General features: G+C 42.2%; 1 protein-coding gene across 2 annotated transcripts; it reads right to left on the reverse strand.

The window, feature by feature from the left end:
- Positions 1 to 25,512: 25,512 nt before the first annotated feature.
- On the reverse strand, positions 25,513 to 242,598 carry PHF21B (PHD finger protein 21B). 2 transcript variants are annotated; one of them, XM_067559352.1, is made up of 14 exons: positions 242,470 to 242,598; positions 241,902 to 241,934; positions 241,549 to 241,614; positions 65,502 to 65,594; positions 52,297 to 52,647; positions 50,353 to 50,475; positions 42,787 to 42,838; positions 38,796 to 38,872; positions 35,566 to 35,620; positions 32,755 to 32,777; positions 31,242 to 31,400; positions 30,071 to 30,146; positions 28,862 to 28,965; positions 25,513 to 26,655 (listed from the first exon to the last, which is right to left on the reverse strand). In XM_067559352.1, exons 1-14 carry the CDS (start codon positions 242,521 to 242,523, stop codon positions 26,431 to 26,433), a joined length of 1,491 nt encoding a protein of 496 aa, XP_067415453.1. In that variant the 5' UTR covers positions 242,524 to 242,598; the 3' UTR covers positions 25,513 to 26,430. The 2 variants fall into 2 exon arrangements, with proteins under 2 accessions (XP_067415453.1, XP_067415452.1); XM_067559351.1 differs by lacking the exon at positions 241,902 to 241,934.
- Between the last annotated feature and the right edge of the window lie 45,760 nt (positions 242,599 to 288,358).

Below are 288,358 nucleotides of genomic sequence, written 5' to 3' on the forward strand. Positions count from 1 at the left end.
TTGGGGTTTATCCCTGTATAATGATTGGCAGCCAGAGTGAGCGGGGGCAGTTACCTCTGGACTGGGGGTGCTGCTAATATGGACATTCTTGTTCCTGCAGATACTGTGTTTCCTGCCCACAGACACCTGGAAATGGCAGCTTCCCAAGCTCTATTTGTGCATCTGTTGGTAAGTGGATTATCTGGGGACTTAACAGTGTCTTGAAATTATCTGTGTCGGTACCCTGGGTCTCAGCTAATTGTCTGTCTGAGGCGTTTGGAAGACAACAAACGACCACTGTCTTTTTGAGAAGTTCGAACTGCTGAGCTAAAAAGCAGTTCCGCTACCTTGGCGAGTAGAGGGGACTGCTGTATAGACACATAAAAGGCTTAGCACATTCCTTCCAGAAGGAGGAGGTTGTGTACATGCACATAAGCCAGTAGCACATTTATAACATGTAGGAGATTCACTGTTGGATCAGGTATTGCCAGTGGAGCTGGCAGAATTTTTCTGAAAGAAATCCTATTTCATTGACAACCTTTCTGGGGAAGAAAAAAAATGAGAAATTTCACTAAAAATGTGACTTTTTCTAAATGTTTTTGTTGAATCTTTCTCTGAAAATTTTATCAAAAGCAACATTGAGCTTCAATTACATGGATTTTTGATAAATGAAAAATTTCTGTAACCATTTTGATAGTGGTGGTTTTTTTTTTTTTAAATACTAGAAATGTTCATAATTTGTTTAACAAAAAGGGTACATTTGAAATACTGCAACATGGAAAAGGGTCACTTTTTGTTATTTGTTTTAATCTTCCCCTCCCACTCTAATAGCCAGTTAAGGCTGCTTTCATGACTACCTGCTCCCCATTCATCCCACAAAATTGTCAAATCCCATCTGATTTTTAGCAATCCAGCGGGTCTTGTTGTATGAGGAGCGGAACTGAAGAAAGAGAGGCTCAGGTTTTAGAAGTGACTTTAGTTCAGTTTTCACCGAGGCTGAGGAATGCAAGCTGGGCCTGTGATGCTCGCAGATAAATCTCTAGAGCCTCAGCATATATCACTGGACACTCAGCATAATTAATGAAGATTTCTTTTCTACAGCTCTGCATGACTGACAGATCACTTACTGATAATGAAACAGGGCCCATACCAAGACCCAGACCTGAACCCACCAAAACGTTACTTTAATGGGGGTGAGGAGAGCAGGGAAGAATGGAATTAAAATCCAGTCCTGAGTTTCATGGCTGGCCATTTTACTTAATGGCCAACCCCAGTCCAGATATTCCCCAAATTTTTCTGTGTTCATAATCCAGATTTGAATTTTGTAATTTGAGCTCACTTCTATTTATAAATCTCATCTGCACCAACTCAATCCTTTAATAACCTAAAAGAAAACTTCTAGTGTTTTTTTTTCTGCTTTCTTTCTATTATAAAGACACCTGGATTTTTCTTGATCACATCTGAAAATTACAGGTGTATGCTCTTTATAGAGTTCAGACTCCTGTTTGTAAACATAGCAGAGATGGAAATATTTTGCAGCTCACCAGTGGTATTAAATATTAGACATGGCTACCATACTCTATTGTGTTGTAGCCACAGCAGAACCAGTGTTACTTTTTTACAATGTAGGTCTGCTGTTTTGAAGTGAAATTTGTGGCCTAGATGCAAATCAGAAACTGAGTTGGGACCCCCTACAGGCAAAGGAACATCTGCCTATCTTTGATAAGAATTTGAGTGTGAAAATGAAGTACTTAGAATGAAATTAAAAGCTTTGATCTATTTATTGGTTTCATTATTATTTCATGTTTATGAGGCCTTTACATGTCCCTTTCAATTCTTATTAGGCTGTAGGATTTTCTTTCTGTGGTTTTTTTTTTTTTTTTTTTTTTTTTAGTTATCTCAATCCCACATAATGCATTCAGAGACAAAAAAAATGATATTTAAATAATACTACAGTTCCGAGACAAATTAACAGTAGCCTGGCAATTCAAAATTATAGACTTATGTCACTAACCGGAGCAAAGGTGGGTGAAGAGGAGAAGAGATACAGGAGGCTTGATTGATGAATGAGGTGTTGATCTTACCTTGACTTTCTGAACTGGATGAGTTTGTGCCATAAATTTAATTTTATTTCTACTTTTTTGTCCAATAATTTCAAATTTGTTTAAAAAAAAAAAAAAAAAAAAAAAAAGTTGATGGAAGATTACTGAATACATTTGAACTTCCATCAAGGCACCAACCTTAACTAATAACTAGGCAGTTTTAAAGTGTATTGTTTATCCAGCTAAATACATGTTGATATTGTTTAGTTCTACGTGTTTAAAATCTAGTATTACTATTTTACAGGCATACAATAAAGCTCTGTTCAGCTAAACAGGTGTAAATCCTGGCAAGTTTGTGGAGTTAATCTGGATTTATACCAGTTTTACTGCAGAATTTGGCCCACAGTTTTCATTTCACTTTGTCTTGTGAAGAAGAAGAAGGAAAAAAACTATTGTAATCCTTCTGTATGGCAGTTCTGTTCCAGACTAGATTTTGATCTCAGTTACTTTGGTAACACCATCAAAACCATTACACGAATGCAACTGAAATCAGCATCTTTCCCATACTCCAGGGAAAAGTAGGTCAACACTCTTGGATGAATGAACACTTTTCTCCTTAAGGGCCAGACTGCCTCCTTTACATTGTGCAGTTGCTAACTCAACAGTGTGTCCTACTGATTCCCCAAAATGGCTTTGCCAAACAGAGCAATCTACCTGGCTGACAAGGAATCTGAGTCATGGAAGTGGTAGGCCAAACAGGCACAAGTTAGAGCTCCTAGCTATTTTATACACATGACGAAATCCTGGCCTCATTTTAAGTTAACAGGAGACTTACCAATGACTTCAGCGGGGCCAGGATTTCACTTAAACAGCAATCTGCTCTAAAGAAACGGTGATAGTGCAGGATCTGTGCCTGGACTGTGCAGGTAGGATGACATTTAACATCTGTGTCATGTGTTATTGCTTGTTCTTGTGACTCAAATTCCTCTGCAACTGCTGTGGAGGTCATGAGGTGGCCTCTGATGTAAAGGTGAAGGCTTTGATCTCACTGCTTGCAGCAACTGAATGATCTGTAGTGACTATGGGCAAACTTTGGACCTGAGCTCTCATGGTCACAATGATAGTTCCATCCTTGATATTTACAGAATTGGGCCTTTTGTCAAATATTTGGGTAGGTGGGGATTCACCTGAAAACAAGCTTTTGCCTTGGAGCTACAGTTATTTATCTCTAGAAATGTTTCATCTTCGGCTTCACTAGTGTTGGGCTAGCATGGTGATAAGTTCAACATACAAACGTCAGATTGTTTCTAGCCAGGCGAAAGACTATGTGCCTAGTACAGGGCTGGATTTAGGGGCAGGCAACCCAGGCAACCACCTTGGGTGCCAGTCTTGAGGGGTGCTGGGCTCAGGGTGCTGCTTTTGTTGTTAACGACAAAAGGGAAAATAAGAATGTTTGAAGTGAAATGTTTCAGGTATTCCATATGTGGATTCATTTTTCACTGGCCTCCTAGAATGCTCTGGACCTTTGTAGACTCTCATGGGACCTTCCAGACTTTCTAAGAACTACATTTTCCTTGAACCTCCTAGAATGTTGTCAGCCATGCCAACACAAGGCGCAAAGCCTGGCAAACCAGATCAGTGACTTCAGATTTCTGGTCTCAGTTGTGGTTTGGCACAATATCCTTTTCCAACTAAACTTTGTAAGCAAGGCATTACAAGCTCAGTTGATGGACAGCATGATCGCTACTACTTTGATGAGAAGCTGCCTTGATTTCATTGTGGCCTACAGAGACTACGGATTTGAAGATGCCACCACTGCTGCCAAAGAAATGGTGGAAAATTCAGAAGTTGAGCTTGTCTTCAAGGAAATTCATATTCATCGGAAGAAGAGACAGTTAGGTTAAGAGGGCAGAGATGAAGTGATGGGAAGCTCAGAAGAAAAATTCAAGAGGGAGGCTTTTTGCTCACTCATTGACACTGCTCGAGTGTCCATCAAAGAAAGGTTTGGACAAATGAAACACTCTGAAAAGAACTGGGGTTATTTGAAAGACCTTAGCTGCCGGCAGACAGGAAAATACTCTTGAACAATTGTACAGACCTTCACTGGACGCTGACACATGGGAAATGTTCGGATATCAATGAAAAAGCCCTCTATGTCAAATTGGATGACATCCGTCACATTTTGCCACATGGGAAGCACTCTGCACTCCCAAGTTCTCCAATTCATTCATGATGCAGAGCTGAAGGACACTTTTCCTAATACATGGATACCTTTGAGTATTCTGCTTATGCTGCCAGTCACAGTCGCGAGTGGTGAGCGCAGCTTTTTGAAACTCAGGCTCATTAAAACATACCTTTGAACAATGATGGCCGCTGAGAGACTGACATCGCTTGCTATTATATCGCTTGAAATGCCATGGGCCAGTATTTGGATATCTCTGACATTGTGCTTCAGTTTGCGAGGGCAAAGGTGAGAAAAGTGACCTTTTGAACTAAAGGACTAGGGTTAACATTCTAAGGCTGTCTTCTACTGTATCACTATTTCATACTGGTCCACCAATGTTGGTGCACAGTTCAATTTCTTGATGTTAGTACATTTCAGTTATTCTTAAAATTAAAAAGTTTCTATAAGCTCTTTGGAGGACAAGATTATAATTCAAAATGACCTCACTGAATTGGTCTGAAATCAGGCTGGATTAGATGACCTCTCAAAGTCTCTTCCAGCCCCACATTTCTGATTCTATGGTCATACAGAAAATTATCACTGGGCCACCATGCCGTCCTAAACATGTTTCTACTGTGGATTATTAACTCAATGCACCGTTTGGGTCTGTCAGTGTAGCTCCTACACAGAGGCAATAAGCAAAGAATGTAGATGTACTGTGTGGAATTTTAATGCATCTGTGTGAGCTTAGTGTTGCATTGACATCCCTAAAGCCTGAACCCTTCTCATTATCTGAAGAACGAGTAGCATGCAGCATGGTCAGTGGCAGTACAAGCTTCAAAATGTTCTCCCAGCACTATGGGTCAGCCTGGACCTGGAAAGGCCAATTCTGGTGAGAGAGAAGGATTACATGTCAGTGCTTGTTCAGGCAATGGTCTCTGGCACAGGACGATGTTCCTATCCTGTCTTGTGCTCTTTCCACAGACTGAGACTTTCAGCTGTTAAACACCCCAGTACAGTTTATTTACATGTGTTCTTCCCACTACTGTACTGATCCATACATAATTATTTAGTTTCAGTTTCTCTTCAGTTATCTGCTAAGGAGAGGGAAGATATCTTCTCTACCCTCAGAACATTCTGGGTTCTGGCTCTGCTAGCCTGTCTCTCTCCCCTACACTTCCTTCCTGTGCCGCCTTATACCTCCTGTTTTTATGGGCCAATTTGCTCATTAGTCATCCCCCCCAGCCCACTCTAGTCCTTCCACTTCTGCCCTTTAACCAGTCCCTGAGCCATGAAACCTGCCTTCCTCTTGGTGGATGCAATTTTTGAAGAAGATTACTTAGTGCACAGGAGCAGAAAACAATATTACTACATATCCCAACTCAGTCGCAGTGAATTTGTCTCACACACCCTGATACTTGATGCAGAACATAAACAAAAGGCATTTAGCTTAATGGCCTGCAATATTTCAGTTCTTAAGAGTCCTCCTTGAGATGGGACCAAGGCACCAAATATGGATCCAAATACAGATTCTTCTTCGATTGCTTGCTCATGTCTATTACAATGTAGGTGTGCGCGCGCTGTGTGCACTGTCACCAGAAGTTTTCTCCTAGTGGTATTTGCCGGGTTGGCTCTGGTGCCCTCTGGAGTGGCACCCTCATGACACAATATAATAGGCAGCTGCCAACCTGCCGCCCTCTCAGCTCCTTCTTTCCCTCGGTGATGGTCACTAGAACGCTGTTCGTCTCTTGCCTTGCAAGTGATACGCCTCAGTGGTTTTTCCTGTAAATAGATGTAAATAGCAAATAGAGTGTAAATAATTAATTAGCTTGAGCGTTTAATCAGTAAGAGTACTTAGACTACCCATCCTGCAGAGCTATGTCGCCCAGGTCCCTGGAGCATACCTCATTCCCAGGGCTTCAAACAGTGTGCAATTTGCCCAAAGAACAGACCGGTAAGCGACCCACATGACAGCTGCCTGAAGTGCCTGGGAGAGGGGCATGTCCAGGCAAAGTGCTGGATTTGTAAGAATTTCAGACCCAGAACCAAAAAAGACAGGGACAGTAGACTCAAATTCCTCCTAATGGAGGCCACAAGTTGCTCCTCATTGGCATGACAGCCAGACACGGTACCAAATACCTCCTTAGTTAGGAGCACCCTGGCCTCAGTCAGGGAGCCTCAGTGGGGCCAGGCATCCCCAGCTCCAATGGCCACCCATCACTGAAACTCTTCCCCAGCACCCAGGAAATCGGCACAGCACCGCTTCCCAATGCCGGTGCTAATGAAGAAGACTAAAAAATCTGACCAGGGACATTCCTCAATGAGGAAGACCACAGAGAGAATGAGACTGTTGCCAGACCACTCTCAGATGGCTGTCAGACAGCCAACTCCGGCTCCAGAGGGGGAACTCACGTCCGGTGCGCATGGACTCCCCACTGAGGGTGAGCCATGCAGGAGACTCGACCCTGAAAGCACCATCAATGCCAGATGCGTATGAGCTGCAAGGAGTCCTATGACCCTCCCGGTGCCTCTATCTCCTTCAGGCCACAGCCCACAAGGGACAGCTCTGACACAGCAAGAGGCTACCCCATGGAGACTGGTCCCAGCCTTGGGCAAGCCAGTGATGATGGCTAAGCATCAACCCCCAAGCCCACCCATCATCTCTCATCATCATCTCACCCAACCTCCCGAACCTCAACACCGTGGTAACGATTCCTGGCACTGCTCATGGTCCCGGCACTGCTTGCAGTCCCAACACCACTCCAGATCATGGCACCATTCCTTGCTGCAGAGTCACTTGCCATCATGGCGCCGCTCACCATCGCGGCACTGTTCTGCATCACAACACTGATACACAGTACCAAGGGGCACAGCATTCCTTGGTTGCCCGGGTGTTACTCCTCTGACTCAGAATCCCAAGCAGAATTATATGGTTCATGAAGGAGCAGGCATTGAGCAGATCAGAAATATGTGAACACAACCCAGTGACTTGTATCACCAGCATGGCCCCCCACCTAATGGCAGATGCCACCTAAGTGGCCAATGTGGCACCAAGGGCAACCCAGGCCTTCCAAGGCTCCTCCACAGGTTGCCCACACTCGGCACTCTCTGAGGTGATCGCGTTCCCTCCTTCCCCGTCAGATAGGGGTTCAATTCCAGAGACAGAGGTGACGGAGGCCCATGATACCTCTGTGGGGGGCCTGTCAGCGCCAGAAGAGGTCCAGGGCCTTGGGACAGTCCTGGCCACCTCATCTTTCTCTCCAGACGAAGTAATAGCTGGTACATCTATAGCACCAGGTGCAGGATGATTACAAAGCTCACCAGGAGCTTTTACAGAGGATGACTCAAAACCTCGGCCTTCCTCCACGATCCCTGGTTGTGGCTGCAGCCAATGAGTGGCAATAAGAGGCAAAAAATGAGTGCCAATGAGAGGCAATAAGGTCCATCATCAAAGGCTAAAGAGGCCAGGAAATTGGACCTGTTAGGAAGGAAAGTATTCCACTGGGGGCCTCTAATTGAGAATCTCAAACCACCAGTTTCTCTTAAGTCACTTTAATTCCTGGAGAGGCATATCAAAATTTAAGGGACTCCTACCATTGGAGTCCAGATCAGAGTTCACGGCCTTGGTGGAGGAAGGCAGGACCATAGCTGAGGCATCCCTCCAGGCTGCCATGGATGCTGCAGCTGTGGCAGCCCACACCATGGCCACAGTCCTGGTGATGAGATGCAACTTCTGACTCCAATCATCAGGCCTGCCCCATGAAGCATAGCAAATGGTGCAGGACCTGCCATGGAGGGTAAATCCCTCTTCTCTGATCAAATGGACACGTAGCTTCATAGTTTGAATGTCTCTCACACCACTCTAAAGACTCTGGGCTTTCACACTCTGGCCCCATCCCGAAAGCACTTCAAGCCCCAGCCTTTGGGCTGTTTCTACCCTCCACAGAACCAGCAAAGACAGGACTTTGGGTGGTGGCGAAACAAGGGCTTTAGAAGGAGGCGCTCCCATCATTCCTCGTCGGCCCCTACAGCTGCGTCCATGAGGCAACCTTGGGGCCCTAGGCAGAACTTTTAAAGGTGTGCTCAAGGGCAGTGCCCCAGACCAGAACCTGGATGTTACCCCTATGTTTGGGAATCATTTATCCTGCTTTTTGCAGGCGTGGGTCAATGTCAACTCAGACCACTGGGTGCTCCACACACTAGAAGTGGGATACGCACTTCAGTTTATTTCTTCCCCTCCTTCCAACCTTCCCTCCCCATCCTTCTTTAGGGACCTTTCTCACAAGAGACTTCTAACCCAGGAGATAGTCACTCCAAAGTGTGGGAGCTGTGGAGGAGGCTCCTATGGAACTAAAATGCAAGGGGTTCTACTGACGATACTTCCTGATCCTGAAGTCCAATGCGGGCCTCAGGCCTATACTAGACCTGCAAAACCTCAACAGGTTCATGAAGAAACAGAAGTTTTGCATGGTCTGCCTGCCCTCAATCATCCCTTCCCTAGATCCAGGGGACTGCTACGCTGCCCTCAACTTGAAGTATGCATATTTTCACATAGCTATATTCCAGGGCCACAGGAAGTACCTCCAATTCTTCGTAGGCCACAACCATTATTAGTTCACAGTGCTACCTTTTGGCCTGTCAGTGGCTCTGAGAGTGTTCACAAAGTGCATGACAGTAGTGGTGGCTTCTCTCGGGAAAGAAGGAATGCAGATTTACCCATACCTGGACGATTGGCTGATCAAGGGCTATTCCAGGGAACTGGTGGAAAGAACATAAGGAACATAAGACTCATTCAGTCCACTTTCTCAAATCTGGGGCTCCTAATAAACAAGCAAAAGTCAATGTTCTCACCAGTACAGAGGATAGAGTTTTTAGGGGACAGTCCTTAATTCGATCCAGGCCAGAGCCTCCCTCCCAGTGGTTTGTTTCAGAGCTATCAAAGCCCTCATAAATGGTTTAAGAACCTTTCCCATCACCACAGCAAGGACCTGCCTGAAACTTCTGGGGCATATGGCCTCTTGTACCTACATGGTGCAGCATGCCTGACTCAGACTGAGACCCCTCCAATCTTGGCTGGTGTCAGTATATTTACCAGGCCATGACTCATTAGACAAGATGATCACAATTTCACTAGCAGTGATCTTCACCCTCCAATGGTTGCTGGACCCAGATACGGTATAGGGGGGTATCCACTTTGAGGCCAGTCCCTTCGATGTCGCTAGTAACCGACACCTCAGACATGGGGCCCCTTAAGATTCTGGGCCTATGGTCACCAGATGATCTGACCCTACACATCAACATCAGGGAGTTAAGATCTGTATGTTTAGCTTTCCAGGAGTTTCAATCCCACTTGCAGGGCAAATGCATCTCTGTATTCATGGACAACACAACAGCAATGTTCTATATAAACAAACAGGATGGAGCCCGCTCTAACCCCTTGTGTCAGGAAATGTTGAGTCTGTGGGATTACTACATAGCCCAGTCATTTCACCTGGAGGCATTTTACCTACCAGGCTTGCAGAACAAGCTGGCTGATCACTTGAGCATGTCCTTCGTCAACCATCACGAGTGGTCCATTCACCCGGACTTCTTGAATGTCATTTTCCAGAAGTGGGGGTTTCCCCAAGTAGACTTGTTTGCAACCAGGCTCAACAGAAAACGTCCCCAGTTCTGCTCATACCTGGGTCACAGACTGGGCTTCCTCTCGGATGCCTTTCTCCTCCATAAAGCAAAGGGAGCTGGGCCTCTGCAGTGCCGACACAGCCCAGCCAGCCCCAGCGGCACAACACCACTGCATCAGCCTGTGCCACACCCCAGCACACCCCGCTCCCTGGCTGGCCAGTGGCTGGCCCACCCCCACTGCTGGCCTCCTGCACCCCAGCTCTCACCCACCCGCTTCAGCAGAGAGGGCCTCTGCTGCCAGGCCCATGTGAGCAGGATGCAGCAGGAGGGGGCAGAGCCATGCCTGGCTGTCAGGGAAGGCTAAGTCTTCCCAGGCCTTACACACCCAGTGTCCATGCTGCACACTACCAGAGAAGAGCAGAGGCTCCATTCTCTAGATATCAGGCGTGCCTTGGCATTCTACATAGAAAAGACCAAACCATTTAGAAAGACCACTCAACTCTTTGTAGCAATGGCAGACAGAATGAAAGGGGACCCCGTCTCCACTCAGAGAATCTCTTCATGGATCACATCATGCATACGCAGGTGCTATGATTTGGCAGAGGTATCGCCTCCTCACCTAACAGTGCACTCCATAAGGTCGCAGGCTTCGTCAGCAGCTGTTGTGGCACAGGTCCAGGTTCTGGACAAGCAACAACCTCGTCCTCTATCCACATGTTTACTGCGTACTGTGCCATCACGCAACAGGCCAGAAGTGATGCAGCCTTTGGACAAGCAGTCCTCAAGTCCATGTCAAAATGAAACTCCTATCCCACCTCCTAACTCACGGCTTGGGAATCACCTACATTGGAATGGACGTGAGCAAGCACTCGAAGAAGAAAAAACAGTTACTAACCTTTCCATAACTGTTGTTCTTTGAGATGTGTTGCTCATGTCCATTCCAAAACCCGCCCACCTGCCCTTCTGTCAGAGTAACCAGCAGGAAGGAACTGAGGGGGCAGCGGGGCAGCTGCAGCCTATAAACTACACCATGAGGACACCACTCCAGGGGGAACCAGAGCTGACCCGGCAGATGCCACTAGGAAGAAGCTTCCAGCGACGGTGCCCATGGTATGCACACACCTCCATTGGCATGGATAGAAGCAACACATCTCGAAGAACAACAGTTACAGAAAGATTAGTGACCATTTTTTTCAAAGTCCTCAACATTGAGGTGTGTTTGGATTCATGGAGTTGGTTTGGCCTTTTGTAGAGAAGGGGCTGTTGAGATTCTGAACATGCCAAAATCAGGGGCCGTTCAGAGCTGGGAAGTTTATCATCTAAATCCTACTGAATTTCTCTTTTTAAAAAATAAAGTCTTTACTTTTCTTTCCTCCTTCTCCAACCTCTAGCCCCATACACACTAACTGCTTCTCTTTTCACATTGCCATAACTTGAAAAGGGACCTTTATGCTTCAAGTTTATGAAACAAACTGGCTTCACAGATTGAGAGTCCTCATGTGCCAGGTTAGAACACCCTTTTCCTCTGAGAAAAAGCACCTCTGAGAGCTAATTTGCTGAGGATTCAGGAACCAATTTTATTTTCCCTGTGGAAGGGACAAATTCTGCTCTTAGTTACACTGCTGCAACCCAGTTCATTTCACAGAAGCTGCACATCAGGAGGATTTGGCCTTAAATGTGTCAAATTTGACAATGACTGATTTTGCTTTGTGAAAAAATATATAAAATCAATCACTTTCTGATTTTCCATACCCGTTTCAACGCTGCACAAAGTTAAGCCATCTGACATCAAAACAAATTTCAAACCAATCTAATTAATATAATCTGTCCTTGACCTGTTGCATTTCACTACTCCTAAAACCAATTTAGGCCTCTTGACCTCCAATCCTGTCACCTGATGTCAATTTGTTTTCCTGCCTGTAAGTGCAGTAGGGGTAGGGAGGAGGTAGAGTCCTCATGGCAGCTCTATGCATTAAAAAGTTCTGATCTCTTCACAAGCTTTTTGATGACAGAGATTGAAAATTTTGCTGGGGTTGGGGGGAAAGAATAAACAAAATCCCTTTTTGTGGAAGTCCTCTGTGTCAACTGTCTCCCATCACATCACTGAGCGAGAAGCCCCAAAAGGTAACAGCAGCAATGAGCAAAGTGAACGTCATCTTAATGAGCCCTGTTATTGGATATAATAGCTCAGATTTGCCTCAGATCAGTATAAATCAGGAGCATTCCCAATGTCCATAGAGGTGCATCGGTTTCAGACTGGCATGAGAGAAGAATGGGGACAATTTTTTCTTCATTTTGTTCTGTAATTATGCTATTTTGAAATGTAGGATGATAAACCAATTTTACTCTGGTTTGCTGTTACTGTTAAAAATTTACTCTGCCACAGATGTCCTGTATGACCTTGACCAAGTCACTTAGTCTCTCTCTCTGCCTCAGTTTCTCAACTAGAAGAGGGATAACAATACTTTGTCCCGAGTGTTTAGACTGAAATACAAATGATATTTGTCTGGGGGGTGGTGGGAAAGGGAGGGGAGGAGGTAATATTTAACAAGCAATGAATCATTGCATTCTGATACCAGTAATGCGAACAAAAACAGTGGAGTAAGAAAAAGATAAGAGAAAATGAATACAAAGTGGGACAAATGAATGTGCTTCAAGAATTCCCTCTCTAATAATATTTCAGTACACAAAGCTGTCTTCTCAGGAATATTAAGGGTGACAATTAGATCACCAGATGAGGTTATCATGGAGAATACAATGGGGCGGATTCTAAACTTGAGTAACATGCATAAAGTGGGTCATGTCCAGGTTCTTCCCTCCCCACCCACCCCAAAATTCCCACCCTCAGTGACTTGTTCAGATGGAAAATAACTCCGAGGTGGCAGCTGTAGGAGGTTGTGTCTTTAGCACTTATGAAAAAGATCAGTGCTGCGTTGCTGAAGGTCTTGGATCAGACTTTGCTTATGACCCATAAACACAAAAATGAGGTATTCAGACAAATACAGGCTTCGGAAGCCAGCTTGAAAAGCTTGGCCAGTATGTCATATAGTGATTAAATCCCACCAGTTTCTTTTTATTAGGAAGAAATCCAAAAAGCCTGATACTTTACTTGTGAGACAAGGTGGGTGAGGTAATATCTTTTATTGGACCAACTTATGTTAATGCAGCATATCACCCACACTAGAGACAACTGAGGGCACAGGTAATGTAGGTGAGAGATCAACACAAAAGCAGGATCTGGACAGAGAGAGAGAGATGGTTTTGCTAGGTCCTATGCTAATTAAGTAGCTGACCTGGTGTAGATGACTAACTGCAGGAGAGGGTTTGCGTGTGAGGGTCTTGAGCAGAGGGAGATGCCTGTCACTCGCCAATCAGCCAGGAATACCAGGCACTTAAGCCCTGTCCTCTCTGCTCCCCTTTTGGCATTTCACTCCGGACTAGCTTAGGCAGCTCCCTGCTCAGACGTTTGGCTTCTGAAAATACCTTTCTTTGGCACCATTTAGCTCATGACTGAAAATTCCACTGGGCAATAGGTGGTGCAAAGCCTGAGTACCTTTAAGGATCGGGGTTTAAAGCTTTAAGCAACCTTGGGTTCACCTGGCGTATCCTAGGGCAAAGCATTGTAGGGACAAATAATAACACTACTGCGACCCTTACTTGAATGAAAACCAAAGAGAAAGGACGAGTCTTACTCCCCACTTGCTTTTGTAACATTGCTAGCAGCCCTTTTGAAACATACTCTGATCATCAGCCAGGAATCCATTAAATGTTTTCTTGTCTGCTTAGAAATTTAGGAAAAAATTACTTGAAACTCTGATGGCTGATCCATTTTATTGAAATACAAATCAACTGATGTACACAAAGGCTCTCTTGCTGCAGTGCCTTAAAATGGCTTAGCACCACATGCTGGAATACCATATAACGATTAGCTTATGTGCAGTAGCACAAGATTCATGTTCCTGTGCATCACTTACTTTCAGTGCTTGCACACAAGACAGAAATGAATTCCAACTTTCTGGTGGAGCTATGGCAAGTGCTATAGTAACTGTCATTCATCGGTGATTCAAGCTCATGCAAGCAGCCTCCCTAGTAAATCTAGGCTGGGTACCTAGATTCACCTTGCAATGAAAAATTATATATATGTGTGTATATCATTCTTCTCCACTGTGGCTTCTGAAGAATGGGAGCTGAACAACTAGCCTGGCTGGGAAATGATGCAGTAGCATTCAGTGCTATTCCAAAGTGTCACTGCCTTAAGTGTGGTACTCCCAGTTGAACTCAAAGGGCGCATGTGCTTGCGTGTGTGTTCGCCACTCAGAAAAACAAAACACCAGCATACAATCAATTAGGAGTGTGAGCGTATCTTGATTGTTTAGTCAGTGAGTGAACACATTATATGATGCAATTTCAGAATATGAAAGGACGTTAAGTGAGTTCTGAAGGAACACTTAAAAAAAAAAACTTAAAAATATCCGCTAAAACTAGGCCACTTTCTTGATCTGCTTCTTCTACTCTTTCTTCCTTTTCTAGTTCATCCCACTTTATTTAGTCAAAAAAGGAAAAGTTAAACTGTAGTAATACTTTGTTTTGGCTGTGAAAAATACAATGTAAAACATTCCTTAGTTAATCATCTCAACTCTGAGATAGGCAAATATTATTACCCAAGCTTGTTTAACAGACGGGGACACTGAAGCTGTGCTAAGTGACTTGCACAGGGCACAGAAGTCAGTGTTAGAACTGGTATTATAACTTAGGAGTTCCTAGCTCCCAGTCCTGTGCTCAGGCCATGGGACTGTGACATTAACCAGGGTACAATCTACACTTTTGGACAGTTGTGGCCCTCAGTTTGCCAGTCAGGGGTGCCTTTTACACTGCTTCACTCTGAGTGCAGCCACTCCTGGCCGGCTCACGCAGAGCCTTCAGCATGTAAATTACCCCCAGCTATACTGCAAGAATGCTTCAGCCGGCCGCCAGCCTGTCATCCTTGAATGATACTTCACAGCGACACCAGCAAATTCCCTGTGCCAGACTTGCCCCCAGCAATGTGTGTCTTATACTGCCTAGTAAGTCCTGGACAATACAGGCTCATAAAAAGTCTGTAATTTCATTAATAGAAAATGAGGTGCACAAACTTTATCTCAAATGGAGTTGCCCAAAGACTTCACTCCAAACATTGACTTAGATAAAACAATAAAACAAGTTTATTAACTACAGAAAGATAGATTTTAAGTGATTACAAGTAATGAGGCATAAAAGTCAGAATTGGTTACAGAGAAATAAAAGGTAAAATGCAAACTAATACCCAACTTAACAAGCTAAAGTGAATTCAAAGCAAAGGATCTATCTCATCACATGTTCTAGAAATCTTAGTGGCAGAATGCCTTTCAGACAGGATTTCCACCTGACCCCTCCTCAGTTCAAAGTTGTTTCTTTGTTCCTCAGGTGATGTGGTTGCTGTGGATAGAGAGAAAGGAGGAATATTTTGGGGCCTCTGTTCTCCTTTCTTATAGCTCCCTTATTTGAAAATCATTTCCAGCTGAGATTCAGGCAAAAGCCAGTCTGTTTACATGGGAAACCCTCAGCAGTTCCTTTGCCAAGATGTACATTTCTCGCTCCCTCCCTTCTTCCTGTCAAAGAATGGCCGTCTAGCCAGGTGATAATCCATTTGATTAGCCTAACACCTGTCTGAGGTGCTGACTAGCCTTTTGTCTCTAGCGAACTGGTTTGAAGCTGTTTCCCCAGCCTTGAAACATGTTTTATACAGTAGAATGCTATAACTTTACATACAATGTTGCCTCACATATTTTACCAGGACAACACTGTTCAGCAGATTATGAACTTTCTAATGCTATCTTGCAAGGCATACATTGTACAAAGTTAATCGCAGTCTTGTAAAAAGAGTGAACATAAGGGTACAGACTATCACAAGGACAACACCTCTGGGCTAGATGCACACAGGGGATTTAGGCTTAGCATTGCAATGCCTACCTTACCACCCAGTGGAATCCACATCCCTGAGTTAGGTGCCTAGCTCCCTCTACAATGAATGAGGAAAGCAAGGCACCAAAAAAAAAAAAGGGGGGGGGAGGATTCACAGACGCCAGCAAGGTAAGTGGGGAGCTGTCTGGGCTTCCCAGTAGGCAATGCTGATGGGGGGGGAGAGATGGGACCTAAGCCCTACAAGGGACTTAGGAGCCTAACAGTGAGCTAGATAGAGCTGCCTGTCTGTGCTCAAAATTCACACCCATGACCCCCCACACCTGGAGTTCAGTGCCTAAGCCAAGTCAGCCATTTCTTGCAAAATACCACCATAGCCAAGAGATTCGTGCACTCGTGCAGTAGGTGGGAGATCAGCCTTCAAGCCCCCACCTCTGTCTGATTTGGAACAGGGATGTGAGCACAGCTCTCCAACTTGCCCAGTGATTAGAGTATTCAAGTGAGTATTGAGTACAAGAATAGGGCACTGCTACCACCATTGCCTAGTTAGGTGTGCTCTGAGAAGGCCCTGCAGGTAAGATATCTGTGTATGGGGGTGAACAGGGCGCACAGTTTGAGAAGCCCACAGGGACTTAGGTGCTGAGATGCTCAGCAGCATCAGGATTTACGTGGCTGTTGTGTGTGTGCTCTGGCAAACATTTAGGTACCATGGGGACTTGTGGCAGAAACTTAGGTGCCTAGGGAATTTAGGAACATACAGGATTAAGCAGCAGTTGATCGGGGGTTTTGAAGATCTAAATTTTGGCATTAGGTGCCTCAATGGGCAGCTAGGTGCCTCATTCTCTTTGCGGATCTCGTCCTCTGTCTTGCTGCATCCATTATCAGTTAACAGCTGTCATCTTATTTAGAATTCTATTATGCAATACCTGGAGGGTAGACCACAATGGCTTTTTGATCTCTCTAACTCCAGTGGTTGCTTTATGGTCTCCCTAGACTTATATCTTAAGGGCATTGCCAAAAAGGGTAGCAGCATAGTGGGCTGCATTAGTAGGAGCACTACCAGCAGATCGAGGGAAGTGATTATTCCCCTTTATTCAGCATTGATGAGACCATATCTGGAGTATTGTGTCTGATTTTTGGCCCTCCCCACTATAGGAAGGATGTGGACAGCAGAGGGCAATTAAAATGATTAGGGGGCTGGAATACATGACTTATAAGGAGAGGCTGAGGAAACCAGGCTTGTTTAGTCTGCAGAAGAGAGAAGTCAGGGGGCATTTGATAGAGACCTTAAACTACCTGAAGGGGGGCTCCAGGAAGGATGGCGTTAGCCTGTTCTCAGTGTGGCAGATGACAGAACTAGGAGCAATGGTCTCAAGTTGAAGTGGGGGAGGTCTAGGTTAGATATTAGGAAAAGCTTTTTCACTTGGAGGGTGGTGAAGCACTGGAATGGGTTACCTAGGGAGGTGGTGGAATCTCCATCCTTAGAGATATTTAAGGCCCGAGTTGACAAAGCTCTGGCTGCGATGATTTAGTTGGGGTTGGTCCTACTTTGAGCAGGGGGTTGGACTAGATAACCTTCTGAGGTCCCTTCCAACTCTAGTCTTCTATGATTCTATGATTGGGTTTCCAGGTGGGTTTTTCCAACTGCTTCCAACTCTACAGTTTGGGTTGGCTTCCCCTCCTTCCCCCCAAGGGCAGCTAGGCTTTTTCAATGGGAGTTGGGTGACTGACCTTTGTGCCTCTGAAAATTCCCATCATCCTTTGGACATTTAGGGTGACATTTAGTTATTAGAATTGATTTGTAGCCAGCAGCCTTTATAACTGCAAGTTTGTAGTGAACCCTATAGGTAGATATTAGTGCCTCTGGGTAACAGGGTAACACTTTAGAAATTATTTTAATTAAGCACATAATCAAAATATTGTAGTTTTCTTATGGAAAATACCAACCATAAAGGAATGCAACACTACATTTCACCAAGTTATCAACACTTACCATACGTTATAATGCCGAGGTAACTTATGATAACAGCATTGGGACTGCAATAGTTATTAACTAGTTATCTCCTGTGTGAATGAATGGGGCGGAGGAGGAGAGATGAAAGTCCTATCTAAATCTCACAAATGAAATGGCAAAAATGATTGATCATCAATGTTACTTATTAAGCATTTACAGCTCAAAGTGCCAGTACAGTGTTTCTACTGCTTTTAAACAACAACAAAGTCACCAGCTATCCTCCAATAAAACAACAAATTCAAAGCACAACTCTATCTTTTTCTCCTGCAATTTTTATGTGCCTGCATAGTCTGTGTAGTACTTCCCATCATGACACTTTAATGGTAATAAAAAGCTCTAAACTTTAATGGTATTCACTATGGTTAACTTAAAAGTCACTTACAGAGGCAGAGTCTGGCATTTTCTGTTTATACCAATCAGTCTCCTGTGCTTGATCTCAAATGCCTGGGTTTCATTTTCATTTGTAGTGAGCTACAGTTGGTAAAATCTGATTAAAGTGAATCGGACTATTCTGAAATGAATGTCAACAGCCACATCTGATAAAGTCCCCTTTTGTAACTACAGAGAGCCTGCAGAATACAGAACAAAGTGTGTCGAATAACAGATGCATTGTTTTAAAGTTTTTTCACTGTTGCTAATAGGCCACCAGACTGATGGAAAAACCAAAGTACTCTAGGTATTGCTGCATGTGAAGTAGAATAATGAAATTCATGCCACTGGGGTTGAATTTTGTTTTATTTTTGTCTTGTCACCCTTATGCAGGTCTTTAAACACAAATGATGGTAGCAATGGGATGGGGTTACACTATTGCCAGCCCCAAGTGCTCATAACTCATGAGTTAGGTACATCTTGAGATTGGCCTAAAACTAGAGTTTGTGTGTGATGGATTTTTTTAAACAAAACAACTTGAGTTCTTTTTAGTTGCATCCTGGTTTCTAAGCCTTATCGGGTGCACTCTAGTTTACCTTTTAAAGCTTTTCTTTGTACCCATGAAAGCTAGAAACTTAACTTTTAAAGAACATATTATGGTCACATGACTCCAGGAGCTGGGGCTTTCAGAAAAAACACCTAAGGTCATGAGACTTGCAGTAAAATGGTAAGAGTTGGCAACATTGGGATTCTATGCAGATATCTTACAAACTGCTAGAGGAAAGTTGGGAACCTCACTTTTGGTTGTGGCTTACACACAATAAGGCTGGCCTTAGCTGTGTAGGTCATTCTATAGTACCTGAACCCCTCCTAACATTAATGGAGTTGTCCTCACAATATCCCGGTACTATTGTCCCTCTGGTGAGGGGGTGTGGCTTCCCTCCAAGACTGATGGGGAGGGACTGCCACTCACCCCCTGGAGGGTGGAGCTAGGGAAGCCACACTCACCACACCAGAAGCAGGGGGCGGGGCTAAAACAGGAACAGGAAGTATAAAGGGTGGGCCCAACCGCTCAGTCCAGGGAGGTGAAGGACAGCTCTTCCCCAGTGCTGGGACTTGAGCCCACCCTGGTCCCCGACCTTGCCGAAGTGCCACCAGAGCTGCCTACTGGTTGGAGCCTAGAGGGCCTACCGGAGCTACCTGCCACCTGTGCCTTGTCAAAGCTACCTGCCACCAACGATTTAAAGGAGCTACCGGATGCTAGCAACACTGAGGGTCTGCTGGGGCTGCACCTTGTGATTTACCCCCAGAAGGTGGACAACGACTGGGGATACAGGTACGTGGGCACAGGAAGTAGCCCAGGGGTAGCCGACCTCAGTCCGGCTGTGTTGGAGCCCTAGCACGTGTCAGCGAGTTTCAGCTAGCACCCTGCTGATCCCCACCATTGCTAGGGCCCTGGGCTGGGATGCGGTGGAGTTGCGAGGACCTATGTCCCCCTCCCTCCCTTTGCCACGCCAACCTTGGGGTGACCACCCCCATGGCCTGTGAAGCCTCACGGACTATGGACTCCTCGTTTTCTTCATCCTGCCCAAGGGCCAGGGATAGAGACTGCTTGGCTGCCCCGAGCAATAGAGGATAGAGAGCTAATCCCATTTACAACTCACCCACATAGATGTGGTTGGGGAGGGAGGGGGGCGAGGCCTCCCTTTGAGACTGACATAGAGGGGTAGGCCACCCGCCTACAGTCCTCTTTTGCTGGAGGGGGTGGAGGGACTGAGGTGCACAGGCAGCAGGACCCAGCTCCTCAAATGTAGAGGAGTTGGGCACCTTAATGTCTTTTGAGGATCTGGATGTAAGTGATTTGCCTGAGCGCCCACAGGAAACGTGGTAAGAAGAGAAATTAAAGCCTGAGTATTTAACCACAACTCTGTTTCTTTCCCACTACTATTAGATTTTTATTCTATTTGAAATGTATCTTGGTTAGTTCTTTAGACTCTACCCAGAAGCCCCAAAAAAGCCAGCCAAATTTAGGCTAATGGACAATGGTGGCTAGTGCCCAGAATAAACGGTGGGGTAGCAGTTAGCCCCCTTGTAGCTTGATAGTTCTAATGTGGGTGGGGATGTATGTGACAGAATACACCCCTATAGTCACACATGTTGGGATTATTTTTGTACAAAGTGTGCTTTTTAAGGTATCATTTGAAAGTTCATACTTTGCTGGACAGTATTGTCTCCTGGTAAAATGTGTGTGGCAGCATTGTATGTGAAGTTATGATTCCCCTGTGTGTATTACCATGTTTCAAACCCCACAGCCCTGCACAAACAGATGTTGGCAAAGAGCTCTGTCCTAGACAGAGGAATGCATGCTCTGCTTAACTTGCATTTCAGCAGTAAACAGCATCATCAGGCAGGCAGGGAAACAAATAAATCTCAAATAGATGAGTAAATCCAGCAGGGAGCATTCTTTCACATAGACTTTTTGTCTCCTAGTGCCCTGCTGGAAATATCTTTCAAGAGGGGGACTGAAACTATAAAAAGTTGGGACAAACATCCTAAATGAGATAAAGAAATCATTTGTTGGACTGTGGGGGAGGGGGCCAGAGAGTTTGGTCACTAACCTGTTGGAGCATGTGGTGAGAAACTTTACTTGAATCTAAGCTAGGCATTGGTAAATGTTTTGTCTTTATTATCTTGTAACCATTTCTGACTTTTGTCTCATTACATGTACCCACTTAAAATCTCTTTGTAATTAAAACATTCATTTTACTGTTTTATCTAATCCAATATGCTTAAATTGAAGTGACTAACTCTTAGAGATAATAAAATGGCATATTATTCCTTTAAAATATTTGTACTGTCCAGTGGAGGGCTGGGCAGTACAGGACATACATTTCTGAGGGAAAATCTAAGACTGGGGCTGTGTTGGAGTCACCCTGCTATATATCAGAGGCTGGTGAGAGCAGGAGTGTAACTCAAGCATGTAGCTGGCACACTGCAATCGCACACGGACACTCAGGGTGTGGTTTGCATGGTGGAAAGTTGTTTGTCAGCAACCTAGGTGGGAGTTACTCCAGCAAGGCATTGTAAGTCAGCCAAGGCTGCAGAGCAGGGGTGACGCCCTGGGGTCTAAACTATACAGTGAGAATCTTCTCCGACCCCCCCCCAAGATATAGCACAGTGAAGGTTGGGGATTAAGGGAGGCTGAGAAGAAAAACTGGTTCCCTTTTCATTTCCTACCCCCTTTTTTGCACCACTTCAGGGGAGGGTGAGAGGACATAGTATTTACCCTTATTGTTCTCTCCTACTTTCAGTCTTCACCCCTGCCACAATATGCATATGTAAATCCACACCCCCATTCATTTAACTGATTCTAGTCCCCACGCTACACTCTTACCATGCCCAACCTTTCCCCTCTGCCAAACCATGGAAGATCCTCCAACCCCTACCGGTTCAGACTCCCCCCACTGCCCATCCCATTTAAGATTAGCAGCTCGGAACCACACCTGTGGCTTCCGCATATATCCCTTCAGAATCAATAAACCCAGCCTCTGAGTCAGATTCCCCTGTTGCCAAATAGGCACCTATACGTTGTTGGGGCTGGAACAGCAGGCACAAGTGCGTGGAAGGCTGTGCACCCTGGTCTTCAGGATTTTTTCCTTCTGATCTCTGAGTGCCAGGAAGTCCTAGGGTGGGGGAACCAGGGAAACTACAGCCTTTAGGAGCAGCTCTGGTCCAGCAGGAGTGCCCCAGTGGCTGCAGCTGCTACTGTACCCTGCAGTATGTCTATCCCACAGCACACTTCTGCTATGGGTGTGGCTAAGCACCATTACTCCTTAACAACCAGCCATAACAATAATCTGGTAACATAGGAATGTTTTTCTCTCTAAAGTCTATGTCATTATTCATGGTGTCATAATCAGGACTCTTTTCTGCAGTAGGCATTACTGACCCTGCTTGGGCCAACAATAAGGATTGAACATGGACCATATGAGTTAAAACCATGTGCCCCCTAATACATGACATAGTAGACTAAATACTTTACTTTTAGCAGGAATAGCAGTCTCATGTACACAAGCCACTAGACAGTGACAGGCAAACACTCTCTGAGGCTACAGCTACACTGATGGTGGCAAATTCGCCACCGTCAGATCGATTTCTCTGGATCGACTGAGCAGTTAGTGCAGACCCGCTCAGTTGATCCAGAAATCAACATACTAAATCCAGCTACACAAGTAGCGTAGCGCTGCATCGACGGGAACGGCGCAGCACAGTGAAGACAGAGCGCAGAAGAGAAGCTCAGCGGTCGATGGGAGTTACGCAAGTTTTTTGCATACTTTGCGTAACTCCCGTCGACTGCTGCCGAACCTCACAGGTAAGTGTAGACAGGATCGTAGTGTGGGCTACAGCTGTAGTACTGTACCCATGTTATTTTGGAATCTAAGATAATTGGTTACAAAAAAATGTAACTATAGTGTCTGCTTGGGGACGGAATAAACTGCAAGCTCCACTTCCATAATACTACAGATATGGATAGAAACAGCGTGAAACAAATGTCCAACTGCCCTCTTCACCCTGCTGCATTTACACTAATAGCTAGCTACTGCTACATATAGCCAATGTCTTCCACAATTGATTTTAATTTAATTTAGACTAGTGAGACGTGCCTTTGTATCTTTCAGACAAAGAAGTCAAAATGAGGTTTGGAGTGGTGCAAATGTTCACAACAGGTTGGACACTATTTGCTGGTCAGATACCTCTGTCACATAATTAATGGGCTGTGAAAAGGTTCTGAATATATACAAGAGTCCTGTCCCATTACAATAAAATATTGTAATGTTGTGAACCTGGTCTAGTCGTTTCAAAAAACTCTTAGCAGTGGGGCAGCAGAATCCCAACATTAAGTTTCTACTCCTTTTCAAAGGCCAGTGCTTGGTGCCATGGCCTGGTAGACTGAAGCTACTGTGACGCATCCCTCCAAAACCATCACTTACATTATTACTGAAGAGTAAAGGCTAGCACATCTTGCATCCATGTTAATTATTAAGGCACCATGCAGAGCACTCTAATTGAGCTCCTGCAAGCTATTACAGTGCTGACGTAAAGATTATGGCAGAATTTTGATGGTCATTAAAAAAGATGTCTGGCTTTGTTTTGGGGGAGAGGTTTCTCATAAAACTGGAAGAAATGGTAGGGGAAAAATAAGATGCCCTTTCCTTAACAGGAGAAAATACACAACAGTGGAAACTGGGCAATAGTTCTACATTCTGCAGTGTCACACCAGCCTGAAATTAAACAGACACGGAAGTTGAAGAGCTAGGTAAAAATCAAGCCTGTCCAATCTGCCCCACCTAGAAGTGCCAATAATATGTCCCACTGGGGGAGCAGGCTAGCATTAGTTAGTTTAAGAATATGCCTTTGTGAAGCTTTAGCACAGTTGCTCCTGTCACATACCTCCTTCAATAATAGTTTCTTCAGTCATTTCAGACCGGGATAATCCCCGTACAAAAACCCATCCCACAGTCCTTAATTGTTACATTGACACTGTGACTTGGAAATTTAGTGCCCAAGTCTGGCTCTCTACCCACTTGTAGCATACCTTGCCCCCATTCACCTCAATAAGGTAAGGACATTAAAGGATGGCCAGAAGTTAGAGACAACACGTAGGACAATGTGTCAAGTAAGGCAGAGCCTGGGGACCAACAATAACGAGGACGCAAAGATGATTTAGATGTGGCTTCATAGAAGGGATTTGAAAACAAGCAGGTGCTGTGGCCGAGGACACAAGGGAAATAGGAAGCCAAGCAAGGGATTGATGCAGGCACCACTGGAGGACAATTTTGAAACGATGGAGGAAAAGTCAGAAGCAGAGAGAAGGTTGCAGACCGGTGAAGGAGAACCAAAGGGTGAATGAGGCTCTGTACCACAAAAGACAGTGAAGAAAAGCAGAACCAGGAATGTAGACAGGGGAAGGTGAAAATGCTTACATAGTCTGTAAACTCCCTGGAAGGGGAAGGATAGCTTTCTTTTGGTAAGGCTCTATACAAATGCATAGCACAATGGGGTCCTAATCTGTAAGTGGGTGCAATACATATAATTCATAAGGGGATGAAGGAGTCAAAGATTACATTACAGTTGTAAGCGTCCCTCAGTCTCTGAGGGTGTTGGTTTGAGAAGGGACTGAAGTCTTGAAGGCAGGTTGTATTTCGCAAAGGATGAATATCACACCATCCACACCTCTCTTAAATTGTCAGTCAAGTTTAATGCATCATAAAGAAGTAAAACTACATTGGCATATTTAAGACAAACACTTTTTCTATGCACACTATCCACTGGACAGTCCCCTTTTCAAAATAACTACTTTTAACAGTCCAAGACACGCCTTCAGAAATTCTTCACATGTTCAACCTTCCATATTTTCCTTTTTTTAATTTGGCTGAGAAGAAAAAACAACATTAAACCTAAAAACACTTACATTGCAAGCCACATTAGAATGCATAATTGGCATACAATAACCAATGTATAACAATTGTTTTACTTAGTTCGCTTTGTTCATCAATAAAAGAATATAAAAATCTTGTTCAACCGAGTGTTGTATATTAAAATAGATTTGTATAGTACTGCACAGTTTCTCCCGGAGTTGTGAAAAATGATTGAAGGGACCATGTGCTGCCTAGTGATGGGCAACTGAAAAGGCCAGTCCCTCAATTTAAAAAAAAAAAAAGACATTCGGCACCATGTCATATGTTGATGTGAGAGACTAGCTGTGTGTCATGTTCTGGCGGTTCCTTGCTTTTGTTTTGTTTAACACCTGTTGTGCTCAGTAACTAAAGGATCGGAGAATCAGTGGGTGTGGGAATCACAACCACTAAAGGAATCAGTGGTTGTGGGAAACGCTGCATTATTAAAGAAAAAGGGGTTGCCCATCACTAACTTCCAAGGTAGGCCTCAGGATTACAGGCTAGGCCTCTGGCCTACTAAGGCGCCAGACTGAGCCTTGTAGTATCAGGAAGACTTGCTAGTGAAACAAGCAGGAGCGCTAGGATTTTCTCAGACTAATGCTAAACATTTTCAAATGTGTTACAAATCAACAAAATTTTAAAAAGGAATTAAGTTTCCAAAAACCCAGCAAACCCTTAATTTTCCACAGACCACCCTTCCCCAAAATTCTTGCTATTATCCAATATGAGAAACAACCCCCTTGAGACAGTTTTTGTTCCCCCCTCTACCATTTTAGCAGATACTCCTGCAAACAAACCAAAACAACAAAACAAAAACCCCACCAGCTTTTTCCATGTTACCTATTTTTACAATAAAAACGCAGTACAAAAATGTAAAGGGTTTTTTTGTTTGTTTTTTGGCATATTAACTGTACTGGCAAGAAAAGAAAAAGAAAAACAATCTTTTATTTACTTTTTTTTTTTTTAAATTCAAACATAAATCAAAATTTAAAAAAATTGAACCCAACCTGACATCCACTACATGGTTTATGCTAAATCTTGCACAAAAACTCCATGAGAAAAATACATCAATAGCAAAATAAGCAAAAAGGACCTGCAAAAAAGTAAGGAGTTTTACAGTCATACCTCTTTAAATACTTCAGAACGCATATACAGAAGCATCAGCATGAAAATACTTCAATATTTTACTAGAAATGCTAACTTCATACAGTTTTTTTTTACTTTAAATATCTGCAATTCATCTATAATACTGGGAAAAAAATGATTTTTTGTTTTGAAGGCTCTGTGAGTGTCCATGACTTCATTCTTGTCAACCAGCACATTTCCAGTTCACCTGAATCAATGAGGCAGACCTTGTTCCTTTTGCTAGGAATCCATGTCAAGTCCTAAGTAGTTCCAGTTCTTTTTATATTACTAGTTTCTTCCCTCAAATAGCTTTATCCCCAGCTACCTCCCTACTAGTTTACTAACTCTTTGTATTTAAAATGTTTCCCTTTAAAGCAGCCTTGTAAAACTGTGTGCCCTCCAAAAGGGATACTTCAATTTCTATCGGCCATACTTTTTCTTTTCCTCCTTGTTCATAAATACATTAAGGCCAACATAACCAAAAAAAAAAAAAAAAAAATCTCAAGCACTGAAAGTCTTGGCAAATACAAAACTGCAGCAAAATCTGCTCTGTGGGAAGTTGCTGCCACAGTGACCTACAAACTGGACTGATTGGTTTAAGTTCTACATGTGTACAAAAATGAGATTTTTTTTCTTCATCTCCCTTCGTTTCGGTTTACTCTCTCCTTTGCGCATGTATATAAAGTTGGTTTTTGTTTTCATTTTTCCCAGACAGCTCTGTCAGTTGTTACCCTGTGATTGCTGCAAGGCTTTGTGCATGGCAGCAGAGGCAGATGAGGGTTTGATCCAGGGGACAGTTAGCAGCGAGGAGGTGGTGGTTGTCGTCATGGTAACCTGAATCATCTGCTCATTTTGTATCAGTCTAATGAGAGTTTTGAGACGTTCCAGCGATGACTGAGTCCCTTTCTGCTGGGCCAACAAGCTGTTTTTTAGCTCTAAGCATTTCTGTCACAGAGAGAGATGGGGGAGGGAAGCAGAGCTTGAGAATACATTCAAATTGATGTTAACCATCTCCTCAAACATTCTTTACAGGTCTGGAGAACATGTGCATCTAAAAAAAAACCCAACGTTCTCTTTTGGGGATAGCAGAAACATAAACATAACTAATTGAATAATACCCATTGGTGCATATAGCATACCACTTGTCTTAGCAACTATATTCATCTAGGTTCAAGTATATACTGAGCACACTGTTGACTATATCCTGTTGAAAGACAGGCAAGATACATGATCGCGTGATCTACAGATTTTGTTGGCATGGGTTCACAATGGCCACATTACTCAAAAGTGGCAAAGCCACCACTAAGCTCTATAAATCTTCTCAAATGACTCCAATAAAACCTTCAGGTCAAACTACACTCTGCTGTATTCTGTATGTGGCACCAATTTCACAGTCTATTTTAGGGAGATTAAATAAAGTGGTGTTTGTTTTAAATCCTTTTACCAGGCAACTCAGTAACAAAGATGCCAGTAACAACTTCCAAAAAAAACCTCAAATATTTTTCAGCTATAAAATGTTAGTTTAAGAGCTACTATTTAATGTTGTACCATGGCTAGAAACAAAAGTCTTATCCAGCTGGGAAGGGTATTTCTGGCTTTTCATAGTTGAAGGCTCATGTTTGCCTCTCTCATGAGGCCCAAATCAGTTACTGATCTAGGTCTGCATATTGTTTCACATGGGCCTTGGTCCAGAATAGTTTTGGGAGAGAAAATTCTGCAGTTCTTGGGAAGCAGAAAACACTTATTTGATTTTTTTTTAAATATGGCAGCTGTTCAGAGGTTTGGGATTTTGGAATAAGGCCTATGGGAGATGGATTAGAGGGCAAGTGAAGCAGTCCAAGGTGAGTAATAAATGCATGACTCTGGAATTTATCTGCAATCACCTTCACCAATGATATATATGGGAGTTTTCCACTTAATTCAATTGCTAATTCACTTTTTTAATTAATCTAAATCTCAGGAACCTAATGTCTTTGTTTGGATAAATATTATTTTTGGTCAAAATTGTAATTTAAGAGAAAACGCTTCCCATTCAAAGGGCCTATTCTGCTTCTGCACCACTCCCCTTTATATATACACACAAACACTTGATAGCTGAATCTAGCCCAAAATATTTCTCGTTCTGAAATCCCTAATTCCATTCCACTGTTCTAATTACTAGAGAACACTCCCCCAGAGTCCCCTCTTCATGCACATGTTAGTTTCCATTAGTTAGTTTTCGCTGATGGTGGTTATGCACAGTTAAGGGGAGCATTTCCCACTGTGATATCTTTTAATAAGTTATTACTTTTCCTTCCACTCTGTTTTAAATGTGATAAAATATTTAACATGCCTCTCCTAGATAACTGCAATGGTAGAACAAGTACTGACCAATTACTGGTGCAGCTGCCACTTTCATTTTCTAGGTTAGAGAAGATTAAAATATTTAATTTAGACCATATTACAAACAAACAAGCCAATTCTTCTTATTAGTTCTATAGATTGGGGGTGGGTTTGTGGTCAGATAGCCATACTTCAAGTATGTCCTGATGTTCACAGCTGCTAGGAATTTGAAATTCTGAACTCTCTAGAGTGGCAGAGATTGGAAGTGGCATGGAAGTAGTGTATGTGCAGATCTGGAATCAAGGTATATTTGGGTGACCCCCTCTAACAACACTTGGTTCTCGTTCCTGTACAAGATGCTGAAAAGACTGCTATGATACTAGATCTTTTGAGAATTGTGGAGATGGTCATATCTGCCTAACCTCATTCTTTTGGACTGATACACAGGCTTTTGGCACTGGAGCAGATGGCCATGCACAGATCTTTCATGTGGAAGATGGGAAGTGCTATGCTGCTGTTATACAGCTCTGACTTGTGTATAGAAAGAGACAGAGGATATGTTCAATTTTGTTTTTCTCATTTGAGGGGGAAGTGCTCCAATAGCAGATCTGCCACTGCCTCCTTCTACTTCTCAACCTGTATCTTGCTTGCTTCCACTCCCTCCCCTTCTCCCAAGAGGACCCACATATGTTTCTTTGTATTCACACTTGAACATGCATAATTTGTGAGCATAACTCATTTCCAGCCATAAAAATCTCAGTTTTTCAGGCATGCAGTCTTTATAACCAATTCTGTTGGAGACATTAGGCCCCGCAGACAGGAGTCTTACTTTAACTGTATTGTTGAGAAGTCTCTCTTTTTCTTCTAACTGTCTATGTTCACTCTTCAGCTCACTGCCTTTCTTCAATAATTTTCTCTTCTCTTCTTCTTTGACTGTAGAACAATAAGGTTTAGAATGTAAGCGTTGAAATGGTTTGAGTACTGGACAGACATTATTCCACAACACACCTTTGAGAAAGATATAGAATCTCTATTTTATAGATAGGGAAACTAAGGCAAAGAGATTAAATTACCTGCTCAGGGCTACACAAGTTCATTTAAAGATATTTCCTATCACAAATGTTAGGTATAGTTCAGATAGTTATGTCTTTATTAAATCAAAACCAATACTTTATAAAGCAAAGGCACTAGTTCTTATCAAAGATTATATTCATGCCAAGTTTCATGTTTACACCATAAGCAATTTTTACACCAGCCTTGTACTTTAAAATGTAATTAGAATTAGAGCTTGGTTTAAAATGTTAATGAATAGTAAATTTGCAAAAAAGTGCATTTTGGGGGGCAATGAAACTATTTGTGAATTGGGGTCAAATTTGGTGAACAGTTTTGGCCCAAAAAAAGGAAAATAACCATGTAGATATTGGTTAAAAGGTTTTGTTTTGAAAAAGAATCAAAACTGTTTCAAGACAGTGTTGAATGAAAATGACCAGTTTCTAAATGAAATGTCAAAACAAAACAATTTGACACTTTTGAAGAGACATTCAAAATGTTTTATTTTGACCTGAATACAAGTATTTCATTGTGGCAAGAAAAACTGAAAAAATCCAGTTTAATTTCTAAACAATTTTGGTTGGTTTTTTTTTTGTTTTGTTTTTGTTTTGGGGGGGGGGGGGGAGGAGGGGGGTTGTTTAGCCTTCTACCAAAAAATAAATTGTTCACCCAACTTGAATTAGAATATTTTTCTAATTTGAAAAATGTATGTTTTTGTCTCTTCCAAAGTTTTTTCTTTCAAACTTTTTAGAAAGAGAAATTACAGAAAATTGTGTGTGTAAGGAACAAGGGTCTGGAATGGAAAGTATTTAGTAATCCTGACTGGCAGGCACTACCATTGATCTTATGGATCAATTTAGCTCTTCCAAGCATCTTACTCACATGAATTTATGCCCACAACAGCCCTGTGAGTTAAACAGTTACTCCTATTTTAAAGGTGAAACTAGGAACTAGAGAGCCTCTTATCAGGAATCATGCCATCCTGTACCTGTTTTATGAGTAACATAGGAGTGAACAATAGCCAGAGTTCCAGTCCATGGCACACCTTCATCTTTATTTAATACCTATAAATCCAAGGAACAACAAAAATTAGTAATCCACAAAGACACACACACTTACATAAGTAATGTCTTCCCACCCCTACATAAACAATGTTGTTTAAAAAAATCACTATCATTGGAATTGTTGGTTGGAAACTGAAATGCAGTGGAATAATTCTGGAACTTTCATTTTACTTTACTATAAACAGTGTCACTACATAATTTATAGGATGGGGTTTTCAAATCTTACACTTGACTATCATCACAGGGGGCCAAAAGGAATTCTGATCCAGCCCCTTTTATACAGACTTTCACAACTTCCAGGAGAGTTAGAGGTATTTTGCCTGCCTATTGGGTACAGGCCACCACTGGAGATAAAATACTGGACTTGATGTATCATTGTTCTGATCTAAGATGTCCAGTTGTATTGGGTATCAGAAAGAGAAGAGATGCTGGTTCTACTGAATGTAAATATACATCAGCAGTTCTCTTTGACATTTCCCAAGAAACTAAATAGCAGTTTTCCTAGGGGCTAAAGCAGAGAATTCTAAGTAACAAAAATTAAGCCTACGCATTCTGAAACTTAGAAACATTGTTTTCAGTTCTTACAAACCTGGTGCTAATCATTTGGGTGGTGTGAACACTGTTAGAATTGCATGTCTAAAATGATTATAATCAATAGCTGCATATAATAAATCTTATAAAGAAGATAGTGTACTCTCCTTACAACTTTCAGATCCTCTGGTGCATTGTCTGTGAATGACACTGTTTCCTCCGTCTGCAAGAACTACATTACTTGCTTTGCAACCCTATGTACAGGTGGTTTTATTGTAGAGAAGAAAAATGTAAAGGAAATGAATAGCCACATTTAATCTTTTATCATAAATCTTGAGGGATCCAATATCATGAAATCAAGGGGGTAAAAATGTAAGATATGAGACCAGTACTGTGAACTACCAGGCAACAAAAGCAGCAAATTACTAAAGAAACTTCAATATTACTTTTGATAACCTTGTTCCCTTAGCTATTACTGTAGGCTGAAACAGCCTCTAGAATTATGATGTGCAAACTCATTCTCTCCCCCTTTTCCTTTTCTTGGAGTGGCTGCAATTCACTTACTTTTTGTTGACACTTTGGGCAGGCCCAAACCCCTTTGGGGACAGTTTTCAGAGGAGGGTCCAAGCAGTTGAGGTGATATGCTCTTGGACATGTGCCACATGGTTGCAGGTTAATTCCACGCTTACATGCTGTACAGTGCTCATCATGGTGGATTTCATTCTGAAAGAGAAGAAAAGGGTAGATTTGGTCATCTGTTCATGCAACTTTCTAAGAGCAGCATTTGGAGCCAGTACTTCACCAGACAGACCATTCAAACACTATCTCATTTTCAAAAGCTTTCTGGCTGCTGTAGAAGGAACACAAACAATTTTGTACGCATCAACAACAAAAAAGAAACATTCAATGAGTTGAAACAAATAGAAAAAGTATGAAATAATCAAACAATCACACAAACACAGATATGAGTCAACTACTGTTTCCAGCCTGCAACGTTATAATTATTCCACTCTGTTTCTGGGAATGTGTCCCTGTAACTTCCAACACATATATCACCATGTGCAGTTCTATTTTGATGCGTGGGCCAATGTCAATATGTGGATCACTTGTCCTTCAAATCCAAAGTAAAAGCAAGCAAGCAAGCAAAAGTTTCTGGGGAGAAAAAGCACAGTTCCAAGTCTTATGCACATTGCCTTGAAGAGCAGCTAGGGAAACAAGCTTGAATACAACTTTCTCCCATGTGCCCCTTCTGACAAATTTCCTGTAGAGGGCCCCCACCCCCCTCTCCTCTATTTTATTAATTATTGTTTTCTGATTTAAACCACACAGATCCACTATGACAACCTTTCTCAAACAAGCCTGATTAGTACTTTGTCTGTAGTTCATTTTATATATTGCTAAGTCTCATTAACAAAGTTACAATGTCATGTAGTAAATTGCTATGCTAATCTGGTGGCAATGTTAATTATTCTTTGTATAATTAAGTACATTTTAATAAAGGAGAATCTGATTTTGGAGTGCTCATGGTTTGTGAATCATTATATTAAAAACCTAAATTTTCCTAATAGTTTTCCAGGAGGAAAAAAAAGATTTATTAAAATTTATTCTCTAATCATGTTTCATCTTTCAGAATATTATTTTACAAAGTTTCATGTCAGCTGAACTCAAAATTACTCTTGTCCAAAAATGTCATTAGAAAGCACCATTAAAAAGGTCTAAATTTTAACCCTAGCAGAGAAAGATCTATGCAAGTAGACCAGTAAATATTTTTCTTAGATGTTTATTAAAAATCACAAAGCTAAACCATCAATTTCACGCTCAATGGATTCTACAAAGGTATTAAATTCAAACCTGTGAACATGAAAGCACATGAGTTCAGCTTGTTCTGAAATTCTGCCTTAATGGTGCAAAGAATTAGGTCCTAGATTTAGGACTAGAGAGAGTCCAGAAATGGTAATAAAAAAGGCAATTTTGTATCCGGTCCCTGGCAGAGACTACAATAGTTAACAGCAAGCACTGTATTTATTACATGATGATGAGACAGACACTGGTAATATACAAATCTTGCTAAACATACCTTCCAAAATAGATCCTCATTTGCTAGTACATGAAAGAAGGGCAGAGAACAGATTAGTGGGCAACACATCAGTTCAACAAATTTTAGTCAAGCCATGACACAAGTGATGAAAGAAGGGGATTGTAGCCAAAGTTATTTTAATGTGGACATGAGAAAGTGACACTTGAAATAGCACCTATGAACATTTTAGTATTCAGAGCTGCATGTTATTCAGGTTTCAGGAATCATGCACCTGAAACTCTAAATGCTGAAGATGTTAAAAAATTTCATAGTACTATAAAGCTGATGTCTGTTCTAAATTTCTTATGGATAGGAATGCTTCATGCTTAACCAGATAAGAAAAAAACCCTCTTTAAGGACTTGACTCTTCCAGGGCTGAAAACTCTGGCTCTCAACCAACAGAGCATTTAAGCAAGTGCTTTCCTTTTAAGTAAATGAATAGTCCCAGTGACTTAGTTAAGCATGTGCCTTAAATGCTTTTTAGAATCAAGGCCAGAATGCTTGACATCTTGCAGCATTGGGCTGTATAGTATCATCAACTTGTTGGCATCTAAATTGTCACGTTTTGGCCTACCGCTTAAATGACTCTTTAAAGGTTGTAGCCTAAGCTTGATGGAAGAAGGAATAGTTAGAGTTGATAGGAAAATAAATTGATATTTTCCACAAACTGTGAAAAATTCATTCCTTGATTATTTTTAACCAAAGAAAAGTTTGGAAAATTGCTATCTGCTTTGTGAATACTCTGCACAACAGCAAGTCTGTAATTCCCATTGTTGAGTCTAGAATGTCTCTCCTCTGCTGCTGTCTGTCAGCTGGAGTGGCCTCTCTTTGGGTTAGGGAGATGGAAGAGAGGTAGAAACTTCTGTCTTATGTTTCTTTTCTGATCACATTATCTGGTGTATGTCTACATACATATGGCAGCCAGAATTTGATCCACATGTCCAACAAACCACAGAGAGCATAGTGAAACTATGATTATTCAGATGGAGTGGGGGACAGAGTTATTCAGCTAAACAGAGGCAAAGATAATTAGGGAGTTTTTATATGGTGATTCATAACAGGGGACATAATGTCATTTCAGCAGAGATTTTTTCCAATAAACAACACCTGAATAATTGACATTTCACTGAGAATATCACAAGCACCATTCTCTGACATTTTTTGTGAAGGACAGCTGTTTCTTGAACGTTGCTTCCTCCACATGCTTTTCAAAAACAAATAAATCCTCTTTTGGTTCACTTTTGTTAGTAAAATGTCCACTTTTTCTCTTCTACCTGCTGAAATGATCTAAACTGAGAATTATTTTTAAAAGGCTGACTGTATAAAAAAGCAAGGAGGTGAGCTATGCAGTGAAGACAGACAATTAAATTACTTAGAGTATAAACTCTTTGGGACAGGGCCTGTCTTCTTGTTCTGTGTTTGTACAGTGTCTAGCACAATGGGCTCCACAACTGGGGCACCTAGGTGCTACTGCACTACAAATGTATAATAATGACTAAAGCAGTGAGCTATCGAATGAAGACAGAAAATGAAAAGATTGTTCAGCACAGCAACAGGGATTTTAGATATTAGGAAAAATAGTTATAGGACTTATTAAAATAACTAACAATTAAGGTAAAATAGTGTCATATCCCAAGCAGCTTTGTGACAGTCATGCCACTGAAGTTTTGTCACCTGTCTAAAAACATGGGGACACAGCGGGGAAAAAAGGAAATTTACTGTCAGAGAGTAACCTAGCTAATGTCCTCTCTAGGCATGTGTTTAAATTGATGCCTGTGTTTCACTGTAAAGTTGTATAAGAGTAAGGAAAATACGATTATTAACAACATAAGAAAAAAAGACTAAAGCAGGTCATAACTTTGCATCTGTATTAAAATGGCACTTTTAATTGCACCCTAGTGATTAAAAAAATGAAATTTTATCATAGAAAAAGAATAAAGGACCCTGCCCTCCCCCATCTCTAAAATACCACAGTGTGTTTTTACAGTAGAATCCTAATGGTAGAGGCTGCTTCCGAGGAAAGAAATATTAACATCTCTTTATTATCTTCCTCTCCTCTTCTGCAATGTATTTAAGCCTCTCAGCCTTGGTTTTACATAGTTCCGTCCCCCCTAAAATGCAACTGTTCCCTTTTATGCTCTGCTTAATCCTCTCTCCTCAACTTTCCTTCTTTGTTCCTTTTTCCCCACTCTTGGTTCTGTGCCTTTTCTCACACTGCCCTTTATGCCTGCAACAGGCAGCTTCTTCCCATGAGCCATTACTTCTCTTCTCCAAAGGGTTGCCAACTTGTTTTTATCATGAAATCTTACAACATTTGGTGTTTTCCTTAAAGCCCCAGGCTCCTGGACTCATGCAAGTATGTGAGAAGCTAACTTTTTCTTTGAAAACTAAGTTTCTAGCTCCTGTACTTGCAAAGTACAGCTAGAAAATGTAAACCCTAAAAGCTGAAAACCAGAAGACTATTTTTAAAAAAAAATCTAATCTCATGGTGTTTGAACATTTGGGATTGGCAATAATTCTTCCTCAACATCTACTTTTTCCATATGTCATCCTATTGAGGAGTGACAACAACACTACAGACCTCATCTGTCCATTGATTTCCCAGGGCTTTGGGGATCAGGCTCTATATCTTTCTGACCCTTTAGCTTTATTTTTTGTTTTGCAGTGTAACCATCTATTTTCATTGCACGATCCAAGGGGCAGGTATAGCTATGCAGCCTGTGGTGCTCTAGAAGTAATTAATAACAAATGCTACTAATAAATATTTAAGACCACATCATAACAGCAATGTAGTCATTTAAAAATACTTACCTCTGGCTGAAAGGAACAAGGGGTTATTCAAATAATTTGATGCAAGGCGTTTCCGCTGCAAAGGGAGAGAAAAGAAACCATACTGTCATCTCAAGAGCTCTGGCTCTCTTATGCTTTTCTGCCATCAGTCTCTAAGGAACTTCCTTCATGCATAATCAGTACTCAAAAGCTAATTCTGTGACTCAGAATATAGGCTGCTTAAGGCTCCTGAGATGGTCATCTAAACTATATACAGCGACATTATTCATCTTTTAGCAAGGTTTTTCATAGACCAACTTTATTAGATTTTATTAACAAGCAGTAAATGCAAATTGCAAACATTATTGATTGGGCCTCAGGAGTGATCCCTGGGATCTGTAAACAGTACTAAAAAAACCCTGGCATCCGAACCCCATTTATAATAAACAAATATATACTAAATTGGTGCTGTGAGAGAACTTTTATTAGTGACAACAGAATTGCTGATGATCTTTCCACAGGAGTGGGGAAAGAAGTCACCACCTTGTGAGATAATTATCTGCATTTGATACAAGCAAATATTTTTTTTGCAAGCTGTATACAAAGGCCTTGGGAAACATTCCCCCCTCTCCTCCAAAACATTAATGTATATCACCTTTAGGTGTCAGAGGTAGGGGGACTAGATGTCCTGAATTTATAAGGACAGTCCCAATACTTCGGTCTTTTGCTTATATGGGTGCCTATTACTCCCTACCTCCTATCCTGATTTTTCACCCTTGTCATCTGGTCATCCTAGTCAGAGGTAATATCGGTCTAAAAGAATTTCAAACCTATGAACACCCGTTCACTAGGAACTTCACTGAGACAACCAACTAACATCCCAGCCCATCACCCAGTTACCAGATGGTAACAACTATTGGTCACCAGAAACCTGGGTCAGTAATCTACAGAATTAAGGGCTCCATCCCCTCAATTGCTTCCCTGAGACATCCAGTTCCTGTGCTGTGATATTGCAAAGATATTGCTCCTCCAATATATGTTGTTGAACCGACTTTGAGGAAAATCAGCATTTCCTTTCTAATAAAATGATTTATTCAGTGGTTAGTAAACTGCTCTCTAATGTCCAATGTCCTTCTCTTCAGAATACATGAGTGACTGGCTGGCTAATGAATTTTCAGCTGACATCTGTTCATTCAGAAAACACTCAGCCTGAAACATAGGCCTCCTTCTGTTTTAAAAATGTACTACCCAGGGTGAAAGAATGGAATAATTTCTGAACAGCATAAAAACCCCAAACATGCTTCTGGTCAGAGATTTAGCTGCACAAAAAGAAGTCCAATTTAAAACAGCAACTGCATATTCACAATCAAGGAGGTTAACAGCACAATGAAGCACTTTTTTTTTTTTTGGCTCCTGCAGTTTGGAGGAAAGAACAAATAAGAAGTGTAATTTATATGCAATTTCAATTTAAACAATCATGAATTAAAGATCATCCACTAGATCAGTTGTAAATTAAACTGCACCAAAATGCCAGAAAAATGCCACAAAATACATCAACTCACTGATTAGTAAATCAATCTGAGAAGCTAATGGATTGGAGGAAAACTGTGCGCCTCCACTGTATTTGAATGACTTTCCCTATGGTCAGTCCTTAATGACAGTTCTTAATGGAGGACAGAGCTGGTCAGTCACATGACTCTCTCATTTTAAGATTCTTTCTACACGCAATTATTCACTTTAGGATACCTTTTGGAGAACAAATCTAATGAGAACCAAGAATAGGGTATGATAAATCCATTTACCTCCTCATAAACCCTGTACAAGTTCATTTAGTTTCTCAAAAATATTCAGATTAGGACCAAAAAAAGGTCGTCAAATTTTTAAACAATCCAGTAGTAGTAAACTTCAAGCCAAATGGACCTCATCTGAGACAACGCAAATAAAATACAAATAAGATTGTGATCCCATTGTGCTGAGCACTCTATGTACATATAGCAAGAGACAGTACTGAAGAGCTCACATTTTGAATTGATAAGACAAAGGGAAAAGGTGGGAAAAAGGAAGCATTATTATGCTTCATCTGAAAAATAAGGATAACTGAGGCAAAAAGAGATTAAGTGCCTTGCCCAAGGTTACAAAGGAAATATGTGGGCAAGACTGGGAATAGAATTCAGGTCTCCTGACTCTACTGCTGTAAACCACAAGACCAACCTTCCTTACAAATAAGCAGTCAAGTCACTCAACAACCCATTTACATTCTGCCCACCAGTTCCCTTCCCTCAACATCAACTACCTCCACTCTAGCACATTGGCCAGAATAATTGGAACTCTCAAAAAATTGGTTTAGCTAAGAGTCTGCATTGCTGGTAACTTATTAAACAAAATCAGTGTCCTCTGATTTATAGCATGTAGGAAAAACTGAGAAATGTTGCTTATATGTAGAGCTTGCCAGAAACCAAAATTTCCATTCCAGGGGAGATTTCAATTTTTTTTCGTTTTGATAATGTTGATTCATTTTGTTAATTTTTATTACATTAAAATATTAAAAAAGTATAAAATATTAATTTTCATTATATAAAAGTAAATTCATCTAATTGATGTTTTTAACCTTTTCAAAATATTTTGCCATTATCAGAACAAAATGAGAGTCAAAATTATTTTTTTCTTTTGGTAATAACTCAAGCTTTGAAGCCAATGCTAGACTAGGGCCAAATTTGTTACCCCTCTGAAACCCCATTGGTGTGAATGCGGTAGTACTGGCATAAAAGTCAGCAGAAGTTAGCCATAAAGGTTTCCCTTCAGAGTTCTTTTACTATCAGCAGAATCCATTGGCATATTAGTGAATAAATGCTCATGCAAGGGCTGGATTGACTTCTCTGGAAAATAAAGTTGTCTCTGCTTTTTCATTGACAAGTATTATTTGTGCAGCAGTAGTGCAAATTTCAACATGGTGACCTATGACCATTCTTCAGTGCTGACCTGGAAAAACCCTACTCTATTGGAAAGAGAGTAATTAGGTCCCATGTTTATTTAGCCTTTTTTTGGCCTCTGCCGAGACCATCAGCAAGGGTTCCAGTTAGAGCCAAATGATGTTCTGATGCGAAAACCTGTTGCCTAGAAACTGAGATAAAACATGTTTGTTTCAGACACCTACCCCCCCCCAATCAATCTCTCTTTAAAGCAACAGTCATATGTACTTTTGCAATAAGAAGCACTTAAGCCTCTTATTGGCATAGAACAGAACTGTGGTAAAAAAGTCAATGATATAGTACCTCCGTTTCCAAGAGTCCGCTATAGGCTGGGTTTGCTGTGCTTCTTCTCTTTCTTTCCTGACGCTTGCTCTGGATTTCTGTAACCATGGAAAGAAGCATGCATTGTGTGTTTTTCATTCATCAGGGGAAAATGTAGATCTAACTTGTTAAGCAAGATGCTCTTGCCCACAACGCCTTGGGCATTGTGTTCAGTTTCAGTTTTTACAGTATAATTGGGTTGCATCAGCATTGATATTTGCGGCAGTTCAAGGTCTGACATTACTAAGCTTTTTCTTATAAAATTCAAAAATAGACATTTTTATTTCATTTTCTTCCAAAATAGGATTGCTTTGCCCTAAAAGATTTTATTATGATCCCTTCAGAAACATATTTAGAAAGCACCATCAGATGGCTTTCAAAACACTACCAATAGCTGTTATTTAAAAAAAAAGACAGCACATTAAACATATACCCTTGCAAGTTGTATCAAGTGAAAATATCAGGACTATTTTGAAATTTTACTATAGATTGGTTTTGTTTTCCTCAAGTTAGGAGGTAATGAAAATCAGGGGCATAGTGAGAAGCTAAATTCAATCTTAACTACAGATTGATAATTTGTTTGTCCATAGTATACAACACTATCATGATCTTGTGCATAGAATGCAGTTACAATCAATGCAACTATCTTTGTTCTTTGCAGAGGCAGAAGGAAGGTCTTCTACAGTCATCATCATAATTGGCACTCCAGCTGCACTGAGTCACAGTCCTGTTTAGAAGGGAGGAAACACAGGAAAACAAGACCTACACCAAAAGGGTTATATTGATTTAGGACTAACTTTGGCAGTGAAAAGTAGTGCTGCATACCTCTGTAAATATACGAAGATGTAAGACAGGGTGAAATCCTGACCCCACTGACTTTAATTGGGCCAGGATTTCACACAGTATGTTTTATTTTTTCCTTTGCAAACTGCTTGTGAAAATGGAGGAGAGTGTGCTTATTATGTCAGTATATTTTATAGCCTGCTCTTTTCAAACTGACTAGTAATCTTGGATGTGCCATTTCTGGGAGCTCAGCACTTTCTGAAAATCAGGCCCCAGGCAAGTTGGGTATTGAAAATCATTAGTCACTTTTGGAAAAACTGAGGCTTACATTCCTACATACACTAACTGTTCTCATTTGTTAGTGCTGGGAAAAAATGCTAGAGACTAAAGTCTATGTATTTACAGGCAGCAGTTGTGCAAACTTTTCTCCAATGCCATGATATGCTGACCATAAGGGGCTACCTCTAGTTCATCCCAAGTGCCCATCCAGCCTTTGGCTGTAGCTGAGGTTGCCAACAAGCGTGCCAAGTGTGCTAGAGGGTTTTGGGGATGTGGATACTCATTCACTAGGAACTGGATTGAAACAACCAAGCTCAGGTCATCCACAGGGCATGCCCAGTCACCAAATGGTAACAACTTTTTGTTATTGATGCTGGATCTTGGATGGACTCTGGTGACCCACAAGTGAAACGTTTTACATCTCACCGCCAATGTGACAAGTATGTACATATGTATATTTTTTAAAAATAACAAGGTAAAAAGAAATACTTTAGGCAGGTGTCATACATCAGTAACACATTCACTAGAGATCAGCTTGGTCCCCAGTGAAGCATCATTGCACTACCACCATCACCAACGAACATCCCTTGTAGTTGGTCGATGCAGTGTATACTGACAATATATCCTGAGTGAAATGTATGTCTTACAAAAATCTAGCACAAGGTTTGTGGGTTCCATTTATTATTTAAACCCGCAAAAGGGTAGTGTGCTCTTCCCAAGGATGGGAAAAAAACTTTTCCAGAAGTTAGCTGGAAGGGTTGGCCAGGCTGATGCATATATTCTTGCAGAAAGGGGTCACAGCCCCTAAGTTGTCAAGGGCCCTTGACCACAAAGTAAATCAATGAAAAGAAAGGAAAAGGATATTACATTATAGAGTAATGATATTAAATTAGTTGTGTAATGACCCAGTCTGAATATGCTTTGTTTTTATTTCCAAAAATGTAGAATTGCTAAATACATTAGAAACACTACAAATAAGCTGACTTGTATCAATGACCAATACTGCCTGACAAACAGCAATGTTTGGTAAAGTGACTGAAATAATAAACCTCAGGAGTGTGAAATCCATGAGGTACTTCTCTTTGACAGTTGTAAGATATACAACTTGTTGTAAGATATACCCTTTCCATAGTAAATGGCTTTCACTGAAGCCTTTATTTAGTAGTAGTAGTAGGAATATTTTAAAAAGTGAATTTGTCTGAAGGAAATGATTTTGCAGGATTAAAATAAAATGTAGATTCAAAAATGTAAGTCTTTGCACGTATAGTATAACAAAGAAAATTGGGTGCTACCTGGTATTTTCAACAGTGGCATTGAAACTTTCCAATCATAACATGGCTCTGACTCAGACACCAAAGTACATGCCTGACTTTAAGCAGAAGTAGTCTCATTGATTTTACTAAGAACTTGTCTACACAGTGGCGTAATGCTCTCTCGGGGTGTGATTTTTAAAGCACACTAATGTGCTTTAATTGGTCTGTGCAGACCCTGCCGGTGCGCATTAAAGATTTCCTAGTGTGCTTTCCTAGTGCTGTTTTAAACAATACTACATTAAAGCTCTCTGGAGAGACTTTAGTGCGCACTAGAAGGGTCTACAAGAACCAATTAATGCATAACACATTAATGTGCTTTAGAAATTACACCCAAGTAGAGCGCATTACCCCACTGTGTAGGCAAGCTCTAAGACTACTCAGAAGCTGAAAGTTAGAAAAGCAAGCTTAAGTATCTTCTTGAATGGGAGCCATAGGACAGGAGTTTAGTAATCACGCAAAAATCAAAGACCAGACTCTCAGCTGACATATGCTCCACTGACTATGATGGAACTATACCAATTTACACATGCTGTGGATTTGGGCCCAAGCTTTTATTAAAAAAAAAAGAAAAAACATTGCCTGAAATTTGTAGTCAATGTTTGGATCTCTTCTCCTTGCTGCCAAAAAAAAAAAAAAAAAAAAAAATCTGTTTCACACTTTCAGCAAATGTGCAAATCAGGTCACTTTTCCCAATGTACATTTTCATAAGGAAGTGCCAAGAGAAAAAGAGGCACAAATCTGTTAATTCTTGCAGTTTATTTTTGGATGATTGCAAAAGAAAGGTCAAATGGTAGCTGCCTGCTGCACTGAATTCATGTTTGTTCTATATTGTACACAAGAACCATGGAAACTATGGTGGCAGCTCTTTTCTCTGGAGTCCAACACTGGAAATTAGCTCACTTTTTGCATAAACATTAAAAAAGTTAGCATAAGGGAAATCAATCTGAGTAAAGAGGTTTTTTTTCCAACCAGGACAAAATAAAATCTTAAATTTCATCCAAATGCCCTACACATTGATCTATGGGACTACAGAGGTGACAGAACACATAGGTATTAAACAGAAACTGAAAGATGGACATTGGCCCAGATTATCCACTATGCCAGCTTTCCAGTTGGTGCAACAGGTGGATTGGGGAAAGGGGAGGAAATCTGCCTCCAGAAGGGGTGGGTAAATTGGTTCTCTGACTCACTATCTAGACCTGCACTGGTCACAGCTTTGGTGGAGAGTAGATTCTCTAACCTGTGACAGCTTGTAACAATTCTCAAGGGGCCATTTATCAACTGGGGACTGCTTTAGAGCAGGACATTCTAGTCAGACCCCTCTCCTAACCTATGTAGACAGGTGCCCCAGCTGAGGAGCCAATTTCTGCTCCCTATGAGGCATGCAAAGAGAGGAGCTAAGCAAGAGCCAGAGGCTCTGACCCAGTATTTTTAGGATGAGAGGGACAGTTGAGCACTGGTAAGATACTGCATTACCAAAGCCTTCAGCTTTCTGTAGACAGATTCCTCACTGATTCTTATTGTCTGCAGTGTACTGTGGAGAACAGAAGAGATTACAAAACTGAAGTGTTACTGTAAAACAGTATATGAATACTTACCTTCCAAGTGTTCAGTTGTAACCAGGCCTAATGCTACCATAAAGGCGATTTTCTAGGGAAAAATTAAGAAAGTTTAGTTTCCTATGATAACTACTGTTTAAAAAAAATAAAAAAAGCTTTGCCAGAATAAACTTAATTTGGGGATTTTAGAAATTTCTAAATTTTGAATAAATATATAATAATGTGAACTTAAACTGAAAATCTGATTTAGTTACATGTCAGCAGACATATCCTACATGCATGATTATATGAACCTTGGCAATACGCATAGGCTTATCAAAATCCAATGATATAAAAATAAGAATTTACAGTATAGTCAAAACTCAACATTGGTAATGTTATTTATTATGCTACAAAATTTCCAGAGAAGTGGTTAGTTCATTATTGTTATTGGTTGGACATGCTACAAATTAAAGAAGCCGGTGACACACTCAATAAGTTTTACACCACTGTGTATATTCTAGTAATTAGCAAGAAAGCTGCTACTGACGGTATATTAGGTGCATGTTTTCCTATTACTATTCAGAGTCTGCCCTTCCCAAACCTTGTAGAAAGAATCTCACACGCCTAAATTAGGCCTTACATCTGGAGCCAACATCTTCCAATGGTTAAGAACAAACATCTCCCACTGATGTAAAGGAGAATTTTTATACAATGTGTATGTTCAAATCACGGAACAGACACTAATGAATCTTCTCAACACACTGATGGGTAGGTGGATAAGAAATAAAGATGGTCAAGAATTTTCCACTGAAATTATTTTTTTCAGTGGAAAATACAGTTTCAGCAAAATTCCTTAGGAAAAATTTCATTTTGCTGCAATGTTTCAATTTTCTTGATGGAAAATCAAAATGTGATATTTTGGTTGGGTTGATTCGATATGAACTGAAATATTTTGGTTTGTTGAAGTGTGCCAAAATATTTAGTTCTGACTCAGTTTGACATTAAATCACATCTGCCTACAATGGCTCATACACCTATTTTCCCCTATAGGACAGGCTCTTAATGACATGGGGCATCATGGAGTCACATGACTGCAAATGAATCAAGGGAGCAGTAGTCTGATTAGGGAGGTCAGCCCATGGGGACAAGAGGCACCTTAACTGCAATGCCCATGAAGCACCATGGCACCATAGGTAGATGCAGTTGTGTCAAATTAACTCAAAATGAAATGTTAAGATTCATTTTGTTTTGATCAAAAGCATCAAAACGAAACAGACAGACATTTCCTAAGTGAAAAAATTCAACTCCTCATTCTGTGAAAAATGTTGATATTTTGACTTTTTGTCCCAATGTGGGATGAAAACAAAGCTGAAATACCAGAATTTCCAGTGGGATGAGAATTCCAATTTTCAGCTCTATTAGGCATTAGTATCTTCATTTTACATATGAAGAAATGGCAGTTGAAGGGGTACAAAGGGCAGAGTTGGGTGTCTATATCCTTTTTGTTCCTCAGAAAATCTTCATCAGAAAGGTGAAGTGATATGCCCAAAACCACACAGTGAGTCAATGGCAGAGCTAGGATTGGAACTGGGGAACTCCCAACCCCATACACATTCTGCCTGACCACATAGCCTGCTCAAGTTTCAGTTCTTGCTATAGATTAAAAAATGGGTATGTGGAATCTCAGTACTGATATTCTGGATGTTAGTTAGGACAAAATTTCCTCTTCAGATACTGTGGTGGTGAAAGACATATAACTAAACTGATAGACTTGTATGACAAATCTTAACTCCAATAATCTGCTTTCTCTACATGAACTGGTATCAGTGCGGGGTCCTGCACATGACGGAAAAGAATAATATCTAATCTGAGATCCACTGTGCAGATCTGAGAGGAGAATTTTGTCAATAGATTGGAATTACGAGCAGCACCTGATGAGAGAAGCTGGGAGTTAACTTTACAGCAGGATAAACCTTACTATTAGTGATCCAACAGACTGTTTAATTTCAGGTTTAGAAATTGAGAACAGTCAATATTTGATTAAATTCTCATAGCAGAGTCATAAATGCATATGATATTACCTGAAAATTAAATTGTAAGGAGGGAGAGGGGGAAAGTGTCAATCTCTTGAATCTAAAATTAAATTATTTGAGATTGGAAGCCCTGCTAAATAATTTCCACTTTTTATTACAAAAAATATTTTAATAAAATTTTCTTTCAAAATTAATGATAGCATAGTTATTTAACGTGTACAGTATTCATTAAATGGACTTGACAGTTATCTCACTATTAAGGACAGAGGATTTAGGCCTTTATAGGTATCTGAAAGACAAATTCTTTTTTAAAAGCCCTAGTACAAGCTGTATTTTTTTTAACATGTATTACTATTTTAACTGTATATTTATTTTTATGTGTTTCACTTTTTCATAATGATGTGCTCCACTGAATTTCACTCAAAACACTACCTCCACTGGTATGCATTTTTCCAAAAATCTGAAGAGCTACAGCTAATTTTTACTACACTAATCCAGAAAACTGATAATTCAGTCCATCTAGGTCCTCATTTCACACTCATCTCCATGGTATATCAGCCTCTTAAATGTGTTTAAAACTGAAACAACAATCTCTCTGTTCCTTTCCTCTGTAGCTGGAAGTAAACTGTTTTGACTGTAGTATTTTCTTTTAATTGTGGGAAAAAAATATTGCAAGAAAGCTATGCTGAGGAAATGAGCTTATTAAAAAAACAAGACAATGATTCTGCTAAACATTTCAAAATTATGGTTTTCCCATTTCCAGGATTCACAATGAACCTATTTCACATTTTTGGCAACATTTTCTGTGACTTTTCATTATAATTTTAATTGAAATTATCAACTTTTTTCATTTACCAAAAGCTGTGTATTCAGGAACCCAAATTTTTCATAACAGTATCGATAAAAATTTCAATAATATTTTTTAAATTAAAATGTCACTAAAACCATTATGGAAAACTTCACCAAAAATGGAAAATTTCACTGTCAGCAAGCTTTTTGCAAAAAGAACTGTTTTCTTAAGGAGAACTTTTTCTTTAATGAAAAACTTTTAGTGCAAAAAATGTTGACAAGCTCTAGAAATCAGTTTTATAGTTAGGTCCCAATTCAAAAATGATATTTAACAGCCTGCGTTACTTTAAGCATTTCAGTGGTGTCAATGACCACTCAAGTGGTCCAGGAAATGCCAAAAATCACACCTATGCTTATGTCCTTTGCTGAATCAGGGACCCAGATCTCAATGTATTGTGATCTGTTTTTACAACTTCCATCTCTTTAAACAAACCTATTTTCACCTATTTGTAAGCAAAAACTGAGTAGGTATTTCATTAAAGAGGAAGCATAACTTAGCAGTTAGGGCACAAGCCTTGATTTTGGGAGATCTAGGTTCAGTTCTCTTGGGCAAGTCACTTAGGGCCAGATTTTTAAAGGTACATAGATGCTTAAAAATGAAGGTAAGTTTAAAAATAGATTGAAAATCAATGCAAGTTAGGCACTACGTACTTTTGAAAATCCCACTAGGTGCTTATCTGCACCTTCAAGCACCTCCATACTTTTCAAAGTCTCTGATGCCCATCGGTAGAATGGAAACAATATTATTTCCCTTATTCACAGGGCCGTGGGGAGGCTAAATACATTAAAGAATGTGAGCTGCTCAGATATTACAGTAATGGCAGCTAGCTAAGTAACCTGAGATAGAAGGCTTCATTATTTTTACCAAATGTACTACTGTACATTTAATAGTATGCAATTAAATCTTATAATTAAAACTACATTTATAAAAATCCATTAACAAAGTACAGTATCTTTTTTTTTAATGGCGTGTGTTTACTTATTTGTAACATTTAGCAATCCACAATGGAGTTCCTGACCATTAGCAAGAATTAGCAAGGTTCTGTTGTATTTGCTCTGTTTTTAATTGTGAATTCCAATCTTTAATCACTGACATTTTCTACCAAAGTTCCTATTTATGTTTTGTGCTTTTAAGATAAATAAAGGAGCAAGAAGGAGGTACCTACATTATGCATATAATATATACTTTAAATCATCCTACCCCTTCTGTACTCTGTATCAGTAAATACTGACACATGCTTTTGGAAATGTGCAGTACATCTTTCCACATAGTTTAATTAGGATTTTTACAAAGCCATTTCATGTTGTAATTACATGTTCCATTTATGTCGTTACATGTGTTTACACTAATTATGCAGTTAGTTCTAATTACACTAATCGCATAAATGCATGATAATCAACTAAAGTTTACTTTCAAAGAACAAAAGAAATTAACTCTAAACCTACACTACACTCTGGGCCTTATGCTGTGAGATGTATCTATAAAATAAAGGAAATTCACAGTTAAGCCTCTATTGTCCTACACTGAAAAGTGTGGTTGCAGGTGCTTTCTGGTGGTGATGATATCCCTGGCTAAATAAACAAAGAGGTCAAATAGTGAGATGCTACTGCTCACAGACCATGACAGATAGTTAGTAATTTAACAGGAAGCTCACTAAATTTATTATTGCTATACTAAAATGTGCTGCCTGTCCTGTCTCCCCCCCCTTATGAAGACTCTCTCCTCAAGGTTACAGGGCAAGTGGTGGCAGAACCCCTAACTGGTCTGCGTGATCCCCAAAATGTCACTGTGGTTTTTAGACTTCCTCTCACAACAGCACCTCTGACCAGTGCTTTGCATGACACCTGGCCTCTGATCCTGCTTACTGTATCAGAACAGCAGTAATGACTGGGAGAATTTCAAACACACAAATGGTGTATGAGCTGCTAGTAGGATGATCAGATAATAAGTGTGAAAAATCAGGACTGTGGGTGGAGGATAATAGTCACCTGTATAAGAAAAAGCCCCAAATATCAGGACTGTCCCTATAAAATTGGGACATCTGGTCACCCTAGCTGCTAGAGACTGCTATATTTCATCTGCTTCACACTTCAGATTCTTGCAACTTTTTTTAGAAGCTAATAGCTCCATTGTTTCCAGCAAGCCCTTGAAATCTGGAAGGAGAAAGTCCCGTAGCCAGAAGGCCTTTTCTTTGCTTCATGACATTCTTTTCAGGTTTGGCTGAATTGTAAACTATTCACAAATTCACCACTTCCTTTCTTTTACTTGCTTTCCTCAGATAAATGTTGGTAGCTTGCCAAAATAATAATTGACTATGAACATTCTCAAAAGCCAGACCTGTGCCCATGCAAAAGCACCACTTCGCTTCTAGAATACCTGGGAGTAGCTAGAACAGTGGGGCAGGAAAGAACAAGGCAGCTAGCTGTTCTTGTAGTTGCTGTTCCTCATCCCTTTCCTCCTCTTGCCTTTCCAGGATCTGAGGCTGCACTAACTGACCTGCCTGCACTGGTTTATATTGTCCCTTTGGGAAGGGAGAGCAAAGCATAGAGGGGACCTAAAAACCAGAATCTGACTAACGTAATTTGTGTCTGTTAGAGAGTTGCCAAAAGGCAACAAGACTAATAATTAACTCTAAACTAGCAGACTGTGGAGAGACACAGGAGGATACTACAGGGGTGCTGTCTCAGTGCCACAAGTGATAACAAGGAACTGATTAACCTCTTGGGCCTGCTCCTCCCTTTGTGTCCTTGGGTTGAGGGGCACAAGAACATCTAAGGCACAGGCACAGCTCCAAAGGATGCTGCTAGCCAAAAGAATGCAACCTCATGTGCACTGAGGATGGAATCTATGTGCACTATTACAAGGTTCGGGAGGATTAGATTTTTATCAGTCAACGTCGGCAAACGTCTATTTCATGTACACATTCAAACCCATGAAAAAAATATTGCCATCAATAATAATTGAAATTTACAGACAGGCAAAGTATGAAAAACGCTGCTTGAGAACTTATTAGAATTTGATTTAAGGATATTTACTTGGTATATTTGACACAAGATGTTGACAATTTGTGTTTTAATGGTTATAAAATTTTAACTTTTTAAATCTTAACGTCTACTGTCATGAAATAATTATTGTGTGACCACCACCCCCATAACTTCCCAGAACTGTCAACATTTAAATAAATAAAAATAGGAAAAAGATGCGTAAAAACTAACATTGATATCCATCAATGTTATTAAAAAAAATTTCAATAATTCTGCTTAGGCCAACTATCATTACAAAGAACTTTAATTTTATTACAAAAATGGGGGAGAGCAGTTTTCTCTGGAATAAGACGACAATTGGGGTAGCAGGTCAGAAAGACAGGTTTGAAGGAGCCTTGTTTTTCTAAGCCCCAGTGTAGACAAATCTAGGTCAATAGAGAAATGCTTCTGCTGACCTAGTTACTGTCGCACAGGGAGCTGGTGTTCCTACACCAATGGAAAAACCTCTTTCATCAGTGTAGGCTGTGTCTACACTATGGGGTAACTATGCTAATATAGTTCCAGTATGAGGACAAGCCCTAAGAAACAACTGTATGCTAGTAACTGTAAAGCATCCTCTTACTGGCCGAGACAACTGCATTTTGGCATAGTTTAACATAACCCCACTGTGGGCAGGCACTGTTTTAGAGGTTATGGCCATAATCCAGTTTCGATCATGTAAAATGCATACGACTCCATTGACTTCAATAGCACTTTACATCAGGACTGAATTTAGCTCTCAATCATTAGTTACAAGTGTCCTGTCTTTTTAGAATCACACAATATCAATCCTTTTAATGCTCTTTTTATTATATGAATCTCTTAACATTGTAAAAGGAATATTTTTTTTTAAAAAAACCTCTCACCTAGTAGGACTATAGATTTATTCTACAATAGTCCTTCAAAATTACAGCTCCAAAGTTACTTTGTTGTCAATAATTCATTAGAAGTATGCATTTTAGATTCCACCTGAACTGAACTTCTGCTAACTAAAAAGAGATTCAATTTATATAATTTAAGGGAATCTAGAAAAAATATTCATAATCCAATTTGTGCTTTTAGACTGGATGTACTCAAAAAGCCTGTTAAAAGAGAGAGCCAAGTTATGCTGTATATTTTAGATCTTTAGGTTTATGTTTTAATTACACAGAAAATGTAGTTCATCTAATATATTTAGTCTTTTAACTTTCTAGTTATTCATTTTAAAGAATTTTAATATATTTATGTATATATGGATATACATGTATATATCAAAAGGAAAAACCTGTGTTACATACAGTGAAAAAGTCACACAATTAGTCAATGAGAATCAGAAAATGCAAAAGCTAAGCTTCCAGAATGAATTCAGCTTCACTACAAATCCTAAAACTGATAGATATATGATAACAAACAATAATGTATTAAGATAGTGTAAACATTTCACAAGAAATAGAGTACCATACTTGTGGGTAGATTAACATAATTGTCAGGCCTATAACTCTTGCATTTCCTAACTTCTGGAGATTTGAAAGACAACCAAAACTGCACGTGTACCCAACTGTATTAATTAGTTACCTCATTCAAATGTGCAAACTGGGTAGCTAGGCAAACAAGTAGCTGATTTGTGGGCACAAATGCAGTAATTTTGTATGTATCCAGAAAGCCCTTTAGAAATGGTCCCATATAAATGAACTGCATTATATCTCATTTATGAAGAAACAGACAAATATTTTACCACCTCTGGATTTTCTTCCTTTTTCTTTTTGGTAGCAGGGCGTCCCTGAGGTGACTCTTCAGGAGGTTTCTTTGTTTCCACTTTATTTTCTGTCTGGGTCTGAACTTGAGGCTGAATGATGATAACCTGCAAAACAATGAACAAATAAAGAGAGCAGATTACACAAAACAGATTTCCCTACTGAATACCTGATCTTGATCCTTCATTGAAGGGCGGTGTCAAGCACCTGCTAAAGAGGTAATAAATTAAAATCAGAGACCAAAATTTTCAAACCTGAATGATTAATATTAGGGTCCTAAATCCATATTTGGTTTTCTAAAAAGAAGTAGCTTGGTTTTCTTAGGAGCTCAGGCACTCCATCTCCTCACAGAAGTCAGAGGGAGTTGCAAGTGCCTCCAACTCTGAAAATCAGGCCACTTCTATTTAGGTTTTTGACACTGATTCGGGGACCTAACTTTAGGCATCCAAGTTTGAAAGCACTGGCAATGGCTTTAAGTTTGTTTATTTATTTTATTTTATTCCAGATAAAAGTAAGAAAAATGTAAACACGGTACACTCAGGCCTACATTCTGATTTTAATTACACTGCTGTAAATCTTGAGTAACGCTATTGACATCAACAAAGTTACTCCAGATTTGCATCTCAATAACTGAGATCAGAATCCAGTCCTGTTTCCTTCATCTAAAGAAATATATTTTACAGTAGGAATTTGTCTAGAAATTCAGTAAAATGTACATCTGTTCTGAATTACAACTCATTCTTGTGTAGCACCATCCACAAAGAAAGCATTACACAGCCCTTCAGAGTATTTATGTGCACGTGTGTGTTAACATACTGAACCACAGACATTCTGAGAATCAAAAAAGCAGACATACTTTGCAGATTCAATATCTCAGACTCCATTAAAAACAGTGAGGAACAATTACTGACCACAAATTACAAATGTGACTTTATATCATTAAAAAAAGTTTCCTAAGGACTTTAAGAGACCTTCCCAAGCTCATCTTTCCGATGATGTGTAATGGATTTGAATATTGGGCTTTTTTAATCAGTTCCATTGCTAACTTTTAATCAATATTACTCAATCTTCATACATTTCATCTCTAGTTACTCATTTTAAAAAATTCAAGTACTTAAGTAGGGAAGATTATCTTGGTTACCAATAAAAACAAAGGAATAGGATCACAAAGATGCCTACTTATTTATTTAAAAGCTATCTACCTTCTTTGCTATTTCCTGTAAGTGTATTAAATCATGTCTTGCCAACAAGATCCAAAATAACATGACCCTCGTAACTGAATTACACTGAATGTCTTTTGGATATGCCAGTCTTTGTTCAAACAGAATCTGGTGTTACAGATGCACAATTCTTGCATTTAAAAGCTCAGCAGCTGTGCAGAAAGTAATCAGGCATTTCCTAACTGGAATTTTTTCTAGCAATTCAGCTACTGATCAGTTATGAAATCCTGAACTCTCATCTCTTATAGACTTCCCAGAATTGTAGAAGAAAACACATGGTTACTTTGTATAGTCCGACAAAGTGCTATATATAAAGAGGCTATAGAATCAGGCTCTATAATTAACATTATTCTTCTATAATACAAGGGAAAGTCAATAGAAAATTTGTGTCCGCTGAGAGTTTGAGAGTTTCATTAATTAAGATTGGTTTGAGAGGAAGGATGATCAAATGGTCCCAAAAATGCCAAGCTACATAATGATACACTTACTTTCCCAGATAACCAGACAAAAAATTTAGGTACATTAATATGTATCTACTATCTTTCATATGTCCCCTTAAGACTTTTCTCACTGCTTTCTGATTATTCACTAAGGAACAGTTGACATCACTCTATAAAGGGCTTTCCAAACTACTCGGAATATATTGCCTACATCTGCAGTGTAATTGTTGATCTTGATATAAAGATGCACTGCAGTAGCAAAACCTACCTTGCTGTCGGCACTAATGAGGAGTGGTTGCACTTTAATGCTATCGTTGACCACAGAGACGGTAGCGCTCGTGCTGATAGGAGTTGCATTGTTGGGAGAGGTGGATATTATGGCATAGGCTACACCTGCACTGCTCAGAGGTGATGAGATAGATGTAGACTCGGCAACACTTTGTGATTGGCTGTTAGGCGTCTGCACATGGCTGACAGTATTATTGGCAGTGGGGAGGGCAGGGCTAGGGTTTTTGATGCTGACTACTGTTGCCTTTTGGAAAGTAGGAGGCTGTTTGGAAGGTTGGTTTCTGCATGGGGAAATAGGGAGGCTGTCTGGAATCAGAGTCTTTGGCCTAACCTATAAATAGAGAATTAGAAATTATTAGACATAACCTAACAGAAACAAATAAATCATATACACACACTCTACCAATAGCACTTCACATTGCATTAGCAATGTAACAGGGTGTCTAGAAAATATTGCACAGCAATTTCAAGTAGACAGTGATTCATTTACTTGTAGATGTATTCCCAGCTCTCCCTGGCTGAGTCATTTCCCAGTCCTTAACCCATTGCAACACTGAATAAAAGGACGAAAGTCAATTCCTTACTTTTATTAGCAAATATCCATATAAATGCTACTCAAGTCACACACTGTGGATAGGGCTTTTCAAAGGCGTGGAAATTCCTGAATGACAATTTCTTGTGCTGGAAGAAACAATATTCTTGCTATGAATTAAGGAGAGGGAACTGAATCATAAGGGAGCTCTGGGGATGCATTTATAGGAACAATAAATGAAATCTGTGCATGTCATATAGTGGTAGATTAGTGAATGAACATCTTTACTTATGTTTCAAAAATGCAGTTTCTAACAGCATGAAGATTGCTCGTTTAGGTGCACAAAACAAGAACTGAAGTTAATATTTACAGTTGTGAGTAAAGGGCTAATTTGAGGCTGGAACTGAGGAGGTTCGCAGTGAGTAGAGGCTTGTATACAGGAAGGGGGGAAAGAATCTGCCCCAAGTTTGGGAAGAAGGAAGCAGCCAGACTCTACAAATGAGACCATGAAAGAAGGTCTCAGAAGACTGTGCTCAGCTAATGTAATATGTTGCTTCCATTGGTGTAATTAATGCAATCCTGTCAACATGGCTCTAACTTAACAATGTGTTATGTATGGTTTCAAGATATAAATAATTTAAGCTGCTATGCAGGAAGTTAACTTTACCCCTAGTTCATTCATTAACATGGCCATATAAAACACACAGGGTTCTGTTTATTGTGTCAGTCACTGCTTGCACCTTCCGTACCGTGAAACAAAAATGCTATTTCATAACAGATACACATTGGAAATAGCTGTCTGTGTCACTACACTTTAGCTTACAAGAGGCATTTCAATAATGTTATTATCAGTCTTGAGTTTAAGAGAACAGTTAAATGAAAATGCCCTGATTTCCTGAAACACCCAGCACAATCTTTCAAGGCATCCTTCTGTAGGTTGCAAGCATGAGAACATACCAATGCTCTCTGCAGAAAATATTAGGGGAGAGCACAAGGCCCTATGCAGTCACATCTTGTGCTTGTGCTCATTATTATTTGTATTATGGTAGCGCTTAGATGTTTCAGTTGTGATCAGGACCTCAGGACCTATGCACTGTACATATAGGAGGATATGATAGCTGCTCTGAAGACCTTACAGACCCTGTCTACACTTACTTCCCGGATTTGGCGGCAGTCGACAGTAGTTACGCAAACTACGCAAAAAACTTGCGTAACTCCCGTCGATTTCTGGGCTCCTCTTCTGTGCACCATCTTCACTGCACTGCGCTGACGGGAACCGCGTTCCCGTTGACGCAGCGCTATGACACTTGAGGTGGTTTTAGTATGTTGACTTCTGGATCGACTGAGCGGATCTTTCCTGACCACTCAGTCAATCCAGAGCAATCAATCTGACATGGCGACTTTGCCGCCATCAGTGTAGCCATAGCCAAAGTCTAACTATACAAGACAGACACAAGGTAGGAGGGGAAACAGAGCCATAGAGAGATGAAGTGACTTGCCCAAGGTCACTCAGCAGGTCAGTGGCAGAGCTAGGAACAGACTCCCAGTCCAGTGCCTGATCCTTTAGGTATTCTTGAGCTTAAGATTGATCATACTATTTCTAATGTGTCAAATATGGCATTAAAGAAAACTGTTCAGTAACTGATAATCTTAAAAATTAATTTGGTTATGCAATGGGGCATAACTCGTCCCTGAGCTTTGTCTCTGTCTGATAACTGTTTTCTATGCTTTATATAATTTGACATCTTCAGATGAAAGGTATTAGACAAGTACAAAGGCCAAGATTTGCAAAAATACAAGCCTACAGTTAAAGTCCTAACTCCATGTACAGCCAGAAGTGCTGAGCTGTTGACTGCATAGCAATTTTAAAAGTCAGGTAGTCGCCTACATATATAGATTTAGAAACCTAGCTTTAAACTCCTATTTTAAAACATCTTGGCTTAAATGTTTTGCAAATTGGGCCCACAACAATGACAACAATACTATAAAGTAAATATTATCCCAGTTCTATCAAGGGGGAAGACTGAGGCACAAAGGCTGAAGTGACTTGACATAAGTCTCTAACAGAGGCGGTTATATAACCCAAATCTTCTGGTTATCTTCCTATGTTTTCACCACTAGATTATCCCTTTTTCTTTGCTACGTCCTGTGTAGATCTATGATTGGCTACTCATATGTCACGTCAGAGAAAGTTAAAGAAATATTATAATTATGCAGCAAAAACAAGGAGAGCCCTGTTGCACTTTAAAGACTAACAAATTTAATTTCTGCGGGCATAAGCTTTCATGGGCTGCAATCCACTTCATCAGATGCAAGAAACAGAAATCAGATAGGGGGTATATATATACATCCCAGGGTAAGGAACAACAATGAGGAGGGTAGGTGTTAGCAAAGTCCATTCAGTTAGAGTAGATGAGGCCTATTCACAACCATTGATTAGAAGGTGAGAACGTGTGAACAGTGACAATTACTTCTTGTAATGAGATAACCATTCCAAATTCCTGTTCAGACCCAGTCTGATTGTGTCAAGTTTGCATATGCAAGAAACTAGCATTCATGAAATCTTGCAGTTGAGAAACTGAGCACTCAAAAGTAAAGAATTTAAGTTAGGGCTGAAAAAACTCAACTTTAACTATGACTCCTTGATCTAATGTCTGAGGATTATGACCTCACTTTGAATCATTATAAAATTGTTTTTGTCCATGAATACAATACAAAATAGCTACAATGAGGCATAGTATAAACTTTAGATTTGGCTAGTTTAAATCTTATGGAGATTTATAAAACAAGTCAAGTTGGAAGAAAAACAGCTCAGCAGTTTAATTTACTCAAAACTATTTGTCATTTCATTTATTACTATCTGCAATATCTGTTGTTTCTGAACTTTTGAATTACATTTGATATATCTGTTAATGTACATGATATTTGTTTATTTAATCAGAAACCTATAAAAACTGAAATATAAAAATGGCCATAATATATACATTGGTTATACTATTAAGGGTAATATTTAATGTTATCACAGTTCAATACATGTATTATACACACTGTGTGCAAAGTGTACAAATCTATATCATTTTGCTACATAATAAAATCTCTTTGCACAAATAATTAAAAGGAATGAATTTGCCAAAGAAAAATATTCTCTATATGGTATACCATGTTGAAATATCTCTACTATTCCACAAGACTAAAATTAAGTATACATTGGACATTTTCTGCCACCTTGTGATAAAACAGGGGTATTGCACAGTCTTCATAATCATTGGCATCTGCATAATCCTAGCCAAGATGATTTAATACTGCGAAACTGCATCTATTTTCATTTCTACAATAATAAAAAGGTGGCCTATCCAAAAGCTCTAGGCACCCCTGGCACCTGCTACAAAACCAAAATAAAATTAAACTGCTGCTCAATCCAACAGCCAATAGGACAGAGCCTCCTACAGAACACTACACACAAAACTCCTCTTGCCCTACACTGCTCTAACCCTCATCAACCTCCACCCTATGAAGCTAAACACTAAATAAAAGCTTTAACGCAACAGCTAAAGTAAAGAATTAAAAGATTTCTCTTAAATTTTCTCATAAAACACATTTCTTCTGTATTATTGTAAGATTAACACCATCAATCAGGAAGAAAATGAGTGGAAAATCAGACTAGTGTAAATTCCTTGGCAACTCTGAGAAATTGCCCTTTAAATTTTGGCGATGGAAGTCAGAATAATTAAGTAATCAGAGCAGCAGCATTCTGGAGGGTTTATGGCAGCTCCAGTCAACAAAGTGGGATCTGGAGGAAGACAGAGGTGGGGGATGGGGAATGTGTTGCTAAACACATGCACTGTTTCAAAAAGAAATGTACTGCTGAATATTAACACAGACTAGATGGCACCTGTGCATACTACAGGAAGAATCACAGAGGAGGAGCCAAGAAGTTTAGAAAAAGAGAGAGAAAAAAAGACAAATAGAATGTATGCTGTGAAGAGCTGCAACTGGTGAACACAATGCAATTAGTGTTCTTCCAAGAAAAAAAAATGTTCATTTAATACATGAAAGTTGTCAAAAAAGTGTGTGCGACTACAGTACTGGAGCCATATAGGAGAAGAAATGCACCTTTTTCTTGTATATAATGATTTCAAATACCTACGTTGTTAGTGAATTTGCTTGGTGCCACAATAATGGAAATGCTTTAAGTTAGGTGGTAGTATTCAGGTATCCAAGGTATCTGTCACTCTACCCAGCAGGAGAATGCACTTTCCAAGCGGATGTTCCCAGACATGAGAATTCAGGATGTGGCTGGCTGCTTTTCATGCAATAACAGGAGATCTGATCCTGTGAGATCCCCTGCACCTCCAGTGAATTGCCAAGTACCCTCAACTCCCATTGACCTCAAAGGGAATTGATGGTCTCAGCTTCAGATCAGGACCTTGCACTGGCAGGGCTGCTCTGTGGGAGGGTATATTTTTCAGCTCAACACAGTATCAGGTGGCTTTTGAGGGAAGGGCATTATTCACACTTTATTTTCACTTCACCCTGGCACTCAGAGCTTAAAAACAAAGACTCAGAATGGACTTTGCACCATTCACATGTAACAGAGGCAAAGTGCTGGTAGCAGAGGACAAGAGCTCTTCAATTCCTGAGGAGCTTTGGAGGATCACACTCCCCCAGAAAAAATTAGCAATGGCTGATACAAAATTAATATAATACGGTCTAATCATAACCTTAGCTGGTGAAAAGGGATGTAACTCTATCAACTTCAATGGTGCTTTATTCATTTACGCCAGCTGAGGATCTGGCTCCATTTAAAAAGAATTAGTCAATGGCCCTACACTGAGAAATGTCACACAAGGAAAGTCCTGCATGAATTTATAAGTGCCCGGCATGTAGGGCCCCCACATGGGGGAGGAGAGGGGAGAAGGGTACACTTTACTAGGGTCCACAGGCCCGGCCCAAATCATGAGATTGTATGTTTGGGATAAGGGATTCTGGTATGTGTCTGGGAGGGAGCCGTGTTACAAGCCCATACTGGGCCAGAAAAAATTATGCTTGGGCCCTGCTGGCATGCACTAAAATCAGTGTTTCCCCAAAAGCCCAAAATCTCAATGTCCCTCACCACACTAGTTTCTATACACAAGCATTCCCTTCCCTGAAAGCCTCACTGAGATCTTTAACAAACATATTTTTTCCTTCCTGGTGGGGTTACGGGGAAAGGTGGTTATTCTGAAAGCCCCATAGGACAATGAAAAATCCCTCAGTCTAGTGACTGTTCATTCCCAGTGTAGGGATGACTTATTTTCTTGCTAGAAGGCTGATGGGACTCTCCTTAGAGTCCATCAATGTCACTGATACCTTGGCTGCAGAGGTTACTGCAGAACAATATTAAGTGCCCCACTTTACCTCATACAGGGGCAAGAAAGTTCTCTCTCTCATGCTCCCATTCCCTTCCAATTTGGGGAGTGGTTCAACATATTGCTTAGTATTGTGAATTATATTAGAAATTTTCCAGTGGATTGGATTACCAGCTGGGTTTGATTTCTCATTTTGCTTTTAACTAATAACTTTCTTTTAGTGAAAAGGGATACTGAGATGATACACTGCTAATATCACCTTTGTACAATTTCTAAGGCAGAGCTATTCGATTTAGCTTTCCTTCTCTAGGAGCACCCCTCAGCCTTACTCACTGCTAATGAAATCGAGGTGGTACTGATAACAACTTTCATGCTAGAACTTGCTGTCACTGCTTTTTTAGACTGGGCAGCCAGCTAGTACAATGAAGTCAGGTGGGAGTCCTTTATTTTAAAATGCATGTAAGCGGGCGGCACAGCCCAGCGGGTGCGTCGCAACCGGCCACAGTACCTCTGCTAAGGGGAATTAGCAGTCGGTTAGGAGTCTGTCGCCCCGGCCCACAGGCAGGGCGGGTGAGCAAGTGGTCTATCACCCCGGCCCGCAGGCAGAGCGGGCGAGCAAGCGGTGTCCTCGGGTCCAAAGAGTAGGGTACGGTAGTCATTCCCTGGGTGGCAAGGACAAGGGGGGGAGGAGAGGGGGACGCAGGCCCACCCGACTCCACTGCGTCCCAGCCCAGGGCCCTAGCAGTGGCAAAGGCGTTGCCACTGAGTTGGCGGGGCTCCCGCCGCAACACACCAACGGGGCTTGCCCCATCTCAGCCACGGCTATGGCTGTCCCTGGGCCACTTCCTCCCCGTATCCCCAGGTACCTGTGTCTGCCGGGTCCTCAGGGTCACTGGGGTATACAGCCCGGGGTAGACCCGCCAGTCCCTCCTCGTCCACAGGGGGCAAGGCAAGGAGCTCCTCTGCGAGGGGCCGCTCCTCCAGGTCCCAGGGCTCAGGTGATGGCTTGGCCTCAGGCAGTTCCTCCAGGTCCTGTCCCGTCTCTGGGGGCTCGGCGTCAGGCAGCTCTTCCAGGTCGGGGCCGGCCTCGGGAGGGATCTCCCAGCCCTCAGGCTCAGGAGACTTGGTCCAGTCACTGGGGTCGGTCCAGGGGCCTGGCCCAGTCCTTGGGGCCTGTAGGCTTAGGCCAGTCTAGGGGGCCCAGAGGCCCTATCCAACTATTAGGGGTTGGCCGCTTGGGCCGTCCCCGGGGCCTCTGCTCTGGGGGGTGTTCACTTGGGGCAGCGGCCCGGCCCGGTTCAGGCCTTGGCTGCAGCCGGCAAAACAGCACGTGTGCCTCCGGCAGCAGCTCTCTCTCAACTGAGCTGCTGGACCTGTCTTTTATACTGTCAGCCCTAGGCCTGGTTCCACCTCTCTGCTTCCAGGTGACTGGGCTTGCAGGGGCCGGTTCTGTCCACCGGGCACAGGGCGACCCTTCCACAGCACCTTGTTACATGCACTTATCTGACTTTCGCACGCAAAACTATATTTTCACATGAACTTTCACAGTTTTTTGTTAATGAAGTGTACGTTTTTTATCCAATTGTACTGTCTGTATTATTTGGTGTGGTATTGTCATTTTTTCCTGTTTACTCTGAATTTTGTTGATGTTTTAGGTGGCTGTTTTTCTTTTGTAAAGCAAAAAACTGCTATTACAGCTGAAAACTAAAATCAATGTCATTCCAAGTGTGATTGACTAAGGATTGAAGTTAACAGGGATTTCTGCTATTTTCTTCTGGAGGGACAGATTCTGTCCTTGAATACATAGAAAGGCCCTCACTGAGCCACACATTCGCATCTGAGGGCAAAATTTGATCCTTACTGTTTAGAACCTATAAAGAAGGTATAAAAGCAGGTTCTTTATTTAATGAATGCCCAAATCAATACCCCCTAATTCTACTTTCTTCAGTGTTACAAGTCAGTTCCCTTCTTGCTGAGGCACTCATCTGTAGGGATTTCAATTCTTTTAAAAAGGGTGTATCCAGTCTTCTAGGAGCATTAATATTCATATTTAAGGGCTACATTTTCAGCTGAGCTTCAGCAAAGCTCCCAGCTGCAGGAGCAATTTGTTTCCATGTTTTCCGCATGCACAAAATTAGTGAATATAAAATACTACAGCAAGAACTAAACTTAGTTCTTTCTATGCCATACTAATTAAACTACCTGAAGTTAGATCAGGCATCTCACCCTCCACTAGAATTCCAGCAAGTCTCTCTGGAAGTACAGAGAGGGTAATGTCCCAGAAAGCTGTGTGCGATCCCCTCACGGAATTCTAATCCTTTTCTCCTTTGATGTTCTAATGATGATTTTACCCAGTTCAATTACATCACACTTTGAATCAAACAGTGAAACACTATTATCTCCTTGTTGCACAAGTAAATTTAACATTTTACACAAACATTTCTTTTGGTTTCTTTTCCTGGTTCAAAAGTTTTCTTGAATTCTGATTTGTATTTAAATATTTTTTCACTCTTTTTACAGTTTATGTTCATCCCTCAGACATTATGCTGAGTAATTAATTAGTGAGTTTTCCTTCACACCTCTTGAAGGAGTTCATAATTATGCAAACAAAGAAAGCCCTTTACACAGACTAATTTGTAACATTTTCTCTTCTCTTAGAGACCCACCCTGTAGCTTGGGCCATGACTACACTAGACCTGCTTTCCCTAAGATTTCCCACTGTTGCTACCACTAGTACAACTGCACTGGTGCTAGTACACTGGGAGGATTGAAGCATGTAGAGCTTCTGCAGCTGTGGGCATTTTTACCACTGTGTTGTCTATCTCTGCTCAAAGAAGGTCTAGATGACATGGTGACAAAAAAGTTAGCATTCACTGGAACCTAGTCTATATTAGCTACTACTACAGTGTTAGCAATGTCATATTATTTGTTCTGCAGTAGGGAACCCAATCACAGACCAAGACCACATTGTGCAGGGTACCATATAAACACAACATGACAGTTCCTGCCCCAAGCAGCTTTTAAACAAATGATAGACAAGCCTATACTGAAATATACATATTAAACTCACCATAGTAGTTACAATTCATATCAAATGCCAGGCACCAACAGTTATACATGGCAACGAGAGAAATGCACACATATTTAAAGTATGTGTGTACTTGTTTCTCCACCTACACTAATCTTAATGGTAGGAGTACTGTAGGCCTCTGCTAAGATAAATTTGCTCTGTTCTACCAACCATGTCATGAGCAAAGCACTCCCAATCTCTGCCTTCAACCAGGAAGTGAAAAAAGGGGGCAGTGAAACACCCCTATAATCTCAGAGCCTGATTCTTCTCCCACCCAAATTAATGGGAGCCTTTCCATTTATTTGAATAGAAGCAGATTGGGCCCAAATTTATCTTAATTAAAAAGTAAAACAAAACAATTGGAGGTTTGGTTTAATGTCCCTATCATTATTTAAATGTTTACTTGAGGGAGTATACCATCTTTTAAGACTGCTCACACTTTATTTTAGTTGGATACAGTATTTCTTTAATTCTCACTTAAATGACTGTGAAATTACCACATTCTTATTTGTATTGTGGTGACACACAGGAACACCAGTCAGGGACTCCATTGTGCTAGGCTCTGTAAAGAATGTAAGAATTTTTTTTTTTTTAATTTTGTTTGAAATAAACCCAACCTGAATTTCTAGAATAGACCACAGTGCAGTTTAAGGAAGGAATGCATTTCAATTAACTGGAAATCCCAAACAAGATATAAAATGAGGAATAAGGCAGTGAAGATGATTAAAGTTACTGACATCCTAAATCATAGAAGGAATTTCCACACTTGTCTGTAACAAAAGTAATTTGTTATTCTTTTAAATATATCTTTACCAAAATAAAACGACAGAAAAATGTAATAGCTCTACCACAGAGGCTTGCTTTTAGTGATAGTGAAGGCCTAAGGAAAAAAATATTGTTTGCATTGTACAATGAATTTATAACGTTTGTTTTACTTTTAATTTAATAACAGTTCCGCAGTATGTGATGGCACTTTGTTGTCAGTTGTGACTGCTGATTCTAAATCTCCATTCTCCACCTGGGAGAGCTCCCAAGGAGTAATATTATAAACCCATTTGAATGAACAAAACAAATGACAAATGCCTTTATAAGCATGCAGGTTGACTGCTCAAGAACTATTTTAGGACCCAACCCTGCAAGTTGCTGACCCTCTCTTTTGAGGCGCTAAATTCCCTCAACTCCCGAGTTGAGACAACCCCATTTTTTCCCTCCCTAGGAAAAAAATTATCTTGTGGTGTTATTGGTTTTCTCCCCATTTTTAAAAACTTCTGTGTTATTCTGAAGTATCTACCTTCATGCAAGATATATCTGAAAGTGTTTTTATAATTCAAATTAGAGCCTAATTCAGGGGCAATCAATTATTTTTTGTCAAGGTCCTAATTTCTTGGTTAAGGTATAGTCAAGGTCCAAACTCCAAAGAAAATAATACAAAAATAATAACAGAAATGATAATAAGTAAATAAAAAGATTTTGTGGTCTGTTCAAAAATGTTTAGTGGTCCAGATTTGGCCCACAGTCCGCCTATTGATTACTCTGGCCTAATGTCTCTAACTTGTGGATGAAAAAGGAAGTTTTGAGAATGTCAAGGTTATTTTTGTGACTATTAGGAAACAATAAGAAAGTTATGAAACTGGCTGTAAGCCTAGTGAGGATGGGGAAAGGGCAGAATTGTTTCTGGCTGGAGAGAAGGGCATGGGTTGAAGACAGAGAATTAGAAACTGTTAAAAGATGAGTAGGGCAGCTGCTTATGTGGTTCTATATAGAATTGGCTAACTCATTTTGATTTTTCATTCTTTAGCTTTCACAATGATGAATTGACTATGTGGCTGTTTCTGATTTTACTATAGTAAGTTTGAAAGCTGCTGATCAATACTGCAGAACAGGTGATTGTTGTTCAGTGATTATAAAATATCAGCGTATGAATGTCTGACTCATCATGCCAGAAGTCAAATGCAGTGGTAGAAAACACATAACTGAAGTAATGAAAGTAATGAAGTAATGAAAACTGATAATTCTTCAAAAATAAACTGTTAAAATTGTCAAGAATTGTTATGTAACAAGATATAAAGAATTCATGCTCATCTCAGAAAAGTGCAGAAAATCCGTTTTTCTAATTCTTCAAGATCAAATGTAGCACTGAATGACAGTTTGTCTACTTAAGAAGAACTGAAGATCTTACCAGTGTGACATTTGTGATGCCATCACTGTCACCTTAATAAAAATAATTTCAGTCCGTTACAGGTCTCCCAGCAGCTCTTCAACAACAGCTTCTTTCAGGAGCAATATCTGTTCATCTTTGACACCCCAAAATGGCAAAAATGAATATGTGATTATGCCATAAAACAACTGAAAAGCAAATGTGAACTTGGTAAGGAAACAGCCATTCCTGTATACAGCCTCTGAAGTGAACACAACTCCTTGGGTCTTGTGAATATGGATACATCATAATTCAATACAAAACCAAAAATTAGCTATCTAAGAAATCCTTGCACATTAAACCTTATTGATCTGCAAATCAGGTGTGCCCTGTCTCACTGGTAACTTACACTGATCATAGGCCTTCCATTGCCTTCCACAAAATGAGCAATTTAAAGAAATATTTCAAGTGCTTCATCCTCAGTATACTCCTCCAGACAGATTTAAAGTCACAGATCTACTACTAGATGCAAGTGAAGACGCAGAAGAAAAGAATTAAAAGAAACAACACTGGTGATTGCTCAGACATCAGAAATGACCTGCTAATGGCTACAGAGGGAAAACTGCATTTCCACTTACTGCCGTTAAGTCTGTGTCTGAAAAGAAAACCACTGAATATTGTGAGCAACTTGCTGATGATGACATCCAACGGAGGTCTTTGCCATTTGCTCAGACAAAAAAATACAATTAAAAAGATAAAAGAATTTCTCAGTTGCAATCATTCTAAACTTGTGTGTTCTGTACACTGTTTAAAACCTCACTGAGAACGTAAAGCACACTGTGAAAATAGTTGATTGTCTGAAAATGAGATTTAGTGCAGCAGCTTCATAATGACACTTGAGAATGAGTATCTGCATTTGCTTCCAACTACCATAACTATGCTGAAATTTCCACTGAGCATCAAGAGGAATTTCGGCAAATAAAGCAAGCATCTTACACAATGGGGGATTCTAAAGAGAGGCACTAAACTTAGTAAAAAAACTTAGTAAAATAAAGCAACTGAAGGTTTCACAGGGACATGACTGATCAAAAGGCTGAAGAATACTATCATAGTCTCAATGGAAATCTAGCCTGATATAAGTAAAAACAAACTGAAACCACACAAGAACAACATCAATGAAGAATTCAGGAGCTGCTATAGAACCTTCATACTACTCAGCCAACATGACTGATTCCCAAATTGGTTGGATCTTAGGTTGAACCCAGCACCAAAAGAAGAGGTTGAAATGTGGCTGATTTGATGTAATCCTGTTCCTTTCTTCTGTTGTAGAAGGTTTAAACAAAAGATCCAGATTTCTACTCCAAATCTTTTTTTTGTAAAGGAGATTGATTTGTGGTACACTTCATTAGAATGGCAGAAAGTTGTTGGGGGGGGAAATAAAAGAAGCCTGAACAGTTGAGTTGAGAATTTTGTCAATTTTGAAACAACTTTCATTCTTGTGCAGCCAGTTCAACATCAATGAGGTGTGTTTTCAGCACATTTGGGCTTGTTTGGTTAAAACTCTGTAACTGGCTATGTTCTGATAAAAAGTAAGTAAATTATTTAAAGTGCATGGGTCTCTAAGGCCAAATATAACAAGCCTAACAAGTTCATAGACTGGGAATCTCAATAGTCGTATACTTTGTTTCATTTACAGAGTTGAAAGCTTTTCTTTTAGGACAATGTAGGCACCTTTTCAGGTTTGCGATTCATTTTGTAAAGCATATTTATTTCTCATTTTGCTTTTCCATTTCATAAAACTGTTGGTGGTTTTCTTGGAGTCTTTCACTGTTTTCATCCACTAGTGTTCCTCCTTTCCCCAGCCATCACCACACACTCCTAGAAGAAAACCAGTGTTTTTTTTTTCAGATTGGGAAAATCACAACCATGTTGCTTAACCCGCACTGAAGCCAAAGTGTTCACTAATTTTGAGGTTCAAGCCTTTAATTTTTAATCCAGTCAACTGAGTGCGTTAGCTGTGACAGGGCTGGATACCAAAGAGGCATATAGAAGACATTAAATATCATATTCCACAAAAACATTGAAAAAGTATTGTTACCTGAGGTAGCACTGCTGGTCCTTGTCCTGCCAACCTCTGCAAGGAGCTGACCTGAGGAACTTTAATGGGCACTGCAGTGATAGTTCCCAAAGCCTGTCAGAAGAAAACAATTGAACAGTTTTTGAAACAATGGCACTTTCAAAACTCTCCATAAACAGACTGAAACCTACTCAAATATGCCCTGCCTGTTTGTTATTCTTCTCTGTATTTGACTCTCCATAGTTGGGAGTAACACTTCAGCATTTCAGTCCATTTGGAACTCAATCTCCCTCCCTTCTTCTGAGACAGAGAATTGTTTCCCCTCTTTAATCTTCTCTTAAAAGCATTCTTAATTATGATCTATTGTCTCTGTGGACCATTTTGCAATACTGAGTACGAAGGATTTGTCTTGTAATGCATACCGTCCTAGTTATTTTAAAGGTATTTTAGTGCCCTGCCAAGTTCGAGTTTGTTTGTGCCGTAACTTGTTTTCTAAAGGGATCCAAGGAAAGAAGATATATGCTGCCCTCATTTTTCAAAAAATGGGTTTTTAAGATGTTACATTTCATATTGCCAGGCTACCCTTAAAAGTTCAGCAAGTTTAAAAAGTATATTTTAGTTTTATAATAAAAACAGGATTTGGTATATGCGGATTTGTTACAGTCCCATCAAACTCAAAAGCAGAACGCAAACTATGGATACACTATTGCACCCCCATAATCCAAAACTGTGCTACAGGATACAATCATTTTGAGCCAACATGTCAGCTACCACTACTCAAACTTACTCTGCCTATACATTCTTCTCTTTTTTGCATTACAATTGTTTTCAAAATTTAAAAAGACTTGGCTCTTCATATAACAAATGCTTCATTTTAGCCTATATGAGCTTTACTTCAGACATACTGGGTAACTGAGCTAATACTTGATATCCAGTTATTTTCTTTATGCTTTGAAATTGCAGTTGGCTATCACTAGGCTGGAGAGCAACATAAATTTCTATAAGAGATCAATTAGAAACCCCACTCTGAAATTTGTTTCAATTCATTCCTTTGCTCTTCTCACCCAACTAATCCACCATCCAAATCTACAAAACTGTGTTCCTTTGTATTCAGCAAAGATTAGAACTTGAATTGGGACTGGTTGAGTTTTACAGACCAGCAGAGTTCAACAGTTTGTCTTTACAATCAGTGCTTCTGTAGTTCATTCTCTCTCTCGCTCTCTCTCTCAATATTTCTGTAAACACAAATTCTTTTTGAGTACTAACTGGTGATGCCCCTCTGAGATGGGGCAGGCTACAAATAGTGCCTTGAGAGAAACAGAGTGAGCTGTATTCACAGCTCCTTGCAGCAGTGGGAGTAAATTGTGCAAGTGAAGACCTTTGCAACAGAAAGGGGAAGAGCAGGCAGTGTTTTCACTGCAGTAATCCCACATAGATTGCACACAGCAGCACCATTGGAGGTTTACTAGTAGAGGATGTAATGTGGATTATCTGAATCACCGCCTCCTCCAGCCTCTCTACCCAACCAGTGCCAGGCACTTTTGGTGTGTGGTGTTGGTCTCCTGCAGGCGCTGGGGAAAAGGAAATAAATTGAAGACACCTTCTCCTACTACAGCTTCCATCACAACAGACACCTCATTGCCTGGTATTCAACTCCTTGCTTTATGCCAACATAAACTGGAAATGGGTGAGCCCAGCCCTTCTGCTCTCTAAGGTGAAAGCCAAGAAGAACATACATTTCAAACAACCAACACCGGAGAAGATGACCATTTAAATTAACTACTTGCATACAATTCAGATTCTCCGTCCACTCGTCTTCTTTTGTAGTTAGAATAATGAGGTTATTTCTGTAGTACAGTATGCCTGTAGCAGGGCAGTCATTTACTGAGAGGCCCCCATGTGGCCAGGGGTCACTCTGCATGCACCTGCCCCTTTAAGCCCCTCTTGCAGGGCTCTTAAGAACTTTACACAGGCTTTCATGTAGATAAACCAGCTGGAGGCTAGGCATGTTGTTAATAACACCACAGCTCTTAACAATCCTCAGAGTCCCAAAATAAAATCTATCCCCATTCAACACTCCATTCTCAACTCTGGTGTCTTCTCTAACAGCCAGAGCTCTTCTTCTGACTCAGTCTCTTACAGCCTGTCTTCCGAGCTCTTCCTAGGTGGAACTTAGCCTTCTGGCACTGGCCTCTAGGCCCCCAACTTCTAGGCTCAAACTCTGACCAGGTTTCCCATAGGAGCCTCCTGCTCCCAGGGCTCCTCTCTGTCACAGCTCCCTGCTGGTATATGACACGCTGCAATAAAAGACATGCAGCACAGCTGTGGCTGGCTGGGATCAGCTGACTCAGGCTCACAGGGCTTGGGCTGTTGGGCTATAAAATTGTAGTGGAGACATTCAGGCTCAGGCTGGAGACCTGGCTCTGAAACCCCACAAGGGGGGAGGGCTCCTAAGGCTGGGCTCCAGCCCAAGTGACAACACTTCAATTTTATAGCCCAGCAGCCCAAGCCCCAGGAGCCTGAGTCAGCTGACTTGGACTCTGAGACTCAGTGCTGCAGGTTTTTTATTACAGTGTAGACATACCCTTGGTCTCAGGATCTTCCCTGCAAAAGTCCTTCATGCTTCCTGTGTTTCTCTACACTTCCCTGTGCTTCCTCCCTTCACTGCAGCCTCCTGCTGTTCTTTATAGGGCGATCACCCTGCTGCTCTCTGTCAAGTGTGACACATTGCTGGCCTCCAGCTACGAACCATCCTGTTACAGTGCCCAAATAGTAACCTAGAAACAGCTGAACATTCACAATTTATCTGAGGCCACAGAACGTTTTCTCCTCAAGTCATTGGTCGAAAATCATTAAAATGCTACTCAGCAGCCTGCGGGAAATGAGTTAGTGGTCTCTGCTCAGTTTCTCTTGGTGAAGCATTGCCCTCACAAAAGCTAGTAGTCTCAACAGATGGGTTAAGGACTGAATGGGCAAAAACAGAACTACCTTGCATCTAGTGCATTGGCTACAGTGTAGTACATTGGCAGGCACAGAAAAGCATTAAATACACAAGTTAAAAAGGAACATCTTCCTCAATAACTGGACCTGATTCTTCAGTGGTCCGAACCCTGTGGAGTCATTTACACCAATGCAAAGTGAGTGTTAAACACTACCCTTCTGATTTTACATCCACTTTGCCCTCATGTGAATGACAATAGAAGGTGCAGGGCAGCAGACCTCCAAGCTCTCCACCTAAAAGCTTGCTCGTGACTGTTCTAACATTTACAGTAAAGATGAAGAGATCCCATCAAGTATGTGCACCCTCTACTAGTAGGTTAACATAAAAAGTCTCCCACTTCTCTGAGCTAGAGTCAAAGTAGTTGCACTTTTCATCATCAGCTGATTTTAGACATGCAGTTACATATACTGAAAACACAGTGACACATGAAACAAAAGCGTTTTCAGATTGCACAACAGTGCATCCCAGATTAGAATCAAATGTGCTGCTAATGAATGGATTGGGAATTGTACATAAAACAAAGAGTCCAATTAACCAAAAATTATTTAAGAAATAGCTGTCAATAAGTAAGACGTACAAAATTCCATGTTGAAAAGAATCATAGAAACCTTTTTTTGCACTTCTTCAAAACAAACATAAATCTATACAAAAATTGGAATTTCCCCATCATATTCCTCTGAGGAAGGACCTCATCTTAACCTATGTATGCATTATAGTAGTAGTTCTGATACATTTACAAAGCAGAAAGATTGAGCCAAAGTGGTATGGGGATGGGAGGAGAAAAGGGAAACTCCAAGAAGCTACTCTGTTCTCTATTCTTAGTTCGTTGTGCTGATAACCATGGACAACACATTCTGGCTGTGTTTTCAAATGAAGCTATCATTAGTCCTGTCACCTACACTCTCAAAAATGCTCTAGATTTATTTCCCTGAAGAAGTTCAGTGTACTGCTGCCACATCTCAAGAGAATGAAAACAAATTATGGCATTCTTCAGTTATGAAATTTTCAGTACAAGAGATGCAGCTTAGGGTTTACCAACTTTTTGATATTAAAGAACTGCTGTTTAAATATTTAAAGGGAAATTGGCAGGGTAAATCTCACACGTTGAAGGTGAAAAAAAATCCAAAATGTTCTTACATATATTTCTTATAGCATTAAGGAATATTAATATGGGGACAATTTAAAAAAAATACAATTTATTTTTCACTCTTTTTTGCTGTTTGCTTACTGTTTCTCGCTCTTTGGACAATTAAAATAGTTCAAATCAGTACATTAGCAGTAGTAAATGAATAATAAAGAATACATACTTTCAACTTATCTGTAATGTCTTTCAGCTAAGAATCTCAAACCCCTTTACTAAGGCGGGTTAGTATTACCATCTCAGTTTTGATGATACAGGAACTGAGAGTCAGAGGCCAAGTGATGTATCCAGGGTGAAGGAGTGGCAGAGCTGGGAACAGAATCCAGATCTTCTAATCTCAAAGCCTCATTCACCCCACATGTTACTCCAGTTCCATGTCGAAACCATGTTAAACTGGAGTAGCAGAGCGGTGAATCAGGCTCTAGCTACCAGAAACCATGCCTCCATGATGATTGGGGAGTACAAAAATAAAAGGGGGGGATCTTGGTTACAGTCCTTATGGAAGTACTGAGGTTTAGGAGCTAGATGGGGATGATGTGGTTCATTTTTAGATTATTCCTGCTTCTCAATAATGTAACTTGGTGTAGACCTGGAGTAAGACAGCGGTGAATCAGGTTCCTTGCTCTTAGCTCCAAGTACTCAACCACATTGTCTCCATGAGAACTGTAATCAAGATCCCCCTTTCCCTAAATGTGGATAAAACAAGGTTACTTACCAGTAACTGTTGTTCTTCGAGATGTGTTGCTCATATCCATTCCAATGTAGGTGTGTGCGCACCCAGTGCACAGATTCCCGGAACCTTTTTCCCTAGCAAGCCCCGCAGGGCCAGCTCAGGCTCCCCCTGGAGTGCCGCGCTCATATCGCGGTATAAAGGGCGCTGCTGGCTCCGCGAGTCCCCAGTCCCTTCTTTCTGCCAACTCCGACAGTGGGGATGGGGGGTGGGTTTGGAATGGATATGAGCAACACATCTCGAAGAACAACAGTTACTGGTAAGTAACCTTGTTTTCTATCTTCGAGTGATTGCTCATATGCATTCCAATGTAGGTGATTAAGTAGCCATACCTTGGAGGAGGGTAGGAGTTATTGGTGACCTGCTCTTGACAGCACGGCTCTGCCGAACCCCGCATCTTCCCTCGCCTGTTCCACGATGGCGTAGTGCGACGTGAACGTATGGACTGACGACCAGGTCGCTGCTCTGCAGATGTCCTGCAGGGGAACCCGCTCCAGAAAGGCTGCGGAAGAGGCCTGGGCCCTAGTGGAGTGTGCTCTTACCGCACCTGGGAGGGGTATCCCTGCCTGCTCATAGCATGCTCTAATGCAGGCAGTAATCCAGTTGGAGATTCGCTGGGTGGAGACAGGCGAGCCCTTCATCCTATCCGCCACAGCTACAAATAGCTGTGTCGACTTCCGGAAGGGCTTGGTCCGCTCGATATAGAAGGCCAGGGCTCGCCTGACATCCAGCGAATGTCCCCTCCTCTCCTCCTCCTACCCGTGGGGTTTCGGAAAGAACACAGGAAGGAAAATGTCCTGGTTACAGTGGAACTGAGATACCACCTTAGGCATAAAAGCCGGGTGAGGTCTCAGCCAGACCTTATCCTTATAAAAAACCGTGTAGGGGGGCTCCGAGGTCAACGCCCTCAGTTCGGAGACCCTTCTGGCCGAGGTGATAGCCACCAGGAAGGCTACCTTCCACGATAAAAGGAGAAGGGAGCATGTGGCCAGGGGCTCAAAGGGGTGACCCATTAGTCCGTTGAGGACCAAGTTGAGGTCCCAGGGTGGCACCGGGTCCCGCACCTGAGGGAAAGTCCTCTTCACCACTTTAAGGAACCTCACCGACATGGGGTGAGAGAATAGGGAGCGGCCTTCCATCGGCTGGTGGAAGGCCAAAATGGCTGCTAGGTGTACCTTGAGGGAGGCCAAAGCCAGGCCCTGCAGTTTAAGCTGCAGTAGGTACTCTAAGATAGCCTGTATAGGTGAGAAGCTTGGGTGTAACCCTCTCGATACTGCCCATCCCGAAAACCTCCGCCACTTAGCTTTATATGTTACTTGCGTGGACGGCTTCCTGCTGCCCAGGAGGACCTGTTGAACCTGTATGGAACAGGCCCTCTCTCCCTCCGTCAGCCACAGAGTCTCCAGGCGGTGAGGTGGAGGGAGTCCAGGTCGGGGTGCAACAATCTCCCGTGGTCCTGGGAGATCAGGTCGCATTGTCTGGGTAGCGGAATCGGTTCGGTGATGGAGAGGTCGAGCAGCATGCTGTACCAGTGCTGTCTCGGCCACGCTGGGGCGATCAGGATGATGTTCGCCCTGTCCCTCTTGATTTTGAGAAGGACTTGGGGCAGGAGCGGGATGGGGGGGAACGCATACATCAAGTCCCCTGTCCAGGCTATTAAGAAGGCATTGGACAGTGAGCCCGGCTCGCGACCCCTGAGCGAGCAAAACCTCGGGCATTTCCTGTTCCCGGCTGTAGCGAACAGGTCTAGACGGGGAGTACCCCACCGTTGGAAGATGAAAGCCACTATGTCTCGGTGTAAGGACCATTCGTGGCGGGGAGAAAAGGATCTGCTGAGGCGGTCCGCCTAGCTGTTTCGTACTCCCGGGAGGTGAGAGGCAGATAAATGAAAATCGTGCCTCACCGCAAAGTCCCACAGGCGAATAGCTTCTTGGCAGAGCGCCGAGGAACGTGCCCCCCCCGCCTGTTCACATAGAACATGGCTGCCGTATTGTCTGTGAGGACTTGGACTACCCTGCCCTTCAGGAACTGAAGGAAGGCCTTGCAGGCCAACCAGACCGCTCTGAGCTCGCATACATTGATGTGCAGAGCTCTCTCCTCCGGTGACCAAAGCCCTTGGGTGCCCTGCTTGTGACAAATGTGGGCTCCCCATCCCCGATCGGATGCGTCTGTGATGAGCATCACAGATGGGATAAACTCTCTGAAGGGAACGCCCGTCATCACTTCCCTCGGGTCCCTCCACCAATTGAGGGATGACAGCACCTGTGGGGGAACCAGGACCACTCTAGTTAGAGAATGCTTGTGTGGTACGTACACTGAAGCCAACCACGTCTGGAGAGGTCTAAGCCTCAATCGTGCCAGCCTTACTACGTACGTAGAAGCTGCCATATGTCCCAACAGCTGCAGACAATGCCTGGCTGTCGTCATGGGGGACAGGTGGAGATTAGATATAATGGCCGCCATTGCCTCAAACCTCGTTTGAGGGAGGAAGGCTCTGGCTTGTACCGCATCCAACTTAGCTCCAATAAACTCTATACATTGTACCGGAGTGAGTGTGGACTTTTGCTCATTAATAAGCAACCCCAGTCTGGTGCATAACTCGCGTGTGAGGAGCAGACTATGTCTCACATGAGAATTTGACTTCCCCCTGATCAACCAATCATCTAAGTAAGGGAAGATTTGAACACCGCTGCGGCGCAGGTGGGCTACCACCACAGCCATGCATTTAGTAAAAACCCTGGGTGCTGAGGAGAGCCCAAAGGGTAAGGACCGAAATTGATAATGTCGCCCCGCTACCATAAACCTTAAGAACCGCCTATGGGCAGGCAATATAGAAATGTGAAAGTATGCGTCCTTTAAATCAAGGGCGGCATACCAATCCCCCGGGTCAAGGACCGGAATGATCGTGGCGAGGGAGACCATACGAAACTTAATACGCCTAATATACTTGTTTAGGCGACGTAGGTCCAGAATGGGTCTAAGGCCTCCCTTCGCCTTGGGGATTAAGAAATATCTGGAGTAAAATCCCCGACCCTCTTCGGCCACTGGGACTTCCTCCACCGCCCCCAGCATGAGGAGCGACTCCTGTACTAGGAGTTGAACCAAGGCCGGGTCCCCAATGGGGGACAGACTAGGAGGGGCGTTGGGGGAGAAGGCCGTGAGTTGGAGGGTATACCCCTTGGCAATCACCTCCAGGACCCACCGGTCCGTAGTAATGGCTTCCCACTCTGTAAGAAAGGGGCGAAGCCTATCTGCAAACGGCCGGTCAAGATCCCAGATAGAAGGAAGAGTACTACCCTCCTGCTCTGGGTCAAAAACGTTTATTGGCATTACCCCCTTTAGCTGGCCCCTGTTGGCCCCCGCAGAGGACCCTTGACGGCCTCCTCTGCTTGGACCGCGGTAGCGCTCACGACCTCTCCTCTGCTGGGCAGGTCGAGGAGCCGGCCTGGGCGGGGGTGGTGGTTGCCTCTGGGCCTGTGGTCTGGACTGCTGTCTGGAGGCCTGGGGGGTATATAACCCAAGGGACTTCAGGGTGGCCCGAGAGTCCTTAAGCGCATGCAGTTTGTCATCTGTCTTTTCTGAAAACAGACCCAGACCATCGAAAGGTAAGTCTTGTATGGCCTGTTGAACCTCCTGGGTGAGGCCAGACGCCTGAAGCCACGAACAGCGGCGCATCACGACCGCCGAGGCCATCGCTCTAGTAGCGGTGTCCGCCGCATCGCTAGCAGACTGTAGCGCAGCGGTTGCCACTGCGGCCCCCTCCTGGAGTATCGTGGAGAAGTCTGCCTCCTGGTCAGGGGGTAGCTGGGATGCGAACCTCTGCATTGAGGCCCACAGATTCTTATTATATTTCCCAAAGAGGGCCTGGTGGTTAGCTACTCTAAACTGCAGCGCCGCAGTAGAGTAGATCTTTCTCCCGAATAAGTCCAGCTTACGGCCCTCCTTATCCTTGGGAGTGTTCCCCTGGTTCCCCTGACGGTCCCTCTGGTTGGCCGCATCGACCACTAGGGAGCTTGGCGCGGGGTGGTTATAGAGGAACTCGAAAGGTTCCTTGGGGACGTAATACTTCCTCTCCACCCCCTTGGAGGTGGAAGGCAGAGAGGAAGGGGTCTGCCAGAGCTTTCTTGCAATCTTCATGACATTGTCATGCACCGGCAAGGTCGCCCGTGATGGCCCCACAGAACTCGAGGGCCCAAAGAGGGGGTCCTCCTCCTCAGACATGAGCCTGAACTCCATGCCCAAGTTCTCAGCAGCCCTTTTTAAAAGGTCCTGGTGGGCACGGAAATCAAACAGGGGGCCCCTGCGATCTCTGGCTGCTGCCTCGTCTGGTGACGAGGAGGAAGATAGGGGTAAGGGTCCAGTGGAGGGTCCCTCCCCTGGGTCCGAATCGTCCTCCGAACCCTGCCCTTGAGTCTTAGGGAGAGGGGGCACTGGGGGGGCCACCGCAGATTGTATTGATACGGAACCCTGGGGCACAGGAGCATTCCAGGGTCCCCAATACGGCCACTGCCAAGGCGCCTGGGTCCATCCAGGGGCTTGCAGGGTAGGCGGTTGCAGCCTCACGGCCCTCTTGTCACCGGAGCCTCCCGTACGTCGCTTATTTCGCTGACGTGTGGATCGGTCCGAAGAGGATGACGTGGACCGGTGCCGACATCTGCGGTGCCGGCGATACGAGGAGGTCGGGGACAACGACGATGTAGCGGACCTGCCCTGGCGGCGAGATGACTTGCGGTGCCGCTTGCCCCCTCGGGATCGAGAGCGGTGCCTACGATGCCGACGCTGAGGGGACTCCAGTCACCCAGCCGTCGGTGCCGGGCCCATCGGTGCCGGGCCCATCGGTGCCGCTGGGTGCGAGCCGCTGACTCTCGACACGGCCGACAGTGACCGGGATCGGTGCCGGGACGGGCTCCGCACTGACGATTGCGAGCCCGAATTCCGGTCCCTGCTCAGGTCAGAGCTGGACCTGCGGCTCCGATGATGGACTCGGGACCGCCCACGGTGCCGCGGTGCCGAGTCGCTCGACGACCTAGAGTCGGAGCTCGGAGGGGAGCCGACGCTCTCCACCCTCCGTGACCGTCTGGAAGGAGACTTGGATTGAGAGCGTCTCCAACCACCGGGACCACCCAGCGCGGGTTTGCCCCGAGATGCAGGTCCCTTGTCCCTGGGCCGAGGGGGGGACGGAGGCGTAGGCATGGCCATAAGGGCTCGTGCCGCAGTAAACGCCTCCGGCGTCGACGGCCCTTGCGGGTGCACTCCCCCACCCCCAGGAGTCAGGGGAGGCAACCCGCGTGGAGACCCCGGGGCCGGAGTAGTCTCTACGGCCCGTGGCTGGGGTGTCTCCGTACTCCCTCCGCCCTGCGAGGGCCGGGGGGAGTCCTTAGGTGCGGCCAGGGGCCGTGCCGTCTTCTTTGGCCCCTTTGAGGCCCACTGCGGTGCCGAAAGCGGTGCCGGTGGTGGGGCGCTCCGCACCGACGACACACTCGGTGCCGACGGAGACCGGGACGGCTCGGAAGCTGGTCGGAGCGCCGACTCCATTAGAATTGCCTTTAGTCTCGCGTCCCGTGTTTTTTTTTTTTTTTTTTTTTTTTTTTTTTTGAGTCCGAGGCTTAAAGGATTTGCAAATTCTGCATTTGTCTCGACGGTGTTCTTCGCCAAGGCACCGGAGACAGCGGTCATGTGGGTCACTGATCGGGAAGGCTTTAGCGCACAGATCACAGTTTTTAAAGCCTGTAGAACCCGGCATGACTCCCAGTAGACGAAACCCCGTCCGGGGTTCTGACTTATCACTATAACTAACTAACTTATCTAACACTATAACAACTATTGAACAACAACTCTAAAATTAGTAACAACAACTAGGGAATGAGCTACTTGCACGCAGCAAGAGGCGATAGTTCCAGCAACCCTCACAGGTGGAAAGAAGGAACTGGGGACCCGCGGAGCCAGCAGCGCCCTTTATACCGCGATATGAGCGCGGCACTCCAGGGGGCGCCTGAGCTGGCCCTGCGGGGCTTGCTAGGGAAAAAGGTTCCGGGAATCTGTGCACGGGGCGCGCACACACCTACATTGGAATGCATATGAGCAATCACTCGAAGATAGAACTGTTTTTCCTCCTTCAGCGATACCAGCTATTCTTTCTCAAAAGCTTAGTCTCTTGTCTCTCATTGCTGCCATTCTATCACTTTCTTCCATTTTGGGCTTCTCCCCCTCCCCACCCATTTGTCAAAAGAGCAAGCTGGTGCACATTCTTATAAACCTTTAATTAACAAGCTGAAAAGACATTTTTCTGGCAATGCCTGACCTTTAAGCACTTTGTATGAATTTATCGATACCAGCAGAAACAATAATTGAAAAGGTTATTTTATGAATGCTGAATAGTTTATAGCAGCACTTTTGTCAAGATAAATGAGTTTCTTATTACTACATTTACAGCTCTAAGCATTTTAATAAAAAAGGACCGTAAAAGTCAAAGCTCACTTCAAATCTCTTCTCTATCTGCAGTCTGTGTGGGGTTTCTGGTGACCCCCTGAAACAACTACACTGCTATCCACTGTTAGTATGTGAAGGGAGCCAGCAATGGAGGGAAGGTTAAGAATCCATAGTCAGCTTACCTGAATTCTTCTGATTTGATATTACAGGTTTAAGACAGATTTAGGGTTTTCATTATTGAGAGAAACTTTCAAATATAGACAAACTAATTTACCTTTCACACATATTTCCTGATTTGGCAACCCTTATACTGAGTGGCACTTATCATGGGCTTTTTGCATGGGAATTTATCACCCTAGACTATACACAGGGCAGGCCCCACAATCACTACCTTAGATCCTGGGCTGAAGCAGAACCTTCAAACCTTACATACATTAAAAACTTTACAAACCCCATACACTGATGTTAATGGCTAGAGCAGGGGTTCTCAAACAGAGGGTTGCAGGGTTATTGGGGGTGGTGGGGGTCACAAGATGTCAGCCCCCCCGCATGCCGGACCTCTGATTGTCAGCCATGTGTGGGGCTGACAGCCCAAGCCCTTCAGAGCTGGGTGGCCAGAGAGCAGTGGCTGGGGGCTGGGAGCCAGCTTTGAAAGCAGAACTGACCCCAGCAGCAGTGCAGAAGTAAGGGTGGCATGACGTGTCACTTTTTTGGGTGGATCATCACAGCCTGAAATATTTTCAAAGGGGGGTCCCAGCAAAAAATGTTTGAGAACCCCTGGGCTAGTAGATATGCACGATCACAGACCTTATGGTCACATCTCCAGTCCACTTCCAAACTCCCCCCTGTGGTGACGTACACAGAACAGAGTCCAGTTCTATGGCTTGCAGGGACAGTCTCTTTGCATAATTAGTCCAACTCAGTCACTGAGTTAGTGACTTTCTGCAGCCTCTACATCCTGGGTAAATGACACCCAACAGCAGGCTTTAGAGCAGTGGCGTACTGTGGGTCTCCGGCACCCGGGGTCCAAGCCTACATTTGCGCTCCCCTCCAGGCCTCACTCCCCACCCTCACACAGGGCTGGAGGGGTCCTGGCGCCACCCCCCAGCTGCCCTGGGGAGGAGGGGTCTATACCTGCGGGGGAAGTGGGGAGGGGTGAAGCTTAGGTGAGCACAAATGCAGGCTTGGCTCTGCCGTCCCCCACTCCCCACACTTACCCACCGTGTGACGCTTGCCTCTTCCAGTCCAGCCCCGCAGCCCGGTGTCAGCTTGGCTGGGGCGGCCTCACCCGCCCAGCCTGGGGGGAGATGCTGGGTCAGCCCTTCAAGACACACGGGGGGTGGGGGCCTCAGAGCCTCTTGCACCCTCCACCTCCTGCGTGTCATGAAGGGCCCCCTACAGGACAGCACCCAGGGGCCTGGCCCCCTCGGTATGCTACTGCTTTAGTGAAGTATTAAGGACTGTGAGCAGCCAAAAAGAGCAGTGAAAGAAGTTTATTCATGGGTCCCTAAAGTAGGTAGAGTTCACTCAGTAATAAAATGACAATTTGAAAAAGCCACAGTAGGACACAACTGGATTAAAAACAACAACAATCCAGTTGCTCCTGTGTAACCAAAGAACATGCATAGAAAAGGACTAGGAGAAGTTGCCACGGAAAGTTTGAAAACAATTCATCTCCTTGTTTTTAATCTAATACAACTGAGATAATTTAGCAAACAGCTGCAACAGTCATCTCCACTGCTACTCTTGTGCTAAACCAATGACTTTTTTCAAAGCAATCCAGTCTCAAAAGTTTGGGAGATAGAAGCAGAGGGGAAAGGATGAGTGAAAGAAAAAAAAATTGAAAGGTGAAGTTCCACAAAGTTGGGGAGAAGGAAATCAAAGAGATGAAGAATGAACAAAGAAAGATTAAACAAGAGGACAAGCAGACTGGTGGCAGCCAAGCAGTGCACAGACCTCTGAGGTGTATTATCAGATTAAGGGCCAGGAGCATGCTTTCACTCCAGATGTCCACTGCATATTCTGTTAGGATTCTGCTTTAGTTACTGTGTTGGCTTTTAGTATTGTGCATTAAACACTGCTAGGATTAGCACAAACATCTATATTTCCATGCTGAATGGTACAACTGTTATACTGTAAAGTTTTTAATACATATATTATTGAAAGAGGCTAAAGGTTTTACTCAGTTTGGGTAACACTTATTCATGGAACCATCTCCATCTATGCTTGCTATTAACTGTGACATTTGGATCTATTAGTAAAAACTATGAGTCTGATCCTGCATTTATTGTACAAACAAAACTCTTGTTGATTTTGACGAGAGTTTTGGGTGCAAGAGAAATGCAGGAAGAGGTCCCAAGTTATAATTATTAGTGGGGATGTTTCTCTTCTAAAACCAGAATTATACCATGGTAAATAACACCACTGAAGTCAATTGTTACACTGGTGTGAGAAGAGAATTACACCCATTGTGAGAAAGTTAATGACCATTTACTTTTCAAAGCTCTTTACTATAGGGCATCAATAAAAACATATTTAATTCTAGACCATTTGGATTTGTTACATTTTAGAAAAATTTAATAATTGAGCTCTCCTGACACTGCACTGTTATATTATTTTTAAACTATTTCATACTGAGTTCAATACTGCAGCAAAAATGCTGTGTTCCTACAATATATTATAGTACCACTAATCTTTTTTTTAAAGTACATATTCATCTCCAAGATCTACTCCTTCTTCCTGTCGCAAATAAGACACCTAAAGCTATTTTTTAAAAATGTTTTTGTCTGTTATATGTTCAATATTGGCGACAACAGTTTACAGAATGGATTTTTAATGTGGTAGTGACAGGGGAACAGATTGCTATGGCAACAGCAAAGATGAAAATTCTTAACCTGAATGGATATTCACTGAAGTAATTGCAGGTTTTTTACCCATTCTACATTCATTTTACAACTTGAATGCAGCATTCAACCTTGAGCTTGCTTTATATAAATGCCAAGTACTAAATGCAACCTTTGAGTTCATTTGCCTTAAAACTTGCTACACCTGACCTCAATGATCACCCATTGTTTATAAGCTTGCTACTATTTTTGGTTACCATAAATGTTTAAATAGCAATTTTTTTCATACCCTCCATCAATAAAAGCAACATATTTAAATTCTCTAAATGGCATATACACAAGTATCTTTTTTTTTCCTTCTAGCCACCATAAAGATATTACTTAAAAATAATGTTGGGATAATTTCTAATTTTTCAACACAATGGCTTAATCACTAATTATCCCATTTCCAATAATCTGTGTGAAGATGGGTAGGTTTTTGTCTTATGTTCATAGAACATTCTAAAGATATCATACTGCACATACACATTTAGTGTATGGTCTTTAGTTTCACTAGGACTTTACAGAAATTTAAAAAACTCTGGTCCAATTTTTTTTAGAAGCCTAGAAGTAATTTCTGTTTTCCTCCTTTTGTTTTATCTCACACCGGTATTTTGGTAGGCCTTGCTCTCTCACATATTGAATTCACAATCTTGTACATATGTTTATATTTGTTGTGATATATGTGTTTAATTGAAGGCACAATAAGCCTTACTGCATTATTTTGTAGTTTGAAAAATTAAAAAAAGACAGGAAAAGCTTTTGGGATTTCATGGGTCACATGAACTTGAGCTGCAGAGGGGAGCAAAATGTGTCAGAAAAGTCCTCTAACCTGCAAAGGGGAAGGGAAGGTAGTATTAGTTCTTTTGAATGCTTACACTTCTCTAGACATCCACCCATTATCCCAGTTCAGTGGAATCAGGGTTCCTGAAGCTGTGGGAGGGGATATGGAACCATGTGTGGGAGAGGCCCTTAGTTGCTGTGGGTAGGTAGTGAGATCACCATTAATTGCCTATCTTCACCTACCTACTCAGGCACAGAGTAGGAAATTTAGGGCACAGGCTAAATCCAATTGAGAAGTGGGGCGGGTGCTAGCCAATGGTATCAAAACTCAGAAGGGTGGGAATCAGCAAAGCATCATGGAGGGTCTAGAAAAAAAGTTTGAGAACTCCTGGCCTAGATCATTAGGAGTTACCTGGGATCTGTAAAGTTGTCTTCTGCTTTCCCCATGGATCTTCAGGGTTTGCAGGCCTTATCCTTTACTGCCACTTCCTGCTTCCCCACATATTCCCTTCTAAGGGGAGACTAAGGCAGAAACTCACAGCACTCTCATCAGTTTTAGCCCTCCCTGAGCTTTTTCTTAGGAAAGCAGCAGAAGTACCATTCTGGCAAAGGAGAAATACTGAGAAAGGTCCATAAGCTTTCTGGGCTTCATAAATGATGATATTTACTTCAGGAGTAGATGATTACACCACATCTGTATTAAAACACTGCTTCCCTCTGGCCTATTAATCTCCGACTCTCCATCGAGTCCTTTACTGTTTGGTCCTTCTTCTTTAAGGGATGGGACTAATTTTATTCAAGGGAATGAGTTAACCCTTTGCTCAAAGGCATTAACCAAGACCCTGACCACTAAAGAAAGTCATGTTTGGCTATACTGAACCACATTAGCCTGCACATATTTAATCTGCAATTTGAAGCTTTGCACAGAAATCAAACTTAATTAATTAAGTCTCCACTTCCTGAGCAAATGAATGCAGTCTCACTGAGTTGCAAGTACAACACTCAGCAGCTGTGATCACACCTATGGTCACTTGCTCAGCTGATTCCTAAGAGATTTGCTGTTTAACTACTAAACTGTTCCAGGTTTTTTATAATTGTTGTTTTTAATGAATAATGGATTCAGATTATTTCCTCTTTGTTCACAGGTTTTGTGGCAATTGTTTTGAAAGAAGGAAACACACATATATAGTATATATAGTGAACCTGATTTTGCTCTACAATCTGTCCCTAGATCCATCTTAGCCCTGCACAGAGGAATCTGTGGGCAGAGGAGAAACTCTATAGTGGCTCCTATGCCACCACTTCCCCAGAAGGAGCTATAGTCAAAACTCATTTATGCCCTGTATATCTCCATTCACTGGTAAAGCCCAGGAGGGCTGTTGCCAGCCCTCATAAATAAAAACAGCCTTCAGGTTGCTCTAATTCTGTGGTTTTCCAACTTTTTAAGCTGTGTACTCTTTTCCAATAATGTACTCTATCGTGTACCCCCATCTGAGATATGGTCATAATATCACTATGATTATATTGCCAAGTCTTACTCAATAAAGTGCGTTGTCCACCATTACAGGACTTTTCTCGCATATCTCTTAACGAGAGCTCACGTACCCTTAAGGGTACACATACTCCAGTTTGAAAACCACTGCTCTAATTTATACCATCCAGTAGCCAGACAGCCAAAGGGCAAAGACAAAAGTGGCTTAAAGTTACATTTGCAGCCCCCTGCTCTGGATTTTCATTAGACATTCCTCATCCATGCTTGAGACCGGGAAAATAGGCAGAAGAGTCTTGGGATGGAGCAATGGGAACTAGCCTGAACTATATCCTGTACCTATTGATGTGAAAAACATTAAAATTGCAGCATTAAAATTACCAAAGTTCAGGAAACAGAGAAATTAAATTACTCAAAGCAAAGTTAACTTGGTAATGCAACGTATCCTCTATGTTTCATAGAAAAATCTTCTTTACAAAATATTCAGTAATATACTTAGCTACCCATCTAACAACAACAACAAAATACAGCAACAGGGAGGACTGCTTTGCTGCAACATGGCTGAATTACATTACTGTTTAATCCTTAACTTTTGTATTTCCAATCTCTGATGGCAACTGTCCAACAACACTGAAGTAATAGTTACTTAATGTACTTTCTTTTCTTTTTTTTTAAAAGTGAAATTCATTGCTGCAGAGCAAACAAGCTTTGCAAGCTTACAAGCTCTGCAGAATTTAACTCCAGAGCTAATTAACTGAATGAGAACTCTGCAAAAATGGGGCTGCATGATTGTGAGCTCTGTGCAGGCAGCAAGCATGCTTCAACACACACACACACACACACAAAATCATTTCAGAGTTATAAGCATGTGGAAATGGGCATACTGGAGCCTCAGTTTCCCACACAGAGACAGAAGCAGAAATCCTCTGGCTAATAAGGAAGTTTTTAAAAAACCAACAAACAAGCTCTTACTTCCTAAGATGCTGCATTTATTTTAGGCCATTAGCAGAACAACCCAACAAAACATAAATCCCACTATACGGTCCTCTATATCAGCTCCCACACGCACCATTTAACTGCAGCAGTTATAATAAGAGAAACACAGAAAGTCCACAATACAGCATCATCACTTTTCTCTACTACTTGGGCCAGATCAGCTTTCATGATTCGTAGTTGGCAGATTAGCAACGTCCACCTGAGAAAACAAACATCTACTGGTCCTAGATAAACCCCCTACCGGTATTAGGATACCCTCTCAGGGTTTAGTTTTGGGGTATTCTCAACACAGGATTCCTTCCCTGAATACTGCAGGGTCAATGAATCCTGTCAAAAGGGGATATAATGGAAACCATTTTGCAACCTTAATTATAGCAGTTGCTACTGAGTCACCACTATAGCAAATAATTTTGGTCACACTTTATATTAAGGGTTTTTATTTATAAATAGCGCATAAAGGTTTAATAAATGATTAATAGATGTTTCAATAAATGGTTAATCAATTGGTAGAGTCTAATAGGTCAATAAGTGGCTTAGAACCATACCTTCTTTATATCCACCTACACCACATATTAATGTATGTAACATGCTTATAACATAAGCATTTATAAATTATTTAATTATATTAATTATTATATAATAATTTCTAAACATATCCTTAGTATAATTTGTGTTTTTTGGGGTCAAATTTCAAAATCAACACAAAGGATCTCATGCATCTCTGACTGAAGTCAAACTTCCATTCATTTATTTGGAATTTCATTCCATTCAATGGAAAGTTTTTCTTGAATAATGAGGTCTGGGCTAGACCCTGAAGTGGCTCTGGATTTTACATAAAAAGCTAACCTTATTCCATGTGTCCCTGTCTAGCCCATGCTTTACAGCATATTCAATTGGGTCCTAGTCCTACAAACTCTTGTTCAGGTGAGTAACTTTACACATAAGCAGTCCCATTGACTTCAATGGGACTATTTATATGTGTAAAGTTAAGCAAGAGCTTAAGTGTTTGCAGAATCAAGGGAGCTATATTGGCTATAAATGAAGGAGATTAGGAGAGAATATTTTCTATTTATGTTTTCAGTGTATTTATTTTGTGAGTTAGACAGAAGTAGACATATAGAAATTTTCCTGTGCAGTCAGTCATTCACTTTCCTTTTTTACTCTGCAATATTGCAATGAGCTCCATAAAGGCAGAACCCTGCACCTCCTCAAAGCCACATTGAATTCAATGGGTAAGTCTACACTGCATCTGGGGCAAGCTTCCCAGCTCGGATCCACAGACATATTAGCATGAGCTCCACTAGTATGAGTCTGTGGACCCTGGCTGGGAGGCTTGCTCCCATATGCAGTGTAGACATACCCATTGTGGCTTCTCAGAGATTCATACTGGGGTCCTTCTGCACAGAGCTCATTGCAGGATCTGGGCTTAAATTCTGTGAGTATTTCCAACCGCAAAAAGGGGAGATAAAAGGCTTTTTTATTTTTAATTGGACAATGGGATGGTAAGTCCACAGTAACTGGCAGAGGGATTTAAGAGTAGGTTTAGTACCTGAAACTATTGTTAATTTGTTTATTAAACTGACTACTTTTCAAGCTGATGGTGAAAAACTCATGACAGGACATGGCCTGGGGGTTTTCAATTCAATTTTACCTGCAAAACTGAGAATTCTGTATATTCTAATTTCTTGCAGTTTAAGTTAAAAAAAAAATTCTTGAAAAATGAGAAAGTAAGATTGAGGAAACTTTAAAATTGATTTTTTTAAATGTAACATTTAATAATTACAGCTACAGTCAGATAAACCTGTTTACAGTCATCTGGCAAATGGTAGTAAAAGTTCTAGTGATGTGATTACATAGTCCATGGCCAAATTCTGCTATAAACTACACTGGTGAAAATGTAAAGTAACTCTATTTAACTTCAGTGGAATTACACCGGATGTATACACGTGATACTTAGTGGAATTTGCCCCATCACGTGTAGCTACTGAAAAAATTAGTGACATGAAATTCATTAACGTAAGTGTAAGAGAAGATAGCAAATCAAGAAGCAGGAAGATTCAGGTCAAAGTAATAATTTGTCAAATCAGAGAGAATTCTTGGACTCTGGCCAGATGAGTCAGGATTTGATTTCTATCTCTCAAGCTTAAAGAACAAAGCATAAACATTTTGAGTCATTACATTATCTACTTTGTCTTTAAAGACCACATTTACAATGCAGATAAAGCAAAACGCTAGAGCTTCCCATCTGTTCATGGTTATTTTTGTGGGGGGTTTTTAAAACCATCCAACAAATGTTGTTTCTGACTTCCTGCCAGTGGCTAACATAGAATATTAAAAGTTGTGCAGTTCAATGGAACACAAATTATTTCAACTTTTGATGCTGCTATGTAAGAGGGGTTCAAGAGAAGGTAAATGCAGTAATGTTACAGTATGAATTAGACTCTGTTAAATCACTGGACAGAGGAGTGGGATTCTAATTTGGCAATCTCTAATTGATTATAGCCTACAGCCTTCTAAAATCTCGTCCTCCAGCATCCCTGCCAAACTTCTACAGCCTTCTCATCACTATTATGCTAGAAGAGCTGTCTTTTTTTTATTGTTTCTTTCCTTTTTGTCTAATGAATGTATTGATCCTTGAAAGAGAAATGAAGATCACATTAAATTAAGTGGTTTTTTTACATATCTAAGGGATAAGAAGAGTGCAGGTAAAAAGAATTTAAATCACCACTACCACACTTCAGGAAACTTTAGAAAATAAAACACAGCAAACTTTAGAAAATACAGCACGTTACCTGAACCTTATCAACTGTTATGTAGTCTTTGGCAGCACCTTTACAATCACTGCTAGTTCAGTGATCTTGTGTGTAAATTAAAGCAGTCTCCAGTGCAGCCAATCTCCTCTTGTTGCTCGATTCAATGAACAATGCAACACTCAAGTATTTGTAATATCACAATCCATCACAGTGGATGCAAATTTTCATGAAACAGACACTGGGTTGTGGCTTTAATAAAAGCAAACACAAAAAACAGAGTGAGCAAAAAGAAGTTACAAAAAAAGTTGTTTAATAAGGATCATGATGAGAAAAACAAATTGTTCCTATTAACTTAGTTAATATTAAATAAGTTGTTATGTTTGAATGTCTTATGGTGCATGAATTCTAAGACAAAGGAGGATTCAAAATTTGAATACAGAGCTAGATTCTTGTCTTAATGGGCAAAGCTCTAAAAGCAACATTTGGCCAAAGAATGACAAGGACAGTTTATTATCTATGCACTTCAAGGACATAGGCCTCAGACCTTCAAAGCAATTAAACGTGCTTAACTGTAAGCACCTGAATAGATATATTGACTTCAATGAGACTACTCACATATTTAAAGTTGAGATAATGTATAAAGGGACAAGAGCCATTACCTTTCTCGCTATAAAAGAAAGTAAATAATTTGTTTCAGTGCTCATTTATTGAGGTTGATGTTGTCATTCATCTATGATTAATTAGATATGGTCTTAACAATCAAACAGATAAGCAACCCCAATAATAATAACAATAATTTGATTCTCCCCTCACCAAAAATAAATAGCTCTCATTGGTGTCAATGGCATTTACTCCTTTCCAGTGTGGAAAAGAATTGGGTCCCACATCAGCCCTTTAAGAAAGATTTTCTCATAACTGGCTTTAAACTAAGATAACCTGAGAGACTAAGGTCTCAGCAGGACAAAGCACTTAAGCATTGGTTTAATTTTAAGCACATGATTAATCGCACTGAAAGCAGCAGAACCATTCACAGACACTTAAAAATAAACAGGTGATTAAGTGCTTTACTGGATCACAGCCTATCTTCCTGATGGCTCCCACTGAAGTCAATGGTAAAACTTCCATTGATTTCAATGGGAAATTCTTCAGTCCTTCATCAAGCATAATTTCCATTGACATCAATGGGAGCTGGGAGTTATGCTTAATGAAGGACTGCAGAATTTGGTCTCATTTACTGATAAACCTGATACTAAAGCCTGTTTGTAAGGAGTTAAAAAATAATTGTTATTTGCCTTACATTGCATGGTACCTGACCCATATTTAAAGGGGGAATTTCAATTTTCATAAATACTAATTCAATTAGGATGAAATTCACCTCAGTCCAAAGGGCCAGCATAAGTGTTCACATCTTCAGGGTTTGAGTGCAATTTAAATGGTGCATAGGCTTAAAGTTTGCCCTCTGCACAAGCTTGACTTGAATAGGGAGCAAAATCAAGCCCCAAAGTGATTTAGATGCAAGTAAACCACACCACCACCTGGGGTTAAGTATGAGGAAGAGATCCAAGATAAAAAAATAATTAGTTAGTAGACAGTCCTTCCTTCCCACTCTTCCCCATTGCTGGAATTTTAAAGACAATAGGTATGCAAATATAAGAAAGCACACAGCCACTTACTAACACTCTCTCCTTGTCACAGACACAAAATGAAATACATTTGATTAGTCATTGATTTTTTTTGTAAAGTTGGAAGAATTAGGGTGGTTACATTTGCTATTAGGTCAGACTCTGCAACTCATGTTGGCCAGCAAAGCAGAAATCCTGCGCACATCACAAAAGACACTGAAAGTAAGTAATATATAATCCCTCTTCGTCAAGAGAAGATATACTGCATGTAGGACAGATAGAAACAACAAATAGAAAAATACATTATTAAACATCAGGCAACCCATGAAAATAATCCTTATATAGACACCAATACAATGATTGTGGGTGAATATACGCAGTGGGCTAGATCTTCAGGTAGTGTAAACTGGTGTGTAGCCACTCTACTAAAATCAATGGAATTTTGCAGATTCACACCAGGTGAAGATCTGGTTCTGTTATGTATATATCTAGGTGTGTATATATAGTATGTGTTCACTCACACATCCTGTATCTGTATAGACAGATATTTTCTCATACACACATATTTTTAATTGGTTATTGTGTAGCAATTTAATCTGAGTTTATAAAATGGCTGTGATGTAAAGAAAACAACTAAACTAACATCAATAAGTACTAATAAATATTAATATAACATAACCACCACTTTTACTGCAATGTGAAACCAGTTTATTATACCCTGATGAAAACAAATTGCTGCCTTTTATTACTGTCAGGAATGACTGCTAAGGTATTTCTATAAACTATTTGAGAATTCATCAGCACTGTGTATTTACAACATACTGTCCCTCTCTCTCTCTCTCTGCTATTTTTATATCAAATAATTTAAGAGCAGTATTTTCTGGTAGTTTTCCAATTAATTTAAATATACACTCAGATCTTAGTACTTTACAGCCATACCCATTGTCAGTGCTTTATATAGCATAGCAGTTCTAAGAGCCATAGGAAATTTTATCATGTTTGTGTTTTCAATATGAACATTGGCATCCTGAAAGATGATGAATAAGGAGTCTGCAGTCCAATAATAAATGCCTGGAGTCAAGCACTCAAGTTCACATGAATCATTCAACTGCCCCACAACCTCCACTGATAATAAAAAACCCACCTTTTGACAATAAATAGAAGGAAGACAGTTGGCTGTATTCCAAAGCCTTTCATTTCCTAAAGTGGTGCCTTTATTAAAGTAATAGTGCATGTAGGATAAGTGGATGTTTTTATGTATCCTGTAATTTAGAAAACCTAAGATTATTTTTTCCCTGATCATCTTGCATTATTACAAACTGCACTTCAACGAAGAACCACACAGTTCTCAAATATTCTATCCATCCCCTTCCATTCTTGCGCCACAGTTTTAAATAGAACTAACTTGAAAATTCTGACGTTTTCAAGAATGCTTGCCTGGTAATTTACATTAGGCATAGACAGCCTCCAATTACAATGAAGCAGCTATAGTGTATTATCATTTTTAGAGCATTTTTTGGTTTTCTAAAGTAAATCAAAGCTCTCTGTGGGGGTTATCAAAACAATAATGAGCTATAAACTCAAAGCATCTGAGCAAAAGACTGTGAATTTTGTTTATGTGGATGATCTTTATATATATATCCGTATATGGATTCATTTTTCACTAATGTCCTAGAATGTTCCGGACCTTTGTAGAATCTTGTGGAACCTTCCAGACTTTCTGAGAACTACATTTTCCTCGAACCTCTTAGAATGTTGTCCACCATGCCCTTGCATGTATATAGGCCAGGAGTGTCACCAGTCAGTCAGTGAGATATAAGAACGAAGTGAAGTGAAAGCTCAGCTGAGATATCGTGAACCTTGTTTTATTGTGTAATTGTGAAAGTATACTTGTGTTTTAAGACTTGAAGAGTGTAAATAGCAATTAATAAAGGACATATTTAATGAGATGCCAGAAATATCTATTGAACCTCTATCTATGAACAATATAAAAGAAAATGTTACTTCTTTTGCCATGTTGAACGTGTAATGTGTGATGACTGCGGAACATAGACTTTTGCTCTCCTAAATAATGTTTTCCCCACTGGGTGGAATATGAATGACCAGTCAGAATATTATTGATATCAATATTGCAAAACTACAATAATGTATACAAGATATGCCATGTCAGGTATCAATGGAAAGGTTATAATTCGCTAAGATTGATAAGCACATTTATATGAATGTATCAGTGTTGTACTGAGTTCTAAATATGTATATCTGTATCCAAACACTTGTGCTGTGTTTCTGGGTGACACCCCAGGCAGGATGGCAGCAACACTAAGCCTGCTTAATAGCCCATCAAGAAAACACAGAGAACCCAGGGGCTACACCTTATGAGTCACCAGGACATGTAAGAACATGCCTAGGGACAGGATTAAGGCTTTTCCATGCCATGTGCTGTGTGGTTGTGATTAGGACAAGCCACATGACAAAGGGACATAAAAGGCAGCTGCACCATCCCCATCTTGTCTTCATTCCTGCTTCCTACTTCTGGATCAACTCCTCTACAAATGAAGCTGTGAAAGAAAGGACTGAGATCCATCCAGGTACTGGATGTACAACAGAGGGACTATACAAGCCTGCAAACTTCACAATTCTACAGAGAATCTGATATATATGGACTTTAAAGTCATTTGTTTGTATCCGATTGCTTTCACCATTTAACATTTCTCTTATCGTTTTTTTCTTTCCTTTTATAATAAACCTTTAGTTTTAGTTACTAAAGAATTGGCTGGCAGTGTGATATTTTGGGTAAGATCCAAACTTATATTGATTTGGTAATGGGGCTGACCCTTTGGGACTCAGGAGAACATTTTTATATCTTTACTGGACCTAGTTGCTGACTGGGAGCTAGAGACTGAAATGCAGTAAAGGGGGCTGTGTAATTTTTTTGCTTTAGCTTCTTGATAACCAGTGTGGAGAATCAAAAGCACTGTTTGTAACTGGTTGGAGAATCTAACTGCAGTGTTAGCCACCAGTTCGGCAGAATCTGCTCTCTTTTTGCAGCCTGCCCTGACCTTGGCATTTTAGGTGGGCTACCCTAAGCATGCCTGGGTCAAACCCCAGTAGAAAATAAAATATGCCCCCAAAGAAGCCTTCAAGACCCAGTATAGGAAGTGAAAACTCCCTTGCAATCTAGTTTACAGCAAGGGGCAAATTTGATGCAAAAATATCTGAAACAGAACAACATAGATCGGGCTTTAGGAAGTAGCGATCGACCCATTTTATCACTTGAAAATGCTATTGGCCAGTCTTTGGATCTCTCTGATGTTGTGTTTCCGTTCGCAAGGACAAATGTGAGAAAATCAACCTTTTGAACTAAAGGATTAGGGTTAACATTCTAAGGCTGTCACCTACTGTATCTCTATTTCATACTGATCCACCAGTGTTGGTGCACAGTTCAATTTCTTGATGTTAGTACATTTCAGTTATTCTTAAAATTACAAAGTTTCTATAAGATTAGATGAAACAAATTGTTTGTAATTTGCTTATATATGTCATGAATAAATACAGATTTACAGATCCTAGCGTGCAAATTTATCATCTTATACGATGAGGATAAATCATGCATGCAAATTGTGCATCAAAGTTGTGAAATGGGCTATAAATGCAATGAAAAATAACGTATTAAAAATGTAACAGAGGGAGGGGGTGGGCACTGAAGAAGCTCCTCATCTCAGGTGCCATTTGGTCTAGGGTCACCCCTGACCTCAAGCAAGGCGACTAGTCTCTCTGTGCTGCTGTGAAACAAGGATATAATAGTAATAGAGTTTGGTGATGATTAATCCCTTACTGACTGTGAGGTGCTCAGATACTGTGTTGATGGGTGCCATATAAGTAAGTTATACATCGGCCATATAATTTAGATAAATCTCAGTTGGAGCCTCTAGGTACTTCTGTAATAGAAATAATAAATAATCATAACAATGTAAAGGGCAAGAAGTCTGAACTACTGACTTATGCCAATAGGTGGTTTTCCAATCTCAGTGGAGGTAAATTGAGAGAGAACAGAGTGGGGAAGCTTGTGTGTGTGTGTGTGTGTGTGGCGGTGTGGGGGGGAAGGGGGAATAAAGAAACTGATCTCCAGAGCTCTCAATCCAGCATCTTTCATCAAATTCATTTAAAAAAAAAGATTAAAATTGCTCCCTTCAGACACTGCAAAACCTGATTAACTTCCCCATGTTGATGTTATTACTAATCTGTAATGCAACTGGAATGAAACATTATAGTTTCCTTTACTGTTCAGCTGTCAAAGGAGTAAAACATCACATTCATCTAGGATTATTTTCATTCTGAAGAGTAAGAAAATCACTTATTATCCCTAAACTCTGCCAGACTAAGGAATAAGGGTGTGATCCACAAAGGTACTTAGACGCCTAAATCCCATTTATAAATTCCAATGAAACCCACAAAACTCCTGGTTGGCCACCTATAGGTGCCTAAACTCACTCTTGTGCCTTAAGTTTTTGTAGCAAAAGTTTCCGAGGCATCTAAATTTCTGGCTCTGCCCATGTGTACTGCTGCCTCACTGTAGGCACTTAGACACCTATTTCCCATCTAAGTCACAGAGCAATTCACAAACCAGGGAAGACAGGCATACAGCTTCCAAAATCATATGTGGGGGCCCAATCTGGCAGGTGTGCTCAGAAATCAATTACTGGATTGGGCCCCTCAGGAGAATTCACAGGAGGAGGCTCTGCCAAGTGGCTAGAGTGCTCACCCCTGATTGAAGTGCCCTATCCTCCGCCTTTCCCTAGTTCGAGGATTGCAAACAGACATCTTCCTGCTGCCCAGACTTAGCTGCCAAACTCCAAGAGAGGAGCAGGGCTTAGCACACACCCCTCTGGTCAGCATCTCCCATTGGCTGGCTTAGGCAGCATCCTGCACAGCATGCTGGTTTTGTGGATCACATTCTGAGGTGCCTACTTCTCCCCATTCATTGTATAGTGAGCCTAGGCTTTATGAATCATAGTGTTGTTCCTGTGGTTCTCTAGCTGTGACACTCAGCATCTCAAAGCGTAAGTCAGTCTCTTTGTGGATCTGGATCTAAGTGACCCTAGACAGAAAAGTATATAGCAGCTACTTCTTTTCACCCACATCAGAATTCATCCTAGGACAATAAAAAATTTAACCTCCAACCCTGTGAGTAAATATGCACAAAAAGCAAACCCTGAGCCCATGTGGAGCCCTGTCAGGTCACTGGGGCCTGCCCACATGGAATCCCATGCAGGGTTTGGGGCCCTACTAATAAGTGCATGTCTTCCCTCTCTCCTTTCTTACTTCCTCCAGCTAAGATGTCCACCTACATTTCAAAGAAACAAAGGAGAACTACATGAAGAATATCAAGGGCATAGCATCCAGAGTGTTGTTATTGATCATTAAGAAGTCATTTGTATTATAGTGTACCATCCTTTACATGCTTAGCACATAAACATACTTTCTTAATCTGATCAAATCCTTCTTAGTAGCTTCATATTGGACATTAAGCACCAAACAAGAGATGTTCCTTAAAATACCATCAATTTCACTAGTATGCATCAAACAATATATGACAAATAGTGTTTGACTGGTATTAAAGCAGGTTTAAGAAATAATCATTTTAAAATTACTCCCTATTGTTGAATAAATTATTCTACAAGTTAATCCATACACCACAAATGGCTTGCACATACAGAGTTAAGTTCTTGAAGTTTAGTGGCCAAATGTTCAAATATATGCTATTAAACACACACCTAAAGAGTGTATGAACATCCATCTACACAAACAGAAGCCCCATTTTTCTGAACAAACTAGATAGCTACATATGCCTATCTAAGCCCCAAACAAGAATGCAATATGACCATAACATTGTACCACAAACTAGTGAGAAAAGCATGAAAATCAAAGTTAAGACTAAGTCAGGTGATGCACTGTGTTAGTTTATGAGATTTTCATCTCTGGAAACTGGAGTTCAAATTTGGCCTTTGGAAATATCTGACAGTTTGATGGTCTCATCTAATTCAGCTGTGAACAATGATCCATTCTATATGATTTTAACATGATTGACAGACTCATGTGTGAGTCAGCAACTGTGTTTGTAGGCACTAATATTGTGTGGAGGGATAGGGTCTATTGTCTTGCTGGGATATTCCCCAAGCGTTGCGCAGAATGGTAAGAGCAGAGTCCTGAGCCGCCTTAGGCTGGGACTGCTGTAAAGAGCATGCTCTTTACAGCAGCATATCAACGTTCCCGCAGCCAACTTCTCTAATTCTCTCTGCACTTTGGGAGTCCTTGGGATTGTGGTAAGTGAATGGGGAGCATACAGCATATATTGCCAGGGCAAGAGCTAATTCTGGCAGCAACCTAATGCCAGGGCTACTTAGAAGACCTTTCCCCGCACCTCTCTCAGTGGCTCTTGAGAAATGGCTGGGTGGTCTATGAATTGTATTTTTCCCTCCCTCCACTTGCAGTGCTTGTGACCCCAAGAGCTGTCTGGTCCTCCTGTTCTCCCATCAGCCAAGAGTTTTTATGCTTCTCCCACATTGTGGTCCTTTCTGGTCCCAAGCATGGCTGTTTAGAGGAGGAGGAAGCAGAGGAGGAATTTTCTGTTACTTGATGCAGTGTTCCACCACAGCAGATGGGACACTATCAGCTTTCTATCTGCTTTGCCCCCTCCCTGCCTGATCAGCAAAGGAACCCCAGCCCCTGCTTTCAATCAGAAAGTGGAGGTAAGGCTAGAAAACAGAAAATAAAACTGAACAAGTTCAAATGGAATCATAAATTGGGGCGGGGGGGGTGTTAATCTAAAATCTGTCAATCTATGATACTTATATGGCCCCTCATTACCTAGTATCTGAGCACCTCCCAGTGTTTGTTCTTTGGGATAAATTGTATGCTAAATCTCTAAAGAATCCTTTAAAGATTATTGTGCATGTATTTATTTATACCATTTTTAAACAGATTTAGTTTCCCTGACAATCAATAATGTCTCTAAATCACTTAAAAAACATTGGGAAACCAGGGCCTATGATGGAAATGCTGACACATGGCAAATAGACATGCTTTAATGAAAGTACTTATATTTAATCCTATCTATATTTAAAAGTTGTATGTCTAGGTTCAAAGGGGTCCCCTTATCATTTTATGCCCCATTTTTCTGCTGAGTTTCATTTAGCATTTCATCCTTTTGGCTAGATACCACTCGAGATGACCATGCACACATGCTGATCCTCTTAAATGCTTTCCAGCAGAAACCAATGTTCAGAATCTCATAACATTACATTTCATGCCGTTGCCCTTTCCCGCATTTTGCAGACACAGAGGGAAAAACTGCACTATGGCAGTAATCTCATTTACTGCTATCAGCTTGCCTCCCTAGCCCAGGCAGCAGAAGACGGTCATTATCCCCATCTCAGAAACTTTATACATTTCAAAAGAAAAACTGCTTTTCAGAGCCATTAAAAAAAAAAGAAAAGAAAAGAAAAAAAAGGAAGTAGCCATTGGTTACGCTGCCAATAGTGACATCCTCAAGTAAGGCTCTAACATTGGTAACTAAGGTGTTACTGCTATTGATCTGAAATTCCTGCTCTGGGACAGAGGCAGGCAGAATCAAGGTTTCTGCATGTCAAACAAGAATAGATTTTTTTTGACTGGAGAAAAAAAAGAATTGTAGAACACTTTAATTCTGTTAGCGTGGTAATCAACTTACTATCCAGGCCCTGAGTTTTCCACTAATCAAGATCCAAAGGTAACTTACATTTTTATACATTCCTTTTAATATTTGAAACTGTTCTTATTCATGCCTATCAACTATATTTTATTCAAAGAGATGTAAATACTACAGTACTCAGTGTAGCTCCTGAGTGCTACACAAGCTTGCTATTGTACAGCTTTCTATTGCTGTAAATTTTTGACACGATCAGAAATGCAGAATCATAAAACTAAAGTTGCAAGAAACTTTGTACAGTGAAAGCTACTTAGTGAGAGCTCAAACACAGTGAAACCTATTTATAATTAAATGAATGCAAATCCCAAATGTAGAGCAATGTTCCCATTGCTATTCTGATTACAGCAAACCTCCTCTTAAAATTAAATTGTTCTAGGGAGAAAGATAAATAACTATGGGACAAATACTGCTTCTGGTTTGGAAGGTCATAGAGCAGATGAACTATCCTTGGCAGCACAGAGCTGAGTTACATGGGGCTGCTCTGCACAGTGAAAGACAATAAGATTGGGAAAAGGGCAGGGCCAATCTTCCCTTCGGAGGGGGATGCAGGCAGCATCCTATCAGGAAAGATTCCTCCCTTCTAAGAACCCTATCTTCTGCCAGAGGTGACAAGTTCACAGCCCACTATTCAAAGGCTAAGTCTACACATGTGTAGAATGTTTATACTCTGCTAGTATGGGAATAAATAGTAATGTAGATGGTGAGACCGCTTAGGAAAGTAGAGTGCTCTACATACCTGAAATTGCAGGCTCTCCACACAACCAGACAGTGCCTTCCACATCTACACTGCTACTTTTAGCAGTGCAATGTCCTGCTGATGCCTCACTGCTGGAGCTGGTGCAGAGAAAGTCTCTGGCAGTGGGGAGGCAGCAAGGAAAGGCTCTGGCAGCACGAAGCAGCTGGACCCTTTTTCTGCTGCCAGAGCCTATTAGCTCTTTTAAAGTCAATGATGTTGTACCAGAATAAACAAGGGAAGGATTTAGTTCCCAAGGTGGATTGACGTGCTCTCCTATTTGTTAATCAGTCAGTTAACTAAACAGAGTTTGTTGTTTTTCAATACGGTAAGTGATGAACATTCTCTCCACAGCATTTAGGGTGACACTCCACAGACCATGGACTTCAGAGAGTTTCAGACTTTCCAACATCAAATTTGTTTTACATGTGCTTTCAATTATAGTTTTCCTCTTAAAGGACAGCTTCTCTAGTGCACATTTTGTTCTTCACTGACCCTTGCAAGAGGCTCTAAAAGTAGCCTTTGCTGGGATTGTAATGGGTAAGCAGAGGTCAGGGTACAGGAATAAATGGTCCTTATAAGCTCCTTTGTGCAGAAAGGAAATCTGTAAATGCAGACCCTCTGTTCTCCCACTCTTCACATGGACTTACTGGGCCCCCACCTTAGCCTGGAGTCTGTTGCTTTAGACTTTTGAGTGCTAAGGGTAATAGCTCACATCCTTATCTCACAAGCTTTGGGCACAGACTTTGAATTTAGTATTTTCCTCTTATCTGAGACTTTATTAGTGTCATTTCACCCTGTTTCGACATGGTCTCATTGGAGTGGTTTGTTTGGTTTTTGGACCTGAGGATGCTTCTAGTGAACAGGACAGGTTCCTTGTTCTGCAAACTCTTCCTTAATATCTGTTCAGTGTTTCAATTATATGAGTGCTATGGAAAAACCTCAGACAGACTCCTACCAACTGCCCTGAGAATACAAGAGCATGTCAGCATGTACATATATAGTTTGTTTCTGCTTGTTCCTCACCTGAATCTTGCTAGGTAGAAGAACCACACTGCCATACCAGATAGGTGAAACAATTGTACCATGTGACACAATTACATTTGTTCCTCAGAAGGCTACATCTCCCTATCTCTCTCCCAGTGCAAGCCAATGGTCAAGCTAAACAGGAACGCATGGTAACCGAGCACCACAACAGCCCTTAAATGAATTATTTTAAAAAACCTGTTTCCTTGCACACCAAAAAAGTGCCACGGAGGATCAACAAATTGGAGGAAATATAATTAAAACAGAAACAGCAGCAGTTTAGGGTTTGACCTGCACCTCCGGTTTCCGCTGTCCAGCTCAGCTCACACAGCCCTATCCTCCTCCACCAGAATTCTGTTCCCCAAGTCACCTTAGCCTTCAGGTGTTATTAGGGTGATCTAATAGGCGGCTGTACAAGAAAAAGCTTAGAATACCGGGACTGTCCCTATAAAAACAGGACATTTGATCCGGTTATCCTAGGTGTTATGTTTCCTGCTCCTCATCTCAGACCTCCCTGCAGCATCACCCCATTCTCTCCTGCCCCACTCAGACCCCGCAAGCCTCACCCTCTGCCCTCCTGGCCCTCCCCCATCAGCCCCCCTGCCGGCAGGATACGCGACCGCCCCCTCGTCTCGTCCCCCACTCAGAGCCCCCAGTGTGGCTGCAGCCCCTCCCCTGGCCCCGCGCCCCGCCCCGCGGACGCGCGGCGCGGGCAGCAGCAGGCACCGACTCGTCTCTCCTAGCGGACTCACGTGTCTCTCTTATCTTAACTTCTCTAATTTTATCCTGCAATTTCAGCCTTTCTCCCCCCTTCCCTCGCCGCACGCGCTGCACGCACTGACCAGCGGTGTGCAGCGCTCAGCCTGCGCCGCGCTGCCTGGCCGGACGGAGGACCAGGGAGCGTCGCGGCGGGCGGCCGCGGCAGCGCGGTGGGAGAGCGCTCCTGGATCGGCGGGGGGACAGCGGGAGCACAGGTGAGGGCCGGGGGCGCTCAGAAGGCAGTGGCGAACGGGGGGCAGCATGCCATGCCATGCCATGCCTCCGGGTCCTCCTCCTCGGAGGAGCCGCCCCCCTCTGTAGCAGGCGGCCAAGGGCCCTGCGACCGCGCCGACCCCAACTCAGGCCTGCTGGCGGCCGAGGGCTCCCGCTGCGGGGGAAGCCAGCAAAGGAGCCGCGGGAACCAGCGCCTGTCATGTCCCCCTCCCCCGCCTTCCTCCGCCGCCGAGCGGCCCGGGGGCACGTGCTCCGGTCACTCACGTCCCCACAGCGTGGGAGGGAGAGCGGGCAACGGGCCCGCAGACCCCCCCCCCGCGGGGCGCTGCCGCCGATGGGGGTCGGGGGAGGGAGTGGGGGAGAGCGGGAAACGGGCTCGCAGAGCCCCCCCTGCGGGGCGCTGCCGCCGGGGAGCAGCGGAGATCAGGCAACGGCTCCCAGACCCTTCCCCCGCCGCGGGGCACTCAGTGCTGTCTTTCCTGCGGTGCCACGTCGTGCTCTGGCACTGCCACAGGCTGGGCCCGCTGTGATTCCACGAACTGTGATGGTCACGCTCTCTGCCGGAGTCTGGGGCAGCCACAGCATGCGACTCATGAGCCACTGCCCTCTCTGGCTCCATCAACTGAATCGGGGTCGGTCTGGTTCCTGGATTCCCAGCCGGGCGGCTCTGCTCCATACCGGACTGTCGGGTGCACTGTGCAGCACACTGCAAGGGAGTGTGGCGATGGGTGGGCGATGTGTGTGCAGGCAGGCACAGTGTGCACCAGGCACCGGGCAGCTGCCTGTGACTGGCGTCCATTCCTCCTGCAGTGCACACCCAGTACTGGGCAACAGGTGGTGGGGTGTGCAAGTGAGACCAGACCTCACCAGTGGGGGCTGGACTTCAGGGCTGCTGGGGAGGAGGGGGATATGGGTCGCACATGCGGTCAGTGGAGGCACCACTGGAGTGGGGGACTCAGTGGTGGCAGCCGCAGGGCCAGAGTTGCTTGCGGGGGACTGGCTCACTGCCACTACCAGTGCCCAGACCCGGCTCGCTGGTGTGCTGTGCTTCCGGGGAGTCCAGAGTCCAGGCCCATGGGGCTGGGCCGGGCCACTACCACCTGACCCAGCCTGGCTCAGGTGTTGAGCAGAGGGGATGCTGCTTTCACCAGGTTCAGTTAATTCACAGTATACCTAACTGCTGGAGAGAGGGGGAGGGGGTGCAGCCACTAAGCAGAGACGTGGCCAACAGGTATTGATAATGGTAGTGACTTTTATTAACTTTGTATGTACAAAAATCTTAACGTGATAAAATAATTACACCCTCATTAGCAAAGGAGTGCAGTCCTGTCCAATTTACTATGCTTTATTCAAACCGCATGCTAACTGAGGCAGTGGCCCTGTGGAAATAGTATGTGATCATGCAACTGAAGGCTTATTATGATTTGTATTCCAGTATCACCTAGAGTCTTTAACAAGACTCAAGGACTTATTATGTTAGAGGCGCTGGCTTACACATCTGAAAGGCATTACCTGTTCCCAAATGTTTACAATCCCAGCATGTGATGACACAAAGGTGTGGAGGAGGGTAAAAAAACAAATATTTGGAGCGGGGAAATAAGGAAAGGTGGGCAAATAAACAAAGGTGCCATGTTCATTTTCCTTTTTGGTATCAATGTTGAAACTGTGTGTGTGGAGACAGTTGCTGCAGGCAAATCCCACATGGCCACTCTCTCCTCCCCCGCCCCCCCTCCCCAGCCCCTGAGTCCTTGGAATACTGGGTGGGAGGGTGGGGGGCGTCAAATTTTCTGGGTCTGGACCACCTAACCTACTTGACACATCCCATTTGTATCCTGTTCCATTGTAGCATCACTTGTCTGATATTTCAAGGCTCAGCCAACGAAAGAAGCATGAAGTCTTCCAAATGGGCAAAGTATGGAAAGAAATAGAGAAAGGAGTGGGAAAAAGAAAAGGATCTGAAAGACTGGCTAAGGCTCATGGCTGGCGATGACAGCAAAGCGTCCTGTAAATTCTGCAATACCCTGATTTGTGCCCACCATGCAGACCTTGTACAATGTGCAGGGACTGACAACCATAAAACAAATGTAGCACCATTTTCCTCATGTTCATGATGAAGATGACAGATGTTGGATTCACTGTGTCAAGACCTTCAACCTCAACCTCAGTGCAGTGACTGGAGCTATGCTTGGCCTGCTACATTGCCTGCCATTCAACGGTTAGTTCTGTGGATCAGCTTGGGGAGGTCTCCACATTAGCTTTTGACAGAGATGTAAATCTCCATGGCACAAAATGCACAGTGCTAATAAACAATGTTATTGCTCTCTGCATGTTCTCTGACCTCATCAAAGACATTGGTGAGTCCCAGTATTTACTTGTCATAGATGAGTGTTCAGACATCAGTACAGTAAAGCAGCTTTGTATCGTTGTGTGGTATTTCAGCACCTCCCTGAACAAAATAGTGTCCACATTTTTGGGACTAGTGAGTTTGGAAGGTGGAATAGCAGAAGTAATTACCAAAGCACTGATTGACTTTCTTGGCAGTGTGGGTCTTGATTTCAGCAAGTGTGTGGGCATTGGGACTGATAACTGCAGCGTTGTGGTTGGGAGCAAGAATTCAGTGTACACAGATCTCAAAAGGAATCCGAATCTCATTCTCATCAAATGTGTATGTCACTCAATCCAGCTGTGTGTACCAGTAAAGCAACGGAAATGCCACGTAGTCTACAGCATTTAGTATCACATTCCTACAGCTGGTTCTCACATCTCCCTGAGACAGTATGACTATGCCAAGACATTCCAAGTGATCAATCACGGTAACACACCACTGAAGCTTGTCCTGTTATCAGCAACCAGATGGCTCTCCATTTATGAATGTTGTGTGCGCATACTGGATTTGTGGGATGAGCTAAAGCTGCATTTCCAAATAAGCAATGATGCTATGATACAAAATCTCTGCATCAGATGTATTGTGACCCTGTGAATAAACTGTATTTATAGTTTCTGACACCGATTTCACAGGAATTTGCTAGAATCAATAAAATGTTCCAACTGGAATCTGGAGGTAATGCCTTCAAAATGCTGGACTGCCTCCATGCATTCTTCCGTGGTCTTTTGTCAAGACTGTTGATTTCATGAAGGATCCCTGCATCTTATGCTAAGCTCCTGGAAGTCAACTTGAGTGACTGCCTCTCTCTGCTGTCAATTTTGGAACAGTTTTTACTTCGGCTTTAGAGAAGCAAAGCTATTGAAGATGATTTAAAGAGTAGATTCTGAGACTTTCTTCTCGAAGCTGCAAAACAAGTGCGGTCCTGACTCCCTGCAAATATCGGTCTGTGGAACTCTATGTCAGCATTCAGTCCATCAGTCATTCTTTCTCAGTGTCAGGGCAAAACTGCAACTATCTACCATCTCCATGTTGAAAATGTACAAAGGAGACCTGGAGACTTTGGATACACAGTATCAGACCATCAACTTCCAAAAATGGAAGACTGCTGATAACAAAAAGGCAGAGCAGTTCTGGGTGGAAGTATACTGTTTTGAAGACAGCAGTGGTGAATGGTGCTTTAAGGAACTGGCCTGGTTTGCACTTTCCCTTCTTGCCATGTCTCTGAGTAATGCAGATGTGGAAAGAGTGTTCTCTCACATGAACAATGTGAAATCCAAGCTCCGTAACAGGATGGGTCAACAGACTGACAAGTATACTGCATATCTGCTATGAGTTAAGACGGCATGGGATTTGTTGCAACCAGTTTGTCCCAATTCCGGAGATGCTTAGCTGGTTCAACATGAGAATGTACCAAACTGAGGCAACAAAGACCCCGGGCACAGAGGAAGCCGAGACCAAGTGTTTGTAGTTCCAAACACACAAACTACAGTTTGTTCGCTACATATGTGCTGTCTGTAGGATGATTGTTACTGAGTGCATGCCAGCTGGCTGGCACAGCGGGGGGCAGCACTGCAGACTGGCAGAGCAGAGCAGCGGGAGTGGGCAGAGACAGGTGGAGCGGGCGGGCGGACCGGCGGGCGGGCGGACTGGCGGACGGGCGGGTAGAATGGCAGAGCGGCGCAGTGGACTGGACGGGTGGCGGAGCGGCCGTGGACCAGCACGACAGACCGACATGTAAGTGTCTCTTGTTACATGCTCCCTATGGCACAAGTTGGGCTTCTTTTGGGTTTGTTGGGCTTTTTTGGAAAGGCAAGTTTGCTGCTTTGTCTTGGGACCCTTGACAACCCAGAGCCCGCAGCTGGCAGAGCACGGTGCAGCGGGGGCCCAGCCCTGGCAAATCCTACCTGGGAGCGGGAGTCGGGCGCTCTGTGGGCTGTCACCAGCTTGGCTGTGGTCTGCAGGTTGATGGGGGCACTTTGTGAGGGCTCCATGCCGGGTGCGCTGCAGCCCAGCCCCCCGTTGATATGTGCCGTCACCATCGCGATGGGAGCCTTGGCCGGCAGGACGGAGATGGCCAGGCTCTGACTGCTGCCGCCGGACACTTTGAGAAGCGCAGGGACCCTGCCGGGCTTGGTGTTTCCGCTGCCCCCACTCCCCACCATCATCGCAGCAGGGCAGCTCCGCACCATCAGCTTCTGCCACAGGGAGAAGGAGAGAGAGAAGCGCGATCGTCACCACCGGCCTTGCCACACAGCAGTGGGAGCCACAGCAGCATATCCCCGACCCCTTCCCCTCGGTCCCAGCACAGGAGGGAGAGGAGCCGAGGCGGGGCATGCTGGTACCTCTGTAAGTGCATGGGAACATCTGCAGCCAGCCCGGCTCTGCCAGGTGCTCCAGATGCAAACAGCAGCCCAGAGGCGGCACTGACACTTCCCCTCCCTATGGAGCCCTGTCCTGGAGCAACCCTGCTGCTGCTGCCTGCTCCAGCTGGGAGCGCCCCACTGCTAGCCTGGCTGCATACACCTTCTGCCTCTCACTTCTCTTCCTCTGGGCTACCTTAGGCTCCTGGAACCGGGCTATGCACCAGGAGAGAGGAGAGATCCAGACCCAGTGGCTAACATCACTAGCACTTCTTAAAGGAGGAAGGAGAGTTGGGCAGATCTCATTCTCTTCTCTGCTCCAGCTTGCTCTTAACATCACACTGGCTTGGTGTAGCTTTTTATTTGTCTGATCGATGTCTTTTAACTGTTAAAGTGAATTTTTACTGATAGGTTTGTTTGTTTGTGGGATGGATGAAGTTGTTTAATTCCTCTTGAATCACTTTCTGGAGGGTTTTTTTTTTTTTGCTCTGTGGTTGTAGAGCACCTAGCACCTAAGTTCACGACTAGGGGCAACCTCACTATAAATGACAAATAACAATGCATAAAAAGGTCTTTACATTTCAGAGCAGGCTAGCCAGTATTTTCAAACTCTGACATCTTTCATTAGATTGCAAACCACAATATTCATTACACCTTCCAATCTCAGCCTGCACATTGATTTAGTTTCCCAATTCTTCAGATTTCCTCCAGGATTTACACATTTTACTTTTCCATTTGTTTTCACCTCATATTTTTTAAATGTGCATTTTCTTTAAGATTTTTTAAAAAATAACCTGCATTATTTTTCAAGCTATTAGCTTCAAGCATTCTAGTGAAACCAAAAAACTTACTTTTTAAGGCATGTAAAAATGTCATTTGTTAAAATGCAATATTGCTGAGAACTTATAAATATCTATTTTCTTCTACTGTTCTATGTTATACTGACCTACTCATGCCTTTATAGTTGTCAAAGTACTGGATATAGGAGACTTGTATCAAACCTTTTTATCTTTATCTCACTGTAGCTTTATATCTCCTAGTATTGTCTCCTCATATTCCGAATAAGATGCAGCTTTCAGAGTAAGATTTCAGCTTTGCAGTGATACTGTTTTATTCTATGTCATATGTGATACAACACTAAAAGCTCATAATAGAGACCATGGGCAAAATTCTGCTCTTAGTTACAATGGTATAAGTCTGTTACTCGGAAATAAATAGTCTAGGGGTGAAATCCTACCTCTATTCAATTTATTGAGAATTTTGCCATTTACTTTAATGGGGCCAGGATATCCAGTAGTTTGAGAACAGAATATGTCCTCTGCACCTATATTTTACTTGTTTATCAGATTTTAGAACTAGATTTTAATGTCTATGCTAAGAAGTTCCCATTATTTAGATTGCCAGAATAGGAAACTTCACACCACAGAAACATACAAATATGTTGTATTGCTACACACTTTCACTATAAGCGTAAGGACATTCATTATTTTTATCATACAACATTTAAAAGGTACCAAAATACTTTAAATTCTCTCTGAGTCAGTTCAACAAAACAAGCAAAATTTCACCATTCCTGAAGATATGCATTATTTGGAGCCCAGTGGAAACAAAAGCAAGTTAAGAAGCAGGGAGGATACTTTTCCTACACAGTTTAATACCTAATAATTGCTTTTCAACTTGCTGTAAAGGGGAAAAAAAAGAGACAATACAAAGCAGAAATTGAGTACAATTAAAAATGTTTAGCTGTTTCTTTACTCACATTAATATCAGCCTTATTTTCCATGATGTTCCACAAATTCCCTTGAGAAACATTAATAGTTTGTGCCACTAATTTTCATAATAAACTGATGAAAATGCCTGTATGTATGCGGCAGAAATAGCTGAAACGATTAGTTTTGTTGTTCGTTTTAAAAATTGACTCAGCAAATATTAATTGGTTTTTTATGGTTCACCCCTCTATATTTTTCCCCTGTTATAGGGATACTTGTGTATGTTTTTACTTTAATTTTAATCTGTAAAAAACTTAAATGCAGGAAAGAATCATAAGCCTGTGAAATAACCAACCAACTTATTCCAAATACTTCCACTAAGTAGCCAAAACAGTACTTCTTATCATGTATATATTGAAATGATGAATTTGCTTAAAAGGTATGAATTTTAAATGCAAAATATGGAACCTTCTCTGAGTAGTAGATCTTGAAGATTAACTTCGGAAAGCTAGTCATCTGTTTGAAAAGAGTGTCATTTTTCATTTGTGTCTGATTGAATTGTTCCATGATAATGCATCTACCAAACATATCAAAACCACTCTTATAGTTAGATTCTTTTGATAAGAGAATAGAAACAATATGTTTTTTTTTTTAAATAACTTTTTTTTAAATGTTATACTCCATGGAGATGCTGATAAATGGGTCTTGGCAGAAACAACAGGATGGTATGAGTAGCAAAAAAAAAAAAAAAAAAAAAATCCCCAACAAAACCTACATCTGCAGTATTATATTTCTGCCAAATTAATTAAAAGGATATTTTTGTTTCTAAAAAGAGAGAAAATCTACATTTTGGGACTCAGTCAGCATAACATATTCTCTGACACTTTTGGACTGATGAATAATAAGAATCTAAGCATGCTTTGGGCATAACAGTTAAAAACATGTGCTGTCATAATGGGGGAGCCAAAAAAAATATTAGTTCTAAATGTTGGAAAGCAGCTTACTGCTTCTCATCTACAGCATAACAGTTCTCACAGTACACCAATTTCGCAGCAGCGCTTTTTCAATAGCAGCACAACTTTCATTTTCACTGCAGGATGCCACAGGCAAACTGAAGTTTGAAATATGTATGCCAGTCACATGCAAACACACTTCAGTGTGCTGGAAAGCTGCCGCTTGTTTATGATTTTCTATATTCTACATGGTAGATTCCTCTTCTTAGATTTCAATAGTACAAAGCAGTGCTGATATTTTTTCCAAATGTATCAAAATAGCTTTACCCTTTATGATTATTTTTAAGTGCAAAAAACAGTGTGTTCCATAGAGGTCTGTGCTCATGAAGGTTTGTAGGGTGTGGGGAAAACGTGGATACAACAGTTTTACTATCATTCAAGGACATTTGGAATAAGTGAGGCTCCTACCAGCTACTCAGCTGCTACCTTGTATAATTATTAAACAGATTGCTGAGTTGCATATTAAAGAAAAGGGAATAGGGGAGAGAGATGGATTTGAAGAATGCTGCTTTCAGAAGCCACAGGCAGAACAGCTATTCTGTCTTAGTACAGATGCTGGAACATACTTGCACTGACACTCACATTGGGGGGTTGATATTACCATTCCCTGTAATTTAAGGGTTCCATTTCTCAGCTCTTACTCTGCTGTAGTTTACATCATTTTTTGGTAACCTTACTGAAGGTCCGATGGGCCTGATATCACACTATATCAACAGTAATCCACACATACACCTATGTAAATTATTAAATAAGAATGTAGTCACATTCCAAAACAATTTTATACTCAGCTACTGATTATGCTCCCCTGTGGCAGTGACTTTAAACTGATACAAGCCTGCCAACAAACCTTCATGTTTCCAAACTAAGATATCTGACCTGTTTAAAAGGGACTTAGAATTCACTGCCCATCACTGTCTGTATCATAAACCCTTATGCTTTAGACCAGTGTTTCTTAACCTGGGGTTTTAGAGGGGTCGCAAGTGCAGAGCTGGTATTGGGGGTAGCAAGAAAGGCAATTGCCTGGAGCCACAGGGGCGCCATGAAACTAAGTTACATGCCTCAGCCCCGTGGGGGGTGGGACTCAGGCTTCAGGGGTACAGTAGTTTGGAAAGGTTAAGAACCACTGCTTTAGACACAGGCTTTGTTCTAGTAATCCTTCCAAAACGATATTCCCTGACAATGCAGTTTTGCTATGAAAAATTGCAATTGTTTCCAGAGCAACATCTGTTCTTTTCCTGAGCTGGCCTAGAAAAAAAACCATTTTGTGTAACCATGAGAATTTGTCAAGCTCACAGAAGAATAGTAACCCATTACCGAACCAAAGTGAGGGCCCACCACTTGATAATTTAACATTTGTCACAAACCTAAGGCACTGAATGTGAGAAAGCTGAATAGAGATTCCCTCAGAGAAGAAGGTCTTGACCTCTGTTAATTTACTCAGTTCTCACAATAAAACTTGGTTAAACAAGCGACTCTTTAATATTCTAACAGTAACAGCCCTTAAGCATATTCTGGTTCTGGCTATAACCACAGTGCACACACAGACTGTTTCAAGATTTGTGGTTGTGGTAACGGTATGCATTTTCATATGCTTTTCAATGTGCTTGCCATTTTGATACCCAGCTGTGAGCAATGACCCTTATTCATTTGGGCCTTGATCCTGCAATCACTTCTGATCCTACATAACTTTACTCAAAGAAGTATCCCTAGAGCAGTGTTTCTTAACCTGGGGTTTTAGAGGGGTCGCAAGTGCAGAGCTGGCATTGGGGGTGGCAAGAAAGGCAATTGCCTGGAGCCACAGGGGCGCCATGAAACTAAGTTACATGCCTCAGCCCCGTGGGGGTGGGACTCAGGCTTCAGGGGTACAGTAGTTTGGAAAGGTTAAGAACCACTGCCCTAGAGAAATTAATAGGGCTACTCCTATGAATACTACACCTCTGTAAGTATTTGCAGGACTAGGGCCTTGTGTCGGATCAGTGATATACTACCACTGTTTCAACGAATGGCTTCCATAAAAACATATTCTCTTTGCTTGTGGACAGTACCAAGTACCAGAGTTGCTGCACTCACAGAGTGGAGGGGGAGGGACTGAAGAACCTATTTGGTTTCCCATTTTTAAAAATGCTCTGTCATTTCAATAACCAAGGAGGGAGGCACTTTGAGGGGAACATTTTACACATTGTTCCGAAACAACAGTATATTGATAATATATCACTATGTCTGAGCTCTGTAATTTGAGCTGGGGCAATGGTGTTTGTTTGTAGAGGAGTCTGGGATAGCCGCTTCTTCCTATTTTATTTTTTTAACAACCTGCCATTTTGGTGCAATCTGGTTCATTCCGGGGGGGTGGGGGCGATTGCACTACAGAAGTATTTTTAATGAACCCCAGGGATATGTCATCTCTGAGAGGGATGATTTAACAGTATTCAGAGAGTGGGGGTGAACTCCATCAGAGGCAGGAAATCATCCAACCTTCCCTTTAATTTGGTGTTGCAATTTTAACAAGGGGCTCTAGGGAGCCCACTCCAGCACATCACCAGTGAGGAGTTAACACCTCTTCTGCTTGCTGATCCACAAAGCAAGAGTCACTCGCAGCCCTCTCAAGTGTGCTATGATAGACTGAAGAGCATAAGAGAGACAAATGTAAGGCAGAAAGAATTGTGGATAGAGAGTGAAAGAGACAGGTACTTAGTGAAGTAGTAGTGACTTCACTGCTGTTTTGGGTTGTTTCCTGGCTCCTAGTTTTCATCAATAGGAAAAAGAAAAATCTGATGAGAACTTGAATATCGGTCAAAGAAATGTCCTGGCAGAACTGTCAGGAAGTACAGAAAGCAGGAATAGACTTGTAGAGCGATGATAGACCCTTGGTCAAACAAGAAGTCTTTTGGAAAACTGATCAGGAAGGTACAGAGTGAGAAAGGTTTGTCTATCGAGGCACATGTATGGTAGCTACTGAAAAAAAGGTCTTTTATGTGTTGGTTTCTTTCTTTCTTTTTTTTTTTTTTTTGACAACTTACTGCCTGCCTGTCATTAGAAATAAGAATTTATTCATTTTTTCTATCAGATCTCTGTTAATTAGCCATGGCTGCAGCAGGGCACAAGGATTTAAATTCAAAGCAAAACTCATTCTAATCAAAACTAGCAAACTGGGGGTTTTGTTTGACATTAACCTGAAAGTCAGTTATTGTACCACTGATGTACATACCATATTACCAGCTGAGTGCTTTCAGCATCCCTCTATCAGTGTGAAATATTTAATCGGCACAAGGATCCAATCAGCACAGTAGAGGGGAATCTAGTGTGTGCATTAATTTACTTTCAGATGAAGAGCAGTAAAGCAGGTCAGAAACATATAACCTTCCTCCCTTCTCCCTCCTCCCTTCCCCAAATATAGAACACCAGAAGAGTTTGGGTGTGGGGGAGGGAATGGAAGCCAGTCTATGTGATTCCAAATTGGAGATTTAGAAGGAAATTAGTCATTCCTGCCAAAGGATGACAAATGTTGCCTGGAGTAGAGGAGAAGGGACTCTCCCCCCCCTCCCCTTCACAAAAATAATCGATTAATTAAAATGGCTCACTATTTCTGAGTCTTCTCTTCTTAAACTAAAAAGGTTGTAAAACCTTTTGTCCAGCTTGTCTTTAATTAAAAGAGACAACACACACCCAACAAATAATGAATGTTTGTATTTGGGTGTTATGGCTCTCTATTCTCTGACTAGCTCTGATCTGTGATAAGATAGTCTCCAGTAAAGCTCTTCATTAGGAGTAAAAATCTGTTTTATATGTATTACCAAGCACTTTTACATGTCAGCAGTTTTTATACAGCGCAGATGTATGCACAGAAGATAAAACTTTGTAATCTTAATCTCTCAAACGGAAAGACATTTCTCAGAGATTTTTTTTTTTAATTGGAAACTACCTTAGCACCTAATCTGTGTGAAACCCAATGAAAATATCAATAAAGAAAAAAGTCATTAATGATCATTTCTAATGTAAACTTTAAATGAATGAACCTAATGATGTTGCAAATGACACCTAAGTGCAAAGGCACGGTAATGGGCAATAATTAAAATCACCAGAAAAATTAGTCCTTATGTCAATCTGATATGACTAAAACCCTCAAAATGGCTAGTTTCCAGCACAGAATGGTAATGAAAAATTAATAGATCTACATGAAGAGAGAATTTTCAAAAATGGTAAATATTCTAATAACAGTAACAGTGGGCTTGTAAAAGCATAAATTCACTCAAATGCAATTATCCTTTAATTTCTGTAACCATTACACAGCCTGCTGGGTAAAAAATAAAATAAAAATGCTTTTCCCACTGTATTGCTAACTGGCAATCCACTCAAAGCTTTGAATTATCTGCTTAGTGACTTGTAAAAAGCACTTTTTAACAAATAAGAAGTAGGGGGGAAGAGGATGATATTTAATGAGAAACGTCAAACTCATGGAACGTTCTAGAAATATCTCAGCATCTTAAAGGGGAGGATGAGGGGCAGCTGGATTTTTTTAATAACCTCACAAATAATCCCTCCTTTCACTTTCTCTCAAACCATGTCAATGATCAAGGAAATGAGGACAAGGCGCTTGATTCACAGCTGACTCTCTGTTCTTGTTACATCAGATCAAGAAAGAGCAATCTAACAGGGGCGCCTATTTCTGCAGGGGAAACGAATCTACAAGCTGGCATTTTGTCTCCTAGTCCCATTAATTACCCATCTTTTGCTGTCAGAAACTGATCTTTTGTAACTTGCAATCCAGCTTTACCAAAATATAATATATTTACACACATACACACACGTGTATTTAAAGACTGTACTAAAAAACTTAATTGAGGGTGATAGACTGCTTTGGATTTTATTTGACAAATATATCACTATTCTTTTCTTTAATCCCAGGAAAAATTCTTTAGTAAAATGAAAATAATAAGATAAGGCCTCATCTAAAGCCCACTGATGCTAATAACAGCCTTTCAATTTACTTCAGTGGGCTTTAGATCAGACCCATAGTGAAGACCAATGAGATATGCTATATCCAGTCTGCAAATCTATGAAATACTTTAAAATATTTCCTTCTTTTAAGCCCTAATTTATAGCAAAGGCAAAGTTTAGCTTGATCTTGTTATTATAAATCTGCAGTGCATACAGGCATTCTCCCTCAACAGACTCTGTGGTGTTTTAAATTGCTCCCTACTGGGTAACATGCGTCCTCTGGTAACCTAAAGCTGTAGTCCTACATGCGATTAGCAGCGCAGGAAATTTACATACTTCTGCTGTTTCCAACTTCATAGCTTTCCATGATTTGCCATGCCCAGTGCCTTCATGAGGATTGCATTTGTTTGGCTTATTTAATCATGTTTTTTTAAACAAAACAAAACTGGAATGTACACCATTTAAACATTCACGTGCTTCTCATTCAAGTTTTGAAAAAACAAAAGGCATATTGATTAAAGGGCACCAACATGCAGCACAGCATATGAAGCTACAGTAAGTGCCCATAACAAGCTGAATGTTTCTATTGTGTGAAAGACTCATTCATTACAGCTACAAGATGCAATGCAGATATTTGCATTTTTTAAGAGGTGCATCTCATGACTTTTAGATAAATCATGGAATCCAGAGCCTTTCTAAATGGCATCAAACCCTACATTTCTTGATATCCTAACTGCCTTTGTTTCAGTAGACATGCACTGTTTGCCTTGCTGAGTATTCTTCTGTCTGAATTTCATTAAAGTTTGCATCCTAATATGTTTCCAACCCAAGATATGAGCTCAGGGGCTTGTGTGTTTTACTTACAAATGCACTATCCTCTATCATCAAGTAGGGATGTTGGTACATGTGATTTAAAAATAATAACAAATTACAGTAATTTATTAAATCTAATTTTAAATATGCTCCCTACTGATCCACTTCCCCAAGACCTTGAGACCTTTTTAAAAATAAGCAATAATTTCTGAAATCTAATTTCAAATATGCTATCTACTGAATCTCTTTTCCCCCTAAGACCTGATCATCCTGCTCTGATCCCTTCCTCCCCCCTCAAAATTGAATTTGTGAATGCATATCTTCATTGCTATAGTATAAAGGTTTGACAACACAATAAACCAAGCAAACTCTCTTTTCAGCCACTACAGAATCTTCGTGAAATGAACAAATGTAGTGGTGAACAGATACTGGCCTCCCAAGGGATCAAAACGTCAGTTCCTTGGTATATATATAAAGAAGAGAGAAGTTAAATGCTTGTGTTTCCCCCAAAGGAAGGCACAACTTTAGTTTTGAGCTATTCTCATCAGAAATACTGGATAAGTTACAAAGAAAACAGAAACCTGCTTCATTCCCAAACCCCCAAAACATATATAGACAGTTCCCCATGACTCCTACATGCACATTTTATCCTGATAGTGTCAGCATTTATGGTTACAATATGTTAGTGTGAAACAATTACTGTTTTTCGGCTTCAGGCATATTTACATTTTAGTCATGACTAGGGCCATACCAATTTCATGGCCATGAAAAAAGCGTCACGGATTGTGAAATTAGCCCTTCCCCATGAAATCTGATCTCCCCTGTGCTGCTGGGAGCACCCTAGCTTGTAGTCCCAACTGGGCTGGGATATTCCCAGCAGCACAGGGAAGATCGGACTCACCTCCCTGCTACCTTCAGAGCCCAGAACCCAGCTCTGAAGGTAGCACAGAAGTGAGGGTGACAATCCTGCCACCCCCATACAACAGATTTACAACCTCCCCCAACCCTATTTTGAGTCAAGACCTCCACAGTTACAAAACCCTCAGATGAAAAAAAATTTAAATAATGAAATTAACCAATTTTCAAAGCCTATGGTTGTGAAATTGACTAGAATGGATGGTGAATTTGGTAGGGCCCTAGTCATGATACTGCTCCAATCAGCATTACAAACTATTTCCAAATCTCCAAAGTATGGCTTTGGTGAAAACAATGGGGAGGGGGGATGATGACAAAAACTGTAGCCTGAACTGGGTGCATAAAGTTAGGCTCCTAAATCCACATACAGGCACCTAAATAAGTGACCTCAGGGACCACTGCCAACTGTCACAAATAAGAGCAGCAGCAGCCACTCTAAAGATAGCTGAATGTAGGGCAGATGCACCATGGGAATCAGGGAGTTCCATCCAACTTGCAGTGAGCGGATCTCAGAGCAGAGCCAGAGATCCTGCTGCAAAACTCTGTTCAGAGAACAGAAGTGGAATCAGGTCCTTCCCCATCTCTGACAGCAGGTTCTTCTGCGACCTTGGGCAAGTCACTTTACCTCTCTCCATCAATTTCCCAATCTGTAAAATGGGGATAATAATAGTTTGCAACCTTACGAAGATGCTCAATTAGCTGGTGTTTGTCAAATATTATTTCTTTATTAAAAACCAGTTTAGGTCACATAACCCTGTGTTGGCCAGCTAGATTATGGCTGGCAATCCAAAAGTATGGTATTATCCTGCTGTTTCTCTAATCACTTGCTAATCTTATTTAATATCATAAAGGAAAGGAAATCTGAGATACTCTTGTGGAGATAAGAATCAGACATTATGGCCCCATGCTTTCCTCTGATTATGTGAGTGCATATCTGACCAGAGAACACACAGAATGGGGGTAGAGTGTGCTGCCTTCATTCCTTTCACCATATGAAAGTCCATCTCTTGGGCTCTGCAGGGTCCCACCACCATGGGTAGAAAGGGGTTAACATGGCAGCTCTCTCACAGATTTCCCCTCCAAACTCAGGACACACCACATTACAATAAATTATGGTGCTTCCATTCAAGAAAGGCCCTGCATGGCTATGAAAGCCCTTGGCAGGAGTAAATTAGAAGGACTACCCGGAAGCACAGAGACAATTAACCACCATAGAGAAGTCCTTAGTCTCCCACAGAGACCCCAGATCTGCATCAGGAGGTAGAATCCAGGACTGCTCCTGTGTGGGGGAGCTGCAGGAGTTGAGTACTTTTTCTCCATCTAGATCTGGCAAGGAGATTATGACCTTTCCTCTAGGATACAGAGTTGACACAGACATTTGTTTAGTCATCTCTGCAACAACCATCAGTGTTGTTTCTGAGCATCTCATAGTCTTTAATGTATTTATCCTCATAACACCTGTTAGGTAGGAAAGTGCTATTATCTCCAGTTACCAGATGAGGAACTGGGGCACAGAGACTTGCCCAAGTCACAGACAGTCAGTGGCAGAGATGGGAATTGAATTCACATCTCTTTAATCCCAGGCCAGGGCCTTAATCATCAGATCATTCCCCATCTTTCTTCCTTGCATTAGTCACCTTCTCACCAGATTGCTGCAATGTGTTCTATTTGGGTCTATACGTGATGAACACTGATAAACTTTGGATAGTGCAAAAGGCAACTGCCTTGCTTATTTAACTTAGTGACTAAGTTTGAAGAAAGAATAGATACAAGAGACCTGGAGGCTGTATGATAACAGTGAGCACAATCCTAATCTCAGAGAAGCCAATGGGAGATGTGAATGCTCAGCACTCCTGAAAATCAGGCCCAATGTGTCTCAAAGTTGGACTATCAAAAAATCAAGGACAATCAAAATCGGGTTAATTTTGAAAATTTGACAGGAAGGCAGGTCTACAAAACTCAGGAGTTCCTGTTTCCCAGTCCTGTGTTCAGACCACTAGACGACACTCCTCTTTTTATGCCCTAAAAACATAAAACAAAGCTAGGGTTGTTTTGCTTTAATTTGATGCCACGGACATGCACAGTTGAGAAAAGAGACTCAGAAAAACTGACAAAGGTGGGGGAAAGAGGAGAGAGCGAGCGATAGTGAGCAAGCCAAACTTAATATTCTAGAAGCTGAAAACTTTTTTGGTCTATGAATCACAAATGAAAATAATACCACTTGATTAGATATGGAAGATTAATTGATCACAGATTCAGCAGGATGTGCATAGAATATTTTTTTAAAATGAGAGTTTAGAGGAAGGAAAAGGTACAATCAACTGATCAGAATTAGTTAAAAAATAAATGTTGGAAAAGTGAGATATATTTAAGAAACAAAGGGGATAATGTACTTTTCTTCAAATTTATGTGAAATGTTAATGAAAGTGGATGTATTTAAAGCAAAAAAAGCTAAGGAACAATATCAATGTTGGAAAAGCACATTAAAAAGAAACAAAGGAGCTGGCTAATGGAAGATAATATAGATTCTAACAAGAAATTAAAGCACTTGAAAAGCATTATTATAGGGACCAAAAAGAGAGTAATGAGCAGTAAATAATGCGGAGAATGTCAACAACAGTAAATAATATAAAAAGAAGTGGAATGTAGAATAGAGACTGAGAAAGAAAAGACTGGCCCACTTCAAAACAACAATAGGGAAATAAACACAAAGGATAAGGAGAAAGCAAGGACACTGTGCATTAACTTTGCATTTATCTTTACAAATAAAGATAGTAACAGAGAAAAATTATACAATTCACAGACAAAATGGAAATTATCTGGAAAAGCCTAGAAGCTAATCTAAGGTTTGTGTGTATCTAAACTAGCTTTTAAGCTACTACTGCAAGCAAACAAGAGAAAGAGAGTTGTTTATTGATTGTTCTTGTGAGGCATTTAGATATTATACTGGTGAGGGCCGCATAAGTACCTAGATAGAGAGACATAGATCTGTGGGTATACAGACAGAAGATTCAAGGGCACAAAAGAAAAGAGAGGAGAAAATAAGAGACGCTTCAGCAAATTTTTCATAACAGTTATATGTTTAAAGGAATCTCAGAAGATGAGAATAATATACTTCTAGACCATATGTTTCCATTGTGTGCTGTGGAGTGCATGAAATCCTAGCCACTTATTATAAACCCTACCTCATACGGTCACTCAGACACACTGGTACAGTATCATGCCACACTGGTTTACTATTGAAAAAAGGTACTCTGCAAACAGCTGCAAAATAAAATAAAATAAAATAAAATGATGGGCTACGGACAATGGACTGGTGACTCACTATGCATACTTTTTGCACATTTCCGTCCATGCCATAGTTTTTTTCTGTAAAAGGAGATACACTGCCTTCTGCTATGAAGAAAAAATGCTGTGGTGAAAGGAATGCTTTGGGTCAGCATACTAACCTTGGATACCTGAGTTCAAACACTAGATCAGGTCATAAATGAAAAAAACTGAGTCTCATTTTAGTTCCAGTTGTCCAAAATCATCCTGGGTGCAAAACTAACACTAGGGATGAGTTTGGCCCCAACTGTCTAAATCACAAAGTTACCATATCACTTGGTACAACTGAGAGAATATGATCAAATGACATCTTTGACTAGGATTGTAGCAAAGGAAATGGAGTGCATTAGAAACAAAAAGTTTGACTGCTTGCACAAAACTGGCTTATTTTATTCCTGTCACTACTACTGTTAATTCCTCACTTTAAGAACTAAAGTCACTCACAATTCTTAAAAACAACTCGAAAAGGAGAGCCTACTGACAATGGCCTTCTTGGGTGAAAATATACAGAGTCACTAGTCAGTTTCATAATCTACAGTGACAGAGCTGTGAAAAGATAAAATAAAGGCTCTAAAAAAGAACACTCAAACAATTCCTCAGAACTATGGACCTTTGCCCAGGAAATTTAGTAAAAGGTTATGGGCACCTTTTACCTCTATGCCACCAATTCAAATCCAGTCAAAATTTAAAGAAATCAACACTCTCTGTCCTCTGATGAGTTTTCAGCGGCTTGTGTAAAACCAGTCCACTTTCTGGCAGACAGTTGTCCACGGCACAACCCACAATAACTGGCAGCCTTGTTAACTGGACACAGAGTTAATTATCCTTTCAATGCTTAGAGGATAATAGGGTCTCTGTCAAGTCATTTAGATTTAAAATTTGACTGATCTTAAAATTTGTATAACCTGTTAGGGAATGTCTTCTGAATTCTCAACATACATTTAAAAGAAAAATCCATCCTTTGATTATTAAAATATGTTATTAATTATTATTATTAATATTTTCCACTTATATAGCAATTTTCATCAGAAGACCTCCCAAAGCACTTTACAAAAGGTGTGTAAATATCAGTCTCCCAATATTACATATATGGAAACTGACATTGTGAAGTGACTTGCTCAAGGTCACACAGCAAGTCAGGGATACATTATCTCATATTACAAAGCACCATGCAGTCACATCCCAATGAACAGTAAACACAATATACAAGCATTGTTGGCCAGCAACCTTCCTTTCTTTGATGGTCTACACATAGCCCTGAGAAGTATGCCATATCATATCCCACCTAGTCAGCCATACTGTCTGAGGGCACCTCCTGCCCCTGGCACCAGTCTCTGCAACACTTCGGTAATTTTCTTCGGCTCATCCCAGTCACATGTCCTACAGCTCAAGTTTTCCTCAACCGATTGTCTTGATATTAGACATCATGTTTATGCTGTAAATTCAGGCAATTAACTCCACGTTTGTCCTGTGTGAAGTATAGCTAGCACACAGCAATCGACTGTATCATTTCAATTTGAAGGCTGAAATTCTCTTAACGTCCTGCTTCCTTAATGCCCATATTTCACAAGCGTATAGGAAGTGTTGAAGATAAGAGACTGCAACAATTTTATTTTATACTTCAAGGTAACACCTTTGCTTCTCCAAATGTGGCTGAATGTCATTAGATCAACTTTATGTTGGGTCTCTAAATGATCCACAAAAACATGGATCACCATCACATTATTCTCCACTATTTTCTTGCCACAGCACATGCAGATGTAATAATTGCCCCACCATACCTCTTTTGAGTCTAACCCACTTGTTCTCCAGCCAGAAAGTTTTCTATCTTGGGTTCAATTCTCTCCAGAATGATTTACAGCAATATTTTGCTAAGATATGTCAATAATGGGATTATACAGATTGTCAGTTATAGAGCTGGAAATATAACCTACATTTCTTGATTGCTTATCCCAAATTTATCCCAAAACAAAGTACCCGTCTTCCTTTAGAATCTACACAAAACAGTCGTTTCTATATCAGGGCCTGATCCAAAGCCCACTAATGTCAATGGGAGTCTTTCCATTGATGTCAATGGGTTTTGGATCAAGCCCTCAATGCTGGTGGCTTTGTAACAATAGTTAAATAACAAACACTATTTTGAGAGCTGTGCTGATATCATCAAAGATACTGGTGCACAAACAAGGAAATAAACTAAAACTGCCAGAGGTATCAAAAAGCCAACTCAATAAAAATAAGTGATGGCCAAATGTGAAGGAAGAAAAGAGACATGGAAATAAAAGTTGTTTTCAAGCAATGTAGACTTTAGGGGGAAAGTTGACAATATCTTTTCTAGTTCAATTACAATTCTAGTTACAATTCTTACAGAAAAATAGTGCCATGATGGGTTAAAGGGAAATGCATTCTATTTTCTGAACCTGAACTTTCAGAAAGAATTGAGTACAGCATGAAGCAGAAGTGTAATTCTAATGTGTAGAGGGGGCAAAATGCTAGAAGACCTGTAGTGCTGAGTTCGGCAATGGTTAAATCCATAAGGGAGAAAGTTTCCATGTACTGGTTGCCTTTCCCAAGCTAGAAAGAAAGTGAAGTTCCTACGTGTTTTATGGTGAGCACAGTATAATGGCCCATTATTTATTACTACAGGAGTATCCATCAGCATTGCTGCAGCTAAGGATTTATCCACATTTCTATAATGAAGCCTAACATAGGAAACTTTTATTACTTAGTTATCTTAGTTCACATCTGGGCGGAGTAAAAGTGGCACATAAGTTCTCGGTTCAGATGCACTTTGTTTTAAAATAAAATTTACTTTAAAAGACTTCTTAAGTAGAGAATACGGGGAGAGAGAGTGGGTGTGTTACGAAAGGTCTGAATATAATAAAGTTCACAGTGGCCCCCCCAGGACAAGTCAGAAAAATCTGAGCACGTACAGTCCAAAAAGGCTGTTTATCCTAACCTGTGCATTGCAAACACTTATGCACATAGCCGATCTACAACCATGAAGAGCCATACTTGCAGGTTTCATATGGGCTTATGAAATGCAAGCTGAAAAAAGGTGTGTGATCTTAACAAAAGTGGACTTGTTCTGCCCACTGCAGAATGATCTGCATGCTGACCCCAAAATCAGAACAGCAATTACGCTGTTTCCATGAATAACTAACACCACAATAAGACGGACTAAACCAGTGGGGATCTTTGCAATGGGACACAAGTGTCCAGCCTACCTACTCTGCTGGCATAAATGAGAGACAAGGTGTCTACCCCTGTGAGAGAGAGATAGCAAGGGAACTAGAGAGGAAAGACCATCACTTTAGATTTGTGCTTAGTCATCTGCTGAGACTTATACTTTTGCAGCTCCCCCACATCTCTGAATTGCAGATTTGTCTAGCACATCTCCAGCCCTGGAGCATTTCTGGGCCAGAACGTTGGAAGAAACTCCTGCTGCTTCAGTTTGTACAGTCATTATACCTCATTCTCCACTAATTTACATGGGAGTAACTCCATGAACTTTAATGGGATTACCCTCAGTTTACACTGGGATGAGCAAGTGGAGAATCAGGCTGAAAGTGTTAACATTTTATAAAAATATCCCAACCCAAAGCTCTAAAAGCAACTCCATGACTTTCTAACCCATCAGCAGCAGTTTTCGGAACAACCAAACCAAATCAAAACCAAACCAAACCAAAATTAGGCTGAGGGATAATAATCAATGGGAGGCAATATGGTTGTATGTATGTGAGAGACAGAGAGACAGTTTTTCCTCCTTAACAGGTTTTCTTGATTATTTTTTAAACGACTGCATAAAGAATTTAAACAACCTCAAGAATCTGAATCAAAATGCAAAAAACTAAGATTCAAAAGTAAATCTGCCATTGTGTTTAACTCACTATGTGACTATGTTATGCCATATTTGTAACAGGGAAAACCAACCTAACTAGTTTTAAGATGGGAGCTCGATAAATTTATGAACATGATTATATGATGAACAGGATTACATGATGATTATATTCACTTAGGAAGGAAAAAAAAATCAAATGCACAACTACAAAATGAGCAATAATTGGCTATCTGATAGTACTGCTGAAAAGGATCTGGGGGTTATAGTGGATGACAAATTGAGCAGGAGTCAACAAAATGATGCAGCTGCAAAAAAGGCTAATATCATTCTGGGGTGTATTAACAGGAGTGTTGTATGTCAGAGATGGGAGGTAATTGTCCTGCTCCACTCGGCACTGCTTCCGAGTACTGTGTCTAATTCTGAGCACCACACTTTGGGAAAGACATGGACGAACTGGAGAGAGTCCAGAGGAGACCAACAAAAATGACAGTAGGTTTAAAAAACCTGACCTATGGGTAAAGGTTAAAAAAACCTGGACATTTAATCTTGAGAAAAGAAGATTGATAAAACTGATAACAGACTTCAAATACATTAAGCGGTATTATAAAGAGGACCAGGATCAATTGTTCTCGATGTCCACTGAAGCTTGGACAAGAAGTAATGGCCTAATCTGAAGCAAGAGAGAGTTAAGTTAGATATTATGGAAAACTTTTTAACTATAAGGGTAATTAAACTACGGAATAGGCTTTCAAAGGATGGTGTGGAATCTCCACATGGTTGGAGGTTCTTAAGAGGTTGGACAAACATCAGTGGTCTAGGTGGTCTAGATTTACTTGGTCCTGCATCAGAGCAGAGGTCTGGACTTGACCTCGAGGTTCCTTCCAGCCCTAGATTTCTATGATGGGGTTGCCTGCGATAGCAAGGAACTTGACTTGATGGCCCAGGAGGTCCTCCCAGTTCTATGTTCCTTATAAACAAAGATTTTTACAGCTATGAAGGAAATGGATCAAAGTGATCCAGACAAACTGCATCCTGGCAAAGAGCATGTGGACAAGACATAATCAAGCAAGAGCTGGCTCGTGGCAACAAAAATTTGCATTCACATCATCATGAATAAACAATTAAATGCCACAACCTTTTTTTTTTAATCACACGTGATATCTAAAGGTTGGTAATGTGAAAAACTTTTTTGTCAGATTTTATTCATACAGAAATATTGAAAAAGCAGCTGTTTTAACCCTTTCCCTGCTGAAGTGGGAAAGTCTCATATTGACAAGTTTCATTCAACTGAATGCCAACTAAAGTGACTGACATTGTGAGAAATGGGCCTAGTACCTGTGGGAACAAAAGAAGTCAGTTATGTTACCTTCATTCAGCATGATGGGTTAATTTTAAACATTTAGAAGAACCAATTCACTGAGAACCAATCAGTCTCCGAAAAAGGCATTTCCCATTAAAAAGCCAATCCTTTTCATAATGACGCCAATGGCAAGATTCCCACTGACTTCAACGGGAACCCGATGAGGCACAGAATATTTCTATTTGGCAGATCCCTTGGTTGAGATGGGCTGAACCTGTTGCTGCTTCTGCTGTTAAAATCTGATATCATGGAGTTTGGAATTCAGCTGGAGCTGGGATGTGTACTGATGTCATCTGGATGCCTCTGTGGCCTGATATGGTTAGGGCATCTCTGAGGATAAGGACAAAGAAGGTCCAGGGTTCCAGGAGATGGTAGGGGTGGCAGCCATGAGGGTGAAGATTGCTCCAGTAGCCTCCGTCTGTTCTTTGTTTCCCACTACCCACCCCCGCCCAGCGAAAGTCTCTTTCTTTAAGGACCTACAAAGGGAATGGTGGGTGTAATACATATCCCTTCATTATTCTGTGCACCAGTTAGGCCTAATATTTGAGTTCATTAACTTCCATCTTTACATCTTCTATTTTTAACAAGCATAATTTCAACAGCCCTTGGATTATATCAGCACTACCTTTTTGATTTAGCCTAATCTATTTTTTTTGTATGGTTTTCTTGCACTGGTTTATAACATTCTTTATCAAAAATAACTTGACCTACTTTCCATGGTAAATTTGTAAGCGGGAAAAAGTTATAAACCAATTGTCATAACAGTACCCAAGCCTCTCCTGGAATTTGGCCCTAGAATTCTGCCTCTGTATGTAGGGAAAGGTCCAGTGATATATGGCATCTGTATGACTCTGGGATGACTGTTGGAGACTGTATGATAGACTCATACATTTTAAGGCCAAAAGGGACTATTATGATAATCAAATCTGACTTCCAGAATAACACAAGCTATAAAACCTCATCCAGTAATTCCTTTCATTCATGAATAAAGGAGAGAGGAGAATGAAGCTGCATCAAATCCATAACTTGTGTTTGAGTTACAGAATATCTTTCAAAAAGAAATCAAGTATTGATTTAAAGGCATCAAGTGATGGAATCCACTACTTCTCTCTTCGAGAGTTGCTCATATGCATTCCATATAGGTGAGTGCGCGCCCCGTGCACGAGCCTGCGTAAGCTTTTTTGCCCTAGCAACCCCAGCGGTCGGTCCCGGCGCCCCCTGGAGTGGCGCGCGTATAGCACGGCATATAGGGCGCTGCCGACCGCGCGGGCCCCCAGTTCCTTCTTTCCGCCCGGGACGGTCAGTGGAACGCCTGCCTCTTGCCTCCTCGCAAGTAGCAACCTCTAATCGTGTAGATAAGTTTTCTTGTTTTTATTAGTTAGTATAGTCAATAGTGTTGTTAGATAACAGATAGTGTAAATAGTTAGCCCTTAGGGGCTCATCCTTAGGAGCCATGCCGGGCTCCACGGGGTTCAAACCATGTGCGGCCTGTTCCAAAGTGTTCTCCGTCAGCGACCCGTATGATCGCTGCCTTAGATGCCTCGGGGAACAACACCGAAAAGATAAGTGCCGCATTTGCAAGTCTTTTAAACCCGTACTCAAAAGGACAGAGATGCTCGCCTCCGGGTGATTCTGATGGAGTCGGCACTGCGCCCCGACTCGGAGCCCTCCAGATCACCAACGGCACCGAGCATCTCGTCGGTGCGCAGCGCTCCTTCGGCACCGACATCGGCACCATCGGTACCGCACAAGACGGCACCGAAAAAGAAGAAACGGCCGATGGCCGTAGCTATGGACTCCCCCCTGCGACCGGTACAGCAGGGGGTGATACAGGAGATGTCCCAGCCACGTGCCGTTGAAGCTGTCCCGGCACCGGTATCTCCTCATAGGGAGCCTCCCCCGACCCCGAGGGGTGGGGGAGCGCCCCTACAAGGGCCGTCGACGCCGGAGGCGTTTGCAGCGGCAAGGGCCCTCATGGCCTTGCCTACGCCTCCGTCCCCCCCTCGGCCGAGGGTTTCGGGGACAGCGTCTCGGGGTAAGCCCGCGCTGGGCTACCACGGTGGGCGGAGGAGACGGGACTCGGTGTCTCCCCCCAGACGGTCGGGGAGAGGGAGAGCAACATCCTCCCCTCCCAGCTCCGACCATGAGTCGTCGAGCTCCTCCAAGTCACGGCACCGGGCGTGCTCTGGAGGTTCCCGAGAGAGCTCCGTATCTAAAATAAGATCTCCGGAGCCTCAGCACCGGTCAATGCAGCGGGGAAAGACCCGGCCCAAAGAGACACGGCACTGCTCCTGCTCATCTTCCGGCTGCCGGCACCAACCGTCACCGGTGCCGGCAAGGGATCAACGCTCCCGATCCTCGGAGCGCAGTCCGGTGCGGATCCCGGTGCCCCAGATACAAACCCGGCATTGGTCCAGATCCCCGGCTGGGCATAGAGACAGGCAAAACCAATCCCGCTCGATCAGTGGGCGGCGGGACTCTCCGACACGCCGGGCTCGGTCACAGTCTCGGACTCCGAGCCCGTCTCGCCCTTCGCGGGAGGTTCCTGCTTCGAGCCAGCATCACCCTCCGGCACCGAGGGCACGAGACTGGTACCGCCATATGCGGTCTAGATCACCTAGTCTGGTACAGTCGGCGGCACCGAGGAAGACACCGGGACATCACCGTCGCTCTCAGTCCCCGGTACCCAGGGACAGCCCGCGGTACCGATATAGATCGCAGTCGCCAACACGTTCTCCGACGCGACGTACGGTACCAAGGGAGGACACAGCACCGCGTCGGCATTCTGGATCCCCGGCACCAAAAGAGGGGCATTACCGCCGACGCTCCAGGTCTCCCTCAGGCAGCCCGGTGCAGCATGATTGGCACCGAAGGGGGTCTCAACCCCGTTCCCGCAGCCCGACACGAGCCCCGGCACCGGGCGTCTCGGCACCGAGGGTCTCTCCGGTATCTCATGTTAGCCCGGAGAGACGACGTTCACGGAGCCCCAGGAGCCATACCGGGAAACACCGCCGCAAGAGTCGGAGGTACTCATCTTCCTCCAGCGGCTCTCCATCACGCCGACACGGCAAGCGCCACCATCACTCCTCCTCATCGCGCAGCCCATCTCCAGCTAAAGGGCAGCGCAAGAGGAGCCGGAGATCTCCAAGCCCGGCTCACATAGGAATGGCGCCATACCCGGCACCGGGCCCGGTACCGGCATGGGGACAAGGCCCATGGCAATGGCCTTACTGGGGACCCTGGCCGCCACAGACAGTACAGGGGACAGGGTCACTCCCCTCCTCATCAAAGCCTCAACCTCCTCCTCCGCCTAAGAGCCCACAAGGGGATGACCAGTCGTCGGAGTGTGAATCCGACCCTATGGAGGGTCCCTCCACGGGTCCCCTACTGCAGTCCTCCTCCTCTTCTCCCCCTGACACAACATCCAGGGACCAGAGGACCCCGCTGCCTGATTTTAAGGTGCACCAGGAGCTCCTGAAAAGGCTGGCAGAAAATCTTAAAATAGACCTTAAGGAGCTCTCTGAGGAGGAGGACCCCATATTTGGCATTCCGGCCTCTGCTGGGCCTTCTAGAGTAGCGCTTCCAGTGCATGACCGGGTGCTGAAGCTGGCCAGGCCTATTTGGGAGACCCCTGCCTTGGTAGCTCCCACATCAAAAACGGCGGAGCGAAAATACTATGTCCCGCAGCAGGGGTTCGAGTACCTGTATAATCACCCAGCCCTGGGCACGCTGGTAGTGGACGCAGTTAACCAGCGAGAACGGCAAGGTGCCCAGGCTAATACTCCCAAAAACAAAGAATATAAAAAACTAGACCTTTTTGGGAGGAAGGTGTACTCGACCGCTGCTCTCCAGCTCCGCATAGCCAACCACCAGGCTCTTTTGGGGCGTTATAATTTAAATCTCTGGTCATCTCTCCAGAGATTTACATCGGCCCTACCCCAAGACCTCGCACTGGATTTTACCACCTTGCTCCAGGAGGGGTCAATCGTTGGGAGAGCTACGCTGCAGTCTGCCAGTGACGCTACAGACGCGGCGGGCAGAGCCATGGCATCCGGCATAGTTATGCGCCGCTCGTCCTGGCTACAGTCCTCCGGCCTCTCAACTGAGGTACAGCAGGCAATTCAAGATCTGCCCTTTGACGACACAGGCCTGTTCTCGGACAGGACGGACAGTAAACTGCATGCTCTGAAGGACTCGAGGGCCACTCTGAGGTCATTGGGCCTGTATGTACCTCAGCCCACGAGACGCCAGGGCAAACAACAGCCTCAGAGGCAGCAGTAGACCGCTCCTAGGTTACCCCCCCCGTCCACCACAACCCAGGAGAGCTCGGGACCGGTTCAGACAATCTAACCGCCGAGACCGCCCAGGCCCTGCCAAAGGCTCCCAGTCAGGGCCGCGTAAAAACAACAAGCGCCCTTTTTGATGGGACGCTCGAGAGCGGCACCTCTGCCATTCCCACGGCCCTCGTAGCCGATCAGGATCACACCCTGCCCTTCAGAGACAGGCTTCGACCTTTCCTCCGAGAGTGGCAGGGCATAACCTCAGACCGCTGGGTGCTAAGTGTGGTGTGGAGAGGTTACGCCTTGCAGCTTTCGGCTTTCCCACCGGACTCCTCCCCTACCCCGTCCCTCTTCAGGGACCCCTCTCACGAGCAACTCCTCCTCCAGGAGGTCCGCTCCCTGCTCCACCTAGGGGCAGTAGAGGAAGTCCCACCTACGGAAAGGGGCAGGGGGGTTTATTCCCGGTATTTCCTTATCCCCAAGGCAAAGGGAGGCCTCCGGCCTATTCTGGACCTGCGCCGCCTCAACAAGTTCATCAGGCGGCTCAAGTTCCACATGGTCTCCCTAGCCTCCATCATTCCCACACTGGATCCAGGGGATTAGTATGCTGCTCTCGACTTAAAAGACGCATATTTTCATGTTTCTATCCTCCCTGGCCACAGACGTTTCCTACGGTTCATGGTAGCTGGTGGCCACTACCAATTTTCAGCCCTCCCCTTTGGCCTTTCCTCAGCGCCCAGGGTCTTCACCAAGTGCATAGCGGTGGTAGCGGCCTACCTGCGGCGCAGAGGTGTTCAAATCTTCCCCTACTTAGACAATTGGTTACTTCGGGGGAAGTCCAGAAATCATGTAACAAACAGCTTAGCCCTAACGTGCGCAACATGCAACAGACTGGGGCTGCTCATAAACGAGCAGAAATCTACGCTGACCCCAGTACAGCACATAGAATTCATTGGGGCCACCCTAGATGCAGTGCAGGCCAGGGCCTTCCTTCCACAACCTCGGTTCCAAACCATGACCGCCATCATTTCCGAGTTACAGAGATTCCCCACGACAACAGCCAGGCACTGCCTCCAGCTGTTGGGGCACATGGCGGCATGTACGTATGTGGTGAGACTGGCTCGTCTCAGACTCAGGCCCCTTCAAGGGTGGTTAGCCTCAGTTTATGCCCCAGCCAGACACTCTCTGAGCAAGGTAGTCACTGTCCCGCCCCAGGTCCTAGCGTCCCTGAACTGGTGGACAGACCCGAGACAGATAATGGAAGGAGTCCCATTTGCAGACATGGTCCCCTCTGTAATACTGATTACGGATGCTTCCGACATCGGTTGGGGTGCCCACATGACCCACGACCTCAGTACACAAGGTCGCTGGTCAATACAGGAAAGAATGCTCCACATAAACATTCGGGAGCTCCGGGCAGTACTTCTAGCCTGCAAGGTTTTTCTCCGCTTTCTGAAAGGAAGGGTGGTGCAAGTCCTTACAGACAACACCGCAACGATGTTTTACATCAACAGACAAGGGGGAGCACGCTCTTCGGCCTTGTGCCAGGAGGCGTTGCAGCTATGGGACCTTGCGGTGAGGTACGACTTTCATCTGGTTGCCTCTCACCTCCCAGGGGTGAGGAATGACGAGGCGGACCGCCTCAGCAGGTCGTTCTTACCCCGCCACGAATGGTCACTTCTTGGGGAGGTTACAGCGTTTCTCTTCCGCAAGTGGGGAGTTCCCCATCTGGACCTCTTTGCCACACTACAGAACAAGAAATGCCCACTATTCTGCTTCCTGCGCGGGCGCGAGCAGAACTCCATTTCGGACGCGTTCCTGATACATTGGTCGGGGCCACTACTCTATGCTTTTCCCCCGATTCCACTGCTTCCCAAGGTGCTCTTGAAAGTCAAGAGGGACAGAGCGGATATCATCTTGATCGCACCGGCATGGCCGAGACAGCACTGGTACAGTATGCTGCTCGACCTCTCCATCGCCACACCGATCCCGCTCCCGAGACGCTACGATCTCCTCTCCCAGGAACAGGGTCGCCTGCTCCACCCAGACCTGGACTCCCTCCACCTGACGGCATGGAGGCTCCATGGCTAGCAGAGGGAGAGAGGGCTTGTTCAGAACAAGTCCAGCGCGTCCTGTTGGGAAGCAGGAAACCTTCCACCCAGGTTGTATACCGTGCAAAGTGGAGACGTTTCAGTTTTTGGGCACAGTCACATGGCATTTTGCCGCTGCACTCCACTATCCAGGCCATTCTAGATTATCTCCTACACCTAAAAATGCAGGGCCTTGCCCTGGCCTCCCTAAGGGTACATCTGGCGGCCATCTCGGCCTTCCACTGCCCAGTGGAGGGGAGGTCTATCTTCTCTCACCCAATGTCCATCAGGTTTCTCAAGGGCATAGAGAGGCTGTTCCCACAAGTTCATGAACCTCTGCCTCTCTGGGACTTAAATCTAGTCCTCACTATTCTCACAGGTCCCCCCTTCGAGCCTATGGCTACATGCCCACTTTTGGTCCTATCGTGGAAGGTAGCCTTCCTGGTAGCCATTACATCGGCTAGGAGGGTCTCCGAGTTAAGAGCCCTGACCTCAGACTCTCCTTATACTGTCTTCTATAAAGATAAAGTACGCTTGAGACCGCACCCGGCCTTCTTGCCTAAGGTGGTGTCCCAATTTCATTATAACCAGGATATCTTCCTCCCCGTGTTTTTCCCCAAACCACACGGCTCGGAGGAGGAGCGGAGATGGCACTCATTGGACGTCAGGCGAGCCTTAGCTTTCTACATAGACCGGACCAGGCCGTTCCGGAAGTCCACGCAACTCTTCGTCGCAGTGGCGGACCGCATGAAAGGCTCACCTGTCTCCACCCAGTGTATCTCCTCCTGGATCACCACCTGCATCCGCACCTGTCATGAGATGGCAAAGGTACCACTCCCGGGACCGATTACGGCGCACTCAACCAGAGCCCAAGCTACCTCGGCGGCTTTCCTGGAAAGAGTGCCCCTGCAAGATATCTGCAGAGCTGCAACCTGGTCATCGGTCCATACCTTCACCTCCCATTACGGCATCGTGCAACAGGCAAGAGAGGACGCAGCAGTCGGCAGAGCCGTGCTGAGAAGGGCTTCTCGCAACTGACTCCTTCCCACCACCAAAGGTATGGCTATATAATCACCTATATGGAATGCATATGAGCAACTCTCGAAGAGAGAAAACAGGGTTACTTACCAGTAACTGTTGTTCTTCGAGATGTGTTGCTCATATCCATTCCAAACCCACCCTCCGTCCCCGCTGTCGGAGTCGGCAGAAAGAAGGGACTGGGGGCCCGCGCGGTCGGCAGTGCCCTATATGCCGCGCTATACGCGCGCCACTCCAGGGGGCGCCGGGACCGACCGCTGGGGTTGCTAGGGCAAAAAAGCTTCCGCAGGCTCGTGCACGGGGCGCGCACTCACCTATATGGAATGGATATGAGCAACACATCTCGAAGAACAACAGTTACTGGTAAGTAACCCTGTTTTCCCAAGGTAAGTTGTTCCAATGGTTAATTACTCTCACTGTTAAAATGCTGCATCTTATTTCTTGACTGAATTTATCTAGCTTCAGCTTCCAACCACTGAATCTTGCTATGCCTTTTCCTATTAGGTTAAAGAGCCCTCTGCTACCAAAAATCTTTTTCCTCGTAGATAAGGATGGTAACACTGTCTGTGTGTGTGGCAGCCAAGGGCAACTGTAATAAATCTGGACACAGGGCTCATAAAGGCCACGGCAGCTCGTGGCTGCTTCAACCTGTGTCAGGGACCAAATGAGCTCACCACAGACCTGGGATTAGGGATGTGCATTGCCTGCCCTCTCAGTACCTGAACCAGGCTCAGCACAGGTGTAGGCATAAATGGGGCTCAAGGAGCTTAGCAGTTAATTTGTCATGAGTATCAGCATTGCCAAATGGAAAAAGGGCTGGACCTTAGGTTTGCTGGGACTATCAAGCCTTTAACATGTCTAAGATTTGTAATATATTTCTTATTGTTCTCAAACCTGTGTATTTTAATTGCCCTCCTAAATGTTTCAGCCAAAGAGTGACGCAAGATTGCAGGACAGTATGGAGGAATGTACGCAGAAGTGTATGGTACACATATGCATTCCAGCACTTTTTCCAACCTTTCAGGTGGCTCTCAGCTATTCAGATACTGATAGCCTAACATTATGTCCAAATATACCTCAAACCCAACAAAGAATAAATACCAACTTCAGTGCAGATAAAACAGAGGGGAAAATGGTAGTTAAAAGAAAACAAAAGGGAACTTCAAAGTTATTTAATTTGGGGCTAGGGCTTTCCAACCTTATCATTTCAGGAGAGGGAGATTGTGGATTTGGGGTTTTTTCTCCTCATTAATCTACTCTTTAGAAGTTTGAAGAGCTGCAGTTTCTCATTATGTACTCCTTCTGGAATTAACTCCTTGTGTGGGCTATCACGTTAGCCAGTAGATAGATGTCAAAAACAAATTACAGGCTGGCAAGAAGCCAAACACTGGGTGTATTATAATGGAGTATATGTTATTAAGAGGGGAGTTGATTGTGTTTGTCAGGGGGTGGTGTCTTTACATGAGGAGAAGCCTTGCAATGAATAACTTTCTAAAAAGGGAGCAGTGAATTACCATCTTATTTAACTCCTTTCCTCACAAGGAGAGATTGCACAAACTCTTTATATGCTTCATTGTGGGACACAGACCTCACATTCATCAGTGCTTCTTACAAGTCTATAAAGTCAAAATCAAGCTAAGCAATCCAGCAGCTAACTTCATCCTTTAAAAACCAATACTCTCCAGAGGGGTGCAAACTGAGTACCTGGTTGTCCTTTCAGGATCCAGAATCTGTCTTATCATCCAGCCTGCAAATCTGCTCTTGTATCATCTATGAGGGGCTGCAGCAGTCAATTTACTTTTCAAAATAAGAGACTTGCAAAATGTATCAAGTGTCCAAATCTCAAAAGAAACCACCAGTCTCTCTGATACTGGATATCAACATCCTGGATTATTTTCAAAGTGGTCCAGAGTGTGAATTAAGAACTAGATTGAAATCCTCTCTCATACCTTTCGTGTGTGTGTAAATAATTTGAGGATTACTTTTGCAAATCTAAAAAAATAATTGGGAGATTAAATTGAATAATTAGATTATACAATATGAATATTTTAATGAATATATGCAAGTATTTCTTTAACACACAGAACTGTTGAGAGATCAATTGCTATTATGACTTACCCTTTTTATTACTACCATTGTGCTTTCTGAAGTTGGTTACCTATAGCTCTGGAACTAAAGTAAAGAAGCATGATGCAAGGTCTATACCTCTTTTTAGTGAAATCTTTCTTTCATGAGAATGAAGCTGATAGTTCCCACTCCAGGACACTATGTACCATTTAATTGGCTAAGCACACAGATTTTCTACAAATCCTCCCTTGTTCCTGATTTTGAGATATCCAACAACTGTCTTACAATGCAAGAGAACTACAAACAATCCTTAAAGGGGCACAATATTCTCATTGAAAAAATTCCTTAGCTGTTTTACTAACAGTATCAATAATTCAAGTTAAAAGAAGTTTTTGCAATCAAATTTATTTCTCAGGCCTAATAATGTATGTTTAGAATATTGCCAAAGCAAAGTGTTAAAAAATCAAGAATCCCACAATAATCATGAGATTGACCTAGAAATCATGAGAGTTTGAAAAATAATAAGTGTTGGGTTCTTTTTATCTGTTTTCTGGGTTTGAGCCTTTAGAGGTCACATTTTCAAATCTTTCTCTGCAACCATGAAGGTCAGAAAGTTACTTTTACATATATTATGTATGTAAATGAAAGCTAAGATTCTTATACAATGACAGGACTCCAGGAACTGGACCTTTAAGAAAAACACCAAGTATCATTAGAATTGAAAATTTGGCAATGCTGCATTTACTTTCTGCATTTTATTCAGACTAGGAACAAAATTAGACTGGTGAGAGTTTCTCTTTATATAGCATGTAAAAGTTATATTTGATTGCTTCCATCTCTCCCCACCCTTTGCGTCACCTGTCTTCTTAGGCCCTGGTCCTTCAAAGCCTTAGGGCTCAGTCCTTCAAACAGTCATGTGAATGGAAACACTGACCAGATCCTCAGCTAGTGTCAATCATCATAGCTCCATTGAAATCACTCTGGCCCAGTATGGCTACTCACTCAGTGTTTGAAGAACTGAGCATGAAGGCTAAGGACTGAATAAAGTTATGCACGCAAGAAGGTGTTTGATGTCAATGGAGCTGTGACAATTTACACCCAGTCAAGGATCTGGCCCACACACTTCATTGGAACTATTCATGGTTTAAGCATGAATCCCAGCAAATGGTAGCAGGATTGGACTCTAACACATCATGTCAGAGACTGCATCTTCAAAACTGCTTGTACAATGCCTAGCAGTGAGGCCTCAATTGTGACTGTGATCTCTGGGGTCTACTACAAAATAAAGAAAATAGTAAATAAATAATATTTTAATTACCAATAAATAACAGTCCAGTTTACTTCCTTGTTGTCATACCTCTACATGGCACTGTTGTGTTTGGGCTTCCAGCACCTCTGGGAATGTACAGGCATGTTGGATTTGGTTTGTTCGTTTTTCATTGACATATTTTAAAAGCAAATACCAAGAAAAACATATCTATTCATGTTAAGTTTTGTCAAGTTCTGTTACACCTAGTTCTTTTAAATCCTAAAACTAGGTGTCACTTTAAAACATTTCAAAACTAAAGCGGAGGAGGAGTAAATTCATAAACATTAACAAAATCTGCAACAATAGAAGAAATGTTTTTGTTTCTAGATTTATGTTCCTAGATTTAATCCTTCACAATTTGTTGCTAAGGGTTTGATTTTGCTAGTCACAGACTATTTTAAAAGTGTATGAGAGATCAAGAAGATTAGCACAAAATATTTTATTTTAAGAAAATCTCTCTTTTCAAGAAACAGCCAAAATACTAGTGTAAAGATTCAGGAACCACTAAGAAATAAAATGGGTTTCTCCATAAAGGGCTAGTCCATCTAGCCCACTGCTAATCCACACACACACATATACACTTATTAAAACAGTGTTGTTGACTGCACTCTCTTTCTCCTTTAATGACTGGCCTGTAATGATATCTTTTACATATCCATGCTGTTACTCAATAAACTTTGCACATAAACTAAAAGAGCAGAGGAAACGTGAACTATCTTTCAAATAGCAGTAAGTCTCATTATAGTGTCTTGTTTCTTCTTCTGTTTTTTCCCTCCCTCCATTTTCCCTTCTTTCCTCTTTCTGCCCACCTTTTTTAAAGGTTGTGGGACAGATTCACCAATATGCTCCGCAAGGCTGTAGGAGCATATTGGAGAATATTGATTCTCTGTATTATGGACAAGTTTCCCTCCCAGTGGAATAGAGCTGGATATGCAGCTTTCTCTGGAATCAGTTGGTACCTCTCCATCCATTTGCCAGGAAGAGCCATCAGATAGTCACATCTTGCCAGACTATGCGCTAGGGATCTAAATTCTGATTGGTTACATGGCACCACATCACTCTGCCAAAAGATCTTCAGGTCACCCCGTGTCATAGTATTTAATAATGTATCTACAGGCTGGTGTGTGGTAGGTGGAGTCACTTGAAGTTTCTGGGTTGATAATATTTTGGGTCCCATATTCTTCCCTCTGATCCCCACTTTGGATGCCTGGCTGAGATGCACATGACATAACTAACACTGGAAGAGGGTCTACTCCTGAGCTCTAAACCATGGCAGCTCCACCATGCTTTCAGCCTCTATTTCTCATCCTCCCTGAAACCGTCTTACAGCCATCTAAAATGGAATGGTTTCAGCATTGGGGGTTTGCTGATGGTCCATTGGGCCCAGCTTTTATTAAAATTGTAGAAATGTTTTAGGTACAGTGTCTAATTCTTTTGTTTCGGATGATGGGTGCTTAAAACTAGATAAAAATAATACATTTCTTTTTATAAGCCAAAGCTACATAGTTTTTTGCTCATCCGAACCTCTGCTTTGGGCCGCACACAATAAGATCATTCAATGGCTTCCTCCCATGATCCTATCCTAAAAGCTTGGGAGGAAAAACAGGCCTGAGCAGAAGCACTGTACACATGACTAAATACATCAAACTCAGCTGTAGAGTAGAATTGGAAAATGGAAAACTCAGCAGGACCAATCCAGAGGCTTTCCTTTATCTCTGAGGACTTAACCATTTAATAGGAGATTTGGCTGTATGGTTATCTCTGCTTCCCAGCAATAATAAATTCTCCTTCTATAGTGCTGACCATCAGAAGATATCAGAAGATTGGCTTAAAAATCATGGGATTAAAAAAATAATCCAATAAATTTGGGGTGCTTATTGTTTTCCTTCTGGTTTCTGAGCCTTTAGGGTGCATTTGCTTCACACTTCAAGCTTTTCTCCAGACCATGACAGCTAGAAACTTACTATTTTTCTTAAAATGAAAGCAGAGATTCTCATGCAATCTCTTGATTCCAGCAACTGGACTTTAAAAAAAACAAAAACAAAAAACAAAAACAAACAAAACAAAACAAAAAAAAACATGCCAAACATTGCAAGGCTTGTGATAAAATCATGACAACATTTGGCAACATTAGGGTTATTAGCAACAAAATGCCCAGAACTATAAAATATTAAATTAATTATGCTCATGAAAATACATTAAGTAGGGCCTATCGAAAATAGGTATGATTTAACGGAAACAATAATCTTTATAAAGCAGCACAAATTCTGAAAAGACTGTTGATGAGTCTTCATGATTATAATGAAGCAATTGTGATATACAGTTGATAACTCAGTGGTAGATTCTCCTTTTGTTCTACACAGAACCTGCCATGGACATCAATGGGAGGTTTGAGCATGGGATCCCAGATACTGATTGTGACCTAAGGTATTGTCTACAGTACAATTAAACACCCGTGGTTGGCCCGTGTCAACTGACTTGGACTCGGGAAGTGAGGATGTAAAACTGAGGTATAGATGTCCAGGAGGGACGCTCCTGAATCCTCCCCCTTCCCCCCCCCCCGGGGTCCCAGCCCAAGCCCAAACATCTACACCACAGTTTTATAGCTCTGGAGTCCAACCCCCACAAGCCTGAGCCAGCTGACATGGGCCAGCTGCGGATGTTTAATTACACCATAGACATACCTCAGGACAGAACACATTAGGGCTTCAGAACTCCACTGACTCTCCAGGAGCAGCTCACCTACACTCAATTTTGGTTACATTTCTCTCCTCTTATTTTATTTACCTCACTTCATAATGAAATTAGCAAAAGGGATCAGATCCTGTGCTAGTGTAAATCAGCTAGGCTGATGAAGTTCCAACACCAACTGAGGATTTGGCCCAACATGTTTTATTTAGCTATGGACGAGTCTTCATAGGCCAATGTCACTTCATAGCAAGCAACTAAACAGAACACTGTTTAACATACTACGCTGTTGTTTCCAGAGCCCACACCTAACAGGAGGCAGTGCTTCCATCACCTGCTCTTTCCCAGGAATAATAAATTCTCTTTCTATAGTACTGACCATCAGAAGATATTAAAGCTCTTCACAAATATTAATAAATTAATCTTCCCAGCACCCCAGTGAGTTAGACATTAGTATAGTCCTCATTTTACAGATAGATTATTTGATGCACAGAGCAGTGTAAATTACTTGCCCACAGTCACAGAGCAAGTCAGTGGCAGAGCTAGGAATAGAATCCAGACTTCTTGGTTCCCCAATGACATGTTTTATCCACCTGACAACACTCCTCTTCCGGCTATCACCTCCCTAACCTCCACCCTTCTTCCTTTACATGTGAGACTAGTGCAAGCCTCTGATGCGGTAGTCTGCCTGTTAAGAGCAGTACTGCCTGATGGTCAGTCTTGCCCCCTCCCTTGATGGTCACTCTGGCATGGCTCTTTAAGAGTTGAAGGCTCTGATTATACAGGGACCTGGAGATATTAGGAAACAGCAAGCAGTCTCAGGAGTAAGAAGTGTGCAGGAGGAAATCCTGTTACTATTTCTTTAAGGGCCTGGGGCCAGGAGCCTTGCCAAGAGGGCTGGGCAAGGCTTCCTTCTCACCCAACCAATTGGGGATGAGCTAGGAGAAGGGGGTCAGCATAAATGCTGCCTACTCCCTCATAGCCGGGTAGACACCAGCAGAAGAAGGCTGCCCAACCTTCTGAGCCTAAGGACTAAGTGAGGCCACTTGAGGAGAAAGCTGGCTCAGGTCCTAGAGTGGGCTGAATTGCAACGCAGCTCCAGGAGGAGCTGGGGACTCCTTCTAAGGAGAGGGACACTTACTGTCTTAACTACCAAGCTCCAGGAGGAAGGTAGAGGCTCCTAGCAAAAGGAGAGACACAGAGACCGAGGGAACCCTGAAGGGACTGGAAACAGAATTTAGAGGGCAGGCTTCAGAGGAACCCTGAGAGCCAGAAGCACCTTTTGTTTATTTGAAACTTTTTGTTATTGACCCTTTTGTATGAGGTTTTATAATAAACTAATCCCAAAGAGAATTATTAAGTCAAGAGTCGAGAGGGCCTGATGCAGAATTCCTGGCATCCTGAGAAGGAAAACTGAGGCAGGGAATTCCTGCAGCACCACACTAGCTCAATGTGACAGGGTAGACGTGCCCTACAACAAAGCCATACAGTGTTCATAGTGTTGTCATGGTCAGAAAAAGTGACTAGAAAAAAACAGTGCCTTCTTAAAAAAAAGATCTACCCTCTAAGTGCATTCAGAGTACAACACAATTACTCTACTTTAAAAATAAGCATTTCCTGCTCTTTACTCCTCTTAGCGCTGCAGAACCAATACAGATCAGGGAGACTGAGCTGGATTTTTTTTTTAGTTTGTGCTGGAACTGTTATACAGGTTCCAAATGCAGAACTGTTATCGTGGCTGATGTGTGAGCCAAAAACCCAAACCAGCCAGCTTCATTTTCAAAAAGCAGGATGTATTTGAGGTTCTGGCAGTTAGGAAATCCTCTTTTCAATAGCAAACTGAGCAGATTTGATTTTGAGTCCTCGAGGGTATGTCCACACTGCAACTAAACACCCGTCACTAGCCCATGCCAGGAGACTGGGTTTGCAGGGCTCAGGCTATGGGGCTTTTGAATTGCATTGTAGATGTTGGCCCAATCCTGCTTTTATGAAATACATGAAAGAACAGAGCCACAAACACTCCTCCCCCCTCCCTACCAAGAGGCACTTCAGCCGGATACACTGTACCTTTAATCAAAAGCTAAAACCTCAACTGACTCTTATTGTTCTACCCTTTGAAATGTTCACTTCAGTCTTTTTAAAATATTCATTTATTGCATATCATTGGAACAAGAGATCCCAGATTTTTGTCTAAGCTATTCTCTGTAAATCCTACAGTCCAGTTTGATGTGGTTCCAAATCATATTATTTAGTAATAATTCAAGTCAGAATTATTCAAAGTAAAGACAATCTGTTTTAAAATTATTTGTAAAACCACTCCACTGACAATTTTATCTGTCGATTTTACCCATTTTCAGAATATTTGTAAAAATCCTATTTTATATGTGCTTAAGTCAAAAATAAAATAATGTTTGCTTTAAAAAAATGTAAGTTCAACTAGGAGTTTGCACTGAGTGATTGGAGTGTGAATGGCTGAGCAATTGAGATGTGTGTAGACAGGAAGAGTTATTGAACAATTGGTCTAAGTAAGGGATGTCGAAACATGATGAAGAAAACTCCAGCCTCACTTCAAACTTTTGAGGGAGGAAGAAAGGAATGAACATAATAACTTTTACCACTCAACTGGCCGAAGAGGAGTCCACCCTGATAACTTTGGAGTCAGCCCACTTCAAAGAACAAAATCTGTTCAGGCTTGCAACAATGTGGGTGATTAAGGATCACACCAAATGCAGATGCAGCATGACAGAGCAAAAACCCATAGACTTACATGGGATCTTTTTCCTATAAAATGGGACAGAAAGATGAAGACTGGAGGTTTGGGTTTACATCACCAACCAGCCAGAAGTACTGATGCGCATCGGCAGAACCTTGCTCCTCACCCCCGTGCTACAGTCACCTGACCAGTGACTACCATGAGCATCAAGTAACTATAACATCTGTGAGACCCCTATGTATGTTTGTCTGTCTCCCAGTCTGTGTATGCCTGTCTGTGTGTATGAGTGTGAATTAAAGTACCAATTGAAACGTGTCAATGAAGTATACTTTATTAACAAGAGTCTCTGTATTTGTAATCACTAGGTAAAGCACAATATTGATATTGTTACAGTGTTGATCCTGTTTCCCTGGTATTTGCATTATTGATACTATTTACCAAATTTCTGTATTCACAATAAAACATGGCTTGTTGCCTTATCCCCTGAAAAAGATCCTGTGATATTTGTTATTTGAATAACATAGACATACCCGGAGAGACAATAAGCATGGAACCTCAAGTGACCATTTTTACAAGATCATTCTTCAGGATGAAAATACTCCTTTCTGCTCTTGGTTCCCATGTGATCTTGGACAGGAAGAGGAGGAGGATGGGTACAATATGGGTTGATGATGGAGGAAAGTGAAGTAAATATCAAGAGCCAATAAGACAACAGCTGCACTCTTCTGAAAAGGACTGTACTGGAAATGAAGATCAACACCAACCAGAAGAAATCAGTGAAGGAGTAAGAATTTTAAAGAGAACTGTCTTAATCTTTTTGGCATCTCAAGTCTTATACTTGTCTACACTCAAATGCCAGAATTATCTCTATTTTGTCCCATTGATCTCTGTGTTGATTTTAGCTCAGATTGAGTGAGTAGGACAGAAGAAGAAAGCAAAGAAGTCTGGTGGGATGAAGAAAGAAAAGGATCCTGATGAAACTGATGCTTTGCTTTCTATATCCCCAAAGAAACTGGAATGAGAATGTGCACTCTAAGTTGGGACTGAGATAGAGAGACCAGCTTGGCAAAATCTTACGAAATATTCCTCTGGTTATTTGTTGACTCTTGTCTGGGATCTGGTCACTATCTTCCAAATATTTATGCAATGGCACCCACTGCCATATGCACATTATGCACGAGGCATACCACTGGCTGCCACAAGGTATGGCCTTGATGGCCCTCTGTCATTATGGAAGGGCCACACGGTCAAAATGAAATGAGTGGTGTTGAGAGAGATCCTCATGTACCAGGTCACAATACCACTTACCAATTTTGGCCCTGCTGCTCCCCCATCATGACTTAAGAGGCCATGGAGCCAAACCTGAGGGGGCACAGTTATGGGTGGGGTGGCCAACACTGCTGCTTCTGGCTGCTGCCATGGGACCAGCTCCTGCACGAGGCTACTACCTGGGGGCCTGCCAGGCCTCACCCTGCATCCAGTAGCCTGTGTCCCCTTTCAGGGATGGGTAGTGATGTTGCACCTGGGCAGGTCAGGCTGGAAGGTGGGGGCTAAGCATAGCTTAGACACAGTAGGCAAGGTGCTGGGGCCAGCAACTACAGTGGAGATGGCCCCACCGTGATAGATGGTGTGTACCATGGGAAAAATTTCTGGGAGTTCCCCAGCCTCTGCATTGTCTCTTCTTGTTTCTGGTAGTAGTAGAAGAAAGAAACTTAGTATCTTATTTTGTCTACATGAGTCATGAACTTTAACAAGTAAACTAAATCTCCTTTTACTACAGCTACCACGTCTTAAGTCCCTTCTTCATCTAAATTGGAGCAATGTAACATAGTGAAGGAAATTTCTTAACTATACAATAAGCTATCGTTTCATGTGTCAGCTCCATCTTTCACAATTCTTAATTTTACTAGGCAAGTCCATGCTACATTTGACTTTGATAAAGTGCCAACAACACTGTCAGGATGCCAATAGCCCCCGCCACTTTACACGTGACATTTAAACAAATTAAATCATTCCAAGGAAACGCTGAAATGCTGGACTTCTGCAGAATTATGAGGCTGTAATCAATTAAAGCATTCAGTATGTCTGATCCTTGTATAGGGCCCAATCCTGCTCCCGCTGAAGTCAGCAGAGTTTTGCACTGAATGCAATTGGATAAAACCTTAAATAGCTCCTTTTATGTATCTATAATCCTATACCATGTGATCACCCAAAGGGCATTAGACACAGCTATCAACTACTCTGCACCGTGGTAGCTGGAATTGCAATGTCCCATCCCTGCTGATCCTTGTTTGACAGTACAGAACTCATCTTTACTCCATTAAAAATGGAAGTTTGAAAAGCTAATACATATGCCAGTATGAGCTTAGTTCTACAGTTGGAGTTTATAGTGGATTTATTATTTGAGTGCTGCAATTTTTGTGCGTGTGCGCGAGTGCGTGCCTGCGTGTATGTAGCTTAATAAATAAAGCAGACTCCAGAACAAGAGTGTCCACAGATGGAGCTATTTAAGAATAGCTATTGTGCTTTAAATTCACACCCTACTTAATCCAAATTAACTTTTGAGTGTAGACAAGTCCAAACACTATGAACACACATTATATAATGGAATCAGAGACAAATGTACATATGCTGAACTGGACCAGTCCACTATCTCCAGTTAAGGCAAGGATGGTCTTCCTTTTATATGTGAGTATAGTGGGGTCCCACTCTCCTACTGGGGCTTTTAGGCACAATATATTATGTAACAACAACAACTCCTCAGTTTTTTTCCTTAATTAATTTTCAGGTACTAATTTATTGAAAACTGGAGGGGTTTTTTTTTCCCCATGGGCTGATATTTTAAAAGTTAAAGTACTGGTCTCTGGAGTAAACAAAGACTTCCAATAGCAATATTTTATATTTCTATAATATCCGTCATCCCAAAGGCTCCCAAAACACTTTATAAACGATGGGCAAAGTCTTAACGTTCCTATTCTGTCAACATGTCCATTGTTGTCATAAGATCAAACATCTCTGTCTGACTAGGAGTTTATACTGTGCTCATCACCATGGTATCAGAGTACCACAGCTTTGTCTGAGAAAGGACTAAGTACAATCTAGCAAGAACTTCAGGATTTAGTCAAATTTATATTCACCTCACTGAACTTAGCCCCTTTTGGAGCAGAGGGCAAAAGCCAGGTATACAAATATAGCATCACAGATATAATGTGAGGAGAAGAAATATGGTCAAGGACCAAACCTCCTCCTGTTGCAAAATGTACATGGGATATTTAATCTTCATGTAGAGGACCTTGTATTTTTAATACCAAGTCCAAAGCACCCAAATACAATATTAATACAATAGAAATAATCAAAGACAGAGCTACCAAGAACAGCTTTCATGCTACATTGTTTTACTATATACTTGATTTCAAGAAAAAAAGAGACATAAAGCACAGACAAAGCAGTATCTAATGTCCTTCTTAATCTGTCTTTGGAGACCACTGACAACTGTAAAAAAACAGTGTTTCATTTTAAAGGGTGTCAGGGCATTACACACGGTCTAAATTTAGCAAGGAAAAAATGTGGAGAAGCCTCAAAATGTCATATACAACAACATTACAAAACAAGGGTCTATGGACCAATGATAACTATACACAGTCAAGTTCGCTTTCTCTGCCCCAGCACCATTCACTGATTTTAAACCTAGTCCCACAAGAATGTACAAACTTGTTTAATAGCCCACACTGAACCATTATTAAGACATGCATCCTGTTACATAAACAGCTCCAAACAACAGCCTCAGAAAAATATTTGTAGTGTTATGTATACAGCCAACTCTTGGTTAATGTTAAGTGGTACTAAATGTTCTGTTCCCTTCCACCAGTGTATTTTTAGAAGGAACAGCACATTTTACTAGAAATGTATAATGTGTTGAAAGTAAGCTTCAGATTTTTACTTAAGTGTACTAGGGGAAAAAAAGATCCTGGAGTGCTAAATATAGTTGAACACACCTCTTGCAGTTTTAGCATCACAGAGAACCTACACTGTTTTTCCTCGGCTGGAATGAATTGATTGGGCATTTTCTCCAGGGAGATCTATAGTAACGTTGCCTGTTTCTTCCATTCTTTTTAAGTACTACATAGAACTGCCATCAAGTGAACTTTTCAAAAGCTTTATGTGAAAGAAGAGTGTTGCTGTGCTACAGATATAAAAGAATTGAGTAATCAATGTATTAATTAAAAGACTTCTTACAGAGGAACTTTTTTAAAACTAAACTCAAGGCTCTTGGTTCTGCTATGGAGATCTTTGTGTGCTATTGATAGGCTTTTACACTTATCCAAGTCCTGCTGTATATCACTCACTCCCCTCCCCAACTGCCATCACCCCCCTGCCCCCACGTATGGACACACACAAACTTGCTTGGTTAATACTGCCTAATTTTAAGCATAAATTAGTACAAAATTTAAATTCTAGTCCTAAATAAAAGGTAATGTTGCCCCATTTTTCAAGATTGATTTCATACCCACAGAATCTTCCATCTTGAAGACATTCGCTCACCAAAAAATGTTTTTTTCAGTTGTGGAACCTCTTCCAAACTGCTACAATAAATTATTTTATGATATTCATTTCCATACACAGACCCCTCAAGGACTCTGTGACACCAAATAACATGTATATGAAGGACATCACTATTTCAGTGTAAAGTGCACATCCAAAATAAGAGATATAACTTAAAACTTCACAGAAAGAAGAAAAAATGCTCATTGTAAACTAGGATTTATCCATGCAAGTGAAGCAACATTGGATTGACTATTTTTTAAGCCTGTTGGCACTTTTACAGTTAACTTGCTGCATTTGAAATTGAATCAATACTTCTAATTATGTCAATTACAGTCTAAAAAATAAAGTGATCTAGAATGGAGGTGAAACCAGGATATGACTTGGTAATGGATTCTGGATATGCTTTAGCATAGTTTTCAGATCAATATACATCATTTATGCAAATATAAATTGCTCAGAGATTGATTATGAAGTTGAATTTAAATTACTGGTATGTTTTTGTAGTTTGACTAATACAAAACAACCCTGCCCCTTTTCTTCAAAACTTCTAACTAATAGTCTGAATTTCCAATGTTTTAAGAAAGGTAGAGCTTTTTAATGTAAAGTTGCTATATTAAATTGCTTTATTATCCTTATGCTAATTGGTGTAATCTATGGTATCCATGGTCTTTAAAAATTTCCATCCATCTATAAAAGTAGTTGGTGTATCAAATTTATAGGTTAGTTTCCAATATGCATATAAAGATACACTGTAGTGTTGCTCTTTTAAAATCTAAAAGGCCCAATTCTACTCTTATTAATGTCCCTGGCCAAACTCCCATTGATTTCATTGAGAGTAGGAGTAGGCCCTAAGCTCTGGTCAAATAAATTTAAAAAAAAAGAATCCTTTACTCAATTAAAAAAGTGATCAAATAATTCTGAAATCACAGATGAACAAAGCTTGGTTTGTCAGATAACTAGTTGCTCAATTGCCTTCTGCTTGAGATTGCCCCCATACAACACACGCCTATGGACACTAATATCTCAGACTAAGTCTAATGTCAATCTAACGGCTTGATCCAAAGCCTAGTGGAGTCAATGGAAGTCTTTTCATCAACTTCAATGAGATGTGAATCAGGCCCTAGGCCTATTCTTAATTGCAATTTTTTGGCAAGATAAAACAAAAACAGGATGAAATCAGCTAAAAGTGGATGCATTAGCTGTGTGTCCCAAGATTCAGTTACAGTACTAGCTTGATTTGAGGTTCTGAGCACAGTTCTCACTGAAGTTAATGGAAAATGCATGTGCTCAGCACCCTTGAGAATCAGGTCACACTTGTTTAACAATAAAGGTACCATCCAGCCAGTTGGGAAGAGCTGGGTGTTTATTACCACCTATCCATAACTGGATGAACCCCAGTGCTTTTCATGCTGTGCCTTTTGGATTATATACATGGGGACTGGCTGAACATGTAATTTCAGTCCCAGGAGAACTATCTTTTGGAAGCACTATTCTCCTTTCAGGAACACAAGTGGAGGGACTGAGCAGTCACATACTATATTCTGTGGCATACCCACATGTACCAGTGGGTGCCAAGTGCCTCCATGGTTGTACCTCTAGAATTTGAAATCAGAATCAATCCCATGGTCTGATTCCAGAGATAGCCTTATGGTGAAACACTTGGCTCAATTTAATTATTTTCACACCATATAGATTAATCTGAGTACTTAGATTCTGCTGGTGAGTTTCTAACTAACATTACTTGACTGCAGAATTTCTAATTACAAGTATTACCATTGCTAATCTTCTGCAGCTCTGCCTGCTATGTCTGCATCCAAGTCATCACATTAAAAAGTCCTCTATTGTCTTACTGCATTTTTCTCAAGCCTTCCAATGTTAATAAACCAGAATCATGAAAAACTAGGATAACAGCAGGTCTAAGCAGGATGAAAGTACATTTTAGTTTTAGATTCTCTAGTAATGGGGGACAACTGCAAGCTAATAGAAGCTTAACAGAAGCAGACTTAACACAGAAGACTGAGATTTCCTGATTGAGCCACAAAGAACTTGCACTGAAGTAACGAGAGGTGAGAAATAACAAACACCAACGCAATCAGTTGCAGAAAGATTGAGATCGCTTAAGGCTTTGGGCTAAACACAGCTATTGAAGTTCAGTACAAATAAATACCAAATAAGACCAGGAGCAAAGAACAAGAAGAGTGAATATCAAGTAAATGGAAAGGTGATGTAGAACAGAAAGCACAAAATAGATTTGGGAGTTGTGACACAAAATAAACAATCCCTAACGCTATCAACCCAAATGTGGAGATGCAGTGAAGAAAGGAAATAGAACATCAGTACAAGTGTGTAGAATACATTTATGGAGGTGATATTAATATTATTATACTATTAGGCACTGGTTAGACGTCACCCAGTGAATTGTCAATGTTTTCCCTAGAACAAACAAGTCAAGCCACTTTGCTCCTTTTCACTCGGCAATCTGCTTTCATTATTTCTCAATGTCTGCTCTAAAATAAGCTACACAGTGGCCATCTTTAAATCTATAAAGCTTAAAATCTCAGCAGTGGTGAAGAAAGCAGTAGAAAATTATAGTTTGCAGGAGTAAGTACAGAATTAAGAGAAAAGTTGTCTGTGCTGGGTGGTGGATTTGGAGCATCAAAATTATTAAGTGTAGGCATGCAACCTCTCAATTTACACAACCTCTCAATTTACACCCATGAACCTGACTGTACATAGCAGTGATCAGAACCCTTTGTGAAAGGAGATATAACAATGAAATCAGTCTTCTGAATGGAGAAGAGGAGATTTTATAGGGAAAGGAACTGGCCAAACTCTCTGTCATCGCCAAGAATAGGAAATGCCTGTACCCTCTGATAAAGACCTAGGCCAACATAGAGGGAGTGATCTACTCACTCAGTGCCTCTGCAGTGTAGCAGGGCAATGTGCATAGCAATACGTTCCATCTTTAACCTATATTAGGACTCACATAAAAGATGTGCTCACTCAATCAGATCAAGTTTTGGGACAGAAAACTTCCTACATTTAATATCAAATCAAAACAGAGCAACATCACTTTCCTGATCCCATTTCAGTTCATGCTGAATGTAGTACCCAGGTGGGTTCATACTGGAGATGCAGCCTCATCCACTGAGTCTTCATTATATATGTAAAGCCAGGAGCCTCATCCTTAATCCTATCATGGATGGTGATGGTTTTGTGAACCATTCAACTTGCAATCAACAGCTTGAACCATAGAGCAGCACTCAGACAACTGTAACTCTGCCCTGTAATAGATAGGGGGATGAAGAGGGAAGGGTTCTGAAAAAAATGTGTCTTTACAATTCAGTTTAATCTGAGACTACAAATATTATTATGGATAATCGTAGGGTTACAACATGATGTTACTGTAGGGAGGAGTTAAATTGTGAAATATACAGTTAAGGCACCCAAACAACCTTAACGTAATTGGATCTTTTTGAAAGTTAACCTGAACTCTGAATTTCCTGGATTTATAAAGCCTGTTTGGGGATCATTACAACATCATTGTGATGATTTTTACCTCAATTTATTCACACATAAAATGGATTTAAAGTAGAGAGTAAAATACTTTTTGTCTGGGAATAGTATTAGAGAGTTAGTTGAATATGTTCAAATTTCCTCAAAAATTAAGTGAAAAACAAAAAAAATGGCAAAAATGTTCAGGATCTCCCACCCACTCTAATAATCAGAATCATAATACTCATAATTATAATCTAGTTTTGTCCCCAAGATCCCATCAAAGAGAGAATTACCTTTTCAACATACACTATTTCTTCCCTGTGATTATGACTCTCATAAAAATACAGAATAACATATTGCATCTCACTCAGACAAGAGGAGCACACATATTGCAAAAAAAAACAAAACAAAACAAAACAAAAAAACCCCCAAATACACAGTTGTTTAAAAGCCCTTCTTTGGAAATAATTATGACAAATCTCCCTGCAAGCTTGATTTTTCACAGGGCACCTTGATTGCACATTATGCTGCATGGAGTTTTGCTTGCTGCTCACTAGTTGTAACCTCCGTGCCTCATGAATGCCACTGTTCAACATTTAAACTGCTTTGTCTCTCCCTGATATATTCCTCTTCTTCCTTTCCTTTCTTTTCCCTTTTCCTGTCATCCTTTGTTCTGCCCCCGATAAAGGCCCCTGCATACTGAAACCCAGTGGGACATGACTAGAGGCAATAAGTATGGCAGTAAAGCAGCAGGGCCTCTACATAGTAAAGTCTTGCAGCGTCTACTGCTTGCCCAGGTGTCACTTAGATGGGCTTTGAGAATTCCTATCTCCTGCCCTTTCCTCCCTGAAGAGTGAGCCACCTGTCTCAAATGCTTTTCTTGGAACTTGCATATGGCTTCTTTGGCCTGAATTCTCATTTATAGTAAGGCCATTTGCACTACTCTAACAGTATAAAGGGGCCTTAAAGTATATTTATGCCCACTGTAAGGCCTCTTTACACTGCCACAGTGGTGTATGGGGCCCCAGTATAAATTAGAATCATGCCCTTTGTCAATCCTCAGTTTAACCAACAATGCTAGAAGCACCACTATATTATTTTAAAACCTTGATGGTCTGGTTACGTGTGATTCCTAAGAAGTACTAATGATAATAAAACAACCATAATAAACTTTGCACTATTATAACAATTTTCTTCCTAGAATCTCAAAGTGTTTCACAAATAATAATAAATTATGTCTTACAACACCCCATTTGAGGTACACAAGTATTATTAATTATTATTATTTTCATATTGCAGATAAAGAAACTGGGCAAGAAACAATCAAAGGCCTGATCCTGTAATGTGATGAGTGCCGCTTGCAAATTGCTAAGCAATCTAACTCCCACTGAAGTGGATGGGAGTTGAGGGAACTCAGCACCTTACATAAACTGCTCACATGATCAGGCCCAAAGTGACTTGCTAAAGATCACACAGTGGCAGAACCAGGAACAGGAGGCAACTCCCTACTATGTACACAGTTTACTAAAAAAAATAATACATATCGTAATGTGAAACAAAGCTATACAAATTCCTCATTCAAATAAAAGCCTTACTGCACTCAAGACATAGCACTGAATGGCTTCACTCAACCACTCTGACTTGGAGTTCACATAACTCTTTAAAGCTCAGGTAGAGATAAATTATGCCAGTGTATTGCTCTCCTGATTAACGCAAATGGTCAGAAAAGATCATTAATTGCACAAAGCCCTATTCAAATCTCCTCTCCTCTCCTGTTTGCTGACCAGAAATAATTTTTCAGGAAACTTCCACCCCCACACTAAAGAGAGAGCACCAGATGAACTGAATTCTGTAGTTGTTTCCCTACTGTATATATAATGGTAGTTAAAATAAACCTGACTTCAGAATCTGTGTACTTAGAGAGATCAGCATGTGAATTACAACCCCATTTTACTCCCATGCACCTCAATAGCAAAACTCCTATTAACATCAGTGGGAGCACAAACAGGTCCTCTATTGAAAAACGAGGGCCAGATACTCAGCTGGTGTAAATTGGTGTCGCTCCACTGACTTCAAAGGAGCTATGCCAATTTATATGAACTGAGTACCCTGCCTGAGATTATTTACCTGTTATGCTCAAAAATTAAAGCTCTTCTGAAATAATTTTTAAAATGCTATTCCTAGTTGCTCCCTGCTGCCTTAAAATGTGTGGCTCAGTTAGTTGCCTGCAGTACTTTAAAAATCACAACCATGGCCTTAGTGTTTTGTGTCCATAATAAAAAAAGGCAGAAATGCAACAGCCCTCCAATTTAACCTCTTTTTTTTCCTCCCTAAAATCTCCAAAAGCTATACACTTTAATTTCCTCTACTTAAATCTGAACATCTAATTAAAAATGTGTTAGCACCTAGAAGAGCATTGCATATTGAGAAAAAAGGATAGTTGACTAGCTTGTCTGTAACTGGCACTTTTATCATCTGGCATTTAAAAAGCCTGACTGTTAATGCACTTTACCAAGGAAATGCAAACTACATACCTCCAAAGGAATTATAATGGTTAATGAGATTTGGTTTGGTTTGTGCAACATATTACCTGTTTTTCAGACAGACTGATGCAGCCTTCTATAGAAGTGTGATATGACTTTAGGTGGCTGACAAGGATAGATTTGAATGTAAGATTTATCTCAAAGAATGTTTCCTTGTTTATGTCATTTTTCATATCCACATTTAACCATTATTCCTCCTTAGCAATAGAAGTTAGGTTCTTAATTATGTAGAATTTTTCATTTTAATGAAGGGAAACAAAGATCCGCATGAACATGCTCACATTTATAACTTATTTACAATGTATTCTCAGTTACTATAACTCAGGGCAATAAAGGTGGAAGTCACAACACACTAGCTACAGTATTAATGCATTGAAAAATTACTAGCCAAACAAAGAATTTTATTAGTCTGCCTTTTGTGTTTTATGTGCTCTGCAGCGACTTTGCAAGAGCAGAGCTTACTTCATGTTCTGACAATTTTACTAACTAGCCTAGAATATTAGTATAGTAGATAGTGATTTACTAGTTCTATTAAGTCCTGACACAAAAAATGTTTTATGTAAAATTAGGTCTTAAAACAGACTTTCCTCCCAAGAGGGGAAAAAATAAAACAAAACAAAAAAAACCTGTTCTACATTTAGGCTACAGAAGTTAACATCTACAGAAGTGAATGAGAAAGCTGTTAAATGACCAGTCCCATTATGCAAGAAACCGTTCATTTTCACATAAACCTCATCTGAAGGTAAGCTGCATTTGATGACAACCTGTCTAATGTCTATGTATCTAAAAGTTCTCCTAATGAGAGCCTAATGTTACATCAGAATGTCAGTAACACTTTTTTATGTAAAAAGGAGAGTTACTTACCCATCAGCTGTACTCTTTGGAAGGTCACATGAAGTAAGGATCCATATTCCTGGCTCTTGTGGTCTCCAATGAGTGGCAATAGAAGAGCAATTCATAGCTCAATAAGTAAAGATTCTTGCCTCAAGGCAAAACCATTAGGTGTATATTGCACAGGCCTCAGGAGTACAGTATAAAAACTGAATCTTTTCCCATGTAAGCCTGTTTCTAAGTATTACAATAAACCAAGGGCCTAATGCAGCTCCCATTGAAATCAATGGCAAAACCTCCACTGACAGTTGTGATCTGATTTAAACTCTCAAAGGAGAAGAGACTGGGAAAATATGTGCCTATAAATAATACTATATTCAGTACATTTTACTTAAAGGTAAGTAACTCTTTTTAAGTGAGAAATTTCAGGCTGAAATTAATAAAAGTTCTTTCATTCAGAATGACTGTGTCTGGTAAAATGTTGTGATCTATCTAAGGCTACGTCTTCACTGACGGCAGCAAATTTGCCGCCATTAGATCAATTTCTCTGGATCGACTGAGCAGTCAGTGAAGACCCACTCAGTCAATCCAGAAATCAACGTATTAAGACCACTTCTCAAGTGGTGTAGCGCTGTGTCGACGGGAACGTGGTTCCCATCGGCGCAGTGCAGTGAAGACGGCGCGCAGAACAGAAGCAAAGAAGTCGATGGGAGTTACGCAAGTTTTTTGCGTAGCTTGCATAACTCCAGTCGACTGCCACCGAATCTCCGAGGTAAGTGTAGACAAGCCCTAAGGGTTTTTTTTAACCACATCCAACTAATGAGGAAAGTAGATCTGTCTCACCCTGTTGTTGTAGATGTGTCGGTCTCAGGATACTAAAGAGACAATGTGGGTGAGGTAATATCTTTTATTAAAACAACTTCTGCTGGTAAGAGAGACAAGCTTCTAAGCTTACACAGAGCTCTTCTTCAGGTCTGGGAAACACTCCGAGCGTCACAGCTAAATATGCTAAACTATCTGTTCCACCTTGTATTTAGCTGTGACACTCCGTGTATGTTTCCTAGACCTGAAGAAGAGCTCTGTGTGAGCTTAAAAGCTTGTCTCTCTCACCAACAGAAGTTGGTCCAATAAAAAATATTACTTCACCCACATTGTCTCTCTAATTATCCTGGAGAAATCTATTAAGATCATGTAATTACTCTGTAATTTGTAAATCATTTCTATAAGTAACGGAAGGATGTGACTTTTGTCATTACATTATTTAATTCTTTTCTTAAACAAAATGCTGATGCTTCTAGGTCAGGCTGGTGTCCAATTGATTCAGTTTCTCTCTTATCAAAGAAAATCTGGTTCAATAGTTTTTCAAGTCTAGAAACCACTGAAATGATGCATTTGAGAGTGTCTTCTTCCTTCTGTATTAAGGTTTAAAAAGGAGGATCTCATTGAACATTGTATAATTTCAAACTTTGAGTGATGGCTTCCTGACACTAGATATCAGACCCTGCTCTTCCCTGTTGCTGATGTAAAATACTGCTGCCAGATTGCTTGTATAATGTGATCTTGGTTGAATACTGAATTTCTGAAAGTCTAAAGACCCCTCCCTCTCCAGGATATTTTGGCACAGGCTCCAACAAAACCAAGCACAGTGAGTATAGATGTCTTCTCCTTGCATTCTAAAACAAGATTAGACACACTTCTAGTTATGACAGACTGAGGATGAGAAGTTTCAAAATCTGCTCTTATCAGATTGAATTAGATTCATACCAATCAGCCAGACTCATAGAGTGAACCTGAGACTATAGCCACTTCATAACCCTTTAAGGCTTTGTGCAGACTGGAGTCATTGGCATAAAAAACAGAGTTAATGGGCCAGATCCTCAGCTGGCATAAATCAGCATAGCTCTGCTGAAGTACACCCAATTATACCTGCTGAGAAGCTACACCGATTTACACCAACTAAGAATCTTGCTCAATGTCTTCTGACCCAAGCCTCTTTTAAGTGCTCTTCCCCAATACCTGCTAGTTCTGTTTTATTTTCCAGACTAAGGTCATCTTCTATTGGATTCTGATGAGAAAAAGTGAGACCGTGAGTAATTTATGATGAATCTAAAGGCTGATCCACAAAAACAAAAATTGCACCACTATAACTAAATCGGTTTCTAAATCATGTTAGTTGAATTGATGCAGCTCCCTAGCAAGGACACTCTTCAGCTGCTTTAAGAGCAGCTAATACTATGTTAGCTTAAAATAGTTTTAAGAATGTCCGCCCAAGGGGGTTGCAATGATTTTATTAAATTGATTTAGAAACCACTTTAGTTTAACTGGTTCTACTAGAATGTGTAGGCCAGGCTTTAGAGCCCAGTATAAAATCCAAAACATGCCATTAGCTATTAATATTATATATGTACCAAATCAACTAACGTGATTTAGAAACCAATTTAGTTATACTGGTGCAATTTTTGTGTGTAATTCTTAAGAAAGTTTTAGCTTCACTTTCAGCTGGTAAATTTGCAAGGAAAAAACCCTCAATGTTTTGGATGCATGAGGCTTTTTCCAAGGAACTGAACACACCACTAGTAAGTAAAATTCAGACTTTGTTATAACTATGGAAATATAAATGAAGTTTAGAATGAATACTCACTGTATTATCTGTATGGGGTAGTTACAGAAATTAATTGCAAATGCATAATATTTCAACATGAGATGATGAGAATGGAATGTCATTTTCCATATGCAACCTTCCTTTTTCTTTTCTTAAATTTTATGTTTTGGATCAAAAAAACCATTTGTGAAGGATTGAATATTTATTTTGATTGGCTAAGGATTTTACATGTTAACCTAGAGTCCACGTCAATGATGTGGCGATAACAGATGATCTTTATATGCCATATCCATTCTAGTGTCCTTGATCAGCTAACTCCATATGAAATCTGTGTATCACTTAAAGATAAACACAGTGCTAATTCCAGACCAAAAGGCAGGAAGTACCCTGTGTCCTGACATGAGGGACAGTCCTCCTAATGACAGTGACCTGAGCATGAAGAAAGGTCAAATGCCTTTCGATGTGGGGAAGATTGGGAAATAGCAAGAATAAATCCTCTTTCTATCGTCCTCTGGTAGCAGAGATGTAATCATGTCGTCTTCTAAGAGAGAGATGATGTTTTTTGGTTGAAGTGCTACCTCATGTTCCAGAGGCCTTAAAATCATTTCATGCTGGGCAATTGGGGGTGAGAGTGGAAAAGCTAATTTTGAACTTCTTTTTCCACAATCTATAGGAAGCAACTGCCAGTGGTGTTCATAGGCCACTGAAGTGTAAATGTCACTTGAATAGCCTAGATAGATGGGTCTTTTCAGGCAGAAATTAGGATATGGGCTATGTGTTCTGGGGGAAAAAAAGATTTTTCATACATGGTAGGCAATATCTTATGACTCTCAGGGGCATGTGGATAGGAAGCTCTTCTTCCTTGTTCAGGGTGCCCACATCTGTTGAAGCCATCTTTTTGATCCCTGCAGCTTTATGTGTAAGGGCAGGGAACTCTTAGTGATAAAGTGGCAGAGAAAGTCTTACAAGGAAACAACTATTCACATGAATCATGCTTTTTCCACCTTTTCTTTTAACAAGATTCCTTCCAGTGCAAGGAAGGTCATGGAGCTATTCCCTTAGTCATACATACTTCCCAGCAAATAATCCGAATAGCAACAAACCTTATTGCTGTCATGTGTATCAAATGCTTGTGATATTTGGCTGGCTCCAAATCTTTCACGGTTCTCTTTAGAATCTGATTAATTAGTTAGTAAACACTTTGAAGATGAAAAGAATTACAATATAAAAGTCAATTACTATTGTTATTCATTATTATTGCTTCCTTTCTTTTCTTTAAGACAAATTTCAGCACACACCTAGATCGTTATCTGCAAACTCAAATTATATTTGGCCTAAAGTATTCAGCAATATGAGTGTGACACAAAATCTGTGGATTGTCAAACTATGAAGGCTCATATTTAATTTCTGTCACCACACTCTCTTGAGATGAGTGAGATTATTACAGAACAGGCAGAAAATTTCAGTGACATATCTAAGAGCTAAGTATTATTATGTTTATTGTTTGCTTGCTGGACTGAGAATAAAGATATATCCAAACATCTTTAGTAGCTATTCAAGGAGGGAGTGCAAGAACTCTCCAAGTATAGGTACCTGCTGAAACACTATTATCTCTCTTTTACTGTCCATGTAGCCTCCAAAAGCAAAGCAGTCATCCTTGTAACAAACTGGACTGTAGAAACTGGGGATTAGTGAGAGAGTGGTAGAGAAAGGGAGAACAAATACAGATATGGTGACACAGAAAAGCAGGCAGACGCACAGAAATTAGGGAGAGGAAAGAGAAATGAGGGAACTCCAGGAGGAGCACAGAGGAACTACTGGAGAAGAAAGGAAATGGGAGAAGTAACCTGCAATCCACAGGCGGAAAGTTAACAGGCCCTCCTCCTGCTCCGTGAGGGAGTCCCTGATTAAAGCATTCCAGAGAAGAGAAGCTGAATATTATGTCAGGATACCAAATCCAGATCTTCTTTGCCCTCAAAGTCTAAACTCGACTCATTAAAACTGGACAGGCCGGTGTAAATTACCCGTAGACTTGCCAGCCAGGCCCCTTGCATCCCAGAGAGCATTCACCCCCACCAAAGGCAGGCAGTTTCCCCCACCCTAATTCAGTTTTTCCACTGATGGGGAGGAGCCAATTTTAACCCCTATAGAGGGTAATATAGGAGCCAAACTAGCCACAACTTGCTCCTAGCCAACAATGCACCCTCCCCAACAGAAGGGAGATTGTAGTTGTCCTATGTTGCATCATCCCTATTCCATAGCAGACCTGCCTCCACTTGATACCTATGTCAACATTTAGGCCAGCAGAAGCTAGCATAAATCCAGGGTGACCAATGCACAGAGTTTAATGCGCATGAAAATTACACTGAAGTTCCAGAATTTCCCGTGACAAAATTTCATGCACTGATTACTTTAAACACAGAATTTTCTCCAAGCTGAGAAATTTCTTCTATGACTTCTGGTCTTAATTTGAGGCTTCCAGAAAGGAAGAATTCAACAAAGCCTTTCTTCCTTGCAAAGTGAACAGTTTATCTAGAAGTATGAGAGCAAGATTCCTGTGTTCTGCTAACAACCTATATTTGAGCTTCTACAGCTTGTCTGGCACAGCTGTTGGAAACTTTCAATGTTTGGCTTCCTCCTGGGCGCCCCTTCGTGGCCTCGGGCAGTCCTGCAGGCAACTCCTCACCTCAGTTTCCCCTCCTGGTTCCTCAAATAAACTCCACACAGGCTTTTTTTGTGGGGGGAGGAGGGGATAGGTGGGTGAGGGGTGTCCAATAATGCCCCTTTTCCCAGGGTCTAATTTATTGACAGAAAACGGAGAAACAAAATCAAAACAAAACAGAGTCCTGGGGCTTCTCTTCTCCACCAAGTCTGCTCTCTGTAGCTCTTCCCTGCCTTGGCAGGGCACTCTCAGACAACTGGCTAGACTCTTTTTACATCTGCGGACTCTATTTACATCCAAAACAGTTCAAAATAAAGTCTCTTAAAGTCCAGGCATTTACACTCTTATCAAGGCTCCTCAGGCCTTTCCTACCTGTAGTCTCAGTACCAGGACTCTCTGCTGGAGCCTACTCTCTCCTAGCAGCCTCTGATCTCCCTGAGCATTTTCCTCCTTGCTTTCTACTGCTCTTTATAAGTAAACCAGGTGATCTCTGTTGAGGTGTGCCTCCTCAGTAATCAGGGCTGGCTGACCTCAGGACTCTAGCCCTTAAGGAGCAAGCCACCCTGTTGTGGCTCTAAACAACCTCACTGATTTTGAATGGGTGAAAAAAGACAATCCCAAAAGAAAAAAAAAAGACCCGAACTAAACTGAAGTCTGAAACACAGATGTCAGTGTTAACAATAAGAAGAAATATTATACTAATATTATAACGTGCTGACTGCTACCATGTAAGCAAAAGAGGTGATTAGCTGCAAATTGGTAGGATTGCTCTTGCTGAGATCATTTATAAAAAAGAGCTGATGGATACATAAAGTTTGGTATTCAGCCCCTTATGACTGCACACATGATGCACGGCTTGCCTCAAGGCAAAAGTCTTACTATTTGAGCTATAAATCACTCCCCTGATGCCACATGCTGACCCAAGGGTGTGAAAATACACTGTAGGCAGTACTTGCCTGCCTCTAAGTTGATTCACAATTAAAGTTTAGCAGAGTTGTAGTCTCTGGTACTCCAGAGCCACCTCTTTCAAGTTAGATGGAAATCAGTGTTCCAAATGAATTTTTTAAAGGAATCTGTTAAAACTCAGTCGTTGGTGAGGGGAACATTCTGCACCATTAAATTCAAATGACTTAAGCAGCTCCATGCAACATACATGAAATCCAGAATTCCATCTGCATGGGGCTACTGAGGAGGCAGGCATTTAAAGGACTTTTTTGTTCAATTACAACTGAAGTGCAATCCCTTAACTACAAACGCTTGTGGATTTGTTGTTTAGAGTTGCATCTGTCTTTGGTAATTGGGAGCAGAAGTCCATCTGCCAGAATATGTTTGGTAAATCTCTTTACAGGCTGCCATTTTGTGGGTAAGGATGTACACAGCCCCCTGGGCCGCCCCTCCCTAAAACCATTTGTATAACCTGCCAGCTGTTCCTTTCTCTGACTCTTCCCACAATTATCCTTTAGGAGAGAGTTGAAAGGGGAAGGGGGGAAGGGAAATAAGAAAGCATTCCCTTGACAATGTATGCTGGCAGCCATCTTTGTTCTGGTGGAGAAATGGATTATCAACAAATCATGCCTTCCATGGGAGTGTCTGGTGCTGCAGTGATTAGGGCAATAATACAATAAAACAGGCTTCTTGCTAATGTGTGCTCTGGATTGCTACGCTTAACATCTTCTATTTTCTTTCATTCATTCATTCTAGAACCCGTCACAATGTCAGAGAATCTTTCTTCCTGGAGGAGGAGGGATAAGGGCACAGGGCTGCAGTAGAAGCAAACCTCAGCAAACAAGCTTTACATAATGAATGTATGTAAAGTAATGCCCATAATTACATTAACATTAAAAGGCCTCCTAAAAGCGGAAGATTTTATAAGGGCAATTCTTTTTGTGCCTCCTTAGTGGAAGATGGTGGCTTTTCTTCTCCCCCTTTAACTAGTGATAGTTCGCTTTTAATTTACTTTCTAAACATTTTAATTGCTCCCAGTGTGTTTCTTCAGCAAGGAATTTCTTACAGGAGGGAAATTGGGCGGAGGGTAGGGCGACCAGATGTCCCAATTTTATAGGGACAATCCCGATATTTGGGGCTTTGTCTTATATAGGCACCTATTACCCTCTGTCCCTTGCTATCTGGTCACCCTAGCGATGGGTATTTTATTTTCACGAATAATTCTCAATGGAAATTCACCCCATTAGAAATCTGTACTTATATTTTAAAAAGTGCATGAAAAAAGCATAACTGATTAATCACATTTTTCCTACAGCTTAAAAAAATTGGAGCCCAATTCACAAGAATAGTTCCATTGATGCCTGTGGCATTGCACTCAAGGATCAGACCCTTGAACTTACTTCCCATTTAAAGCCGCATCCTGTGATAATCTGAGCACCCATAACTGCCATTAAAGCCAATGGGAATTGAGGGGACATGATGCCATACAAGAGATGCTCAGCACTTCACAGGATCAGGATTTTTAATTTAGCAATTTGCAACCCTCTGAACAATGTGAGGCATTGATTCTCCACTCTATTACACCAGTACTATGCCAGTGTAACTCCATGATTTTAATGGCGTGTTGCCCATTTTAAACCAGTGTAACAGAGCTCAGAACCAGGCCCTGAGTAGCTAATAGACAAGCTGCTATATTTCAAGAATCTATTTATATTTCTGTCCTGAGGCATCATGTATCATGAAAAGTGTTCAACACACAGGATCTTCCAAGCAGACTTTTAAGACAGCAATACAGTCACCATTCCAGTAACCACTTCTCCAAAAACAAAGGGAAAAAGCAATACTCCAGGATAGGGAGAGTCTTTGGAATTTTGATCCAAGTTTCTAAACACCTGTTGATCTTGAATGTCGGCTCATATGTGACACATACAGAAATGCTTTGTTTATTTTAAAAATTATTAATTCAGAGACCACTAAGTACCACTTAACTTCCTCAGTAGAAAATAAGGACAGAAAAGCATCTTTATTGCCATCCAGTTCACACGGTATGGAGGGTACTTGATGAATAATGATCCATCCAAGACCCTGCTAGAACAGTTGGTCTTGTAGTTAAGGTTGGAACTCAGGAGATTTAAGTTCAATTCCAAGCTTTGCCACAGATTTTTCAAAGGTCAGTGCCTCAGTTCCCCATGTATAAAATGAGGATATTACTACTTCCTTTCTCGCTCCTTTTGTCTACCTTGTCTTCACGGCATGGACTGGACTCTTACTATGTGTACGTGATTTCAACTGGGTCCTCTTGGTGCTACTGCAATATAAATGATAATTATTCCCAGCCTAAGACCCCATTAGAATGATCATTCCTTCCAGTTTAGGGATCACAAGTGGTCAAAAACTTTAAAATTATGACAGTTTTTGGTTTTTTGCAAATGTGTATTCTAATTTTCACAAAAATGCTTGCAGTTTTTCAACCAGAATTCAGTATTCTGATGAATATTTTTCACAGAAAAACAATACCTGTTTTCACAAAAAATTGTCTGCCTTGATTGACCAACTGTATTCAAAATCTATAGTGTAACTGAGTGCTTTAAAAAAAATAGAATTAGGACATTTCTCTTGAGTCTATATTGGTACACCTAGGATCAAACAAAGAACATAACAAAATCTTGCACTATTTTAATTGTCTTTTCTTCTCTCTCTCTCGGACATTCCTTCTCAACACCTCTGGCACATACATCTCAGGAAGTGTTATCACTGACTTTGAAATATTGTTTGAGATACAAATCTTAACATTTTTTGGATGTCTTGAGAAAAATTAAAAATTAATAAAATCTCTTAACTCAAAGAAACAGTGGGACTGATTTTTGGCTGGTGTAAATCAGGATAATTCCCATGTCTTCCAAAGAGCTACACCAATTTCCAAATTCCAAAGAGCTACACCACCAGCTCAGTATTTGGCCCCTGATTTTAAATTCGTATTTCTGGATACTAAACATCTATTCACAAAAACAGAGACTCCAGAACTAGTTAAGGATATATTGGTCCTTGCTTTTATCTGTCTAACTGTTTACAGATAAGCAGTGCATGTTTCCTTAGAACTGCTGCAACTGCTGCATTTAAAATCCTAAAACCTGCTTAGTTCTCAAGTTATTACTTCTTGCCAGGAATGTATGAAAGGGGCTGGAATATTAATCTCTTTAAATAGCTCTCCTAGGAATATCACTGTTTTTCTCTATAGGATGCATTTTGGGGAATTTGATAATCCCTAGCATTTTTCAGCATTTCACAAAGCATTGTTCTTAAATTCTGTCATATTATATTTTGGTTTTAGCACGTTCAGAAAGGTCTGAAGGCTGGTTCTACCCCTAGCTGGAAGAAGAAAGGTTTTCTCTTAAATCTTTAACTGAAATAAGAACATGATTTTCAAAAACAGGAATCTGAAGTTAGGATACTAATGTTTTCCATAGTGTGGCAGCTGGGTACTCAGCATTTTTGAAAAATCAGTACACTAGCTTTCAGCTCCTACTTTTGAAACTCCTATTTTTGCTTGTTTGTTTTATCTCATCATCAGTTCTTCTATTGGCCCCCATCACTGTAGTATCTCAGCATCTCCCACAAAGAAAAGCAACAATATATCTCCTGCCAGAAATACAAAACGCCACACACTCTGCTACAAAATCATGGTCTGAAGGATTCACAAATTAGGGAGATGCCTGTAATTCATATATTTTAAGGTTCAGAGGAATCATCTAGTCAGACTTCCTGCATAACACTTGCACCCTCAGCAAGTCTGCGGATGACACTAAGCTGGGGGGAGTGGTAGATACCCTGGAAGGTAGGGATAGGATACAGAAGGACCTAAACAAACTGGAGGATTGGGCCAAAAGAAATCTGATGAGGTTCAACAAAGAAATGTGCAGAGTCCCCCACTTAGGAAGGAAGAATCCCATGCACAGCTATAGACTGGGGACAACGAGCGAGGCAGCAGCTCTGCAGAAAAGGACCTGGGGGTAACAGTGGATAAAAAGCTGGATATGAGTCAGCAGTGTGCCCTGGTTGTCAAGAAGGCTAATAGCATATTGGGCTGCATTAGGAGGGGCATTGCCAGCAGGACGCGGGAAGTGATTATTCCCCTCTATTGGGCATTGGTGAGGCCGCATTTAGAATATTGTGTCCAGTTTTGGGCCCTCCACTACAAAAAGGATGTGGACAAGTTGGAGAGAGTCCAGCGGAGGGCAACAAAAATGATTAGGGGGCTGGAGCACAGGACTTATGAGGAGAGGCTGAGGGAACTGGGCTTGTTTAGTCTGCAAAAGAGAAGAATGAGGGGGGATTTGATAGCGGCCTTTAACTACCTGAAAGGGGGTTCAGGGAGGATGGGGCTAGGCTGTTCTCAGTGGTGGCAGATGACAGAACAAGCAGCAACGGTCTCAAGTTGCAGTTGGGGAGGTCTAGGTTGGACATTAGGAAAAAGTTTTTCACTCGGAGGGTGGTGAAGCACTGGAATGGGTTACCTAGAGAGGTGGAGGAATCTCCATCTTTAGAGGTTTTTAAGCTGAGGCTTGACAAAGCCCTGGCTGGGATGATATAGCTGAAGTTAGTCCTGCTTTGAGCAGGGGGTTGCACTAGATGACCTCCTGAGGTCCCTTCCAACTCTAATATTCTATGATTCTATAACACAGGCTAAAGAACTCCACCCAGTGATTTCCATATCAAGCCCATAACTTTTGTTTTGAGCTACAGCATCTCTTTTAGAAAGACATCCAGCCTTGATTTAAAGGCAGTGATTCCTCAGATCACATGTGTTTTCTATCACATACCTATGCAGAAATACAGGTCCTTACTTTCAACTTTTCAGAGTTACTGGCTTCCATAAACTAATTCAAATTAGCCATCTGGAATAAACAAAGAGATTCTGATGCTTGATCCTGAAGTCCCTACTCAAGCTAAAGAACTTGAAGGGGAGTCTTTACCCAAGTAAGAATCATTAATGGGAATTTTGCCTGACCTGACCACTGGAACATTCTGAATAAATGTTTTCACAATACTTCTATACATTCATCTGTGTGTCAAGTCTGGTAGTTTAAAACCATCATAAGTAAGAGAACTGGTCATTATAACTTTCAGCAATTCACATCTTTCAAGCAAATAATGAACCTGACCATCCTTGCTTTATGCAAATTAAGACAGTAAATGTATTTCATTGTGTTCTAATCATATGATAATTTCAAATATTTTAATGCTTTTTTCATTTTCACTTTCATTTCCTTTTAGCTGATCTAATTTATTAATTAATCAGCTGTGTTGAAACATAATCCAGGCATAGTGTATTTCATTTAATGAAATTAAAAACCCTGAATGTTTTCTGGAGGGAATGCTTCTCAAATAGAGCAGGTCTTGCCCTAGGGAATTGCCCAATAATATAGAGCAATGTAATAGGTAAGAGCAGACATTCCTCACTGATGAGTAATTTTGTTCGTTGATACTTTCCTCATGTGCAAGTTCTTCTCCAGTAAAGGCAGAAGGTCAAGACCTGAAATTTTTATTCAGACTTGGTCTACGCTACAGAGTTAGAATGATATAAGGCAGCTTACATTGACTTAACTCTGTAAGTGTCTACAATACAATGTTGCTCCCGCTGACGTTAAGTACCCCACTACATTGACTTAATAACTCCACCTCCATGAGAGGCATAGCATTTAGTTCGATGTAGTTAGGTCGACACAGTGTCAGTGTAGACACTGCATTGCTTACATCAGATAGTTCCAGCTGTCAGCCCCTTTCAATTTTCTACAATTCTTAGCTTCTGATTTACATTCATTACTATCAACTTCTCCTTTCTTCCAATTGTTATATATTATTATTTTTTATAGCTGCCTTCACTTCCCCCCTACATCAGGTCCGTTTTCTAACCAGAACAGCTTTCTTCCTCGATTGTGGGATTGTGGTTTTTAGGGCACCTCGTAAAGTGCTCTTAAACAATTCCCAAATGATTGTTCACATTCTTCTGACTAAATCTTCCTCCACGCTTATTTGGCTCATAATTGTTTTCAACTTTGTGAAACTGGCTGTTTTAAAGCACCAAGCATATACATCACTAGTCTGGACTTTTTTCTGTTTGTAAATTATAAATGTGATCAAGTCATGGTCACTTGTACCTAAATTACCATTAAATTTTAGTTCTGTGATCAGTTCCTCTTTATCTGGCAAGACAAGGTTTAATATAAAATTCCCCCATGTTGGATGCAACACTTTTTGAGTTAGGAAATGGTCATCTACATTTAGAAATCCCAGAAATGTTTTAGTACTGAGAGCATGAAAGCTCTAGCTTATGTCTTTCAAATTGCAATTCCCTACGATCACACAGCTTCCCTTCCCCCCCCCCCTCCCCCCCCCCCCCCCCCCCCCACACACACACACATTATAGTTAGGTGTGTAAGGAGCTCCCCATCCTATTCCCTACTATGATTTGGTGGTATGTAAGCATACACCAACTAATACCTAATCTGGTGTTTTATCTGCTAGGACATTGATCCATAAGCATTCAAAATCATTTTCTTCCAAGTTATCAGTGACTTGGAAACAGGTAATGCCATTTTTGACAGAGTGTCACTCTCCCTCTCCTTTTGCCTACTTGATCCTTCCTAAATGTAGGTTATAACCATTTGTTTTTAACATTCCAAACATGTGAATCATCATACCAGGTTCCAGTAATACCAACTAGATCAAATTTATCATAAATGAGCAATTCCAATGCCTTTTGTTCATTACGCAAGCTCCTAGGATTAGTACATAGACAATAAATATCTGTTATGTGTACTGATAAGGATTATAACATCACAAATAGAGGATTATTACTTCAGTTGGGTGATAAAGAGCAAGAGCAGATTAAATCATAAATGAGAGATCAGTCTTCACATAAATGTCTTTAAAAGTAAAGAATACAAGGTGCTAAAACTGCCCATATAATTCTGATATATCACTATAACTGTGTCTACATCAAATATACTACAAGAATTTCAATGTGGAGCCAGCAACTCCTTAAGTATCAAGATGTCATTGACCCATGCTCAAAACTCCTCTCAACTTCACTGTGATTTTCACATGAAAAATGATAGCAAGTTCAGACTCAACCATATACCATGGGATCTCCTGCAGAGTTATAATGATTTCAGCTGAGGAAAAAGCAGTGATACCTGATGAACTTGTAAAGCAAAAAAACCTTGTTCTCATGCAAATTTCCTTAGTAACAGAATATAGGAGAAGAGAAATACAGGCCATAAATTATATATATTTTGTCTGCCTGTTTTAGATATTTCTATAACACCAATCAACATATAATATAAATATCTGAACAGAAGTGTCTCTAAAGAGAGTGTGTCTTATAGATTTCCAAGAGCCATCAATAGATCTATAAACAATAACAAACACAGAGCCTGATCCTAGTCCCACTGAACTCAATGGGAATTTTGCCATTGACTTGAATGGGAGCAGGACTAGACCCATAAAAGGAGTAAGTATTTGCAGCAGATTGCCATAGTTGTACAATTGCTATTGCTCCAGTGCTAAGAAACCTCAAATCCATGACCATGCAATCTTTATTCAAGCATGAACACATACTTTGCAAAGTTAGTCTTTTTTCTTGAACAGTTGAATTCCTACAGTAATAGGTCTTTTAATTCCCAGACCTGGTTAACCTGCAAAATGGCTGCCTTTGAATTTGCATGTCTATTTAATGGATGTTATATGTGTCAAGAGAGGAATACACACTCAAAATCGTCACAGGTAGGGTTCATCTGATATCTCTGTTGTCAATCACACCTTTCAAAGGGGCAGTTTCTTGTATATTAATCTGATCAGATTGCTTAATATTTAAACAAAACAAAATCTAAAATTTACCATTTGATGCTACGGGCATCATGACCAGATTTCCAAAAGTGTTCTGTACCCACTGAAAACAATCAAAACAACTGCATGCTGAGAACTTTTCAAAATCCAATAATGTCCAGGACACACAAAACAATTATCCTGAATTTTTATGCTCACAGTCCTTCTGGCTTTATATTTTATTCCTGCAATAGTAATTTGAGTTTCATTTCAATATTAACAGTCATCTCTAATACTTTTGCAAACATAATTCATTTAATTAGTAAATTGTCTAGTGCCTTTTTAAAATTTTGTTTTGTCATTCAAGACTTATTAAACATTAGTCAGGAGCATCCTAACAGAACGCACATCCCAGCAATGCTTTGGATTTGATGATTTTACATACGTATTCTTAATCTTGCTCCAACAAAGCAAAGAATTTACTGACACGTGCAAGCTCCAGTTACCACCTTGCCAACATGCTTGCACAACAATGAGCAGTTACTCCCAAATATAAGCTTATTGATTCCAGTAGTCAGCAGGAATCTCACATTGACTCCAGAGGGACAACTAATGTGAGTAACTGCTCATCACTGAGTAAGTGGTTCATAATCTGGCCCAATGGAGTTACACCCAGGTAAAACCTGTGTAAATGGGACCAGAATCAGACTCATTGTGCCTCTGGGAACGAGCTAAGGGAAATACAATGGCCCCAGGAGTACCAGCAGATCACATACAGCCGCAGTCACAGCTACACCTTTAAGCAGGACGCAGTGTGAGATGCCCTCCATGCTGGCTTAGCCATAGGTACTAGAACTAGGGGTGCTGCCACACCCTCTGGCTTGAAGTGGTTTCCATTATATACAGGGTTTACAGTTTGATTCAAGAGCTCTCAGCACCCCACTATAAAAACTGTTCCAGCACCCCTGGGCTCAGCAGAAGGTTTCCATTCCCTGACTACTTCTTTACCCCTTGCGAAGAACCTAGTATTAGGGAGTGCAAGGATGGGAACTATAGCTGTTCCTTGAACCCTCTTCCTAAATTGCTCAAAGCCAAAGCTAACCCCAGTCTAGCCTCAATGCAATGCCAATACAATTTTAGAAAAATAGGCGCCACTGCCCCTTTAAGAGAATGGTGTCTTTTATTCCACCATGTCTAGCACATTTCGAGTGGCCTTCTTTGCACCTGAAATAAAATACAGGAGACCCAAGCATGATTTCTGAGTCTCTGAAACGGTAACCACACTAGCAATTTGTAGCATTAAAATCCCCCTCCATGGTCCACAGCAATAAGTATTGCATGCAATTCATTCAGTCAGATAACAGGCTGTTAGCAAAGGGACCTTTATTGAATTAAGTCATCCCAATTCTTTTCTTTCTTAGCCAAAGATTGTGATGCTACAGATGTCTAAAGTGAGAGGTCAGCAGCTGACCATCCTGAGTTGAAGGCCTTATTTATATGAAAAACAATTAACTAGGCAATAATGCTGCGGAGTTGAAAACCCTAAAGATATTGAAGGCAAACAGAACTGTTTTAATGGTTTTTCAATCTTTGCTTGTACATGACAGCTGCTTTTTAAATTTAATCATTGCAGTACACATTTTTTCATCATACATAGTAATAGTGGCATTCTCCCACAGAGCTACTGGCTTGAATGCCAACATTGAAAGAACTTGTATCTTACTGAGAAATATGAATGCTAAGGAGAACAATTTGATCATCATGTGAGTAAAGGCCTTTGTTTGATGCAGTTTCCTGGATTATTAGATGCAAAGATGTGGGAGGGAAGAATAAAAATAATAAACCCAATTAAAAAAAGACTTCAGTTCTTGCAGATCTGTGGGTTTTAAACACCATGCTGAATGAAAAGATCAATTCCCCATTCTTCAAAAAAGAGTGTGCTGTTTGTGTGATGTGCTGTCCTTTCCCTAGAAACAGAGCAGCTCTCAGAGAGTAAAAGCTAGAAAATGCCACTAGCCATGGTGTCTTGTAAATGAGTGTGTACATTATTTTGGGTCTGATCCCTCAAATGCTATTGATTTCAGTGGGAGGTGAGAGTGCTCAGCACCTCACAGGATCAGGGCCTCTCTTTTTTTAAAGTGACATTCTTATTAAATGCTAACAGAGCTTTCTCCTGAGCAGGATAGTTTTTAATAGAGATGATGAAATGACATTCATAAGGCAGCTCTAAAGCAAATATACGAGACACCATGTGTCTGAACTGCAAAATATCACATCACACTAAACACAATGGACCATACTCATTTTGAGTGCAAGCTTGTTGAAGTCAGTGTAATTAAATGAGGAATGAATTTGGCCCCACATTGCTGAGGCAGATCATGGCAGGGTGTGCAGAGCCAGAAAGGTCTTATTCCCTGCTGGACCAATACAAACAATTACTTTGGAAATGGAATCAAGTTGAGGATGTCGTAGAGAGAGCACTAAGGTTACCAAATCTCGTTTGCGTTAAAAAGGAGAGCGCTGCTTCAACAGCTGTTCTCAACAGCTTTGTTACAAATTTATGAAGTGGAAGTCCTGACACAGAAACCCAAGATGAAGTCAACTCCCTTACTCTGTCAAGTGCATATTTTTCTCATTATTCAACACTTAACAGGGATGACAGCCAAGATTAAATAGTCAGTCACCTTCTACGCCATTATGGCTCCTGCATGATTGCTTCAAATTAAATCTAAGAGTCAATGAAATAGTCAATATTTAATTTACTCATTGCAGGTGGTGATTTACCCCTGGTTACAATATTGTTTAATGACAGAAATATTGATATTTATCCATTTTTTATGGGTCTGCAGAAGATATGCTGTTCCTCTATTAGGCAAAATGTCCTTGCAGCTTTAAGTCATATGTTGCTCTTCAGAGAGCAGATTTTGTCACAGCTAAGGGCACTTTCCTTTAACTGGTTTCTGGGCACTAGCCATCAGTGAAAAGGTGAAACAGTGGCTCTGAGTCCCTGCATGACATGACAGGTGAGAGACACTACCGTATCTACCCTTAGATTTTCCAGGACCATGTTTTCATTTGTTAGCTACACACCTAGCAGAACATATGAATTTAGAAAGACCTAATGTATCAGTGACAGCCCAAGGCATTCCGGGTTAATTTCTACTCTTTTTGACCTCCCTAGCTTAGTTAAATAAAAGCCATTACACAGTCAGGAGAGTTCTACCAGAAACAGCTTCTGTTACGTTTATTTCTGACCTTTTGACCACTTAAGAGGAGTGAGACAATTTTTAGCAGTGTTTCCACAGGAAAAAAAAACAACAATGATTCTTTCCCCCTTTTAATGACTCTGCTGCATCTTCTCACTATATTAGTTAGTTGTAGTTGGGTGAACCTTGGACAATTGCTATTGAAAGCTGCCTAGTGTGCACTACAGACTTTACATATAAATGCTTTTCTACTATTTAAGCAGTATTGTTGCAAAGGCTGATCAGTGGCAGGTGGAGAATGGAGTTTTTCCATGGAATCTGCACAGTTACTACTATCCAGGAAACCTCATCACCTTTGGCATACCAAATGTAAAGCCTGCTTAGAGTCAAAGGTGAAACAGAGCAACTAGGTATTCAACTCCATCCCTGCCCTGGCCTGGCCAGTAAAGGACATAGGACCAAATCCTATAGCCCTTATTCCCACAACACTCACTGGGAGATTTGCTTGTATAAAGAGCGGGGGCCAAGTCGTCACATTGGGATGTGCTTTCGGAAAGGACAGGAAGCTCTGCAAGTACCAGGCCAAAGTGGCCTTTGTGGTGCAAAAAGTCAGCAGATGTACACAATGGTACCAGGCCCTCTACTGATGAAACTTGCATAAGCCCCTCTGTGCTTTAGTAACCAAACAGTTTTGTAGGATGAGGCCTAAGGACAGCCACTCACCACATCTTCAGTTCCTGGGGAGATTTCCTCAGGTTGAACATGTCAGCATTATCTTGCACAGAATTCCCTTCTGTAATGTGAAAACCAGCAGCAGATAACTTCCCTGACTGTACAGGCATAGCTTAGCCAGCCAGCATGTCAGGGGGGTTCCACCTATCCTTCACCCTCCTCCTTACCCACCAGCTTGGTGCAAGCAGTAACAGACACACAACACTCACTTATTCTTGCACCCAAGGCCCAGGAGCATAAAGCGAAGTCTTAGTCCCTCTTATGTGCCTGCACAGTCAAGCTAACCAAGGAACCCTAAGAAAAGATTACAACCCATAGCAATTAAATAGTAGATAAGGAAAGTTTCAGAAAATATGTTTTTGTTTCTTGTAAGTAAATTGGTTAACAATCTGCTTTGGGATTAATTTGAGTAACAATCTGCTTTGTTAATCATATGTTTGCATATACTTGTTGGGAATTCCATGTGTTGTGTATGTCATTATGGAATGCACAGTTATGATAATTTGCTGTCTGTTATTTTAGAGCTGGTTGAAAAATGGGAATGTTTGTCAGGAAAATGTCCATGAAACACATTTGTCCCTGTTTTTCATTGAAAGAAATTTTGAATTTTTTACCTGCTCTATAGTGGGCCAAAAACCAAAATGAATTTTGTCCATGTTTTTCATCCAAAAATTTCAAGATTTTTGGGCCAGATTCAATTTTTCTTTCTTTATAAAATGGAAATAATTAATTTAAATTAAATCAAATATTTGGGAGGGGGCAAAGAGGGTGGAATAGACACACATCACCATCTTATACTTGCCTGTGCTATATGAAAGGTCTTGGTATAAGGGGTGTCCCACAGGGATGCAGTCCCACAGACAATCTAGCCCACAGTGAAGCACTCCTTTACAGTCACCATGAATGTATTTATAACCTGACCTCACACTTGCCAACAAGTGGTTTGAATTTTCACGGTCTCTTCATATTGAGCTCAATTCTGCCATCACTGCATGCTTTGAGTAGTCCCTTGTTCAGGAGTAGTCCCATTGATTGGAGTAGAACTAGTTGTAGAGGAGGGTACTATTCAACATGAGCAAGAGCAGCAGAATCTATTTCTCAATGTCTCCCAGTGCTCCTGGATGGCAAACCTAAGAGCCAGATTTTCAAAAGCCCCTACAATGAGGATCAGATTTGCAAAAAAGCTCAGTATGATGGGTGCTAAGGTCTATTGAAAATCTGGCCATAAACTATTACAGTAGGAGGCACTGGGTATTGAGCACTTTAAAAAATTTAGCCCTAAAGACATAATCTTTGATTGGCTATGAGGTATGATTTCCTGAGCTCACTCTCGCCATCAAATGTAATATTTGAATGAAGATGTTTAATATTGGTTCATGTTTATGGCATATTTTGGATATGTTGCCTGTGATGATTTATTGTGGATATATATATTTCAGACTATCTAATGGGCCCCTAGTATTTCACCACAAATGTGCCACCAGGTATTGTTAACCCCAGGTAGGCATATGATTACAAGAATTTTAAGTAAAGGCATTGCTTGGGAACCTGTCCCATTCTTTGTTTGGAATCCAACACCAAGTGATGAGTGAACATGGAAAGATTTAAAGCCAGATTCTGCTGCTCATTTTTTTAAACTGATGGGGCCACGCACCGAAAAATGTGTTCCTTAAAATCTGCCTTTTAATGTTTGGGTTCCATCTTACTAAAACCCACGAAGTGTCCATGTGTCTGACTCAGCAAAGTTTGAGCCTGCTACTCGCTCTTACTCTTTCCAAAAGCAAGAACTCCTGCAGATTTCCTCTCCTACAAAGGAGGCTTTGAACATGACATATTAGAAAGGATATTTCTCAGAGCATCACAGGCACAAATAGCACACTGGACAGTAGTTGTTACTGCAATTGAAAAATAAAAGGGTCTATCATGTGTATTTTCTGGGTAATTTACTTTCAACTCTGTGTTGTGATAAAAACAGACCAAAATATGAAACTCTTCAGCTACTTTTGAAACTTTTCTTCCCTCCAAAGGAATTTGGTCCTTGCCCAACTTTCAAAGAGATGAAGATCTGGACTGTGCTGAATGGACGAGGTATCCCCACTCAATCAATCTTTTTACACAAGATTGGCTCAGTGTGTAATAGCATAAGACAATAAGGGACTTAGCCCCTAAACACACTATACTAAAGCAGTATTGCCAGTTCGAAATATTAAAAAATCATGATTCAGCCCCTCCATCCCCAAATCCTAAGATTGGCTTTAAAAATCTTGAGATTTTTAAACATTAATACATTTAGTGTTCTATTAATTTGCTGGTTTCCTGAGCCTTCTGGATGCATTTGGATTGCATTTTTAAGCTTCTTTCCACAACCATACAAGCTAGAAACTTTCTTTTTTTACCTGAAAGCTGAGATTCTTACCTAATCATTTGTCTCCTGGAGCTGTGGCTTAAAGCAAAATATCCAGTATCACAAGAATCATGAGAAAATCATAAGAGTGGCAACATGGTCAAAAGTATACATCAAAGAATATTGCAGTGCTGTAAATTAATGAATTAGACCAGGGTTCAAATCCTGATTTAGGTCACAAGCAGAAACAAGTGTTTTGTCTCATCCTAGTCTCCATCTGTCCAGATAAGAAAACTATCACAGTTTGGAAGAGTGGGTGTTGCTGTTCAGAAGAGGCTCAGAATAAAAATAATAGGTTCCTGCCATCATGACAATGAGGCACTACTAGCAGAGCCATAAAGGAGAAAATGTGCAGGGTGCCTGCCTGAATTAAGCTTAGCTTTTGCCACTTTTTCACTTTGACAAATACCAGGTCCGCTTCCAAATTAAAAACTACAAAGGTGTTCACTTCTGCAAACTAGAGAAGTGGGAAAAGGTTTCTGGAAATTCCTGTACTGGAGCCACCTTCTTTGATATGCTCTGTGCTCCTCAAAATCCTTCTACTGCCAGGTTACCAAAGCATTTGATTGTGCAGTGCATTCCATGCCTCTTTATAATAGGATGAGTAGTTCTGCCACAAAATAAAGAAGAAAAACCCACAACACTAAGTTGGTGCTGACATAGATCAGCCAAAACTTCTCCAAATGAATTTAGGTGATCAGTGAGCCGCGGTGGCATTTCCTCTATTTTTAGTCCTGCCAAAAGCTCAGATTAGAGACACTCATTCTCTGAATTGACCCTGATTGTCTAGTGCAAGAAAAGAGCTGGGGTTTTCCCCCTCGCTCACACATGACATTCTCTCTCAACGTATTACAGAGTAATCCTGCATCCCGTGCCAATATAACACAGAGAATAAATGCACAGGAGTGTCTGATGGTAAATCAGCAAATTCGGACAGTTACTAAACTCAGTCTGATTAACCAGTACAATACATTCTAATGACCAAGTAGCTTGGACCAATATTTACCAGTGCATGCAGTTGAACTGCTGATCAGCATACAGAACCCTTCTTTGTGCATGGAAGAGATAGTCTGTTATCACACCACAGCTTGTCTTTCACACCACATGCACCACTTACTACACAACGAAAGCGCAGCTTAGCAATTTTATACAGCCGCTCTGCCACAAAAACTCAATTGAAAAATTGTAACTTGTGGATATGGATCCCATTAACTAGCTTCTTGTCACTTCCCAGAAGCACCATTTCTTCATATTTCAGTTACAATTTTACTGGGAGCTTTTTTCCTCCTGTATTATCTCTATCTAACTAAACGTTTTATCTCCTTCACTGTACTTTTTCCATCCCTCTGGCATCTTGAGGCTGACAGACATATTTTCAGAAGACTACTTGCTCACTGGACATGCAGGTCTTTGCCTGCTGCAAAGAGGGTGTCAGAATGTACAATGGCAGCATACAGCCACGTTGTTGCTTTCCAAGGCTCTCCACAGAACAGCCTGGATGATAAATAGAGGTGGTTTTCAAGACTGCAGAAGTACTTTTAGCTTAACAACAGATGATTTCAACCCACCTAAATGTGAGATAGGAGGATTACTTTGTCCAAGACAGTTCTCTGCTATCCAGGTATCTATATCACAAATCACCATATCATCATGGCACGTGAGAGTTCCCATGAAGCACTTGATTGTCTCTCTAGTCCTTTGAAAAAGGAGCTATAATGTCCACCAATGCCAGATACTGCACTATTGTTAAAGTTCTGCCAGCATTTGCATTCAAAACTCACTTTTATCAGGGGTTTGTAAGTCAGTTATTTGAAAAACAATCACTCTGAGTTAAAACGTGGGAAGCAGCATCCGTCCTGTAAATTTTCTCCTGTCAAATATTAACTTGATCATTTTGCAGGTGTAGAAGTGTAACAGAAGAACAGATGTTTGTTCAACATACTCCTGCACTTCAGTACAGTACCAATTCAAAAGGACACTCTGAGAGGCACATCTTGGCCCCCCTTCAGTCTTTATACTGTAATCAATCTATTCCCCGCTGCTATAGTGTCCCAAAGGCTGCTATCTTGCCTCAGAGCCTAAATCAATTCCAGGGATTAGGGGAGCACCAAGATGATTATATGCCTCCCCACCTCACCTTAAATTGAGAGATCAGCCAGAACCAAAGCTGTGATGTTCAAAATCCTTAACACTTTCCTATGGTCACAGATCTGTCATAGTGCAGTTGTTGTGCTGGAAGGAATTATATGAGATACTTTCATGGGAGCGGGGGTCAGAGAGTCCAACTTTTTGGAGGGTCCCTGCACAGCTGGGTTCAGGTAGGTCACACCAGGATGGGGAAAAGTCAGGGGATCCATCAGCCATTGCTCCCTACAGAGTGCGAGCATAGTAATAGTGGTGGCTACCACAACTTTTGGTTCCCTGGGATGAAAAGATTCCTAACTTCCCTTCTGCTCCCACTGATCTCCTGGCTGCTTGGTCTTGGCACAAGGGGCAGGATCTAGTCCATAATGGAACAAAAATGATATATGGGGTGATGTGGACTGAACAAAATGATCTTAGCATTCTAAAAGGGTTTGTATTAAGTTAAAAATAATAGATTAAAATAAACATTAATAGTAATAATACTTAGTTCTTATCTAGAGCTTTTCATTAGTAAACCTCAAAGCACTTTAGCAAGGGACATAAATATCATTATCCCCCTGTAACATATGAGGAAACTGACTTGCCTATGGTCATTAACAGGCCAGTGGCAGAACCCAGGTCTCTTGAACCCCAGCCCAGCACTTTATCCACTAGGCCACACTGTCCCTCCCTTAGAATATTAAGAATGAAATTAATGAAAGACTTTTTAAAATAAAATGAACTTAAATCAGGGGTCCTCAAACTTTTTTTTTCTGGGACTCCCCTTTGAAAATATTTCAGGCTGTGCGACCCTCCCAAAAAGTGACGACCCCTCCCATGCCATGCTACTCCCTTCCCCTCCCCATGCCATGCCATCCTTACTTCTGTGCTGCTGCTGGAGGCAGTGCTGCCTTCAGAGCACCAGGCCCGCAGCTGCTGCTCTCTGGCCACATAGCTCTGAAGGGCTCTAGATGTCAGCCATGCATGGGGCTGACAGCTGCAGCCATGGCATGCATGGGGGTTGACAACTTGCAACCCCCCCATAATAACCTCATGACCCCTTGAGGGGTCCCAACCCCTAGTTTAAGAACCCATGATTTAAATGTTAAGCTCTTTGGATGTAGGAACTGTCTCATATAGGTTTTTACAGTGCCTAGCACAGTGGGGCCCTGATTTTGACTGAGTTCAACAGATTACTCCATAACATCAATAATATTGACCACTGATGTTGTTTGCTTACCATTTTTATTTCACTCAGCTCAGTCAGTTAGACTGGTCTGTTTCACTTTCCTATTTATAGACTAGCTGTCATGCACTAGCACAATGTTGTTGTGTTTCAGTACTGCTATTGTGTTTCAGCCCTTCAGCCCTGGGGGGAATATTTAGACTCCATATGTTTTTTTTTTTTAATCTTTCGTTAAAAATAAACAATAAAATCATCAAAACTGTTCCATTCGTATTAAGTTTTAGAAAACTTTAAAATATATTTGGGAGTACATGGGGGAGAAAGAGATCAAAACGACTTGATAGAGTCCCTTAAAAACAAATATAAATATGAGAAGCTATTTTATTCTTTAAAGGACATATTGTGCCTCAACCTTACTTTAAGAACTATTATTATATCCAACATTATCTGATTGCGAAATCATTTATATGTTGCACTTCCGTGCTCTATGTATGTGAAGTCAATCATCCATATTTTATTGCGTCCCTTGTTTTTATACAGTTTTAATTTTTAAAAATCTGGAAATATGTAATTACTCTGTAAATTTAGGTAAGGAACAGTTAGAATATTGTGTGTGATGTCACATACAGTTTCGTAAGGAATTTAAAAAGAAGTCAAAAGAAATTAATGAATGCAAACATATCATAATACAGTGAACAAAAATCCTTATCCTACAAACATGAATTTTTAAAAATATTAAAGATCCAAAACTCAATAACAGAATACATATTATGATTAAGTAAGTAATATATAAAACGACAAAGTAAGTAATAAAAAAGTAAGTTAAGGGCCCAGTCCGGAAAAGCCTTATGGAAGCATTTAACTTCATGCAAGTGAGTTGCATTGATGGGATTTCTCATGTTCTTCAAGTTAAGCAGATGTGTAAGGGTTTGTAGGATCAAAGTCTGAGGGCTTGTCTACATTGCCCACAGTGTACTGCACTGTAACTACCCCATGTGGATATTATAGGCATGAACTAAAAGGTTCTTAGTTCACCTACATTAATGTGAAATAGGAACATTTTAGTCTGTGCCCATAGCGTCCACACAGGATAGTTACAGTGCAACTTTTTAGCACATGCAGCGATTGCACATCCCTGTAGTCTGAACTGTCACTGTGCAGCAGTATAGATATAGCCTTAGTCTACACACAGCAGTAGCTCCTCCAGAAAACATTGGGAGTGCAGGATCAGGTCCAGACAAATTACAAACAAACAATATAACCTAAAACAAACTGTTTGAAAAGAATGCACTTCCTCACTCACGTATCATAACCTGAGTGAAAACCCATAGAGTTCAAGGGCCTGATCCAAAATCCACTGAAGTCAATGGAAAAATTTCCCACTGACTTACTAGGCTTTGGAACAGACCACTAAAGACGTGTCAAGAAATGCAGCTCCTCATTTTGCTTCAATTGCTAGGGATGTCATCAACTGGTTCAGTTCAAATTTAAATAACATTGAGCCTAGACTGGAATGAAAAGCCAAAATCCTGATTCTGAACAATCATGCCCTTTGAAAAAGTATAGGTCCAAATCTGTATCCAAAATGTATAGTGAAAGCCCATTTCAGATGAAGACTTACACAAACCAAAATTAGGAAAGTTCCAGAGGGGTAGCCGTGTTAGTCTGTATACAGCAAAAACAACAAGAGTCCTGTAGCACCTTAAAGACTAACAAATTTCTGCGGGCATAGGCTTTCGTGGGCTGCAACCCACTTCGTCAGATGCATGAAATGTAAATCACAGATAGGAGGTATATATATACATCCAAGGGTAAGAAACATAACAATGGGGAGGGCAAGTGCTAACAAATTCAGTTAGGGTAGATGAGGTCTATTCACAACCGTTGATGAGAGGGTGAGAATGTGTGAACAGTGACAATTACTTCTTGTAATGAGATAACCATTCCAAGTCCCTATTCAGACCCAGTCTGATTGTGTCAAGTTTGCATATGAGTTCCAGCTCTGCAGTTTCTCGCTGAAGTCTTTTTTTTTTTTTTAAGTTTTTTTGTTGAAGTATGGCAACTGACAAAATGGGTTCATCTGATGAAGTGGATTGCAGCCCAAGAAAGCTTACACCTGCAGAAATTTGTTAGTCTTTAAGGTGCTGCAGGACTCTCGTTGTTAAAACTAGGAAAGGAATTCTAAGAGTGCTGACCTGATTATTTTCTCACATACACCTGTTTTATATGGGTGTAACTCCATTCAGGTCATGGAGTTACTCCTGATTAACGTCAATACAAGTGACAGCAGAATCACTCCCTCCATCCTTATCTTAAGCACAATGGGTTAGCTCCTGAAGATGTCTTGTAGCCAAGTATACCACTGTGAGCTGCAATCCGTGTGTAAGACAAGTCCGGTAAAGAATGGGGTCTTGTTCTACTTGATAAGTTTCCTGAGATTTTGTTGGTGTGGGTTTATTAAGCATAGTTCTCCATTTGTTTCTTAAGCATAGTTTTCCAGTGTTAACAGAAACCTCATGAATGACTTGTACTGGACCCTGACAAATCCACTGGAAAGAGATATTCCAAATCCAAGAGAAACTGGCAAATATATCTGGGTTGCCACAGCAACACAGCTAATGTATCAACAGCCTTACCACCAGAAGGTATTAAAGTTGCCAGTGTAACTGCCTGTGCAGCTTGACCAAAATATCTTCAAAAGCAAAGCATTCAGCTTTGAGTGCCAGCAAAAGCAGAAATGAACTCATAATATTTTGCACTTCTAGAGCACTTTCAAGTTCGGATCTCAAATCTCTTCACAAATATTAACTAATTAGTGCTCCCAACTTCCTGTGAGGTAGGTATAATTATGCCTGTTTCAGAGATCAATAAACTGTGTGGCTTACCCAAGGTTATACAGGCATGATTTTACTGTCACTTTAAGCCAATGGAAAAAAAGACTCCCATGGTCTTCAATGGGAGCTGGATTGGGCCCATAATGAGCGAGCCACAAGGCTGGTCACAGTAGGAATCCCGAGTCCCAGTCCTGTACTCTAAGTATTGGACAGCCTTTTCCAAGGGCATATGTAACATTTGTGAATGGAGGTTCTACTCTAAAGCAACTGGGCCTCAGTTAGTAGGGTTTGCCTTGGTAAGAAAAGAAGGTCAATAATTTTACCTCAGACATCCCCACTACAGAACTGCCATTCACATCAGGCTGTCTTCCTCTGAGAGCATGAGCACACTATTCTCCTTTCATCAAAAAAGAGAACATTTTCCTATGGGAGGGAAGTGTGAGGCAATGTACTCCTCATACTGTCAGATGCATAGTGTCAGATCTGGAGAGCAGGGAAACCCACACTGATGCTCCCATCCAGACAGATTCTACCAAAGGGAGTCTTTCTAAAGCGATCAAATGTTGCAAACGGGCATCTGAATTCTTGTGAATCTCCCTCCCCTCAGCAAGTATTGTGTGCAAACACACTAAGACACTGAGCCTGCCTCCCTTGCACCCAGGACTCCCGCAATTTAAGCGCACATTGGGAGATCCTGAGTGGCAAGGAAGGCAGGACGGCAAGTTCCAGGTAGTCCAAAGCCAGTCAGTTTGGGGAGAAATGTAATTTTCTGTAAGAGTGAACATTTCTGAGTGGATACTGAAAAAACTGGCCTCACCTAATGCCTATTACTTTACTGAGTTTCTTGGACAAAAGAAAAAAAAATCTATTTTCCTTTCTCAATCCCAAACACTAATTAACTGAATAAAAGAGGTTTAAATTCTCTAAAAAAAGATGTCACAATGGTGTTTAAAATAATCTTCTACTATACTGTGCATGAAAAGACAATATCTGAGCATAAACATTCCCCTTTGCAAATAAAATAACTTTTTGAACACTTCACTGCAATTAATGGATACATTTTGGCACCCCAGGACCCCAGCAAAAAAAAGGGGGGGACAAACAGCTTGAATCTTAACAAAAAGTAAGGAAAGGCTTATTGGAGGATGTCTTTTCTTCTTGTACATCCTGTACTACTTCTGTCTTCACTCACCCTTGGTCCTGAAAACAATAGACTAGTTTCTGTGGCAAAAGACATCTTGGGAGATTTTATAGAGGCAGTATTTGTCTTCGAGAGCTCCTCTTTCAAAATGTTAGCCCAAGAGGGCTCAGCAATTAGGCATGGCAAAAAAACAAACAAAACAAAAACCCCAAACTTACCAACCAATAGTATGTTCTTAATTCTTAAAAGATCATTAGACCAAAAAGCTGGGGACCTATTTGCAAAGTAAGATTAGCAAGATTAGGTCCTTGGTCATCAGCGAAAATCCCATTTTTTAGGCTAATGTTATACAGAACTGTCTGGCTGCTAGAGAGAACCTGCAAGCTGCAGCTGCAGTAATCACACTAAAAGAACTATTACACCGGCAGATATATTACCTTGTAATTGTGTCTGTTTTGCAGTTCTACTTGAGGTTTCCTTTATATTAAGATAGTTAGAAAGAGAAAGCTCTAGGTTTTAATCAGCTTAATGCAACTGGCAGTTAAGGGGGTCACATAAAAACAAAAAGTGAGTTAAGAATTCTTTTTTGGCCAACTTTTAATTAAAGGAAAGGGAGTTGAATTTTTAAATGGGAATGAAGTGAGCGCTGTGGGCACATATTTGGGACACAAAGCTCAGCACTTAAGCAACGCCTCAATGCACCAAGCATTGAAAAGGACAACTACTTCCAGGGTGCAATGCCTACCTGGTTTACTATAGCTTCTGCTTCAAGTGGTCGTCACAGCAAGTTCAGGCATGGTTCATCATTATTATTTCATCAATTAAATGCACTATGCTCAGCTGGCATCCAGTGAAGTAGGCTGTCACAGATGCATCCAAATCCAGGTCAAAGGGGGTCTTTGTTCTTCCAAATATATATATATATATATATATATATATCCACTGTGGAATGAGATGCTTCATACTAATCAAAACAGAAATGATGAAAAAACAAAACCTTAAGATCTAGGAGAAGTTGACCAAGGGGAAAAGAAAGCATCTTTTTGTCTCTCTTATAATTCACTGGACACATTGGAAGCACTTTTTCTTCTTGGATTCAAAGAAAGTTCCATTAGGCAGAAATGCAAGGCTCGGCAATACTTCAACAAAATGCCCTTGCTGAAAAAGGAAAGGAAGGAATCCTAGGCACTTGCATTATTTTTGCTTGCCCCCCAGAAATATTTCTTTTTGAACACAACAATAAAAAAGGGCGAATGAAGCTTGCCGGCCTCTGCAATGCACTCAAGAATTCACCTGATCTCAATGTCTCTGCTACACACAGTTTTGATGTTCCCAAATGCAGATATAGGTCTAATGACATCAACAGACACAAAAAACACAGGTGTTCTATTAGTTGTAAGCAGCCATCCAAAACACTCCTTTATGAGCCACATCATAACTGAAAGGAGACTGTAGTGTTGCTGCTACTTTTGAAACATAGCTTTCCTTTACTCCAGAATCTATTTTTATATAACTTCATGAACAGATAAGTGAGCGGTCAGCTTTATTGGTCTTTGAAATACAGTGACTTTACAGTTATTTAATGTTAGTTTAGTGTCCACTCAGAAGCACTGGTAGAAATTATTTGAACCATCAGATAGACTAGGTGTTCAGCAGATTTCTGTACACCAAATGTTTATAGATTTTGAACCAAGTTCTGTTGGTTTATATCATGGATATTCTCATTTGTTCCAAGTCATTATATCTATGGCTTTATACTACACTGATTGTAAGACTAGGTGAAAAATATGTTTTCTTTTCATCAGTTACCTGGTGACAAATAACCACTATTAATCTTGGCTCTCCATCTGAGACTTGAGGATTTCTCCGTTCTTTCCTTCAGGAATTTAAATCAGATTGCATTTTAGAAAAGGAGGAGGAGGAGCAATTCTCAAGTTTGAGCCAATGAACAAAGATTTGAAAGACACAGGGGAGCCAGCAGGTGTTTTAAAACTAAAAGTCCATCCCACACCACTGACAGGATAGTATTAGATCTTGAGAAGTGGCTTCATCTGGACTGCTACATAAAAAGGCAGGTCAAAGAGGCCCCATTCTGCACTGTGAAGGATTATCAGTATTAGCCGCTTGAAAATAAATAATCAATACAGAAAATCACAATAATCAATAATTGTTCTAAGCCTAATTGCCAGCCGTTCTCCATTAATACCACTGCCAATATCATTAATAAAAAAGCATAACAGGTCTGATCCTTCTCCCATTGAAATCAATAGCTAAACTGCCATTGATTTAAACGGGAGCAGATTGGGTTACAGGTCATAACAACATGATATTATTATTCTTCCACTCTTTTTCTTTTATACAAACTGCTAGTTAAATATGGCATTAACTGCAGAGCTTTGCTTCTGCTATTTACAAGGCCATGCAGAGCCAGATATGGCAGAAGAGGCTTGATAAAATGAAATACTGATAGTATACAGAGCTCCAATATTCAGAAATAATAATGCACAGAATCACAATTATTACATTTCTATACCTCCTTCCATCCCAGGATCTTAGAGCACTCGCACATACATTAATTCTCTCAAATAAAGTAGATAAGTAATATTATCTTCATTTTACAGATGAGGAAACTGAGGTCCAGAGAAACTATGTGACTTGCCAGAGGTCACAGAGGAGAACTTGGTCCAGCACCCCCATTCACATCAATGGAAGGTCCATAAAGGGAGGCCTGGCCTGCAGTATTAGACCTGAAATCTGTAGCACAGCCAGGAATAGAATCATAGAATCATAGAATATTAGAGTTGGAAGGGACCTCAGGAGGTCATCTAGTCCAACCCCCTGCTCAAAGCAGGACTAACCTCAGCTATATCATCCCAGCCAGGGCTTTGTCAAGCCTCAGCTTAAAAACCTCTAAGGATGGAGATTCCACCACCTCCCTAGGTAACCCATTCCAGTGCTTCACCACCTTTCTAGTGAAAAACTTTTTCCTAATGTCCAACCTAGACCTCCCCCCCTGTAACTTGAGACCGTTGCTCCTTGTTCTGTCATTTGCCACCACTGAGAACAGCCTAGCCCCATCCTCCCTGGAACTCCCTTTCAGGTAGTTAAAGGCCACTATCAAATCCCCCCTAATTCTTCTCTTTTGCAGACTAAACAAGCCCAGTTTCCTTAGCCTCTCCTCATAAGTCCTGTGCTCCAGCCCCCTAATCATTTTTGTTGCCCTCCGCTGGACTCTCTCCAACTTGTCCACATCCTTTTTGTAGTGGGGGGCCCAAAACTGGACACAATATTCTAAATGCGGCCTCACCAATGCCAAATAGAGGGGAATAATTACTTCCCGTGTCCTGCTGGCAATGCCCCTCCTAATGCAGCCCAATATGCTATTAGCCTTCTTGACAACAGGGCACACTGCTGACTCATATCCAGCTTTTTATCCACTTGTTGGCAACATACCTGTAGAAACCCTTCTTGTTCCCCTTCACGTCCCTTGCTAGCTGAAACTCCAATTGTGCTTTGGCCTTCCTGATTTCATTCCTGCATGTTCAAGCAGTGTTTTTATAATCGTCCCTAGTCATCTGACCAAGCTTCCACTTCTTGTAAGCTTCTTTTTTGCATTTAAGTTCGCCAAAGACTTCTTTGTTAAGCCAAGCTGGGCACCTACCATATTTGCTATTCTTTCTGCACATTGGGATGGTTTGCTCCTGTGCTCTCAATAAGGTCTCTTTAAAATACAGCCAGCTCTCTTGGATTCCTTTCCCCCTCATATTAGCCTCCCAGGGAATCCTGCCCATCAGTTCCCTGAGGGAGTCAAAGTCCGCTTTTCTGAAGTCCCTGGTCCGTATCCTGCTGTTCTCCTTTCTTCCTTTTGTCAGGATCCTGAATTCGACCATCTCATGGTCACTGCTGTCTAGGTTGCCACCCACTTCTACTTCCCCTACCAAATCTTTCCTGTTTGTGAGCAGCAGGTCAAGAGAAGCACGGCCCCTAGTTGGTTGCTCCAGCACTTGCACCAGGAAATTGTCTGAGACACTATCCAAAAACTTCCCGGATTGTTTGTGCTCTGCTGTATTGCTCTTCCAGCAGATGTCAGGGTGATCGAAGTCCCCCATGAGAATCAGGTCCTGTGAACTGGAAACTTTCCCTAGTTGAGTAAAGAAAGCCTCATCTACCTCATCCTCCTGGTCTGGTGGTCTATAACAGACACACACCACGACATCACCCTTATTGTTCTTGCTTCTAAGCTTAACCCAGAGACACTCAACTGACTCATCTCCAGTTTCATACTGGAGCTCAGAGCAATCATAGTGCTCTCTTACATACAGTGCGACTCCTCCACCCCTTCGCCCCTGCCTGTCCTTCCTGAACAGTTTATACCCATCCATGACAGTGCTCCAATCTTGTGAGTTACTCCACCAAGTCTCAGTTATTCCAATCATGTCGTAGTTTCTTGACTGTGCCAGGACTTCCAGTTCCTCCTGCTTGTTTCCCAGGATTCTTGCATTTGCGTACAGGCACTTGAGATAAGTAGCTATAATAGGCTATACATCAGTCAACAACACTATTCTTCCTCTTAAAGGTGGACTCAATCATACAGCACTCCCTCAGTCTCTAGAACTCAGGCAAAACATAATGGGAGTTTTGCCTAAGCAAGGCCTACACGGCATGACTCATGGCTACTTGGATATGAGTAAAGGTAGATCAGGCACTTCTATTTACCCTGTCTCATAAAGAATAAGGGGTACCACAATGAAACTGAAAGGAGGCAAATTTAAAAATGACATAAGGAAATACCTTTTTTCACATGGCATACAATTAAGCTTGTGAAACTCACTGCTACAAGGTATCAATGAAGCCAAGAGCTTAGCAGGATTCAAAACAAGATTGGCTATTTATACAGATGTTAATTTCCTAAGTTATAATAGTAAGGATTTAAAAAAAAAAAAAGTTTAGAAAGGGATAGAAACACTCATGCTTCAGGGCACAAGCCAACCTCTAACTGATGGAGGTTAGAAAGAAACTCCCTATGGGAGAAAGTTATTCCATAACTGTCGTATTGCAGGGTGTTTTGCACCTTCCACTAGAATAGCTGGTGTTGGCCACTATCAGAGACAGGATACTGGACTAGATGGACCTCAGGGCTGATCCAATATGACAATTTCTAGGTTTGTAAATCTGTTCAGTAATAACATTCAGCAAACAAGATGCTACAAAAAAATATCCATTTGTTCTGTGTATGCTTATTTTTGAAATGCTAAATAACTCTGGGTCCTATCGTATCACCCCCTCCTCTCCCATGAGTGCAGTCATCTAGATATTCCAGCGCAGGAGTGAGGATCGGAGCAGTGCCACCCCCAGTCCTTCAATCTCTCCTTCCTGACTTTGTATAGGATCAGTAGGGTTCAGGATCCATGCAGGGAGAGGATTGCTGGGCCAAATGCACAATTACAAAGGAATTTTACTAATTACTATGAACTTCTATTATGTTAGAATCAAGAGGCTCCAACTGAGATCGGGGCCTCACTGTGCTAGACATGGTATAAACACATAACAAAAGACAGTCCTTGCGCTGAAGAGCTTGCAATCTAAACAGACAAGAGAGATGCAGGGTATGAGGGAGAACAGAGATGTGAAGTGACTTGCCTGAGGTCAAACTATAAGTCAGTGGCAGAACCAGGTTGAGACCCCTGTGTTGAAATGCTGGCTCCATTCAAGTCAGTGGAAGCTTTGCCATTGATTTCAGTGGGGCCAGGATTTCACCCCAGGTCTTCTGATTCCGCACCAACTGTGGGGTAGCTGCAGGGACAGAATTGTCCTGGGTTAATTTAATGCTGACTCTGTCAACACTGACTTACCCACCTCCTCCTTCCCATTTGCTGGCATAACACATAGGTGAATACTTCAAAACATACCATGCATCCCTATAAATTTGTGCAATACTATGCTATATAATCTAAACTATTTCACCATACACACATCCTGAAACAGGGAAGAATTTATGAGGTTTAATAAGATCTATGTTATTGTTCACTTCGAAAATGTGCAATTATCTGCAGGACTCAGAGATTGTTTAACTTTACTGCTCCCTTTAGAACTAAGCATTACAGATAATCAAAGGATGCTGGGAACTGTAGTCTCTCTGAAATGTGCTGTAGCTTCCAGAGAGTGTCCTAACAACTCCTTACTTTCTGTGTGACCTCCCAAGAAAAACTACAGCTCTCACTGTCCCTTGAAAAGTTATAATTCCTCTATTCAATCCTGCCCACCCTCACAATATCTAAGCACCTCAATGGTATACTACTCCCACAGGCTCCATCCACATTGCAAATTGAATCAGATTCAAAGAGTGTCTTTAAGAACCAAGCTTGAAAATCAGCACAGGTGAAACAGTTGTACTGGCAGTCAGTACCTAGGTTCCAGACCAGTTTAAAACAACCAGTTAGAAAATTATTTCCCTTCAACACATAGGCCTGCACAATAAGGTTAACCAAAGTGGATTTTAAGTTTACCTCTTTATTAACATTTCTTAACATGACTCAAATTTTAGTGTCAGTGGAGAAACTGCATATCAACATAGGGTTCAAAGACCCTTGAAGTCAATGGGACTAACTCCACTGAGCTCTGGATCAGGCCCATAATACACACTGCAGGTCCTAATCTACAGCATTTATTCAAAAAAAGCCTTTGTGAAAATTTTGTTCAAGAAAGATCAATCCCTACTTGGCTAAGACAGACACTACTTCAACTAAGCAACCTAGTTACAGCTTGTTGGAGTCCTGACCAATCACAAAGGCCAACAGAGGTAGCATGAGAGATGAGAAAGTGACATGACAAAAAAAAAGTCAAACCATGATTAGTTGATATTAATATCCAGCATTTTCATTGGTCAACTACTGCTCACTTCTAAAGGATTACTGAATAATTAAGAACAGCTTTGAATCCAAACTTTACTTGTGCATGAAATGTGAGTGATATTTTTATACATACAAAAGCAACTGGTGCACATAGTTCAATTCCCTCACATAAAGTCAGTTTGCTGCACATTTAAAAATAGATTATAAAACATGTAAAAACATCAAGGCCCAAACCACCTTAAAGTGTGCTCCATAGTGACATCACGAGGAAAAAATATGCAAAATAAACCAAAACTATTATGTCTTTTAAAATCAAAACTGGTAGCACAAACAATAAAATGCAGTAATCATAATTGTAGTGCCGCTATGCAATAACCATACGAGGCAGAGTTAATGTTGCCTGGATACCTTAACAGTTGTATTTCCATATCTTAACATGTTTGGTATATTTTTAAACTAAACCTTAATTCTGAATTTCCTGAGTGTATAATGCTTGTTTCTGGGATAATTACAACATCCCAGTAATATTTTATTTGTTTTGAAATAGATCCAGTATTACTACACACATTTTTCTGCATTGTATAATGCTAATATGACTAACAGGTATGAATGTATTGAACTTTGCAACATTTAACACCTTCATTTTTTAGTGATATTTAAGTCAACGGTAACTGCACACATACATTCAAGGATAATGAGGGGACCTACAGTTTGATCTTGGCAGTGTTCCTTTGAAATTTGACCAAAACAAAAACAAAAACAAAAACAAACAACAACAAAAACCCAAGGGATTCTCAGTTCACATCCACTGCTCAGGTTTTTCACACTTCCCAACAAAACAGGTTAATGATAAAATGCCAGCCCAAATCTGAATATTCTGCCTTCTGTCAATTTACCCAATGAAGTGAATTATTTTTTTAAAAACAAATAATTGTCTTATTAATTCAGGGCTCAACAAATCCCGGACGCCAGGTCACCATGGCACCTAGGAATTTAATGTGGTGCCTAATATTTCTCCCAGTGAAAGACTGGGTCCCCAGGGGAGCATCTGCCATGCTTCGGCCAGGGCGCCACTGCATCCATGTGGCAGTGGGGTTGGGAGGAGGGAGCGCTGTAGCTGCTGCACTCCAGCCAGGGCTCACTGCCATGGGCCCACGTTGTGGGAAAGGGGCGGGGCCAGGAGGGGAGAGCAGCTGCTGCGTTCTGGCCAGGGCACCGCTGCGTCCATGTGGCAGGGCTGGGAGGGGAGAGTGGCTGCTGTGCTCCAGCGGGGCGTGCCGCTAGGCCCACGTTGTCTGGCTCCTTAATTTTTGGGCTGGCTCCTAGCTACGATGGAAATTTGTCAAGCCCTGTATTAATAATTATCTTGTTCGTATTCATTTTGTAAGTGTAAAAAAAAAAAAAGCCAGTTAAGAAAAGGTCATTCCAGTATTTTAGGAGAAATATATATTTGTTTAGGCAGCTGCAATCCTATATTAAACACATTGGAATTGTATTTTAAATACATGTTAAATGGTCAGCAAAATGGCTTCAAAAAGACCTATTCCCATCTCCTGGATGAGTACATTTAAGTAACAGTCCCTACTGTTGTTGGATCCATGGGCAAATAATGGACTGTAATGCAAGGTATTCACCATGAGCAGAAGGCAAAGTCATAAACTGGTATTTAAGGTACAATATCCACCAATAAAGCCTGCAATAAATGTGATTATTTGCATAATAAATACCCTTTAACAAAAATCCTATTTTAAATTACAAGACTTCTTCCAGCAGTCTTTGTTGTCTGTCTGTCTATCCATCATAACTCAGTTAGTTTTAATGCAACCATCCCAGTAGTATTTATACAAAGAGTGAGACCCCTAGCACCATAGGGTAAAGTGGTGGTGCGACACCTGGCAAACAACCTGAATATCCTTCTGGGTTTTTGTAACATGTAGGGAGAGCTTGCAGGAAATGAAAGCTGGCCGGTTAGCTTTCCTAGAGAGAGTTATAATGAGAGATTATTCCAAATAGGTACTACTATTTATTCATTAGGTCTCCAAGATGACAGGAGAAGATGTATTTACATTTATTTTAAAATAAATAGTATATACCCAGCAGACCTTAACAGTTTTTACAGATTTATCTTTGTTGTTGTCATGTAAATATGTCTCTAGGTATGTGTAAAAACTTCTGCCATTTCTTACTGTATAAGCCTAGTGAACACGCTTGCAAGTGTAAGCACTTGAGCGCAGCCCAACGTAGCAGCTAGAGGGGCAAATCTCACACACAGCTCAGAGACTTACCAGGGTGATTTTGAGATTTTGGTGCCAACCTGAGACATCTTAAAGGAGTCTGATTCTCTGAAAAATCAGGCCCCTTTGAGGCATCTCAAGTTGGGCACCCAAAAATGGAGGGACTCCAAATCACTAGTCACTTTAGGAGATCTTGACCAGAGTCTCCTTGCAGTTCTTCCTCGCTGGAATGCCCAACACTCCACTGGGAAATGCTTCAAAGAGCTCCAGCATGTTATGCTGCAGCGAAGAGGCAGCAGCAGAACACAGCAGCAAAGCAGTTAAAGACAGAAATAGGTGTCTTTGCCTCCCTCTCCAAAATACAAAAGCAATTAGACCATATTATGAACTATTTGCTAAGTGAGGCCTGGACCAAGTTTTTACAGCCAAGACATGAAACCCTGAAAAGAGGGGATTGATAAGGGAAGCACTTATGCAAAGGTGGATACAAATGGGTGTCTATAAAACTTCTATAGAAAGAATTAAAATGTCCTGGAAGTCCAGACTACAAGAAGAGCTTCAATGATGCAAGTGTGGGGGAGGGGTTGTTTTTGAAGGCTATCCAATGGCCTCTGTTCATCCAACAGCCCTTGATAACAAATTGGGGTAGCTCCTCTCCACTCATTTGAAAGTACAAAAGGTGCCCAGTCTTTCATTGACCAGTTTTACTTTTACAGTGGTGTTGCTCTCCAGGGATTCTCTATACTGAATCTAGTGTGATCACACAAATTGTATTTTCAGAGTTGGGTGCACATGGAGGGAGAGATAGGAGTTGGGGCTGTTGCTTTTGCTATTCCGTTGGCATGGCTGAAATTCCAATAAGATCAGAAGGACAAAGCATGCTGTGCCCTAGTATCACTGAGCCAGCTCTTACTGCTCCCTTTACACTGCTCAAAGAAGCTGGATGCAGCATAGCAGCTTCACTTCTACTAGCAAATAAAAGCTATATAAAAACTGTACCATTAGGACATAATTGCCTTGTATAGGGACCAGTTTATTTTAATACAACAGGACCTAAATAAAAAAGGATTCATGAAATTAAAATATTTTCCTCTTTTCTATACTGCTGCTTTAAAGCATGCCAAGCTCTACAGAAAATTTAGACCAACACATTTATTAGCCTCAAGCTGCTAGGATTGAGCAAGACTGGCTTCTCTTTCAAAATCTTACACACACAAACGGAGAGGGACAGTTTATGAGAAAACAGTAGGAGTGCAAGCAGGAATGCAGAACTCAATAATGACACAAGGGTTCCTGTCACTTTAACAAGCTCCTACTACAGTGCTATTATCATTCAAAGCTCCTTATCACCCCAAGTGCAAATATTATGACTAGCTGAACATCTACAGTAATCATTGCTGTAACTGTGTACGTATATTTGTGTTTAATATTGAGGACTGTTGCTGTCACCATGCTATAAAAACCAAACTGGCATTAACATCAGTACTGTGGATTTGCATAACGCTGACAAGGATAAAGACTGGCACATTGCTTGATGTGCACTACGTAGGCAGCTTCTTGTTGCAGTGCATAACAAATGTCTGACCAAATGAAAGCCAAGATCAGAGGGTTTGTATGCAGATGCCAACTTGTAAGCAGACCAAATGGAAAGTGGGGTGTAACAAACACATGTTGTTCAAAGCTGAGAAGGATTTGTGCATGGAGATACAAAGGGGCTTGTTGTAGCCTAAATGTCAACAATCTGGTAGAAACAAGGTCAGAGGCCTGACAAACAAGAGCCCGTTGCTGGTGCTCCACCTCCCAGGTGGATACTTTAAATTGGGTGGTGTTATAGTTCTCAAACTATGGGCCTCAATCCAGAATAGGTATATAAAAGACTTCCTGGAGGGGCAGAGATTCCATACATTGGCTAGATTTTGACAGACACAGGTACAGTCGGCCAGGAGATAGATCCTTTTTTTTCAAAACCTAACAGATGGGTACGTAGCTTCAGAGCTTGAGAGCTCCTGAATTACATTACAATGGAGGGCCCAAGATATATGAGCAGCAAGGATTGATTGTCCTCTGGTTAAGGCACTAGACTGGTACTCAAGACTTCTCGTTTCAATTCCCACCTCTGCCATAGACTTCCGGTGTGACTACAGTCATGTCATTTATGGCCAATTTTTGCAAAAGTGCTCAAGACCCAGCAGCATTGGTGTGACAAACTGCACCCCCATATACACTCTTACGGTGTGATTGTGTATCATTCATGTTCACTCTTATAGTGTAATGGTGTATTGTTTAATGTAAAGTATATCATGTAAGATGTTTTTGGAATGCTCATGACATACTAAACCTTATTGTTATAGTAATAGGTTTGTTGCAACATCATATGTATGGTTATGAGGCTTCACTATGTAATGTTCCCCAAAGGTGTGTTTCATAGCTTGAACCAGATTCAGGCAAAACTCTACAGAGCTGAAGAGCAATTCGCATCTCACTAAGGCATGCATAAAACAAACCAGCTTTTCTGGGAACAAAGGACTAGCATAAGCATCGATAAGAGGATACTCACTGACTCAAGTATGGAGTTGGCATTGTTTGGCACCTGACCCTGGAAGTGGGGGGAGGGAGGTGAGGACCCAGAGGTGGGCAAAGGAACATGTTAAAAAGGAGACACATTTTGCAATCTCTCTCTCTCTCTCTTCCACCTTCATCTACAAATACCACCAAGCAACTGAAATGCTGACTCAGGGGAGATCCTGGCTGGGAAGGAATCCAGCCAGCCTCTGGTGAGAATCCTCCAAGACTGTAAGACTGTTGAAAGTGTTAAGCTTAGCTTCGAATACAATTTGCTTTTGTTTAATCGTGATCAAATTTGACTTATTTTCCTCTGATTTATAATAATTTTAAATCTTTCTGCACTTAATAAATGTGTTTGTTTGTTTTATCTAAAGCAGTGCATCTGGTTTAAGGTGTGTTAAGACTCCATTTGAAGTGACAAGGCTGGTGCATATCAATTTCTTTGACAAACTGACAAATATATGAGCTTGCAGTGTGCAGCACTGAACACTGCAAGATGGCAGTTCCTAGGGTTGCATCTGGGACTGGTGGTGTTTGCTGGGGTCACACCAGTGCATACTCCCAAAAGTGCCTGGCAAGAAGAACTCACTCACTTAGTTGAGAGCAGCTTGCTTGCTGTAGGCTGTGCATGAGCTTACCCAGGAGTGGGGGTTCACACAGCAGAGCAAAGTAAGATGGGCTCCAAGAGTGAGGGATTGGGGTGACGCAGCAATACACCAGTCTAGATTGCAGCGGGGAATGTCACAGTTGGGTGCTGAGCATTTTTTTAAATCTGGCCATTAATCTTTCTGTGCCTCAGTTTCTCATCTGTAGAATGGAGATAATACTTCCATATGGTGGAGATAAACTCACAAAGTGCTCACATATATTAAAGCAAATGAGACTACACACATACATAAGTAGTTAGGCCCTTAATTCCCATTGATTTCAATACCTCTGAGTAGTGCCTCTGTAATTACTGGTTAAGCGCTACATTTCATAAAAGCAGTGCAAAGATATCTCAAACAGGCACTGGACTAGTACAAATGCTCTGTAGAGACTCTGGATCAAATTTATCTGAGGAAAATCTGATTGCTGACACCAGGGGTAAATTTGGCCCTTGTCATTAACTAGGCTCTGGTCACAAGTGAGATGGGTTTTGTGGTTTCAATTTCTTTCAGAAATAAAAAAACAGACTGCTCTGTGAATTAGTTTATAGTAGGATTACAGAAAGATATATCCATAGAGAAATCACGGACTGTGATTGCCTGCACAACACCTGCTGTATGAACAGCAGGGTGCTATTACACATTTTGAGGGTCTCACTCACCAGAGAGAAATGTATACACAGTAAAAGCAGGAAACTTACATAAGAGAATAGGGAGATTACATACTGTACCAAAAGTCAGCTAAAAAGCAAAATCAGCCTCACATGGCAGAATTTTACACAGAAATTTTGCTGTGCTGTTAGTTTTTTGCTTTTCATTGAGACTAAGTTCATCACTTGGGAAAAAAAAATCTATGCAAAGTTGAGAGCCCTCAGCACTGGTGCTAATTATTTTTTTATGTGAAGTTAAATCACAAATCAGATTTTGCAAATTGCTATTCAGATAATTTTTGCTCCTACCAAACCAACTGAATGATTCATAACAATAGCACTAATCAAATTCTGAAAGGCCAAATGACCCTGCACATTTCCTTGATAACTGAGAGGCAGCGGAAGTGAGGACAGGAAGCTTTGAGATGAAAGTTTAAGAGGCATAGGAGGAAACTGATGCCAATAATGCATTGTGTTACCATGCTGGGCTTCATCAAAACCAAGCAGGCAGATTTGCTGTGCTAGAGACAGAGAGATTCTCTTAAAAGTTCCCAGCCTCACACTAACAAGCTCTCAGCAAGAAAGTTCTCAGGTGTAATGTACAAATACTATGCATGTTTAAAATATTCAAGTCTGTTGCACATGCATCTGTGAGCTTTCAGTGGTAGGACATAATTACATCATCTACAGTGATTTCGGATGTATTACCCCAAACCAAGTGATACTGGAACTGGGAAAAAAGCCACCAGGGCCATGTTCCTCATCCATGCATTGCAACAAATTATGCAGCCAACAGGTAGTGTCATCATTTCTAATTCCTCTTTTTGCATACAGACAGATAGATATAGCTTTTTGATACAGCTAGATACAGGCATTATATTGCATCTGGTTCCATCTGGTTGTGTCTCTTCACCTGACTCACTATCACCCAGTGCGGCATGATACAGCATGATGGGTGTCAAGTCACATCAGAAATCGGAAGGGAAATAAAGATAGCTATTTTAAATAGCAAGCATCATTCCACTCCTACTGGTGTAACACTTTAAATCAGAGTTCCCTGAACATGATAATAACTGAAATTCAATAAGCCTGGTATTGTATATTGAACACCAATAAATATGTTTTAATATACACATTAGTCAGGATTAGAGCAAATAAGACACTTGTTATATATTCAATAATTAGCAAGTGATTTTTAAAAATAGATTTATTGTGGTTGATCAGCTGTATAAAATATTATAAGACGTGTAACACTGTAGTTAGGGACACTGAAGGGCCATTGTCATCTTCAAAAATTATATTTCTGTCAAAGTATTTTAACTACTAAAGCTACCAGTAATACCGCAGCTTACTAAAACTAAAGCAAGTTAGTAAAAGAAAAAAATTTCTTTCTTTGTTTGTTTGCTTCTTTCGTGCATTTGAATGCAATTTGTGTCTAATCAGTTTCAGTGTTTTATTGATGGTCATTGGCACCTCCTGTCTCATGCACTAGCAGTCTGGTGTTGCTGTGGTCACATCCATTCACTCTGTCCTGCTGGAAAGACTCTTATAAACATCAACAAGGAAGAAAGAAAAAAAAACTTTATAAAAAAAGTAAAGATTTAAAAATCAATCAATCAATAAATCAGGATATATTTTTTAAAGAGAACTCCATTGGAAATTTTGATTATTTTTCTTTAAATGAGTCAGTTACAGAGAATTCAGGTTAACAGTGACCTATTGAACTTTACATTTGTATAAAGATAGATCCAAGTTACAAAATTCAGATTCAGGTTCCAGTTTTTGAAAACACTGCCTACAATGGAAGGGCATTTAAACTGAGTGTTCTTTTTTGGCTTAATAAGGAAGAAAAGGACCTAATTATGCAATTTGGTTTTGATTTTAAAACTCCATCACATTATAACTAGCATTCTGATACACTTAGGTTTGGTTTTGATCCAGCCCATTATAACAGGCCCCTAACATAAAATTTGGATCAATGTGGGAGTCCAAATTATGAAAAACTACCCACACATAATTTCCAGTAGTTAGGACGTGGGGTTGCTGTTAGAGTCGCTCTCTAATTTTATAGTTTTTCTTTATTAACATACAACCTTTTTCTAAAATCTGAATAAAATACATCCTGTATTTAGGGGCTTGGAAAGACTATTTTTTTTAATCAGTAAATGTAAACTGAGATTTCACTGTACACATACAGACCAATAAAAAATATTTCCATCAATCATCATTGAAATTTAGAGACAGGTAAAGTTAAAAAAAATTCTACTTGAGAACTTATTAGAGTTTGATTTAAGGATATTTACTTCATGATGTTGACAATTTGTGTTTTAATGGTTATGGAACTTTTTTTTTAATCTCAACATCTACTGCAATTAAATAATTATCTGAATCCACTCCCATAATTTCCTGCAACTGTGAAAATTTAAATTGATAAAAGGATTCTTAAAACCATAATTTTTCACAAAATTAAAAGATAGATAAAAAGATTAACATGCTTAAAAATAAACATCGATATTATCTATCTAAATTTCACAAAAATAAAAATCCAGTTCTGCCAAGCCTACCTATCTGGGAGCATTCAGTGAAACAGTTGCCAGAGTTGATAGCTACAAACTATGCTGCCAGTAAGTACACCATTCTAACCACTTCTTAAATCATCATCAAATAGTTCACCCCACCTGAAGCATATATAACTTGGGACAACCAGTTTAATAGCTTATACCTATACACTGCCAAAAATAGACAGACATTTATATAACTGAAGCTAAAAGGTCTGCTTGGTGTAAACATACTGGTGGATCACTGTAGGCTGTCTTTAACTCCACCAATACAATTTTGCACTTCCTTATTTTAAGCCCCTTATAACACATGGTTACAAGACCCATTCCCTTCTTCCTCCCTCACTTATACTTTACAAATTTGTTAATCAATAAACATGCCTTTAGCAATCCCAATAAAGCAAATGTTCTATTTGTTGCTTTTGTGTCTTTGCTCCATACACAACATTCATCATGTGAGAAAACCACATAGAAACAGTTGGGTTCCAAATAACCAGTGTTTACTAACTATATATAAATATACAAGGCCTGGCTATATACATATACAGTGTTGCTGTGTTAGGATCTGGTAGCTTCTGCAATTGAATACAGGGAGGCCCACTAAGGCTGCTCCTAAACTATTTAGGGATATTATTCAATTTCTAGTCACTACATTTGCAGCACTAGAGTGGCATGAACATAATTATTTCAATGGAGTATTTTCTGTTGATTTTATAAGTAGATATTGCATAGATTCTGTACAGATTTAGAACTAACTCAGTACTATGCAAGTTCTATTACCAGTTCTGTCACAAATTTCCTGTGAGGTCTTGGACATGTGACAAACACACTCTGCCTTAGTTTTCCCATCTACGAAATGGTGATCAATATAATCTCCCACAGTAGCTCCATGTGGGTAATGTAAGACTTTATTAATATGTGCCTATTAACTGCTTTGAGATCAATGGAAGAAAGTGCAATATAAGCACAAATAAAACAAGGTTACTTACCAGTAACTGATGTTCTTCGAGATGTGTTGCTCATGTCCATTCCACTATAGGTGAGTGCACGCCACCGTGCATGGTTCCCGGAACTATTTTCCCCTTAGCAGACCCCATAAGGCCAGCTCTGGTGCCCCCTGGGGTCCCACACGCATGACGCGGTATATGAGGCACGGCCGACCTTACGTTCCCTCAATCCCTTCTTTCTGCCAACTCCAGCAGCGGAGACAGGGGATGGGTTGAGGAATGGATATGAGCAACACATCTCGAAGAACATCAGTTACTGGTAAGTAACCTTGTTTTCTTCTTCAAGTGATTGCTCATGTCCATTCCACTATAGGTGACTAACAAGCAATACCTAACACATCTGCTGAATCCCGCATCCTCTCTCACCTGCTGGACGATGGCATAGTGGGACGTGAAGGTATGCACCGACGACCACGTGGTGGCTTTGCAGATGTCCTGCAGGGGCACTCTCTCCAGGAAGGCTGTAGACGAGGCTTGAGCTCTGGTTGAGTGCGCTGTGATGGTTCCTGGAAGCGGCACCCTCGCTTGCTTGCAGCAGAACTTGATGCATGAAGTAATCCAGGAGGAGATGTGCTCGGTGGAGACAGATGAGCCTTTCATTCGGTCCACCACTGCAAGGAAGAGCTGCGTCAATTTCCGGAACGGCTTTGTACGCTCATTGTAGAAGGCCAGGGCTCGTGTCACGTCCAGCAAATGCCATCTCCTCTCCTCCTACAAACTATGTGGTTTGGGAAAAAACACAGGGAGAAAAATATTTTGGTTACAATGAAATAGGGAAACCACCTTGGGCAAGAAGGCTGGGTGCGGCCACAACTGCACCTTATCCTTATAGACTACTGTATAAGGGGGCTTCAAGGTAAAGGCCCTAATTTCAGAGACCCTCCTAGCTGAGGTAATGGCCACAAGGAAGGCTACCTTCCATGAAAGCATGAACAGAGGGCATAAAGCCATGGGTTCAAAAGGGGGCCCTGTGAGTCTTGAGAGGACCAGGTTGAGATCCCAGGGAGGCACCGGGTCGCGGACCTGCAGATACAGCCTCTCCACTGCCTTGAGGAACCTGACCGACATAGGATGGGAGAACAGGGATCTCCCCTCTAGTGGCTGATGGAAGGCCAAAATGGCCACCAAGTGAACATTCAACAAGGCCAGCGCCAGACCCTGGAGCTTTAGCTGGAGCAGGTACTCCAGGATCGCCTGCAGAGGTGAGAGGCTGGGTGGAATGTCCTGGGACTCCGCCCAAAAGGTAAACCGTTTTCATTTAGCCCAGTACACGACCTGTGTAGAAGGTTTCCTGCTGCCTAGCAGGACTTGTTGGACCTGCACCGAGCAGGCTCTCTCTCCCTCCATCAGCCACAGAGCCTCCAGGCTGTGAGGTGCAGGGAGTCCAGGTCTGGGTGCAACAGGCAACCATGGTCCTGGGAGAGAAGGTCGTGTCGCCTTGGGAGCTCCATGGGCGGGGCGATCGAAAGGTCCAGCAGCGTGCTGAACCAGTGCTGTCTCGGCCAGGCCGGAGTGATGAGTATGACATCTGCCCTGTCCCTCTTTATTTTCAGTAGGACCTTGGGTAGGAGTGGAATGGGCGGGAACGCATACATGAGGGTCCTCGTCCAGTCGATGAGGAACACGTCAGAAATGGACCTGGTCTCATGACCCCGGAGAAAGCAGAACCTCGGGCACTTCACGTTCCAGGCTGACACGAATAGGTCCAGTTGGGAAATACCCCACTTTTGGAAGATCATAGTCACTACCTCCGGGTGCAGCGACCAGTCATGGCGGGGTAGAAATGACCCGCTGAGGCGATCCGCCTTGTCGTTCCTCACTCCCAGGAGGTGAGAGGCAGTCAAATGGAAGCGGTGCCTCACAGCAAAGTCCCACAGATGGGTAGCTTCCTCGCAGAGAGCCGAGGAACACACCCCTCCCTGCCTATTTATATAAAACATAGCTGCAGTGTTGTCCGTCAGCACCTGCACCACTCTGCCTATCAGGAATCAGAGGAACACCTTGCATGCTAGACGTATAGCCCTCAGCTCAGGTTGGCGCTGATGTGGGTTCTCCATTCCACATCTGAGGCGTCGGAGATTAGGGTGACCGACGGGACCAGTTCCCTGAATGGAACGCCCTTCAACACTGCCCTGGGAGACCTCCACCAGTCTAAGGAGGCTAGGACGGGCAGGGGAACTATGGCCACCCAATTCAGTGCGTGTCTGCTTGGCATATATACCGTGGCCAACCATGCCTGAAGCGGCCTGAGCCTCAGGCGAGCTAGTCTCACTACGTACGTGCAGGCCACCATGTGGCCTAACAGCTGTAGGCAGTGCCTGGCTCTTGTTGTGGGGCATCGGTGCAGCTGGGAGATGATAGAGACCATCGCCTCGAAACGTGGCTGAGGCAGGAAAGCTTTGGCCTGGGAAGCATCCAGGGTGGCCCCAATTAATTCTATGCATTGCACTGGGGTTAGTGTGGACTTCTGCTCGTTTATGAGCAGTCCCAGCCTGCTGCACGTGGAGCAAGTGAAGGTCACGTTCTCCTGCACTTGGGACCTGGACCTGCCCCATATCAGCCAATTGTCCAGGTAAGGGAAGATTTGTACACCCTTTTGCCTCAGGTGGGTCCCACTACCGCCATGCATTTGGTGAACACCCTTGGAGCCGAAAATAGGCCAAAGGGCAGGGCTGTAAATTGGTAGTGGGAGCCAGTCACTGTGAAGCGGAAGAAGCGACTGTGGCTGGAGAGGATGGACACATGAAAGTATGCGTCCTTGAGGTTGAGGGCGGCATACCAGTCTCCTGGATCCAAGGAAGGGATTATGGAGGCTAGGGAAACCATGAGAAACCTGAGTTGTTTGACATATTTGTTTAGACGACGCAGGTCTAATATGGGTCTCAGACCCCCCTTTGCCTTGGGGATGAGGAATTACCTCAAATAGAACCCCTTCCCCCTTTTGCCTTGAGGAACCATAATCACCGCTGCTATGTTGAGGAGGGTATCCACCTCCAGCAAGAGGAGTTGCTCATGAGAGGGGTCCCTGAAGAGGGACGGAGGAGGGTTTTTTTGGGGGGGTAGAGGTAAACTGTATGGCGTAGCCTCCAGAGACTACCCTGAGGACCCAACAGTCCGATGTAATCTTTGCCAGGGCCTTAACCTGTTCAGGAAAGGGCGGGGCAGATCCAGGAGAGCAGTAGGGGCGCCACCCTCGGGCACACCATCAAAACTGTCTCCTACGATTGCCCGACCCCCTAGGCGGGCCCCTGCTGGGGGGGGTGAGGACGAGCTGGAGGACTGATTCCGTCTTCTAAACCCCCTATTTCTGTCCCTATTTCTATAAGGGTTGAAAGGGCCTAGGTGGAGGCCTTGGTTGCTGCTGTGCCTGGGGCTATGACTGCCGCCTGGAAGCCTGGGGCGTGTACAGGCCCAGGGAGTGAAGCGTGGCCCTGGAGTCCTTCAGACCATGCAGCTTCTCATCGGTTTGATCGGAGAAAAGGGCCGACTCATCGAAGGGGAGGTCCTGGATTGATTGCTGCACCTCCTGAGACAGGCCTGAGGATTGTAGCCATGAGCACCTCCTTATAGAAATGGCGGAGGGTATGGCCTTACCCGCCGAATCAGCAGCGTCACTGGACGTTTGGAGCACTGCCCTAGCCACCGTGATTCCTTCATCCAGGATGGTAGTGAAGTCTGTGGTCTGGTCCTGGGGCAGGGCCTCAGCAAACTGCCTGAGGGAGTCCCACGAATTAAAATTATATCTCCCCAGGAGGGCCTGATGGTTAGCAATCCTGAACTGCAGGGCTGCCATAGAATAAATTTTTCTCCCAAACAAATCCAACTTTTTGTTGTCTTTGTTCTTGGGAGTGGAACCAGGCTGACCTTGCCTGTCCCACTGGTTGGTTGCGTCTACCACCGGTTTCCGGCGCCAGGTGAGCAAACGATACTTGAACCCTTCGGCTGGGACATAATACTTTTTTTCAGCCACCTTTGACGTAGGAAGGGGTTTGCCACAGGGCCTTAACAATTTTGAGGACCTATCATGGACTGGTAGGGCCACTCTCTCTGGGGCAGCCGCCGCCAGCACATTAAAGAGGATATCATCAGCCTCCACTAACTACTTGACCTCCAGCCCCAAGTTAGAGGCCACCCTCTTGAGCAGCTCCTGGTGTGCCCTGAAATCCTCCAGTGGTGCCATATGGTCCCGGGAGACTGCCTCGTCCGGGGAGGAGGAAGAGGACTGCTGAGGCACGTCCTGCAGGTTCTCCCCTGCCTACTGAAGGGATGCACCCATAGAAGGTCCTTCCATGGGGTCCGACTCCTCATCTGAGGAGCTGTATCTATGGGCCTTTTCCTGTGCCGGGGGCACGGACTGCACCCCCGCTGACAGGGTGGATTGGGACCCCGGTCCCATCTGGATGTCCCATGGAGCCCAATAAGGCTATTGTTGCAGCCATTGTCCCTGGGGCCAAACCGGGGCTGACTGTGCCACCTGCTGTGAGGCCTTGTGGGGGCGCCGGCTGTCCCGACGACTGTCTCCCCCTGTGGGACCCTGAGCCACTAGACCGGCAGTGCCATGGCTGTCCTCGGTCTCGGGTGCCGTGGTGTGCCGGGGACTGTCCTCTAGACACCTCCAACATGGAGGACAATGAGGACCACCTCCATCACCGTGAGCAGTGCCGACGGACGGAGGTGTGCTCCGAAGAGCTTTTGGTACCGGAGCATCATCTCGGTACCGAGGCTTGCAGTGCCACTTGCCCCTGGGTGATCAAGACCAGCGCTGCTCCAAACTCTGTGGTGCCAAGTCTGACTTCGGCAACCGGGTTCCGTGTGGGGGACTACACGGTGCGGGGTCTTTGCATGGCGACCGCCTTGGTGTGGGCAAACCCTCGGTGCCGGGGATCTGGAGCAGGGGCTGTCCAAGCGCCGCCTGGCGGACCTCGACCAGTGCTGCCTCTTGATCTGTGCTGCCTCCGGTGCCCGGGACTGATGTCGGCACCGAGAGGGAGACTCCGCATCCTGAGTCGAAGCAGGCCGGCTCGACGACGCCAACCTGGAGTGACTTCTGGGGGAGCATCCTCCCTCTACCCCCGGTGGCCATCTGGCGGGAGATCTTCCTCTCCGTACCAGGGATCTCCACCGCCCTTCAGGGGGGACTCAATGTGGGCTTGCCCCGGGACACCGGCCCCTTCTCCCTCAGTGAGGGGGGGAGCAGAGGTAGCGTAGGCAAGGCCAACAAAGCTCTTGCCGCCTGAAAGGCCTCCGGTGTCGACGGCATCAGTAGGAGCACTCTCCCACTTCCAGGAGTCGGGGGAGGCTCCCTGCTCAGAGATGCAGGCACCGGAGAAGACTCGACGGGCCGTGGCCGGTGCATCTCCACACTCCACCCTGCCTGTACCAACGGTGCAGGGGAGTGTCTGTGCTCTGCGCGCTGTTTCTTCTTCTTTGGCACTGGGGATGTTGCTCAGTGCCGAGTCGAGCCCGGTGCCGGCAGTGCACTCTGCACCGAGGTGACGCTCGGTGCCGAGGTGGAGTGGGCTGGCTCAGACGCCGGGTGGAGCACTGCCTCCATAAGCAGGGCTTTTAACTGGAACTCTCGGTCCTTCTGAGTATGCAGTTTAAGAGCCCTGCAGATCTTACATTTATATTTCCTGTGCTCTTCCCCCAGGCACTTAAGGCACCGATCGTGGGAGTCGCTGAGTAGGAAAGCATTCCCTCAGGAGGCACACGGCTTAATTCCAGGCGACCGGGCCCGGCGCTCTAAGTCCCACAGGGACTTCTTATCTAACTACACTTAACACTACTTAACAACTACTTAAAACTAACTAATGTATTTTGAATAACAAAAAGTTCAAACAAGGGGAATAGTACTTGCAGAGAGCAAGGCTAGTTCCAGCAACCGTACGGGCAGAAAGAAGAAATTGAGGGGGCGTAGGGCTGGCAGTGCCTCATACACCGCGGCATACGCGCAGGACTCCAGGGGGCACCAGAACCGGCCCTACGGGATCTGTTAAGGGGGAAAAGGTTCCGGGAACTGTGCACGGTGGCGTGCACTCACCTATAGTGGAATGGACATGAGCAATCACTCGAAGAAGAATTTTTATTAACGGAAGTTGTAAGATAAAAAAGTGAGACAACTTCTGTAATCCTGAAGGAAAGCTCTCAGCTGAGAGTTGAGCGTGGTGGGAGGCAGAGATTATAGGAGCGAGCACCGCAGAAGAGATCTGATCAGCCCTTCAGTTGATAAGTCTTTTTCCTGCTTCCTTGCTTTCTCTTTTTTCTGTTCTTCTCAATTTTATTTTATTTAATTTTCTGTGTAGTTGTCTCAACCAGTGATTTCCCCCCCTTGTACAGAATCAGAACCGGCACTCTGCTGCTGCTGGTGCTCAGTGGCTATGAGCTTTGGGCTCAGTCCTGCAAGATGCTGAGTACTCCTGATGAATGCTAAAAGCCCTTTGCTCCCACTGAAGTCAGAGGTTTTGAGGGCACTCAGTACTTAACAGGAGGATAGGAGCAAGTCTTTAGAGAACTAAACCGGTAAACAATTTTGTCCTAACATTTCTTAATGGCACAGGTTACTTGATCCTTTTCTATTCTCTGTAACGTTACCCTGTTTCTACACTTCAACCTGACAATTGACCTAAGAATTCTACAAGGTACAAGTCATTCGGATGATCTTAGGCTTGTCACAATACAGATGCTTCTTCAATACCCTGTTACCTGAGCTGCTAAAAGGGATAAGTACAGGGTGACCAGATAGCAAGTGTGAAAAATAGGGATGGGAGTGGGGGGGATAGTAGGCATCTATATAAGACAAAGCCCTGAATATCAGGACTGTCGCTATAAAATTGAGACATCTGGTCACCCTAGATAAGTGATACATCAGACAGAAGATTCTATAATCAGAAACATGGTTCTTCACTTTCTTTCTCTAATGCTTGAAGGGTGGTGTAGATCTAAACTACTTCACCCTTAGAACCCCAATACAAGTTATTTTCCTAATTAGTATTTGTTATGCATAACTATGCATGGCTGGAAATGTGCACACATTTCTAAAAGATCTGATAGGCATGAAGAGACTGGTCATGCAAACTGATGTGATATTAGCAACCAGACATTTCTTATGCAGCTACTTGTTCTATGAATCACTAAAGATTTCTCATGGGCTGTTTCAGACGTTCAACCTCTCGGCTTTTGGTAGTACGCTCCCTAAATACAAGCTATTTGCATAGCTATGGAATAATCCCTTTTTGCTATGACTTACTGTGTCTACACAATATAGGGAGTTATTCTGTAACGTACATAAACCCTTATGTCAAACAACAAGCAAAATATATGTATGATAACATAAGATATAAGTGTAGGCATATATAAATGTAGGCATGTAGGCAAGTGTTTGGCATGTATAAATATATGCTTTTAGTTTATCTGCCCTCAAACAGCTCACAGAGAGCACATAGGTCTATATTAATACATATCATAATTCAGTTTATTTTGGATGACTTATAATAGGATTATTGCTCATACACCCAAAGCAAGACATCCAAAATCATATCATTTTATTTCTAAGGAACAGAATGATAGTCAGAGCCTTACATGTTTATCATTGTGAGGTGGAGCCAGTGTGCTTCACTCTAAAGCTCTTAGAAATTAGAGAATATGGTTGTGTCACAGGAAATGTATTCAGGGCTTGATATAACAACTGTCTATCCAAAGGACATCAAATATGAGAAGGGATTCTCTTTGGGATGGTATCTATAAATTACCTAGAGTATTCAGTAAGCTTGTAATTTAGGAATGTGATGTGTTATAGACATGTGAAATGTGGCTTCTGTGTTGCCCTTCTCACGTCTGCTTGCTCGGTTCTAAAATGGCAATTTCATTGTATATGTTTCTCTGCATGGTTAGGCCTGGACTAGCTAATGTATTCTGATAGGTCCTTTTATCACTGTAGTATATTGCCCCCTAAAAGGCTTTACTTCAGATAATCCTACCCCAGGAGTCATTTTGCTACTAACCCAGATGATTCAAGGCATTCCTGTTGTGTTTTACAGAGGTCAAGGACTGAGTAGACATGGAGACTGGAGTCCACTCTCACTCGAGGGGTCTCACCCCACTGAAGTCAATGGAAAGATTCCCTCCAAGTTCAGTGGGCTTTGAATCAGGCCCTAGGATCACAATTCAGACATGTTGGTGGAGAAGATGGTACAGGCACTGCACGTGCAGTAAGTGTTCCATGGAGAAGGAGAGGACTTCAGTCTCTAGGGCTGTCAGTCATCAACATCTGAAGACACTAAATTCACTAAAAAATAATTAAAAATTGTAATTTTTTACAGCTATATGAATCTGTGAAGTCACTAATTACAGAAGCTGTAATGGAGACTTTATAAGTAAATAGCAATTAGAATAAGGTATTGCCACATAGGAAGCTAAGAACCATTGCAAGGGTAAAGTACCCTCTTATTTTAATACTGTAGCACAGAAAAACATCTGTCAAACAGTACTGCAGTCTGAAGTAATCAGTGCAACTAATTATCACTAATTGTAATATAGTTTCTGTCTTGCTGCTAATACATTTAGACTTGCTAATCAAATCAAACTATACCACCTTGCTGTGCTGCTTTCAAATAAACATTCAGCAAGGATAAAAAATGAAGCTTTGTTCTCATTTTTTGTTATTGCTGACTGGAGAGGTCATTGGCTTTTTCCATTTATTTCACACTGCAACGAAAGTAGTAGAAAATGCCATCAGAAATGCTACTTGCTTCTCAAATGTTTTAATTTCAGAGACAGAGCAGGCAAGCAGACAGGTATACTGTACTGTACTGCTTTTCATTATGTCAAAGCCATCACCGATTACCACATTTCACCAATGAAAGAGTGGAATGGTTTGGAGTGCTCACAGCTCAGAGACCTGGGTAAGCAGCAAAGTCCATTGTTTTTAAGGGAAGTCCCTTATTTGATGCCTTATTTCCTACAGTTTAAATCCATTAAAGAGCTACTGGGACACATGTGATCAGAAAAGCAGTGCAGAAGCAGGGTTTTGAGGTTAAAAGATGAGACTAGGATTCAGGCGCTCTGGGTTCTATTCCTACCTCTACCACAGACTTCCTAGATGAGTCACTTAATGTTTTTGTGCTTCAGTTTCCCACCTGTAAACATCAGAAACAGCAATATCCAGTGCTTTTTATCATTAGGTGTCACAGCACTTTTTAAAGGAGGTCAGTATCATCATCCCCCTGTTAGAGACGTTGAAACTGAGGCACAAAGAGTGACTTACCCAAGGTCACCCAGCAGACCAGTGGCAGAGCTAGGAATAAAACCCAGATCTTGAGTCCCAGTCCAGTGCGCAATCCAGTACACCATACTTCCTCTGTCTATTTACACTAAGCCTTTGTGAACAGGTATTACCTTTTACAGTGTGTTTGTACAGTGCTTAACACAATGAGGGTCAGATCTGAACTGAGACCTCTAGATGCTACTGTCATACAAATAAATAAATAATAATAAGTACACTTCCAAGGAACAAACATACACTCTTATACAAATGTGTAATTTTTGTACCAAGAATAAAACACTACAGGGTATCATTTCCTTACAAATTTGCACCATCTTGTATCTTTTGTACAGTTTCTTCTCTTTATTTTCTTGAAGTACATGTGGTCATTCTACTGGGGACACTGTATAATAGAGAGCTGTGTATTCTGAAAGGGAAATTCCAGGAGGTCATATGAAACTTCAAAATAATTATGTTACTAAAGAATTTAACCAAATTGTTTTCTTTTGCACTTATAGTCATGTGCAAACTTATAGCACAAATTAACAGAGGTGATACTGGAGTAAGCTAGGGGCCTGATCCTGCCCCACGGAAGCCTTGTATGGACTTTAATAGGGAAACACATCAGACCCTCAAAAGAGGAACTTTGTTTTCCAGGGATTTTCTCCCTACCCCAAAACTAACCATTCCCCATGCATAGAACTCTGAGACTGTGTATATATTACACAGCTTAAATTGGCATGGTTATGCTGTCATAGCCCCCTAGGGTAGATGCAGCCTATGCAGACAAAAGGAGTTTTTCTAGGTATAGGAACACCACTTCCCTGAACAATGTTACCTATGCTGACAGAAGCATCCTTTTAATCAGCACAGCTGTGTCTGCACTGGGGTGTTTGTCTGCATAGCTATGTCAGTCAGAGGTGTGGGTTTTTTCATACCCCTAAGTGACAAAGCTATGAAGCTTAAAACATAGACCAAACGTGACTCTTGGAGCAAAACACAGCCTTCATATTTTTGAGTGCCTATGTCACAAAAGGTACAAATGACCTCAAAATGTTGTCAACAATACATTTGTAATCACAGGATTCCCCCGCAGAATGTTAGCTAGCATTTGTATAAATGCAAATGACAGGAAGACCACAGCTATTAGAACAATGGAGCTGCACTTGAATATTTGGTAACCCTTTAAAAAAGCTATTCCCAAATTAATGTGTAGCTAACATTTGTTACTGATTTAGCAAGAGTGCTCAATATTCCTAACAAAGAAAAAAGGAAACAACTAAATATTTTATATCAAAAAGTGCCTAAGATTTTAATTAATTTTAAACTTTGAACTTCGGAAACAGTTAATAGTAACAGAGTTTACAAAGGCCATTTAAAATTGTGATGTTGACCTAGAAATCACTGCATTTTCTCAAAAGACACCTCATTAGGAGTAAATATATACAAGTGCCAAGTTTTCTACATGCAAGTAGAGTAAAACAAGGTTACTTACCAGTAACTGTTGTTCTTCTAGATGTGTTGCTCATATCCATTCCAATATAGGTGTGTGCGCACCCCGTGCACAGATTCCCGGAACTTTTTTCCCTTAGCAAGCCCCGTAGGGTAGGCTCAGGCACCCCCTGGAGTGCCGCGCTCATGCCGCGGTACATAGGGCGCTGCCAACCCTGCGGGCCCTCAGTCCCTTCTTTCTGCCGACTCCGACAGTGAGGACAGAGGGCGGTTGTGGAATGGATATGAGCAACACATCTCGAAGAACAACAGTTACTGGTAAGTAACCTTGTTTTCTCTCTTCGAGTGATTGCTCATATTCATTCCCATATAAGTGATTAAATAGCCATACCTTGGAGGTGGGTAGAAGTCAGCGTTGAGCCGCTCTCGCCAGCACGGCCTTGCTGAAGCCTGCGTCCTCTCTCTCCTGCTGCATGATGGCATAGTGGGATGTGAAGGTGTGGACTGATGACCACATCGCTGCTCTGCAGATGTCCTGCAGGGGCACTCGTTCCAGGAAGGCCGTGGATGAGGCCTGGGCGCTGGTTGAGTGCGCTGCTACAGCTCCTGGAAGCGGCACCTTCGCCCGCTCGTAGCAGGTCCTGATACAGGCGGTGATCCAAGTGGAGATGCGCTGGGTGGAGACGGGTGAGCCTTTCACCTGGTCCGCCATTGCCATGAACAGCTGCGTTGACTTCCGGGACGGCCTGGTCCACTCGATGTAGAAGGCCAAGGCTCGTCTGACGTCCAGCGAATGCCATCTCCGCTTCTTCTCCGAACTGTGTGGTTTAGGAAAAAACACGGGGAGGAAGATATCCTGGTTATAGTGAAACTGAGACACCACCTTAGGCCAGGAATGCCGGGTGGGGTCTCAGTCGGACCTTATCCTTATAGAAGACCGTGTAGTGGGGCTCCGAGGTCAATGCTCTTTTCTAGGAGACCCTCTTAGCCGATGTAATGGTCACCAGGAAGGCTACCTTCCAAGAAAGGACGAGCAGCGGGCATGTAGCCCTGGGTTCGAAGGGGGGTCCTGTCAACATGGCAAAGACCAGGTTCAAATCCCAGGAAGGCACAGGGTCACGGACATGCGGATACAGCCTCTCCACCCCATTGAGGAACCTGACTGACATGGGGTGGTAGAACAGGGATCGCCCTTCCATTGGCAGGTTGAAGGCCGAGATGGCCGCCAGGTGTACCCTGAGGGAGGCCAGTGCCAGGCCCTGGAGCTTCAGATGGAGCAGGCACTCCAAAATTGCCTGTATTGGCGAACAGCTCGGTGGGATAACCCGGGACTCCGCCCAACAGGTAAAACGCTTCCACTTGGTTCAGTACACCACCTGAGTGGAAGGTTTTCTGCTACCCAGCAGAACCTGCTGGACCTGTATGGAGCATGCTTTTTCTCCCTCCATCAGCCAGAGAGTCTCCATGCCGTCAGGTGGAGGGAGTCCAGGTCCGGGTGCTGCAGGCGACCCTGGTCCTGGGAGAGCAGGTCGTAGCACCTCGGGAGCGGGATCAGCGTGTCGATGGACAGGTTGGGGAATGCTGTACCAGTGCTGCCTCAGCCAAGCTGGCGGAATCAGTATGATGTCCACTCTGTCCCTCTTGATTTTCAAGAGGACTTTGGGCAGCAGTGGAATGGGGGGGAAACGCATACATGAGGGTCCACGTCCAGTCTAGAAGGAACACGTCAGAGAGGGAGCCCGGCTCGCGACCTCAGAGCGAGCAGAACCTCGGGCACTTCCTGTTCCAGGACAATGCAAACAGGTCCAGTTGGGGAACCCCCCACTTTCGGAAAATTGAAGTCACCACCTCAGGATGCAGTGACCAGTTGTGGCAGGGTAAGAACGACCTGATGAGGCGGTCCGCCTCATCGTTCCTGACCCCCGGGAGGTGAGAGGCAGAAATGTGGAAGTCGTGCCTCACAGCAAAGTCCCAAAGTCGAGTAGCCTCCTGGCACAGAGCTGAGGAGCGCACCCCCCCCCGCCTGTTCACATAGAACATGGCTGCCGTGTTGTCCGTGAGGACCTGAACCATCCTGCCCCTCAGAAACCTGAGGAAGACCTTGCAGGCCAAGCGGATTGCTCTGAGCTCCCTGACATTGATATGGAGAGCCCTTTCGTCTGGTGACCAGAGCCCCTAGGTGCTCAGGTCTTTGCTGATGTGGGCCCCCCATCCCACGTCTGAGGCGTCCCTTATCAGAGTCACTGAAGGAGCCAGGTCTCTGAAGGGGACACCCTTCAGGACCTCCCTCGGGTTCCGCCACTAGTCCAGGGAGGACAGTACCTGGGTGGGAACCGTGACCACCCTGTTTAGCGAATGTCTGGCTGGTATATATACCGAGGCCAACCACCCTTGGAGAGGCCTGTGCTTGAGGCGAGCCAGCCTCATCACATACGTACATGCCGCCATATGTCTCAACAGCTGGAGGCAGTGCCTGGCTGTCGTCGTGGGGGACCTGTGCAGATCGACAATTATGGCGGCCATGGTCTCGAACCGAGGCTGTGGGAGGAAGGCTCTGGCCTGGGTAGCATCCAGGGTGGCCCCTATAAACTCTATGCGCTGCACAGGGGTGAGCGTGGATTTCTGCTCGTTGATAAGCAGCCCCAGTGTGGTGCATGTGGTGCAGGTAAGAGTCAGGCTGTTCTTCACATGGGCCCTGGATCTGCCCCAAATCAGCCAGTCATCCAGGTATGGAAATATCTGGACCCCTCTGCGGCGCAGGTGGGCTGCTACCACCGCCATGCATTTTGTGAAGACCCTCGGGGTGGACGAAAGGCCAAAGGGCAGGGCCGCAAATTGGTAGTGGCAGCCAGCTACCACAAACCTGAGGAACCTTCTGTAACTGGGTAGGATAGTAATGTGGCAGGTACCGTGACCCGCGTCGGGCTGTGCACCGGTGTTAGGGATCGGTACCGAGTGAGGCTCTGTACTGAGGTACCGGAGCCGGAGCTGCGACCCCTGCGCGAGGTGGAATTGGAGCAGCGTCGCCTTGCACATTTGCCTCTCGACCGGCCTCGGTGCTGCGGTGTCAAGGAGCTCACCGACTCAGAGTCGGAGCTAGGAGGGGAGCCTGCACTCTCGACCCTCCTCGACCGTCTGGGGGGAGACCTCGACTCCTGTCTCCTCCACCCACCGGGGCAACCCAGTGTGGGTTTACCCCGAGATGGTCCTGGAACCCTCGGCCGAGGGGGGGACGGAGGCAGGGGCAGGCCCATGAGGGCGCATGCTGCCGCAAAAGCCTCCGGTGTTGACAGCCCTTGCAGGGGTGCGCCCCCACCCCCAGGAGTTGGGGGAGGCTCCCTGCGAGGAGATGCTGGTGCCGGAGTAAGTTTCACGGCACGTGGCTGGGGCATCTCCTGTGTCGCTCCCTGCTGTACCGGTTGCAGGGAGGAGTCCATGTGTGCGATCTCAGGCTGCTTCTTCTTCTTCGGCACCGGAGGTGCCGGTGCCGGTGCAGCGCTCCGCACCGAGGAGACGCTCGGTGCCACCGGCGATTGTGATGGCTCGGAGTCCAGGCGGAGCGCGGACTCCATCAGGATAGCCTTTAGCCAGGCGTCCCGCTCTTTTTGGGTCCGCGGCTTGAAGGCCTTGCAGATCTTGCACTTCTCTAGTCTATGCTGCTCTCCGAGGCATCAGAGGCAGAGATCATGAGGATCACTCACTGAGAAAACTTTTGCATACACGGTGCAGGCTTTAAAGCCAGTGGAGCCAGGCATGGCTCAACTGTAGCCCCTGAGGGCTACTATCTAATTACTTAACTTCTACTAATACTAATCTATCATCAATCAACTGTAACAAAGAAAAACACTAGAATGCTAAGGGAGGCTACTTGCGATATGCAAGAGGCAGACGTTCCAGCAACTGTCACAGGTGGAAAGAAGGAACTGAGGGCCCGCAGGGTTGGCAGCACCCTACGTACCGTGGCATGAGCGCGGCACTCCAGGGGGCGCCTGAGCCGACCCTACGGGGCTTGCTAAGGGAAAAAAGTTCCGGGAATTTGTGCACGGAGCGCGTACACACCTATATTGGAATGGATATGAGCAATCACTCGAAGAGAGAACCTGGAGGCTACTGACCAGAATAATAACAACAAGAATTGTAAATTATGACAAGATGATCAAAATGAGTCGAATACAATAAAGGCATAAAAAATTTTTAAAAATCTGATTTGGTTAGAGAAACTTGTACTCTGAAAATCAGAAAATATTTCTGTTCTCGTGTCATTAAATAGTCCTTTAGCATCTGAAGGCCTCATTTTCAGAGGCACCGAGGATCTCTGAAAACCAGGCCTTATTGCTTTTGCTGCAATGGGCACTAGTGTTCTAATAAATCCAAGAATTGTTTATGCTTGACTGGCAAATTCGGTGAGATGGTGAATACTCTTCCTGAGAGATGCTGAGCTCCCCCAATTCCCACTCAAGTACACAAGACTGGGAGACCCTCAGCACCCCCTCAGGGGGCATTCAGCCCCTCAGAAGATCAAGGCCCAAATGGAGTAGACAGATGTGGTTATTATGCGGCTGTACTTTACAAAGTGTTCAAATTTCACTCCCCCTACCAAGCATAAATCAGGGGAGGAAAAGGATTGATCTGAAAGGCCCACCATTACAGAAGAACCAGTGACTGAGGCCATGTCTATACTAGAGAGAATAGGATGGTACAGATATGCCAGCATAGCCCTTTAGTAAAAACTGAGCATAGGCTGACAGGTGTTTTTTCTGTTAGCATAGTAACAACAGAATCTCCCTGAACAATATTAGCTATGCTCACAGAAGCACTCTTCTGTCAGTATAGTTGTGTCTACACTGGGAGTTTTGCCTAGTGAATAGGGGTATTTGATTTTTTTTCCAAACCCCCAGCTGGCATAGCTATGCCAGCAAAACTTTGTAATGTACAACAAGCCTAACGGAGTATATTTCTACCTATTGACTGCACTAGTTTGGTGGGCTCAGTAGTAAGTAAATAGGTCAATTTGCAGAAGTGACACAATATTTAGTACACTTTGAAGCAAACTGGAGTTTTGGCACCACAGCCCAAGAGAATATGAAGCTAAAAAGCAAAAATTCTTTTAATTGCTTTATCTCAGTACACAGAAAATAGGATTTATTGGCAGACTGTATAAGTGAGAGGCTTCTACTGTTTGAATCTTTCTCTTTTATGAGACTTCAATATACAATCAAGAAGAATTAAGGGCTGCATTACAAAGGTGACATTCGGCCCTCATAACCACACATCCATGATTTCTAAAGCAGACTATATCATGTGCTTCAGGTGGTGTGAGACAATCCCTAAACCCAATGAAGACCTTGAGTCACAGACTATTGAGGTCAATGACAAAACTCTCATTGACTTCAGTGGAATCTGGATTTGACTCTATGGGCCTGATCCAAAGTCCACTGAAATCAATTGGAGTCTTTCCATGAACTTCAATAGTTTGTGAGTCAACAGAATTCAGCCATCCCTTATAAAATGTGTATCACTCGATCCACATGGTCTCTGTAATTAAAACGTCTTAGTCTGAATCTAGCTATGCTTGTATATAGTAGTATATAGTAAAACTCAAGGAGGTTAGTATGGAACCATCTCTAAAAGACAAATCTCAGGGATGGCAGTGTTCCCTTGTGCAACTCCATTAATTTCAGTAATATTACACCTGGCAAGAATTTGGACCAAGATGTCTGGGGGAATTTAAGTTATTCTGGCTTTGAGATGGAGCAATTGCTGTGTATGAGTTGGCGTAGATGGGTACGCAAAAAAGAAGCTGTGTGGGTAGATACATGAGTTTGCATGGTACACATCTGTCAGCTACATCAGATATCAAGTAAACATCTAGTGTATAGGGACATCCGGTGGATCTGAGACTCACTGAAGGTCTCTGGAACTGTAAATTACTCTGATACATAAATAAAGATTTCAATTTGTGCCATAAAGAAATGTTTTTAAATTGAATTTTTCATATTATTCTTCATGTAACTATCAATGTATAACAATGCTAGTTACTACTATAAATTATAAATATTCTTTACTCTAATTAATTGTTATAGAATATATGTGTGAAAGAATGCAAATGGAAAGAGTTTATATCAAATGTCATTGGGGGTTGATGCATGGTGTGGCATGTTGCATGCATGTCAGTGAAATGAAAGGCATGTCATACATACTTTTCGGCTGTAGAAAGATACCATCAGATATGGACTTCATGTCATACCACTGATGTGTGTGCTACATGCCGCAGACCCATTCTGCTTTCATATGGAACCTGAACTCTTGGGGACAGCAACCAAGAACTGACAAACAGCCCAGGCTTTGACATGCTGAAATTCATCCTAAAGTACTTAAGAAACTAGCTGAAGCAATCTTGGAACCGTCAGCAATTATCTTTGAGAATTCATGGGGGACAGGTGAGATCCCAGAGGACTGGAGAAGGGTATAGTACCTATGTTTAAAAAGAGGAACAAAGAGGATCCAGGGAATTATAGACCAGTCAGCCTATCTTTGATACCCTGAAAGATACTGGAACAAATTATTAAACAATCTATTTGTAAGCACTTAGAGGTTAACAGGGTTATAAGGAATAGCCAGCATGGATTTGTCAAGAACAAATCATGCCAAACCAACCTAATTTCCTTCTATGATAGGGTTACTGGCCTAGTGGATAGGGGAAAGCAGTAGATGTGATGTATCTTGATTTTAGTAAGGCTCTTGACACAGTCCCACAAGGCATTCTCATAAGCAAACTAGAGAAATGTATATGAGGTGGGTACACAACTGGTTGAAAGATCATATTCAAAGAGTAGTTATCAATGGTTTGCTGTCCAACTGGGAGGACATATCTAGTGGGGTCCCACAGGAGTGAGTTATGGGTCCAGTACTATTAAATATTTTCACTAATGACTTGAATAATGGAATTGAGAGTATGCCTATAATATTTGCGGATCACACCAAGCTGTGAGGGGTAGCAAGCACTTCAGGAGGACAGGATTAGAATTCAAATGATCTTAACAAACTGGAGAACTGGTGTGAAATTAACAAGATGAAATTCAATAAAGACAAGTGCAAAATACTGGATTTAGGAATGAAAATTAAAATGCACAACTACAAAATAGGAATAACTGGCTAAGTGGTGGTATTGTGAAGAGGATCTGGGAGTTATAGTGGATTCTGAATTGAATAGGAGTCAACAAAATATAGTGCAGTTGCAAAAAAAAGGCTAATACCATTCTGGGGTGTATTATAGGAGTGTTGCATCTAAGACACAGGAGATAATTGTTCCACTCCACTCAACACTGGTGAGGTCTCAGCTGGAGTACTGTGTCCAATTTTGAGCACCATAATTTGGGAATGGTGATGACAAATTGGAGAGGATCCAAAAGAGAACAACAAAAATGATAAAAATGTTTAGAAAACCAGATCTACGAGGAAAGATTTAAAAAACTGGGCATGTTTAGTCCTGAAAAAGATGATGGAGTCTTTGACTACATTAAGGGTTGTTATAAAGAAGATGGTGATCAACTGTTCTCCATGTCCATTAAAGGTAGAACAAGAAGTAAGACTATCTACAGCAAGGGATATTTAGGTTAGATATTAGGAAAAACTTTCTAACTATAAGAGTAATAAAGCTCTAGAATAGGCTTCCAAGGGAGGTTGTGGAATCCCCACCATTGTAGATTTTTTTAAAAAACAGGTTGGATCAACACCTATCAGGGATGGTCTAAGTTTACTTGGTCCTGTCACAGTGCAGGGGGCTGGATTTGTTGACTGCTTGAGGTCCCTTCCAGCGCTACATTGCTATGATTCTAAGTGTGCTGGCATGGGCTTGCTCCCACAAGTTGATCCCACACGTGTATGACTTTCCATCCGAAATTTTCACCTCTTGGGATGCAATCCTGACTCCAGTGAAACCAGTGGCAAAACTCCCATTGACTTCAATGACACCAGTGTTTCACCTGGGGCTGAAAGTACTTTTTTCATTGTTTTTTAAGGATGAACCAGACCTCTTCAGACTCCTATAAAGTACTGAATGCCATTAATTCTCACTGAAATCAGTGGGAATTGAGAGCACTCAGCCCTTTTTTTTTATTGGGCACTTAGTGATGGTAGCTTTCCTCCACTACTGGAAAAAGAAGAATGATCTAGGCATTGTTGCACTATGGGATGCAGACATTTCTATTGGGATTTACTAAGCAAAATAGCAGCAAAGGACACACACGTACTTAGAGAAATTGCAGTAAACCTAGACAACCTTTCAGCCCATTTCTCAAAGTCCTTGCAATTCCCATTTGCAGTTGGATGAAACAGTTATTAAATACTGAGCAAAGAAAGTTAATCTGTAATGGGAGCATTTTAATACTGTAAATAAGAGGATTTTTTAGAAGGCAAAAGTACTGCAGGACTATTGGCTTTTACCAATTTCTGTTTATCAAGTTATACTTTCATAGAAATTTAAGTAAGAGAATTCAACAAGTCTAGGTGTATCCATGGTACATATGAATTAATCAAATAATGTTTCTAAAGTATGTTAAAAATGAAAAAATGCCAACTATTGCAGGAAAGCTACAAAACAACTTCTGTTATAATTAGGGCTGGAGGTTTTTCATAATGGTGAAAATGTTATGGATACCATGACTTCTCTGTTTGTCCCTGGCTTCCATGCAGGAGGGCTCTAGGTGGGTCACCCCAATCGTGTGCTGCAGAAGAAGTGATCCAGGGGGCAGTGTCAGAGAGCAAGCTCGCCCCAATTCACCCTGCAGTGACAGTTCCTGCGGCGCCTGTCTTACAGGGCTGGGCCCGAATCCCAATTCCCCGCTTTGGGGATTGCAACTTGGTGCATGGGGTTGCAGTGCCACTCAGGTTTGGCCCAGCATCCCATTGTCATGACAGGGGGTGGTCAGGTCAAATTTGAATGAATACTATTGCAAATTGGCACACATATCACAGTGTCACTCCCTCAGATTTGGACCAACTGCCCTCTGTCCCAGCAAAGGAGTGGCTGGATCAAACCTGAGCAGTGCTACAACCCCACGTGCCAGGTTGCAATGCAAGGAGCAAAGAACTAGGCCCAACCCTATAAGACACAGCCGCTGCTGCCTGTGCCCGAGGTGAGTGCAGGACAGGTTCACTCTCCAGACCCCCTCACCTGAGACCTCCCCTCCACACTGGGCTGGGAACAGGATTGCAGTGCTGAGGCGGAGGGAGCTGCTGTGGGTGGTTGGTGCCCCCTCAGTGGGATGAGGAAGCAGCAGGAGCAGAGAAGAAGAAGGATGCTGGCCTATGATTTTACTGAGGTATAGTCAAATTTCATTTGTCACAGTGTTTGTTTTTTTTTAAATAAAAAATCCTGAAACCGTGACTTTTACTAAATCTACTGTGACTGCTCTGTGATTTTTTATTTTAAAATGCCATGAAAAATTCGTAGCCCTAGTTATAACCCCATTCTCACACGTGTATGACTTTCCATCCGAAATTTTCACCTCTTGGGATGCAATCCTGACTCCAGTGAAACCAGTGGCAAAACTCCCATTGACTTCAATGACACCAGTGTTTCACCTGGGGCTGAAAGTACTTTTTTCATTGTTTTTTAAGGATGAACCAGACCTCTTCAGATGTTTTTGAATTCTGGAAGTGTGAAAATAAGTACACTTTCCCCATTGTAAAAGAAAATATATTCTTGGCTGCCATGGTCATAAAGACAAAGCTAAACCCCAGCTAAATCCCAATCCTTGGGTTTGTCCAGATGAGGAAAAGAGATTGAGTTTGGGCCAGGCTATCCCCTGGAGACCTTTCCATTGATTTCAAACAGCTTTGGAGGAGGCCCATAGTCTTCACTGGTGACTAGTACATTGGCTAAGTCTGGTAGGGGAAAAATAAAAATAAAGTTACAAGTAATTGAAAAAAAAATTACCTGTGCACATGTTTCATTTGGTATTTGCTACAATTTTAGCAGAGCCTAATGAACATATGTGCCATTGCACATTCTCCCTGCTGAGCCTGTTAGTCCCAGTGACTGCTGGTCTATGGCTGTCACTGGAGATAAGAACTTCACTGAGCAAGGAGCCCAGGACAGGGACAGAAGCTGCTTTTGCTATCAGCCTTCTTGTGGGACAACTTACAGAAGGAAAATTGTGGCTATGGGTAGGTTTTTCCAAGAGTGCTCAGTGTTGGCCTAAGTAAGACTACTCCAAATGAAGTGAATGGTAAAAATCCCATTGACTTCAATTACAGTAGGTACAGGACAGTACCGAGTGCTTTTGAAAATCCAACTCTACATAATTAAAGCTCAAACAGCAAAAGAGCAGCTCTGTCAAGTAAAAAGGTACTAGTTTTACACACACTGTCTCTTCTCAGAGCAGAACTTCACTTCAATAAAGTACTGTATTTATGTCATAAAATATATACCATAAAGCACAATGGAGGGGCAATGTATCTGAGTTACTATTGCTTTTCAAACCTTCACCGCTATATTTCTTAACAGTTTGTGACTGTAATGCTGTAACTTTAGCTTTACGTTAATGCAAGGTTTTTTCCCATTTATTATTTTAGCTTCAACTTAACTTCAACTATAATTTGTTCAGCAATGCACCTTTTTTACACTTGGAAGTATCGAAGTTGTCATCAAGTAGTTCACTGATGGCTGCAAAGATATCAAATTGCAAATATGACCCATCACATTGTTTGTTCATAACTATTATCCAGTCCCAGCAAGACATAAAAACCACCTTGAACTAAATGGTTTGAAAGAGTGCTTTTGTTTCCTCACATCTCTGTAGCTCCTGATTTTGAACTAGCCAAGAAGGAAAAACATCAGGACAAAAGCTATTTTTGTGGCCTTTCTGACCTGCCAACTACTAGGAACTACCAGAAACCTCATGAGCCTAAGATTTCAGTCAGATTACTTGGTCCAATTAAATTTGGAATGATTACCCAACTTTTTACGTAACTAGTTCTGTGGTCAAGAATTCAGACAAGATTACTGACCCTGAAAATCCCACACACAATCACATTCTTCATCTGTCAAATAAAAAACAAATAGATATAGCATGAAAAACAAACTGCACTACTTGTAAAACTCAAGTATTCTAATGAGAATGACTGCATCACCACACATTCCAATTAATACACCAAGTGAAATACAGCATACCATGTGACATGAAATAAGTGCACTGAATGTGCTTATCTGAATGTTCTCACAGGTAAGGAGGATTACACAGTCATAAAAACTGGTCCAAATGCTCTGCTGGTGCAACTCCATTGGCTTCAACAGAGTTCATCAGCAGAGAATCTGATCAACTATGGGTCCAATCCTAGAGTTCTTCATCATCCAAATATATCATTTAGAGAAAACAAGGTTACTTACCAGTAACTGTTGTTCTTCAAGATGTGTTGCTCATATCCATTCCAATTTAGGTGTGTGCGCGCCCCGTGCACAGATTCCCGGAACCTTTTTCCCTTAGCCTGCCCGCAGGGCCAGCTCAGCGCCCCCTGGAGTGCCACGCTCATGTCGCGGTATAAAGGGCACTGCTGGCCACGCGGGTCCCCAGTCCCTTCTTTCTGCCAACTCCGACAGCGGGGACGGGGGGTGGGTTTGGAATGGATATGAGCAACACATCTCGAAGAACAACAGTTACTGGTAAGTAACCTTGTTTTCTCTCTTCGAGTGATTGCTCATATGCATTCCAATTTAGGTGATTGAGTAGCCATACCCATGGAGGCGGGTAGGAGTCACTGACGAGCAGCTCTACTCAATACGGCTCTGCCAACAGCTGCGTCATCTCTAGCCTGTTGGACAATGGCATAATGGGTCGTAAAGGTATGAACCGATGACCAGGTGGCAGCCCTGCAGATGTCCTGCAGTGGCACGTTCTCTAGAAAGGCTGCCGAAGAGGCCTGAGCCCTAGTCGAATGTGCTGTCACCATTCCTGGTAAAGGCACTTTCGCTTGCTCATAACACGCCTTAATGCAAGACATGATCCAAGAAGAGATTCGCTGGGCGGAGACGGGAGAGCCCTTCATCCTGTCCGCCACAGCCACGAACAGCTGTGACGATTTATGAAAGGGTCTGGTCCTCTCCAGGTAGTGAGCCAGTGCCCTCCTGACATCCAGCGAATGCCATCTCCGCTCCTCTTCCGACCCGTGGGGTTTTGGGAAGAACACAGGGAGGAAAATGTCTTGGTTACAGTGGAATTGGGATACCACCTTAGGGAGGAAGGCTGGGTGAGGCCTTAACCTAACCTTATCTTTGTAAAAGACCATATAGGGGGCTCCGAAGTAAGAGCTCTTATCTCTGAGACCCTTCTAGCTGAAGTGATGGCCACCAAGAACGCTACCTTCCAGGAGAGGAGTAACAGGGAGCATGTGGCCATGGGCTCAAAGGGAGGTCCTGTGAGCATGGTGAGGACCAGGTTCAAGTCCCGGGGGGGGGTAGGGTCTCGCACCTGGGGAAACATCCTCTCCACCCCCTTCAAGAAGCTAACCGACATGGGGTGGGAAAATAGTGACCTCCCTTGCAGCGGCTGGTGAAAAGCCGAAATGGCTGCCAGGTGAACCTTTAGGGATGCCAGGGCTAATCCCTGGGATTTTAGATACAGGAGATACTCCAGGATTACTTGTATAGGTGAGCAGGTTGGTGCGATACCTTTAGCCTCTGCCCACCCCGTAAAACGCCTCCACTTAGCCCGGTATGTAACCTGAGTGGAGGGTTTTCTGCTACCAAGCAGAATCTGCTGGACCTGCAATGAACAAGCTTTTTCACTTTCCGTCAACCAGAGAGCCTCCAGGCTGTTAGATGGAGGGAATCCAGGTCCGGGTGCAACAGGCGCCCCTGGTCCTGGGAGAGCAGGTCGTATCTCCTGGGAAGTGTAATCGGAGTGGCGATAGATAGGTGAAGCAGTGTACTGTACCAGTACTGCCTCGGCCACGCTGGGGCAATCAATATGACATTCGCTTTGTCCCTCTTGACTTTGAGGAGGACCTGAGGGATGAGCGGAATGGGAGGAAACGCATACATCAAGGCCCCTCCCCACTCCAGTAGGAACGCGTCGGAAAGGGAGTCTGGCTCTCGACCTCGAAGTGAGCAGTAATTGGGACATTTCCTGTTCAGCGACGACGCGAACAGGTCCAGTTGGGGAACACCCCACCTCTGGAAGCTGCCACCTCCTGGTGCAGCGACCACTCGTGCCTGGGGGAGAACGACCGACTGAGGCGGTCCGCCTCGTCATTCCTGCTCCCCGGGAGGTGATAGGCAAACAAATGAAAATCGTGTCTCACTGCAAACTCCCAAAGACGCGTGGCTTCCCGGCATAGGGCCGAAGAACGCGCTCCCCCTTGCCTGTTCATATAGAACATGGCCGCTGTATTGTCTGTGAGGATCCGTACTGCCCTGCCCTTCAGGAATCTGAGGAAGGTTTTGCAGGCCAAACGGACCGCCCTTAGCTCTCGGACGTTGATGTATAGGGCTTTCTCCATCAGTGACCATATCCCTTGGGTACCCAGATTGCCGCTGATGTGAGCTTCCCACCCCACATCCGAGGCATCTGTGATAAGGGTTACTGACGGAGCCAGATCTCTGAATGGGACTCCTTTGAGCACCTCCCTCGGGATCATCCACCAATGAAGGGAGGATAGCACCTGTGGGGGAATCGTGACCACCTTTGTCAGTACATGTGTGGAGGGAACATAGACTGAAGCTAACCAGGCCTGCAAGGGTCTTAGCTTGAGGCGAGCTAGCCTTACTACATAGGTGGAGGCTGCCATATGTCCCAACAGCTGTAGGCAGCGCCTAGCTGTCGTCATGGGGGACCTATGCAACTCTGCAATGATGGAACCCATTGTCTCGAAGCGCGATCGAGGCAGGAAAGCTCTAGCCTGAAGCGCATCAAGCGTGGCCCCGATAAAGTCAATGCGCTGTACTGGGGTAAGCGTGGATTTCAGTTCATTGATGACAAGCCCCAGTCTGGTGCATGTGGCGCAGACCAACTCCAGGCCGTCTTGCACCTGAGACCTGGATCTGCCCTTAATGAGCCAGTCATCCAGGTATGGGAAGAGCTGTACTCCCTTACGTAGTAAGTAGGCCGCCACTACAGCCATGCACTTTGTAAAGACTCTCGGGGCTGATGATAGACCAAACGGGAGGGCCGTAAATTGATAGTGGCCTCCTTCAATCATGAATCTCAAGAATCTCCTATGCCTTGGCAAAATGGAGATATGAAAGTAGGCGTCCTTTAGGTCCAGGGCCGCATACCAATCCCCTGGGTCTAGTGCCGGAATTATGGAGGCTAGGGACACCATACGGAACTTGATACGTCTGATATATCTATTCAGACGGCGGAGGTCCAGGATCGGTCTTAGGCCGCCCTTGGCCTTGGGGATCAAGAAATATCTGGAATAGAACCCCTTTCCTTTCTCTGACTCCGGGACCTCCTCAATGGCACCTAGGTTCAGGAGTGAACGTGCCTCTTGAATGAGAAGCTGTTTATGCACAGGATCTCTCAAAGGGGCTGTAATGGGCGGGGAGTCCGGGGGACGAGCTGTAAGCTGAAGGGCGTAACCCTTAAGGACCACCCCTAGGACCCAACGGTCCGAAGTAATGGACTCCCAAGCCTGATAATAAGGCCGAAGCCTATTTCGAAAGGGTGGGTCAAGCTCCCGGGGAAAAGGAAGAGCGCCACCCTCACAGCCACCGTCAAAAACGTTTATTACCGTTTCCACTCCCGGTTTTTGCGCCATGCTGCTCCCGCGCAGAGGAGCCCTGCCGACCATGGCGGTTGGGGCCCCTGAAGCGCTCCCTTCCCCGTCTCTGCTGAGTAGCCCTGGGGGCCTGTCTTGGCGGGGGAGGTGGCTGCCTTTGCGGCTGTGGGCGAGACTGGCGTCTCGATGCCTGCGGGGTGTATAACCTTAGCGACCTCAGGGTGGCCCTTGAATCTTTCAGGGCATGTAATTTTTCGTCCATCCTCTCAGAGAAGAGTGCGGAACCTTCAAATGGGAGGTCTTGGATAGCCTGCTGGACCTCAACCGACAACCCCGAAGCCTGCAGCCAGGAACATCGGCGCATTACTATGGCGGAGGCCATTGCCCTGCCCGCGGTATCTGCCGCGTCACTGGCAGATTGCAGTGCCGCTTGGGCCACCGTCTCCCCTTCCTGAGCCAGTGTGGCCAGGTCAGCTGCTTGATCAGCCGGAAGCGCTGAAATCAGGCGCTGCATCGAACCCCATAGGTTCTGATTATATCTTCCTAAGAGGGCCTGATGGTTTGCCACTCTTAATTGTAGAGCCGCCGTGGAATAAACTTTGCGGCCAAAGAGATCTAATTTCCTCCCCTCCTTATCCTTGGGGGTACTGCCTTGACCCCCTGGCGGTCTCTATGGTTCGCCGCATCCACCACTAGGGTTCCTGGGAGGGGATGATTGTACAGGAACTCAAAATTTTCCTTAGGCACATAATATTTTCTCTCTGTTCCCTTCGATGTTGGGGGAACAGAGGAGGGCGTTTGCCAAAGTGCCTTCACAATTTTCATGACCCTCTCGTGTACCGGAAGGGCTACCCGGGAGGGGCCTGAGGAGCCCGAAGGCCCGAAGAGGGGGTCCTCCTCCTCTGACATTCCCTTAAGCGGTATCCCCAAATTGGAGGCTACCCGCTTAAGGAGGTCTTGATGCGCCCGGAAATTGAACAGGGGCGCCCTATGATCCCTGGACGTCCCTTCGTCAGGCGATGAAGAGGAGGACAAGGGAACAGGGCCTGTAGAGGGATCTTCCTCTGGGTCTGACTCCCTATCAGAGGGGAGTTGAGGAGCCATCTGTGAAGGAGGAGGCGGGGGCTGTGCCACCCCAGAGTGGAGTGACTCAGCGGCCTGACCCGGCTGAGCAGACCAAGGTCCCCAATATGGCCATTGCCACGGTCCCTGCGGCCACCCTGGCATAGGTGGCTGCTGGGTGTCCCCGTACTGTCTCTTATGAGAGGAACCCCCGATCGTCTCTTGCGACCTCTCGGCGGGGAACGGCTCTGGGACGAATAGTAGGATCGGTGCCGACGTCTACGATGACCCCTCGAAGAGGAAAGGCTGGAGGAGCTAGTGGACCTCCTGCGCCGGCGACCCAACCGTTTGAAGCGGCGCTTCCCACTATGGGGCTGAGAGCGGCGGCTTGACTTGCTGCGTGCTGGTGAAGTCGAACGGGAACGCACCGGTTTACACAGTGCCGAAGTCAGCGGTGCCGAAGTTGGAAGCCCCGGTGCCGCGTAGGCCGCATACATCTGTGCCGGTGGGTACGGTGGTATCGACGGTACCGCTCCCCCCGGTGCCGGCAGCCCCGGAGGTACGATGGCCTGGCCCATTAAAGTAGACCACGGAACGGAGACGTAAGACGCCGTCGATGAAGCTGGCATCGCCACCGGTGCCGGCATGGTCTGCGCCGCAGTCGGTGCTGGAGGAGACGGTGCCGCTGCTGTCGGGGTTAAGAGGGCCTCAGGATGGGCACCACTCAGTGATCGGTGCCTTGACCTGCCCCGTACCGAAGAGCTCGAGCCCGAGCTGTAGGAGGCGTCTGAGTCCTCACTAGCGCTCCTGCGCTGGCTCTTGGTGCCTCCTGACCGCCCCCGGTGCCGCGGTGCCGAGGCGCTCGACGACTTAGAGTCGGAGCCCGGAGGGGATGCACTCTCCACCCTCCGTGGCCGTCTGGGTGAGGATGGGGAGCGATGTTTCCTCCACCCACCGGGGCTACCCAGCACGGGTTTGCCCCGGGACGCTAGTCCCGCACCCCTCGGCCGAGGGGGGGACGGAGGCGTTGGCAAAGCTAAAGAGCCTTTGCCGCGACAAACGCCTCCGGCGTCGACGGCCCTTGCAGGGGCGCTCCCCCACTTCCAGGAGTCGGGGGAGGCTCCCTGTGGGGAGACACCGGTGCCGGAGGAACCTCTACGGCACGTGGCTGGGGTGTCTCCTGAGGCTCTCCTTGCGTGCGTGGTCGCAGGGAGGAGTCCATGGAGGCGGTGCCGGACCGCTTGGCTTTCTTCAGCACCGAGGCCTTCGGTGCCGCTGTGGGTGCCGGCGGTGCGCTCTGCACCGAGCGTCCGCTCGGTGCCGGTGATCTTGATGGCTCTGAAGCCGGACGGAGCGCCGACTCCATGAGCAAGACCTTCAGCCTGGCTTCCCTTTCTTTTTGGGTGCGGGGCTTGAAGGACTTGCAAATCTTGCACTTTTCTTTGTGGTGCTGCTCTCTGAGGCACCGGAGGCAGCGGTCATGAGGGTCACTCACCGCAAATTGCTTGGAGCAGATGGAACAGCTCTTGAAACCAGCCGAGCCCGGCATGGTTTCCGACTTGCAAGCCCCTAAGGGCAAGCAACTTCAAATTGGAGTGTCGACGAATTAACTAAATCTAAATAACAATACTGAAGCTCGAAGCTAAAGTAGATAAAGGCTAAGGACTGCTGCTTGCACTAGCAAGGGCAGAAGTTCCAGCAACCGTCAGAGGCGGAAAGAAGGAACTGGGGACCCGCGTGGCCAGCAGTGCCCTTTATACCGCGACATGAGCGCGGCACTCCAGGGGGCGCCTGAGCTGGCCCTGCGGGCAGGCTAAGGGAAAAAGGTTCCGGGAATCTGTGCACGGGGCGCGCACACACCTAAATTGGAATGCATATGAGCAATCACTCGAAGAGAGAAAGAATATTTGGGGTGAACAAGAAATTCAGGATAAAGCCTGATTCTGATCTCACTAACACCAATTTGAATTCTGTGGAGTTACTCCTGGCTTACACCAAAGTAACTGAAAACAGACTCAGGCTCTGTATGAAGCCAGGCATCTCAAAAAATTAAAGATTGTCCAAAGTCACAGAGTTTGGATCCAGAATTAGGTCCAAATTCAAACTTCCTCTTAAAAGGAAGTTTTAGTTCCAATGTTCTGATTCAGGCCCATCTACAATGAAACAAGACTTAAAATCAATGTCCTTTCTCAAGCATAGCCATAAAGCTGTTCCCAGGACTTTTACAACAGCGGATCTCAAATTTTTAAATGGAACTCCCCGTGGACTTTTGTATAATAACTGAGCCCCCCTTTCCTTGACTTCCCCCCATCCCCCAATTTCAGAAAAAAACAGAGCCTACCTATCATAGGCGGAGTTTGACTACTTAATTTGGGGAGACAAGGGGTAGCAGCTTCTCCCCTGCCACCCGATGTGACCCGCCAGAGAAAATGGTGGCAGCGGCAGGGAATCGCACCTTGTCATTGGGATTATCCTTGGGCAGTAGCGCGGACGCAGTTGCCACCTCCGGGAGCCTGCAGAGTGGCAGTGGGGGGGCTGCTGTGGGAGGCGGGCGGTTGCTGCCAGGAGCAGCGCTCTGACTGGAGATGGAAGCAGCTGCACAAAGTGCAGAGCATGGAGCTGGACTGACTTTGTCCCCTGCTCCACCAGCAGTTCTGGGCCCACTACCCACAGCAGCCTCCGCTCCCCTCCTAAGAGTCCCCCACCCCCAACACCTGCCTGGGGCTGCCCATGTGAGGTGCTGAGGTCCCCACCACCGCCCGGCCCCACTCTCAGTCTGGTGCCCCTCACCCAGCAGGGGAAGACGGCTCCATCATCATAAATTGGGGGGGGGCATTGCCCCTCCATTCCCTTCCACTCATGGTGCCCCCCCACAATCTATCTCACGCCCCTTATAGGGGCCCGCCCCCCAGTTTGAGAACCGCTGTTTTACAATGCAGAGGGTGCCAAAAAGTGCAATATTACATTGCCATGTGCTGAAACAATTCAGGGCTTTTGTTCTAAATGGAATCTTATTATATCTGAATTAATCACTACAATAATTAATATAACTTATACAGCTCTTTATAAGTTCAAAAAGCTGTTCAAGCATTAACTCATTAATGTATGATCTGCATGGACTAAAGTATTGACTTTCAATTTTATGAAACTTCACAATGAACAGGTTGAACTGTATACAGAGAAAGGTAGACTCCCATATTTCATCTGAGAGCTTTTTCTAGCTATATTTGACCAAGAGAAAATTACTCTCTTTAAAATGTAGCAAATGAGTATTTCCTTTTGGGGTTTGTTTGTTTTTTGAAGTTAACTCTTTAAGGAACAACTATAACAACTATATTGATATTATCCCAGAATTCATTTGCTATTTCAGTTCACTGAAGAGGAGTTAAAACTGTCACAGAAAATTGCTATATACAGTACAACCTCAGAGTTACGAACACCCTGGGAATGGAGGTTGTTCGTAACTCTGAAATGTTAGTAATTCTTGAAAAAGCCACCATAACACTTTGTTCAGTTTACAACTGAACCTTGACTTAATACAGCTTTGAAAATTTACTATGCAGAAGAAAAATGCTGCTTTTAACCATCTTAATTTAATGAAACAAGCACAGAAACAGTTTCCTTACCATGTCAAATATTTTTAAAACTTTCCCTTTATTTTTTTAGTATTTACGTTTATGTTTAACACAGTACTGTACTGTACGGTATTTGCTTTTCTTTTTTTTGCCTCTGCTGCCTCATTGTGTACTTCCAGTTCCAAATGAGGTGTGTGGTTGACCGTTAAGTTCGTAACACTGGTGTTCATAACTGAGATTCTACTGTACTTTTAAGATCTTATTATCCCCTTGCACCACAGAGAGGCAAAATTCCTTCCCTGATCCCCTCTTTCTCTCATGAAGAGAATGCAATCTGCCACTGACACATACCAATAAGTAACAGATTACTACTCCCTCCACACCACACACTGGCTGAACTGCACTGACTGGAAGAGACATTTCCACCCATTCTCCCCACTCCCTACCTACCTATGTGTGGAGAAGCAAAGCACCAGGTATGTCATCCCTCTGTGCCTGCAGAGGGAAACAGGGAAACCATGCAGACATGTTGGGTGGGGGTCTTACTTCCCACTCTTAGAGCCCTGTACAGCCCTACAGGTCTAGGTACCAGTCAAATGAGCATGTCTTTTTTTTCTTTCTTTTAAAACTCTTTAAAACACTAGGATTACTAAAACTGAACAAATCAATCCCCAGCCCCAACAAAGTTAACAGATGCAGGCCCCCTACACAGGGAGGGTCAAATGGTATTTTAGTGGCAAGCATTTTCCACAATATTTAGTTTTGCTGAAAGTGGAGCAGGGGGGTGGGGGTGGGAGAGGAGATGGGAATAGCTCTATGCCTGTAAGGGTTGAACTGCCAAGATTTCTAAAGTGATACAGAAGTTTCATGTCAAAATAGTTGAGAGAAGGTGCAGTCTCTTCGCATTACCATCAGTACCCTTTTGTCAGCCTGACCTTTACAATTCATGTTGTATGCTGATTACATCAGATTTTCTCTTTTTGTGCTATCCAAACTGAGGGAAAAGGATAGGAAGGACTCCACTACTGTCCCTCAGTGGCAGAAAGAAGAGATAAGACTTAAAGTATTGCTTGTCCTTTCTTTTCTTTATGGCAATGTGCTTAACACCCTACCTGGGATTATTAATAGCATCTCCACAAACTCACTCTCTCTCTCTCAAACATGCATCTGTAGAAACCATGCCATCTTCTGGTGCTTCCTGGCAGCAGAAAAAAATACCAGTGTCAGAGTTTAACAGGTTGCCACTGTCCCTGTATGTACAGGTAACTGTCCCTTTATCTGTTACGTGCCTAAGTGTAATACTAGTGTTGGTGTATGAGGCCTATTCCAAGGACTGAAACTACAGTGATAAATTAAAGTTTCAGAAACATTAGCCAGAAGCAAGAAAACAAACTTCAGCTTTCCTGTAAACTAAGTGGTGTCCACTGCTTTGGAAACCTTGTGCCTTTGCAGAAGGTCTTAATCTAGGCATTCACTACAATGATGAGTTTGGGGTAAGAACCTGAACAGAATCTAGCAACTGGTCTTTCAATCTAGTAAAATGTCCTATGTAGAGAGAAAATTATGGGTAGCTACAATCTACTTATGGAAAGTACTGAGCACAGTGAACTAAAATACTGGCCTGCACTTGCCTCCCTTAAAAAAAATAGAAATACTGCAGTATTCTACAGAAATGGTTTGACACTGCAGCCTACAACAGAGTAGCTACACTGTTTTTGGACCAGTACCGTAAAATTACACACGCACATAAAAGTAATTTTCTTCCTCCTACCAGGCAAAACATATAATTCTTCAAAGCTTAGATTTGACCAGTCAGTGTGTACCCTTCATTGCTAGGAATTAAAGGGATATCTGTCAAGTTTATGATGTCTAAAATCTGACCTACCTTGAAAGCTGTCCTGAAATAAGAAGGCGTCAGCTTCCTGGTTGCTAATATGTGGACCGGCCCTGTATACCTATTAACTTCACTAGGAGGTTAGCCTAAGACAGGCCCACAATGTGTGTTTTTTTAAAGCTACTCTTTTTTGTTTTAAATTTTACCCCACTGAATTTTGCCTGACATTCCCAGTGCATCAATATAAACCAACCAAGTGCTATCATTTTTCAACGGCAGACTTATACATGTGTTTATATGGAGACTAGTTTGATTTTTTGAAGAAGGAATGTTATGTCCTTGCAAAGGTGGGTTTAGAAAAAAAATCAACCCTGACATCATGAAATCACATCTCTACCTAGGTGATATCTGTGCGCCTGCCATAGTCAGAAAGCAGAAACTTACATTATGGGAATCTTTCAAGGTAGGACAGCAGGAGACCTAACTGCCTTGATGTAGTAGTCTCTCATATGAAAGCAAATACCAGTGGGTATATCCTTCCCTCAATGTGTGCTGTTAGTGTTAATTAGGAGGTCCCACACTCTGGTCAAAGGGAGAGAACTCACTTTTTTTTTTTTAAAGGGGCACTGCCAGATTACCACCCTCTGGTGTTCCCTGTGTTACTAACACCTATTAAGATTATTAAAAATGGAAGAAGTTTAAACAGCTATGTGATATGCAAGAGATCATACTAGATGACCTGATAGTCTCTTCTGGTCTTAACCTCTAGACCTATGACATGATGATCTAGTTTATTTTTCACCAGGAATGCTGTTTGTTTGCTCTCCACATTTCACTCTGCACAGAAAATAAAACTGGGGATCTGTGAGTTTTGCTTTTGTTTACAAAACATGTTCATCTTCTTGTTCTCATGCAGAACTAGAAGAATGCTGCAAACTTTTGGTCTCCAAAAAGAAAGGGACTTCTTTTCATTTTAAAAATAAATTGTTGTATTTTTACAGTAAACCTAAGCAAAAGCCTCAGATAAATGTGCCTTTAACTTGGCATTGCATTGCAAGCAGGCTAGTGAAATTCATAGAAACCAATACTGCAGCCATTGCTCACATAAATAATGGTTGCAGGATGGAACCCAGGATTCTGGGATGCAATGGAAGAGGAGATTTATAGGCTAGCAAGTGGTTATATCTGGAGTCAGACGACTTCCTTTAAAACAACAAGAAAGTGAAGTTCTCCTAGGATGAAAGTCACCCCGCCCAAGGCCTGTGCATCACATAAATCCTACCCACACCTTATTTTGAGGACGTAAGTAGTCCATAGGTCTTGTGCTGGCCTTCTGCACAGGAGTGAAAGACACCCCTTATCCTTAACATACTATTTTAAAATATAGCAGTAATGCCCTTCCCCATTCTCCCCACTTCTGATTTGTGCATAGAGGGGATCCTGTGTGACTGGATCTCCCCCTTCCGATGTGGAATAGGCCTAAGATGCCTCCATGGCACCTATCCCACTCAAACCCTACAAGAGGCACTCCATGGCTCCAGGATCTGTATGGGTGGAGAAGACGGGCTATGCAGCCCTGCACTGAGTGGCAGAAGAACCATGGGAAACACACCATCCTCCTACTTCCCCTCTAGATACTACTAAAAAAAGATATTCTAACTTGGGGCTGGTGTTTTATTTTCTACTGCAGGAATCCCCCTTCAAAAGGAATGCCAACAGTAACTCTGACCAGATTTGGAGCGTGGGGGCCTGCTAGGGGCCAGTGATATCACTGACTAATAGGAGGTGCTGTTTCCATAGATACCTATTTGCACTGTGATGAAATCTGCAACAAGAAACAGAGCTCTTAATCCGTAGAAGATATTGCAATGTAGCTCCAACCATGGCAAGGGGTAGGATCATAAGTGAACACCCCTTGGATCTGACAGCAGATGTAACAATCCTGATTTATTTACTTATAAATCCAATAAAAGCTCCAGGACCCTTTATCTTTGCTGTGTATTTGTCTAAGACTAAAAGAAAGAGAGGGTCTCTTTAATGCATTGCTCTAGAAAGGCTTTGAATCCCATTTTGGTGTACAGGTAAGATAACAAAACTGTCACATGCTAGAAGTTAAAAAGTGATTATATTAAATGACTGGGTTTAAAATTACTCTGTTAAGCAGAGATACTGTTACTCCAAAGAGAGAGTTAACTGAGTGTTTTAATATGGACCCTTGAATAAAAGAAGGCCAATAATGATACTCCAGTAAGACCAGGGGAGGAGGGGGATTTTAATCATGCCTATCCTCATAGCCCATAATTAAAATAAGATGAAGAATGTTACCTTTTAAGAAATAAAAAAGTCTGCGATTTTGACAGTAATCACACTATTAATTCGAATCACTTTAAAACTCCAGTACTTGACTTATACCTTGACTTTAGCAAAGCTTTTGATACTGTCTCTCACAGTATTCTTATCAGCAAGTTAAAGAAGTATGGGTTGGATGAATGGACTATAAAATGGATAGAGAACTGGCTAGAGCATAGGGCTCAATGAGTAGTGATCAATGGCTCCATGTCTAGCTGGCAACCGGTCACAAGCGGAGTTCCCCAGGGGTCGGTCCTGGGGCCGGTTTTGTTCAACATCTTTATTAATGATCTGGAGGATGGGATAGATTGCACCCTCAGCAAGTTTGTGGACGACACTAAGCTGGGGGGAGTGGTAAATACCCTGCAAGGTAGGGATAGGATACAGAGTGACCTAAACAAACTGGGGAACTCCGCTTGTGACTGGTTGCCAGCTAGACATGGAGCCATTGATCACTACTCGTTGAGCCCTATGCTCTAGCCAGTTCTCTATCCATTTTATAGTCTATTCATCCAACCCATACTTCTTTAACTTGCTGATAAGAATACTGTGAGAGACAGTATCAAAAGCTTTGCTAAAGTCAAGGTATATCACATCCATCTGCCTCGGGCGCAGAGCCAGCAGCGGGGTAGGTGCCAAAATGGGACAGAGCAGGATCGGGATCAGCAGTGCCAACCCTCCCACCCCAGTAGGATCAGGCCCAGCAGCATCAGCAGGAGGCCAGGGTGCAATGATGCTGGTTGGAGCAGGCTCCCTGGCATTAGAATCACAGCAGCAGGCGAGCAAGGTGGGCTGCACGTCTGAGCTACCTCCAGTCCAGATGGGAGACCAGTGAACGTGGGGATGAGGGGTGCATGGGGCTGGGGCATGGGGAGGGAGGTGCTGCCAGTTTATGGGGGAAGAGATGCTAGGTGGGAGGAGTGGTGGCTGGGGGCAGTCCATGAGTGGGGGCTAGAGACTGGGGCATAGTTCCTGGGGCAGGAGTTGAGTGCTGGGATGACATCACTAGCTGGGGGGCTGGGTGCATGGGGTACAGTCCCTGGGTGGGGGACTGCATGCTGGAGAAGGCAGTCCCTGGGGGGCCCTTCTGCCCTGGACAGGGCACCCTGTCTCTGCAGGGCAGGCACATGTGCCAGCACAGTGTTAAGGGGATCTGGATGCTGGGGGACAGTCCCAAGGGGGTTGGGTAATGGGGGGCATTCCCTGCCTGGGGGGCTGGGTGCCTGGGGTGAAGTCCCTGGCTGGGGGGCACCCCCCTACAGGCAGGGCTCCCCATCTTTGCAGGCAGGCTCCACAGCTGCACTCTCTGGGCTCTCAGCCCAGCCGCACCACCAGCAGCAACGCAGAAGTGAAGATGGCAATACACCATGCCCTGCCACCTTTAGAGTAAATTAATTACTTTTAACAATTAATGTTTTGACTTATTTTGCTAATTTAAAATGCTCTTGATAAACATTTGCCAGTGCTGAAATGAAAGTTACTATATCGATTTGAATTGTATTGCTGTCACATAACAAACACTAACCCCCCCTCTTTTTTTTTTTTTTTTTTTGGAGATGTACAGGCAGTATATATATATTGTGTGGACATAACACAGAGAGTTGCATATGCAGCCCACAATGATAAATAGGTTGAGAACGAGTGAGCTAGGTTATGGATGTATAATTATGCTTTTCTTGATACATCCCCCATGTTTGATAGACTTTGACTCATAGAATTTAAAACCTTTTTGCATTCCACTAGCTCAAAGGCACCATGTTAAAAAAAATTGCAGGCCGTGAATCTAGAATGTGGACTGTTCCCTTTGAAGAAGGTGGGGGAGTGTTGAGTGAGTTACTTGAGTGAGCCTAAGACCCTGTTATTGTACATCCAACATTTAAAGACAAAATCTCCTGAAGGTGTTCAGCACATGGACTCAAACTTAGTGCTGCTTTCAAGGCCATCCAGACTGATAATACTGTAATGACTCTGAAGGAGCTATAACTGTCTAATGGATCATTGACCTGGGAAGGAAAAATTCTCTCTGTAGGCCATGACCCAATGTGCCATAATGGCTCAGAGGTCTAGTGTGTCAAGGATTTGCATTTGAATAAATCTCAGGTCACGTATTTACCCAATCTGGTGAGTGCTATGCATTTTTAAAACTTTATAATTATGTATTTATATGAAGTTCGTAACAGCTGAGAACTTATGTGAGGAATACAGAACCTGATAATCTGTAACAGCTCTTTCAGAACCATGGTGAACTGTCAAGTAAATATGTGGCACGGTAATATTTAAATCACCTATTGTAGGGACTTCTTTTTTTTTTTTAAACTATTAATCAGTTTTTAAAACTTCTTATTTAAAAATGACTCTAAAGTATAGGCCAAATCCTTCAAGAAAATTCACACTGACTCAGTGGAAAGTGGCTTTTGTGCAGACTGAATAAATCTAGTTAAACATTAAGAAACAATCTCAGAAGATGGTCCATACTTACTGTTGCTATGGGGTTAATTTGTAAATGGGACTTTAGGTATAATTAGGTGGGGGTTTTATATCCATTGTCCAGATTCTCAGGTGGTGCAAACTGACATAGCTCCATTGAAGACAATGGAACTATTCCGATTTACACAAGTTGATGATCCAGGCCCAGGTACTTCTTTTCTTTTGAAAATACCACTTTAAAAAATATAAAGGAGGAACAGAAGACTGAGGAAATTGGTAATGACATCTGAAGCTTTCCATTTCTTGATCACTGGTTTGAATCAGATCAATGTCAGCAAACTTAAAGTTGTTACTATCTGATAGATGTTTGGTGATCTATATAAAAATGTGTTAGTGGATTTGGTTTAATTCCTAATACACAGCTATCCACGTCATACAAAACTATCACAATTGGTAGCAATTAGCAGTATGGCTGGCAGTCTCAAGAGAGACTCCAAGGACTGAACTGGTTTTAAAAAAACAACAACTACATTTTCGTATTTAAAGGGGAAAAGGTGTGTTTTTAATCACATGATAGCAAACATATGATAGTTGACGCTGCAGGATTTATCTCAACCAATGTAATTAAGGTAAAACTCCAACTTGCCCTGTCTACACTAGCATTTTACAACATGTTCGTCCTAACAGGTTAGTTATCACATTGTAAACACCCACTTTTTTACCTTGTATAGCTAGATTCCAAGAAAAGTTTTAGGCAAACCTTGCTCTGCCAGTGAACATACTGTAAACCTGTTGGTGGGTAAACTTTAGCCACTGGCACTTAATAATTAATATAATAATAATTGAATTTGTGTTGTGGCAGCACGTAGGGGCTCCAGTCATGAACCAGGACACCATTGTGCCAGAACAAAAGATGGTCACTGCCCCAAAAAGCTTCAATCGAGTACATTTTCTGTAAACTATATTTAAAAAAATAATTAAGGAAATGTAATGCTAAAAACTATGGCCAAAATTTTCAAACCTGGACACCTAAAGTCAGATATTTAAATGCATGTTTAAATGCATACATAAAGGTGACTGGAGCTGAAGATGCCAAGGACTCACAGTTCCTATTAGAACACACATAAGAACTCTGATTTAAACTCTGAAAGCCAAGGAAAGTCAGAATATCTAAGCTGAAAATACAGGATGACATTCAAACTCTAGTCTTAAATCATGTCTTAAGGTTTTCCTCCACACAGAAGATGGGCGTTAAAGCTGGAGTGTTGGTCTAGATTTCCAGCCTCAGCCCAGAATTCCCTCATTTTTTCAAATCTAAGTTCAACCCTCAACATCCCTGCACAGTAGTTTCTGATGACTTCACTCTTTATTTATCATAGCCAATTCTCTGAGTGCGTATGTTTGTGCGTATACATGGGGGAGAGACAGGATGAATCCTGAGTGTTGGGGGGGGGGGGGGAAAGGAGGGGGGGAATATCAGCTGAACACTACACATGATTTGGCATACTAAAATCACAGGCTTTTCACAACCCTCAGTTATATTATTCATGCAGAATGCACTCAGCTTTCTATTGTTCCTGCACTCATTGTTTATAAATGAGTCTTTTGCTTCATCTGGGGGATGGAAGTTCCTTTAAGTTTCCCCCAGTCGAAGTACTTCTGTAATGAGCTACAATGCTATTGCTCAGAGACTTAAGAAGTTTCTGGAAATGCTTGTGCTTCTAGAAACAAGAAAACCTTCTTCTCTTATTGAAATGAGAAGAAAAATTCAAATTGGTTGTTTTGTTTGGTAAATCAGATGCATAGGTTTCTAATTGTTTCTTTAAGGTACTGAATCTTGAAAAAACAAATGCTTCATTGTCTTATTCACTACTACAATATCTGCAGAGGACGTTTCTTTACACATGTTAAGTCTCCTGCTTTTACATATTGCCTAAATATTCCAGACACCGAAACAGGAAAAAAAAAATGACAGAGACAAGGGCTTCAAATGATATACTTTCTGTAAATGTTATCCATCATGGTGGGACACAAAATGTACTAGAAAATGGTGGTCCCTTCTATTAAGGCCAATACAGCTGCTGCAAAGCACATAACCCCTTTTGTCTAACAGTATTGTGAATTTCATGATTTCGCTTGTTCAACAGTTCAGGCTGTCATTATTAATCCTGGCAGTTGTGCAAGATCCTGATACATTCTACAGCTTAGAGTTTTTTCAATCCAATTTAAGTTAATAAACAGTGGACTGAATTGCAAAAAGAAAAGAATAAGTTAATCACATGGCAACTTAATTGCTTTGGGATTCAGAGGACATCCCACTATCTAGGGTCTAATATCAGAGCATTTTAAAAGAGGGATGAAATCTGTCTTGCTCATCCATTTTATTGTACATCTATTTTTCAAGTACAATGGATTACTTTTATGCCACTGACTTGGCTGTGATATCTCGCATGCAAAGGCGACATGAGACAAACTATCCCCCTGACCCATCAAAGACAGAAAACTAGAGTCAAATGCATGCATCATTTAGTCTGAAAGGAATGTTCTGTATTTAATTTAGAATTCAAGGACTGTAAGGGTTTACAGGTGATTGGGAATGAATTTACAGTTAAACAAATGTTAAGGAAAGAATGAAAAAACACAATTCATGGCCTTCATAAATGATTTACTATCCTTTTGCAACTAGCAATGGATTTTGTGGAATGGGTTTGTTTAATAGGATCTTTTGAATATTATTTCTGACTTGTCAATTGTAACAAATGTTTAACAAAAGCTTCTCCAAGACCATTATCTTTAGTGCTACTTGCCAAAATGCCTCTCTAAATTCCCTAGGTATTGTTTTAATTTGGTAGCTCTTTTTCCTCCCCCTTCAAATAACCAGACCAAAGTCAGATCTCTATTACACCACTGCAAATCCAAAGTCTCTCCACTGAAGTCAATCAAGCTGCTGTAGATTACACCTGCTGAGATGAGATGAAAATCTGACTCTAGAGTTCAGTTTCTGAGTTAGTTGAATAGTATTTAGTTTTGTTTATCAAATGCATGTTTCTCCTCATCCACTTTAAAATAGAAACAAATCTTACAGGGCCAGATTCTGCCACCCTTATTTGTGTTGAGTAGTACCTCACTACTTGATTAGTCCTACTGAAATCAATGTAGCTACTACTCACAGAGTTGACTATTCAAGACAAAATTGGTAGAATCTGGCCCATAGTAAAACAGACCTTTATCTAAAAAGTAGCAAGGATTATAGATTATCCAAAAAAGTGGACAGTACCGGACTGCTTTATATTGGTTTTACAACTCCAATTATTTCTGGATGTATTTACATAGGGTTTTGATTAAGAAGGAAAAAAAGATTGTGCATGTTTCTGTTACTGTAAAAGTCCATTCCGTTTTAGCAGAGCGAAGAACAGATTGAAATAACCCCACTGAGGAGTTGAAAGTAAATAATCAACAAATCTAGAAACTAGTCTGTGCCTTGTACATGAGTTAGTACACAGAGAGAGCATGGGGGGAGAGGGGGGTGGGGAGGAGGTGGATTGCAAGAAGCAAACATGTTTATTTTAAACCCTGTGCCCATTCAAAATAATCATATCTGCATATATTTCTAAGAGCAAGTAAAGTCACTGTGTATTTAACATAGTAAAATGCCTTCTTCATCAACTAACACAACAGAACAAATACAAATTAACCAATCAGGGATTTATAGTGAGCTATCAGTGTTAGAAAGCTAGTTTGAACATTCCAGTTGAGTCACCACAGAGAAGTGGGGGGGGAGGCAGGGGGAGAACGGGGGAAATAAATTACTGTGCGCAACTCCATCTGCAAACTGCTTCTCCGGCACTGGTATGTAATAAAATGTGTTGCTAAGATACAAGCTGCTAAAGAAGTTCATTAAAGGACACTTTAAACAAAGCTGCCAGACTCTTTTCCCTTTAAAGACTGCTTATTTGGTTCTGTCCCTTGTATTTATAATTAGATCCTCTATATGAAGAGATTGTACTCCACCCAAGCCCACTCAGCAAAGACTGTTAACAAAATAATGTAAATAAGACACTGACTTAGGTTGCGTATATTTATGGGCTGCAGGGATGTTTACAGAAACATATTTGGGTTCCACTTTTATTGTTCAACCAGAAATAAACCTTTGTAAAGTAGCTTCTCTGTTAACTGGAAAGCAGAATTGTCAATTTCTATAATGGCACTTTACTTTCTCATCACTCTGACCTAACTTTTACAGCAGATGAGAATAATTTAGGAAAAAAGAGACTGTCTTTGTTGTTAAGTTTGGAATCTGGGAGGCATCTGTCTCTTAACTTACCTTTCATGTGCAAAACAATATTATGCTACAGACACTGAAAAAGAGGCCAAGATTATTTATGCCTTTCTGCCAGCAATTTGTCCAGTTTTTCATCTGTATGTTGGTTCCTAGACATATGTTAACAATTTCCAGAACTTCCTTGATCTTAATGCATTAACGACACCAATAAGTCTATTTTGTGACATTTTCTTTCAAGCAAAGATATGTTATCAGAGAGGCCTTTATCTGACCTTCTACAGAATTCTTCTCCTCTCTGTAGTAACATCTTGATAGTAGGGATTTTTTTTTCGTTTGGGAGGGGGAGATAGCAAAATATATTTTTTCATTCACTTACTGTACTGAAAAATTATATTTTAAAAAATAATTCCAGCATTTATCTGTGGTGCATTTAATAGCACATGAGATGAATAAATCATAGAGCAGAGTTAGTATCACTGATTATAGGAAATGCTACTTGTCACTTTGTAACCTGTATCTCATATTAAATTCTGTATCACAGTCACCAGTATGTATATATTTTTAATTACATTTTCAGGCTCATTTACATGCGCATATTGGCTTTCTGCCTGAATGATATCAAAAAGAAAGACCTTGCACATACACACACTGACACTTGAATCCGTACATGTCTGAGACAGGGATCTTTTCTCATCTTTTTCATACTTAAAGAAAAGCTTCAATTCACCAATAAATCTTTAGGCAATCCCTTGCTGATTCAAAAAGATTCAGAAAATGGAAAATTACAGAAAATGCAGGTTAATCCGTGTTGCATGTCAAAGGTTTCAATGTTCTTACTTGACTCATATTGCATTTTGATTAACATAATTTTTTACTTTCTGTAACCTTTTTAAGATCTGTTATCAATAGCTGAGTTGGTTCAAAAAGTCTCTTCCCTTCCTCCCCTTCTTCCTGGATGCATGATAAGCTACTTCACAAAGAAAGAACAACATTATCAAGTGAAATAGTTCTGGAAAAAAACCTGTGCAATATACTACACAGATTTTACTTCTGTTTCAAGCCCAATGGCATACTTCTGTTGATTAGATGTAAACAATCAGACAAATTTTCAGGCAAACGTCCTCTTCCTGCCACAGCCTGTACGCCCAGTCTCTTAGGACTAAATCCCAACTTTGAAAATGAGCACCATTTCTTAAAAACACAGATCACTGAATATCATTTCTGCAAAGTTATCAGACAAATTGCTATACTAGAGTTACTTCTTGTGTTGATTTTACTGCAGCCACATTCAGGGCTAGTTTTGTGTTTTACTTTCCATCAGCCAAGCGCGTCCATTTCTATCTGAAACTTGGGCCACATGTTTAACTCTTGTGTGGGTTAAAAAAATGCAGCTTCATATTTTTTCCCTTTTTCTTTGTCTATTGAACATATGAGTCTGCATGTGCTGTGCAAAAAAAAAAAGTAGTATGTATTAGATTTCAATAGATGCTTACTATTGGCAGTCGGAGGTTGTAGCTAGAAGTAAGCCGCATCAGCAATTTCATATGACACTCTGGAAATTGCTACTACATAACAATAAGTAGCTGATTCAAAAAAAATGAGAGCGAGAGCATGCTTAAGGAAGTACATTTAATCTTGAGAAGAGCATTTTCAAAACGATAAGGTGGTACCACCTTAAGTAAAAAAGAAATCCTCAAATAGGATATATGTAAGGGAAATGTATACAGGATGATTTAACAAGGGGAAGTGGAAAGGCAGACAAAATATGAGCCTGTCAGACTAAAATAACTGTCTTTACTTTAATGGCAGAAAGACAAAATTTGCATTTCAATTAATCCAATTCTATTTTTGTTCTTTGTTTTTATCTTAAACTTGCAGCACACTTTTTAATATTTTGCCAGTCTCAGTCTACTACGCATGTACAAATTGCCCCCTTCTTGACATCATGGTCACACATACACCATTTACCATGGCCTTGTCTTATTGATTTACAAACTTCTACCCTTTAACTCTTATTGATTAGAAATCGTGTTGATACTTCAGATTTTGTTTTGTAGGGGGAAAAACTGTATCATTTAATAATCAGTGTATATTTTATCTTTATCATAAAGAGGAAAGCATAGAGGGAAAAGTTAAAAGCGACTCTGTATTAATGTGCCTTTATATGCCTTCCTGGCTTTCAACTGAACAAAATCAAATCTGGGATGAGATGAGAATTGCTTTGTTCAGATTGAGGAAACCCTAAGTGCTTAGAATGATGCAGTGTCCCATTAGAAAAATGATTTCATATTACCATACAAAACCCCACATTTAAGGTCATATTCTACTTCCTCACCACAAGCAGAATTCCGATTGAAGTCAATGGGCCAGAACCTCAACTGGCGTAAACTGGCATAGCTCCACTGAAGCCACACTGATCTGGATGAGCTGAGGATCCGGCCCACTAATGAAACTTCTTTGAAAACAGTGAGTGGGGAGCACAGCCTTTAAGCTGTACATACATAAAAACACTTTCTAACTCTGTGACACAGGGCACCAACACAATGCATTCCACACATGCAACAAAAGTTTCTCTAATATGTTTGCTATCAAAGCATCAGATATTTAAGAACTAATAACTGCGTACTGCAGTACAATTAGATATTTTACAACATGTAACAGGTAGTGAGTACCTTTAGTGTAAGGCTACAAGTGAAATAAAAAAGGTATTGTTGTTATAATTCCTTTTTCTGAATAGACAAAGGCATAATAAAGGAAAAATGCTAAATCACAGGGATAATCATCATAGCCAGCTTCTCTAATGAGGCATCATGGGATTACTGGAGTTATTATAAGAGTCATCTTATTGAAGAAATTCAAAGTTAATTGAAATCAATTGTACTGTTCTGACAGCAGGTGTTTTAAGTGGCTAAAATATCAAAGTGAACTCTTTAAAATGGTTAGAATGAATGTCACAGTCACTTTCCAACTCTTAGCACTGCCAAGTGATGTACTGTACATGTATGGAATAGAGTACAGTAAAAAAAAATGCTAGCATAAAACTACGTTTTACCTGCCAATCAGACTGCCACCAAACAAATGTTGGTCAAAATCCCCTTCAGTACTATGTTTACATTCAGGATTGGCAATTTCAGTGGTTTTTCTAAGGGCAAATCTAACACGAAGTAGAAAGCCACAAGTATATTTATTTGTGCTGTGCTTCAAACTTTGTTAAAATGCTTTTTACAACCCTTCCCCCCCATATGAGCATTTAATCTCATGTAACTTTATTGAAAGCATAAAGAAGAATGCTAGGATTACCATCATATAAACTATATTCCCAATTTTCCTCTCCAAGGAGCTGATGGTAAATTTGTCTCCGTTTTGTTATTTTTTACTCAGATAGGAAAGCAACCAATAAATTACTAGCTGATTCTAGCAAAATATGAGGAACTATAGCTTTCTAAATTACCAGCCCAAAACTAATCTTCACTTAGATCCAATAACTTCACTTAATTCTCCATTTGTTCAGAAGTCCCAGTGAAGTCAATAGAAGCTCTATTACAGGAGGACTGCAAAGTCAAGCCCACATTTAAATCACTTCTATACCTGTTGTGTCAGCATTTAAAGACTCAAAGCATAATTGGAAAGTTTAAAATTCCACTAAATCGGTGATGAACCTTGAAAAGTCTGATCCAAGGTCCATTGAAGTCAATGGGAACATTGGGACAGGGACTGTTTTTATTCTGTGTTCATATAGCATCTAGCACAGTGGGGTCCTGGTCCATGACTAGAGCTCCGAGGTGCTACTGCAATACAAATCATAATCATCTCTATTGAGTTCAGTGGGCATTGGATAGGGCCCTTATATCCAAATTCTGCTCTGAGGTACCTACATGGTTACTACTCCCACCAAAATAAATGAGAGTTCTCTCTCTCTGAGTCTGGTCTTTCTGTGGGCAGGATTTGACCTTGGTTCTACTTAATTTAGAAACACCTTTCAGGTCTTATCTCTGTTTTCATTGACACTTGTAACCTCGATTTTATTTCAACAATTTTGAAAGTACCCAACCATATGAAATACTGAGCTTTAGCAAATGTCAATAATTTCCCCTTTAACATGTGTAAACAATGCTGCCATTTCCAAGCATAGCATAGCTTGGATTTTACTAAACCAAAACACACCCCTCTGAAAGACAGACACAATATACGCAGAGCAGACATCTTGAACGAAAAAGTCTCCAACAAACTCCCTGTGCTTAAGAAGTGCACACTAATTTTACAAAGTCTAACACATCCCATGAAGATACTTTGACTGTATTTTGCCATTGGTGACCCCTGTCAATCATTTAATTTCAGATATGCACTACAAAAAGACAAACCAGCAATAATCCTATCTTGGGACAGCCTGTTTCAGACTAATGTTGATTTTCTAGGTAGATAGTAAATTATGGTAAAGAAATGAAGCAGTGCACAACTGAATGGCATATACATAATGTCTTTCAGGAAGACATATTTTTATTGCTGTGCTCCAGGACAGGCAGTTTGAATTCGGAGTTCATCACAGTTGAAAATATAGCAGTCTACACATCCTTACTGTTAGTTTTCAAGACCCAGTTTACCACCCAATTCTAATGTCAGTAACAGTTTAACTTATGATTTGGGTTTTGGGGATATTTTTAAATCAGTTAAGTGTTATTATTAAGAAGTAACTTTCAAAAAACAGTTTAATGACTTCATGGCCATATAGAACACACAAAAAGACATGCAGCAAAGTACCTCAAGTGTGCTTTTAAAGAACAAACGTGGTTCTTATGATTACGCTTTTATTTACATATAAATGCTTATTGCTTGACAATTTAGATAAAAACCTTACTGCTGCTCTGCATGTGATGTGGATTCAAGGTGTAAAACCATTGGACCATCTAATGGAGTCTTCACACATCATATCTTGTTAAAGTAGAGGTAACCCACTCTCAAATGGTATTACAATTCATCAAAACTATAGTGTACCAAGTGCGTAGATAGACTAACATAAGAAAAGTCTAACTTTGCCTTTCTGAGCAAGAGGCAAATCGAAGTATTGATTTAAGTGACACTAAAAAACCAACGAACATCTTTAATATTTTCACAACATTTTCAAATAAATATTATAAAGTACATTTAATTCCATATTCCTGTACACTGACAATGTAGGAGAAATACTGGATGACTGTACAGGAATTTAATTTGGTTGCAAATTAATATCTAATTTATTTCATAAGTCTATGTTTTGCACATTTGATCCCATTCCCAAACACTTGAATTTGTTTGGATACTTTGACTGTATTCTTATTTTTAATTTTTTTAAAAAGTAAATGTTGCATTAATTCCAGTGGCTCAGAAAGGAAACTGATGACTGGAGCAGCGAAAGATACTACTCCCCACTGTTATATTTTTAACAGATGTAGTTAGTGTGATCATCTATTCATTTTACGATCTATTTCATCATCGACATGTGCATTTTCACTGAAATGTAATCTTAATATCTTTTGTGTTCAGTGCATGCACAATCAAAGACAAGATTATCAAGTTCTAAATCAGTTGAGCCTAAACAGATCTACAACTGAATTTAAAAAACAAAAAAACCAAACAAAAAAAAATTAAAAGCCTACTGTTTTCAAAAGTATATACTGAAACAACCACTTCTTCCCCTCCAAACTGCATAAGGTTCATTTAAATGTACGGCAAGAGTGGGGTTGGGGGGGGGGGAGGGGGTCTGTAAATCATGCAAGCAAGAGGCTGAAATCCATAACAGATCCATGATTGGTCAAACACCTACCACATTAATTTTCAGGGTATCTCTGTCATACTCTGAAGCACCTGATAATTCAGAGACAGATCTTTTCCTAAGAAGAAATTGGTAGTCATACCAAAATCTGCAAAGTTACATGATATTTTTGTGTTGTGATCAAAGGTTGAGACCTCCAAACTCATTTCACTTGTGACCTAAGAAAGATTCAAATCAGGCCTCCAGAGGTGGCAGTCTGGAGCAAGAGCATGCTATATCACCACTTAGCCCCTATCTATAAGCCCTTTTTGCATAGAATGTCAAAGTAAGCAGAGGAAATATAATACTGTCGACTTTTGTAGAAAAATACTAGTTTCAATCACTAGGCCAATATTTACTATTTGCTTATTTTTATTTTTAATTGCCTGGCATTTCACAGAGATTTCTAGAAAATAAGGTGGGTAGTGGAGTTAAAAAGATAACATGTAACCCTTGTTTACTAGTTAGTTTGGGATTCAAAGAAAAACGTGTAAGATTCGTAACAATATTCTACACCCAGCTGTATCAGAATGTTCAAATTGCATGTTCAGATGTCTCTGCCTTATCTAAATTCCAGCATGTCACATAATAAAAAGCTTCTCATTTACTATCATCATAAAAAATTAAACAGCCTTGAAATAGTTGCTACAATACCAAAAAAAAAAAAAAAAAAAAAGAGAGATCAAATGTATGTTCTAAATACCACTTAAAACCAGTAAAACTATTTCTATATTGAAGAAAGAACACATAAAGATGCATTGTTGCAGTAAAGGCTGTTACCTTGTTTTAAAAAAAAAATCCTCTACTCAGTGTAGTAGTATTAGAGAGTCAACAACTTGCTGTTTTACACAGCATAAAAGGACTAACAGCCCTTAGCTATCATGTAGTGTCAGATTTGCTTTTAAAAAAGAAAGTATCTGATTTGATTCTATACAGTGATTAAACATCTTTGTGCTCTGCTGAGTAGGGTATTCTATCCCCTCCCCCTCCAAAAATGGCATCAAAGCAATCAAAATGGTAATGTTCAGCATGAATGGGGCCCCATCCCCCACCTTCAAACTCTGCAGACTTTTCTCCATGTTAGGAAGAAACCAACACCCCTTCCTCACAAAATGGAAGCTTCCACTACCAAATTGAGAGTGCTGACAAATTCCGATTACAATAAACTGGGCAGAAAGGGGTTGCATATAATCACCATCATCTATGCATGCATTCTGTGAGCACGTATTAAATATGCACGGATCACTTTTCAACTTTAACCACAACTCCACGAACACACACACACAAATGATTCCCTCTCTTCCCCCCAGGAATGTTACAAATCCTGAGCTTTCTTTCCTAGGGTGGAAGATTTTTGTTTTGTAATTGGGGAAAAAAGGCGCTGTTCCAAGTTTTGGTGCTGAAAGAGCTGCTGCATTCCGAAAGAGTCGCGATCGATTCAGGCAGGGGGAAAGAGGGGTTGGGGGAGCACGATCTAGCTGCCAAAGGGGCTTTTGGAAAGCTGCATGATCTTGCAGAGTGGAGGGGGGGCAGAAAACGGTGAAAGTTCTTTGCTATGGGGACTCAATCCGGCAGATCATGGACTCGCTTTCCAAGCTGCTGCTGCCGCTGCTTGGTTTAAGCATTAGAAGTACTGAAAGTGGGAGGGAGGGGGGATAGTTGTGAGTAAGTGAGTGAGAGAGAGAGAAAGAGAGAGAGTGAGAGTGTGTGCAGCGTTTGCAAAGCGCAGGGGAAACATGGGGCTGCTGAACGTTCGATGGCATCTGATCGTGGTGCTGAAACCTAACAATCACAGCTCCTCGCCATATCAGCTGATCTAACCCAAACAAACTCACAATAGAGAACTTTCTTTCATTCTGGAAGAGGATTGGGGGCTGATGGGGTGTCATAAACATTGCACCATACACAGGGGTCACCTGAAACAAAAAAACAAAATAAAAAAGTTTTTTTTTGGAGGGGGGAGGGTTGAGGTGGGGAGAAGGTTTCTATTTTGGTTTGTTTCTCCTCCTCAGATTTTACTATAACTGGAACAGGTTATTAAAAATAAAAAGTGAAAGTGCTTAAGTGAAGTCGAATCCAAAGCTAACACGTCAGATCAGACGAAGGGAAGAGAAAGACAAGTGCAAAAAAAAGTGATCAATAAAAATCAGTTTTGCTATAGACACCAGAAATGGCTCCGACCTGGGCTCCAGTCTCCTTGTTCCCAACTCTTGCTCAGCACATTGCATGGAAGTGCACAAAGTAGCCCAACATAGGAGAATTTTCCACATTCCTAAAACATGTCGACCAACTCAAAATGGACGCCTCATTTTTTTATTATTTTTTTTTTTTTTTACGTTTTAACTACTGCTTATCTTTCTACTATTATTATAACCCCACCCCAGACAAGGGATCTAAGAAACGGATCTCATTTTGAAAACATACATTTTCTCACTTTACACTTAGGAAAATGGATGTTTTATTCTCTGCTCTCAATATTTTTTCAGCTAACGCAGCCACTTTTAAGATGTTTAGAAAGTGCATGGGGGGAAAAAACAGAACTGAATCGATCTATTCCTTACTTGTTTTTCATTAAGAGCTGCTATTCTTGATTGCCTTTCATGGATTTGTTTCTTAAGATCACCGTTCTGTAAAAATGGCAATAAAATGCATATTAAAGGCAAAGTGTAAAATAACCCCTGTCATGAATAAATTTGAGATTAGACATTGTTCAAAGGCAAGCCCGTTTCATCAACGCCGTAGAAAAGCATGCACACACACATAAAGACCCTCTTTAGTAAGAAAGCTTAGGGAAGACTACAAAATGAGATCTCTTACTGATAAAGTTTCTCATCCTGCTGTCCCAGCACAACTGCGCTTATTACAGCAGGGATAAAATACTGAACAAGACGGGGGAAAAAGGATCTGCATTTACCTGTGGATCTTGCTTCATCTGTGCAACTAGTTTCTATAAAAAAAATCACCCCAGAGAAGGAGGAATTAGAAACTGTTTCAAGTTGAATGGATTTTTTAAAAAATGTGTGTCTATGTGTGTGTGTGTGTGTGTGTGTGTGTGTGGAAGGGGGAGGGAGGGGGGTAAGGAACAAAGAGGCAAGTAAACACAGCGAGTCAGTTTCAAGCAAAGCTCATAAATATTCAAGTCTCGTCCTAATCTCTCCAACACACACAAGCACCAACCGCAATGTTAACTCCGGTTCTTCACAACACACACACACACACAACTCAGCCAAACAGGCTCCCAAACTACTTTTGCCAAGTGTTCGATATTCCAAGGGGGAGCCGGTGTGTGTGTGTGGCGGGGGTTCTCGCAGGCTCCCCCAGCCTCCCCCCTCTTCACTCTCGCTCCCCCCCCTCCACCCCCGATCGATAGACCCTGCGACAAGAAGCAAACGCTTCTCGCTCGGCATGCAGGGCGGGCTCCCTGCGGGTCCCCCCCTCCCCGCCCCGGGGCTGGCCGCGCGGGCTCGCGCGCTGCGTGTTACCTGGTGACACTGGAGCTCCACTTTTAACGCCTCTTGCAAGCTCTGCAGCTCCATCCCTGCAACTTGCCCGCCACTTTGCTGCCACTTTCGGAGCTCGACGAAGTTTCTTTTGTTTTTGTTCCGCCGGGGTTTCGGGTGCGGGGCTGTGCCCCCCCCGCCCCCCGCCGCCACAAGCCAGCCCCCCCCCCGAACCCCTCCCCCGGCAGAGCAATTAAAAAAAAGCCACAACAACCGAGGAAAGAAACAACTAGTCAGGCTGCACAGCAAGTTCTTCGCCTCTTTGCTGGGGACACGGACTCATCACTCACTTTCCGCCAAACTAGGGGGTGGGGGGACTCCGCCCTAGCCCCCCCCCCCGCCAGCGCTGCGCCCGGGCCCCCAAGCGGCCCCCGCTCCGCCCAGGAGCCGAGTCACCGCCTCCCGCAGCCCGCCCGCCCCTCCGGTGGGGGACGAGGGGGACTTACAACGGCAGGGACTATATTTCCTCAGAGTGCGCGCCTTGATTTCACTTTGCCTCGGGAAAAGTTGTGCCTCGGCTGTCAATGCTAATTCTGAGGTGCCCGGATGGAGCAAGGAAAGGGGCGGGGGGGCGAGGGAGAAGGAAAGGAACTGAAGTCTCCTCGCGCTGGCGCATGCGCTGGCCGGCCGCCGCGGCGGGGCGGGCGAGGGAGAACAACAAAGTAAGTGATGGAGGGGTGAGGGGGCGGCAGCGGCAGGGACTCACTCGGGGCGTGGGGGGTTCCACCTCCCCCGGCCTCTCGGTGCCAGGGCCGCGGACTCCCCCGAGTGTCAAGCGTGGGGCTGGGGAACAAGGCAAGCGCTGCTGCTACCTCCCGCACCTCAGCCAGGGGCCACAGCCCTCTCCTTTGCCCCTCACCGCGGCCGCGGAGCTGCCCTCGCCGGGCCTGAAGCTGGGGGCAGGGAGCATTAGATCGTCCCAAAGAAACACTGGCTGGGGAAGAAGAGGCAAGTTTCTCTCTCACACACCTGCTTTCATCCTGTCCTCTTTCCCCTTCCCTCTCGCCTTACTTTTCCCCTACACGCACTTGGACTGTTCTGCTGCTTCCTCCACTCTTTCTTCCCTCCCCCTTCTCTCCCTCCGTTCCCACATTCCTACTCCAGGCTATTGAATTACCTGCCAGCCCATGAAGGCGATAAGTTTTTGTTTTGGTTTTTAAATCTCCGTTCAATGTAAACAGGCTAGAAACTGGTTTCTTACACGGCTTGTCAACACACACACAAGATTGTTAACCTACTGTTAAGATTTGAAAAGTTGCTGTCACTTGAGTGAGAGAGGATGTTGAAAATAAGGCGAGCTTTTCCAAACACATGAAACCCAACTCTGAAGGTGCACGCTAAAGTTCCAATGTATTGCAAATAAAGAAATAAAAACTGGAGTGTATGGAAATGCACAGTAACCTATTACCCAAACAACCTTCTGCTCTGCCTGTGTAACATCACCTTGACAACAGCCAGCAACTTGTCCTATGCACAAGGTTGCACGATTTAACTAAAGGTGTAATATTGCAGTGATTTGTGTGATTGTTTGTGTAGACACTTAAGGCTGGTCTCCACTAGATATTAGATCGACCCAGCTACGTCACTCAGGCATGTGGAAAATCCACACCCCTGAGCAACATAGTTAAGCCAACCTAAAGCCATGTCTATATGTACAGCGCTGCAGTGGTGCAGCTGTACCGATACAGCTGTGCCATTGCAGTGTGTCTGGTGAAGACACTCTAAGCTCTCCCACCAACATAGTGCTGTGCACACAAACACGTATGTCGGTGTAACTTATGTTGCTCACGGTGGTTTATTCACTCCTCTGAGTGACATAAATTATGCCGCCATAGGCTGTAGTGTAGACCTAGCCTAAGTCTCCATGTAGACAACACTAGGTTGATTCTTCCATCAACCTAGCTTCCGCTTCTCAGGGAGATGGATTACCGAGGCTGAATGGGAGAACCCTTCTCACCAACATGGGTAGTGTCTACACTGAAGTGCTACAGCGGCACAGCTGCATCTCTGTAGCATTTCAAGTGTAGACAAGCCCTCAGCTTGTTAAATAATAGGAGCAAGGCTAAATGAATGTGAGAGACCACACCCATAACTGTGCCAGTTTAACTAACTCAATGCAACATCACATCTTTAGTTAAACCAGTGCAACTTCTGTGGGTGGACAAGTCTTAATGACATTGACAACCAGAAACAAAGCTCATGTTAATTTTATCTGTGACTCTCAAAATTAAAAACATACCTTAATTAAGTGGTCAGGTACTACACTGATGAGTGCAATCCTGATAGATACTCTCATTCTCATAGTGATGTCAAGCTGCAATCTTGTTGATACTACCCTAACACACACAGAAATTGAATGCCACAATGCTCCAACTGTGCTTGGATATAACTTTTAACAACTATAGAAATCTCTCCTCCAAAATAAATTCAAGACACCAATACCTACCAAGACAAACTTATTAAAATCAAATTTGAAGTATCTAAGCTGTTAAGAAAAAAAATGGTCCAATTTGCATTAGACTTTCCAGAAATATTCTGTCCTATCCTGGCATAAGCTCCTGTCTGTGAAATTCATGGTGGATTGTTCTTAGTTTGGCACAATTACAAATGAGGTGTCTTAAGCAGACAACATTAAAAACTTGTTTCAGCCTTAGCTATTGTAAACACTAGAATCTTGATATATCATTTTAAAGTCCTTATTTGTTTTATTAACAACATATTCTTTATTGAAATTGACAATTAAATCTAATTTACTTTTCATCATTTGTTCTCTTTTTGAACATTGGGCTTGAACAATGAAAACAGACTAGCCAGTTACAGTTTTCTTTAAAGAGTTGCTAGTCAGTTTCAATTTCTGGTGCTTTTTCACTGAAGCACTGCTTCTGTGTCTGGATTGCAAACATTGCATAGAAATGTTTAAATCCAAACAAATAAAATGTTTTAGTTTTGTGTATATAGTGAGGGTTTGTTTTTGTTAGGTTACCTTGGGTTTAATAAAAATATATTAATAAATATTAGGTTTAATAAAATCTTATGTAAACAATTTAAATTGTTAGGCCTCAATTACCTGCTAGTTTCTTTTTAAATATTTTTTCTTAAGCTCAAATTGTAACAGTTTATTAGATTTAATGGTAAATAAATAGTTGATGACCTAAAAGTTAGAAGTAAACTTCAGTCCAACTGCTTTATGACATATGGAGACCATTTAGAGACCAACCCTGTGCGAACACTTTATGAATGTGAGTAAATGGAACTACTCCTAGAAGCGAAGTTACATATGTGCACAAATGTTTGAAAGATCATGGCCCAACATCACTAAAGATTTGCAGGATATACCCAACAAAGCCCAGACCCTGAAACCACATGTGGATAACTTTGGGTTATGCATCTAAGTAATCCTATTGACCTGAATGAGTCTATTCATAGATCTAAAGTTACTTTCATAAGTAAGCATTTGCAAGATAGGGTCCTAAAAGTCTTGGTAAATCAGAAGTAACACCATTGAAATCAATTGTTATACTAGTATAAAACTGATATGAGATCAGAAGCAGGTCCTAAACTGGACTATCTTTTTGTTCTATGTTTGTACAGCACCTAGCACAATGGGCTTCTACTCCATGACTATGGCTCCTATTTGCTATGGTAATACAAATAAATAAAATAAAAATATAACAACTGACAGCTATATTTATTGAAGCATGATTTATGTATTTATTACTCATAACTCTATTGCTAGTCTGCTGACTGTTTCCAATCAGAGTTTTGTTTTAAAGTCTGGTTTGTTGTTATAAAAGGTATGCATAGACCTACAACAGCAGCAAAGCATCTTTTTGAGTATTTGTAAACTAATTCTTTTTCCCTCAAAATAAAAATGGATAGTTGCATTTGCCCCAACTTTTATTATTTCGGAAAGTTTTGAGAATGTTTCAGGGTCCTTCCAAAACAGTGGGAATGTAAATCTTTATAAAATGATCTGCAAGGACTTATGTTGTTATTTTGTCCCTACCACATTGATCAGATAGGAAAATAGTTTGAAAGTTTGCTTCAACATCTTTGCCATGCAAGAATTAGTTTATACATTCACAATGCAATCATAGAATCAGAGGTGGAAGGGACCTCAGGAGGTCATCTAGTCCAACCCCCTGCTCAGAGCAGGGCTAACCTCAGCTAAACAATCCCAGTGAGGGTTTCGTCAAGCCGCAGCTTAAAAACCTCTGAAGATGGAGATTCCACCACCTCCCTAGGTAACCCATTGCAGTGTTTCACCACCCTCCTAGTGAAAAACTTTTTCCTAATATGGGGTGAAACAAAGCTAGATGCTGGCACTGGTCCTCTTTGGTCTTTTCTTCACAGCCATTCTGAATTACACAACTGTCAGCTTTCAAAAGAGCATCTCCACAAGGTACAGAACTTATGGAAAACTCCTCAATCTCCAGAAGTTTTTGACACAGACAAAAAAGCAAGGCACTAGGGAGATTCATGCTTCTCAAGCCAACACTCCTCTACACGAGCAGTAACACTTTGTGCATGCAGTAGCATGGCACAATGACAATGAAGGTGTATGAGAGCCAGCTGTTCTAGCAGGAAGGACAATGGACCCACTAGCCACATGGAGGGACTTGAGGTCAGCTGATCCAGTCAAGACTCTTCAGCATTTAACCCTGGGTTTCCTATTTATATCCAGCCTACACAATTTTCCTCTTTACCCTTCTGTGAAGTCACTTTCCCCATGGATTGGGCTTTAGAGAAAATAATTTATTTATTGAAAAATAGGATATACACCCAAAGCATGCCTTCCATGGAAAAACCTGCAAGAGAGGCAAAGTTAAGCAGGAAACTCCATATGTTGCAACTCATGAAGTTCCCAACTCACCATCCTACATAAGAATAGCCATACTTGGTCAGACCAGTGGTCCATCTAGGCCAGTATCCTGTCTGATGACAGTGGCCAATGCCAGGTGCTTCAGAGGGAATGAATAGAACAGATAATCATCAAGTGATCCATCCCTTCGGCCATTCCCAGCCTCTGGCAAATAGCAATCCCTGCCCATCCTGGCTAATAGCCATTGATGGACCTATCCTCCATGAACTTATCTAGTTCTTTTTTCAGCCCCGTTATGGTCAGGAGTTTAAGGTGCTGTGAGGCTGGGGAAGTCCCAAGATCTGCGGGGCAATCCAGCAGGAAGCTGGGACATCCATGTAGACGTCTGGTCCTTTGAATTGCCCCCCACGTCACCTCCTTTGGCCTCATAGCTGCCTCACGAGCGGTGCTGTTATTGTCTCCCAGTCCCTGGTTCTGACTCCCTACCCCAACCATTCCCTTCCTAAATCTACCGAGCATTTACTGTGCACAGTGCCCCTGCCAGGTGATGGCTGGGAGAGTGATGCTTCCCTTCCCTTCCTTTCCACTCTTGTCTAGAGAATCTGGACCAGGAGAGCACAATTTTTGTTCGTTTCATCCCCTCTGCACCATTTATTTGGGGGGAAGAGTTAGCCACTGGTTATTATTGTCCTGTCTGACCTTTGACAAACACCTCAGCTGCACCTTGGGTTAGGACAGGAGCGCACTTAACTTTCCAGCTGGATCTCTTTGCTTGTGTTTCTCTCTCTGCCACTTCCTGCGTCATTCTGTTGGTTCCTTCCTTTCTCCTCCCCTTTTTCCTTTCTTCTTTGCACCTTCATTTCCCTGCCCCTGCTGCTGCTGCTTCCCTCAGATGTTTTACCCAATGCCTTTGTACCCCTCCTGAGGTTGCTGGAGAGCTAAGGAGCACCGACCTTTGGTATCACACTAGGTGCAGCATGGCTTGGGCAAGCACTTACGGCTCTTCAGCTACACAGCCCAAAGGCTCTAGCCCCTGGTGGGTCCCAATCTGCACTGCCACCTGCCTCCAACTACCGTTTGCCTCCCAGACACACCCCCGCCCGGTCCTCACCAACTGCTTCTCAACTGCCATAGAACCTCCCATTCTTGGCAACCTACATCCCTCCAGAGCAGGCAAAGAAGAGCAGCAGCACATTAAATTTATTGTCAGATTCCTCCTTCTCTGTGCTGTCCTATGATGCTGATTCATCACATCAGCTTCCTGTTAACTTTCACCCACTGGCAGTGCTCCTTCCTCCTCACAAGGTCCCTGATGCTGACAATAAGCTTTCCTCACGCTTGTACTCCTTTCTCCAACTGGCCAAATCCAGCTGTCACTCACAGTTGTCCAAATCCAACAGCCATTCCCATGTGACCAGAACCTATCCTCCCCCATCCCTTCTCCTGTTAAAGTGACATAATCCAAAAAACTTTCCATTCACTGCTTGAATAGCAGCAGGGATGAAAAGATCATCATTCCATGTTACTCTATTCTATTTAGTGGCATTTTTGTTTTTTAGCTTGAGGAGTAAATGAAGGGAACAAACACGTCTAGTACAATAAATAAATACATACATACATACCTAACCTACTGATACAGCTCAAAAGTAATCTAGAACATTTTGCTTCAGGATTAGTTATGTTTTATTTTCTTGTTTGGATTTTTCAGTAGTAAAACAAGATGTACACATCTTGACGCCTAGGCAAAATTTTCAACATCATTCAAGACAAAAATAAAACCTCTTCAAACTTGAATAACAGAGGACCTACGCACACCCCTGTCTTTCCCTATCTAGTGAGAAAGGAGAACAAACCAAAAAGTGAAGAAGCTAAAATGTCTGGGTAATAACAGAGGACATTAAATGGTATATTCATCGTCCAAAAGCTGATACACAGCAATTTTGGAGTAAAATTCTTATAACACTGTGAGACCAAAAGATCACATATTGACAATAATACTCACTTTCACTTACCCCCAAAATAATTCCACAGAATTGGCAAATCACAGTTGAATAGATAGTCTCAAGCTTGAGACTCTCAGTCTTCACTCTGTTATTATGTAGACAAATTTCCATTGCCTCCATCAGAAGCCTGTCTAAGGAGTGAGCTCAGGATTTGGTTCATGAGATTGTCTATCAAGCTTTCCCACCATATTCTCTGCAACCCAGCTATTGCACACACAGCTCCCCAGACACAAAGGGCCAGATCCTCAGCTCCATAGTGTCAAGGTTCACAACTTCAGGGGGATTTGAGGGCAATCAAGTCTAGATGCTCAGATATGTAGGTGACTAATGCCCACTGATGTCAATGGGACCTAGCTGCCTTATTTCCTAAATTTTCAGCTTGTAGCCTCAAACCCATTGTTTGCAGTCAAACAGTTTTCCTTCCATTGTCAAATCAAAACATTCTTCCCTGTAATGGGGTCCGGAGGCAGAGGAGCCTAGTGGTTAGCATCTGCTCATTGTGGGGACTGCCCATCCACCAGGCTCCAACCCAGAGCCATAGGAATGTCAGCAGTTTTTGGCCTCTGGGGTAGGGACTTCTGAGCTACTGGGTTGCTTCCTACCATTGCTTCTGGTCTCAGATAAGAAAAAAAGGAAACCAAAACCTGCCAGCCTCAGCTGGGCTTTGCATACAGTCTCATCTTTCCTGGGAGGCTTCTCCAGCTCCTTTTAGCAGGAGCCTTCCAGGTAGGTCTGCACTCCTTCCCCTTCTGAGCTGTGTTGCTCCCTTTTTAACCCTGTCTCCATTTGGAGCATGCTCTGCAGGGTTGGAGGGGTGGGGCTAGCTGGGACTAGTATAGCCTTTTAATATCTTCCATCCTAGTGTGGGGTTTGTATACCCCATCACACTCCCATTATGCTGCACAACTCTTCCCTGTCCCCCCATTGTGCTAGTAAGTTTTCCTGTTCTCTCTCAACTTGCTTTTCTTTCACTTTTTCCTGATTTTCCCATAGCTACCTCATATTCTTCTTACTAGATGCACCCACATATTTTGCCTGTGCATAGATTGCAGGTTCAGGCCTACTGAGTCAAATTTGAGCTTCAAGATAAGACTAACTATTACTCTTGGGTGTAAGTGCACAGTTCCCATTGACATTAGTAGGAACTGTGTGTGCACATCCAAGGGCAGAATTTGGCTCTTCGAATGCAAAATACTGTCCAGTGAGTTGAAAAAATAACTGTCAGTGGGATATGATGGACTATAAATCAGCAGCTGGATTTTTGGGGTCTTTTTTTAGTCCTTGGAAAGTCACTCAAAGTCTCCACTAAACAACTGTGCCGACAGATACTTTCTGCTGAATAGAGCCCTAGGGTAGAGAATATATTGAACGGCCATAGTAGAGTAGTAATGGCTCTTGAAAACTAAATCAATTCGTAACATTTGCAATGCTCAAAATATGTAAATGATTTTTAATTACACAGAACTCTGTGACATTGTATTTGCTTCTGTAATATTTTCTACATGTAATTTCAATTTTTTTTGACAGTACTGCATTTCCAGTTTCTATCTTATTTGCAACGCTGATCCAGTCATCAGAACCCTTTCATTGCTCCGCTTTGAAAGGAGGCATATATTTCTTTTGTACAATGGTGTAAATTTGTAAATAACACTCATTCAACAAGTCTTGCTCCGGGGATCACTTTGGGAACATTTTCAGATCAATATCAGCCCTATTATAACCAGATGATAATAGCACTACACTCACCAGTTACTAGTCTGCAGGAAAATCAGCTTCTAATTTATGACATTCTGAGTAAGTTAAATGAGAAGTGTTGGTCAATAGAATATTTTATAGTGTGTGCATATATGCATATACACGCATTCTTCTTCATTATTTGTATTACGATAGCATCTGGAGACCACAGTCACAAACCAGGACCCAGTTGTACTAGGTGTGGTGCCAACACAGAACAAAAAGATGAACATATATCGATATGTATAATTAATCTTTTAAATCAGAACACAAGGTTCTGATGCGCAATTTACTTTTTGTGTTACCTACAGACTGTTATCTGGAACTACTCCAAAGAGCATTAAAATGTATATTTTAAGTTCTTACATTATTTTATTTAGATTTTTTTTAAATGTGCACAATAAGATACAAAAGCTACAAAAAATACTCTGCCCTTCAGTTAATCAGTTCATTTACTGAGATTATCAGTAACCAGCTAGAGTATTAAAACCCTCCCACCATGTCCACATGCTCTTTTCAAAAGTCTAGTAAAACAAATGGACCTTGAGTGCACTGCCAAAGTTATTAGACTCTGTCAGACCAAAGTAGAAAGGAAGGAGAAAGCGTATCACAAAACAGAATGCCCCTAAAGAAGAATGCCCTGCCATTAGCCCTCCCCAGTTGAACCAAGAGAAAACCAGTTCAAGTGCCTCAGCTGATCTCAACTTCGGTTCTGTCACACAAGGACAGAAGTGATTTCTCAGCCAGGGCACACACTTTTTAAAGTTGTATATGTCATGCCAAACACCTTGAATTGAACACAGAAACAGAATGGAAACCACTGCCAATCTTTAATTTGTTGCATCCCCAGCTGCTCCTCGGAATTTCAGAACAAACAGCAAACGTATCCCCTATGTCAAGGGAGCAGAACTAACCTTTTTTGCTCTCATTCCTCAACGTAGAAGCATTCACTAAGTTTTGTCTAGGTTGAGTCTCAGGCTGATAGTCCTCACCTCAGCCCTAGCTAAGCTGTACAACTGCAACAAGCAGCTTCAGTTAGCAGGTTCTGTAATATCTATTTTATTCTGCTGATGTCTCTGCACAGCTTTCCTTTTGCAGTGTTGCCAACTCTTGCAGTTTTATTACAAGTCTTATAGGTGGTGTTTTTCTTAAAGCCTCAGCTGCTGGAGTCATGTGATTACTTAAGAATTTCAGCTTTCACCTGGAAAAATATGTTTCTAGGCCTTATGGTTGCAGAGAAAAGCTTGGAAGTATGACCCAGCTACATCCTAAAGCCTAAAAAACCAGAAGGAAAACAAAACACACACCCCTCCTCCCACACACACCCCACAAATATATTTGACTTAAAATCATGAGATAAAATCTCATGACTGTGGGGAGGGGAGTGACTCATGATTTTTGAATGCTTGAGCTCACCTATACTGGTTTGTTGTAGAAATATCTATTCAGATTCTATAGTCCTTATTCTCCATCTCCCGCTGAGTTGATATGTATTGTGGAAATAAAGCATTAAGAAACAGATAAAAATCAAGTATCAACATGAAAAATAACTCAGACCTATATAATGTAATTGAGAGGCATTTTCCTGTATGGGACTCTTTGTGCTTGTAGAGATTTCCCTTCAAATTAAAAACTTTTCAACAAACATACAAAGCATAAGCTAAATATTTCAGGCATAGATAAATCTCTAAGGTGAAATTCATCAAGTGTATATGCTTCTTGGTACACAAAAGAAGTTTGTGCTGTACAAACAGTATGTACAAGTGGATTTAGTCAATCAATCACAAAATGTTATTACTGAGATTCACATAATGGAAATGAAGGGTAAATTGATCATGATATTACCAAATGGGCCAGCAGTGTGACATTCTGTCAAGGGGCCCAACTGTATCTCCACTGAAGTCAATGAGAGTTATCAGCACTAACTGCAATGGAGTAGGATTGGTCCCAATGGCTCTGAACCAGCTCCCACTGAAGCCAACATGGAGCCTTTCCGTTCACTTCAGTGGGAATTGGATAGGGCCCATCATGAGCACTACAAACACAAGCCAGTTGTACAAGAAAAACTAGTCAAAAGCCATGGTATGGTCTCACATAATTACATCTACTCACTTCAGAACAACTCTATGGCTTATTTATTCATTGTACAAAACACTACATCTAAATAATGTGAAACACAGCAAGCAAACAGGAATATTTTAATACTGTAATCCTGCAAACACTTATACACATGCTTACCTTTAGTACCATGATTAGTTATCAGTAAAGTTAAGTATATGCATGTTTGCAGAATCAGGGCAGTTAAGATTGACTTTGTTCTTAGCTCATGTCAGTGTAAGAAGAGAAGACTGACAAGTTTATGTAACCATGAATTCCCATTTTCTCGGCTATCACAATTTCAGAGTTGCTTTAAAAATGTACTTTTTGGTGATTTCTTTTAAAAGAGTGGTTTAGAACAATTATCTTTTTGAACAGATCTGAAAAATATTACCTACCCCATTACACACACTTCCTTTTAATCAACACTCATCCACGTTGAAGTTACAGGAATGCACAATGAGAATATTTTTGCATCTGGATAACTTAAACACACCCAACGTGATTTTTAATAGTTCAACTATTATATCTAAAATACTAATACAAATACAGATGACAATACTGCTGGTCGGGGGAGAGTGGGCGTGTTGAGCTTCAGCTTTGTGCAACATAAAATACAACACTGTTTTGAGTCCCGATCCTGCAATTTGCATGAATTAATTTTTGCAGTGAGATTAGAGCCACTGAAATCAATGAATTCCTTTATTCAGGCACAATCCACATTGACTTCAATGGGCTTTGTCTATATAAAAACTGAGTAGGGACATGCAGGATTTTTCCCAATAGTAACAACTTGCTTGAGTAAGAGCTGAAGAACTGAGCTCTCAATTTGCCTTTTATAGAAACTGTGGGCTTGATCCTCCAGAAATCAATGGGATCTTTGCCATTCATGGGAGTAGGATTGGGTCCAATATTCCAGAATGCTTTACAGACTGCTGTAAGTAGTACAATTACAGAGACATATAATAAAATAATAGCAGAACAAGAGAGAATTTGGGAGGTAAAGGCAAGAAAAGTTAGGTTTTCTTCAGCTACTCTATGAAGTGGGTCCAGTCCTGGATCCCTCAAGCATGCCAAACTCCCATTGAGTTTTGTGGGGGCAAGGAATGCAGGATGAGAACCTCGATAAGTCAAAGTTTGTACAGGATGGAGAGGGAAGCAGTTGTAAAGGAGAAGGCTTTTGAATAAAAATTGAGTGAAGGGATAGAGAGGAAACCAAGACTAAACAAAGAGAGGTAGCAAGGAACGTGGTAGAGAGAAAAATTACCTAAGACAAGATGATGTAAATAGAAATTTATAATGGAAACAATGGTACAACTTTCATTCCAAACTCAGCCCTGCCCCTATAGGGAATTACTGGGGGATCAGTCCCACCATTGGAATAAATGGTACCACTCTAGTCTAATGCGTCATCTCAAGAATGCATTGCTCTGCATATTATACGGGCTGTGAAGACATATGGAGATTCCAGAAAAAAGGTCTTGCAGACATAGAGCCATAGGTCTGCCCTGAATCAAAATTCAAAACCCCCATTAAATTCAATGGGATTTTTCCATAAAACCTGCTGGCAGAACATGGACATGAAAGTCGTATATTTATGTTTGAGCACCATATAAATTTTGCACAAAAAATATGGCCTTTGGAAGACTAGCCTGCATTCAGTACATGCATGTAACTACCAAGGACTGCATGTGTCTGTCATTAGGTCCTTGATCCAGCACAGGGCTGAGTCATAACTGAGGGCACTCAGCCTCTTGGAGGAATTGCTCATCCTCTCATAGGATCAGACCCTAGAATCTTAACAGCAGACCTCTTTGTCACTGCAAGTATTTTTTTCCCCTCAAATCCTACAAAAGCTCTGGACTGCTGGGAAATGAGAGTTGGTCTAGTTAAAAGAGGGAGGCTGTTGGCTGTGACTCAGACTACACACTCATCCAAGGGAATAAGAACTACCTCCCCCAAAACACACACCTGGTCTTTGGATCCTGAAGCAGAGTCGTGAGCAAGGTTATTTGCCCACCTGCTGCAGGGAGGGTGAAAGTGGGTAAGGAGTTGGTAGGAGCAGGCACAGTCTTGCTGCCATCTCTCAGCTGAGCCATCATAATAGGAGAGGATGATATGGAGAAGGAAGTAGTACAGTAATATACTGGTGGTGTAAGCCAATAGTAAATGACTCTCTCAGAGGCAAGGAGGAAAAGGTGACTTAGAAGGGTACGTATGAGGCACAGTGCGTACTGAGGCTACTGGGCCTTTTCACAGAGCTGTGCCTCAAATCACAAATCTAGCCCATGATAATTAATATATTAGTTATATTACAGTAGCCCCAAAATGTGCTGGGCGCTGTACAGACATATCAGACATCATCCCTGACCAATGTAAATAGAAATGTTTTCTCAATTTATTTTTAAATTGTCAGAATTGTCAGAAAAAACAAACAGTTTTAAAAATATGTATTTAAACATTCATCAGCAGTGATTAAAAAAGATGATGGTAACTGTAGAAAGAGAAGTGAAACATTAGCTGGCACAGTAAAAATAGACTAAAAGCAAACAGCATAAATGTTGAAAACGAAATCCTATATTTAAAATCATTCCAGCTGGAACAATTGAAAGTAAGAAACTAATTATTTTTAACATATATGCTTTAGCCTAATGTTTCTTTAAAGTAAAATAATCATGACTAGAAAGCCTAGGTTCAAAGAAAATATAGCAATGACAACTACAATAAGACAAGATCATTTTCACCACTAACCCAACAATGACAATCTTCCTAGCCTACCTTTTAAAGAAAATATAATCAGACAATAGAGTAGACTTGCTTTTGATACTATTTTTGCCTTTTGTTATGAAGACAATTGCAATACACGCACAAGTGCAACCATTGAATTTTTGCTGTAGAAATTCAAATCTAGCTTCCGAACACACACATGCACCCCAGCACACAATGGTGTAAATTGAATCAGCTCCCTTAGGAGGAAAGGCCTGGCTAGCAGATTCTTCAGTTCTTTATAGTACCCACCTTTACTCTCTTGTTGTAGAGAAAAGGTCCATCACCAGGATCCTTTAGAAACCTTGGGCAAATTCTCCATTCATTTACACCGGCATCACTTCATTGAAGTCAATGGTATAATTGAGAGGAGAGTGTTTAAAGGAAGACCACTTCAAACCAGCAATTTTTTTTGTTAAACCTTTTCTAAACTAACATTTCATCTTCCCCCCACATTGGTATTTGTGTTAATTTCTATCAAACCAACAGGTTCCAAATTAATTAAGCAAACCTCCTTTCACCAAGGTTATAGAGTGCATAGAAAGAATCCTTGTTACAAACATACACATTTTGTTTAAATACACACACACACCAAATACAAATGTAAATGCAGAAGACAGGTAAAGCAATGTAAGAGAGTAAAGCACAATCTGTGGGATCTGTAGCATCTGGAAAAGACGTATTTATATGGTGGCAAACTAAATTATGCAAGCCAGGAGTGTGCTCTAGTTGTGTGATCAGAAAGTAGTTGCTTAAGTACGTGTATCATGTGTTGGGGATGGCGGTGACTGGCAAAGATCTTGATTTATCCCCTCCCACAAAAGTATCATCTCATTACTGATGCATTTGCATTTAAAATTTAAAACCATAGGCATTGTTTTCCCTCCCTACCTTCCCCCACTCCAGGAGCTAACTGCCTTCAGTAGTTTTTGCATCTCTCTCTCTGGAGTTTTATTTTGGAGTAAGTTGCTGGTTGTTTTCAGTGATTTGCCTTTTGCATGCTTACCCTTGTTGTATGCTCCATGCACATGACGTGTCAGCAAAGTATTTATATTTCTTTTATTTTCCTGAGGGAGGAGGGCGCAGCTTCTCACTGGCATGCTATCTCCGCACAGCATACAGGGAAACGTAGTCCAAGCTACGGCTGCCTATGAACAAAAGAAAGAAGCAGTTGCTGTTGTTAAAGCATCTCACCTAAAACGCCTTCCAGAATAAGGTTTACGCTGCTTCCGTGACAAGTAAAACTTGCCAAAGAGACACACACAAAAAAGAAATAAAAGTGCCTTTCTACAAATTATACTGGCGGTTAATTGTTTTTGAGCCAACATTTATTGGAAAGACCCATCCACACATCCTAACTACCCTGGGATGATAGAAGTAGGGCAGCGAACAGAACATGCCACTTTGAGTCAACATTTTAGAGATCAAACAATGTGAATTCCTGTTCCTATATCTTTTCTTTTTTGTTTTGCACAAAAGGACTGTCAATTAGGAAATCTTTCGTACTGTTTATAAGATGCATTTAATTGTATTAATAAGAGCAGAAAGAATTATCCAGAGCATAATCACATTGGAATTTTATTATATGTCAGAAATTCAGCTTGACAGGAGAACAAAACAATGGTCATGGCTTTTTAAAAAATAAAAAAATAGTTTTAAAGGAATTATTCTGTGCTTTTCCTCTTCACTTAGCTCTGTATTTATTAACGTAACCTTGATTGTATAATAAAACAAGCGCATCGTCGTTCATTTATCTATTTGCTAGCGCTCAGTAAAATTCTGGAGCAATTTCTTGCTTTCAGACCCCAGGGCGATCAACTGGGGTATAAATATGCAAATACTTGTAACCCCTCTGGGGACTGTAAAAAAAGATCAGTTGCTTAGCCTCATGCTTTTAAAAGCAATGGGGGCATTTGTGCCTTACAATGCAAACGATTTTGCTAATCTGTAGGAAGGAGTTTTCTAGGGGTCCTTTTATAAAGAATCTAACGCATAAATGGTACTACCCTAGATCGCCGTTTCTCTCTTGCCTGGGTAATTACTTTAAGTTTCAGCGTCCCATCCCCCCACTTTAACCTTGGATCCTTAGTTTCTGAAGCTGCCTCTGTGCTCCTCTTCTCCAGTACATCAGCTGTTACTTTTCATTTCATGGCTCACTGGTGAAACTCTTGAACTCTTTTCTCTTAACAGGTCCAACCTGTTTTGTTCCTAGATGCTTTTGACTTTTCTCAAGGTCTCATCTTTTATTAGCAAGCAAAGCTTTAACGTGATAAGTGTTCGGGCTGGTCGGGGTAGGGGGCTAAGGGGGTTGGGGGTGGGGGAGACAGATGAACCTGCTTGTGTGTCAAACCAGTCAGGGATGCGAGTTCCATTAGTCAGTGGTGAAACTGATCAAAAGAGACCTTTGAATTACCGGCTCGTGCATCTCCACGGGACCACGTTGGTAATTTACAAGGAGATGGTGCTGTATCGACTGAGGCTTTGTTCTAAAACACAAAACGCAAAAGTGTGGGGCAGTTAATCTTTCGCTTGCACATTACCATCGTGGCGTTTCAGGGACTATAACCAAAACAAGGCATATAAAAGAAAGCTCCACCTCCCATCAGCCAGGTCTTTAGGAATTATTTTTCCCTCCCCCCCATCCTATCCTTCAGTCTGATACGTAGGGTGTTGGTTGGTTGAATGTCCCTTGCAGCCTATCAGTCCTGTAGTAGCAATAGACCTGACAGTATTATTCCAGCGACACAGATGTTACTTCAACTGTTTTATATTTTTAAAATAACCAAAGCAGCAAACGACAGTGGGCGATGATCAGTGTATGGTCATCACCCTCTCCTTATTAAAGGGGATGAGAAGAGAGAGAAAATCTGCTGAATAGTGAGATTCAAGTGAGAAAATACATTTTAACTGTTAAGGTTTGTTGTTGGAGAGACAAGGTGGGTGAAGGAATATCTTTTATTGGACCAACTTCTGTGAGTGAAAAAGAGACAAGTTTACACAGAACTCTTCTTCGGGTGTAAGCTTATCTCTCTCACCAACAGAAATCAGTCCAGTAAACTGTAAAAGATATTACCTCACCCAATCTTGTCTAATATTGTAGGACCAACATGGCACAACAATGCATACAAGGTTTGTTGTTGTTTTTAAATGCAAGAGCAGCTGGTAAGATAGATAAACACCTCCGGAGAATAAACTCAGTTTATCCATGGAATGGGGACAGCATAAGCAGAGTAGTTTCCCCACTTCACCCAGTCATATTGCAAGATGGCATCATATTATTAGAGCTGGCTGAAAAAACAGGAAAAAATGTATAAGTCCATTTAAAAAGTGAATTTGTTTTTCCATCCATATTTGAAATTTCAATTACACCTTACACACACACACACACACACACACACACACAGAGAGAGAGAGAGAGAGAGAGAGAGAGAGAGAAAGATTGGGACAATCCTGGAACTAAAGAGAGACAATAAGGCCCAAATGAAGATACAAACTTAAACCATATTTGCCTTCCTCAGGCATGAACTTTCATCCCTTTTAAAATTTCCCATGCGTTCTAGCCCTCACTTGAACAACTCCCTGGAGGTCCAGGTCCAGGCCCTGCCCTTGTAATAGAGCTCACCACCACAGTTTACTCCATCCCAGTGACTTCTCCGTCCTTCTTCTGGCCTCTAGCCAGAGTTCTCTGCTCAAGAGATGATACCAGGTCAACTCTTCCACAGGCTTCCTTTTCAACCCTACCAGTCTATTTACTGCCAAGAGAAGAAACCACAGAGTCATTTCCTTTTCTCCCCACAGGCCCCTTCTACTCCAAGCTTCCTCTTGCTATATTAGCCGCCCAGCTCTTCCCTCAGAGGGGACTCATCTTTAATTGGACCTAGCCCACTCTTCAGGTGCAAACAAGTGACCTAACTAGCTCTCCAGTTCCAGCTAACTTTTTCAGAGCCAGTGAGAGATATAAACCCCCTCACTATCCTATAGACAACACCAGCCTCCTTCATTGCACAGTCCTCAGTCATCCCCAAGGGATCTATCTTGTGCACTGAAGGAGTTAGGGGTCCTGTGGAAAAAATAGTATGTGATCATGCAATTAAAGACTGTATCATAATGCATATGCACAAGGGGGACAAATAAAGGTTTCACAGGCAAACTTAATTCTGATATTTCCTAACTTTTGAGTGTTTGTCTTTGCAACCTTAATAATGTTGTGTAAGAAAGAGAGAGAGCAAGAGAGAGAGAGAGAGAGTAAAAGTTCCTTACATTTTAAAAAGAGCAAACTGGAAAAAACAGAAGTTCCATCACCACCCATATCCACTTCCTGTCCCCTCTGGATCCCAGTCTGCATCTTCCTCCCCAGGCTCCTCATTGACTCTCAGTCCCAACCCCTTCCCCTGCATCCCTGGTGCCTTGTCCCAGTCTCTTTGCCCAGTCAGTCCCAGTTCTCCCCCAGCACTGTGGCTCCTTATCAATCTTTCCTCTCCCTCTATCGCCTTCCCCCTGCCCCACTGATTCTCAGTCCCATTCTTCTTGCCCAGCCAGTGCCAGTCTCTCCCCACCCCAACTCAGTTACCCTCTTCCTTCTGGAAGCCTCCAATGCCAGTTTCTGCCTTGCCTCCCCTCCAGGCTCCTTGTCCCAATCTACTCTCCCTGAACCCCAACCCCATGTCTGGCTCTTGTCTCCTCTGAATTTGGAGTAGGAAGTTTCCTCTATGATGCTGGACTTAGAGTGGTCACTGAGAACGCAGCCTCCCTGATCCCAGTTCAGGTGCCTGGACCCAACCCAGCCTGCAGCAACCCACAGCTAGAACTGCAGGGAGAGCCCTGCTCAGTCTCAGGCTGGAGTATGCTCAGTGTGGATGGAATCCTCAAAGAATTTAGCTGCTATAACAAAAAACATCTCTGCTGAGTGTGTGCAAACTGCAATTTTTCAAAGGTTTATGACTTAGTCAAATTTGGGCAAATTTTCATGGGGATTGCAAACATCACATCCCTGACAAATGTCAAGTCCCAGCTCCAGAGCACAGAAATGAAAAGATCACCAGAAATTTTCAACATGGTCAAACAACATATTTCTCTAGCCTTATTCTCAGAAAAAAATGGACCATCTTGGCTGATGTTTTCCAAAAACATTCAGCCTGAGACAGTAACTAGGCATGGAAAAATTTCAATCCAAATGGTTAAACTTTGATTAAATTATAAGCTACAGACAGCAGGGTCCTATAATGGAAAGTTTCTCATAACTTTCATAATATGTGGTGCTACTGGCCTTGTTCATAATATTAGCGGCCAAAAACTTAAATTAACATGAAGTTAAGGTGTGCCCAGTAGTAGCCCATTCCCAGAATGTTCAGCTATACTCAAACCTCTGAAAGCTAGGAAATGAATTGTTAGGTAATGCAAACTTAAACTTCTGAAAATCAGGGAAATAAGGAGTCTTCTTGCCCTAGAGATTGTTGGCGGTCTAATAGCACACAGGACAGTGGTCTCTAGGATTTAGTGATGGGTAAGTGAAGGCTGTGTCCCAGCAGGAATCCTTGAGGCAAGGGTGCAGGAATGGTAACATTTATGAAAATGGGGTGGTTTGTGAGGAGTAGGCTCAGTGTCTGAGTATAGGCCAGGTATAGGTAGCTCCTGTTTGCTATGCCTGACCTAAACCGAAGTTTTGCCTTTGTAAAGAGAAGGTGTTAGACTGTGTCCTACAGGGCTCATGTGCTCTGTTCCCAGTGTATTCTGTAACATCTGCAAGAGTAGAGTGCTACTATGTGCATTATTGGCACGTTGGGCATCATTCAATGAGGGCAGGATTAAACCTGTGTTGTGGGTGTGGCATGTCATTTAACTTTTCTTGGTATTCAGAGGTTTTAGAGCACGTATAAAAGGCATCCGTTAAACAGTAAGTGACTCGCAATCTTGTATTTATAGGAGAGATCTGCTAGAGATAAGTGACTATATTGGTCAAAATCAGCCACACTGGTTTGCCACGTTTTATAATGGTGTTTGTGGTTTGGCACCAGCATATTTATGTCCACTGCCCTTCAAAGCAGACTGAAATGTACCCTTTTTCTTAACCTCTCTATTCACTGTAAAGTGCCTAGAGTTAATACTGACAACGGAAGGTAGGCATTTTTGGTGTCACTCACTGTTTGAATAAACTACTTGTTACACTGAAAAAAGCACCACACTGTTGGGCTTCAATTTTACCTTTTTATTCCTTTTATCTACCCAAGTCAAATAGCACATATCTAGAAGTCAGTTATCACTAAGTGTATTAACAAGCTACAGTTTTTCATTACACCTTATACTAAATCCATATCACCATCAAGACACAGCTGTACTGTGGTGACAAAAATAAGAATTTCCAAGTCTTTCCAAACAGAGTGTTCTGTACACATGGCAACAGTGTTGAATCTAAACTGGGACAGTTAAGGCAGGGTTACAGCAGAAATAAATGATACACGAGCACAACAGATTCACCTGAGCAGAACTTAGAGTTAGTTGAAAACTAATAAACCTGAATCCACTTCTCAACTGTCAAAGATGTTTTATTTGGGCCATTTTCAAATGGGACAGCAAACCATCATGCAACTAGCAATTGACTTTCTACATGCTGCAGTAATAAGTGTGGGTATATGACAGAATGACAGACATAAAACAGAAAGATGCAAGGGTGACTACTGCCCAGAATAACCGGTGGAGTGTTGGCAGTAATCTGTAGCCCTCCTCTCCTGTTTTCTCCCACTGTGAACTTTGGGTCAGGCTGCAATACCCTCATCCTGCAATATGCTCCATATGGACAGACCCCTGCATCCATGCAGAGCCCCTTTGAATTCAGTGGGACTTTCTGCAGACACAGGATCCCACGTGCATGAAACAGTTTACAAGACCGGGGCCTAACTGCCAATCTGTTGACAGGCACAGCAGAAAGGCCAAGATCAGCTGGGCACAAAGAGTGAAATGGACTCCCCTTTTCAGAGATGAGTCACATTGGCAGGGCAGCAGGAGAAGTTCACAATGCTGCTACCCATGCTGTATACCTGTTGTGTGGATAAATAAAAGACTCGAATCTCCAGGACAGCCAGATCAGCTCCTTTCACCAACACTAGCATTAGAGAAAAATGTAGTTTGGAAGACGGGGTTGAGACACCAGAGAGAAAAAGCACAAAACTGCTACTGGAAAATGCACTGTAAAGAGATCTGTCCTGGCCAAGGATACGAATGTTGGAGCATTCTGGATTTTCATACAAAACCACCCCATTTCCCTGTTCCCTTTCTTGCATGTTAGAACAGCAGTATTTTTCAGTATTAAGAGTCATTGTAATATGCTCATTTCCTGAGGTCTTTTGTTACCTCCATATAATTCTCATAGCCAATTATTATCACAGTCATTGTTGCACAGTCCAATTAAAATGGTTCTTTGGCTCTTTTCCCCACCCCTTACAAAATGAAGTATTTGAATGGGTTGCTATTCAGCTCAGCCTCCAAAAGGAAGCAATAGAAATGACATATTAATTAACAAGTCTATACTGTCAGATGATATTTATATCCCTTTCCAAGCTCAGGGACAGGAAAGAAGCTCAGTTTCTCTTTGGCACAAGGGTCTCTTTTTTTTTTTTTAATGCACCTGCTGGAAAGTTACCTCTTTTCCCAGGAGATCCTCTGTGCAAATGAATGAGTGTATACTCAGAGCAGAAGTCTTCCCGCCATAGGCAGAGGACTCCAGTGAGGGTGGGATGCCATTGCTTACATAAGAGTAGGAGATTTTTAAATCCACTCATAAATATTTCATGATATCTGACCACACACCTTCCTACCAAAGGAATTTATGACTCTGCAAAGTCTAGGTCTATTTGCTTCAACTATCACATGTCTCTGAAGGGGTAAACTGTATACCAGAGTGTCCATGAGGGTGAAGCTCTAGTACAGCACTGCTTAATCTACTCTGGAGGCTTGGGTTGGTGGGGATATCAGCACTGCTCCTGAGGGCCTAAGGCAGCTGGGCCACAGTATCCCTTTTCCAGAAAAGATAACAGACAGAATCCGCATCCAGGAGGTGTGCTGGAGAGACAGTGGCTGGAGACTACCCAATGAGCAAGGTTTAAAAAGTTTAAAGCATCCAGGCCCAGCATGTGGGTCCAACTCCAGCAGTCTGGTGAGCATCAGAAGGGGGAACTTGACGAGGGTCATGACACAGAGGAAGGACCGTGAGAGATCTGGCCAAGGAGGAGGGATGAGAATGTCAGTATGTGGGTGGGGAACTGTATCTTTAAGAGGCTCTAGCAAGAGCCAGCTGGAGCCAGTTATGTTATGCAGACTTCCATGTAACAACACTGATCAGCTAGAACGCAGACACTGAAAGAAGCAGCCCTTTGACAGATTCCTTGGCACACCCCACTAGGTACCATGAGGGCTAAATAACAAAGCACAAAGAATGAGAGTGGAGCAGTGACAAGAGGAGACTGAGGACAGGACTGAGTGACCGAGAAATACCATGGTGGAGAAGAGAGGGGGCTGCAGAGAAGAGAAGAATTGCTGATTGGAGCATCCCAGGAAGTGCACGAAGTTTCCTTCTCATTTTATGGCCTTTGAACTCAGGGTGCAAGGGCAGGGTGATAATTCTACCATGGCTGTCACTACAGAAGGGCGTAATAGAGTTTGAGGGCCATCTCCTAGGTGACATTCCCCAGTTGTAGGAGATACTTTGGCTTCTCTGCCTTTTCACTCCTGAACAGACTGCACATAAGATCCCTCCATCTCAGCTCTGCCCACCATGCCAGGGGAATGGGTCATTGAAATGCTTTATTTCTAGTAGTGAAATTCATCCCCTCCTCCTGCAACATAATGTCAGAAGTTTCAGCTGAAGAGCACAGGGGCTGGAAATCAACATCCACACCCAAATCCGGAGTCAGGGGGCAGGCCTGCAGCACAGCCTATTGCAGCCTATGCTTGGCATAGTAGCCCCAGCAATTTCACACAGCCTGTGTGGGGCAGTAGGGCCACATAATTAAAGCTCCCATGGCTCCCCTCTGGACCACCTACATCACTTCCATCAGCAGCTCCCATTGCACAAAGCCACAAGGGTTCTTGAGTGGCAGGATGAATTTCAGCCAATATGGCAAACGTATTATGTATTTATTATATGAAGGTACAAAAATACTGAAAGTATATGTCTAACACAATGCACTGTAAAACACTTTACAATTATAGGATGAAACCTGGGTCCTATTGAACTGTATGGCACAACTCTCCTTGATTTTCAGTGCGGTCAGGATTTTACTATAGACATCAGGGATGATGCCTGATCCAACACCTATTGCAGTGATGGAGGGCTTCCCCTTGATTTTAGAGGGAGCTGGATCAGGTACATATTGCTTTGGAAAAGTGAATACAGTGACTCATGAAGATAGAAAATGAAAACAAGGTCTGGAGATGGAGCCAGGTTAGAAAAATCAAATCAAATTTACAACGATGGTAAAGATATGGGTAAGTATTTGGAAGACCAGATACAGTAAATCAGGTAAAGCAAAGGTGCAGGTCTTGTTAGTTACATTTATTTTAAAATACACTGCTCCTTAACGCCTCTTCCCATTGCTCAGGTGCCCAGCCAATCTATTTCACCTTTGCCAACATAATACTCCATTCTTATTCCACCCTGCACACATAATGTTTTATTGGAGAGAGGTGGAAAGGAAATTTCAGGCTCTGATCCAAAGACGACTGAAGTCAAATGTCATTGACATCAAATGGCTTTAGATCAGGCCATTAATTACATTGTACATTAATTTTATAAACACTTATCTGGAGGTTTTCAGTTTGATGCTTCCAGAATGGAGCTATCAACTGAAGCCTCCAGAACCCATATTCTGGGCCATTGCAACATTTCGGCTGTCAAAGTCTACGTTATCTTAAGGGTTTCACCATCTCTATTTATAGATCATCTTGAAATTGTGAGTATTTAGCTAAATGCATCTCTCTAAACTGAATTGTTTTTTATCCAGCTTTGGCATATTGTAGAACCTCAGAGTTATGAACACCAGAGTTATGAACTGACCAGTCACCCACAGACTTCATTTGGAACTGGAAGTATGCTATCTGGCAGCAGCAGAGACAAACAAAGCAACTACAGTCCAGTACTATGATAAATGTAAACTAAAAAAAAATAAAGTGAAAGCAGCATTTTTCTTCTGCATAGCAAAGTTTCAAAACTGTATTGTCAATGTTCATCTGTAAACTTTTGAAAGAACAACCATAACATTTTGCACAGTTATGAACATTTCAGAGTTATGAACAACATCCATTCCTGAGGTGTTTGTAACTCTGAGGTTCTGCTGTATTTTCAATAAGACTTAAAGATACAGCCAACTTAAAAAATAAAAGTTCAGAAGTTTTGAAGTCTTGAGTTTAAAATTGGCATGTATATTCCAAGCTGAGACAAACTTTCTCTGAAATATTGCATAGATAAAATGGATAGAAATATTCTGCTTGTTCATAAAACAGGTAATTTTATTTAATGCTTATAAATTTAAAACTGATATTCTTCAAACTTGGCTTGAACCTTTGGTTTTTAATGAAGGCTACAAAACAAGCCAAGTTTGAACTATGGGAGCCTATGTTGCTCGTGGTTAGATGAGTATAAATCAAGCATACCTACTGAAATCAGAGACATTACTATAGATTTATACTGACATAAATGGCGGATTCTCACTTTTGTGAATGTCATAACTCTAGTCCCTTGGCGATGTTGCTCCTAATGAGACTAGGTATTGCAAACATCAAACCAAGTTTAGACAGGCTCCATCTGACTTTTGACAGGTGTCAATTTGCCATTTAAACTCTTCACTCTGCAACCATTATAAAAGAGGCAAGTCATCAGGAAGAGGGATGCTATTGTTACTTAGTCTAATAATACGCAGATCCCTTCCTGTTTGCAAAAGTTGCTAGTGCAATTATAATCTCAAGGGCAATACTAATAATGTGGATTTTAGGGATGTAGATTATTGGTGTGGTGAGTAAACACACTTGCTCTTAACATCCAAAGACCTTGATGCAAATATGAATCAGGTCACCAAGGAAACTGAATGTGATGGTCTCATCTTCATCTTGAATGGAGATTTGTCCATCAATAACCCAGCAAAGTTATTCAAAACTGCCCTGCGTGGAGACCAAGGATAGTATACATTGTTCCCACTTAAAATGGAAGTGTTTTGACTCAGCTACTGTGATTGAATGGCTACAGTGAATCAATGACAACAGGGACTGTGTAGCATTGAGTGGCAGGCCAGGTGCTACAGTGTGTATAGAAAAAAACTTGTTTAACCCTTGTCCATTTTATATGTGGCACTTGTCAATTATATTGATCCCCCACATATTTGTGGGTACCATATTGGCTTAAATTAAAGATAAGTCTAATAATAAGTGACCAGTATGTTAAATACTGAAAGAACAGGACCCAAAATCTGACAGGATGTAGAAGAACATGACTGTGATTTTCAATCTATACACTTCTTGAGCTGAATTCATGCAAGCATGGGCATTTGATAAATAAAATACGGAAAATAAGGAAGTTTGTCATCAATCAAGCTTTTTTTGCTTCTAGTCACCACTTCCCTGAAACAAGTGCCATCTAGGAAAAGGACATCCCAGATGAGGTGGGCTTTTGTCTTCTGTGAATACCTCAAAAAGAGGTGTGTGGGTGTGAAATGAGCTTGTCTACATGAACACTTAGTTTCTGGAAAGCTAGCATGTGAATCTACCCCTCACTATCCTGCCACAGAGTATCTGTGTGAAATCCAGTGTAAAGTTGAATTAACAGTTCAAATTTGCTATAAATTTTAGAAAGAAAAGCACTGATTTACTGTGCTGAGATAAATTTTGCACTGACATCTTGTTCAAGCCCATTAATCTCAATAGGCATTGGCTGTGTTAGAACAGGGTGACATTTTTGGACCAATGCTCTTTTTTTGGGGAAGGGGTGTGAAAAATGCAGAATTGGTGACACCATAGTATTTTGTGATGTTGTGTCAATGTCACTGAATGACTTGTTTTCTCCTAAACAAAATCAATTTTGAAAAAAAAATCAAAACATTTTGTTTAAAATGTTTAAAATGTTTTTGTACAAGATGACAGTTTCAAAATTTCCTTTAAAAATAATCAAAGCCATTTAAAAATGCTCAAAACCTAAATGAAACTTTTTTTTTTTTGGATTAAGCTAAGTGTTTTGTTTGACCCTCTCCCAAAAAACTACTTTTTAATTTACCAAAAACTCTCATTTTTTAGACCACCCAGAAATGATATTTTTGGACTTTTCAAAATTGCTGATGGACTGTGGGTTCCAGCCCATGGTCCTGTACTGAACAGCTAAGTCTGCTTCTTTACCTGTAATGCAGTTTACACTGGGCCACTTCCTACCCCACCACTTAAATACTTCTCTGGGTCTCTCCATCTCTTCCCTGCTTAATCAGGGTCCTTCCCAGGCCTGCCTGATTTGAGCTTCCTACCTAGCCCTCACACCAGCTCTGTCCCCACCTGGGCTTCATCACCCCCTGGGCTTCTCTCGCTCCCAACTACAGCCACCTTCTGCTCTTTATGGGGAATTGCCTGATTCCCCTCAGATGAGCCTCATTGTGTAATCAGGTTGGCTTAGTCCCAGGCTCTCCAGCCCAGAGGACAAGCCACCTTGTTACAGATAGTAATGAAATGTTGTCATGCTGGCTGGATTGGGGGTGGGGGGTATTTATTATATTGTTTAACATCAATACATCATAATCCTAACAATTCATGTGAGATATGCCATGTCAGGTACCATTAGAAAGGCTATAATGAGCCAAGTAAGATGATGATGTTTATGTTCATGTGTTATATGTATAAAGGAAGTTATGGATATGTTTGATATATCTGTATTTCAAATTGTGCTGTGTCTGGGCAACACCCCAGACAGGATGGCTGCAGCACTAACCTGCTTAATGGCCCATTAAGAAATTCACAGGTACAGGGGGCCCAGTGGGAGAAGACAGGGATATGCCTGATGAGTCACCAGTCACTCATGTGACCCTGGACTCCATCTTATTCCTGTAAATTTCCACAAGCAGCATGGCAAAGGCCAAAGGACATAAAAGGCAGCTACACCCCATCCATTTGTCTTCAGTCAGTCTTCACCTACCTCTGGATCAACTCATCTACAACTGAACTGAACTTAAGCTGTGAAACAAAGGACTGAGACCTATCCCGGTACTGGATGTACACCAGAGGGACTATACAAGCCTGCAAATTCCACAGTTCTACTAGAAACCTGATATGTATGGACTTTCCAGTTATTTGTATGTATGTGATTGCTTTAATCCTTTAACACTTCTCTTATAGTTTGTTTCTTTCTTTTTATAATAAACCTTTAGTTTTAGTTACTAAAGGATTGGCTGGCAGTGTGGTATTTTGGGTAAGATCTAAACTTATATTGATCTGGTACTGTGGCTGACTCTTTGGGGTCAGGAGAAACCTTTTTGGTAAAGAGCATAGAGTTTTAAATAACCGGTCTCTTTACTGGACCTAGTAGCTGATTGGAAGCCAGAGACTGAAATGCAGTAAAGGGGGCTGTGTATATTTTTATTTTGGCTTCTTGATAATCAGTGTGGGGAATTAGAAGTATTGTTTGTGGCTGGTTGGGAAGTCTGACTTCAGTGTCACCCACCAGTACTGGGAGAAACTGCTTTCCTTTTACAGCCTGCCCTGACCTTGGCATTTTCAGGTGGCTATCCTAGGCACTGACGGGTCAGAGATGTCATAGCCTTGTGAGTGAAATATATGCTACTTCTTCTTAAAGGTGCTCTAATCCTGTTGGTCTCTTTCTCCAGGCATAGGAGACAGGGCATTATTGGGAACCTGCAGTACCTGCATTAGGCCTTGTCTACACACAGAAGTTGCACTAGTTTAACTGAATTCAATTTTAAAAATTATTTGAACTGCTGCAACTTTGCATGTGGACCCTTTTATGTTGGTTTCAATTTAGCTTATGTTGGTAAACTAAGCCAATATAACCTGATGATGGGAAAATTATCTTTCCCACCCCCTCACCCTCCAATTAGATTTTTTTTTTTTTGGCAAAAATTCAGATACTAAAATATTTGAGCCAAAACCCCAAACATTCTGATTCCAAAATGCTGCTGCGGTGCCTCATGCTCCCATTCTCCTTCATAAGCAGGACTCCCTGATCAGACTATATTTCCCATGATGTACCATGCTTTCCCCTCTCGGAGAGGTGAGATGGTGGATCATGGTCATCCTTGGCCATGTAACTAAAGGCATATATAAGCGAACCTTTAGTTATAGCAGTACAACTTTGGGGGCATATTACAAGGTCTTAGTGATATGGGTGTTATAGAATCATAGAATCATAGAATATTAGAGTTGGAAGGGACCTCAGGAGGTCATCTAGTCCAACCCCCTGCTCAAAGCAGGACTAACCTCTGCTATATCATCCCAACCAGGGCTTTGTCAAGCCGCAGCTTAAAAACCTCTAAGGATGGAGATTCCACCACCTCCCTAGGTAACCCATTCCAGTGCTTCACCACCCTCCTAGTAAAAAACTTTTTCCTAATGTCCAACCTAGACCTCCCTCCCTGCAACTTGAGACCGTTGCTCCTTGTTCTGTCATCTGCCACCACCGAGAACAGCCTAGCCCCATCCTCCCTAGAACCCCCTTTCAGGTAGTTAAAGGCCGCTATCAAATCCCCCCTCACTCTTCTCTTTTGCAGACTAAACAAGCCCAGTTCCCTCAGCCTCTTCTCATAAGTCCTGTGCTCCAGCCCCCTAATCATTTTTGTTGCCCTCCGCTGGACTCTCTCCAACTTGTCCACATCCTTTTTGTATTGGGGGGCCCAAAACTGGACACAATATTCTAAATGCGGCCTCACCAATGCCGAATAGAGGGGAATAATCACTTCCCGTGACCTGTAGCAATGCCCCTCCTAATGCAGCCCAATATGCCATTGGCCTTCTTGCCAACCAGGGCACACTGCTGACTCATATCCAGCTTTTTATCCACTGTTACCCCCAGGTCCTTTTTTGCAGAGCTGCTGCCCAGCTCGTCGGTCCCCAGTCTATAGCTGTGCATGGGATTCTTTCTTCCTAAGTGGAGGACTCTGCACTTTTCTTTGTTGAACCTCATTAGATTTCTTTTGGCCCAATCCTCCAGTTTGTTTAGGTCACTCTGTATCCTATCCCTACCTTGCAGGGTATCTACCACTCCCCCCAGCTTAGTGTCGTCCGCAAACTTGCTGAGGGTGCAATCTACCCCATCCTCCAGATCATTAATAAAGATGTTGAACAAAACCGGTCCCAGGACCGACCCCTGGGAACTCCGCTTGTGACCGGTTGCCAGCTAGACATGGAGCCATTGATCACTACTCGTTGAGCCCTATGCTCTAGCCAGTTCACTATCCATTTTATAGTCCATTCATCCAACCCATACTTCTTTAACTTGCTGATAAGAATACTGTGAGAAACCGTATCAAAAGCTTTGCTAAAGTCAAGGTATATCACATCCACCGCCTTCCCCACATCCACAGAGCCAGTCACCTCATCATAGAAAGCAATCAGGTTGGTCAGGCATGACTTTCCCTTGGTGAATCCGTGTTGACTGTTCCTGATCACCTTCCTCTCTTCCAAGTGCCTTAAAATGGATTCCTTAAGGACCTGCTCCATGATCTTTCCAGGGATTGAGGTGAGGCTGACCGGTCTGTAGTTCCCCGGATCCTCTTTCCTCCCTTTTTGAAGATGGGCACTATATTTGCTTTTTCCAGTCCTCAGGGACCTCCCCCTGTTGCCACGAGCTTTCAAAGATAATAGCCAATGGCTCTGAAATCACCTCAGCCAACTCCCTCAGCACCCTCGGGTGCATTGCATCCGGCCCCATGGACTTGTGAATGTCCAATCCTTCTAAATAGTCTTGAACCTGTTCCTTCAGCACTGCGGGATGTTTGCCTCCTTCCCATTCTGTGCCACCCAGTACAGCAGTCTGGGAGCTGATCTTGTCTGTGAAGACAGAGGCAAAAAAGGCATTGAGTACCTCAGCTTTCTCCACATCCTCCGTCACTAGGTCGCCTCCCTCTTTCTTTAAGGTGCCTACACTTTCCCGAATCTTCCTCTTGTTGGCAACATGCCTGTAGAAACCCTTTTTGTTCCCCTTCACGTCCCTTGCTAGCTGCAACTCCAATTGTGCTTTGGCCTTCCTCATTTCATTCCTGCACGTTCGAGCAGTGTTTATATAATCCTCCCTAGTCATCTGACCAAGCTTCCACTTCTTGTAAGCTTCTTTTTTGCGTTTAAGTTCGCCAAAGACTTCTTTGTTAAGCCAAGCTGGACGCCTACCATATTTGCTATTCTTTCTGCACATCGGGATGGTTTGCTCTTGTGCCCTCAATAAGGTCTCCTTAAAATACAGCCAGCTCTCTTGGGTTCCTTTGCCCCTCATATTAGCCTCCCAGGGAATCCTGCCCATCAGTTCCCTGAGGGAATCAAAGTCCGCTTTTCTGAAGTCCATGGTCCGTATCCTGCTGTTCCCCTTTCTTCCTTTCATCAGGATCCTGAACTCGACCATCTCATGGTCACTGCTGCCTAGGTTGCCACCCACTTCTACTTCCCCTACCAAATCTTCCCTGTTTGTGAGCAGCAGGTCAAGAGAAGCACGGCCCCTAGTTGGTTGCTCCAGCACTTGCACCAGGAAATTGTCAGCGACACTCTCCAAAAACTTCCTGGATTGTTTGTGCTCTGCTGTATTGCTCTTCCAGCAGATGTCAGGGTGATTGAAGTCTCCCATGAGAATCAGGCCCTGTGAACTGGAAACTTTCCCCAGTTGAGTAAAGAAAGCCTCATCTACCTCATCCTCCTGGTCTGGTGGTCTGTAACAGACACCCACCACGACATCACGCTTATTGTTCTTGCTTCTAAGCTTAACCCAGAGACACTCAACTGACTTATCTCCAGTTTCATACTGGAGCTCAGAGCAGTCATAGTGCTCTCTTACATACAGTGCAACTCCTCCCCCCTGTTGCCCCTGCCTGTCCTTCCTGAACAGTTTATACCCATCCATGACAGTGCTCCAATCTTGTGAGTTACTCCACCAAGTCTCAGTTATTCCAATCATGTCGTAGTTTCTTGACTGTGCCAGGACTTCCAGTTCCTCTTGCTTGTTTCCCAGGCTTCTTGCATTTGTGTACAGGCACTTGAGATAAGTAGCCGACTGGCCTACTTTCACAGTATGAATCGGGAGGCCTCCCCTGCTGCCCCCTCCTCCTTCTGCTTCCTTGCAGTGTCCCTCTTCCCCACTAACGTTCGGGCTTAGGTCCCCGTCCCCCGTCAAAACTAGTTTAAAGCCCTCCTCACTAGGTTAGCCAGCCTGTCTGCGAAGATACTCTTCCCTGTCTTCGTTAGATGAATCCCGTCTCTTCCTAGTAGTCCTTCTTCCTGAAACAACATCCCATGATCGAAGAATCCAAAGCCCTCTCTTCGACACCACCTGCGTAACCACGCATTTACTTCCACAATGCGACGGTCCCTACCTGGGCCTTTTCCCTGAACAGGGAGGATGGATGAGAACACCACTTGCGCTTCAAACTCCTTTATCTCTTTTCCCAGAGCCACATAGTCTGCAGTGATCCGCTCAAGATCATTCTTGGCAGTGTCATTGGTGCCCACGTGGAGAAGCAGGAAGGGGTAGCGGTCTGAGGACTTGATAAGTTTTGGCAGTCTCTCCGTCACATCCCGAATCCTAGCTCCAGGCAAGCAGCACACTTGAGTATGTACAATGCCTAGCACCAGATCCATGCAATGCAACACGACATCAGCTACTGCAATACACATGCTAATATAGTGGCCTGCCTTAATGGGTTGTTAAAGTAGAATAAGCTCTGTTTAGAAGGAGTGGTTAAAAGCAGGAGCTGTTAAGGGATTATTGTGGGGGGTGAGGAAGAATGATACTGGTTCATCTGGCCTGCCCAATGGATATGGAGCTGGTAATGAGCAGCTGTAGCATGAAGAGAAGCAGAATCCAACAGACAGCCTCTTAGGACAGGGCTCGAGTGGTTCACTTGGGATTTCTGAAAAAAGGATGCTGCCTGTGAGCTGTTTTCAGTGCTTAAAGTGGCCTCAATAAGTGGGGGAGGTCTATCATAATCTGGGAGCAGCAGTTTTGGTTAAACAATGCTTAATGTGTGCCCCTCAGCCATCTGGCTTGGTTTAATTCTTTTTTTGGGGGAAGCAGGTCTGAGACCCCTTGTGACTTCTCTATTTTAAGCCTGGGCTGTTTGTATCTTCCACTGTTCAATGAAACAAATTCTTGGGTGACATTCTGACCCCACTGAAGTCAATGGGAGTTTTGACATTGATGTTAGTGGGGTCAGGATTTCACCTCTTGTGTGCATTCTGTCAATAAACAGATTATGCTAAGAAAATACTCACACTCCATATCACCAATTTCTCATCCAAATGGAAACTATCCTCAAGTCCACAAATTTCAGCCAGAGGGGCAACAATAATAAGCTCATGCTTTTGTCCCTACAAGCATGTAGGGATAAAATCAGAAGGGCAAAGGTACAAAATGAGTTACATACCGAGCAAGTGACATAAAAGATAATAAGAAGAGGTTCTTTAAATAAAATAGGAGCAAGAGAAAGACAAATGAAAGTGTACATCCTCTATTTAGCAGGAAGGAGAGCTAATTGATGGTATCAAGAAGGCTGCAGTGTTTTGAGTCAATCACCCTTAAAAAGGTCAATGGAGACCAGATACAACAAAATTAATATTAACAAGAGGGAAGGAATGCAAGCCAAAATTGGGAAAGAAGGGATTAAAGAATATTTAGATAAATTAGATGTATTCAAGTCAGCAGAGCCCAATGAAATTCATCCTAAGGTACCTAAGGAATGAACTGAAGCAATCTCAGAACCATTAGCAATAATCTTCAACAAGTCATGGAGGTCCCAGAGGACTGGATAAGGGTAAACATAGTACCTATCTTTAAAACAGGGAACAAAGAGGACCCAGGGAATTATAGACCAATGAGTCTACCTTCGATACCTGGAAAGATACTGGAACAAATGATTAAACAAGCAATTTGTAAACACCTAGAGGATAATAGAGTTTGAAGAAATAGCCAGTATGGATTTGTCAAGAACAAATCATGCCAAACCAACCTAATTTCCTTCTTTGACAGAGTTACTGGCCTAGAGGATGGGGGGAAGCAGTAGATGTGATATCTTGATTTTATTAAGGCTCTTTTGACACAGTACTACATGACCCTCTTATAAGCAAACAAAGGAAACATGGTCCAGGTGAAATTACTATTAGGAGGATGTACAACAGTAGATATCAATTATTTGCTGTCAAACTGGGAGGACCTGTGTAGTAGGGTCCTCAAGGGATCAGTCATGGGTCTGGTGCTATTCAATATTTTCATTAATGACTTGGATAATGGAGTGGAGAGTATGCTTATAACTTTTGTGGATGACACCAACCTGAAAGGAGCTGAAGGCACTTCAGAAAGCCAAGATTAGAATTCAAAACAACATTGAAAAATTGAAGAATTGGTCTGAAATCAGCCAGATGAAATTCAATAAAGACAAGTGCAAAGTATTTCACTTAGGAAAGGAAAAGGAAATGCATAGCTACAATATGGGGAATAACTGGCTAGGTGGTAGTACCACTGAAAAGGATCTGGGGGGTATAGTGGATCACAAACTGAATAGGAGTCAACAATGTGATACAGTTGGGAAAAAGGCTAATGTCATTCTTATTGTATTAACAGAAGTGTCATATGTAAGACACAGGAGATAACTGTCCCACTGTGCTTGGCACTGGTGATGTGTCAGCTAGAATACTGTGTCCAATTCTGGGTGCCACAATTTAGGAAAGATGTGGATAAATTGGAGAGATGCCAGAGGAGAGCAATAAAAATGATAAAGGGTTTAGAAAACCTGAGGAAAGGTTAAAAACACTGGGGATGTTTAGCCTTGAGAAAAGAAGACTGAGGGGGGACTTGTTAACGGTCTTCAAATATGTTAAGGACTGCAGTAAAGAGGATGGTGATCAATTGTTCTCCATGTTCACTGAAAGTAAGATAAGAAGTAATGGACTCAATCTACAGCAAGGGAAATTTAGGTTAGATAGTAGCAAAAACTTTTAAATGATAAGGGTACTTAAATTCTGGAACAGGCTTCCAAGGGAGGTTGTGGAATCTCCATCATTGAGGTTTTTTAAGAACAGGGCAGACAAATACCTGTCAGGGATGGTCTAGGTTCACTTGGTCTTGCCTTAGCGTAGGGGGCTGGACTGGATGACCTCTCAAGGTCTCTTCCAGACTTACATTTATATGAATTATTAATAGCTATGATTGTGCAAATTAAAGTTAATTCATTGCAAAAACATGCAATTTCTGAAGCTCTACTCTCACGACTGTTCGTTGAAGTCTATAGCAATACTAGAACGTGAACCCAGATGTGCCTTAACAAGACTCTGCTTTCTCTCTGCTCTGACATATTCTTCATTTTCTGGTATGTAAAATCCAGAATATATCATTTCCAGTTTGATTCTGTGGAATAATAGTAGTAAATACTGTATACCACTGAGTGCCTTGCAGGCTGTGACGCTGGATGGATTAGGGGAGCCCTTGAGGTGTATTCAGAATCTACGCCAATCTCGCACTGGGGTTGTCATACTGGCTGGATTGGGGGTGGGGGACATTTATTATATTTTTTAACATCAATACGTCAGAATCATAATAATTCATGTGAGATATGCCATGTCAGGTACCGTTAGAAAGGCTATAATGTGCTAAGTAAGATGATGATATTTATATTCATGTGTTGTGTGTAATGGAAGTTATGGATATGTTTTTATCTGTATTTCATATTGTACTGTGTTTCTGGGCGACACTCCTGACAGGATGGCTGCAGCACTAACTTGCTTAATGGCCCATTAAGAAAATTCACAGGTACAATGGGCCCAGGGGGAGAAGCCAGGGATACACCTAATGAGTCACTCATGTGACCCTGAACTCCATCTTATTCCTGTAAATTTCCACAAGCAGCATGGCAAAGGCCAAAGGACAAAAAAGGCAGTTGCACCCCATCCATTTGTCTTCAGTCAGTCTTCACCTACCTCTGGATCAACTCATCTACAACTGAACTGAACTTAAGCTGTGAAACAAAGGACTGAGACTCATCCAGGTACTGGATGTACACCAGAGGGACTATACAAGCCTGCAAACTCCACAATTCTATTAGAAACCTGATATATACGGACTTTCAAATCAATTGTATATGTCTGATTGCTTTAATCCTTTAATATTTCTCTTATAGTTTGTTTCTTTCTTTTTATAATAAACCTTTAGTTTTAGTTACTAAAGGATTGGCTGGCAGAATGGTATTTTGGGTAAGATTCAAACTCATATTGATCTGGTACTGTGGCTGACCCTTTGGGGTCAGGAGAAACCTTTTTGGTAAAGAGCATAGAGTTTTAAATAACTGGTCTCTTTACTGGACCTAGTAGCTGATTGGGAGCCAGAGACTGAAATGCAGTAAAGGGGGCTGTGTATATTTTTATTTTGGCTTCTTGATAACCAGTGTGGGGAATCAGAAGTATTGTTTGTGGCTGGTTGGGAAGTCTGACTGCAGTGTCACCCACCAGTGCTGGGAGAATCTGCTTTCCTTTTACAGCCTGCTCTGACCTTGGCATTTTCAGGTGGCTACCCTAGGCACGGACAGGTCACACAGGCATGGATTTTAAAGCACTTGATAAATAAATTTATTCTGATCTTAATTCGTTAATTTTTTGAAGTGCTTTGAGATGCTCAAGTGAAAGGTGCCTCATTACAATTCTAATTTTCATTACTTCTGACTATTTTACAGATGGGGCCTTGCAGATGTTCTCTGCTCTCTGCTGATTTCACCTTTGGTAACAAAAGAACATTTAAGAAAGCAAGGTTGTGGTCAAGGCACTGGACTGGATCTCAGGAGACCTGGGTTCATTAGGTAGCTGCACCACAGGTTTACTGTGTGTCCTGGGCAAGTTTCTTCATCTCAGTTCCCTACCTGTAATATGGAACTAACTGTACTTCCTTTCTATCACATCTTATTTTTCATACTGTAAGCTCCTCAGACCATCTTACTGCATGTGTGTATGGACATAATGGGACTTTAATCTCATCTGAGGCCTGTAGATGCTACTGTAATATAAAAAAATGTTTTTCTTGTGCTCAGTGATTGGGTTTTACTCCAAATCACTGAAAATTTTTAGCCTGCACTAGTGAGGTCCTTTGCAAATGAGCTATCCTGCATAGGAACCATGTTTTTTTCTTGACTCATTTTTCAATCAAAACTTGCATTTTTATTTTTTATGACTGATGTAGAAAAAGGTGGTTTTGGTAAGTTTACCCAAGAGTGGAGCTGAATGATGAAAGTAGTGTGTGGTGTTCACATCACTTCACAGGACTAGCCAGAAAAGGCTAGAGCTAACCAGCCCTTAGAACTAACCTGAACAAACTCCCCGTATGGAGAGGACATATCACTCATTAACTAAGAGATATGCTTTTACAAAATGGATAGCAAATTTATCCCGGGCTCCTGAATATGAATGTAGGCCATGAGCCAGAAAAGACTTAGGCCATGGTCCATTTACTTCAGTATTCTGTCTGACAGTGGCCAGCACTAAGTGTTTTAGAAGAAAGTTCAAGAAACCACACAGATGGGGGATAAACTGTCCCCTGAAGGTCTCTATCCTACTTATTAATAGTTAGAGATTGGCTTTAATCTTGAAGTAGAAGGGATTGTTCCGTCTAACACTTTTTTTAACATTAACTAATATAACTGGAGGATATTCTTATTATCCATATACAATGCAATCCCTATTTGAATCTTAGTAAATCCTTGGCCTCAGTGACATCCTGTGGCAATGAGTTCCACAGTCTAATTACACAAATGAAAAAAGTATTTCCTTTTATTAATTTTGAATTTGTCACCTTTCAATTTCACTGAATGACTCCTTGTCCATGTATTATGAGAGGACAAATTGTGTGGCTAAAGTCATGGACTGGGACTCAGGAGATCTAGGTTCTGTTCCTGGTTCTGCCATCGGCCTGCTGAGTGACCTTAGACAAGTCACTTTCCCTCTCTGTTACTCAGGTTCCCTGTCTGTAAAATGGGAATAATGGTACTGACCTCCTTTGTAAAGCACTTTGCAATCTACTGATGACAAATTCTATATAAGAGTTAGATATTATCTTCCCTATGCCATTCATTACTTTATACACATTTATATACCCATTTATATACCTCCTTTCTCAGGTAACAATCCCAGTTTTTTCACTATGAGCTTAACTTTACTCATAGGGATAGGTCTACTGAAGTCAATGGATAATTCACATAAATAAAGTTAAGCATGTGTACTAGTACTTGATAGATTGGGGTCTTAATATACATATTACCTGGTGCAAAAATCTTTAAAATAATTTGTTGTTTTGATATATATATCAGAACGCTGAACATTTTCCTGAGGTTTTTCTCACTTCGTTTAATAGGACTGCCAAGAGATCTGATTTTATGGAAAGGTCAAATATCACTAGAGTTGTACTGATATTATTAAAATCAGAAATTCCATTGCATATGAAGTAAAAGTCTCCATAAAAGCCTGTGTATTTTATGCATCCTAAGAGTTCCTGTGGATGAATTAAGAGGTAGATTAATTCTGCCTTTAGTTCTTTCTCTCTGAGACTGTTAATTTTTTGTTCTTTTCACACCTTATTTGTCACTTGCTCTAGGGGCAATATCCGGAAGTGCCTGCTGAGAGACCTTCAATAGAATATCCGTTCTATATGCAAACACTTTACCTCATTCATAATCAAAGGAGCAGTGGCCTTAGCTGTCAGTCAAACTTAAATGGGTCATGATTTATGATATCAGGGAGGCCACATAGGAAGATTTTGTCATTCTGGTAACAAAGGCCTTGAAGCATGACTTTGACTTAGGAGTGATTGTGTCTAGGATGGATTTTAATTAAGGATTTATGCTCTCTTGGATGTATTTATGAGACACATTGATTTTTCAGGTCAGACAATCTTAGTCTTGATTACATAAGAACAGCCATACTGGGTCAGACCAATGGTTCTAGCCCAGTGTCCTGTCTTCCAACAGTGGCCAATACCAGGTGCTTCAGAAGGAATGAATAGAACAGCTAATCATCAAGTGATTCATACCGGCAGCCATTCCCAGCTTTTGGCAAACACCAATCCCTGCCTATCCTGGCTAACAACCATTGATGGACCTATCCTCCATGAACTGATCTAGTTCTTTTTTGAATCCCATTATAGCCTTGGCCTTAACAACATCCTCTGGCAAGGAGTTCCACAAGTTGATTGTGCATTGTGTGAAGACATACTTCCTTTTATTCATTTTAAACCTGCTGCCTATTAATTTCCTTTGGTGACTCCTATTTCTTGTATTGAGAAGGAGTAAATAACACTTCCTTATTTACTTTCTCCATGCCAGTCATGATTTTATAGACCTCTATCATATCTCCCCTTAGTTGTCTAGTTTTCAAGCTGAGAAGTCCCAGTCTTATTAATCTCCCCTCATATTGTAGCTTTTCCACACCCCTAATCATTTTAGTTGCCCTTGTCTTCACCATTTCCAATTCCAATATATCTTTTTTTGAGATGGGGCAACCAGATCTGGATGCAGTATTCAAGATGTGGATGTACCATAGTGGCAATATGATATTTTTCTGTCTTATTATCTATCCCTTTTCTAATGATTCCCAACATTCAGTTAGTTTTTTTGACTGGCCCTATACATTGAGTGGATGTTTTCAGAGAACTATCCACAGTGATTCCAAGATATCCTTCTTGAGTGGTAACAGCTAATTTAGACCCAATAATTTTATATGTATAGTTGGGATTATACTTTCCAATGTGCATTACTTTGCATTTATCAACATTGAATTACATCTGCCATTTTGTTGCCCAGTCACCCAGTTTTGTGAGATCCCTTTGTAACTCTTCAGTGTCTGCTTTGGACATAACTATCTTAAGTAGTTTTGTATCATCTGCAAATTTTGCCATCTCACTGTTTACCCCTTTTTCCAGATCATTTATGAATATGTTGAAAAGTACTGGTACCTGTACAGGCCCCTGGGGAACACCACTATTTACCTCTCTCCAGTCTAAAAACTGACCATTTATTCCTACCCTTTGTTTCCTACCTTTTAACCAGTTACTGATCCAGGAGAGGGCCTTCTCTCCTATCCCAAGAGGTAATTTCTGCAAATGAGTAGAAATGACCATTAATTATAAAAGTCTCCCAAGTCTTTATTTTTGCTTAATTGTTTACTTCTAAAAAATCTTTATGTTGAGGGTTTTGCCACAGAAAAGCTTAGGAAGGTTTGAAAGAATTTCACCCAAACACACTAGTCATTATTTTTAAATTGCTTACACAGGGATCTAAGAACTAGATGCAATTTGCCAACATAAATTCGCTTAGCCACCTTTTATGTTGAAAAGGTATTCTGAGCTTGCTCCAAAAGCCATGTACATGCTCTTACTCAGGATAGCCAGAACAGGGAAAGTTGAAGATGGGGAATGATATGGTCTAAGGCAGCAGTTCCCAAACTGTGGGTCATGACTCCAAGTGAGGTCACTTCATCAGCAGATGGGGTCTGGCACTCCTGAGCATGCAGAGGATGCCATTTTACAAAATGGCCTCTTCCACCCAGCTTGACCTGACACACACCGTATGTACGAGGTCACATCGCATTCTATTTTGCTCCACAAAATGTCACCCTCCATGCAGCATAACCTTACACATCCTGTATGTGTGTGAGATTATGCAGTCCAGAGGATGCCATTTTTGTAAAGTAAAATGTACAGTGCATGTGAGGTCTCACTGCAGGGAGGACATCATTTTTGACCTACAACTTCCATGCTGTCTGGGGTAGTGGGAAACATCTGAAAATGGGGTCATGCGGGGAAAATGTTTGGGAATGGCTGGTCCAAGGGGAAGCAGCAGTTATAGATATCCTGAACTGGACAAATGATGCAAAGAATCCATAGCTAGCCTGTGTAACTGAATGCTGCTTCTAGGCTACTTTAAATTACATCCAAGAGTTCTTATAAACACAGAAGCAGGCAGACAGACCAGAGTCACCAACATCAGTATTCAGAGTGAAAAGGGATATATTCCATAGCCATGAAGTGACAACTCCCTGCCCAGCTGTTTGCGGGAATAGAGAGGGGTGTCCATAAAAGTGCCCATTAGAGTATACAATCTCTGGGCAACAACTCAAGGGATCAGCACACAGTTAATCTCAAGCAGCTGCCCCGGATACACTATTTGCCATGGAATCCACTTGTTTTGAAATTGTACTGGGGACAGGGGAGATGCTGGGATATTTCCAACATAAAAACAAATAAATGACAGTGATTTTGGGGAAGAGAGTCCTTCAGGCATCCAAGGAATGAAGGGGTATTGGCAAAATTCATAATGACTTCACTTGGAGCAAGATTGGGCCTGAAGGAGAGAAATGACTTAGAAGATTAGACACTTTATAAAAACATTTTCCCTCACAGTAGTTTCACAGCCCACTTGCTTTGCCTTTTTGGGTGTTTTTTATTTTTTTTCCCCCCATCTTCTCTTTCATGTAATTTTTGGAGTTTCCTACTTCAGCTGAATGGTGTGACAAGCTGAGGCTGCATTTTTGTTGCTGGGAAAACAGTTTAAGTCAAGATATTGCTCTCCAGGAGCCAATCAAAACAGAAGGCATGTAGCAGCCAATCAGAGTAAAGACGATTTGCAGATTTCCAGTCCCATTAGAGAAATAACAAATCTCTGTGCTCTGGGTGGCTATTAAAGATGTCAGCGCACTGGGATTCACATACAGTACAGCTGCAAAATAACTGTGTAGTAATTATGCAAATCAGAACCCAGGGAACTGGATACTTGGGAAAAGACCTCTGCTTTTGCTTTAATATCTGAAAAGCATCGCTGCACCCTGATTGGCTGAGACCGGTCTCTTTCAGTGCAATCCTAGTTATTCCCCCTCCTTTGTTTAGTTTAGGAAGTTGTAATTTAGCTGAAGTAAAGGCATGATGACTATTCCTTCCAAGAAGTTTATTAAGTAGCAGCAGTTGCCACCCAGTTATCTCATTACCAAACTATAAAGGAAAACAGAGCTAAGGAAAATACTGTATCCAAATACATATATAGGAGATGATCTGAGGACCTTTCACTTTTATTATTGGCCCTAAGATAACTTGTTTGGTTAGATTAAAAACAAAGTAGAAGTTAACATTTTTCTTGACCTTCTCAACTAATTGTCATTGCTATGATGGAGGGTGTTGGAGGATATCAGCAGGTGTGTTTTTGATCTCTAGGCAAGTACAGATCTTGCTGAGGCCGATGGAGATGCTAGCTACTCTTCATTCAGGATAAATATAAGATGCAATTAAGGAGTAAGATAGCTGGGGACAATAGAAGCCACTACCCAAGGAAGTAGGTCACATGCAAAGCCAAACAGAAGCTGAGCTATGTGGGCTGAGAGGTTTCCTAGGGAGGGCTGTTTGAAAATGCAGAGGTTCTGTGTCACAAGGAGACAGGACTAGAAAAGCCAGGAGACAGGCAGAGAAGTGTGGCCCTGAGAGAAAGTTGAGAGAGAGAGAGAGAAACTTCTTTTTGGGCAGCATGCTGGCTAGAAAGAGGTTTGGAATTGTGAGCCGGGAAACTGCCTGCGGTCTGTGCCTGCTGTGTTCAGGAAACAGGTCTCTGTGTACATTCATTGTAAACAAACAGGACTGCATCCAAGGAACACCTGACTCCATCATCAGTTTCTCCCCTAATGGAAACAACCTGCAAGTCTGCAAATACAGCTGTCTGCTTGGGGCAGGAGGGCCAATAATATAATGACAGCACATTGTGCAGTTAAAGAACCCCACAGTTTACCTCTGCTTTCATTTGCAGTGAGAATTCTTTTACAGAGCTCTTTAGAACGTATATTAATTAATTATTACTATTTGTATTGTGGTACTGCCCAGGAACCCTAGTCATGAACCAGGACCCCACTGTGCTAGGTACTGTATGAACACAGAACCAAAAAATCCCTGCCCCAAAGAGCTTAGTGAGATTTTAAAAAATTGTAATAGAATGTGGACATTCTGAGGTTCCCTTGAATAGAAGATTGATGGAATGACCAGAACAAGCCTTAAATAGAGTAGCCTCTGAAGCAGTCAGTGAACTCCAGCAAACTGAAGACGCTTGTTGCCACATACTTGTTTCAAAAACAGTCTTAATGTGCACCAGTGTTCTGGGTCCAAGCTTCCCCACACTGAGCCCCCGTTGCCGGGTCCTTGTTGGTTTAAGGCATCTAGAAGGTAAGCATTGCAAACCATGCTACCTGATCCCAAGGCCCCTTCTCAGAATGCATCTCCAGGACTCTTGCTGCGCACAGATTCTGTAGCACCCCCCTTAGAAGTAAAGCTAAATAGGACTAGGTATCTTCAGTTCTCTATGCCTACTAGTAGATGTGAGGTTTCTGATGAGTTCCTATGTGAAGTGCATGCCAGCATTTGACTCTTGGGGTCAGATCCTCGGCTGATTTAAATTGGCATAATGGCACTGAAGTCAATGAGGCTAAACCAATTTACATTAGTTGAGAATCTGATCCTTGGTCTTTAATTTTAAATTTCAGTAGATAGAACTAAATTATTGTTATGAAGCAGCCATCCACCATTTAATATATTTTTGTAAGACGGCAACTGTGCTTGCTATGTTTATTTTTCTTTTATCTCACTTTCTCATGCCTCAATGCCTCTTTTTCTTTTCCTTGTATTTATTTCTCCTTCTCTGCATTTTTCCTTTATTAATCACTGGACTCCAGGATTTTAAGTTTTACGTGCCCATAATCTGTTAAAGTAATTTTAAAAAAGTGCTAAAAATAATTTTTGAATTCATTATTAGAAAATGCAGGGGGAAAAAACTAATCAAGAAAATGTTACCAGCTGCTCATGCTTCTATCCCTCCCAAATCATTTCTATTTAAAATAAATAAATACATTTGGCAGGAAACTAGTCCTCTCCACAGTCTAATTGCTTTTGGTAGTTTAAAATTGAACGTAGATAGCAGATGAGGTACTGAACTTCAGAAAGGGCAACTGCACATATGCATAGCAAGGATTTTGCAAAGAAGTTTCGTAAAGTATTTTTTTCTTTTTTTAATGATTATTTTTGTTGTTCCTAAGTAGCTATTTACAGGACAGACTTTTTGGCTCTCAAACCACTACTGTTTATTAGGCATGCAACATGCTTTTTGCGGGGAAATGGATATCTATAATCAGATAGGGTGGAACCTTTTTTTAGTGAAATCGTTTCTTCTACCTTCCCAGAACAGTTTTGCTATAAACCAGCTTGCAAAATTCTCATTAAAATATACCAGCCTGAAGTGAAATCCTGTCTCCAGATTCTGCACTGGAGCGGATATCTGGTTTATTTCATGCTGGGAAATGGTTATTGGCAAGTTTGTATTTCCGCATTTTCTAGCATTTGTTGCCTTTTTAAAATAGGCATTTTAGTAATATTTAATTAAGTATGGAGGATTCTTTAAACATAAACATTATTATCATGAACTAGGGATAAAATTCACCCCATGCAGAGAGTCAGCACAAGGCGTATGCAACACTTACATGCCACGTAAGTCCTACTTTGAGGATTTCATTGGTGCTCGGGGGTTGTTCACTGAGGGCTTGATTCTGCAAAGTGCAGAGGACTCTGAACTCAATCCAGCAAAGCATGGAAGCACAGGCTTAACTTTAAGCATGTGAATAGTCCCATTGAAGTCGGATGCTTGAAGTGCCGCATGTGCTGAAGGGCTTTGATAGATCAAGGTCAGCATCTTGCAAGATCAAGCCTTGATTTAGAAAAGGGTTTATTTTGTTCATATTAGCAAACACTCTATCTCTCCTATCGTTTCAGGGTGGAATCGATTTCCAAGATATATTCATATTGTCCTTATAATATTACAAATGTGTGTCCAGCCAGTCCCAATTTTTGCATATTTCAATCTTGGTCTATTTTTGCTGAGATCTATGGGCTCGATCCTGCAGTTTTTGTACAGACAAAACACCCACTGATCCCTACAGGATGAGACTGCAGACTTAATTCCTCTTGTGAGGAAAACAGAAAAGTCAAATCTTTGAGGGCATATGGGTTCCAGTATTGACCTTAATACATGAAACAGATGGATAAACATTCCCATTAATTTATATTTTGTGGTGTACATGTAAGTAAGTTTGTCATAGGATTAGTTTCTGAAACAACAATTTATGGCTTTGAGGTCATGGCATCTTCTTGCTCTCCTTTTTCTGTTCAGTAAGGGCCAAGCCTGAAAAGACTTAAGAAGGTGTGTAATTTTAATTCATTTGACTTTTATGAGACTAGTCACATATGTAGAATTATGCACGCGCGCACACACACACACACACACACACACGTCTTTGCAGGATCTGGTCCCATGGGCTTCATTTAAATTCCACTGATGACTTCAATGAACTTTGGAGTAGGCCTCATTTCCTTTCTCATTTACAGTGTGGCAGCCTTTATAGTAGGAAAGATCATTTAATAGATAGGGCACTGGACTGGGACTGGGACAATTCCTAGCTCAGCCTCCGACCTGTGACCTTAGGCAAGTCACAAACTCTATGCCTCAGTTCTCCATCTGTAAAATGGTGGCAATACTATCCCGTACCGCACAGGGTGTCGAAGGCATAAAATCCAATGATAGTGAGCTGTACACTACATAGATTTAGAAGATAAATAAGAAGCAGTCACTAGCTATATTGTGATACATGTATAGGAATTACCTTATTTGTTGGACTATGCGAGCTCAAACCTGTAAACCTTTACCCAGTTGAGCAACTTCAGGAGTACTGCGTGCATGAGTAAAGGCTACTTGCATGAGTAAGGGATTGCAGGACAAGACCTTGTATTTATAATTATTGTATTATACTCAAATGTATAAAGATGCTGTGTGAACTAACAGAAACATTAAGTCCAGCAAAATGGGAATTAGTTCTGTAGAACATGCACTCCAGCTGTTGGTCAGCAGAATTTTTTAAGGCTTGATCCTACTTTCATTTCAATCAATGGCAACACTTTGCCAATGGATGCAGCAGATTCAGATCCTTCTAGTCTATCATTGTGCATGCACTATTATAAAATGTTAATACTCAAAATACAGAATTATTACCCACCTGCACATTGGTCAGCAGCAAACAGCCACAACAAACCAATAGAGTTGATTCACTCAAGAACAGGGCAATGGATTTAAAATTAAAAAAAGAAATCTGTGCCTGATTCTTTAAAGTCATTGTGACCTCAAAGCACAGTCTTGAAGTCCTCCTTTACTCCAGCAAAACTCCCAGTGATTTCAGTGAGCAATCCACCATAGAAACTAATGGTTAGTCAACACTGAAAAGTTACACTGGCATAGCTATGTCTCTGAGGGGTGTGAAATATCCACACCCCCTGAGAGATGTATTTCAGACGACCTAATGCTTGTTATAGACAGCTCTAGGTTGATGGAAGAATTCTTCCATCGACCCACCTACCTTCTCTTGAGGAGATGGATTTACTACAGTGATGGGAGAACCGCTCCCATCGCTGTAGCAAGTGTCTACACTGAAGTGCTACAGCGGCACAGCTGCAGCTGTAGCATTTTAAGCGTAGACATAGCTTAAGACACTTAGCGCCAGATTTAACAACTCCAATTTATTTAATGGCTTTGGATCAGGCCTTAGATTTATCAAGGAGATAGGCACCTTAGCAATAGATGCACAGTTTGTAGGCAAGATTTGACAGACTATTGAGGGGTGTATTCACATCTCTTTAGTCAGTGTTTCTCAACCTTTTAAGTAGCAAGTACCCCCTAACTTCTGAAAATTTTAATAAGTACCCCAACACTCAATTTTCCATGGGATTTTATATTTACAGACTAATGTAAGCCATATGTTGGAAGGAGGGCTGAGTATATAAGGCCATGTTATGATAGATGTCAGATCTAATGTGGGTAGGGTTACCACCTTTACACCAAAGGTGCACAACTCAAGTATGTACCTGGGCTAGAAGTGATGTTGGGCAAAGCTAGGAGGTTTTGAGCAGCATGCCAATGCTGGGGAATATAAAGCGCTGCGCCAAATTTTTTGCCATAGATTTGAGAGGAGGAAGGGGTGAGAGACAGACAGGAAAAGAGGGTACCTGGTGAAATCTGGGGCTGTCATAGTTGTCAACTTCACTGCACAGCTAGAGCCACCCAATCCGAGCTGGGGCAGAGGAGGGATGTGGGCAGAGGAGGGATGTGGGCAGACGGCTGCTGCCCATCTTCAAGCCGAGGGGCAGGCGGCTGTCCCTCTGCTTGGAGCCGGAGCGTGG

Source organism: Emydura macquarii, unplaced genomic scaffold (genome assembly GCF_026122565.2).
Source record: "Emydura macquarii macquarii isolate MOO-44397 ecotype Brisbane River unplaced genomic scaffold, CSIRO-AGI_Emac_v2 contig_2205, whole genome shotgun sequence".
NCBI classification, from domain to species: Eukaryota; Metazoa; Chordata; order Testudines; family Chelidae; genus Emydura; species Emydura macquarii.

What these genes read in the sequence shown, in the direction of transcription:
- PHF21B (XM_067559352.1), bottom strand. Translation starts at nt 242,523, where the DNA reads ATGGAGCTGCAGAGCTTGCAAGAGGCGTTAAAAGTGGAGCTCCAGTGT. An exon ending in AGATGAAGCAAGATCCACAG is followed by an intron (nt 241,615 to 241,901) that starts GTAAATGCAGAT and finishes CCATTTTTACAG; the next exon opens with AACGGTGATCTTAAGAAACA. An exon ending in TTCTCAACAATACAGTTAAA is followed by an intron (nt 26,656 to 28,861) that starts GTAAGACTCCTG and finishes TCTCTGTGACAG; the next exon opens with AAATGCTTAGAGCTAAAAAA.